We start from the raw sequence: 288,358 nt of genomic DNA on the forward strand, positions 1-288,358 counted from the left end.
TGAGACCCACATGGTGAAAGATAATATTCATTGGCTAAGAAAGGGATGGGTTTCACATGAATATCATTCCACGTACTCGACCCATGCGCGGGGTGTCAGTGTGCTGGTGCACAGGTCCATCCCCTTCTCATGTACTAAATCAGTGGTTGACCCTGGGGGCAGATTTGTATGTTTGCTTTGCACGTTATACGGTATACAATTTATTTTGGTTGCCATATACATCCCCCCGCCCTATTCAGTCGAACCAGTAAAAAGAATCTTGTCTATTTTGGGTTCCTTTCCCCCTGCGCCGACTCTTCTAATAGGAGATTTTAATACATATTTGCATCCCTATTTGGATAAGTTGCATTCGGGAAACATATCAGAGGATGCAGCCTCAACCTCATTTGCTAGAACGTTAGTGGAGCTGGGTATGGTAGATCTTTGGCGTGTCCGAAACCCCACAGCCAGACAGTTTTCCTGCTACTCTAGCTCCCACCACGCTATGTCACGGATAGACCTGGCCATTGGGAATACACTCATGACCCCATATGTACGAGGGGTGGCCTACCTGCCTAGAAGTGTATCTGATCACTCGCCGCTACATGTCACACTTTCATGGGGACACCCCCTCACCCTATCTAGACCTATCTGGAAGCTTAATCCCTTCTGGATCCAGCTTATAGGGGGATCTTTGCATGATGCCATTCTAGAATATTTTCAACTTAATGAGTACTCTGCATCATCACACATAGTCTGGGATTCCATGAAAGCCTATGTCAGGGGCTTATATATTAGAGAAATATGCACACGGAAAAGCCAAAATAGACGCTACACCCAGAGTCTGATCCAGGAGGTGTCTGTTGCGGAGGCTGCGGTGATACTCAACCCGACAGAGGAAACTAAAAAAGCTTTGGAGAAGGCACAGGGGTCGCTCAGGGAAAACCTCATGTCGGCGGCAGCAAATAAACGTTATTTCCTCAAACAAAAATATTTTATAGAGAGGGAGGGAGTAGGACATTTATTGGCCACGGTCATTAGAGCACAGGACGGATCTTCATATATCAATAGGCTAAAAACGGACTCGGGTGGTCCTGTGACAGACAGTGCGGACATAGTGAGTGAGATAAGGAGGTATTATATGCGACTATACACATCAGATTGCAGTCTCACGGAGACTGAGATTGAGCAGTACCTGGATGCGCTCTCTCTCCCTGCATTGGCTGATAGCGATAGGGATTCATTGGATCGGGACATCCTGTTGGAGGAGTTGGAGGAGGCGCTTGGTCAGATGCAAAATGAAAAGGCTCCAGGAATGGATGGCCTGCCTGGCGAGTTTTACAAAACCTATGCACCCTTACTGCTACCTAAGCTACTTAAGGTATTTGAAGAGGCTGAAAGGCAGAGGGTCCTCCCGCCATCTATGAGGGAAGCTTTGATAGTTTTAATATTAAAGCCCGGAAAGGATCCAGAGGTTCCGGATTCATATCGCCCGATTTCCCTATTATCAACAGATGTTAAATTATTGGCCAAGGTACTCGCCAATAGGATGTCCCGAGTTATCTCATCTGTTATACAGAAGGATCAGACGGGATTTATCCCAGGCAGAGCCACATCTATGAACCTTAGGAAACTATACTTGGGGATTCAACATAGTTCTGGGGAGTTGGGGGGAAGAGCAATTTTGTCCTTAGACGCCGCTAAGGCGTTCGATAGTTTGGAGTGGGGTTTTTTGTGGGCGGTACTTCGGAAAATGGGCTTTGGACACAGATTTATAAATTGGGTGAGGCTGTTGTATGGCTCGCCGGTGGCGAAGGTTGGGGCTAATGGCAGGGTCTCTGAGTCTTTTCCTCTTGGGAGGGGTACTAGACAGGGGTGCCCGCTCTCGCCCTTGCTATTTGCTACTGCGGTGGAGCCATTGGCAGTTGCAATTCGGAAGTCCAGAGAAATAATGGGATTCAGATGTGGAACTGTGGAGTTGAGGATATCATTGTACGCGGATGATTTACTTCTATATTTAGATAAGGTACATTCCTCGATTTTGCCGGCAATGGAGGTCATTCGAGAATTTGGGCTGAGGTCTGGTCTTCGGATTAATTGGTCCAAATCAGCTTTAATGCCGATAGACCCTCTCCCGGCGGATTTCTCAGATTTGCAGATACCGGTCCCTGTAGTTCGGAGGTTTAGGTATCTGGGTATAATTGTTAGTCCTGCCCCGAAGGATTTTCGGGCTCTGAATCTGGAGCCCCTGTTGCAGCGATTTAGAGCAAAAGTACATACTTGGTGTCGCCTGCCGTTGTCGAATATTGGTAGATCTAACTTAATCAAAATGGTAATGATGCCACAATTATTATATTTGATACATAATTCTCCGGTGTGGATCTGTAGGGACTTTTTTGCAAAAATAAATACATTATTCCGGGAATTAATTTGGAAGAAAAAACAGGCTAGGATTCGCTTGGAGATACTGCAGCGAGGGAAGGAGGAGGGAGGATTGGCGGTGCCAAACCCATTCATATACTTTATAGCCTCCCAGATGCAACATCTTAAGGGTTGGGGTAGAGACGGGGCGTGTGACAATGGTGGTGATATTGTGAGGGAAGGATCGGTATGGAAATATCCAGGGTGCCGGTTGGAGGTGGGAAGACGGCAGATAAATGGGGCACGATACCCCACGTTGGCTATGATTTTCAAGGTGTGGGATAGGGGTAAGTCTCTTTTGAAGATAAATGGGCCTACGGAATTGTGGCCATTGTGGCGAAATCCGGATTTGCAAGAGATCAAAAAGCTGGTGGGGTTCGGAAGATGGGAAGATAAAGGGATTTATCTGGTGTCACAAATTTTGCAAAATAATACTCTTAAGAGTTTTGAACAATTGAGAACAGAATTTCACCTCCCGCACGTCTTCTTTTATCAGTACTTACAGCTAAGACATGCATTGGAAAAACAGAGAAGGACAAATCCGGTGATAGTGACACATAATCAAACACTACATATGCTACTTACATCTGAGTCTTCTAGGGGACTTATCTCTGAATTATATAAAAGATTATTACCTGCCCATCTGGAGACATATCCACTGACTGCTGCTAAGAATAAGTGGGAACGGGACGTTGGCCCCCTGACGGAGGACCGGTGGTCCGATATTCTAGAACAGGTCCCTAAAATGGCGGTTTCTGAGTGCCAGTGGCTTTCGCAAATATATCTCATTCACAGGGTATATAAAACACCCAGCTTATTATTTAAAATGGAAAACAGAAGCCGCGGAGACACCATCACGTGTTTCTCAACGCAAGCAATGACCAGCCAGGTCTTTGTCCGGGAAGGAACAACCACGGGAAGGGCAGTCTCCAATGAAGGAAACCACCTATGCCAAAACATGGTATCCATCCACATACAGCTGTTTCGGGGTATTGCCCCTCATCAGTGTGGAGTAGGAAACTGGCTGGTAGGAGCAATGCCTAGTAAAAAGACTATGAAGAGGAGGATGAATGAACTCATGGAGATCAACATCCGACACTGCGGAGACACCATCACGTGTTTCTCAACGCAGTGATTCTAGAGCACTGCCCCCATCCCTTATGGGAAATATGCAAAACATGCAAAACAGAAGCCGCGGAGACACCATCACGTGTTTCTCAACGCAAGCAGTGACCAGCCAGGTCTTTGTCCGGGAAGGAACAACCACGAGAAGGGCAGTCTCCAATGAAGGAAACCACCTATGCCAAAACATGGTATCCATCCACATACAGCTGTTTCGGGGTATTGCCCCTCATCAGTGTGGAGTAGGAAACTGGCTGGTAGGAGCAATGCCTAGTAAAAAGACTATGAAGAGGAGGATGAATGAACTCATGGAGATCAACATCCGACACTGCGGAGACACCATCACGTGTTTCTCAACGCAGTGATTCTAGAGCACTGCCCCCATCCCTTATGGGAAATATGCAAAACATGCAAAACAGAAGCCGCGGAGACACCATCACGTGTTTCTCAACGCAAGCAATGACCAGCCAGGTCTTTGCATATTTCCCATAAGGGATGGGGGCAGTGCTCTAGAATCACTGCGTTGAGAAACACGTGATGGTGTCTCCGCAGTGTCGGATGTTGATCTCCATGAGTTCATTCATCCTCCTCTTCATAGTCTTTTTACTAGGCATTGCTCCTACCAGCCAGTTTCCTACTCCACACTGATGAGGGGCAATACCCCGAAACAGCTGTATGTGGATGGATACCATGTTTTGGCATAGGTGGTTTCCTTCATTGGAGACTGCCCTTCCCGTGGTTGTTCCTTCCCGGACAAAGACCTGGCTGGTCATTGCTTGCGTTGAGAAACACGTGATGGTGTCTCCGCGGCTTCTGTTTTGCATGTTTTGCATATTTCCCATAAGGGATGGGGGCAGTGCTCTAGAATCACTGCGTTGAGAAACACGTGATGGTGTCTCCGCAGTGTCGGATGTTGATCTCCATGAGTTCATTCATCCTCCTCTTCATATTATTTAAAATGGGACTTAGGCCCAATACACAATGTGTTAGGTGTGGGCAGGATGATGCCCACTTGATGCATGTTATGTGGGAGTGCGGGCACATTGGGGATTTCTGGAGGCAGACCCTGGGACTCATAGCCCAAGTATACCATATCACAATACGACCGTCACCTCGTCTATGTTTGTTGAATTTGTGGGAGGAGGGGGTTGACCCGGACTCTGCAGTGGCCCTGGGAATAGCACGCATCCTGTATCAGGCAAGAAAGATACTTGCATATCATTGGTTGGATCCTATGCCACCAACATTGTCAGAGCTTAAAAATAAACTAAATAATGTCATCAGATTGGAAAGGGGGGCTTATTTAAAAAGAAATGCATTAAGAAAGTTTTACAAAATTTGGCAGCCATGGATGGAGTCACCGGGTCTCCCCTCGGGCGCACTGGTACGGGATGCGATGTTGGACCAGTTGCTGTTGTGCTTGCGATGAGGGGATGCTTGGGGGGTGAAAATAAAGTCTAGTGCCCTTTGTGGCGAAGTAGATTTTGAGTGGCGCGGTGGGAGGGAGCTGGGGTGGATTGGACCTGATATCCGTGGGGGGCGGGGGGGGGCGAAATATGATGCGGAGTGGCGCGGCTGGCGGGGATGGTTTTCCCGCTGAAATGAGGCACTGATGTATAATTTTGATTTTTGTTTATTTGTGGAGCCATGTTGTTTATAGGCTCAATTTTATGCAAATATCTGTGTTTTGAGATTTCTTCTTTTTATTTATTCTTACACAGGAAGAGTTTTACCCTTTAAATAATATTTGCTCTCAATGTAAATTTTACTAGCTATATAAGATGTCATATTCTTTCTGTATTGATTCCTGAATGTTTAATAAAAAAGATCTGATTCAAAAAAAGAAAGATATATTGTCCCGACAGCTTCATCACATGCAGACCCTAGGTTAAATTTGACGCTGCTTCGACCCCGAGAAAAATCCCTGGCCAAATGTCCCTGGTCCATCTTAAATTTGTTAAAAATTTGCCTAATTGTGAGGGAGGAAAGAAAGGGAGTGTTTCGTAATATTCTTGGTTTTGAATCATTGCTAGATAAATTCCAAATTAAATCTAAGGAAGATGCTTCCTGTTATTTCATGTCTTTTGTGCCTCCTGAGTTCATGTCTCATCTTAAAGCCCAGCAAGCCAAAGGGATTCAATATGATTTGACAGAACCCCAGGGGAGAATGAAGTTTGTGATCTCACAGAAGTTAGGGGGGAGAAAGCCCTCTCCGGCATTGTTAGATTCTTTTAAAATTAAGAAGGGGAGTGATCTCAGAATAGAGGCAGATAAATGGGTTGCAGCCTGGTGTGTTGTGTTTGATAAGACCTTAGATACTATGGACCAGGGTGATAAATTTGCTATGATGGAACAATTTGTAAAAAAAGGTGGCCTTGGAAGGGGTTTTTAAATCAGTTTTGCAAAATGCTGAATCTATTGAAGATGTTGTGGATGCTTTGTTAACCAATGTTAGGACCAATGCAGTCCGGGTGAAGGGTGATGAGTCCAATGTTTTTGCATACCATTCACCTCGGGGTGTATCTGCTGATTCAGGGAGGCCAGGAATTCTGGGGGGTACGGCCAGCTGCCGAGAATGGGCAGATCCCCCACAGGATCCCATGAGAGGTCCTCCCCTGTGTTACTCTTGCGGACATCTGGGACACGTTAGACTTTTTTGTCCCAACCTGGTGCCAGAGACTGTACCCCGAGAACCCCGGGTGCCATTTAACCCCCAACAGCCCCGAGAATTCTCTAGACCGCCTATCGGAGTTAGACCTCCGTATCCAGCAGTGAATGACCCTAGGCAGTATCAGCAGTATAATGGTCTTCAAATGGTTAACCCAGTCTCTCAGGAGCCTCCTGCTCCTTCCCCAACAGCTCCCACTCATTCACGCCCGGAGGTCCATGCTATTCAGGGAGGGGTCACTCCTCCTTGTCCCTATGCTCCGCTGATCAGGGAGCTACGGGAACATGAGGACTGGACCCTGACTAAGGATCTCTTTGGGGTAGAGGTGGCAGCTGTTGGACGAAAGCCATGTCCAGATGGGAATGATGGATTTTTCGGGCTTACCACCACAGGTAACACTGATTGATGGGGTGCTCCCCCTGTTCCCCTTGCCCTCCTTGCCCCCCTTTCCCTGGGCAAGGATGGAAGACCTTATGTCAAAGGGAGAATAGAGGGGCTTCCATGGGAATACATCCTCATCGATACAGGAGCCTCAGTTTCAGTAACAAGACACAAATTGCAGTCACCCCCTGGACTGCCTGAGACTACCACTTTGGTAGGATTTGAGGGCTCCTGTATTCAAACAGTAAAAAGTTGTCCAGTAAACCTGAGATTTCAGGACACAGGGGGATCGAAGCAAAGGGGTCTTCGATGTGCTTTTTGGGTAAATCCACAGTTACAGTCCACTATTTTGGGTACTGATGTTTTGGCAGCAATGGGAATTGTTGTTGATTTATGTAACAAAGTCTTGTGGCGGAACAAAGAAGCAACTATCTGTTCTGTAATTGTACCTGTGGAGGAGGATGGGGAGAGTCACAAATTACCCATTGCTAGTTTTGGATTATGTACTGATGAAAATGTTGAAAATGGTAACAATGATGTTTTGAAAAATGAATTGAAGCAAAGGTTCCCTGAATTGTGGATCTCAAAGAAAACTGATTGTGGGTTAATGCAAACTCAGGTTAAAATTGATGGTGGAAAAACTGCCACCTTTCCAGCGTCAGTGTTACGGACTGCTAGGATGGCAAAAATAAGGAGAGTAACCCGGAGTGGACCCTCTGGGTCACGGCTCCAGAGCCCCTGCGGGCGAGCTGAACCAGGTGGAGCCACCCCCTATACAGGGAGTGTTAGGGGCAGGCCCACAGGGGATGGAACCGTGACAGCCGGAGCCAAAGGGTCGACTGGGTGAGCAGCAGGTACTAGGGCGAAGAGTCAGCAGAGCAGCTGTCCGGGAGACAGCAGAAAGGAGCCAGAGAAACGCAGAGACTTGGAGGGTTCGGAGCTGGTGGTGGCTGGAGGCTGCAAGAGAGAGAAGGGGTGAGAGACTGCACAGACAAGAGGGTCACAGGGGAGTGAGCACACAGAGGGCACGGCAGAGGCAAGGGGAGGTGAAGGCACCAGAGGCGAGGGGGAGCCAGGAACGCAGGAGTGGTGAGCAGAGGAAGAGGACGCAGAAATACCAAAAAGAGCAAAGCACAGGGAAATATACAGGGCCTGAGAGCGCACTGAGCGCTGACCAAAAGAGCAGTGACCCGGGAGCGATACACAGGCGTCTTACCTGGGAAGACGCCGGTCAGAAATAGGTGATGGGTGCCGCCATGTTGGGGGCGGAGCCACCGCGTCACGTGGTGTAGCCCGAGCGCCAGCCACAGGAGCGTGGGACCGATGTCGGGGAGGCTGAAGGTCAGGAGCGGGGATGCGCCGGGGAGCGGGTGCGCGCCGGGAGGTGCGCGCAGGGCCCCGCATGTGAGCAACGAAGGCGGGCGTGACAGTACCCCCCTCTACTCCCTCCCCTCCTAAGGTTGTCGAAAAATCGTTTCATGATCCGAGGTGCATTAATGTTTTCTAGAGGTTCCCAGGACCTCTCCTCAGGACCAAAACCCTTCCAATCGACCAAAAACAAAGTTCGACCTCTAACCGTTTTTGTGGCGAGTATATCCTTAACCTCAAAGGTATTATCAGAACTGCTGGGTTGGAAATTTTGAGAAGCAGTTGACTGGTAGTGATTAAATACCGCAGGCTTGAGGAGGGATACATGAAAAACATTAGGAATTCTTAGCGAGGCGGGCAATCTTAATTTGTAGGCCACGTCATTGACACGCTTCAGGAATTCAAAGGGACCGATGAAACGTGGGCCCAACTTATAGGAAGGGACCTTTAGTCTGATATACCGTGAGGATAGCCAGACCATCTCCCCGGGGGAGTACGGGGGAGCATCTAAATGTCTCTTATCGGCATGCTTCATTTTGCGACTGGCTCTCTCAAGGGCCTCCCTGGTGTCCCTCCAAATCTGGGAGAAATCTATCGACACAGCATCTGCCGCCGGTACATCCGAGGTGGGGGAAACGGGAAGGGGAATGCCGGGATGTTGTCCAAAAACCACAAAAAAGGGAGACTTGGTAGAGGCTTCACTGGGATGATTATTGTACGCGAACTCAGCCCACGGAAGAAGAGAAACCCAGTCATCTTGGTGAGCGTTGGAAAAATGCCGGAGGTAGGAAGTTAGGACTTGATTGACCCGTTCCACTTGTCCGTTTGACTGGGGATGATAAGCTGAAGAAAAATCCAGAGTTATCTTCATCAATCCGCAGAGAGCTCGCCAGAATCGAGAGGTGAATTGGACTCCTCTGTCTGAGACAACGTGCTGAGGAAAGCCATGAAGACGGAAAATGTGGAGCAAGAAAATCATCGCCAACTCGGGGGCAGAAGGCAAACCAGACAGTGGAACAAAGTGAGCCATCTTTGAAAACCGATCCACGACCACTAAGATAACCGTACATCTCGAGGACAGTGGCAGATCGGTGATGAAGTCCATAGCTATGTGGGTCCATGGAGTCGTGGGTATGAGTAATGGATGAAGGAGCCCATAGGGCCGGGATCGAGGGACCTTGTTCCTGGTACACGAAGGACAGGAAGCGATGAAGTCTAAGATGTCCTGACGAAGCGATGGCCACCAATAGTGGCGGGAGACGAGATAGAGAGTCTTCCTCACTTCAGCGTGTCCAGAAAATTTAGATGAGTGGCCCCAGTGTAGGACCTTAGCCTTGTCCCCATCTTGAACAAAGGTCTTACCGGGTGGTGGAGAAAGTACGCTTAGGGTAGCCACAGTAATAATCTTAGCTGGATCGATGATGTGCGCTGGACCATCCTCATTATCCACAGGCGAAAAGGAACGAGACAGGGCGTCGGCCTTGACGTTTTTATTCCCTGGCCGGAAGTGGAGCTGAAAATCAAAGCGCCCGAAGAACAAAGACCATCGAGCTTGACGTGGGTTGAGTCTTTGGGCGGTCTGAACATAAGCCAAATTCTTATGATCCGTGAATATGGTAAACGGATGGACAGCTCTTTCAAGAAGGTGGCGCCATTCCTCGAGGGCGAGCTTGATGGCTAGTAGTTCTCTGTCTCTGATGGAGTAATTACGTTCTGGGGCGGAGAAAACCTTGGAGAAAAACCCACATGTGACCATGCATCCAGAGGAGGATTTTTGCAGAAGGACAGCTCCCGCCCCCACAGACGAGGCATCAACCTCCAGGAGGAATGGTCTATTGGCGTTTGGACGGTGGAGTACCGGAGACTTAGCGAATTCCTGCTTTAAATCTTTAAAAGCGGCTTCAGCCTCCGGCGGCCAAGTGTGGGGATTAACCCCCTTGCGAGTGAGAGCCGAGATAGGCTTGACTAAGGAAGAAAAGTGCGAGATGAATTGTCTGTAAAAATTGGCGAAGCCCAAAAAACGCTGGATTGCCCTCAGTCCTTGGGGACGCGGCCACTTGAGAACGGCAGAGACCTTTTCAGGATCCATCTCCAAGCCAGTACTCATAGAATCATAGAATCATAGAATCGTAGAGTTGGAAGGGACCTCCTGGGCCATCTGGTCCAACCCCCTGCTCAAAGCAGGATTCGCTAAATCATCCCAGTCAGATGTCTGTCCAGCCTCTGTTTGAAGACTTCCATTGAAGGAGAACTCACCACTTCTCGTGGCAGCCTGTTCCACTCATTGATCACTCTAACTGTCAAAAAGTTTTTTCTAATATCTAATCTGTGTCTCTTCCCATTCAGTTTCATCCCATTGCTTCTAGTCTTTCCTTGTGCAAATGAGAATAAAGTTGATCCTTCTACAATGTGACAGCCCTTTAGATATTTGTAGACAGCTATTAAGTCTCCTCTCAGTCTTCTCTTTTGCAAACTAAACATTCCCAAATCCTGCAACCTTTCCTCATAAGACAGGGTTTGCAGACCGGTCACCATTCTGGTCGCTCTTTTCTGAACTTGCTCCAGTTTGTTGATGTCTTTTTTAAAATGTGGTGCCCAAAACTGGACACAATATTCCAGATGAGGTCTGACCAAAGAGGAGTAGAGGGAAATAATGACTTCACGTGATCTAGACTGTATGCTTCTGTTAATACATCCTAGATTTGCATTTGCCTTTTTTGCTGCTGCATCACACTGTTGACTCATATTCAGTCTGTGATCTATTAGTATACCCAAGTCTTTTTCACATGTGCTGTCACTTAGCCCTATTCCTCCCATTCTATATATGCTTTTTTCATTTTTATTGCCCAGATGTAGTACTTTGCATTTCTCCCTGTTAAAAACCTTTCTGTTAGTTGCTGCCCACTTCTCCAGTTTATTTAAATCTTTTTGAATCCTCTCTCTCTCTTCTCTAGTATTAGCTATCCCTCCTAGCTTTGTGTCATCAGCAAATTTAATCAGTTTACCCTCAATTTCTTCATCTAAATCGTTGATAAAGATGTTGAACAATACAGGGCCCAGGACAGAGCCCTGTGGTACCCCACTTGAGACATTCTTCCAACTGGATGTACAGCCATTTACGACCACTCTTTGGGTCCGATCACTAAGCCAGTTATGAATCCACCTAACAGTTGCCTTGTCCATTCCATACTTAGTCATTTTTTCAATAAGGATTGTATGAGAGACTTTGTCAAATGCTTTGCTGAAGTCAAGATATACTATATCTACAGCATTTCCTTGATCCACCCAATCAGTGATACCGTCATAGAAGGAAATTAAGTTAGTCTGACATGACTTATTAGTTAGAAACCCATGCTGACTCTGTTTAATCACTTCATTCTTATCCAGGTATTGACATACATGTTGTTTAATAATTTGTTCAAAGATCTTTCCTGGTATAGAAGTCAGACTCACCGGCCTATAGTTGCCTGGGTCCACCTTCTTCCCCTTTTTGAAGATAAAACGATGTAGCCAAGGAACGGCAGAGAGACCTGCTCAAAGAGGCATTTCTCCAATTTAGCAAATAGGTGATTCTCCCTGAGACGAAGCAGGACTTGACGGACATCTCAGCGGTGGGTGGCCAAGTCGGGAGAGAAAATCAAGATGTCGTCCAGGTAGACCACTACACAGACATAGAGGAGATCTCGAAAGATGTCATTGACGAGTTCCTGGAATACTGCAGGAGCGTTGCAGAGTCCAAATGGCATTACTAAGTATTCGTAATGTCCGTCCCGTGTATTGAATGCGGTCTTCCATTCATCCCCGGACCGTATACGGACAAGGTTGTAGGCTCCTCGCAGGTCTAGCTTGGTGAAGACTCGTGCTCCTCTCAAGCGATCGAAGAGTTCAGGAATTAATGGAAGCGGGTACTTGTTTTTTTACTGTGATGCGGTTAAGGCCCCGATAATCAATACACGGACGAAGAGTCCCATCCTTCTTCTTCACAAAAAAGAAACCTGCTCCAGCAGGCGAGGATGATTTTCGAATGAAGCCTTTGGCTAGGTTCTCTTGGATGTACTCCGACATAGCTTGCGTCTCGGCTAGAGAGAGAGGAAAAATTCTGCCGCGGGGAGGAGTGGCACCAGGAATGAGCTCGATAGGGCAGTCATAAGGCCGGTGGGGTGGAAGAACCTTAGCTTCTCTCTTGTCGAAGACATCCGCGTAGGCCCTATATGCGGGCGGCAAACTGGAGGGACCAGGAAGGAGACGGGGAACACCCACGGGATGCACCGGCTGCAGACACCGAGAGCGACAAGACTCCCCCCAGCACAAAACATTGCCGTTACGCCAATCTAAGCTGGGCTTGTGAAGTCGCAACCAGGGAAGACCAAGGAGAACAGGATGGGAGATACCGGCTAAAACAAAAAACGAGATTTTCTCCTTGTGCAAGGCGCCAATCTGAAGCTCGATCTCGTGCGTAACTAGCTTAACGGTCTCTTGCAAGGGTTTACCGTCTACAGATGCGAGGACTTGGGGGCTCTCAAGGGCCTTCACTGGGACAGAAAATTTAGAGACTACATTGAGTCTAATAAAATTCCCAGCGGCGTCCGAATCCACGTAGGCTGCCAAGGAGACCCGTTTGCCACCCACATGTAACAGGACAGACAGAGAAAGGGGTTGAGAGGAATCGTGCACACCTAGGGAGGCCTCTCTTACCTGACCTAGGCGGAGAAGTTTTCCGGACGTTCTGGGCAGGTACGGAGCAAATGAGACCCGCTACCGCAATAGAAACATAGACCGTGAGAACTTCTCTCCTTGCGTCGCTGTTCAGAGAGCTTCAAGCGATCCACTTGCATAGGCTCGGGTACTGACGCAGAGGGAAAAAGCCTAGACCGAGGACTGGGTGGTCTGCGAGGAGATGGCGGCGGGCGCGCGAGTCTTCTCTCACGAGCACGTTCCTGGAACCGCAGATCGATTCGGGTCGCCAACGAGATTAGATCCTCAAGGGCCGTGGGAGTGTCGTGGCCTGCCAGCTCGTCCTTTATACAACCCGAAAGCCCCCTCCAAAACGCTCCCACCAATGCCTCATTGTTCCAGCCCAAATCGGACGACAGAGTCCGGAATTGAATGGCATATTGCCCCATGGTTAGGGATCCCTGGCATAGGCTGAACAGAGACTCGGTAGTGGAGGCGAGACGACCTGGCTCGTCGAATACGCGACGAAAAGTCTCCAAAAAATTTGCCAAGTGGGCAACCAGGGGGTCATCACGCTCCCAGAGGGGGTTTAGCCATGCCAAAGCATCCCCCTCGAGATCGGAAATTATGAAGGCCACTTTAGACCAATCCGTGGGATATGCTTGAGGCTGCAACTCAAAATGGAGGCGACACTGGTTCAGGAACCCTCGGCATAGTTTAGCGTCACCATTATAACGGGGTGGTTTGGCCAACCGCGGTTGGGGGTGAGGACCAGCAACTGGAGGGGGAGCAGCCGTGGCCACCTGGAGTGCGAGTAAGCGGCCATCAACCGAAGCCATATAGCTGAGGATGTGACTTTGTGCATTCCGCTGCTGCGCTAACTCTTGCTGTAAGCCGGCCAGCTGGGCCGCATTACCAGGATCAGAGGTTTGGAGGGCGGAGAGACGCGCGTCCATCGATTTCATAAAGGACATTATGCGCGTTTGATTCTCCCGTAAAAAATTAACTCCTCCTGAGTAGCCGTGACTCCAGCGGGGTCCATGGCCTGTGTATCTGTTACGGATTGCTAGGATGGCAAAAATAAGGAGAGTAACCCGGAGTGGACCCTCTGGGTAACGGCTCCAGAGCCCCTGCGGGCGAGCTGAACCAGGTGGAGCCACCCCCTATACAGGGAGTGTTAGGTGCAGGCCCACAGGGGATGGAACCATGACTGGCTCCGGTGAGCAGCAGGTACTAGGGCGGAGAGTCAGCAGAGCAGCGGTCCGGGAGACAGCAGAAAGGAGCCAGAGAAACGCAGAGACTTGGAGGGTTCGGAGCTGGTGGTGGCTGGAGGCTGCAAGAGAGAGAAGGAGTGAGAGACTGCACGGACAAGAGGGTCACAGGGGAGCGAGCACACAGAGGGCACGGCAGAGGCAAGGGGAGGTGAAGGCACCAGAGTCAAGGGGGAGCCAGGAACGCAGGAGTGGCGAGCAGAGGAAGAGGATGCAGAAATACCAAACAGAGCAAAGCACAGGGAAATATACAGGGCCTGAGAGCGCACTGAGCGCTGACCAAAAGAGCAGCGACCCGGGAGCGATACACAGGCGTCTTACCTGGGAAGACGCCGGTCAGAAATAGGCGATGGGCGCTGCCATGTTGGGGGCGGAGCCACCGCGTCACGTGGTGTAGCCCGAGCGCCGGCCACAGGAGCGTGGGACCGATGTCGGGGAGGCCGAAGGTCAGGAGCGGGGACGCGCCGGGGAGCGGGTGCGCGCCGGGAGGTGCGCGCAGGGCCCCGCATGTGAGCAACGGAGGCTGGCGAGACAGTCAGTACCGTATTCCTGGGGACGCAATCCCTTACATAAGGGTTGCAGTCAGTGAATTAGAAAAGCAAGGTGTTGTTGTGAAAGGTAATTATCCATGTAATAGTTCTATTCTACCTGTAATAAAGGAAAATGGCAGTTTTCAAATGGTGGTAGACCTGAGACTTGTAAATAAGTACGCTCCCTCAGCATCTCACCTTGTTGCATCTGTCCCTGAAGTTATGTCACAGCTGAGGAGTGATTGTAAAGTGTTTTCTTGTTTGGACATTGCAAATGGCTTTTTCTCAGTACCCCTAACACCTGAATCTGCCCTCCGCTTTGCATTCACTTTTGAGAATGTGCAATACTTGTTCACGCGGTTGCACATGGGATTTCACAGTTCTCCTGTGTATTTCCATCAGGCATTGGCTCAAGTGTTAGAACCCCTTGGCTACAGAGACAAAGTCCTACAATATGTGGATGATTTATTGATTCAAACTGTCGATGAATGTGAACATAAAGAGACCCTTGAAAATGTTTGTCAGGCTTTACAAGATGCAGGACTCAAAATGAGTCTAGACAAAGCACAATTGATGAAATCAGAGGTTAAATGTCTGGGTGTGTCTGTCTCAGCAGAAGGAAAGAAACCCATGCATCAATTGTCTGATCGTGTGGAGCAGCTCGCTGCTGAAGTGCGGGGAATTTCCGCCTATCTTGCTCATTCACATGCTGCTGAACCAAAGATTCCTACTCCTGATGTGTTTTTTGGGGATCGGTCTAAATTCTTGAATTTCAGGAATAATTGTAAATTATTTTTTGCCTTGAAGCCTAACTCGTCGGGGAACTCCGCGCAGCAGGTTAAAATTGTCATCTCTTTGCTGTGTGGCGATCCCCAGGATTGGGCGTTTTCTTTGAAACCTGATGATCCTATTCTGAATAATGTGAACACATTTTTTCAAGCCTTGGGGTTGTTGTATGATGAACCTAATGCTATTGATCAGGCTGAAAAGACCCTGTTGGCATTAAGCCAGGGTCGGGATTCGGCAGAGTTGTACTGTCAAAAATTCCGAAAGTGGGCGGTCCTTACTACCTGAAATGATGGTGCCTTGGCAACCCTCTTTCGGAAGGGTTTGTCAGAAACTGTAAAAGATACTATGGTGGGATTTCCTGTTCCCTCTGGTCTTGACGATTCTATGTCATTAGCCATTCAGGTGGATCGGCGTTTACGTGAACGCAAAACTACACGAGAGATGTTGCCACCTGTTGAACAAATGTCTGAACCTATGCAATGTGATAGAGTTTTGTCTAGGGTGCAACGTCAGGAGTTCAGAAGGAGTAATAAGCTGTGTTTTTTTTTGTGGAGATGCCTCACATATTATTTCTGTCTGCCCTAAACGAGAGAAACGTTGTGCACACACGTTTTCTGTGGGTGGTGTTCAACCTAAGTTTCTTCTGGCAATTACTCTGATCTGCTCCCTGTCCACATTTTCCGCCAAGGCTTTTGTGGATTCAGGAGCAGCTCTGAACCTGATGGACTTGGATTTTGCTAAACGTTGTAGATTTCCTATGACACCTCTGCGGACGCCTATCCCTTTGAGGGGTATTGATGCTACTCCTTTGGCGAAGAATAAACCTCAGTTTTGGACCCAGGTGGTAATGCGGGTCGCCCCATACCATCAAGAAAATGGCAGATTTTTGGTGTTGCATAATTTGCATGATACCATTGTTCTTGGGTTTCCATGGTTGCAAATCCATAATCCAGTTCTGGATTGGAAATCTTTGTCTGTGGTGAGTTGGGGTTGTCGGTGTGCCCTTAGTGATGCTCCTGTTTTCTCCACCTCTCCCCAGTCGCATGATGTTCCTGACTATTTGGCTGACTTTTATGATGTATTTAGTGAGAATGAGTCTGCGTCTTTGCCTCCTCATAGGAGTTATGACTGTGCAATTGAGCTGAACCCGGGGTGTAAATTCCCCAAGGGTCGGCTTTTCAATTTATCTGTACCCGAGCACGAGGCTATGCGATCCTATATTAAGGAGGCATTGGAGAAGGGTCATATTAGACCATCCTCTTCACCCTTAGGTGCTGTTTTTTTTTTCGTGGCTAAAAAGGATGGTTCATTAAGGCCTTGTATTGACTATCGTGCCCTCAACAAAATTACTGTTAAATATCAGTATCCGTTACCCCTGATTTCTGATCTATTCTCCAGAGTTAAGGGTGCTTGCTGGTTTACCAAGCTTGACCTCAGGGGGGCGTATAATCTTATTCGCATTAAGCATGGGGATGAATGGAAGACGGCGTTTAATACTCCGGAGGGACATTTTGAGTACCTGGTGATGCCTTTTGGGCTCACTAATGCCCCTTCTGTCTTCCAGTGCTTCATGAACGATATATTCCGAGACTTTGTGGATACATTTTTGATTATCTATCTGGATGATATTTTGATCTTCTCCAAGAATTGGGACTCTCATGTGGAACATGTTCGGACTGGGTTCCGGATTTTGAGGGAGAATTCCCTGTATGTCAAGGGATCGAAATGCCTTTTTGGGGTACAGAGGATTTCATTTTTGGGATTTATTTTGTCTCCGTCAACTATTGAAATGGACCCGGCCAAGGTACAGGCCATTTATGATTGGGTTCAGCCCACTTCTTTGAAGGCCCTCCAGAAGTTTTTGGGTTTTGCTAATTTTTATCGGAAATTTATAGCTAATTTTTCTGGTATTGCCAAGCCATTGACGGATTTGACTAAGAAGGGTGCTGATGTGCTGAATTGGTCTCCGGAGGCTGTTTCTTCCTTTCAGGAGCTGAAGCGAAGATTCACTTTTGCTCCGGTTTTGCGGCAACCTGATGTCTCACTCCCGTTTCAGGTGGAGGTGGACGCTTCTGAGATTGGTGCAGGAGCGGTGTTGTCCCAAAAAGATCCTGTGACATCTAAAATTAATCCTTGTGCTTTCTTTTCCCAAAAGTTCTCCCCATCCGAACGTAACTATGATGTGGGGAATCGGGAACTGTTGGCCATGAAATGGGCATTTGAGGAGTGGAGACATTGGTTGGAGGGAGCCAAACACCAAGTCGTGGTCCTTACTGACCACAAGAATTTGATTTACCTGGAGTTGGCCAAGCGCTTGAATCCTAGACAGGCTAGGTGGGCCTTGTTTTTCACACGTTTTGATTTTGTGGTCTCTTTTCTTCCGGGCACTAAGAATGTCAAGGCTGACGCCCTCTCTAGGAGTTTCCTTGCTGATTCTCCTGTTGTGACTAAGCCTGCTACCATCTTAGGCGAGGGGGTAGTTCTTTCTGCCATCTCGCCCGATTTGAGACGTGCTCTGGAAGAGTTTCAGGAGGACAAACCTGAGCGTTGTCCCAGTGGAAAGTTGTATGTTCCTGACCAGTGGAGGAAGAGAGTGATGTCTGAAGTTCATTGCTCTGCATTGGCTGGTCATCCAGGTATTTTTGGTACTAGAGATCTGGTGAGTCGGTCTTTTTGGTGGCCCGCCTTGTCTCGTGATGTCAGGAATTTTGTGCAGTCCTGTGGGACTTGCTCCCGGTCTAAACCTTGTTCTCGCTCTAGTGGCTTGTTGATGCCTTTGCCGGTGCCCAGGAGGCCATGGACCCATATTTCAATGGATTTTATCTCTGATATGCCTGTCTCTCAGAGAATGACTGTTATTTGGGTGATTTGTGATAGATTCTCTAAGATGGTCCATCTTGTACCACTCCCTAAGTTGCCATCTTCCTCTGAGTTGGTGCCCTTGTTTTTGCAACAGGTGGTTCGCTTGCACGGGATTCCTGAGAACATTGTATCTGACAGAGGAGTTCAGTTTGTGTCTAGATTTTGGAGGACTTTCTATTCCAAGCTGGGAATTCAGTTGTCCGTCTCCTCTGCGTTTCACCCTCAGACCAATGGGCAGACGGAGAGAACAAACCAGACTTTGGAGTCGTATTTGAGATGTTTTATTTCTGCCGATCAGGATGATTGGGTTTCATTTTTGCCCTTGGCCGAATTTGCTTTACATAATAGAGCTAGTTCTGCCACCTTGATGTCACCTTTTTTTTGTAACTTTGGTTTTCACCCTCGATTTTCTTCAGGGCAGGTGGAGCCTTCTGCCTGCCCAGGTGTTGACACTGTGGTGGAGAGAATGCACCAGATCTGGGACCAAGTAGTGGATAAGTTGTCTCTCTCCCAGGAAAAGGCCAAGCGGTTTTCCAACCGGCGTAGGACCATTGTTCCCCAGTTTAAGGTGGGTGATATGGTTTGGTTGTCATCAAAAAATATCGCTATGAAGGTGGCTTCTCCTAAGTTTAAGCCTAGATTTATTGGACCTTACAAGATTTTGGAGATTATTAATCCGGTCTCTTTTCGGTTGGCTCTTCCTGTCACATTTAAAATTCATAATGTGTTTCATAAGTCCTTGTTGAAGAGGTTTGTTGAACCAGTAGTTCCTGTGGTGGCACCTCCTGACCCTATATTGGTTGAAGGTAACATGGAATATGAGGTAGAGAAGATACTGGATTCCCGTCTGGCTAGACGGAGACTCCAGTATTTGGTTAAGTGGAAGGGTTATGGTCAGGAGGATAATTCCTGGGTCTCTGCCTCTGATATTCATGCCGAAAGATTGGTGCGTGCCTTTCATCGGGCTCACCCGGATCGCCCTGGTGGCATGGATGAGGGTTCGGTGACCCCTCCTCAAGGGGGAGGTACTGTTGTGAGTTCATTTTTCCCTTCACCATTGAGGTCTGATGAACTCCCTCCTCTGGTGAAGGAAGGTAGTGAGACTGATTACCAAACACCTGGGCAGCTAGATGATAACTGGGTGGCTGGAATTGAGGACTGGATATAAGGCTGCCGACGCCCTTCTTCCTGGCTTGTGATTTTCCTGCTGGATTCTTGGAGACCAGTCTGATTCCTGCATCTCAAAGCTAAGTTTTTCTGCTCTGCTTTGTACTCTTCAGTTTTGTTTTTGTTTTGCCTTGTTTTTTGGGAGTTCTGCCATCCCCGGCCGGGGGTGAGCTGAATTCCATTTTTGTCTCTGATCTGTTGATCTTTTGCTCTGTCTTCAGAATATACCTGAGTGCTGATATAGTCTTTTGAAGCCTAGCGACTTCAGGGCCTGTTTTTCCTATCAGTCGGTTGGCTCATTTTGATAGGGTTTTTGCGGATGGCAGACAGCAGCCTTCCTATCCTGTCCTATGTAGTTAGCTTGGGCCCCATCATTTGCTCAACCTATCTTTCTATCTGTGTTAGTGTTTTCATCTTGCTTCACCGTCATTATATGTTGGGGGCTGCCTATTGCTTTGGGGTCTGCTCTGGGGCAGTTTAGTTTTTCCCCTTTCTGTCTTTAGGCTATGTAGCTCTCCGGCTGTGATCGAGGGGTCTAGGGCACCGTAGGAACCCCCCACGGCTACTGCTAGTTGTTGTGGATAGGTTCAGGGGTCTGCAATCCGATAGCTGCCAACCTCTCTGGTTTTTCTGGACTTAGCTGGTATTTTGTTTTTTCCTCCTTCGGTGACTCTTCATAACACAGACCCCTCTGCCAACTGTTTACATAATATAACCTAAATGTATGATTTTACAATGTTAGCATTTGGGGCCCCACTTTAAACTTTTGCCTAGGACCCCACTTTGTCTAAAACCGGCCCTGAGTACAGTCCACAACACTACTGGAGCCTAATGTGACTCGACAGATGTACACCGGGGAGTAAGAGCACAGTTCACGGTGAATCACCCGGTCCTCCTTAAGCGGTATGCACGTGTTACTCACGGGCCTGAAGTGTCTGGCACCTCGTGTTGCAGAAGCAAGCGGGCCAGGCATACGGCACGATGCTGGTCACAGTCTCTGTGAGTTGTCGCAGGGAGGCACGAGCGCGGGCCTGCGCTATTCCGGTGCTCAAGAAACGGAGCACTCACTTTTCCCAAACGTGGGCTGCATGTTCCCGCCAAGTCTGACTACTTACGCGCGCGCTGCTGTGGCTCCCCTCGCTTAGCCACAGCCCCTGCTATCCAGGGTCTCTAAGCTTTCCCCCGAACAACAGAGGAGACAACCCCGACAGTTCTGGTCCCGGCGCAAGACAGGTACCCCCAGTCTGGTCCTTCTTCCTACATTGCAATGGAAGACTATTGCTGTGTTAGCCTCTTGGCCCTATTGATAAACTAGACATGGACACTTTGTTTCCAGGGTCCTTATCAAGAAGGACCGGTACTACTGAAAGGTTTTATGAATATGGACTGTTACACTTGGTGTTCCGGAGCCCTTAACCGAGAAGGGCCGGATCTAAGAAGAAGAATACGGGACCAGCCTGCAGTCTGGTGTTTTACAGTGGGGAAAAAAGTATTTAGTCAGCCAGCAATTGTGCAAGTTCTCCCATTTAAAAAGTTGAGAAAGGCTTGTAATTGACATCATAGGTAGACCACAACTATGAGAGTCACAATGAGAAAACAAATCCAGAAAATCACCTTGTCTGATTTGGCAAGATTTATTTTGCAAATTATGGTGGAAAATAAGTATTTGATCATTAAGAAAAGTTAATCTCAATTTTTTGTTATATATCAGAGGTCAAACGTTTTCTGTTATCTTCACAAGGTTGGCACACATTGTTGGTATGTTGGCCCATTCCTCCATGCAGATCTCCTCTAGAGCAGTAATGTTTTGGGCAACACGGACTTTCAAATCCCCCAAAGGTTTTCTATGGGGTTGAGATCTGGAGACTGGCTAGACCACTCACGGACCCTCATATGCTTCTTATTAAGCCACTCCTTCATTTCCCTGGCGGTGTGCTTGGGATCAGTATCATACTGAAAGACCCATCCACATTTCACCTTCAATGCCCTTGCTGATGGAAGGAGGTTTGCACTCAAAATCCCACAATACATGGCCCCATTCATTCTTTCATGTACACGGATCAGTCGTCCAGGTCCCTTTGCAGAGAAACAGCCCCAAATCATGATGTTGCACCCCCATGCTGCACAGTAGGTATGGTGTTTTTTGGATGCAACACAGCATTCTGTCTCCTCCAAACACGATGAGTTTTGTTTCTACTAAACAGTTCTACTTTGGTTTCATCAGACCATATGACATCCTCCCAATACCCTTCTGGATAATCCAAATGCTCTCTATCAAACTTCAGATCGGCTCGGACATGTATTGGCTTAAGCAGGAGGACACGCCTGGCACAGCAGGAGCTGAGGATCAAATGGGGAATTGACACTCTGAGGTACTATCTGTTAGGCCAAAAGTTCAGGCTAGTGTCAGACCATGTGCCATTGAGATGGACGAGAGAAAGGAAGGGGAAGAATATCTGGGTGACTAGGTGGTTTCTAGCGTTCCCAGACTTCAGCTTTCATGTTGAGTATAGGATTGAGAAAATACACAGTAGCGCAGATGCCCTGTCTACACTTCACTGATTATTGACTGAAGGTGCCAAAACCCCTGGCTTTGGGTAGAGAAGGGATATGTGAGAAGGTCACTGGTAAAATACTGGAGCGGAGATATGTGTTTACGCAAGATTTTAGCTTCAGTGATATGAACATGGAAAAATGCTCCAGCATACCATGTGTTGAGAGAGGTTTATCAGCCATATTAAGGGCTAGCTTTTAGTGAACAGCTGAAGATTGGTGGGAGGCTGCTCACCATATCTCCACCCCAGGGTGTGGTCCAGAAGCTACTGTAAATGTGGAAACTTTGGGTTCATTCAGTGTTCTGTGTACTCTGGAGGGGAGCTGACCTCCAGAGCTGGGCTCTTGGTAAATAGAGCTATTTTGCTCTGATGGTGGATTCCCGCAGTTACAAGCACTATAGTGAATGCTGTTCTTTTTGTTTATATCAAGAAGACTGAATACATCTATTTTGTTGCACTGGTTTATGAAGCCTGTTTTAATAAACTAATTGAAATTTTAAACAGAAACATTCATGTGACTACATCATTAAGCAGCCAAGTGACCCGATCTACCACAGGGGGAGTGATGACACAGCATTTAATCTTAATTATCCAGATGTCTATTTTCAGCAAGCCAGGAGGCATAGACTTTTATTTTAGTGTTGACTCTTCTTGTAGGTTGAATTGATATTTGTAAGTTGATGAATGGTTGTTAATTACCTCTTATAACAGCTCCTACCGTTTATTGTACTGTTATCTTTACAAAACAGGGATGCAGGGTCATTGAACAATGATATTTGTTGATATGTTGAGTACTCATTATACCAGGCCATGCAGTTTGTTGACTTGCAAACATTGAAGGTTAAAATAAATAATCAAGCAATGCATGTTAATCTCATCACCCCCTCCCCTTGACATGTAAATATTGGCTTGAGGAACAGTTGTAAACCATAAAAAGTTATATGGTTCTGTAACAATATACATCAAGACATCCAAACATCCAAGAGATCCAAAGAACCAGAGACTCAAAACCAAATCCACAGTCAGAAACACACTACAGGAAAGCTGCCAAATAATGGCACCATCACGAGGGACAAAGATTTGACGTTCTACAGGATGCCAGCTTAGGGGACCACAGTCCCAGCTGAAAGAATATAGATCCACTCCATTGACCATCACTGAACCAATGGATACATTTGGTGAGGTCAGGATGTGGACCCACCGGTCACCTGAACACCATGTATACATTTGGGAAAAGCCAGGATTGGGACCCACTGGTCACCTAGCTCCAAGGATATGTTTGGAGAAGCCAGGTTGTGACCCTGCGGTCACCTGGTTTTGTACTTCAATGGACTGTCAGCTTCCTAAGCTTGTCATTACCTCCTCTCTGTGCATGCCACAGGTGGTGGTAGAAGGCCCTGGAAGCTCTGAAGTCACAGCTGCTCTTAGTCCGGTGAGTCAGCGGAATGGTGAGGGTGTGTGCACATGCTGCGGATTCGCAGCGGTTTTGGTCCTGCAGATCCGCAGCAGAACTGCTGCGGTGTACAGTACTATTAAAATCAATGGAAAATAAAAACTGCAGTTCAGACGGTGCAGATTTTTCCGGGGTTTCAAACCCGCAGCATGTCAATTCTTTGTGTGGATTCCGCAGCAGATTGGCACCTGCTCCATGGCAGGTGTCAAACCACAGGGGAAAACCGCAGGCTAAACCGCAGAAAAACTGCAGATAAACCGCAGGTCTTTTGACCTGGGAATTTACCTGCGGTTTTTGACAAATTCGTGCGGAAAAATCCGCAGGACAATCCGCAGCATGTGCACACACCCTTAGGCTATGTGCCCACGTAGCGTTTTATTCTGGACACTAAAAACCGGACTCCTTCCCAGAAATCGTGCGTTTTTTTCCGCGCAATTTCACCCCGATTATGTTCGTGATTTTGCCGCGATTTTCGCGTGCGATATTCAAGCATTTTCCAAGCGATTTGAAGCATCGCTTGGAAAGTGATTGACAGGTTGGTCACACTCATCAAACATAGTGTTTGACAAGTGTGACCAGCTTTTTACTATTGAGGCCGCCTATGCGGCCTCAATAGTAAAAGATAGAATGTTAAAATGCTTACAAAAAATAAAAAAAATCAGGGTATATTTACCTTCCGGCGTCCCGCGCTGCCATCCCGGGCCTCAGCGTTCCCAGTAATGCCTTGCGAGACCTGTGATGACGTTGGTCTCGCATTGCTATAGCGATCTCGCGAGACCGTCAGAGTCACGCTAGACTACGTCATCACAGGACCTTGCCGCAAGGCATTACTGGGAACGCTGAGGCCGGGAATGCAGCGCGTGATGCCGGACGGTAAATATACCCCAATTTTTTTATTTTTTATTCTTTTTTTACAGGGGTATGGTACCCAGGGCGTGGAGGACAGTCTCCTCTCCTCCACACCGTGGGTACCAACCGCACATGAGACGCTTAACTTCCCGCATGGTGGGCATAGCCACATGCGGGAAGTAAGCGATTCTCATGCATTCCTATGGGTGCGGAATCGCGGCAATTCTTTGCGATTCCGCACAAAAGAATGACCATGCTGCGATTTCTTTCCACGATGCGATTCCGCCGCGGAAAAAAGCGCAGCATTAGCACAGCATGTGCGGAATGCCATAGGAATGCATGGGGGGCGTTCTGTACACGATTTTTAAACGTTTTTGCATTTAATCACTATTTGTGGCCAGACCAAATCATTGTCTCCATTTTCGTGTCCTGTAAGCCTCTAGTATAACCTGTACGCTAGCGCTGTTATCGCTTCTTGTCTGTTCTCATGTTCTATTCCTTAATCTGCATTATTTGCTACCCAGCATGTAAAACAGAATTCCGTCAGCGACATGGAAAGAGGGTGAAGACTAGAGCCAGAGGACAATGGTGAAGATAAGAGATACATGTGATATCTGACATCTTGTACTCCTGCGGGTGGAGAGGGTAGATAACCATATGCTCAGTACACAAGATAGGATGTCACTCAAGCAGGAGATAAATACCAGGAACATAGTTGTATTATTTATTTCAGCTACAGAACATCCGTAAGTGACTGACCTTACTGCAGCTAATCTATTTGCACTCAGTTTTTAAGATCATAATTATGTCTGTTGTATATTATTTTATAGTTGTGACATAAAGATTAACAAAATGTATAGTATGTATTTATACAAACATGTCCATGAAAGTATTGTAATCAGAATTGTAGATATTATCTATCTCTAGGTTTAAGTTGCTCGTAAATATTGATTTTGCAGAAACTATTTAAACTTAGAAATTTTGTTCAGGGTTTATATACAGATTAAATTAATTATAGTATTTTCACAATTTAAGTATGTTTGCCTCTAGATATCCTCAAGTTCCAAAGAAAGACCCTTTGTTCATTCCTCAATTTCAGGTTCATGCTGGATATGTGTGAGTATATAACAAGTATGCTATATGTATTGCTTTGGGAATCAATTAAAGTGATAGTCCCATCTCCAAGATCTTATCCCAATATGTATTAGGTGTAAAAATAATAACATTAGCAAATACTATATATACTCGTGTATAAGACGAGTTTTTCAGCACATTTTTTTGTGCTGAAAATGCTCCCCTCAGCTTATACAGGAGTCATTATGACAGAACACATCGGGGGAGGGGGAGCGGTGGAGCAGCGGGTCACAGGAGGCAGGAGCTGGTGGCTATAACTGTGCCCGCTGCTAAAGAGAAACGAATATTCACTGCACTGGCAGTGAGTATTCATTTCTCTGTAATAGGGCACACAGTTACAGCTGCAGCCTCCGGCTTACAGCAGCTGCTGGGCTATCATGGGTGCCCGCTCATTAAGGTAATGAATATTCACCTCTCTCCACTCCCGTAGGCATGGAGAGAGGTGACTATTCATTCCCTTAATGAGACGGAACACATAATCCCTCTGTCGCAGATGCTGCTAAGGGCGTGCAGGGAAGGTAAGATTTTTTTTATGCTTTTCTCATGGGGGCCATACATACAAGGATAGGGATGAGGAGCCACGCATACAAGGATGGGAATAAGGGGCCATGCAGATAAGGATGGGGATAAGGGGCCATGCAGACAAGGATGGGGATTAGGAGCCATGCAGACAAGGATGGGAATAAGGAACCACGCAGACAAGGATAGGAATAAGGAGCCACGCAGACAAGGATGGGAAGAAGGAGCTATGCAGACAAGGATGGAGATAAGGAGCCATGCATAAAAGGATGGGGATAAGGGTCATGCAGAAAAGCATGGGAATAAGGGGCCATGCAGACAAGGATGAGGATAAGGGGCCATCCAGACAAGGATGGGAATAAGGAGCCACGCAGACAAGGGTGGGAAAAAGGAGCCATGCAGAGAAGAATGGGAATAAGGAGCCATGCAGACAAGGATGGAGATAAGGAGCCATGCATACAAGGATGGGGATAAGGGGCCATGCAGACAAGGATGAGAATAAGGGGCCATGCAGACAAGGATGGGAATAAGGAGCCATCCAGACAAGGATGGGGATAAGTAGCCATCCAGACAAGGATGGGTATAAGGAGCCATGCAGACAAGGATGGGAATAAGGGGCCATGCAGACAAGGATGGGTATAAGGGGCCATGCAGACAAGGATGGGGATAAGGGGGCATCCAGACAAGGATGGGAGTAAGGAGCCATGCAGACAAGGATGGGGATAAGGAGCCACGCAGACAAGGATGGGAATAAGGAGACATGCAGACAAGGATGGGGATAAGGAGTCATCCAGACAAGGACAGGAATGAGGAGCCATGCAGACAAGAATGGGGATGAGGAGCGATTCATACCAGGACAGGGATGAGGGGACAATGCATACCCGGCTTATACTTGCGTCAATAAGTTTTCCCAGTTTTTCGTGGCAAAATTAAGTGCCTCAGCATATACTCGGGTCGACTTATACATGAGTATATACGGTATCTCAAATTAAAAATGTAGTATAGTTTTTCTGATTCGCTCTGACTTTTTCATCATGTGCTGGCATTCCAAAACCTTAGGTATCCATGGTTACGACCAATAGCAACTAGCTAACTAACTGCCACTATATCTGTGGTCATAACCATGGATACCTAAGGTCCTGGAATGCCTGCACACGATGAAAAAGACATAGCAAAATCAGAAAAACTATACTACATTTCTAATTGAAGGTATTTGCTAATATTATTATTTTTACACCTACTAGATATTGGGATAGGGTCTTGGAGATGGGAATACCTGTTTAAAGCGGTTGTTAACCTTTGGGGACAATTTATGTTTTCTTAAATTCATGCAATGAAACCCCAATGTAAAAAATCATTTTTACTATGGGGCTTCATTAAAACTTTTGCACTGTTTGCATCTTTGTGTTCCTGATCATTCAACTTTGACTTGGTCTATAATCATAAGTCAGCTTAGAAAAAGACAGATAAGAGTTACAAACTCTGTGTCAGACCATCATAGCAGCTTGACCGATGGATTCTTAGTTAAATAATTCTGTAGCCAGCAATAGACGATGCAACATAGAGGCTCTAAAATAAATGTTGCAACATTTTTATTGAAATCTAATAGCAAAAATGATTTTTTTTTAAATTCAAAATGCATGCATTTAAAGGGAACCTGTCATATTAAAAAAAAAAACACTATTAACCTGCAGATATGTGGTTAATAGTGTTCTGAAGCCACCTCACTAACAACCTGGCTACCGGGAAGATATGACCTTTATTCCTTCTGGTACTTTCAGCTTTCAGTCAGGGAGGTGCAGCCTGTACACAGTGAGTGGCTTCTGAATTCACACCCCTGGCACTGACTGACAGCCGATTCAGAGTAGCTTCAGCATTGAGTCAGCCCTAAGTCAGTGTCCGGGGCGCAGCTTCAGCCGTTCATTTCCTTCTGATAGTCAGGCATTCAGTGCAGCTGCAGTGGCATGGCTTTAGCACACAATTTACCTGCAGATTAACCCCATATCTGCAAGTTAATAGTGTTTATAGGTTCCCTTTAAATAAAAAAAAATGTTCCCAATAATGGACAAACCATGTAAAGCAGTCACAACTTAAACACTCCCATTATTTTTTGTTATTTATTTTTATTTGTTAATCATGTGTTAATATGTGTGCTGCATACTCTAATCGCCATCTTCCCTGGTTTCCAGCAGAACTCCGGTCCTCTTCTCTATGCACGTGACTGTAATTGCGACCAGTCAGCTCACAATGGGTTCTATGTGTGAGCCAGAAGTCGCAATTACAATATAGAAGACGACCAAGGCGCCCCTGAAAATCAGGGAACACAGAGATCAGTAAATATTAAATTTTATTTACAGCACTCAGCACAGATATTTACACATATTTAGAAAATAAAAAATTAACATAAGTGTTTTTTAATCTACCTTTCCTATTGCGTTTGGCTAACAGCACTTCTAAGAATTAGAATTTGGTGGGGACACAGAAGAGCATAGCTCCATAGCTTACAATTTTGCCTTTACAAAATAATTTTCTTTCTAGATTGCCCTTTCATTGCCCTATAAATTATGATGTCAATAATAGTGTCCCGAAACACAATATATTACCCCCAGAGCAAATTATTCCACATTACTCTCCACACACACAAATGATATGATGACCCTACTGTACCTCCCTCCCCCTGAAAAATAAAACAGGCCCCCATCCATATAGATGTGCAAACAGTATAAAAGCTTCCCTCACATAGACCTGAAAACAGTATAAGGGTATGTGTGGGTTGCCCTCCCAGGGCCGTGGGGTACTCGGCACCGGGCCGGTCTCCCAAAGGGGAACGTCACAGCAGCGGCGACCCGGTCCGTGGCCCTGGGCGCCCATGTAAAAGGGGTTAAGCGATGGAATAAAGTTTATGAGTGAATGATTCGTGACGCCACCTGTGGTGTTCAGCAATGAAGATGTTAAGCCGACGCTGCAGACAGATCCTCTGGGACAGATGGTGTGGTGCAGCAATGATGTTGTGGCCCTCCACAGGTAGGGCAGCAGTCCCAGGGCAGTGTAGATGAAGAGATAAGGGAGAGACGTAGATGGTGCAGTGTCAGGCACAGAGATGTAGCAGTGCTGAGGGTGTTGGCGGAAGAAGGCAAGGACACAACAGGGTGCAGTTTCCCTACCTTTACTTTGCTTGGCAAATGCAGTCCAGGGTCCAGATTACAGATGGCACAGGAGCTGGCTAGCCTGGAAGCAACTTAGGAATCTCTCTATGCAGATGGGTTGTGTAGTCTCCTTCCTAGGGCTTATTTTTAGGTACTTGCAGTACTGTGTTACACTGAATTTCCACTTGCTTATTCTCTTTAGAACTCCCTCGTATGGCAGACAGCTGTAGCCTTCCTCTTCTGGCTCACACGTCGCTGTTGTGCCTCCGAGTCTTATGTGGGAATAGAGCATTTACAGCTTCCTATTCCTCCGGTTTCTGTTGCAGGACCATCAGTGTCCGTACAGCCTTGGAGACCGGGCTCCAGATCATACGCTATAGCTGGGAATGAGCCTGAACTCTCTGCTCAATCTCCCAGCTCTTCTCCTCCACATCCACACACGTTGCCCTCCTCACACGAACTTCCACTAATTTTCCCTCCCTCCTCCTTTCTGCGCAGATTGCATTGTCCACACTCCCGGCACCAATTTTCAATGGCCTTCCTCATTCCAGCCCAATAGAATCTCTCCCAGAGCAAGGCCTCCAACTTCTTCCATCCGAAGTGTCCAGCTCCATTGTGGTATGCTTCCAAGACCATTGATGCCTCCCTCTTTGGGACTACCACCTGCCAGACCAGCTCATGAGTGCAGGCATTGATACTCCTCCGACACAGCTTTCCCTCATAGAGGAACAGCCGGCCTCTTTCCTTCCACAACTGCTGGATTTCTTCAGGAGCATCTGGATCCGGGCCTGAGTCAGCTTGTGACAGTAGCTCCTTTACCAGGCGGACTGTGGGCTCGCTATGCTGCGTTTCAGCCCAGTCATGATGAGGCAATGGATTTAGGGTGGCCTCTTTCATGATTGACCGTCTGTTTCTCACTCCTTGGGCACGTTGGGCCGCAATTGGCCGGTGGAAGGCAGGTAACTCTATTTCTTCGAGTGCCTCAGGGTCTTCTCCTGCATCTGGCAGATTGGGCATTCTGGACAGCGCATCAGCAATGGCATTCTTGTGCCCCGCTCGGTACTTGATGGTGAATTCATAGTTAGACAGCCGGGCCATCCATCGCTGCTCCAGTGCACCTAGTTTTGCAGTTTCCAAGTGAGTCAACGGGTTGTTGTCCGTGAAGATGGTAAACTTGGCTGAAGCTAGGTAATGCTTGAATCGTTCAGTCACAGCCCAGACTATGGCGAGGAACTCCAGTTTGAAGGAACTGTAGTTGTCAGGTTTCCTTTCAGTGGGACGAAGCTTCCTGCTGGCGTAGGAGATCACTCTTTCTTTGCCATTCTGTACCTGTGACAGTACTGCTCCCAGTCCCACGTTGCTGGCATCCATATACAACACAAATGGTTGGTCATAATCTGGGTAGGCCAGAACTTCATCTCGTGTGAGAGCTATCTTCAGTCGAGTGAAGGACCTCTCCAGTTCCTCATTCCATTCAAATGTAGAGCTCTTCTTCCTGGCTTTCTTGGGCTGGCCCACCAGAAGATTTTGCATAGGGGTGGCTATCTCAGTAAAGCCTTTGATGAACCTTCGGTAGTAGCCTACCAACCTGAGGAATTGACGTACCTCATGGAGGTTGCTGGTCTTCTGCCAGTCCCGGATGACGATGACTTTGTCAGGATCCGGGGCCACACCTTCTGCACTCACTACATGACCGAGGTACTGTACCTTGGGCTTCAGGAGGTGGCATTTGGATGGCTTCACTTTCAGGCCAAAGTTGGACAAGGCTTCAAACACCTCAGCCAGGTGCTTCAGATGGTCTTCATAAGTCTTGGAGAAAACAATGACATCATCAAGGTACAACAGGACTGTCTCGAAGTTCTTGTGTCCAAGACAGCACTCCATTAGCTGTTGAAATGTCCCAGGGGCAGTGCAGAGTCCGAATGGCATGTAGTTGAACTCGCAGAGACCCATTGGGGTGGTAAACGCTGTTTTCTCCTTGTCTGCCTCTGCCACGGGAACCTGCCAATACCCACTAGTGAGATCTAAGATGGAAAAATAGTTAGCAGTTTTAAGTGCGGCTAATGACTCCTCAGTTCTGGGTAATGGGTAGGCATCCTTATGTGTAATGCTGTTAGTTTTTCGGTAATCAACACACATTCTCATGCTACCATCTTTATTTTTCACAAAGACTATTGGAGCTGCCCAGGGGCTACAACTGTCTCTGATCACCCCAGCCTCCTTCATTTCCCGCAACATACTTTTGGCGACCATACTCCTAGGGGCGCCACATGTGCACACGTTGTGGATTCCATTGCAGATTTTGCTAAATCCGCAAGTAAAATGACTTGCGTTTTACCTGCAGATTTTGTGCAGATTTCCCTTGCGTTTTTACACCTGCGGGTGCAGGTATAAAAACGTTGTGGATGTCGCACAAAGAATTGACATGCTGCAGATTCAAATCTGCAGAAATAATGGAACTGTACACCGCAGGAGAATCCGCTGCGGATCCACAGGGCTAAAATCTGCTGCGGATCCGCAGCAGAATCCACAACGTGTGCACATACCCTAATGGCCTCCACATAGACCTGAAAATAGTACAATGACCCTCACATAGTCCTGCAAACTGTGTAATGGCGCACCTACATAGACCTGCAAACAGTATAACGGCGACCCCACAAAGACCTGCAAACAGTATAATGTCCCCCCAAATAGACCTGCAAACAGTATAATAGTCCCAATATAAACCTGCAAACAGTATAATGATCCCCACATAGACCTGCAAAGAGTATAACGTCCCCCACATAGACCTGCAAACAGTATAATGGCAACCCCACATAGACCTGCAAACAGTATATTGTCCCCAACATAGACTTGCAAACAGTATAATGGCAACCCCACATAGACCTGCAAACAGTATAATGTCACCCCACATAGACCTGCAAACAGTATATTGTCCCCCACATAGACCTGCAAACAGTATAATGGCAACCCCACATAGACCTGCAAACAGTATATTGTCCCCCACATAGACCTGCAATCAGTTAGCTCTGGAACGCTTCAACGTATCCCACTAATTCTGAGAATGTTTTTTTAATGACATATTGCACTTCATGTTAGTGGTAAAATTTATTTGATATGACTTGCATTTATTTATGAAAAAATAGAAATTTGACAAAAATTTTGAAAATTTTGCAATTTTCAAACTTTTAATTTTTGTGCCCCTTAAATCAGAGATACTATTGAAGAGAAATATCGCAATAGTGCATTATCCAGTGTAGGTATATCAATTTAAAAATAATACACTCACCAGATGGAGTTTGTAATAAGCATGGAGGATTCTCTGCTGCAGGAACCACAGATCCACGAGGGACCGACGTAGAAGATGCAGGATAGGAAAAAAGTGGTCAGACAATCCACGCTGCGAATCACTATGAAAAATTATTATTACAGTGGTCTTTATTCGACGTGTTTTGAAGTTTCACAAAACTCCTTCCTCAGGTTTTTTCCTGAGGAAGGAATTCTGTGAAACTTCGAAATGCGTCGAATAAAGACCACTGTAATAGTAATTGTTCATAGTGATTCGCAGTGCGGATTGTCTGACCACTTCTTTCCTATCCTGCACCTTAAATCAGAGAGTCATATCGCACAAAATAGTTAATAATAACATTTCCCACAGGTCTACTTTACATCAGCACAATTTTGGAAACATAATTTTTTTTTGTTAGGATGATCAATTGATCAGCGATTTCTCATGTTCCCAACAAAATTTACAAAACCATTTTTTTGGGACCACCTCACATTTGAAGTGAGTTTGGGGGGTCAATATGACAGAAAATACAAAAGTGACACCACTATCATGCCAGCGCCCGCTACTGCTGCCGCTCCCAGGTGCTCCCCTCTGCCCCCCGCTCCCTGCGCCGCGATGCTCTCCCAGCCTCCCATCCTGCCGCCCGTGGGATCCAGCGTGGTGTCTCCTCTCCCTCATGCTTCCGTCCTGCTTCAGCCCCGTGCATGCGCCTTAGGTCTCGGGTGCGCACTTCTCACTCCTCTTAATCCCTTCTGCACCTTCCCAGAGGAGTGAGCGCTCCAATCAAGCACCAGCACATGGTATATCAGGCGGCTCCTCCATAATGGAGGCGCCTGATTACCGTGTGCATATTGTACACTACTCTGGCCCGTCCTGACTACCTGTTCCTGACTACCTGCTCCGTGCTCCGTCCTGACTACCTGTTCCTGACTACCTGCTCCGCGCTCCATCCTAACTACCTGTTCCTGACTACCTGTCCCGTCCTGTCTACCAGCCCCGTCCTGACCTCAGTTCCATTACATTCCAGAATCCTTGCCTCCGGCCAGGTCACCCGTTTTGGTAGCCTCATCTCCTCAGCCCCGGTTGGGCTCACTCGTTCCCACTTGAGCCGTCCCTCTTGGTACCAGCTGTCGCGGTATTTCACTGCCCCTAACAATCCCTGTATAGGGGTAGGCACCACCTGGTCCGCTCGCTCCTGGGAACTTCAGTGCCACGACCCAGAGGGTCACTCTTGCCACACGTCATTCCCTAGAAGTCACACCGTAATCAGGCTATGGACCCCGCTGGTGTCTCGGCTGCAACCCAAAAAGAATTGCTCTTTTTGCAGGTGAACCAAACCCGGATCATGTCCTTTATGAAGTCTATGGACACCCGGCTGTCCGCCATACAGTCCTCCGATCCAGGGAACGCTCCCCTGCTGGCAGTGCTCCAGCAGGAGCTCGTGCAGCAGCGTGATACTCAGTCCCTTAGCTACATGGCTTCCGTAGATGACCGTTTACTTTCTCTCCAGTGCTCTGCAGCGGCCTCTGCTCCGCTCCGTGAACCTGCACCTCACCTGCCGCCACGTTTGGGAAAGCCTCCTAGGTATAGTGGAGATCCCAAATTGTGTCGGGGGTTCCTCAACCAGTGCAGCCTAAACTTCGAGTTTTTGCCCCAGCAATATCTGTCTGATCGAGGCAAGTTGGCATTTATCATGTCCCATCTCGAGGGGGAGGCTTTGGCTTGAGTGAACCCCCTGTGGGAGAGGGATGACCCGGTTGTATCCAGTATACAAAACTTCTTGGACACCTTCCGTCGGGTCTTTGATGAGCCAGGGCGCTTGGCTTCCACCACTGAGTCCCTTTTCAATCTCCGATAGGGAACTCTTACGGTGGGACAGTACGCCATCCGCTTCCGAACCCTATCCTCAGAGCTGGGGTGGCATAATGAGGCGTTAGTAGAGGTCTTTTGAAGGGAGCTTTCGGGTAAGATAAAAGATGAGCTCACCGGTCGGGACACCCCCTCCACTTTAGAGGACCTTATATCCCTGGCTACACGTATTGATTTATGGTTCCAGGAACGCTCTCACGAGTCGGTTAGGGAAAGGGGGTCCTCTAGGTTTAACCAGGTCCCTAGTCCTCTTCCAACTAAGCCTCCCAGTAGTTCTGCTCCGGAGCCCATGCAGTTGAACCGCGTAAAGTTGTCTGAGCTGCAGCGCAGGGAGAGACTAGTGCAAAGTTTATGTCTCTATTGCGGTGGAGCCAACCACTTTCTACGTTCCTGTCCGGAGAGACCGGAAAACTCCTCCGCCTACGCCAGGTAAAAGAGGCCTCCCTAGGTGACTCTGTTTCCTCTCTATCCCTTACTATTTCAGCCCTAATTGTCCTAAGTCGGGGGCGTAGATCTGTGGAGGCTTATGTGGACTCGGGTGTGGCTGGCAACTTCATTCGGCTTGAAGAAGTAGACAAGTCCCGGTTTCCAGTCGTAACCCTTGAAGAGCCGCGTGTAATTACCTCTGTGGATGGCAAACCGTTATCTGTACCCATCACCATGGTTACACTCGAGCTGGAGATGCAAATTGGAGCCCTGCACCGGGAAAAAATAGCCTTTTATGTTTTGCCCCATTTGTCTCACACCCTGCTCCTTGGTCTACCCTGGCTCAGGTCACATGAGCCAGTCCTGGATTCACGCTCTGGGGAGGTCCTTCCCTGGGGTCACTGTTGCCACGAACGCTGTCTGCTGCCTGTTACCCGTTCTAGTCCTCACCAAGTACCCGTTGACCTTCCAGGGCTTCTAGTGGCCTATCATTCTTTTGCGGATGTCTTCGATAAGAAGGAGGCAAAGACCCTTCCTCCGCATCGGGCCTACGACTGCCCAATCGAGCTGGTTACTGGAGCCACCCCACCCAGGGGGAGAACCTATCCGCTGTCCCCGGCAGAAACCTCAGCCATGACAGAGTACATCCGGGAGAACTTAGCCAAGGGCTTCATCCGGAAATCGTCTTCCACAGGGGGGGCTGGGTTTTTCTTTGTTTGGAAGAAGGATGGATCCCTTCAACCTTATATCGACTACCGAGGCCTGAACAACATCACGGTCAAGAATAGGTATCCTCTGCCGCTTATCCCCAAGCTTTTCGACCGCCTGCGAAGGGCCCGGATCTTTACTAAGCTAGATCTATGGGGGGCCTACAATTTGGTCCGGATACGTGCTAGAGACGAGTGGAAGACCGCCTTTAACACACGGGATGGCCATTATGAATATTTGGTCATGCCCTTTGGATTTTGTAACGCTCCGGCAGTCTTCCAGGAATTTGTTAATGAAGTCTTCCGGGATCTTCTGTACTCGGGTGTAGTGGTATATCTAGATAACATACTCATTTTTTCACCCGATGTGTCCTCCCACAGGAGGAGTGTTTGTCTGGTCCTGCAATGCCTACAGGAGAATCGACTCTATGCCAAAATAGAGAAATGCCTGTTTGAGCAGACCTCCTTACCCTTCTTGGGGTATATTATCACGGACTCTGGGTTGAGGATGGATCCAGAGAAATTGACCGCCGTGCTCAAATAGCCGCAACCTGTTGGAGTAAAAGCCATCCAACGATTCTTAGGCTTCGCAAATTATTCTAGGCATTTCGTCCCTCACCTCCTCATTAACCAATCCTATCGATGCCCTTACCCGGAAGGGAGCGAGACCTAACATCAGGCCTTCGGAAGCTGAGGATGCCTTTCTTGCCCTGAAGCGGGCCTTTGCCACAGCCCCAGTTTTGCATTGGCCAGAGGTCAGCAGGCCCTTTGTCCTAGAGGTGGACGCCTCCTCCACGGGGTTCGGGACAATTCTCTCCCAGAAGACGTCCTCCGGGCTCTTGGCTCCTTGCGGGTTCTTCTCCAAGTCATTTTCCCCCGCAGAATGCAATTACACAATTGGGGATCGAGAATTGCTGGCCATAAAGATGGCTCTGGAGGAGTGGTGTTATCTTCTGGAAGGGGCTGTCCATCCCTTTATGATATTCAATGACCACAAGAACCTAGCCTATATTCAGTCGGCTCAGAGACTCAATTCCAGACAAGCTATGTGATCATTGTTTTTCTCTCATTTCGACTTCAGGCTCCATTTTCTTTTCAAATATTTTTATTAAATTTTTCACATTTTTTTAGGGTAGGAAGGGTAAACAAAGGGAAAGGAAATAAATTAAAATTTAAAGAACTCCTCTTTAATAAAGAGAGTTTTACCAAACATTCTATACAATACTACTTATAAATACTATATTACTACATTTACTCTCGTAATACTAAATCTAAAAAAACAAAACAAACCTTCTACTACTAATCCAGACTCAAAGCCTATCCCCGGTCATGTTTCTGTAAAAACCGCATGCAGTCTCATTGTAATAATGAAAATTTTGAATTCCACAAGGCCCATTTATTGTGATATTTATTCAAAGAGTTGCTATTAAAAGCAAATCTTTCCTCCAATGTACTATGAAGACGCAGTGTGTCTAGGATAGCTTAGAAGCTGGTAGTATTTGTTGTTTTCCACTGATATGCTAGTGAATTTTTTACAGTTAGAAAAATGTGGATCAGTATATATTTAGTGGAAGGGTGAACGCTCTCGAGGCCTAGGGAAAGAAGTACCATCTGTGGTGTAACAGTAATTTCATTGTCAGTTAAAGTATTAATATGTCCTTTAACTTCATTCCAAAGATTTTTTAACTGGACAGCTCCAGAAAATGTGATACAAATTGCCAGAGTCTCCACAGCCTCTCCAACACTGAGGTGAGATCTCTTGATTGATATGGGATAACCTTAAGGCCCCGTCACATACAGTGATCTTGCTAGCGAGATCGCTATGTGTGACGGGGATCAGCGACCGGCCCCCCTGCCGGGTATAGCTGATCGTGCTCGATCGGCCTGGGTCATTTTTTGATCGCAGGTCTCCCGCTGGCCAGCGAGCATCGCTACATGTGGCAGTGGGAGCCAACGATCAGCGATGCGCCCAGCGCTCTAAGCAGGCACTGGGAGCTGGTCTCTAAGGCAAATATCTGGTTACTAAGCGGCGCGAGCACGCAGGTTTCTAAGGTACACATCGGGTAACTAAGTGACGCGCGCCGCTTAGTAACCCGATATTTACCTTAGAGACCAGCGTCCTCACTGGTGCTGATTGCTGGTGAAGCTGCCTGTTTGGCAGCTCACCAGTGATCATGTAGCGATGCACCAGCGATCCTGACAAGGTCGTAACGTTTTCGGGATCGCTGGTGCATCTTTGTGTGACGGGGCCTTTATTGGAGTGTAATACCATCTATTCATAACTTTATAAAAGGACTCTTGCAAGGCCATAGAAATGGTAGATTTGTATGTATGCTTAATAGCATATTCCCATTGCCCTGCCTGAACTACAATATTTAAGTCTAATTCCCGTCTTCTCATGTAATTATTTTTTGAAAAGGCGGTATCTTTGTGTGAGTAGATATTTTTTATACTCCATTTGGTTTTATGATTAACGTTAACTAATAATGAAGAGACAATTTCCAAGTTCATGACCCTACCCCTCAGGAGCTTTTGGATGCTAGCTTTTATTGTGAAGAAAGAATACATTTCTGATGAGGGCAAATGGTATTTAGATTTAAGTTCACTAAAAGTAATAAACTTTTGGTCATCCCACAAGTCGCCAAATTTTTTAATATGCAACTCAGTCCAGGTACCCGGAATCGGAAAATTGTATATCAAGGCTAATAAAGAGAGAGGGAAAATTCTAATCATATCCTCCCTATTCTCTTTTCTACTTTATCTAGTCAGGATGTTCCATGCCCATGGCCTGGAGGATTGGGTGGTGGTGCTCCCTCTGCTGAGATTCCAGTAAATGATTAAGGCTGGTTTCACATTTGCGTTTTTTTGCGCTGGAAAAAAACGCATACGTGCGCATGCGTTTTTTCCCCTATATTTAACATGGGTGCGCATACCTGCGTGCTGGTAAGCGCATGTATGCGATTTTCATGCGCTGCGTTTTTTTGGGGTGTGCGTTTGTATTTTCCAGACGCAGCATGTTGCATTTTTTGGCCCTGCAAAAAAGCGCATGCGCACATATGCGCACGTTTTGCGCTAAAAATGGCCATTATAGCCTATGGATGCGCATACATGCGCACTGGCATGCTCATGTATGCGTTTTTTTGCACATGCGTTTTTTTTTGTTAACCATGGAATTTAGGGGTTTGGGTTAGAGTTAGGGTTAGTTAAGGGGGTTTAGGGTTGGGGTTAGGGTCAGGGTTAGGGTTAAGTATGGTTTGGTTAAGGGTCAGGGTCAGGGTTGGGGTTAGGGTCAGGGTTAGGGTTAAGTATGGTTTGGTTAAGGGTTAGGGTCAGGGTTAGGGTTAGGGTCAGGGTTAGGGTTAAGTATGGTTTGGTTAAGGGTTAGGGTCAGGGTTAGGGTTGGGGTTAGGGTCAGGGTTAGGGTTAAGTATGGTTTGGTTAAGGGTTAGGGTCAGGGTTAGGGTTAGGGTCAGGGTTAGGGTTAAGTATGGTTTGGTTAGGGTCAGGGTTAGGGTTAGGGTCAGGGTTAGGGTTAGGGTTAGTTAGGGTTTGGGTTAGGGTTAAGTATGGTTTGGTTAAGGGTTAGGGTCAGGGTTAGGGTCAGGGTTAGGGTTAGGGTTAGGGTTAGTTAGGGTTTGGGTTAGGGTTAAGTATGGTTTGGTTAAGGGTTAGGGTTAGGGTTAGGGTCAGGGTTAGGGTCAGGGTTAGGGTTAGTAAAGTCATGGTTTGGGTTAGTGTGAGGGGCCACCTAATGTTGGAAAAAAACGCAAACGCGGTAAAAACGCACTAAAAACGCATACAAACGCATAAAAACGCTGCGTTTTTTTCATGCATGCTCATAAAAATGCTTGAAAAAAACGCAGCAGTTGTATGCTTTTGTATGCGTTTTTTTAATGCGTTTTTTTGCGGGAAAAACGCGCTGCAAAAAAAAGCAAGTGTGAAACTAGCCTAAGGAAGGTTTTTTTGGATGGAACTCTCATTAATTTGGGCCTGTTCTAAGTCCAGCCACACCGAAGGCGAACTCTCTTTAAACCGGTCCTAGCTCAGTTTGAGAAGTGTCACATGATAATATGACCAAATATTGGGCAAAGCGAGTCCACCATATCTCTTTGTTTTGTATAAGATATCTGTTGCCACTCTTTTTTATTTTTCCATATGAATAGCTGTATTAGTTTTTGAATTTTTGTTATAAGTGATATATGTATTTTTAAAGGGATAGTTCTAAATACGGTAAATAGAGAATTTTTGGTAGAATGAAGACCTTCACTACTAAGATTTTTCCCAGTAGGGTCAAGTCGAGAGTGCTGAATCTATGGAAATCCTTTGAGATAGTTTTAAGAAGATTATCTATATTAGTGGGGACAATGGATTTGATTTTGGTGGTAAGAGTTATTCCTAACTAAAGCCCCCGTTACACACTGCGATATCGCTAGCAATATCACTGTAAAGTCACCGATTTTGTGACGTTGCAGCGATATTGCTAGCGATATCGCTGCATGTGATACTTACCTCCGACCGGCTCCCCCGCTGGTTGTCGCTGATCGCGCGAGAAGCTGCTGGATTATTCCTCGTCGGTCACTTCCTGCGGCGCTTCCTGTGGCACCGACGAGCGACGCGTGGACGCGGGCGGGAGGACGTCAGGATCGCCGCGTCTGACAGGTAAGTAGCGACCCCCGACCCCAGCGATGTCGCTGGTGAGATCTGCCTGTGTGGCAGCTCACTAGCGACCACTTAGCGATGCACCAGCTATCCTGACCGCGTCATATCGCTAGTCGGGATCGCTGGTGCATCGCTAGGTGTAATGGTACCCGAAGTAATTTCTTTTTCTTCCCATATAAAATTGGTTAGTGTTTTAATTTTTTCAATTACAGTGCTATTTAACACTAGAAGTCCCAGAGAGGGGTCATTTAACATTTCTACCTTTGGAACCCCGAGAGGGGTCGAATGACCTGAAGGATTTTATCTAACATCCTATAATCACCGTCTTTTTTTCTGTAATTAAGGCCACTACTGTCGCACCACAGGAGGTTGTTGTTTTCCATTGAGTTTAGCCTTTTAGTTTCTAGTTAGTTCTATTCAGTTTATTGTATTTGATAATATAAAGACTATACATATTGTATTTAGTTTAGTTTTATTTGAGCAAAAAAGCACTGAAACAATGAATCATTTTTTATATATTTTAAATAGAGAATTAGAAATTTTAGAGCAAGGTAATAATATACAAAAGAACAACTGTTATTTGTATCCATGCTTTTTATTTTTGATATAAAAATAATAAAAAAAATACAAGGAATAAAACAATTCTACACATATTTACAATAGGCTGCAGTGGGGGCTGCATGTGTGTGTGTGAGTGGCATGTCCTTCTTGTGTGACTAGCATTTCAGCACTCACCGAGCAGTCTGTCGGCACTGTCGGAACATATCTGGCACTGCCTGGGTATGTCCCTGGTACATTTGCCACACGTGTATTTGCAGCAGTCAACACATCTCTCAGTTGCACAATTGTTTGTGCATGGATGGTTGACCTGACACTTCGCCCTTTTGCCCTTTTGTTTCTTGTGAACAAAATAGGTGAAGCAGTCACCTATTTATCCCCCACAGCACAAAAGGCTGCATGCAAATTTGCTAAGGTGTTAGCAACCTTATGCATATCCCCCGCACAACAATGCAGCTGGGGGGTGGGCAGACACACTCAGGAGCAGCTTACATTCTTTTGCTCTTTTACAAGACCCTTGTTGAGGTGTATCAACACAATTAATTTGTTTTGTTTTTTGTCTGTCATTTTTAACCCACTTCTTTCACATTTTTTTTTAAAAGAAAAACATAACTAAATTCTTTTAGAAAAACTTGAAAAATTGAAACAGATTGTATGTTTTGCAAACTATATGTACATTTGGCAAAATGACCTGGATAATGTAGCACAACATCACGGATTAACAGCAAAAGGTCACATCTCTCCCAAAACACTTCATGTGTGCTTCAAAACAAAATGTGTGGTTTATACAAATTGTCAGTTCCCTCAAAATGCAAAGTCTTTTGACCTGTGTTTCACACAGTGTTTTGAGGATGAATTCAGCTCTACTCCCCCCTGCAGATTCCTCAGACAATGGCCACATTTACAAATGAAAGGATGCTAATTGGAGCCATCAGAGTTGTCAGTTCGGACTAAGGACTCTTTCGGGACTTCAGGGGGGAGCACGAAATTTCTGGGACTTCTAGTGTTAAATTGAAATATAAGATCTTGGATTTATTAGCATTAACCTTAAAATAAGAGACTTTTGAAAATTGGTCCAAGACTAGAACCAGGGCTTTAATCAAGTTTATCGGATCGGAAATTGAAATAAGGTCATCAGCAAAGAGGGTTATCTTATGCTGACGTTGCTGTGTTTTGATTCCAGTGATAGTATTATTGATCTTAATTTTTTCAACCAGACGCTCAATCGCAAGGGCAAATAGTAGGGGCGAGAAGGAACAGCCTTGCCTAGTGCCATTTGAGATATGAAATTTTGTGGAGAGGTGGTTGTTAATATAAATTCTTGCATTTGGTTGTGAGTACAGGGAGAAGATGGAAGAGATAATTTTACTGTCAAAGCCAAATTTAATTAAAGTAGTTTTAAGAAATTGCCAATTCAATCTATTGAAGGCATTTTCCACATCAAGACTCACAAGCAGAGATGGAAAAATATTCAGAATTGAGAGTCCTCAGTGGTTGATACCTTTTAATGGCTAACTGAAAAGATGGTAACACATTGCAAGCTTTCGAGACTACTCAGGTCTCTTCTTCAGGCTTGACCTGAGTAGTCTCAAAAGCTTGCAATGTGTTACCATCTTTTCAGTTAGCCATTAAAAGGTATCAACCACTGAGGACTCTCAATTCTGAATATTTTTCTATCTACTGGCTAACACGGTACAAAGATATACATCTTTCCTGTATCAAAAAGCAGAGATGGAATGTTTGATGTCCTAATTAGATTAAGCAGATTTATAACCCTCCTTGTCCCATCTGAAACCTGCCTGTCTAAAGGCCCCTTTACATTTAGCGATGCACCAGTGATCCCGACCACGATATGATCCGGTCAGGATCGATGGTGCATCGCTAAATGATCGCTAGTGAGCTGCCACACAGGCAGACTCACCAGCGATGCAGCAGCGATCTAGCAGACGATACTTACCTTTCAGACGCGGCGATCCTGACATCCTCCCGCCCGCCTCCACACGTCGCTCGTCGGCGCCAGCAGGAAGCGCCCGACGAGAAATGGAGCTGCGCGATCAGCGATGGACAGCGGGGGAGCCAGTCGGAGGTAAGTATCACACATAGCGATATCGCTAGCGATATCGCTATAACGTCACAAAATCGGTGACGTTATAGCGATATTGCTATGTGTAAAACCCCCTTAAGATGAAACTAATTTGGTCTTCCCTGACCAAGGCATGATGTTTTTTAGGCGCTATGCATAGATTTTAGAGTATAGTTTAATATCGCTGTTTATGACCGAAATGGCTCTAAAATTTTTGACTTTTTCCATATCACCTGTTTCTTTCGGTATCATAATTATGGTTGCTTCTAACATGTCTGCTGGAAATACCCCTAAAGATGATGCATGGTCAAAAAGGGTTTTTAGATGAGGGGAAATAGTATCTGAGAATATTTTAAAATATTGGTTTATGAACACATCTGGGCCAGGGGACTTCATCGATTTAAGTTTGTTTATGGCGCCTGATATTTCTTTGACACTAAAAGGCGAATTTAACAGAGGGAGCTATCTGGGGAAGGTTTAAATCAGAAAAGAATGAGTCTACATCAGCTTGCTCCGGGCTGAGTGTTGCAGAATCATGTTTTAGATTATCGAGTTTGTTGTTCTTTTTTATACCTAGCCAAAAGTTGCATGAAGCAGCCCCTAATGACCTCTTTGTGCGCTTGCCATAATATAAATGGATCAATGTCTTGTGACGAGTTTTCAAGAAAATAGTTATCAATAGTATTCCTGATTATTTCTCTATACTCTTGCATTTTTAGCAGCGTCAAGTTGGTTTTCCAAAGGAATGTATTTTTAATTGGGGGCCCCAAGATAAATTCTCCCATGACTGGGGAATGATCAGAAAATGATTTGGTTAGTATCTCAATTTTTTTAAATTGAGATAGGGAGAAGATATTAGTTAGGAAGAGGTCAATTCTAGATGACGTTTTATGTACATATGAGTAATGTGGGCTATTTAAGCCTTTAACGTTGTATGAGAGTATTTTTATTTTCATTCTTGCTGCATGCGCTCTCACAAAATATAATTTTCTGTCTGGATGTAGACAATCAGCAAGGAGTATCTAACCTTAAAGTACTTGACCTTAAATCTACTTAATGATATAACAAAACTATATTTAACTTAATTTGATATTAATTATTAGAACTTCAAATCTAAGTAACCAGATTTAGCAAATAAAGCAATAACAAAATAAGTTTAATCTGATGATCTTAACAGAGTTCCCCTGAAGGATCTCACCAACTATGAGATCTCTCCTTTCTGTGGGGTATGAAAAAAAGTGTGAAAAGGACCCACACAGCCACCTCAACATGCAGGATAGCTGAAACAGAGGATTGAGTCCTGAAAGGTAAATTTTCAGATCATATCAAGCATTCAACCCTTATCTTTATGAGGCCGTTGTTCTCTAAAGGGGGTTTTACACATAGCGATATCACTAGCGATATCGCTATAACGTCACCGATTTTGTGACGTTATAGCGATATCGCTAGCGATATCGCTATGTGTGATACTTACCTCCGACCGGCTCCCCCGCTGTCCATCACTGATCACGCGAGAATGTCCAGCTCCATTTCTCGTCGTCAGCTTCCTGCTGGGCTTCCTGCTGTGACGACGAGCGACGCGTGGAGGCGGGCGAGAGGATGTCAGGATCGCTGTGTGTGAAAGGTGAGTATCGTGTGCTGCGTCGCTGCTGCATCGCTGTGAGGTCTGCCTGTGTGACAGCTCACTAGCGATCATTTAGCGATGCACCAGCGATCCTGACCGGGTCGGATCGCTGGTCAGATCGCTGGTGCATCACTAAATGTAAAGGGGCCTTTAGAAAGTGCACGAAGTCCAGACCCTTCGCCACTGTGAGCAACGAGATATTTTTACCCTTGTGCGTGACTAACAATTTGGTAGGAAAAACCCACCTATATGGGTTCCCATATCTCTAAGTTTAGATGTGAATTCTTTAAAAGCTTTCCTCGTATCCATCGTAGCCTTTGAGAAGTCTGAAAAAACTTTAATGTTGTTATGAGGAAGCGGAAATGAGCCCTCCTCTCTTATAAATTTCAGAATTTGTTCTTTTGTTTGGAAAAAGTGGAGACGCAGAATCGTATCTCTTGGTTTGTCAGGGGGGATGCCTCTTGGACGAGGCAACCTGTGGATCCTATCCACGGTAAGTTAGAGCTCAGTCAGGGAAGGAACCACTCTTTTAAACAAGGTTTTAACATACTCTGCCAATTCATCCTGCAAGACATTTTCTGGAATTCACCTGACTTTTATGTTATTTCTCCTATTTCTATCCTCCAGATCTCTTAGTTTTGATCTCAAGGATAGAACTTCTTCCCTTAACTCTGTTTTCTTTTGCAATAGATTCTGACCTATGTTCATGGGTCACCCTCCCAGGGCTGTGGGGTACTCGGTACCGGGCCGGTGTCAGCGGGATGAGTCACAGCAGTGGTGACCCGGTCCGTGGCCCTGGGCGCCCAAGTAATGGGGGAGATTGAATGGTGAAATGTAATTGATGGAATGAATAGTTCGTGACCTGTGGTGTTCGGCAAGTGAGATGTTAAGCCGACGCTGCATGCAGATCCTCTGGGACTGGTGTTGTGTTGCAGCCAAGATGGTGAAGCTCCCCACAGGTGGAGCTGTAGTCCCAGGGAAGTGTAGGTGTAGGGGTAGAGGAGAGGCGCAGGCAGTGTAGAAGCTGGTACCCAGATGTAGCGGTACAGGGTGTTTTGGTGCAGGAATAAATGGAGGACACCGGGGCTTGTAGTTCCAAAGCTTTACTCACAGTCTGTAGTACACACAGGTGCCCGCCTCCGTGCTGTATCCTCCGGGTCAGGGACCCAGTCAACCTCTAGGTCCGATGGAATGCTCCCTTCCAACACTCCGCCAACATGTGCCTTTCTGAACGTCTCCTGTTGTGAGTTCATTTTTCCCTTCACCATTGAGGTCTGATGAACTCCCTCCGCTGGTGAAGGAAGGTGGTGAGGCTGATTACCAAACACCTGGGCAGCTAGATGATGACTGGGTGGCTGGAATTGAGGACTGGATATAAGGCTGCTGACGCCCTTCTTCCTGGCTGGTGATTTTCCTGCTGGATTCTTGGAGACCAGTCTGAATCCTGCATCTCAAAGCTAAGTTTTTCTGCTCTGCTTTGTAATCTTCAGTTTTGTTTTTGTTTTGCCTTGTTTTTTGGGAGTTCTGCCATCCCCGGCCGGGGGTGAGCTGATTTCCATTTTTGTCTCTGATCTGTTGATCTTTTGCTCTGTCTTCAGAATATACCTGAGTGCTGATATAGTCTTTTGAAGCCTAGCGACTTCAGGGCCTGTTTTTCCTATCAGTCGGTTGGCTCATTTTGATAGGGTTTTTGCGGATGGCAGACAGCAGCCTTCCTATCCTGTCCTATGTAGTTAGCTTGGGCCCCATCATTTGCTCAACCTATCTTTCTATCTGTGTTAGTGTTTTCATCTTGCTTCACCGTCATTATATGTTGGGGGCTGCCTATTGCTTTGGGGTCTGCTCTGGGGCAGTTTAGTTTTTCCCCTTTCTGTCTTTAGGCTATATAGTTCTCCGGCTGTGATCGAGGGCACCGTAGGAACCCCCCACGGCTACTGCTAGTTGTTGTGGATAGGTTCAGGGGTCTGCAATCCGATAGCTGCCAACCTCTCTGGTTTTTCTGGACTTAGCTGGTATTTTGCTTTTTCCTCCTTCGGTGACTCATCATAACAGAATCACCAGCCATACCGCAGATCCTAGGGTACTCAATAGCAGGAGAGAATAGTAAAAAAAAAAAAAAAAAATAAGGAAAAAAAGAAAAAGCATCAAAATTTTTTTTTTTTTGTGTGCATATTTTTTCCTCTATCTCTGAGGCCGTAGGGGGAATTTTTCTCTCAATGGAGATGAAGCAATTGTCTGATCATGTGGAGCAGCTCGCTGTTGAAGTGCGGGGAATTTCCGCCTATCTTGCTCATTCACATGCTGCTGAACCAAAGATTCCTACTCCTGATGTGTTTTTTGGGGATCGGTCTAAATTCTTGAATTTCAAGAATAATTGTAAATTATTTTTTGCCTTGAAGCCTAACTCGTCAGGGAACTCCGTGCAGCAGGTTAAAATTGTCATCTCTTTGCTGCGCGGCGATCCCCAGGATTGGGCGTTTTCTTTGAAACCTGATGATCCTATTCTGAATAATGTGAACGCATTTTTTCAAGCCTTGGGGTTGTTGTATGATGAACCTAATGCTATTGATCAGGCTGAAAAGACCCTGTTGGCATTAAGCCAGGGTCGGGATTCGGCAGAGTTGTACTGTCAAAAATTCTGAAAGTGGGCGGTCCTTACTACCTGGAATGATGGTGCCTTGGCAACCCTCTTTCGGAAGGGTTTGTCAGAAACTGTAAAAGATACTATGGTGGGATTTCCTGTTCCCTCTGGTCTTGACGATTCTATGTCATTAGCCAATCAGGTGGATCGGCGTTTACGTGAACGCAAAACTACACGAGAGATGTTGCCACCTGTTGAACAAATATCTGAACCTATGCAATGTGATAGAGTTTTGTCTAAGGCGCAACGTCAGGAGTTCAGAAGGCGTAATAAGCTGTATTTTTTTTGTGTAGATGCCTCGCATATTATTTCTGTCTGCCCTAAACGAGAGAAACTTTGTGCACACACATTTTCTGTGGGTGGTGTTCAACCTAAGTTTCTTCTGGCAATTACTCTGATCTGCTCCCTGTCCACATTTTCCGCCAAGGCTTTTGTTGATTCAGGAGCAGCTCTGAACCTGATGGACTTGGATTTTGCTAAACGTTGTGGATTTCCTATGACACCTCTGCGGACGCCTATCCCTTTGAGGGGTATTGATGCTACTCCTTTGGCGAAGAATAAACCTCAGTTTTGGACCCAGGTGGTAATGCGGGTCGCCCCAGACCATCAAGAAAATTGCAGATTTTTGGTGTTGCATAATTTGCATGATACCATTGTTCTTGGGTTTCCCTGGTTGCAAATCCATAATCCAGTTCTGGATTGGAAATCTTTGTCTGTGGTGAGTTGGGGTTGTTGGTGTGCCCTTAGTGATGCTCCTGTTTTCTCCACCTCTCCCCAGTCGCATGATGTTCCTGACTATTTGGCTGACTTTTATGATGTATTTAGTGAGAATGAGTCTGCGTCTTTGCCTCCTCATAGGAGTTATGACTGTGCAATTGAGCTGAACCCGGGGTGTAAATTCCCCAAGGGTCGGCTTTTCAATTTATCTGTACCCGAGCACGAGGCTATGCGATCCTATATTAACCCCTTCCTGACATCCGACGTACTATCCCGTCCATGGGACCCGGGCCCCTATGCCCATGGACGGGATAGTACGTCTACCGCGATCAGCGGCGCCCACGTGGTGAGCGCCGCTGATCGCGGCCGGGTGTCAGCTGATTATCACAGCTGACACCCGGCACTATGTGTCAGGGGCGGTCACGGACCGCCCCAGACACGTTAACCCCTTGCACACAGCGATCAAACATAATCGCGGTGTACCGGGGGTTAAAGGGAAGCATCGGCAGGGAGGGGGCTCCCTTCCTTTCCTCCAGGCCCCCGAATCCAAGATGGCGACAGGGGCCTTCGGGGGCCTGGAGGAAGCTGGCTTCCTCAGTGCCTGCAAAGCGCAGGCAAGAGGAAGTCTTCTTCAATGCCTGTGACAGATTGCTGATCTGTCACAGTGATCTGTGATGTGACAGATCAGCGATCTGTCACAGGACAGTGATGTCCCACCTGGGACTATGTAATAAAGTAAAAAAAAATAAAAAAAAGTGTAAAAATAATTTTAAAAAAATCGCCAAATAAATTAGTAAAAAAAAAAAAAAAATATTCCCCAATAAATTCATTTTTTGAAAATAAAAAAACCCCAAAACAATAAAAGTACACATATTAGGTATCGCCGCGTCCGTAACGACCCGCCCTATAAAACTGTCCCATTAGTTAACCCCTTTATCGAACCCCTTAAAAAATAAAAATAAAAAACGAAGCAAAAAATAATGATTTATTATCATACCGCCAAACAAAAAGTGTAATAACGCGCGATCAAAAAGACGCATATAAATATCCATGGTACCGCTGAAAACGTCATCTTGTCCCGCAAAAAACAAGCTGCCATACAGCATCATCAGCAAAAAAATAAAAAAGTTATAGCTCGCAGAATAAAGCGATGCAAAAATAATTATTTTTTATATAAAATAGTTTTCATTGCATAAAACCGACAAAACATAAAAAAACGACCTAAATGAGGTATCGCTGTAACCGTACTGACCCGAAGAATAAAACCACTTTATCAATTTTACCGCACGCGGAACGGTGTAAACGCACTCCCCCAAAAGAAATTCATGAAACGCTGGTTTATGTTCATTCTGCGTCCCAAAAATCGGAATAAAAAGCGATCAAAAAATGTCACGTGCCCAAAAATGGTACCAATAAAAACATCAACTCGTTCCACAAAAAATAAGACCTCATATGACTCGGTGGGTCAAAATACGGAAAAATTATAGCTCTCAATATGTGGTGATGCAAAAACTATTTTTACAATAAAAAGCGTCTTTTAGCGTGCGACAGCTGCCAAAAATAAAAACTGCCATAAATAGTAAATCAAACCCCCCGTTATCACCCCCTTAGTTAGGGAAAAATAATAAAATTAAAAAAATGTATTTATTTCCATTTTTCCATTAGGGTTAGGGTTAGGGCTAGGGTTAGGGCTAGGGTTAGGGTTAAGGCTAGGGTTAGGGCTAGGGTTAGAGCTTGGGTTAGGGCTAGGGTTATGGCTGAGATTAGGGTTAGGGGTGTGTTGGGGTTCGGGTTGGAGTTAGAATTGGGGGTTTCCACTGTTTGGGCACATCAGGGGCTCTCCAAATGCAACATTGTGTCTGATCTCAATTCCAGCCAATTCTGAGTTGAAAAAGTCATATGGTGCTCCTTCCCTTCCAAGCTCTGCCATGCGCCCAAACAGTGTTTTACCCCCACATGTAGGGTATCAGCCTACTCAGGACAAATTGCAAAACAATTTTTGGGGTCCAATTTCTCCTGTTACCCTTAGGAAAATAAAAAATTGGGGGCAAAAATATCATTTTTGTGGAAAAAAATGATTTTTTTATTTTCACGTCCGAGCGTTATAAACTTCTGTGAAGCACTTGGGGGTTCAAAGTGCTCACCACACATCTAGATAAGTTCCGTGGGGGGTCTAGTGTCCAAAATGGGGTCACTTGTTGGGAGTTTCAATAGTTTAGGTACATCAGGGGCTCTCCAAACGCACATGACACCCGCAGACCATTCCATCATAGTCTGCATTCCAAAATGGCACTGCTTCCCTTCCGAGCCCCGACGTGTGTCCATACAGTAGTTTTCTCCCACATATGGGGTGTCAGCGTACTCATGACAAATTGGACAACAACTTTTGCGGTCCAATTTCTCCTGTTACCCTTGGGAAAATGAAAAAATTGGGGACTAATTGATCATGTTTGTGGAAAAAATACGATTTTTTTATTTTCATGCCCGGGCATTATAAACTTCTGTGAAGCCCTTGGGGGTTCAAAGTGCTCACCACACATCTAGATAAGTTCCTTAGGGGTTCTCGTTTCCAAAATGGAGTCATTTGTGGGTGTTTCCACTGTTTAGGTACATTAGGGGCTCTCCAAAGGCAACATGACACCCGCAGACCATTCCATCAAAGTCTGCATTCCAAAACGTTACTACTTCCCTTCCGAGCCCTGACGTGTGTCCATACAGTAGTTTTCTCCCACATATGGGGTGTCAGCGTACTCAGGACAAATTGGACAACAACTTTTGGGGTTCAATTTCTCCTGTTACCCTTGGGAAAATAAAAAAATTGGGGACTAATTAATCATGTTTGTGGAAAAAATACGATTTTTTTATTTTCATGCCCTGGCATTATAAACTTCTGTGAAGCACTGGGGGGTTCAAAGTGCTCACCACACATCTAGATAAGTTCCTTGGGGGGTCTAGTTTACAAAATGGTGTCATTTGTGGGGGGTTTCCACTGTTTAGGTACATCAGGGGTTTTCCAATCGTGACATGGTGTCCGATCTCAATTCCAGCCAAAACGTCAAATGGCGCTGCTTCCCTTCCGAGCTCTGCCATGCGCCCAAATAGTGGTTTACCCCCACATGTGGGGTATCAGCGTACTCAGGACAAATTGCACAATAACTTTTAGGGTCCTGTTACCCTTGGGAAAATAAAAATTGGGGTGAAAAGATCATTTTTCTGGAAAAAATATGATTTTTTAAATGTACCGCTGTACGTTATAAACTTCTGTAAAGCCCTTGTGGGTTCAAAGTTCTCACCACATATCTAGATAAGTTCCTTGGGGGGTCTAGTTTCCAAAATGGGGTCACTTGTAGGGGGTTTCCACTGTTTAGGTACATCAGGGACTCTCCAAACGTGACATGGCGTCCGATCTGAATTCCAGCCAATTTTGCATTGAAAAAGTCAAACGGCGCTCCTTCCATTCTGAGCTTTGCCCTGCGCCGAAACAGTCATTCCCCCCACAAATCAGGTATCAGCGTACTCAGGACAAATTGCACAATAACTTTTGCAGTCCAATTTCTCCTGTTACCCTTGGTAAAATAAAAAAAATTGAACCTGAAGTATTTTTTTTGTGAAAAAAAGTTAATGTTCGTTTTTTTTTAAATATTCAAAAAAATTCCTGTGACGCACCTAAAGGGTTAATAAACTTCTTGAATGTGGTTTTGAGCACCTTAAGGGGTGCAGTTTTTAGAATGGTGTCACTTTGGGGTATTTTCTATCATATAGACCCCTCAAAGTGGCTTCAAATGTGATGTGGTCCTAAAAATAAAATGGTGTTGTAAAAATGAGAAATCGCTGGTCAACTTTTAACCCTTATAACTTCCTAACAAAAAAAAAATTTGGTTCCAAAATTGTGCTGATGTAAAGTAAACATGTGGGAAATGTTAGTTATCAAGTTTTTTGTGTGCCGTATCTCTGTGATTTAAGGGCATAAAAAATTCAAAGTTGGAAAATTGCGAAATTTTCAAAATTTTTGCCAAATTGCCATTTTTTTCACAAATAAACGCAAGTTATTTGAATGAAATTTTACCACTAACATGAAGTACAATATGTCACGAGAAAACAATGTCAGAATCACTGGGATCCATAGAAGCGTTCCAGAGTTATGACCTCATAAAGGTACAGTGGTCAGAATTGTAAAAATTGGCCCGGTCATGAACGTGCAAACCACCCTTGGGGGTGAAGGGGTTAAGGAGGCATTGGAGAAGGGTCATATTAGACCATCCTCTTCACCCTGAGGTGCTGGTTTTTTTTTCATGGCTAAAAAGGATGGTTCATTAAGGCCTTGTATTGACTATCGTGCCCTCAACAAAATTACTGTTAAATATCAGTATCCGTTACCCCTGATTTCTGATCTATTCTCCAGAGTTAAAGGTGCTTGCTGGTTTACCAAGCTTGACCTCAGGGGGGCGTATAATCTTATTCGCATTAAGTATGGGGATGAATGGAAGACGGCGTTTAATACTCCGGAGGGACATTTTGAGTACCTGGTGATGCCTTTTGGGCTCACTAATGCCCCTTCTGTCTTCCAGTGCTTCATGAACGATATATTTCGAGACTTTGTGGATAAATTTTTGATTATCTATCTGGATGATATTTTGATCTTCTCCAAGAATTGCGACTCTCATGTGGAACATGTTTGGACTGTGTTCCGGATTTTGAGGGAGAATTCCCTGTATGTCAAGGGATCGAAATGCCTTTTTGGGGTACTGAAGGTTTCATTTTTGGGATTTATTTTGTCTCCGTCAACTATTGAAATGGACCCGGCCAAGGTACAGGCCATTTATGATTGGGTTCAGCCCACTTCTTTGAAGGCCCTCCAGAAGTTTTTGGGTTTTGCTAATTTTTATCGGAAATTTATAGCTAATTTTTCTGGTATTGCCAAGCCATTGACGGATTTGACTAGGAAGGGTGCTGATGTGCTGAATTGGTCTCCGGAGGCTGTTTCTTCCTTTCAGGAGCTGAAGCGAAGATTCACTTCTGCTCCGGTTTTGCGGCAACCTGATGTCTCACTCCCGTTTCAGGTGGAGGTGGACGCTTCTGAGATTGGTGCAGGAGCGGTGTTGTCCCAAAAAGATCCTGTGACATCTAAAATGAATCCTTGTGCTTTCTTTTCCCGAAAGTTCTCCCCATCCGAACGTAACTATGATGTGGGGAATCGGGAACTGTTGGCCATGAAATAGGCATTTGAGGAGTGGAGACATTGGTTGGAGAGAGCCAAACACCAAGTCGTGGTCCTTACTGACCACAAGAATTTGATTTACCTGGAGTCGGCCAAGCGCTTGAATCCTAGACAGGCTAGGTGGGCCTTGTTTTTCACACGTTTTGATTTTGTGGTCTCTTTTCTTCCGGGCACTAAGAATGTCAAGGCTGACGCCCTCTCTAGGAGTTTCCTTGCTGATTCCCCTGTTGTGACTAAGTCTGTTACCATCTTAGGCGAGGGGGTAGTTCTTTCTGCCATCTCGCCTGATTTGAGACGTGCTCTGGAAGAGTTTCAGGAGGACAAACCTGAGCGTTGTCCCAGTGGAAAGTTGTATGTTCCTGACCAGTGGAGGAAGAGAGTGATGTCTGAAGTTCATTGCTCTGCATTGGCTGGTCATCCAGGTATTTTTGGTACTAGAGATCTGGCGAGTCGGTCATTTTGGTGGCCCGCCTTGTCTCATGATGTCAGGCATTTTGTGCAGTCCTGTGGGACTTGCTCCCGGTCTAAACCTTGTTCTCGCTCTAGTGGCTTGTTGATGCCTTTGCCGGTGCCCAGGAGGCCATGGACCCATCTTTCAATGGATTTTATCTCTGATATGCCTGTCTCTCAGAGAATGACTGTTATTTGGGTGATTTGTGATAGATTCTCTAAGAAGGTCCATCTTGTACCACTCCCTAAGTTGCCATCTTCCTCTGAGTTGGTGCCCTTGTTTTTGCAACAGGTGGTTCGCTTGCACGGGATTCCTGAGAACATTGTATCTGACAGAGGAGTTCAGTTTGTGTCTAGATTTTGGAGGACTTTCTGTTCCAAGCTGGGAATTCAGTTGTCCTTCTCCTCTGCGTTTCACCCTCAGACCAATGGGCAGACAGAGAGAACAAACCAGACTTTGGAGTCGTATTTGAAATGTTTTATTTCTGCCGATCAGGATAATTGGGTTTCATTTTTGCCCTTGGCCGAATTTGCTTTAAATAATAGAGCTAGTTCTGCCACTTTGATGTCACCTTTTTTTTGTAACTTTGGTTTTCACCCTCGCTTTTCTTCAGGGCAGGTGGAGCCTTCTGCCTGCCCAGGTGTTGACACTGTGGTGGAGAGAATGCACCAGATCTGGGACCAAGTAGTGGATAAGTTGTCTCTCTCCCAGGAAAAGGCCCAGCGGTTTTCCAACCGGCGTAGGACCGTTGGTCCCCAGTTTAAGGTGGGTGATATGGTTTGGTTGTCATCAAAAAATATCGCTATGAAGGTGGCTTCTCCTAAGCTTAAGCCTAGATTTATTGGACCTTACAAGATTTTGGAGATTATTAATCCGGTCTATTTTCAGTTGGCTCTTCCTGTCACATTTAAAATTTATAATGTGTTTCATAAGTCCTTGTTGAAGAGGTTTGTTGAACCAGTAGTTCCTGTGGTGGCACCTCCTGACCCTATATTGGTTGAAGGTAACATGTAATATGAGGTAGAGAAGATACTGGATTCCCGTCTGGCTAGACGGAGACTCCAGTATTTGGTTAAGTGGAAGGGTTATGGTCAGGAGGATAATTCCTGGGTCTCTGCCTCTGATATTCATGCCGAAAGATTGGTGCGTGCCTTTCATCGGGCTCACCCGGATCGCCCTGGTGGCATGGATGAGGGTTCGGTGACCCCTCCTCAAGGGGGAGGTACTGTTGTGAGTTCACTTTTTCCTTCACCATTGAGGTCTGATGAACTCCCTCCTCTGGTGAAGGAAGGTGGTGAGGCTGATTACCAAACACCTGGACAGCTAGATGATGGCTGGGTGGCTGGAATTGAGGACTGGATATAAGGCTGCCGACACCCTTCTTCCTGGCTGGTGATTTTCCTGCTGGATTCTTGGAGACCAGTCTGATTCCTGCATCTCAAAGCTAAGTTTTTCTGCTCTGCTTTGTACTCTTCAGTTTTGTTTTTGTTTTGCCTTGTTTTTTGGGAGTTCTGCCATCCCCGGCCGGGGGTGAGCTGATTTCCATTTTTGTCTCTGATCTGTTGATCTTTTGCTCTGTCTTCAGAATATACCTGAGTGCTGATATAGTCTTTTGAAGCCTAGCGACTTCAGGGCCTGTTTTTCCTATCAGTCGGTTGGCTCATTTTGATAGGGTTTTTGCGGATGGCGGACAGCAGCCTTCCTATCCTGTCCTATGTAGTTAACTTGGGCCCCATCATTTGCTCAACCTATCTTTCTATCTGTTAGTGTTTTCATCTTGCTTCACCGTCATTATATGTTGGGGGCTGCCTATTGCTGTGGGGTCTGCTCTGGGGCAGTTTAGTTTTTCCCCTTTCTGTCTTTAGGCTATATAGTTCTCTGGCTGTGATCGAGGGGTCTAGGGCACCGTAGGAACCCCCCCACGGCTACTGCTAGTTGTTGTGGATAGGTTCAGGGGTCTGCAATCCGATAGCTGCCAACCTCTCTGGTTTTTCTGGACTTAGCTGGTATTTTGTTTTTTCCTCCTTCGGTGACTCATCATAACAGTCTCCTCTTATAGCGCCTTTGGTGTGAAGTACTCCTAGTACTGAGTTACACTGGAGTTCCTCCTTTAAGATGTTCCCAAGAACTATACTTGTACGGCAGACAGCTGTAGCCTGCTTCGGGGACTCCTTGCTCCTGAGTCCCAGCTCACTATCCAAGTTGCTGTTGTGCCCCCAAGTCTTAGATGGGAGTAGTGCATTTACAGCCCACTACTCCACCGGTGTCTGCTGTAGGACCCTTAGTATCCATGCAACCTCGGGGACCGGGCCCCGGCCTTGCGCTTAGAACTTCTAGGCAGGGTTCTTCCTCTAACCCACGTCCTCTGTTCCCTTATACTCCTACGTTCCGTACTAGTCTTTCCTTCCCATGGAAGATCAGGTTTCTGTTCAATGTCTTTCTCTTTCTTTCCTTTCCCGTGCCAGCAGACCCAGTTTACTGAGATCTGCTGCAGCACCTCCTTCCTCCATCCCTCTCTCAGGGATCCTCACTCCACTCTCCACTCTGACTGACTCCTCACTCACTGACTGACTGACTGAAATCCTAAACCTTCCCACTCTTTTATGTATTCTAACTCCACCCGCCTCCCAGCACGTTTCGTGTTCCAAGCAGGGAGCCACCAAAGGTGCTCTGCTACACTCCAAGCAGGGAGCCACAATGTGGCTTTGCTGAACTACTGTGTTGTGTGGGATGCAAGTGTTGGAGCATGGTCAGGAGCCTCCAACTTACCTGGATGGTGGGGCACCACACCTCAGTAGGAGGTGCAGTACCTCTGTGGCAACTGAACCCTCAGGGAAGCCACATTCAACTTTTGCGATTCTCGCTTCGTTGCCTTCGAACCTTTGCGTAAAGCCTCTACATACTTCCTGTAATGAGTCTTTATGTGCCTCAAATCCAAGTCTGATAGACTCAGTTGGGGCTTTGCAAAAGTTGGTTATAAAACCCTCCGTAGCTAGTTTTTCTGATTTTAAGAAATTATCTAAGTTGACTGGGTTGGATGGAGGATGTACCAAATACAAAGACTCCAGACATCCTTTTTTAGGTTGCGGTTTAGTTGGGCTATTAGTAGGAGAGTCATTTCCAGACATGTTATTTTCTCCTGAGTTACTCTCCCCTGTCCCTTTTCTTTTATGTGATTGGGAGCGATCCATCATTTCCCCCTGTGATGCCTGCTCCCCAAAGAGGGTCTCTGTAGATTTAACAACTTGTAAGGGACATTGGGTCCCACTTTGAGAGTCAGAGCTCAAAGATCTCTGATCCAGTACCTCTTGTACCATTCTACTGTTTGGTACTATAGGGGGAAGGTTAGCTGTAATATTTCCATTCTTAATAGGAGATCTAGACCTAAAAGAACTAGCAGAGTTCCAAGGTCCCAAAGCTGATTTCATAATAGGAGGGTCTCTAGTTTTTTGAGCCCTGAGGGTGGACGAGTCTCCTTTTTTTAAAGACTTGGTCTTTGCAGACCCAGCTTCCATTTGTAAAGATCGTCTAATATGTTCCTCAAAGGAACTAGTCAGGAGAGTCTACAAAATGACTTTTAAGCGAAACAACCAGAGTAAGGCTGACTAATATAGATGAGTCTGCTCAACATTTACAACTAGTTGTTAGCTTTTAATTCAACTACTCCTTTATGATGTCACTAGTTTATAGAATTGTTTATGCAGGATATATAGTATTTAAATAATGTAAATTAGATACATGTAAACACAGGTCAACAGGATGTTCTCAGATGTGCATGCAGAAGTCACTTGTATGATGCAAGGATTAACAATACAGCTACTATCTGTAGTTAATACTGTTTAAGCTATGTAATTTAGGACCAAGAATACACAGGTCAAAGAGGTGCTCCCAGGCAGCTTACAATACCTACTTATATAATTGAAGTGAACAATATAGCTATTGAATGTCATAGACTGCGAGAAAGAGAATTATGATATGCCATGGACTTCTATGCCCCCCACCCTGGATCTGCCCCCATCCCCATCACCATTAACCTTCCCTATGCTATGGACTTCTATAGCCCCATTCTGGATCTGCCCCCATCCATTGCTCTTACAGCCCTCATCCTGGATCTGCCCCCATCCCTCCCATCCACCTTCCCTATGCCATGGACTTCTATAGCCCCATCCTGGATCCGTCCCCATCCCCTCATCCACCTTCCCTATGCCATGGACTTCTATAGCCCCATCCTGGATCTGCCCCCATCCACCTTTCCTACAGCCCCTACCCAACATCCCTACAGTCCCTATCCCTATTCCCTTTTGTGCACTTGCTTTGGCAAAACTAATGTGTATTTAGTCCTGCCAATAAAAATTATTTGAATTTGACTGCAATAGGTATTGTTAAAGTAATGTAAGTTAAGTTCAGGCAGTCAGACACCAACAAGTTGCCCTCAGATGTGAGTGCAGTGTTCACTGGTATGGGTTAAAGCGTTATCCAAAGCTTAATATTGTAGCAAGTGAAGAGGTGTCAATAGGATGCTTAAGGCCCCTTCACATTTAGCGATGCACCAGCGATCCCGACCACGATACGACCTGGTCAGGATCGCTGGTGCATCGCTAAATGGTCGCTAGTGAGCTGCCAAACAGGCAGATCTCACTAGCGATGCAGCAGCGGTTGGCGGTCGTACTTACCTTTCAGACGCGGCGAGGGTGTCCGTCTTCCGCCTGCATCCATGGCTCGCTCGTCGGCGCCAGCAGGAAGCCGACGGCGAGAAATGGACCAGGCCGATCTCGCGCGATCAGCGATAGCCAGCGGGGGAGCCGGTCGGAAGTAAGTATCACATGTAGCGATATCGCTAGCAATATTGCTGCTGCGTCCCAAAATCGGTGACGCTTTAGCGATATTGCTAGCGATATCGCTATGTGTAAAGCCCCCTTTAGATCCCTGTATAGCTTATAATCCCACCTATTGTCCTCAGGTGTCAATATTATTTCTATTGATCCAGGTCCTTTCACAGCTCCCAAATTCTTACAGGCACAGTGTCACCAGATAGACAGGGGTTCAAAAACACACTCCTACCCGATACTCAATGCAGTAGGATAATATATAATAATGTTTTCTGTGATAGTGCTTCCCCTGTTGTGCCCACAGGGGATCAGTCTGGCACAACTCTCTCCCCTCAGCAGCAGCTGCACGGCCAAAACTCAGCCCGCTCTGTATCCTCTGTATTATGCCAGCGCCGATTATCTTCTCTCTGTGGACCCAACTTCTGGTGTTGCCCCCCCGTTACCATGATGTCCGCTTCACAGCTGCAGTGATGAGGCGAGCGGTCCACTTCCTCCCCCTCTCTGTCAGTTCTCCGCCTCTCTCCTGCGCTCCTCTTCAGTAGATGGATTCTGTTCTTACCACTTCACTTTCCCGCCTACCGATGATGGCGGGAATAGACTCCGCCCACCGGCCAGTCACCTCCGGTTTCCTCGCCGTGCTTCAGCTGGATGACTGCGTCTTCTCCTCTCACCGTGGGGTTGGCTTCCCGTCTGCTCATGGGACATGCAATGCAGACCGCTCCTGCCACTGTTGTGTGAGGTAACACTTCAGCTGTTACTGAGGCGTTTCCCGCCTTTTCTGCTGCCTTTTACCGCTAATGTTCAGAGGCTGTATTATTCAGAATATCCTCTCAAATTCTTCAAAAATTTGGTCAATTGATCCTGGCATGTGCTGGAATAATTTTCTCAGGAATTTTTGTGTAAATGACTGCTATTGTGCTTGTAAGGTCACTTTGTTGAGGCAGCTGTGCAGGAGCTCAGCGCTCAGGCTGCCACCATCCTCAGCGCTCAAGTCATGCCCCCCTTCAGGCTCCATTTTCGACCCGGTGACAAAAATGACAAGGCAGATGCGCTTTCTCGGTCCCTGCAGTCACCAGAGGCGGAGGAGGCTCCGTCGCACATCATCGATCCTGCCAGATTCATCACGATAGCTCCCGTGAGTCTTCTTCCCGTCTCGCCAAGCAAGACCCTTGTCCCGCAAGACAGAAGGGTAGAAGTGCTACGCTGGGGTCACTCCTCCAAGATTGCAGGACATGTTGGTACCAACAAGACTCTCGCTCTTCTTTCCCGCTATTACTCATGGCCTTCCCTCCATCAAGATGTGTTGGATTTTGTAGCCTCCTTCTCGACCTGCGCAAGAAACAAGGTGCCAAGAAGGTTGCCCTCCGGCCTCCTACATCCGTTGCCTGTTCCTGAGGCTCCTTGGCAACACATCGCCATGGATTTTGTTACTGACTTGCCCCACTCCTCCAAATGCACAACTATCTTGGTGGTAGTAGATCGGTTTTCTAAAATGTCCCATTTCGTTCCATTGCCTGGTTTGCCCATGGCCCCTGAATTGGCCAAGATCTTCATTCATCAGATTTTCAGATTACATGGGCTCCCTCAGCGGATCATGTCTGATCGCGGGGTACTCCCGATTCTGGAGTGCACTCTGTAAACTCTTGGACATATCTCTGGATTTTTCCTCCACCTATCACCCACAGACCAACGGGTAAGTCGAACGAATTAACCAAGTCTTGACCTCTTACCTATGCAACTTTTCTAATGCCCATCAAGATAATTGGGTAGCTCGTCTTCCTTGGGCAGAGTTCGCCCATAATAATCATTCTAGTGAATCTACCACTAAGTCCCCGTTTTTTGTGATCTCTGGTCAGAACCCGGGTGTACCTCTTCTTATATCTTCATCCTCTGGCATACCCGCTGCTGATGCCCTCTCCCAAGAGTTTTCCCAATTCTGGAGGGAGACCAAGGAAGCCCTCGTACAGGCCGCAGTCCGGATGAAAAGACATGCCGACAAGAGGCAGAGGGATCTCCGACCATACCATCCTGGAGACAAAGTCTGACTTTCGACCAAACATATTCGCTTGAAAATCCCTTCCTTACAAGCTGGGTCTCCGGTACATCGGTCCCTTTGAGATTCTTGGATGCATCAACAGCGTGGCCTATAAATTGAGGCTGCCTGCTTCACTCCAGGTCCCTAACGCCTTCCATGTCTCACTCCTGAAACCGGTCATCCTCAATCGGTATTGCCCTGCACCTTCCGTTGATCCTCGGCCAGTAGGGTCCGATGATGTTTTTGAAGTGAGAAATATTTTGGCCATGAAGAGGGTTCGGGGAAAGACCTTCTTTCTTATCGATTGGAAAGGGTTCGGTCCTGAGGAGAGGTCTTGGGAGCCTCAAGAGAACGTTGATGCTCCTCACATTCTGGACAAATTCTTGGCCAATCTCAGGAGGAGGAGACGTAAAGGAGGGGGTACTGTCATGCCGGCGCCCGCACCCGCTATCATTCCAGCTGCCGCCGCTCCCAGGTGCTCCCCTCTGCCCCCCGCTCACCGCTCCATGTGCCGCGCTGCTCTCCCAGTCTCCCGTCCTGCCGCCCGGAGGATCCAGCATGGTGTCTCCTCTCCCTCCTGGTTCCGTCCTGCTCCAGCCATGTGCATGTGCCTTAGGTCGCGGGTGCGTGCTCCTCTCTCCTCTTAACCCCTTCTGCACCTTCCCAGAGGAGTGAGCGCTCCAATCAAGCACCAGCACAGGATATATCAGGCGGATCCTCCATCATGGAGGCGCCTGATTACCGTGTTCATATTGTACACTACTCTGGCCCGTCCTGACTACCTGTTCCTGACTACCTGCTCCGTGCTCTGTCCTGACTACCTGTTCCTGACTACCTGCTCCGTGCTCCATCCTAGCTACCTGTTCCTGACTACCTGTCCCGTCCGATCCACCAGCCCCGTCCTGACCTCAGTTTCATTACGTTCCTGAATCCTTGCCTCCAGCCAGGTCACCCGTCTTGGTAGCCTCATCTCCCCAGCCCCAGTTGGGCTCACTTGTTCCCTCTTGAACCGTCCCTCTTGGTACCAGCTGTCACGGTATTTGACTCCCTCGGGTCTGCCCCTAACGATCTTTGTAGAGGAGTCGGCACCACCTAGTCCACTTGCTCATGGGAGCTTCAGTGCCACGACCCAGAGGGTCCACTCTTGCAGCACGTCATTCCCTAGACGTCACACTTTCTAAAAACTGCACACCTCAAGGTGATCAAAACCACATTCAAGAAGTTTATTAACCCTTTACATGATTCACAAGAACTAAAGCAATGTGGAAGGAAAAAATGAACATTTTACTTTTTTCACAAAAAATTTACTTTAGACTCAAACTTTTTTATTTTCACAAGGGTAACAAGAGGAAATGGACCACAAAATTTGTTGTGCAATTTCTCCTGAGTACACCGCTACCCTGTATGTGGGGAAAACCCACTGTTTAGGTGCATGGCAGGGCTCAGAAGGGAGTGAGCACCTTTTGTCTTTTTGAACCCAAAATTGGCTGGAATCAATGACCGGCGACATGTCATGTTTGGAGACCCCCAGATGTACCTAAACAGTGTAAACCCCCCAATTCTAAGTCCAACCCTAACACATCCCTACTCCTGACCCTAATCCAAACCCTAACCCTTATCCCACCCCTAACTCTAACCACAACGAAAACCCCAACTCCAACACCACCCTAACCCCAACCGTAACCCAACACAACCCTAACCTCAACACCACAACCATAACCCCAACACCACATCCATAACCCCAAGACAACGCTAACACTAGCCCCAACCCTAACCCTAGCTCTAACCCCAACCCTAACTCTAGCACAAACCTAACCCTAGCTCTTAACCCAACCCTAACCCTAGCCCCAACCCTAATCCTAGCCTCAATCCTAACCCTAGCTCTAACCCCAACCCTAACCCTAGCTCCAACCCCAAGACAAGGCTAACACTAGCCCCAACCCTAACCCTAGCCCCAACTCTAGCCCAAAACTAACTTTAGCTGTAACTCCAACCCAAACTCTAACTCTATTGGAAAAATGGAAATAAATACATTTTTTTTATTTTGTTATTTTTACCTAAAGGGGTAATAAAGGGGGGGTTTATTTACTATTTTTTATTTTGATCACTGTGATAGGGTCTATCACTGTGGTCAAAATGAACCAATAGGAGAAATCTCCTATTGTTGCCAGGTGCCAGACGGCCGATCTTGGAGGGCGCACTGCGCATGTGCCCACCATTTTCATCCTGGAAGAAGGCGCCGAGGGCCGTGGGACAAAGCCGGAGGGACCGGGGAACACTGGACGAACCGCGTGGGCTCAGGGGACCCCATTTCTTTCTCCTCTGATGTGCTAGATCATATCACAGGAGAGGGAAATAAATGGGAAATAAGACTTTTTTTGGCGGTTGCCGTTATTCCGTGAATAACGGCGATGGCAACGCTGGGGACGGCCCAGCCTGAATCATGTTCTCCAGGGTCTCAGCTACCCGCAGTAACCGACACCACAGAGATTTTCTGATGCTGGGGGGCGCTATAAACTTATTTCTCAGTGCTGTTAAAAAGTGGTGCTGAGGAATAAGTACCCTTAACTGCCGCTGTTAAAAGGCATATCTGCAGTCGTAAAAGGGTTAAAATTAGTCTTCATGAGGTGGCCGAATAGTAGGTGTCATGATCTGAAGTGATCTGACAGTTTTAAATCACTGGGTGAACTTTTTTTACTTTGGAAAGTTCCAAGGTGTCTTGACTGTCCCCGGTGGTGGTTTTGATATTGCACTTTAGGTTTTGTGCACTTAATCATGTATCAGGTGTTACACCCTATAAAGGTGTGCTAGAGGTGTGCAATCACTGCCTGTGATATTGTGAGTTTGTGTTCACTCTGTTTTTGGAGAGCCTGGAGGAAGGATGGAGCTGGTGAGGAGTCCTGCGCAGCTTAGCCAGGGGGGATGTGTTTCAGCTATGGTGTCTGGACGAAGGGCTGGCATGGCGTGGTGGAGTCGCAGTGATGGTGTCAGCGGGAAGTGTCTGCATGGGCTGGTGGAGTGGCGACTATGGAGAGTGGCACTCACCATGTGGGACTTGGCCGCTGAGCTGGACTCAAGCATGCTCGACTTCGTGTCAGCAGCTGAACTCATCCTTGGGACTCTGGTTCTAAGCAGCTGCAACTGGTGTTGGACTCTGCTCCAAGGCTGCACTAAGGTGAAGGGTCCTGTTATGGTGATGGATCCAGGTGGAGGAGAAGATGCACTCAGGTGGAGGGCTCTGTTGCTAGGAGCGCACGCAACAGAGCAAAGCTAAGTGGTGTTTCCCCTGTATTGTCTCTTTCCTCATGTGTGTTATTAGTGCAGTGGTGGGATTAGTCTCCGCACCGACCCATTCCCTAGTGAGGGTTTAGGGTCAGGGCGAGCTAGGGCGTTGAGGTACGCGTGCGGCGCCCGGTGCGAAACCGGCATAGGGAACGTTAGGAGTGCAGGGACACTGGCTCAGGGGAGCTCAGGAGGTCTCCAATTCCCTTTTCCCTATTTCAGGGCCCACCATTGTTAAAGTTTCCCAGGTTCCCCCTTTATTATTTAAATGCGCCTTACTGGAGGCGGGGTTTCCAGATTTATTGTATAACGTGTAATACCAAAATTTGCCATGTGGAGGCGGCGTATCCACCTGCATGTTTTATTATTTAAATGCGCCCCACTGGAGGCGGAGTATCCAGGGTCACGTGTGTTATGGGTTCGCCTTGCGGCATCATCTGCGTCCTGACACACGTGATCATGACAGTAGGTTTATGCACAAATGCAATCCTCTGGAAGATCCTACACCTTGAGGTTCAAGGGACTCCAGAGGTACCTGCAGCTTCAAGTATTCGTTTGCTGCTTTGTAATGGTATTTTAGCAGCTCCTCTCTTAATCTGATGAATTTTTCTGGCAGAAACCTTTCTCATTATGCCTTTATCTGCACGTACCTGTCTGTGCTCTGTATCAGCCACAAATCTCATCACAATATGATGATCACGTTTACATTTTCGTTAAATAACTAAAGTTTTCATATCTTGTCCAAGACATTGCACTATATGATGCTTTTGGCAGCAGAGAGATCCTTTTTCTTTCCCATATTGCTTTAAACCTGTGGCCTACTTAATAATGTGGAACACCCTTCGTAAGTAGTTTTCCTTTATTGGGTTCACCTGGCAAACTAATTATCACAGGTGTTTGAGATGGATTTCAGTGATGCAAAGAGCGATGAGACCATCGCTCTTACCATACCATCCCATACCAAACCATACCATCCATAAGTTTAAATGAAAACACATAATTACATATTTATGACACTTAAATCTAATTTGCATAATGTAATTTGGAACACGATGTATGGTTGTTGTAGTAGCCGACTGTATTTCACAATTCTCTTATAATAGAATAACTAGGGCTGCATGAATAGGCTGCCACCACGCCAGTCCTCCTTTCTGGAGTCTTAAAAAGGGGAGAAGAAACCCTAGTCTCATGAGGTATGGGGAAGCCAGATATGGGTCTACAGTGCTCCATTTGTGCTTATCAATACCTGCTCCTCAGCAATATGCTACTCGTTTTACCTCTCTGATATAGAAACTACTGTATACAGCATGTTGGTGACTGCAAAAAAATGGCATGGCGGGCTATCCCTGCACACCTGGTAAAAGATTAATGTTGCAACCCCTTAAATACCATATTTAAAGAACAATTATAGAAGTAAAGATTGCTTAATACTTTCTTGATTATTTTGTAATGTCTCTATTAAATCACTTTTGCCAAAAGACTGTGGATTAGATCTTTGTATATCACCTGCATAATATTTCCTTTTATTTCTCATGAAGCAGCCAAAGAGCACCTTATACATGGGAAGAATGATGGAGAAGTGGATATTACTTGGAATGGTACAACTAATAAACTTAGTAGTGTGACTGTTATGGATGAAGACATGTCTGTCTGGGAGTTCATCAAGAATAAAATAAATAGTAGTTTTGTACAGGTAAGTTATAGCCATATTTCTTCCAACTATCAAAATGTAGACTCCTTTATGGGGATGTTTAAAGGGAATCTGTCACCTATTTTTCGGCCTATGAGCTGCCGGCACCGACATCAGGGGCTTATCTACAGCCTTCTGTAATGCTATAGATAAGCCCCCGATGTAACCTGAAAGATAAGAAAAACGAGTTAGATTATACTCACCTGGGGGGGGGGGGGGGCGGTCCAGTGCAGTGGGTGTCGCGGTCCGGCGCCTCCAATCTTCTAGCGATGACATCTTACTCCTTACTTCTGCCAAAGGCGTACTTTCTCTGCCCTGTTGAGGGCAGAATAAAGTACTGCAGTGCGCAGGCCCTGGACCTCTCTGACCTTTCCCGGCGCATGCGCACTGCAGTACTCTGCTCTGCCCTCAACAGGGCAGATAAAGTACACCTGCGCAGGTGCCACGGCTGAAGTAAGAAGGAGGACGTCATCGCTAGAAGATGGGAGGCGCTGGACCGGACCACACGACACCCATCGGACCACATCGGACCCTGGGGTGAGTATAATCTAACTAGTTTTTCTTCTCTTTCAGGTTACATCATGGGTTTAGCTACAGCATTACAGAATGCTGTAGATAAGCCCCTGATGGTGGTGGCCGCATCTCATAGGGCAAAAATGAGGTGACAGATTCCCTTTAAGTGCAATATAAAATGATACTACAATATGACAATACGTAAGAGAACAAATCTGTACTTTGAGATAGAAGTTGGTTCACAACAATCAAGTCCTACCCCTAGTATATATTTAACCCCTTAAAGAAATCCAATATGCCTTATTACTCCGGTCATAAACGGTCCTTATACCTCAGCATCATTTTTTACGTCACTTAGAAATAAGTGAATAGTGCCCCATTGCAGGTTCCAACTGACTGGTTGTCAGCTGTACATTACAGCTGATGCCCTGCTGCATCGGCCATGGTCATTTAAAGGGAATCTTTCACCCATTTTTAGTGATATCATGTAAAGATATCATTCAATTTTGTGTGTCACATAAGGATTCTATTAGGACTTTTGGTTCCCCCCTGACCTCGCAGCTTTGATGCATAAATACCTTATTTATCTCGGTTGAGATGTATGTAAATTGCCGCGATGCAGTGCGGTCCGGTCCAATGGGCGGGGCTTATTTGCCTTCTCCACCCTCTCCCTGTCTTGCTCTACTCATTTCTTCATTCTTCTTCCTGTGTTCACGTAGTGTTTCTGCGCTTGCGCATTGAAAAGGCCTCCGGCGCTTGCGCAGTATGTTTTGCCCAACTGTGGGCAAAGCATATAATCGGTACTGCGTACGCGCCGGTATTTTTTAGCATGCATCCGGCGTCCAGGAAGAGTGTCTTGCATGTGAAGACTTCCGGGGCATAGATTGCGCTGAAAAATACCGGAACATGCGCAGTACTGATTATATGCTTTGCCCACAGTTGGGCAAAGCATACTGCGCAAGCGCCGGAGGCCTTTTCAATGCGCAAGCGCGGAAAAACTACCGCATCTGTGATATACACAGATGAAGTTACGATCAGCAAGCCGAGGGGGCGGAGGGAAGGTGAATAAGCCCCGCCCATCGGACCAGACCGCAGCGATTTACATACATCTCAACCAAGATTAAGGCTACGTTCACACGTAGCGGAACTCTCGCGAAAGTTAAAATCGAATTTTAAATTCCCGCGATTTTCCCACGGAAAAACTAGCGATTTGCAAGCGTAATTAGCTTGCAGAATGCTAGCGTTTTCCAAGCGATCTGGAGCATCGCTTGGAGAACTAATTGACAGGTTGGTCACACTCTTCAAACACAGTGTCTGACAAGTGTGACCAACTTTTTACTACTGATGCTGCCTATGCGGCATCAGTAGTAAAGAATAAAATGTAAAAAATAATAAAAAAAAATAAAAAATAAAAAATATTGTTATTCTCACATTCCGGCGTCCCGCGCAGCCTTCCTGCCTCTCTCCATGCTCCCTGTCCCAGTAATCCTTTGCGTGAATGACCGCGAGCCGTCGCGCTCCTGCAAGATCTCGACATCATCGCGGTCATTCTCGCAAAGGATTACTGGGACCGGGAGCATGGAGAGAGGAGGGAAGGCTGCGCGGGACACCTGGGGCTCACAGGTGGAATTGATCCTAGGGACCCTTCCTACAGCTATATGCAAATAACTTAGCCGTTATCCCCGATATAGGGGTGTGTCGATTGTAAAACACAGGCAGCTCCTGCACATCTACTGTGCACATACCATAACTGGGATGCACAATTACGGTAGTTTGCATTAAAGGGTTCTTTGATGAAAGCAAGTTATCACCGATCCACAGGTTAGGTAGGCAATAACTTATTGATTGGAGGAATCCGACCATTGGAAACCGCACCGATCGGAAGAATGGGGAACTTTTATCCCTGACAGGACACTTATATCCCCATTTTAAAATGGAGCAGCAGGTGGGATGTCTGACCGCAGCTCCATTCATCCTCTTTGGGGGCTTCCAGAGAAAACCAAGTGTAGCCCCTTTGGAAATGAATGGATCAGTGGTTGAGTCATACATGCTGCTCCATACTAACGGATAAAAATTGCACATTCTCCAGATTGGTGCAGGTCTCAGCAGTCGGACCCCCAGAAATCTATAACTTATCACTTATCCTTTGGCCACGTTCACACGTTCAGTATTTGGTCAGTATTTTACATCAGTATTTGTGGAGGTAACTATTTAGGGAGGGCTAAATTAACCCTTCACGGTTGATCCAGTGATTTCCAAATTAATCCACAGAGTGTTGCTAGCAACTGGGAATGACCACACGGAGACTGTGGTCTCTGTACGGAAGGATCGAGACAGATCACTAGTTCCCTTTATTTTAGCCACTTCTTTTATAATCTTTTGCTTAAATTATGCAAAGTTCTCAACTACCAATAGCATCATTTCACTTTATAAGCCAATAATATTGCAATAAAACCGGAAACTGCATATATGTCCATATCCAAACAGCATAGAAAGTAGTATATTGGTATATTCTTCAGAGTTCTACACCCCCGGTTCCCTTATCTTGCACCTGATGGGAACAGTCTGGTTTCATGACAGCCTGAACTTTTTCATCCTAATTACAAAAATTTATCTTACAGCAACAAAAATGGAGAAACAAAACCTTCAGAGAAATGGAGAAATGAAACTTCAGCTCTGATTTTAGTTTTAACCCTTCACAGGTGTGTTTTTTCAAGCAAGTGAGCGACTCCACCGGTAAAACCAGGGGAAGAGTCTTGATGAGATCATTTGCATATTCCCAGTGCCTTCTGGGATAAGTGAAGAGTCTCCGCGAGCTCAACGATCACTGGGTTTTGGCCGTTGCAGCTGAAAAGAGGAAATCGGAAAAACCACGCGCCTATTGGCGCGCGAATTTTGGCTCATCTTTCATCGTTTTTAAGAAATCTCAAGATGGAAGAGGCCAGGAGCCATTTGGTGAGCTGCATTTCTTGCTACATGTTCACAGATTTACCAGTGGAAAAGCCAAACTTCACATGCCACAAATGCAAGCTTGTGTCCCTGTTGGAGGAAAAGTTGCAAAATCTCGAAGAGAGGTTAGCTACGTTGAAGATCATTAAGGAAGGTGAAGAGTTCTTGGACAGAGCAGAATTATCTCTTCATGTTACAGAAAGAGAAGAAATTCGAAGTGCACCTGAAGAAACAGAGGAATGGAGACATGTGACCCAGAGAAGCAGGAGGATCAGGAGGCAGTCAGCACCCATACTGCTCAGAAACCAGTACCAGGCTCTCACGCAGGAAAACGATGAAGAAATACATCAGGATAAGACTTTGCCAACAAACAGCAACCTTGTACGCCTTCAGAGTCCTCCTGGATGGAGAAAGAAAAATGTTGTGAAGAAGAAACGGAGAGTGGTGGTCATGGGGGATTCCCTGTTGAGAGGAACAGAGGCCGCTATCTGCAGACCGGATATAACTTCAAGAGAAATGTGCTGTCTTCCAGGTGCAAAAATTAAAGATGTGTCTGACAGGATATCAGGACTCTTCAGACCTACAGATGACTACCCATTCCTGCTACTACATGTGGGGACAAATGACACCGCAAGAAACGACCTGGAAACCATCTGCAGAGACTTTGAAGACTTAGGCAAGAAAGTGAAAGAACTGGGAGCGCAGGTGGTCTTCTCTTCCATCCTCCCAGTGGATGGCCATGGAACAAGGAGGTGGAATAAGATTCTGCAGGTGAACAACTGGCTACGTCGATGGTGCCGTCAGCAACGATTTGGATTTCTGGATCACGGAGTGAACTACTTATACGATGGACTACTTGCTAGAGATGGGGTGCACCTTACGAAGACTGGAAAGCATGTATTTGGAAGTCGCCTTGCTACACTTGTAAGGAGAGCTTTAAACTAGAACAACATGGGAAGGGAAGCAAAAGACCAGAAAAAGCCATACACCTGACAAATGCTATTGAGAACTCTGCTATTAGAAGTGGAAAGGAAGAACAAAGACGAAAGAATCTAATTAATAAAAATATTGGAGAAAGAGAAACCAATCACAAACTAAAATGTTTCTATACTAATGCACAAAGCATGGGCAACAAACAAGGAGAATTGGAACTACTAACACAGGAAAAGAAATATGATGTCATTGGAATCACTGAAACTTGGTGGGACAATACACATGATTGGAATACAAGACTAGAAGGATACAACTTATTTGCAAGAAACAGACTTGATAAACGAGGAGGGAGTGTTGCATTGTATGTTAGAAACGCGTATATCTGCACAGAGATTGAAGCTTCAGAGACTGGGAGTTCTGTGGAAACTGTTTGGGTAAGAATACAAGGACAGAACAATGGAAAGGACACCATTGTAGGCATTTACTACAGGCCGCCTGTGCAAGCTGAAGATATGGATGAACTCTTTATGCATCAAATGGCCAAGTTCTCCAAAAAATATGACATAGTTGTCATGGGAGATTTCAACTATCCAGACATTTGTTGGGAATCTCTCTCAGGCAAAACTAACAGGTCAAGGAAATTCTTATCCTCTCTTGCTGACAACTTTATCTTCCAAAAGGTAGGGGAGAAAACAAGGGGAACTGCTACCTTGGATCTAATCCTTATAAACAGGGAGGAAATGGTTGAGGAGGTAAAAGTGGCTGGAACCCTAGGAGGTAGCGACCATGCTATTTTAGAATTTTGGATAACTAGAGGCGGAAGACCTGTGAAGACTCAGACGTCAAGGTTAGATTTCAGAAAGGCAGATTTTAAGGGATTCAGAAAGATAATTGGAGGGATCCAATGGCTGGATATCCTTAAAGACAACAATGTCCAGGAAGGATGGGAAATCTTGAAAAATGAAATTCTCAAAGCACAGTTGTTAACAATTCTGAAAAGAGGGAAGAATAGGAAGCATTTAAGGAAACCAGGATGGGTGAACACAGAACTTAAGCACATGCTAAAAAGGAAGAAAAAAATGTTTATAAAATGGAAAGAGGGAGGCATATCTAAAGAAGAATATAATGCTGTCTGCAGAACCTGCAGGGCACAAATCAGATTAGCTAAAGCTGAAAATGAATTGAAGCTTGCAAGAGATGTCAAAAGTAAAAGAAAAGTCAAAGATGCTATAGGATTTTTACAGGATGAAAATGATGAAATGGTAAGACAGGATGTTGAGAAGGCTGAACTTTTAAATTCCTATTTTGCATCTGTTTTCTCTCAGAAAGGAAATGTAACACCAACTGTTATTCACTGTCCTATTAAGGGAATAGAAGAATCCAGGATATCTATAAACAGAAAGATAGTGAGGAAACACTTAGCTAACCTAAATGAATTCAAGTCTCCAGGTCCAGATGAATTACACCCCAGAGTACTGAAGGAGATAGCAGAAGAAATTTTTGAACCCCTCTCCATAATCTTTGAAAATTCTTGGAGAACAGGAGAAGTGCCAGAAGACTGGAGAAGAGCAAATGTTGTTCCTATCTTCAAAAAGGGGAAGAAGGTGGACCCAGGCAACTATAGGCCGGTGAGTCTGACTTCTATACCAGGAAAGATCTTTGAACAAATTATTAAACATGTATGTCAATACCTGGATAAGAATGAAGTGATCAAACAGTCAGCATGGGTTTGTAACTAATAAGTCATGTCAGACTAACTTAATTTCCTTCTATGACGGTATAACTGATTGGGTGGATCAAGGAAATGCTGTAGATATAGTATATCTTGACTTCAGCAAAGCATTTGACAAAGTCTCTCATACTATCCTTATTGAAAAAATGACTAAGTATGGAATGGACAAGGCAACTGTTAGGTGGATTCATAACTGGCTCAGTGATCGGACCCAAAGAGTGGTCGTAAATGGCTGCACATCCAGTTGGAAGAATGTCTCAAGTGGGGTACCACAGGGCTCTGTCCTGGGCCCTGTATTGTTCAACATCTTTATCAATGATTTAGATGAAGGAATTGAGGGTAAACTGATTAAATTTGCTGATGACACAAAGCTAGGAGGGATAGCTAATACTAGAGAAGAGAGAGAGAGGATTCAAAAAGATTTAAATAAACTGGAGAAGTGGGCAGCAACTAACAGAATGGTTTTTAACAGGGAGAAATGCAAAGTACTACATCTGGGCAATAAAAATGAAAAAAGCATATATAGAATGGGAGGAATAGGGCTAAGTGACAGCACATGTGAAAAAGACTTGGGTATACTAATAGATCACAGACTGAATATGAGTCAACAGTGTGATGCAGCAGCAAAAAAGGCAAATGCAATTCTAGGATGTATTAACAGAAGCATACAGTCTAGATCACGTGAAGTCATTATTTCCCTCTACTCCTCTTTGGTCAGACCTCATCTGGAATATTGTGTCCAGTTTTGGGCACCACATTTTAAAAAAGACATCAACAAACTGGAGCAAGTTCAGAAAAGAGCGACCAGAATGGTGACCGGTCTGCAAACCCTGTCTTATGAGGAAAGGTTGCAGGATTTGGGAATGTTTAGTTTGCAAAAGAGAAGACTGAGAGGAGACTTAATAGCTGTCTACAAATATCTAAAGGGCTGTCACATTGTAGAAGGATCAACTTTATTCTCATTTGCACAAGGAAAGACTAGAAGCAATGGGATGAAACTGAATGGGAGAAGACACAGATTAGATATTAGAAAAAACTTTTTGACAGTTAGAGTGATCAATGAGTGGAACAGGCTGCCACGAGAAGTGGTGAGTTCTCCTTCAATGGAAGTCTTCAAACAGAGGCTGGACAGACATCTGACTGGGATGATTTAGCGAATCCTGCTTTGAGCAGGGGGTTGGACCAGATGGCCTAGGAGGTCCCTTCCAACTCTACGATTCTATGATTCTAATTTGAGGGCTTAATTGCCTGCCTCTTTGATTACACACATGTGTGGAGTCTCTCGGTTGGTTGAGAATGTTTATAACTAGTCTGCAATTCATTTTGTCTTATTCCTCTGAAGAAGAATCTGTTGTGAGATTCGAAACGTGTAAGGTGTGGGGGTCTTCTTCCCCTTTCTGTTTTTATTATGAAAATATGTGAATAAAGTTTTTCCGTGGATTTTATCAAGTCTTCAGTGCCGGATCTTCCTTCTCTTCTTATGTTTGCTACACATGGTGGTCAGCCATTTGATCCATAGGCATGACCGGCTTACAGGACTATTTTTGGTGACCACAAATCCCTTTCCCTTTTCCTATTTTTCAAGGCCCCTGATTGGCCCCTACAGTAATTATGTCCCCACTTGCCACTAAAAACCAATAATGCATGTTCCTCATACTGACCTCCAAACAGTAATTATGTCACCCCTTTATTTAATAAGATGCCCCTTTATTTAATGTCCCCATCGTGAACCCCAATGTCCACTTTAATAAGGTCCCCATACAGGGCCCCTTCCAGTAATGTCCCCATTCTGGGCCCCTTTATTCAATGTACCCATTTTAGGCCCCTATGTCGCCCCGTCCTGCGCCTCTATGTCCACTTTAATAATGTCCCCATCCTGGACCCCCTATGTCAGTCCATATTTCCACTATCTTGCCCAATCACAGGGGGTGGGATTCTTCTCACCTTCCTGTGCTCCCCGGCGTCCTCTTATGGCTTCATATTCGGTGTGGTCATTAAAATGTTCAACTGCAGGTGTGACAGAGCGCTCTGTTCTGTGACAGGCTGCGTGCTGACGTCATATAGCTGTCTCTTTGTCTGCCGCAAGTTTTTATAGCTCTGCCTGCAAACGTCCAGTTTCCGCTTCTCTCTCTGCCTGCAAATGTGCGGTTTTGGCTTGCAGGCGTGCGTTTTCCGTATCTTGATCTGCCTGCAGGCGTACCTTCGCTGCTTCATGTTCTGTTTTTCTCAGCTTTAGATGCATCTCTTGTTCGGCGAAGGAGGATCTCACTTTGGCCGCTTCGGCACGAGCGACCGCAGCGAGCCCTGCTATTGACGACCTGCTAGAGCTTGCTCCTGACCTCGTTTTGAGTGAGGATGTGCTGTTTCGAGACATTGTGCGTTTAACTGAGTACTGCTGAGTATATTGGCGGGAAACTGAGTCTATGCGCGACGGGCTTCCGTGTGGCTGGAATTATGTAGCACTTCTTGGCAGGCTGCAGTAACATTCTGGGGCTGTATGGAGGCTGCTGTGATACCTGTATGCGGAGCACTGTGGGTGTTATCGGTCCAGTACAGTCTGATCAACTGCAGCCTGTGACCGGCTGTCAGTTTCACTGAAGGCAACTAATCTTTTCTTACTGGGCCCTGGACGCTTGTCCCCTGCGGCTGCATGGTGGCTGCTGTAATACCCATATGCAATACAAAGAGAGAAGAGCCAGCACTGCCAGTGGTCAGAACGCATAACATGAGGTGCATATGCACATATCTTACTGCATTCAAAATGAGACATTTAGCAAAATATTGATCAATATATTGAGCCACCCCGCCACGCCAAGGCAATCTCATATGGGGGGTCCTACTCTACATTTTTATTTATTCACTGTGCCATTGCGGCCTCCTAAATGTTTTAAAAGCAAGACCATATCAAATGCAATCCATACCTGAAGCATATCTGCATCACTCCTGTGCAGCCAGATGGAGCAGGTGCAGATGAAGGCCAACCAGGTCTGAACACAGACATCTCAGGTTTGACCTCCACACACTGCCTGACCAGCAAACACAGATGAAGGGCAATGCAGGCTCAGACATGGATGCAAAAATAAATAAAGCCTGGGGCAGGGCGGGGCTGCCGTGAGTGTGCACAGCAGCCTAGATCAATCACAATAAACACAGAAAAGATAGCGAACATGACCCAGCGTGCACGGCACGTGCATATGCACCTCATGTTATGCGTTCTGACCACTGGCAGTGCTGGCTCTCTCTTTTTATTCCATATGCAATACAGTCTGGGTGATAGCAGTCTCATATAGCCTGTGTAACCACCGCCTGTGACCGGCGGTTCCGTTTTCACTGGGCTCTGGACTCTTGTCCCCTGCGACTGCTGTAATACCCATATGTGGTGCAGTCTGGGTGATAGCGGTCCACACAGGCTGTGTAACCACTGCCTGCGACTGGCGGTCCGTTTTTACTGTTCTACCTTCTTCCACGTATGACGCTGTGTGGATTCCAGCATACGGCTAAAAACTTCATCCACTCCCAGTAAAAAGACTGTATGGGTGCTTAAGTCTATATTTATTGAGATGATGATGAACTTAGTAACGGAGAACAATAATGGTGGATGATATCGGATGATATAGTGGAGGAGATCGGGTAAAAACTACAAAGAAATAGACAGTACAGTACATCAGTACTGGCAGATAACAAAACAGCAGCAGTAATACAGGGTGCTATTACATCAGCATCAGGAGTATTACAGAGGTTGCACAATACAACACATAATGCAGTTAAGAGGATATCTAAGCAAACTTAGGCTGCAGCATTGCACTAACCTAAACAGAGATGCATCTATCTAACAGGCTGTGTAAAGACCATTACATCTAGCTAGCACAGATACATTAAACACATAACTGTATTAAACCCTCACCAGAATCTGCTTGACAGAAGCAGTGAGTTGCAGGGAGCAGGAACACATGTGTGTAACTCAGAGATCCAGGGAGAAATGGCAACAACTTCTCGGGAAACTGAAGGGGTGGTTCTAAACAGAACAAGCTCTTAAAAGGAAGAGGTTTCTAAATTCAGGAAGAGAAAAAGGGGACAACTATGACATCTAATGGTTATAGCTGGTACATCACTTATGAGAATACTTGCTGCACATGAATGGGCAAAACAGACCCCATATAATGCTCCTCCATACAGTATATCATGGGCCCCATATAATGCTCCTCCATACAGTATATCATGGGCCCTACATAATGCTCTTGCATACAGTATATTATGGGCCCCATATAATGCTTCTCCATACAGAAGGTCATGGACCCATATAATGTTTCTCCATACATTAGATCATGAGCCCCATATAATGCTCCTCCATACATTGGATCATGGGCCCCATATAATTCCCCTCCATACAGTAGATCCTGGGCACCATGTAATTATCCATATAGTAGATCATGGGCCCCATATAATTCTCCTCCATACAGTAGATCATGGGCACCATGTAATTCTCCACACAGTAAATCATGGGCCCGATGTAATGCTCATCCATACAGTAGATCATGGGCCCCATACAATACTCCATACAGTATATCATGGGCCCCATATAACAGTCCATACAGTATATAATGGGACCAATATAATGCTGTATACATAAAAAAATCAAATACCTCTCCCATTCCCGCCGCAGGTCCGGTACACTCATTGTCTCTCCTGACTCTGCAGTGCTCAGGACAGAGAGGATGCGTGCACTGTGATGATGTCATTGCACCCTCTGGCCTGAGACATCACAGAGTCAGAGGGTGCTGAAGACACTGCAGCTGCTGGGAACAAGGAGAGGTGAGTATTTGAGAGGAGGGGGCTGGTGCCAGCACTGGCACCAGGCTCCCCTGACTCACGGGTATAATAGTGTGTGTCCCACCCCCCGCTAGCCCAGGGCCTCAGGACTTTCCTGGGTTCACTGGGTGGTGCCGCCGGCCCTGGTTTTTTTTTTTTATTTTCCTTCTCTCTCCTTCTCTCTGGGGCCCACTGGGCATGATCACTTGTGAACATGAAAAACTTTGAGCTAAAGCAACATTTTACTGGAAAAAGGTATATTTTACCTTTACTTTAATTTCAATGAAGCCCTGAAGGGTTATTTAACTTTGTGACAGCAGTTTTGAATACTTTGAGTTGTGCAGTTTTTAAAATAATATGGAAGTTCAGGAAGTCTTCTAGTATAAAGGCCCCATAGGCTATGTTCACACGTTGCAATTTTGCTGCTTTTTTGTGCAAATTTTAAGCTGTGTTTTGCAGTACCAGCAAAAGCAATGAGATTTCAGAAATCTCAGTCACACACATTGGTTTGTTTCCTGTCTAATTTGGAAAACTGCAGCATGTCACTTCTTTCAGCATTTTTTCACCCATAGTAAGCAAAAAGTAAGGGCAGAGACACGCTGGCGTATTTTTCATCCGAGAATCGGATCGTAAAATTTGCCCTGGCCGGCACCTCTCCTGACCCGAGCTTGACAGCTGCATAGTAATCCATCATGCTGTCATGCTCAGGTCAGGAGAGGTGCCGGCCAGTCCGTGCTATGCGATGCGATTATCGCTTGAGAAATTCGGCAGTGTGACTCCAGCCTAAGTGCAAAAACGCAGCAAAAAAGCTCAGTTATCAGGTTTTGCTGCATTTTTGGTGCAAAAAATGCCCATAATCAAGAACGGCAGTGTTTTGGACACAGTTCACCTGCGCTGTGTCCAAACCGCTGTGTTCTACATTAGAAGCACAGTGGATGGGATTTATAGAAATTCCATGCCCACAGCGCTTCTGTTTAATGCTGTGAAAACTCACACGCAATGCGGGTTTAGAAGCCGCAGCATGTCAATTATCTGCAGCGGTGACATTAGTTTTCTCTGCCAGGGCCGTATTTAGAGTTTATGCTGCTCTAGGCACTTTTAGTGCTTCCTCCCACATTGGTGAGTATGATTAATGCAGACACTGTTGGCAGTAACTTAGGCTACTTTCACATCAGTTTTTTGCCATTCTCGGCAGATCCAGCAGTTATTCCGCATCTGCCGCGTAACAGATCACTTATGGCAACACTGCGTTCGACCTCATTCATTCCCTATGGGACTTGTGGACATGTACAGCACTTGCGGTTTTTCCGCGATCTGGTAAATGCGGTACTTGCAGCAACAGGAAAAAAAAACACTACTAGCAGTGTTTTTTTTGTCTCACTGCAAGTTAGACAGCCTCAAAACATGTGGGGATTGTCTGTTTGTTAGGGAATCCCCATGTGTTCAGGCTGTCTAACAACTCCAAGTCATGCAGCCGCAGAGACTCGAGCATACTATAGGAGCACGCCCAAGATACTCTGATAACCCCCGAGCGTGCTCAGATAAGACTTTATCCTAGCACGTTTGCTCATCACTAGTGGTCACACATAATACATGTTATTATTATTATGCATTTATAAAGCGCCATTTATTCCATGGCGCTTTACATGTGAAAAGGGGAAATATAGACAAGTATAATAAACATGTGTAAGACAAGGGACACACAAGTACATATGGAAGAGGAGACCCTGCCCGCGAGGGCTCACAGTCTACAGGGATGGATGAGGATACAGTAGGAGAGGGTAGAGCAGGTCGTGCGGTGGTTCAGTAGACCGAAGATCATTGCAGGCTGTAGGCTTGTCGGAACAGGTGGGTCTTCAGGTTCTTCTTGAAGGTTTCCGTTGATGGTGAGTGTTTGATGTGTTGCGGCAGAGAGTTCCAGAGTATGGGGGAAGCACGGGAGAAGTCTTGTTTGCGGTTGTGGGAAGAAGAGATAAGGGGGGGAGTAGAGAAGGAGATCTTGAGATGATCGAAGGTTGCGTGCGGGTAGGTACCTAGAGACCATGTCACAGATGTATGGAGGAAACAGGTTGTGGATGGCTTTGTATGTCATGGTTAGGGTTTTGAATTGGAGCCTCTGAGCAATAGGAAGTCAGTGAAGGGCCTGGCATGGGGGGAGGCTGGGGAATAGCGGAGAGACGGGTGGATGAGTCAGGCACCAGAGTGTAGGATGGACTGGAGCGGTGCTAGAGGGGAGGCCAGAGAGCAGGAGGTTACAGTAGTCGAGGTGGGAGATGATAAGAGCATGCACTAGTGTTTTTGTGGTTTCGTGGTTGAGGAATGAGCAGATCCGGGAAATATTTTTGAGTTTGAGGCAGCAGGAGGAGGCGAGGGCTTGGATATGTGGTTTGAAAGAGAGCGCAGAGTCGAGGATCACCCCAAGGCACTGAGCGTGCGGGACTGAGGAAAGAGAGCAGCCAATGACATGGATGGATAGGTCTGGTGGAGGAGTAGAGTGAGATGGGGGAAAGATGATGAATTCTGTTTTGTCCATGTTCAGTTTGAGAAAGCGAGCAGAGAAGAAGGCTGAGATGGCAGACAGACATTGCGGGATTTCAGTCAGTAAGGAGGCGAGGTTGGGTCCAGATAGGTAGATCTGCGTGTCATCGGCATAGAGGTGATACTACAAACCGTGGGATTCTATGAGCTGTCCAAGCCGAAGGTGTAGATGGAGAATAGTAGGGGTCCTAGGACAGAGCCTTGAGGAACACCGACAGACAGGGGGCGAGGTGAGGAGGTGGCGTGTGAGAGGGAGACACTAAATGTTCGGTCTATTAGGTATGATGAGATCCAGGATAGGGCCAAGTCTGTGATGCCAAGAGATGAGAGAGTCTGCAGCAGGAGGGAATGGTCTACGGTGTTGAAGGCAGAGGACAGGTCCAGGAGAAGGACAGAGTAGTGTCGCTTGCTCTTGGCGGCTAGTAAGTCGTTAGTGACTTTAGTTAGGGCAGTTTCAGTAGAGTGATGCGGTCGGAATCCAGATTGTAACCGGTCAAAGAGGGAACAGGAGGAGAGGTGGGAGGACAGTTCAAGATATGCATGCTGTTCCAGTAGTTTTGAGGCGTAAGGGAGAAGAGATATCGGGCGATAGTTAGACACAGAGGATGGGTCAAGGGAGGGCTTTTTGAGGATGGGTGTGATTGAGGCATGTTTGAAAGATAAGGGAAAGACACCATTGTAAGTGAAAGGTTGAAGAGGTGTGTTAGAGATGGGATGAAGACTGTGGCCAAGTTAGGGATGAGGTGAGACAGGAATGGGTCGAGGGCACAAGTGGTGAGGTGTGATCTTGACAGAAGGGTGGAGAGCTGATCTTCTGTCATGGTGAGAAGCTGGCTTTTGCAGAACAGGGCTGAGCGGCATTGAGGGCTGCAGGCCAAAGTTTTGTCTGATTGTGTCGATCTTCTGCTTAAAGAAGGAGGCAAAGTCTTCATCAGAAATGAAAGGAGGGGGAGGAGGTGCTGTGGGACGGAGTAGAGAATTGAAAGTGTTGAAGAGCTGTTTAGGGTTGTGAGACAGGAAGGATATGAGAGATGCGAAGTAAGTTTGTTTTGCGGCAGAGAGCGTGGACTTAAAGTTGGCAAGGGACTGCTTGTATGCGCTGAAGTGCTCAGTAGAATGGGTTCTCTTCCATCTCCGCTCAGCGGCTCTGGAAACCCGTCTCAGTTCTTTGGTCAGGCTGATCAGCCAGGGCTGCCTGTTGATTGTTCAAGTTTTGCTCTGCGTGAGGGGGGCAGCTGAATCAAGTGTTGCTGTTATTGTGGTATAAAAAGTGGCAGCAGCATCTGTGTCATGAAGGGAAGCTATGTCTGTAAGAGGGAGAAGGGACTCAGAGAGTGATTGTAAATTGAGGTGTTTGAGATTCCTGCGAGGGTGAGCGAGTTTATGGAGCGGGGGTTGCGCAGTAGGAGAGGAGAGGGAAGAGAATGTCAGTAGGTTGTGGTCAGATAGGGGGAGGGGTGAGTTATTGAGATTAGTGAGGGAACAGAGACGGGTGAAGATAAGGTCCAGCGTGTGACCATCTTTGTGAGTGGCCGCAGAGGACCATTGAGTGAGGCAGAGGGAAGTCGTGAGCGATAGAAGTTTAGAGGCAGCCAGGGTGGAAGTGTCAATGGGGATGTTGAAGTCACCCATGATGATGGTGGGGATGTCAGCAGAAAGGAAATGGAGTAGCCAGGTGGTGAAGTGGTCGAGAAAGGTGGAGATGGCTAGTTCTGGGGGGCGGTAGATGACAGCCAGTTGGAGGTTGGAGGGGGAATAGATGCAGACGGAGTGCACCTCGAACAAGGGAAGAGTAGTGGAGGGTGGCAGAGGAATTGGGGTAAAAGAGCAGGTATCAGACAGGAGCAAGCCAACTCCTCCCCTACGTTTGTTGCTGGGGCAAGGGGTGTGAGAGAGATGGAATCCACCATAGGAAAGCGCAGCTGGAGAGGCTGTGTCAGAGGGAGTGAGCCAGGTTTCAGTGATAGCAAGGAAGGAGAGTTTGTTGGTGATAAAGAGGTCATGGATAAATGATAGCTTGTTGCAGACAGAGCGTGCGTTCCATAGGGCTCCAGGTAAGGGGGTTGGGGGAGTGGGGGCTGGATGAATGGGTATGAGGTTATCATGGTTGTGAAGATGTGTAGAGGATCGTGGCAGGGTGATAGAAGTGAGTGTAGGGATGTGTTGAGGAGGGCAAGGATTTGGGGATACGTCGCCAGCAATGAGGAGAAATAGACCGAGCATTAGAAGGTGGGAGCAGGATAGGACATGATGTCGTCGTGTGTGTCTGGAGAAAAAGGATTGTATGCGGAGGAACAGTTGTGACGAAGAGGTGAGATGTCTGGGAAGGATGGAGGCGGAAATGACAAGCTCCTTCCTGGGTGGAGGGATTGCAGGAGTTAGGGAGAAATAGAGTAGTATGGGGGTGATAGTAAAAAGAAGGCAAAACATTGTTGTGGTGTTATAGTCCGTTACCTTACAGTCAATTACAGTAGAATTCTAGTCTAATTCAGAGTATTGTACTTAGAAATCTGTACTTTGAAATATGGATTTTGAAATAGATGGAGCCGACTACGTCTGGAGCAGACCCATGGTGCTGAATATATGTGCAGCTAAAGACAGTCAGGTGTGAGTGAAAGTGGGGTGTGACTGCCCAGGCCAAATGCACAGAGTTAAGCAGAGGTCATAAAAGGGGGAAGGGGTTATACAGACCACTTAGATGTGTGGCAAAGATAACAAGAATTGTTATGAATGAGTCACCGGAGGAGGAAAAAACAAAAATGCAAGCTAAGTCCAGAAAACCGGAGAGGTTGGTAGCTAGCGGATTGCAGACCCCTGATCCTATTCACAACAACTAACAGTAGCCGTGGAGCATTCCTACAGTTGTCCTAGATGCCTCTTCACAGCCAGAGAACTAAATAAGCCTAAAGAAAGAAAGGGGAAATCTAAACTGCCCCAGAGCAGACCCCAAAGCAATAGACAGCCCCCGACATGTATTGTCGGTGAAAACAGATGAAAACACAAACACAGACAGAAAGACAGGCAGAGCAAACGATGGGGCCCAACTAACTAGATAGGAAAGGACAGAAAAGATGCTGGCTGCAATCCGCAAAAACCCTACCAAAAATGTCCCAACACGTCTGATAGGAAAAACGGCCCTGAAGTCACTAGACTTCAAAATACCTATATCAGCACTCCGATATATTCTGAAGACAGAGCAAAAGAGATTTAACCGATCAGGGACAAAAATGGAAATTCAGCAGAACCACAGCCGGGGCTGGCAGAACACAAAACTAAGCAAATCAGACAAAATCTCATGGAACAATAACAGAGCAAAACTTAGCTTTAGAAGACAGGAACTGAACTGGAGGCCAGAGCTCAGAGCAGAGAAATCACCAGCAACCCTACAGGGCGTCGGCTGCCTTATATCCACTCAGAGATTCCGGATGTCCAATCGCAATCCACCTGTTCAGGTGACAGGTTTCTCCCATCCAAATCAGTTTCACCACTTCCTTTCACCAGCAGAGGGAGTTCATCGGACATCAAAGGTGAACGAGAAAATTAGCTCACAACAAAGAATGGAGTACAATTATGGAAAGAAGAAGATGGGTAAGCAATGCATACCATATAAAATACAATGCAGTTCACATGGGGCATTCAGGAGCATGAGAGAGAGGTGGAATTCAGCAATGCATACCATATAAAATGCAATGCAGTTCAGGTGGGGCATTCAGGAGCATGAGAGAGGTGGAATTCAGCAATGCATACCTGTGGGAACAGAAGTACATCTCGGTCAGATGGTGACGATGACAATACTGTAGGAGTCATGAGTGGCCAAATGCATTCTAGAATTCTGGTCTAATTCAGAGTTTTGTACTTAGAAATATGGATTTTGAAATAGATGGAGTCGACTATGTCTGGAGCAGACCCATGGTGCTGAATATATGTGCAGCTAAAGACAATCAGGTGTGAGTGAAAGTGGGGTGTGACTGCCCAGGCCAAATGCACAAAGTTAAGCAGAGGTCTTAAAAGGGGGATGGGGTTATACAGACCACTTAGATGTGTGGCAAAGATAACAAGATGGAGTACAATTATGGATACAAGAAGATGGGTAAGCAATGCATACCATATAAAATACAATGCAGTTCACATGGGGCATTCAGGAGCATGAGAGAGATGGAATTCAGCAATGGATACCTGTGGGAACAGAAGAACATCTCGGTCAGATGGTGATGATGACAATACTGTAGGAGTCATGAGTGGCCAAATGCATTCTAGAATTCTATCTGTACTTTGAAATATGGATTTTGAAATAGATGGAGCCGACTATGTCTGGAGCAGAACAATGGTGCTGAATATATGTGCAGCATGTTATGCTTATACTGTATATCACCATTTTTAAAGTGGATGTACGTTTTTAGACACGTAGTAAAACAAGGTATGAAGTGCTTTTCTGCACTCCTAAAAAACATAGCAGAGTAAAGGCAGTCACACAGAAGTATAGGTCTGTTGATAGATACCTAGAAATTATTATTTTGTGTATGTTTTCAAACATACTTAATCAAGAAAGTCGTCATTGTAAATTTCAACTCCATATTATAGTATATGACGTGCCAGTCGCTAATTATCCTGTGTATACCATCTCATGTCTGTGCACACAGTATACCACATACAATATACATAGGACAACATATCACTGGTATACAGAGACGAGCAACTTAATTTACAGGACCGCGTTCCAGTGGTCAAATGACTATTCAGTGGCTGCTGGATAAGCGCCCTGTGACAGCCTCCTACCTAATGGCATCCTCTTCTTCTTCCTTTGATTTGGAACCTGGCGCAATGTCATGTGTGTGTCATGCCGCAAAGATGACATCATGCAAGGACTAGAAATCAAAAGAAGAGTCAGAGGAGGAGGCTCGCTGGGCTCTGGTCTGGTGGCCACGGACTTCTGACGTGACTGATCAATGTCCTGCGAATCAGTTTGTACTGTTATGTGATATATTATGGCTACACTTATCAGATATTATATATATATATATATATATATATATATATATATATATATGATTGCCTGTGACCGTTATATATTACAATATGACTACAGAAATCAGATATTCACCAGGCACATTTTATCCTGTGCAAAAGGCCAAAGTCACATGAGTGTTTTACACGGCTGAGGGATAAAACATCGCATAGCACCCAGACAAGTGTTATACTACAGAGCAGTTCAGATCTGTGATTATTTCATCATGGCAAGAATCGGATCACACGCACTCATGCAAGTCTATGAAACGTGTGAAACAGCGGACTGCATTCAGATTTTACTGAGTGCAATGCAATTACCACGGATGACGGCAATGGAGGAGATGGAGAAATTACTTTCTCTGTCTCTCTGCAGCTGTGCTGCTATTATCTCATGTGAGGCCATCGGAGCACAGAGCGCTGACACTCGGCTCACAGTTGCAGCAGAGCAGGAGCCGAAAGTCATTAACAAATCGCATCCGATGCTCTACGCTAATGTGACCCCGGCCTAACACTGGATATCTATGTAACAGTATATTACATCCAGTATACAACATAATACGTGATGGTGTATGATATACTGTGATACAGACATCAGATATTTTATAAACAACTTATCCTGTATATAATATGGGATGTCTGTGCATATAGTATACCACATACAGAATCATATGTAACTAGTGCATATTACACTGACTACAGACATCAGATATTACACCAGTCACATGTCCTGTAAATACCATGTGATGTCTGTGCACATATAATATGTGATAATATTTGATATATTGTGATACAGACATCAAATGGTATTTACTGGATAATGTATGATGGTATATATCAGGGGTGGGCAATTAATTTTCCCTAATGGCCACATGAGAGAATGTGACTGTTGTGGAGGGCTGAACCAATAGTCTGAATGAATTTTGCTTAATATGATTGTTAATACAATTAATATAAAATAATAATGATATCACTTAATATTGAGCAGAATTAAGTATGCTGATATCTCCCTATATGTATGAGCCCCCAAACAGCTCCTTATCCGTATGAGCAAACACATAGCCCCTAGTATACAGTATGACCCCCCCCACACAGCCCTCCACATACAGTATGAGCCCTCACATAGCCTCCTGTATATATTATAAACCCCTACATAGCCTCATATATACATTTTGAGCTCCAAATATAGCCTACTATATATTATGAGCCCCACATAGCCTCCTATATACATTATGAGCTCTCACATAGTCTCTCTAAATACAGTATGTGGCCACACATGGCCTCTTATATACAGTGTGATACCCCTCATAGACTCAGTGTGAGTCCTCTATATACAACATGAGTCCACACATATCTCCCTCTATACGTGTCAGTCACACATGCTTTTTGGTGGAAGTTGGAGCCAACGGCTCTATCTTACACCAATATATTAATCGCTGTCTGTATACTGATGATACAGAGAGTGGTGATTTCGGGATAGTGAAGAGTACGGTGCAACCCGTGAGCCACAGTTTTCAGCCCTCCGGCTGTCTCAGTCCACGGCCTGGACTTTGGGATAATATATACAAGACACGGGCAGAGATCAGATATACTATACACACAATAACCTGTACATAATTGTAATCACCGATGTCTATTCACACAGTATACCAAGTAGAGTATATATGGGTGAATCCATGATTGGTATATATTATATACTGTGACTACAGACATTAGTAGATGATACACTGATCTGAATAGTGGATGTGATCTGTACAAAGAGATACACTGGACTAATCACATCTAGACTTGCCCACAGGACCTCGCATATATGGAGTTATCTGGTACTAGCTGCGATGTGCTATAGGTAGACACGTGATCTGTTAGTGCAGGATCATGATCCTGTATATTGATTTCTGTGGCCTCTCTGCTGGGACTCAGTAAGGCTGGGTTCACATGTAGCGGAACTCTTGCGGAAATTACCGCGAGAATTCTGGAATTCCATTCCGTGGGAAAATCGCCTTTTAAATTCCTGCGATTTTCCCGCGGAAAAACTAGCATTTTGCAAGCGTAATTAGCTTGCAGAATTGCTAGCGTTTTGCAAGCGATCTGGAGCATCGCTTGGAGATCTGATTGACAGGTTGGCCACACTAGTCAAACATAGTGTTTGACGAGTGTGACCAACTTTTTACTATTGAGGCCGCCTATGCGGCCTCAATAGTAAAAGATAGAATGTAAAAAATAATAATAAAAAAAAAATATTGTTATTCTCACCTTCCGATGTCCCGCGCAGCCTTCCCGCCTCTCTCCACGCTCCCGGTCCCAGCAATCCTTTGCGACAATTACCGCGATGACGTCTGTTCTCGCGGGATCACGATGTCTCGCGGTCATTCGCGATGACGTCGCGCGAATGACCGCGAGGCTTCGCGATCCTGCGAGAGCGGACGTCATCGCTCGCAAAGGCTTACTGGGACCGGGAGCGTGGAGAGAGGCGGGAAGACTGCGCGGGACGTCGGAAGGTGAGAATAACAATATTTTTTATTTTAAATTCTATTTTTTACAGGGATATGGTATCCAAAGCCCGGAGGACAGTCTCCTCTCCTCCGGACCGTGGGTACCATCCGCAAATGTTCTGCTTACTTTTCGCATGGTGTGCACAGCCTCATGCGGAAAGTAAGCAGAACAATGCATTCCTATGGGTGCGGGATTGCCGCGATTCAGCGAAATTAATGAGCATGCTGCGTTTTTACCGCGAAGCGATTCCGCCACGGTAAAAACCGCAGCATTAGCACAGCATTGCGGAATCCCATAAGAATGCATGGGATGCTTATTTTTCACGTTTTCACGGCAAAATCGCGCGGTTAAAATCGCCGCGGAAACGCGAAAAAAACGCCACGTGTGAACTCAGCCTAAGATTTATTGAACCAGACTGAACTTTCCGCACTGACAGGACGACCCTAATCTGCATCAAAGTTCAGACTGCAATAACTCACACTGAGCCCCAACAGAGGGTCCACCGACCGGACACTGTACAATTCTGTGTGAGGAGATGAGCAGCGTCCTGCTGCCCCCCTCACTGCAGACCTCCTGAGTCCTGACCTCATACTTTTCCACTGATGTCTCCGATCAGCAGTCCTCTCTGGCAGAATGAAGCAGCTCCAGATGCGTTGTGTGACATCACTTCAGAGCAGCAGCACACACTGCGTTCAGGGGGCATATCTGCATCTCTGTCATGTGGCCAGGACAGCAGATGAACATATTCAAAGGTAACAGTGTGGCCCTCTGGCGGTCATGAGCAGCTGCTTGGGAACCGGCCCGAGGGCATTTGCCCCCCCTGACCCAGCCCACCCCTGAGCGCACCTTGCTCTCCAGTTACAGAGGCTGCTCCCCGGTCTCTGCACCACCCTGGCCCAGCTCTCCCCCGTCCCGGGTGTTCCGTACTCACCGGCAGTTTTGGGCTGATCTCCCCCATGCAGTGATAGCAAAAGAAGCGATGCTGGGACACCGCCGCCGACTCCGCCATTTTTCTCTTTCTCCTCCGCCCGCTCCTCTCATCTCGTCAGTCCCCCGAGCAGCAGAGAGCGCATCCCTGGCACAGTCGCTCTATCTCTGCAGCCACCAGCAAGAGGCGCCTGGTCTTCCAACACCACTAAGATGAGGGCGGAGCGTCCTTCTTCAGGGAACGCTCTTTCCATGTCAACAAGGACTTAAAAAGAAAACCTTGCTCAGGTGCCGCCCCCCCGCATCCTGGCGCCCTAGGCACATGCCCTCAAGTGCCTAGTGGCAAATATGGCCCTGCTCTCTGCATATTCTCACGCACACTTGCGAGAAATTCGCACGAGTCTCGTTTCTCAATACCCGACACTGCAGTGAAAATACGCTGCGTCCAAAATGCTGCTATATCCAGATCGTGGGCACATAGCCTTAGGAAGTTGCATCATGATTTTTTGAGAGGCACTAAACTACACTGTGTGCAGAATTATTAGGCAAATGAGTATTTTGATCACATCATCCTTTTTATACATGCTCTACTACTCCAAGCTGTATAGGCTTGAAAGCCAACTGCCAATTATGAAATCAGGTGATTTTCATCTCTGTAATGAGGAGGGGTGTGGTCTAATGACACCAACACCCTATATAAGGTGTGCTTAATTATTAGGCAACTTCCTTTCCTTTGGCAAAATGGGTCAGAAGAGAGATTTGACGGACTCTGAAAAGTCAAAAATTGTGAGATGTCTTGCAGAGGGATGCAGCAGTCTTGAACTTGCCAATCTTTTGAAGTGTGATCACTGAACAATCAAGCGTTTCATGGCAAATATCCAACAGGGTCGCAAGAAGCGTGTTGATAATAAAAGGTGCAAAATAACTGCCCATGAATTGAGGAAAATCAAGCATGAAGCTGCCAAGATGCCATTTGCCATCAGTTTTCCCATATTTCAGAGCTGCAACATTACTGGAGTATCAAAAAGCACAAGGTGTGCCATACTCAGGGACATGGCCAAGGTAAGGAAGGCTGAAAAACTGCCACCTTTCAACAAGAAACATAAGATAAAACATCAAGACTGGGCCAAGAAATATCTTAAGACTGATTTTTCTAAGGTTTTATGGACTGATGAAATGAGAGTGACTCTTGATGGGCCAGATGGATGGGCCCGAGGCTGGATCAGTAAAGGGGAGAGAGCTCCACTCCGACTCAGACGCCAGCAAGGTGGAGGTGGGGTACTGGTATGGGCTGGTATCATCAAAGATGAACTTGTGGGACCTTTTCGGGTTGAGGATGGAGTGAAGCTCAACTCCCAGACCTATTACCAGTTTCTGGAAGACACCTTCTTCAAGCAGCGGTACAGGAAACAGTCGGTATCGTTCAAGAAAAACATGATTTTCATGCAGAACAATGTCCATCACATGCATCCAAACACTCCACAGCGTGGCTGGCCAGTAAAGGTCTAAAAGAAGAAAAAATAATGACATGGCACCCTTGTTCACCTGATCTGAACCCCATAGAGAACCTGTGGTCCCTCAGAAAATGTGAGATCTACAGGGAGGGAAAACAGTACACCTCTGGGAACAATGTCTGGGAGGCTGTGGTGGCTGCTGCACGCAATGTTGATCGTAAACAGATCAAGCAACTGACAGAATCTATGGATGGAAGGCTTTTGAGTGTCATGGTAAAGAAAGGTGGCTATATTGGTCACTGATTTTTTATTTTTTGTTTTTGAATGTCAGAAATGTTTATTTCTAAATTGTGTGTTATATTGGTTTACCTGGTGAAAATAAACAAGTGAGATGGGTATATACGGTATTTGGTTTTTATTAGGTTGCCTAATAATTCTGCACAGTAATAGTTACCTGAAAAAATCAGATATCCTCCTAAGATAGCCAAATCTAAAAAAAAACCCACTCCAACTTCCAAACATATTAAGCTTTGATATCTATGAGTCTTTTGGGTTGATTGAGAACATAGTTGTTGTTCAATAATAAAAAGAATCCTCTCAAATACAACTTGCCTAATAATTCTGCACGCAGTGTATATCGTCATGCACAAGAGACAACAAAAACACAGCAAAAAAAATGCAGCAAACACGCAGTAAAACAAACATGCTTTTTGTAAAAAGCTTCTTTAATACTAAGATAGTAGGTTTTGCCTGCATAAAAAAATGCAGCAAAAATGCAATGTGTGAACATAGCCATAAAGTCACTTCAAAACTGAAAAGGTCAGTAACTAAACTGTTTTGTAAATTACAGCATCTTAAAATAAAATGAAAATTGCAACTAAAATTTTTAGGTCTTCTAACATGCTAAGAAAATTAAAGAATGTTTGAAAATTGCTGAATTGCATTACTTGTAAGGCACCTGTGTGAAACGTGCATCGGGGCGGATGTGGTGGTGTCTAGGACTTGGTGATCAAATCATGGGTAAGGATTGACTTAACAGGTTTATTTATATGATCCAGCTGGTCTATATAGAAATCCACTATAGATATACAGTATTTATTTAATGTCCATTTGGCAACCATTTTCTATGATCAATTAAATTGAATTGATGTGGTCATAAATTACACTTGACTCACCATCACTTTTTGTAGTTCATTTAACCTACTTGCTGAAATCCTCACAAATGTGTCCTCTTTTTGTATGATACATGCTTTTTTTTTTTAAATGTTTAATAAAGCTTTATTGATTTTATACTGTTGTGTGAGTGGTTAATGGATACTCTGTATCCATATGTAGATACTATATGATTAAATCCACCACTTGGATATAAATAATCATTAATGGAGAGACGGGTACAGATATGTCTCTAGCCAGAGCTAACGGTATATGTCTTTTGAGTATTTGTTTGAGATTGCATTACTGTAAAGTAGATACATGGGAAATGTTATATATCATAATAATAATCTTTATTTTTTATCATCATGTTTGTTTGGTATGACTGTTTTAAAGACAAAAAAATTAAAACTTTGAAAATTGCAAATGTTTTAAAATATTTTCATGAATAAACTTTAATCATATTGTCCTAAGTTTACCATTAACATAAAGCACAATGTGTCATGAAGTCCAAAGTTACTGCCACACATGTCAGAATTGAAAAATGGTGCTTGATCATAAAGGTCAAAATTGTCTCTATTTGTTAAAAAACCGGATCCAGCGAAAGCTACCGCCGGATCCGGTTTTCTCTCATTGAATTGTATTGGTGTCGGATTGTGCCGCATGGCCTTCCGTTTCTTCCAGTTTTCGCCGGATCCGGCTAAATATTTCATTCTAGTGTCTGGAAAAAAGTCTCTAGTAACGTTTTTTTGTCTGTGGTGAAACACCGGACAGCGACTTTTTTGCTATAATGGAAGCCTATGGGCGCCGGAATGTGCCGGATCCGGAAAAAGACGGATCCGGCCACCGGATCCAGTTTTTTAAGTCTGCGCATGCTCAGATCCAATTGGCTAGCCCCCAGGAAACAGATATAACCTGCTAGATGGATCCGGTGGAAAAACTGATCCGATTCTTCAGTTCTCCAAAATTTACACCGGATCAGGTTTTTTAACAAATAGCCGGATCCTGCCTGTCGGAAAAAACCTGATGTGTGAAAGTAGCCTTAGATCATTAAGTCACATAAAACTTATTTATTTTGCATTTATAAACCATTGCTGATTTGGCATGTTAATTGTTTTATGAAAATAGGATAACCAGGATGCATTCTTTGTTGGGAACCTAAGTGATGTGGTGGACAAATACTGCCATTTTCAAAGGGATTTGCCCCAAGTAAAGCCTTTCTATGCTGTGAAGTGCAACAACAGTAAACAGGTTATTCAGGTTCTCGACAGCCTGGGTACTGGATTTGACTGTGCAAGCAAGGTAATCAATTTCATGATTCTTGGCTGTAAGTGGCCATTTTTTACGATGACCTGCACACCAATTGTATTACACTAGGCATGGTAGACATGCATGAAGCTCAGTGAATGAGATTTGTAGATGACACAAGTACATGCTCTGTGGTCACCATCTTGGTCCCATCAATATCTTCCCAAATATAGCACTATCATTGTATCAGATAATTAATGTGGAATATGCACAAATGTTTGTAGCTGTCTACTTTGAAGAAAGGAACTTGGGAAATGTTCACAAATATATACATACCCCAAAATGTTAATATCAATCTGTGTAAGGTTTCTTCAAAATGCTAAAAGTGATAACCAAGCAATTCTTAAAAACAATCTGCCACCAGATAATGAAAGTGCAGAGACCCTGACACCAGTGATGTGTCACTTGCTGGGCTGCTTGCTGCAGTTTTGATAAAATCACAATTTTATCTGCTGAAAATCTAACAGTACTCTGAATGCTGATCTCTGTATAACCCGGCCCACATCAATGATTGTCAGCTTTCTGTGTATACTGTGCATAATCAGAAATCAGCCAATCAGAGACAGGGGCGGGGTTATACAGAGCTCATGACATGGAGGACTACATGACAGCAGGTTTACTAGTTCTCTAGTTATGGTCTCCCGCAGTTAAAATAGTAATTTTATCAAAACTATAACAAGCAGCCCAGCATATCGCTGGAATCAGAGTCTCAGCACTTAGAAAAGGAGAGTTCTGGTCAATTACTAAACGTTGCACAACGCTCTCCCACCTTTTCAGCATGGAAACCATTTGTCAGATAAAATAATTTTCAAACATAGATATCTCTCATGGAAGTGTGACGTCCAGTTTACAGCTAGCTGCCTGCTTGTATACTGATGCTTGTCCATGAGAGCCAGCAGCTATCTGTAGATGTCCGTCACCAGCCTGCTCACCTCGGAAGCAAAGCTGGATTACAAATCTTTTTTTTATTCCTCTTGTTTTTTTCTCCTACAGTCTTAGGGGTTGGGTGGTTCCCATGCTCAAATTTTTTTACTTGATGCTATTTTAAGTTATTTTGTCATGTTTTGTATTTATTTAAAAAGCAAGAAATATCGAAATATAAAAGTAAGTGTTTACCTAACAATTTCAATGAAAAAAATACTATCTTCAGCTATGGTTGGCGTCTTATTTATAATGACTCACTTCCTTTTTTCTGCAGGCGGAGATTGACTTGGTTTTGAGTTTAGGAGTGTTGGCAGACAATATTGTCTATGCCAACACTTGCAAGCAACCATCATTCATTCGTCACGCAGCCAAGCGGGGAGTGCACAAAATGACTTTTGACTGTGAAAGTGAACTGCTAAAAGTGGCAGAGAACCATCCAGTAGCTAAGTATGTGGGCAACAATCGAGGGGTAATATTAAAGAGGCTGTCCTTTATCAGATACATTTTGCCTGCCGGCTCAGTTCATTTTAATAGCTGAGCACTTCTCCGGTCTCTTGTTTGGCTGCAGCCATTATGTCACAAAGACAGCACTGCAGCCAATCGGTGTGCTCAGTGGTTTGTGCCATCTAAATCAGGAGCATCGCTGAGCTCCAAGATTGGCTGCAGCGCTGTCAGAGTGACGTCCGGCACTGGAGATGCAGCCCCACATTTGGGAGGGAAATTAACGTGCGGTTTGTTTTTTAACCCCTTCAAGACATCCGCGGCATATGTACAGCAAAAGTCGGAAGAGGGTGTGTAAAGCTGGCTCACGCAGCGAGCCCACCCCATACCCAGGAGGTGATGGCTGTTAATAATCGCAGGTGGAGCGACAGTGGCATTTAACATGCGTCTGCATGTGTACACGTCATTCTTTCCACCCATGTGATGTGATCGTAGGTCACCGATGGGTTGTCATGACCAGGGGTGAACCTATCCTCTCTACCGCCTGAGGCGAACTGCACAACGGCGCCCCCCCCCCCCCCAGTAAATTTTTAAAATCGGTAGTAATTAATCTGGTTCATACAGATTTATGTCCATCCTGTAAAAGTTTGTACAATAATGGACATTTTAATTGAGAGAAATAGAGAAAAGATGTCTGAACACAAGGATATCAGCGCAATCACCGCACATACAAGAACCATACAGAAGAATCCAGAAGAGGGGTCTATATACCGCACACGATGTGTATGACCTGTATACACCATACACTACACTCTATATACCGCACACGATGTGTATGACCTGTATACACCATACACTACACTCTATATACTGCACACGGTGTGTATGACCTGTATACACCATACACTACACTCTATATACTGCACACGGTGTGTATGACCTGTATACACCATACACTACACTCTATATACCGCACACGGTGTGTATGACCTGTATACACCATACACTACACTCTATATACCGCACACGATGTGTATGACCTGTATACACCATACACTACACTCTATATACTGCACACGATGTGTATGACCTGTATACACCATACACTACACTCTATATACCGCACACGGTGTGTATGACCTGTATACACCATACGCTACACTCTATATACTGCACACGGTGTGTATGACCTGTATACACCATACACTACACTCTATATACCGCACACGGTGTGTATGACCTGTATACACCATACACTACACTCTATATACTGCACACGATGTGTATGACCTGTATACACCATACACTACACTCTATATACCGCACACGGTGTGTATGACCTGTATACACCATACGCTACACTCTATATACCGCACACGGTGTGTATGACCTGTATACACCATACACTACACTCTATATACCGCACACGATGTGTATGACCTGTATACACCATACACTACACTCTATATACCGCACACGATGTGTATGACCTGTATACACCATACACTACACTCTATATACTGCACACGATGTGTATGACCTGTATACACCATACACTACACTCTATATACCGCACACGGTGTGTATGACCTGTATACACCATACGCTACACTCTATATACTGCACACGGTGTGTATGACCTGTATACACCATACACTACACTCTATATACCGCACATGATGTGTATGACCTGTATACACCATACACTACACTCTATATACCGCACACGGTGTGTATGACCTGTATACACCATACACTACACTCTATATACCACACACGGTGTGTATGACCTGTATACACCATACACTACACTCTATATACCACACACGATGTGTATGACCTGTATACACCATACACTACACTCTATATACCGCACACGATGTGTATGACCTGTATACACCATACACTACACTCTATATACCGCACACGGTGTGTATGACCTGTATACACCATACACTACACTCTATATACCACACACGGTGTGTATGACCTGTATACACCATACACTACACTCTATATACCACACACGATGTGTATGACCTGTATACACCATACACTACACTCTATATACCGCACATGATGTGTATGACCTGTATACACCATACACTACACTCTATATACCGCACACGGTGTGTATGACCTGTATACACCATACGCTACACTCTATATACTGCACACGGTGTGTATGACCTGTATACACCATACACTACACTCTATATACCGCACATGATGTGTATGACCTGTATACACCATACACTACACTCTATATACCGCACATGATGTGTATGACCTGTATACACCATACACTACACTCTATATACCGCACATGATGTGTATGACCTGTATACACCATACACTACACTCTATATACTGCACACGGTGTGTATGACCTGTATACACCATACACTACACTCTATATACCACACACGGTGTGTATGACCTGTATACACCATACACTACACTCTATATACCACACACGATGTGTATGACCTGTATACACCATACACTACACTCTATATACCGCACACGATGTGTATGACCTGTATACACCATACACTACACTCTATATACCGCACACGGTGTGTATGACCTGTATACACCATACACTACACTCTATATACCACACACGGTGTGTATGACCTGTATACACCATACACTACACTCTATATACCACACACGATGTGTATGACCTGTATACACCATACACTACACTCTATATACCGCACATGATGTGTATGACCTGTATACACCATACGCTACACTCTATATACCGCACACGGTGTGTATGACCTGTATACACCATACGCTACACTCTATATACTGCACACGGTGTGTATGACCTGTATACACCATACACTACACTCTATATACCGCACATGATGTGTATGACCTGTATACACCATACACTACACTCTATATACCGCACATGATGTGTATGACCTGTATACACCATACACTACACTCTATATACCACACACGGTGTGTATGACCTGTATACACCATACACTACACTCTATATACCACACACGATGTGTATGACCTGTATACACCATACACTACACTCTATATACCGCACATGATGTGTATGACCTGTATACACCATACACTACACTCTATATACTGCACACGGTGTGTATGACCTGTATACACCATACACTACACTCTATATACCGCACACGGTGTGTATGACGTGTATACACCATACACTACACTCTATATACTGCACACGGTGTGTATGACCTGTATACACCATACACTACACTCTATATACCGCACACGGTGTGTATGACCTGTATACACCATACACTACACTCTATATACCACACACGATGTGTATGACCTGTATACACCATACACTACACTCTATATACCGCACACGATGTGTATGACCTGTATACACCATACACTACACTCTATATACCGCACACGGTGTGTATGACCTGTATACACCATACACTACACTCTATATACCACACACGGTGTGTATGACCTGTATACACCATACACTACACTCTATATACCACACACGATGTGTATGACCTGTATACACCATACACTACACTCTATATACCGCACATGATGTGTATGACCTGTATACACCATACACTACACTCTATATACCGCACACGGTGTGTATGACCTGTATACACCATACGCTACACTCTATATACTGCACACGGTGTGTATGACCTGTATACACCATACACTACACTCTATATACCGCACATGATGTGTATGACCTGTATACACCATACACTACACTCTATATACCGCACATGATGTGTATGACCTGTATACACCATACACTACACTCTATATACCACACACGGTGTGTATGACCTGTATACACCATACACTACACTCTATATACCACACACGATGTGTATGACCTGTATACACCATACACTACACTCTATATACCGCACATGATGTGTATGACCTGTATACACCATACACTACACTCTATATACTGCACACGGTGTGTATGACCTGTATACACCATACACTACACTCTATATACCGCACACGGTGTGTATGACGTGTATACACCATACACTACACTCTATATACTGCACACGGTGTGTATGACCTGTATACACCATACACTACACTCTATATACTGCACACGATGTGTATGACCTGTATACATCATACACTACACTCTATATACCACACACGATGTGTATGACCTGTATACACCATACACTACACTCTATATACCGCACATGATGTGTATGACCTGTATACACCATACACTACACTCTATATACCACACACGATGTGTATGACCTGTATACACCATACACTACACTCTATATACCACACACGATGTGTATGACCTGTATACATCATACACTACACTCTATATACCACACACGATGTGTATGACCTGTATACACCATACACTACACTCTATATACCGCACATGATGTGTATGACCTGTATACACCATACACTACACTCTATATACCACACACGATGTGTATGACCTGTATACACCATACACTACACTCTATATACCACACACGATGTGTATGACCTGTATACACCATACACTACACTCTATATACCACACACGATGTGTATGACCTGTATACACCATACACTACAGTCTATATACTGCACACGATGTGTATGACCTGTATACACCATACACTACAGTCTATATACCGCACATGATGTGTATGACCTGTATACACCATACACTACACTCTATATACTGCACACGATGTGTATGACCTGTATACACCATACACTACACTCTATATACCGCACACGATGTGTATGACCTGTATACACCATACACTACAGTCTATATACCGCACATGATGTGTATGACCTGTATACACCATACACTACACTCTATATACCGCACACGATGTGTATGACCTGTATACACCATACACTACACTCTATATACCGCACATGATGTGTATGACCTGTATACACCATACACTACACTCTATATACTGCACACGATGTGTATGACCTGTATACACCATACACTACACTCTATATACCGCACACGATGTGTATGACCTGTATACACCATACACTACACTCTATATACTGCACACGATGTGTATGACCTGTATACACCATACACTACAGTCTATATACTGCACACAGTGTGTATGACCTGTATACACCATACACTACACTCTATATACTGCACACGATGTGTATGACCTGTAAACACCATACACTACAGTCTATATACCGCACATGATGTGTATGACCTGTATACACCATACACTACACTCTATATACCGCACACGATGTGTATGACCTGTATACACCATACACTACACTCTATATACCGCACATGATGTGTATGACCTGTATACACCATACACTACAGTCTATATACCGCACATGATGTGTATGACCTGTATACACCATACACTACACTCTATATACTGCACACGATGTGTATGACCTGTATACACCATACACTACACTCTATATACTGCACACGATGTGTATGACCTGTATACACCATACACTACACTCTATATACCGCACACGATGTGTATGACCTGTATACATCATACACTACACTCTATATACCGCACACGATGTGTATGACCTGTATACACCATACACTACACTCTATATACCGCACATGATGTGTATGACCTGTATACACCATACACTACAGTCTATATACCGCACATGATGTGTATGACCTGTATATACCATACACTACACTCTATATACCACACACGATGTGTATGACCTGTATACACCATACACTACACTCTATATACCGCACACGATGTGTATGACCTGTATACACCATACACTACACTCTATATACCGCACACGATGTGTATGACCTGTATACACCATACACTACACTCTATATACCGCACAAGATGTGTATGACCTGTATACACCATACACTACACTCTATATACCGCACACGATGTGTATGACCTGTATACACCATACACTACACTCTATATACCACACACGATGTGTATGACCTGTATACACCATACACTACACTCTATATACCGCACACGATGTGTATGACCTGTATACACCATACACTACACTCTATATACCGCACACGATGTGTATGACCTGTATACACCATACACTACACTCTATATACCGCACATGATGTGTATGACCTGTATACACCATACACTACACTCTATATACCGCACACGATGTGTATGACCTGTATACACCATACACTACACTCTATATACCGCACACGGTGTGTATGACCTGTATACACCATACACTACACTCTATATACCGCACATGATGTGTATGACCTGTATACACCATACACTACACTCTATATACCGCACACGATGTGTATGACCTGTATACACCATACACTACAGTCTATGTACTGCACACGGTGTGTATGACCTGTATACACCATACACTACACTCTATATACCACACACGATGTGTATGACCTGTATACACCATACACTACACTCTATATACCGCACACGATGTGTATGACCTGTATACACCATACACTACACTCTATATACCGCTGTAAAATAATGCATATCCTGTAAAATACTCAGGACTAGTTACCAGATAAAAATATAGTGGTTTATTTGGTTTCTTCCATCAAAGAAAGGTTATTACAGAAAAACAGGTGAATAAAAATAAGTGAAAGAGATATTGTCCATTGTACATAGCAAAGCAGCATGTATTCTTCTTTCTCTATGGGATCTCACATGGCAAATGGCGTCTGTCTCTCAGTTCGGCTTCTTCGTAATAAAGTAACATACCAGCTGTTGAGTTATGTCATCTTGCGTCTGTCTCTCATGATGGTGAAGGAAGGAACGAGCGACCTCTACAGTTAGCCATGAATTATATACGTCTCCTAAAGCACGTGGTCTCTACATATATGGAGCTGTCTTTCTACCATGAGCCAAGCTTAAAAATAGCCTATGTCGTGTAAGCTAAAGCAATGTACAGAACTGGTTCTTATAAGAAATTAACGGATTATTAATATTTAACAATTCCCCCTTTTGAGGGAGACAGACATTAATTGGAACCCTCAAATATAACAAGATCTTCTTTCTTCTTTTCTTCTTCTTTGACAAAATAATTTAATATCAATAATAATAATAATAATAATAATAATAATAATAATATCAGATTACCGTTATAAGTACTCAATGACATAATTGATGTGAATTCATGTTATGGTAAGCCGTGAACAATATTTATATAAAATATGTATAATTATACTTCCCTAAGTCTAAATTGAAGCATCTCAGGTCCAGTCATCATCATCTGATGTCATCTGGTCTTCATTTTGATGTCTTCTGTCTTCTTCTTGGTTCTTTTAAAAATACAGTTTTCTTATAGCATATAGATGTGTTGTGTATCAAATCAAAGTCCATAATTTCAAATGTTAATACGAAAACAAAGTCTATGCAGCTTTAATATCTGTGCAGTGTTATCTTTAAAAACCTGGGCTTACATGGGCTCGCCTTGGATATTCTGGAATCCTCCATCGGTACTGGTCTTTGAACAGGTGTGACGTCTTTGGTCAACAAAGCAAGGGTTAAAATGACTCTTCCTTGCTAAACATAGCACCATAACCAGTCCTTGTCCTAATGCACAGGACATATGTCAGGGTTGTAGCTTCCTGACAATTACCTTCATTGTTCACCAGCTTTCATCGAAGCTTTTCAGGTGATTGAAAACCTCTGGAACTTGATAAGAACGTGATAACACCGTTCATCTCAGCATCATAGGATCATCGTCCTCTGGTTGTCAGGTTAGACACTTTAATTGTGACTGTCGGTGGTGGATACTGCACTTGTGACTGTCAGTGGTGGATACTGCACTTGTGACTGTCAGTGGTGGATACTGCACTTGTAATTAACACAGTCTATTACTCAGTAATCATAGCTTTGTTACCTTCTGGGACTTCTGGATCGCGGCATTCTTCTTCTTGCAACTGATAAAAATCAATGAAGTTTAGAAATGTGAAAAGTCTTTATTAACATAATTTCAGTATCTTGCTTGAAGTCTTCATTCCCTATTCTATACCAAATCTGGTAATTTCCCTATCCCATAATATCACAGCGTACCATAGCAATCAGTAATATCCATATAATTATTATCAGAATTTGTACTGTATATGGATTTCAATATTTGAAATAATAAACCAATAATAAGTGATAATACATTATTATCCATTTTTTCATGTGATAGAACATTTTTATGTCATAGGTGTAATTACCTTTTTCAACCCATAGGTGTCACTGTGTTTTATGTAACCAGTGTTATCATCTTTATTAATAAGGAATATATTTATTATACTAATAATATGTAGGAATGTAAAGCCATGAACCAAAATAAGAATATATGAGTGAGCGAATGAATGAATAAAAGAATTGTTGCATATAACTCAGAAGTGAAACATTTTCCTTAGTAATAGAACCATATAATTGCTATATTTAATGAAGCAATATTCTCAATAGATATTACTTTACTAAATATTGGTGAAAGAATTAAAAATAATGAAAAATAAGAATAAAAAATAAAAATAAGAATAAGGCCTTTATGTTGATGCAGAGTAGTTATGTCTTCAGTAACATATACCCTTAATATTTCCATGATCTGGATTATTTCATAATTGTCATAAACTTGTGTTATCAAAATATTCAAATCATGCAACTTTGCATGTAATTCCTCTTAGTGTAAAGAAATGACTCTTTATAATACTTGTTATTATACCCAATACTTATACCATTGTACCTTATTAATATTTTTTCCTATTAAAATGTGTGAAGAAGAGGTATTAATCAAATGTGATTATGTAGTCAGGATAAAAAACATATTTCCCCCTTAATACCAAAAAATATTGTTTCATGAAATAATTCATTTATCAAAACCAAAATTAAAAATAATTAATGTATAAATTATGTGAATTTATACTTGCTTATACCATTATTTGTCTGAAGATGTGTAACCATCAAAATTAATTTGAATATCATAAAATTATCCTTTGGAAAAATTAATTTAAATGTAACACACTTGGACAGAGAAGGAAGGTCCACTATTCCCAGATGCAGCTGGTGAATACCAAGCTCTGTGCTGGTGCCTGTTTAAAAGAGCTAAAGCTGATAAGGAAAGAATAGATTTTCTTCCTAAACTATTTTCTATTTTGTTGTGCGATTGCACTTATCCACAATTAACTAAATCAAGAAATAATAATTACTATAGAAATATAGAAATATATGTTTGTATAGATAATATTTCATTATGTATCTTAATATTCTAATAATTTCCTAAAGATAAAAGCTTTGGGGGTTTTTTTTTTTTTTCTTTCTCTCATGCATTCAGGATCCTGAGGTCTCACAAACGTATCACATTACTCGCTCAGCAGCTGCTCATACACTCAGTCACTGTCACTCAGACTGTGTCACATATTAAGTTTAATACACGTATTTTAACCCAAATTATCCTAATTATCAATGCATTGTAAACTATTTCAATTTAGTCTCTTAATATTTCTTTGAATATTCCCCCTTTAAAATTCTTTTCCTAAGGAACAGGGACATAGTATACTGGTATACTTGTATTATTAGAACAAGGTTCAAATTCCCCTGCTGTGGTTGTCATTCAAACCATGCAGTAAAAAAACACACACCCAGAACATTTTAAAAAGCAATTGGTTATTTCCTTTTAAGGGTTAGATATATAAAATCATGCAATTATTGCAACATCCTGTGTAAATAAAGGCATAAATCCTTGAAAGAGAATTTTTCTCGATTAAGTCCTGCTTTGAAATGAAAATTCTAAGGAAACATAAAAAATAAGGTTAATATCATATTCATATTCTAAATATTATTACTGATGTAGATTTTAATTTTCATTAAAAAATACAGTTCTACTATTTCTACTTCTACAAACACTCTATATATACTGTATGACTATGTATATATCCACAAACCATAAAACTACAGGATTATACTCTATAAAATAATTACATATAACTCACTAATTGTATAACACTGTTACACAATATATATTACTTTTTCTAGCCAATTCCTACACCCATACTTATTTCTCTGCAAAAAATATCCTGAAAAGTTCTTGCCATTTTAAAGCTAATAGATTCTTGGAGCAGAGTATTCAGTTTACAGGCCATGATGTCACTCACCACCTGTTTCTGTCTGTTAAATTCGGCCATCTTTGTTACAGAAAGAAAATCAGAACTCATCATTTTTCTTAATTCAATTTGTGTCTTTTCGGTGTTCTTTTGCATCATTCCATATGGTTTATAACAAACATGTGATTTTCTTTTTCTTTCTTCGTAGATTTGATTTTGGGGAAAACTCATTTTAAAAGGTTTTGCTAATACCAGCTTTTGATAAGATTTTACTCTGCCTGTCTTTCCAAAATTAGCACAATTTATTTTCCTTTCACGATTCTCGTGTTTCCTGGCAAAATCAAGAAATTGCGCACATTCAAACAAAGAATCTTTTTGTGACGCAATAACACGAGATGCAGGATTTAGAAACCAAAATTTGCTTACAAAACTCCTTATGAGGGACGGTGTTTTGACATTCTCACTCAGCATTTTGTACAAACGTTCATATATGGACATGAACGTAAAAATACATTCCTTCCGACCAATCCTTAATTTTTGAAGAATATCAATATCTGGATGATTTTCATTTGATGAACAAAAAATGAGAATTTTTAATCTGTCTTTATCAGTTAAATTCTCATGTGTTTCACCAGATAACTTTAAAGACAATCTCCTTGCAAAATTTACAGGGATCCACATTTTGAACAACTGATTCTTCTCCTCGTTAGATAAATCAAAGTTATCAGTACAACTTTCAAAGATCTCAGAGTTTCTACAAACATCTATTTTGTTGTCATAAGTAGGAATTATTTGGCATATTTTTATCAAATTCTTCCTCACGTTACTTCGGATTTGGGCCTGTGAGTCTTCTATTTTTAGTGGTACGTCTTTCCCTTGTACGTCCTCTACGTCAGTTCTGAAGTCTCCTCCTACTTCTCCATCTTGTTCCACGTCTGCAAGGTCACCTTCAATGACTGCTACTTGTAACTGTTTCTCCACATTACAGTGAATCTCGGGAATATCACTATCCTCTACACAATCATTTTTGGATTTCTCTGACACAGATCTATGAAATATATCTACCATCTGTAGAATATTTTTTAATCTCTCTCTTTCTCTATTGAAAAACTTAGAATCTAACCTCTGATTCTCGAGTTCACACTCGGCATATAAACTTAACCATAAAACTTCTGAATTAGAATTGTCTACAGACTTAAATTTCAATTTACTCTGCTTAGCAAGACAATTAATGACATCCATTTTATCTTACCTTGAAATGTCTCAGCTCCTTTGATGGACAACGCTGGGTTCCTGTCTTCACACGTCTGGCTTAGGTCTGGTACTTTTGGCACTTGTAGTACTTCTCAATCTATCTGGTACTTCTTACTTCTAGGTTCCATGTGATTCTTGTAAGTAGTGGAATTCCCGATAACTTGCACATATGATTTGACGTTAGCAAAGTCCAATCCCCCGTGTGTGCAAGTTGAAGGAAATCCGCAAAAAAGTACAAAAATTCAGATCTGGCTGGCTCTCCAATGTAAAATAATGCATATCCTGTAAAATACTCAGGACTAGTTACCAGATAAAAATATAGTGGTTTATTTGGTTTCTTCCATCAAAGAAAGGTTATTACAGAAAAACAGGTGAATAAAAATAAGTGAAAGAGATATTGTCCATTGTTCATAGCAAAGCAGCATGTATTCTTCTTTCTCTATGGGATCTCACATGGCAAATGGCGTCTGTCTCTCAGTTCGGCTTCTTCGTAATAAAGTAACATACCAGCTGTTGAGTTATGTCATCTTGCGTCTGTCTCTCATGATGGTGAAGGAAGGAACGAGCGACCTCTACAGTTAGCCATGAATTATATACGTCTCCTAAAGCACGTGGTCTCTACATATATGGAGCTGTCTTTCTACCATGAGCCAAGCTTAAAAATAGCATATGTCGTGTAAGCTAAAGCAATGTACAGAACTGGTTCTTATAAGAAATTAACGGATTATTAATATTTAACAACCGCACACGATGTGTATGACCTGTATACACCATACACTACAGTCTATATACCGCACACGGTGTGTATGACCTGTATACACCATACACTACACTCTATATACCACACACGATGTGTATGACCTGTATACACCATACACTACACTCTATATACCGCACACGATGTGTATGACCTGTATACACCATACACTACACTCTATATACCGCACACGGTGTGTATGACCTGTATACACCATACACTACACTCTATATACCGCACACGATGTGTATGACCTGTATACACCATACACTACACTCTATATACCGCACATGATGTGTATGACCTGTATACACCATACACTACACTCTATATACTGCACACGATGTGTATGACCTGTATACACCATACACTACACTCTATATACCGCACACGATGTGTATGACCTGTATACACCATACACTACACTCTATATACCGCACACGATGTGTATGACCTGTATACACCATACACTACACTCTATATACCGCACATGATGTGTATGACCTGTATACACCATACACTACAGTCTATATACCGCACACGATGTGTATGACCTGTATACACCATACACTACACTCTATATACCGCACACGATGTGTATGACCTGTATACACCATACACTACACTCTATATACCGCACATGATGTGTATGACCTGTATACACCATACACTACAGTCTATATACCGCACACGATGTGTATGACCTGTATACACCATACACTACACTCTATATACCGCACACGATGTGTATGACCTGTATACACCATACACTACACTCTATATACCGCACATGATGTGTATGACCTGTATACACCATACACTACAGTCTATATACCACACACGATGTGTATGACCTGTATACACCATACACTACACTCTATATACCGCACACGATGTGTATGACCTGTATACACCATACACTACACTCTATATACCGCACACGATGTGTATGACCTGTATACACCATACACTACACTCTATATACCGCACATGATGTGTATGACCTGTATACACCATACACTACACTCTACATACCGCACATGATGTGTATGACCTGTATACACCATACACTACAGTTTATATACCACACACGATGTGTATGACCTGTATACACCATACACTACACTCTATATACCGCACATGATGTGTATGACCTGTATACACCATACACTACACTCTATATACCGCACATGATGTGTATGACCTGTATAAACCATACACTACAGTTTATATACCACACACGATGTGTATGACCTGTATACACCATACACTACACTCTATATACCGCACACGATGTGTATGACCTGTATACACCATACACTACACTCTATATACCGCACACGATGTGTATGACCTGTATACACCATACACTACAGTCTATATACCGCACACGGTGTGTATGACCTGTATACACCATACACTACACTCTATATACCACACACGATGTGTATGACCTGTATACACCATACACCACACTCTATATACCGCACACGATGTGTATGACCTGTATACACCATACACTACACTCTATATACCGCACATGATGTGTATGACCTGTATACACCATACACTACACTCTATATACCGCACATGATGTGTATGACCTGTATACACCATACACTACACTCTATATATCGCACATGATGTGTATGACCTGTATACACCATACACTACACTCTATATACCGCACACGATGTGTATGACCTGTATACACCATACACTACACTCTATATACCGCACACGATGTGTATGACCTGTATACACCATACACTACACTCTATATACCGCACATGATGTGTATGACCTGTATACACCATACACTACACTCTATATACCGCACACGATGTGTATGACCTGTATACACCATACACTACACTCTATATACCGCACACGATGTGTATGACCTGTATACACCATACACTACACTCTATATACCGCACACGATGTGTATGACCTGTATACACCATACACTAAACTCTATATACCGCACATGATGTGTATGACCTGTATACACCATACACTACACTCTATATACCGCACACGATGTGTATGACCTGTATACACCATACACTACACTCTATATACCTCACATGATGTGTATGACCTGTATACACCATACACTACACTCTATATACCGCACACGATGTGTATGACCTGTATACACCATACACTACACTCTATATACCGCACACGATGTGTATGACCTGTATACACCATACACTACACTCTATATACCGCACACGATGTGTATGACCTGTATACACCATACACTAAACTCTATATACCGCACATGATGTGTATGACCTGTATACACCATACACTACACTCTATATACCGCACACGATGTGTATGACCTGTATACACCATACACTACACTCTATATACTGCACATGATGTGTATGACCTGTATACACCATACACTAAACTCTATATACCGCACATGATGTGTATGACCTGTATACACCATACACTACACTCTATATACCGCACACGATGTGTATGACCTGTATACACCATACACTACACTCTATATACTGCACATGATGTGTATGACCTGTATACACCATACACTACACTCTATATACCGCACACGATGTGTATGACCTGTATACACCATACACTACACTCTATATACCGCACACGATGTGTATGACCTGTATACACCATACACTACACTCTATATACCGCACATGATGTGTATGACCTGTATACACCATACACTACAGTTTATATACCACACATGATGTGTATGACCTGTATACACCACACACTCCACTCTATATACCGCACACGATTTGTATGACCTGTATACACCATACACTACAGTCTATATACTGCACACGGTGTGTATGACCTGTAAACACCATACACTACAGTCTATATACCGCACATGATGTGTATGACCTGTATACACCATACACTACAGTATATATACCGCACATGATGTGTATGACCTGTATACACCATACACTACAGTCTATATACCACACACAATGTGTAGGTCCTGTATACACCATACGCTACACTCTATATACCGCACATGATGTGTATGACCTGTATACACCATACACTACACTCTATATACCGCACACGATGTGTATGACCTGTATACACCATACACTACACTCTATATACCGCACATGATGTGTATGACCTGTATACACCGTACACTACACTCTATATACCGCACACGATGTGTATGACCTGTATACACCATACACTACACTCTATATACCGCACATGATGTGTATGACCTGTATACACCATACACTACAGTCTATATACCGCACACGATGTGTATGACCTGTATACACCATACACTACACTCTATATACCGCACATGATGTGTATGACCTGTATACACCATACACTACACTCTATATACCGCACACGATGTGTATGACCTGTATACACCATGCACAACAGTCTATATACTGCACATGATGTGTATGACCTGTATACACCATACACTACACTCTATATACCGCACACGATGTGTATGACCTGTATACACCATACACTACACTCTATATACCGCACACGATGTGTATGACCTGTATACACCATACACTACACTCAATATACCGCACATGATGTGTATGACCTGTATACACCATACACTAAACTCTATATACCGCACATGATGTGTATGACCTGTATACACCATACACTACACTCTATATACCGCACACGATGTGTATGACCTGTATACACCATACACTACACTCTATATACTGCACATGATGTGTATGACCTGTATACACCATACACTACACTCTGTATACCGCACATGATGTGTATGACCTGTATACACCATACACTACAGTTTATATACCACACACGATGTGTATGACCTGTATACACCATACACTCCACTCTATGTACCGCACACGATTTGTATGACCTGTATACACCATACACTACAGTCTATATACTGCACACGGTGTGTATGACCTGTATACACCATACACTACAGTCTATATACCGCACATGATGTGTATGACCTGTATACACCATACACTACAGTATATATACCGCACATGATGTGTATGACCTGTATACACCATACACTACACTCTATATACCACACACAATGTGTAGGTCCTGTATACACCATACGCTACACTCTATATACCGCACATGATGTGTATGACCTGTATACACCATACACTACACTCTATATACCACACACGATGTGTATGACCCTGTATACACCATACACTATTCTATATACTGCACACCGTGTGTAAGACCTGTATACACCATGCGCTACACTCTATATACCGCACATGATGTGTATGACCTGTAGACACCATACACTACAGTCTATATACCACACACGGTGTGTATGACCTGTATACACCATACGCTACACTCTATATACCGCACATTATGTGTATGACCTGTATACACCATACACTACAGTCTTTATACTGCACACAGTGTGTATGACCTGTATACATCATACACTACAGTATATATACCGCGCACGATGTGTATGACCTGTATACACCATACACTACAGTATATATACTGCAAACGGTGTGTATGACCTGTATACACCATACACTACAGTATATATACCGCACACGGTGTGTTTGACCTGTATACACCATGCACAACAGTCTATATACTGCACATGATGTGTATGACCTGTATACACCATACACTACAGTCTATATACTGCACACGGTGTGTATGACCTGTATACACCATACACTACAGTCTATATACTGCACACGGTGTGTATGACCTGTATACACCATACACTACAGTATATATACCACACACGATGTGTATGACCTGTATACACCATACACTACACTCTATATACCGCACACGATGTGTATGACCTGTATACACCATACACTACAGTCTATATACTGCACACGGTGTGTATGACCTGTATACACCATACACTACAGTCTATATACCGCACACGGTGTGTTTCACCTGTATACACCATGCACAACAGTCTATATACTGCACATGATGTGTATGACCTGTATACACCATACACTACAGTCTATATACTGCACACGGTGTGTATGACCTGTATACACCATACACTACAGTCTATATACTGCACACGGTGTGTATGACCTGTATACACCATACACTACAGTATATATACCACACACGATGTGTATGACCTGTATACACCATACACTACACTCTATATACCGCACACGATGTGTATGACCTGTATACACCATACACTACAGTCTATATACTGCACACGGTGTGTATGACCTGTATACACCATACACTACAGTCTATATACCGCACACGGTGTGTTTCACCTGTATACACCATGCACAACAGTCTATATACTGCACATGATGTGTATGACCTGTATACACCATACACTACAGTCTATATACTGCACACGGTGTGTATGACCTGTATACACCATACACTACAGTCTATATACTGCACACGGTGTGTATGACCTGTATACACCATACACTACAGTCTATATACTGCACACGGTGTGTATGACCTGTATACACCATACACTACAGTCTATATACTGCACACGGTGTGTATGACCTGTATACACCATACACTACAGTATATATACCGCACACAATGTGTATGACCTGTATACACCATACTCTACAGTCTATATACTGCACACGGTGTGTATGACCTGTATACAGCATACACTACAGTATATATACCGCACACAATGTGTATGACCTGTATACACCATACACTATAGTCTATATACTGCACACGGTGTGTATGACCTGTATACACCATACACTATAGTCTATATACTGCACACGATGTGTATGACCTGTATACATCATACACTACAGTATATATACTGCGCACAATGTGTATGACCTGTATACACCATACACTACAGTCTATATACTGCACACGGTGTGTATGACCTGTATACACCATACACTACAGTATATATACCGCACACGGTGTGTTTGACCTGTATACACCATACACTACACTCTATATACCGCACATGATGTGTATGACCTGTATACACCATGCACAACAGTCTATATACTGCACATGATGTGTATGACCTGTATACACCATACACTACAGTCTATATACTGCACACGGTGTGTATGACCTGCATACACCATACACTACACTCTATATACTGCACATGATGTGTATGACCTGTATACACCATACACTACAGTAAATATACCGCACACAGTGTGTTTGACCTGTATACACCATGCACAACAGTCTATATACTGCACATGATGTGTATGACCTGTATACACCATACACTACAGTCTATATACTGCACACGGTGTGTATGACCTGTATACACCATACACTACAGTCTATATACTGCACACGGTGTGTATGACCTGTATACACCATACACTACAGTCTATATACTGCACACGGTGTGTATGACCTGTATACACCATACACTACAGTATATATACCGCACACAATGTGTATGACCTGTATACACCATACACTATAGTCTATATACTGCACACGGTGTGTATGACCTGTATACACCATACACTACAGTCTATATACTGCACACGATGTGTATGACCTGTATACATCATACACTACAGTATATATACCGCGCACGATGTGTATGACCTGTATACACCATACACTACAGTCTATATACTGCACACGGTGTGTATGACCTGTATACACCATACACTACAGTATATATACCGCACACGGTGTGTTTGACCTGTATACACCATACACTACACTCTATATACCGCACATGATGTGTATGACCTGTATACACCATGCACAACAGTCTATATACTGCACATGATGTGTATGACCTGTATGCACCATGCACTACAGTCTATATACTGCACACGATGTGCATGACCTGTAGACACCATACACTACAGTCTATATACCGCACATGATGTGTATGACCTGTATACACCATACACTACAGTATATATACCACACACGATGTGCATGACCTGTAGACACCATACACTACAGTCTATATACCGCACATGATGTGTATGACCTGTATACACCATACACTACACTCTATATACCGCACATGATGTGTATGACCTGTATACACCATACACTACACTCTATATACCACACACGATGTGTATGACCCTGTATACACCATACACTAGTCTATATACTGCACCCCGTGTGTAAGACCTGTATACACCATGCGCTACACTCTATATACCGCACATGATGTGTATGACCTGTAGACACCATACACTACAGTCTATATACCACACACGATGTGTATGACCTGTATACACCATACGCTACACTCTATATACCGCACACGATGTGTATGACCTGTATACACCATACGCTACACTCTATATACCGCACACGATGTGTATGACCTGTATACACCATACACTACAGTCTATATTCCGCACACAATGTGTATGACCTGTATACACCATACGCTACACTCTATATACCGCACATGATGTGTATGACCTGTATACACCATACACTACAGTCTATATTCCGCACACGATGTGTATGACATGTATACACCATACACTACAGTCTATATTCCGCACACGATGTGTATGACCTGTATACACCATACACTACAGTCTATATTCCGCACACAATGTGTATGACCTGTATACACCATACGCTACACTCTATATACCGCACATGATGTGTATGACCTGTATACATCATACACTACAGTATATAAACCGCGCACGATGTGTATGACCTGTATACACCATACACTACAGTCTATATACTGCACACGGTGTGTATGACCTGTATACACCATACCCTACAGTCTATATACTGCACACGGTGTGTATGACCTGTATACACCATACACTACAGTATATATACCGCACACGGTGTGTATGACCTGTATACACCATGCACAACAGTCTATATACTGCACATGATGTGTATGACCTGTATACACCATACACTACAGTCTATATACCGCACATGATGTGTATGACCTGTATACACCATACACTACACTCTATATACCGCACATGATGTGTATGACCTGTATACACCATACACTACACTCTATATACCGCACACGGTGTGTATGACCTGTATACACCATACACTACAGTCTATATACTGCACACGGTGTGTATGACCTGTATACACCATACTCTACAGTCTATATACTGCACACGATGTGTATGACCTGTAGACACCATACACTACAGTCTATATACCGCACATGATATGTATGACCTGTATACACCATACACTACACTCTATATACCGCACATGATGTGTATGACCTGTATACACCATACACTACAGTCTATATACTGCACACGGTGTGTATGACCTGTATACACCATACACTACACTCTATATTCCGCACATGATGTGTATGACCTGTATACACCATACACTACACTCTATATTCCGCACATGATGTGTATGACCTGTATACACCATACACTACACTCAATATACCACACACGATGTGTATGACCTGTATACACCATACGCTACACTCTATATACCGCACACGATGTGTATGACCTGTATACACCATACACTACAGTCTATATTCCGCACACAATGTGTATGTCCTGTATACACCATACGCTACACTCTATATACCGCACATGATGTGTATGACCTGTATACACCATACACTACAGTCTATGTTCCGCACACGATGTGTATGACATGTATACACCATACACTACAGTCTATATTCCGCACACGATGTGTATGACCTGTATACACCATACACTACAGTCTATATTCCGCACACAATGTGTATGACCTGTATACACCATACGCTACACTCTATATACCGCATATGATGTGTATGACCTGTATACACCATACACTACAGTATATATACTGCACACGGTGTGTATGACCTGTATACACCATACACTACACTCTATATACCGCACATGATGTTTGACTTGTATACACCATACACTACAGTCTATGTACTGCACACGGTGTGTATCACCTGTATACACCATACACTACACTATATATACCGCACATGATGTGTATGACCTGTATACACCATACACTACAGTCTATATACTGCACACGATGTGTGTGACCTGTATACACCATACACTACAGTATATATACCGCACACGGTGTGTATGACCCAGAGGCGTATCTAGGCTTTCTGGCACCCGGGGCAAGAATTCAGTTTGGCGCCCCCCCCCCCCCCCCCAAGTACATATGCGACTTGCACACTTAGCCATGTACCCACGAGCTGCTCCTCCAAATGCTCTCAATGTTCAGTAAAAAACCTGAGAGAAGCAGGAAGAGAAGCTCGTTGTCACAGGACCATACCTATGAAAATCGCATATGAGTGAAGTGTCCATGTGATGAGTACTGGAACCTGCAGAGCTGAATCCTGACATTGCAGCTTCTGAATTCTCACAACGAATGCACTGCACACTTCTAGGATTCTCCCTTGCCGATGTACAGTCATGTCAGCACAAGTATGTGATTTATATACTTCTGGCCACATTCCGACTAGACGTGCCCGGCCTCGCTCCGTTCATTTTCGTTGAGTGAGGCCACACACGTCTAGTCAGCATGTGACCGCATGTATGTAAGTTACCGGCATGAGAGAATCCTAACAGCGTTCAGTGAGCACTGTGACAATTCAGACGTCTGCAGTCACATAGAATGACTGCAGACTCAGCACAAACCTGGACAACCCCTGTAAAGCTCCTAACAAAAACATGAGAATTAGTCAGTATCACAAATAACATTTACATCCAAGTACCTTATAGATGACGTCGTCTCTGCAGTCAGTCACCTTTTCTTCTAGACCCCATGATGAGTTTTCTCATCCACATCTCGTCTCTGCAGACTTCCATCTTCTCCGGTCTTCTGCAGCAAATCTCCACACGATGCCCTTAAAGATAGAAGTGTCATTATAATGCTCCTAAAAAAAATATCTGCAATATACTGTCTCCTCACACTATTCCTCTCTAGCATCCCACCTGTTCACCATACTGTCTCCTCATATATTTACCCCCTCACTCTCTATACTGTCTGCTCACACATACCCCCAACTCCCCATACTGTGTCCATCCACATACATTAACCCATTCGCTCCCCATACTGTCTGCACCAATCCCCCATACTGTTTCCTCATACATACTCTTTATTTTGTGTCCTCAAATCTCCCCACACATTAAATCCCCCCATCCCCAATCCCCCACATACATTAAGTACCCCCATCCCCACTCCAAATCCCCCCACACATTAACCCCAACCCCACTCATTAACGCCCCCATACATTAACCCCCATCCCCATTCATTAACCCCCGCACACATTATAATAATCTTTATTTTTATATAGCGCTAACATATTCCGCAGCGCTTCACAGTTTGCACACATTTTCATCACTGTCCCCGATGGGGCTCACAATCTAAATTCCCTATCAGTATGTTTTTGGAGTGTGGGAGGAAACCGGAGTACCCGGAGGAAACCCACGCAAACACGGGGAGTACATACAAACTCCTTGCAGACATTAACCCAATCCCCACTCATTAACCCCATCACCACTCCAAATCCCCCCACACATTAAATAACCATCTGCACTCCAAATACCCCCACACATTAACCCCCATCCCCATTCATTAACCCCCACACACATTAACCCCCATCCCCACTCATTAATGCCCCCACACATTAATCCCCATCCCCATTCATTAACCCCCGCACACATTAACCCAATCCCCACTCATTAACCCCCATCACATTAAATAACCCCCATCTCCACTCCAAATCCCCCAACACATTAACCCCATGGCATCCCCACTCATTAACCCCCACAAACATTAACCCCCACACACATTAACCCCCCCACTCATTAACCCCCATCCCCAGTCTAAATACCCCCCCACATATTAACCGCCATCCACTCTACAAATCCCCCCCATCTCCACTCAGTAACTCCCCCTCATCTCCCATCTTCGGTGGTTCTTCAGCTCCACAGAGGAGCACACTTACCACCAGCGTTTGCTTTGGGCGCCGGGGAGTGACGTCATCAGCGTGATCACATGACATGATCACGCTGCTGACGTCGCTCTGGCCCGGCGGTCAGTGCTTCAATTGTACAGGCGTCTGTATAGACGCCAGTACAATTGCTCCCTGGGAGCCGGCACGGCCTCCTTCTCTGTGCCGGCTGTCAGCTTGACAGCTGACACAGAGAACCGCTGACTCCCAGGCGGGGAGCGGCAGAACGCAGCCGCCAGGGAGGACACTGCGGACCGCTGCATTAGGCGGCCCGACTGCGCCCCCCTGCTGGCTGCGCCCGGGGCAACTGCCCCGGCTGCCCCCCCCTAGATACGCCACTGGTATGACCTGTATACACCATACACTACACTCTATATACCGCACACGGTGTGTATGACGTGTATACACCATACACTACAGTATATATACTGCACACGGTGTGTATGACCTGTATACACCATACACTACAGTCTATATACTGCACACGGTGTGTATGACCTGTATACACCATACACTACAGGATATATATACCGCACACAATGTGCATGACCTGTATACACCATACACTACAGTCTATATACCACACATGATGTGTATGACCTGTATACACCATGCACTACAGTCTATATACCGCACACGATGTGTATGACCTGTATACACATACACTACAGTCTATATACTGCACACGGTGTGTATGACCTGTATACACCATACACTACACTCTATATACCGCACACGATGTGTATGACCTGTATACACCATACACTACACTCTATATACCGCACACGGTGTGTATGACCTGTATACACCATACATTACACTCTATATATCGCACAGGGTGTGTATGACGTGTATACACCATACACTACAGTATATATACTGCACACGGTGTGTATGACCTGTATACACCATACACTACAGTCTATATACTGCACACGGTGTGTATGACCTGTATACACCATACACTACAGTATATATACCGCACACGGTGTGCATGACCTGTATACACCATACACTACACTCTATATACTGCACACGGTGTGTATGACCTGTATACACCATACACTACACTCTATATACCGCACACGGTGTGTATGACCTGTATACACCATACACTACAGTCTATATACTGCACACGGTCTGCATGACCTGTCTACACCATACACTACAGTATATATACCGCACACGGTGTGTATGACCTGTATACACCACACACAACACTCTATATACCGCACACGGTGTGTATGACCTGTATACACCATACACTACACTCTATATACCGCACACGGTGTGTATGACCTGTATACACCATACACTACAGTATATATACTGCACACGGTGTGTATGACCTGTATACACCATACACTATAGTCTATATACCGCACATGATGTGTATGACCTGTATACACCATACACTACACTCTATATACCGCACACGGTGTGTATGACCTGTATACACCATACACTACAGTCTATATACCACACACGATGTGTATGACCTGTATACACCATACGCTACACTCTATATACCGCACATGATGTGTATGACCTGTATACACCATACACTACAGTCCATATACTGCACATGGTGTGTATGACCTGTATACACCATACACTACAGTCTATATACTGCACACGGTGTGTATGACCTGTATACACCATACACTACAGTTTATATACCACACACGATGTGTATGACCTGTATACACCATACACTACACTCTATATACCGCACATGATGTGTATGACCTGTATACACCATACACTACAGTCTATATACTGCACACGGTGTGTATGACCTGTATACACCATACACTACACTCTATATACCACACACGGTGTGTATGACCTGTATACACCATACACTACAGTATATATACTGCACACGGTGTGTATGACCTGCATGCACCATACACTACAGTCTATATACCGCACATGATGTGTATGACCTGTATACACCATACACTACAGTCTATATTCCGCACACAATGTGTATGACCTGTATACACCATACGCTACACTCTATATACCGCACATGATGTGTATGACCTGTATACACCATACACTACAGTCCATATACAGCACACGGTGTGTGTGACCTGTATACACCATACACTACAGTATATGTACCGCACACGGTGTGTATGACCTGTATACACCATACACTACACTATATATACCGCACATGATGTGTATGACCTGTATACACCATACACTACAGTCTATATACTGCACACGGTGTGTATGACCTGTATACACCATACACTACACTCTATATACCGCACATGATGTGTATGACCTGTATACACCATACACTACAGTATATATACCGCACACGGTGTGTATGACCTGTATACACCATACACTACACTCTATATACCGCACACGGTGTGTATGACCTGTATACACCATACACTACAGTATATAAACCGCACATGGTGTGTATGACCTGTATACACCATACACTACAGTCTATATACTGCACACGGTGTGTATGACCTGTACACACCATACACTACAGTATATATACTGCACACGGTGTGTATGACCTGTATACACCATACACTACAGTCTATATACTGCACACGGTGTGTATGACCTGTATACACCATACACTACAGTATATATACCGCACACAATGTGTATGACCTGTATACACCATACACTACAGTCCATATACTGCACACGGTGTGTATGACCTGTATACACCATACACTACACTCTATATTCCGCACATGATGTGTATGACCTGTATACACCATACACTACAGTATATATACCGCACACGGTGTGTATGACCTGTATACACCATACACTACACTCTATATACCGCACATGATGTGTATGACCTGTATACACCATACACTACAGTCTATATACTGCACACGGTGTGTATGACCTGTATACACCATACACTACACTCTATATACCACACATGATGTGTATGACCTGTATACACCATACACTACATTATATATACCGCACACGGTGTGTATGACCTGTATACACCATACACTACACTCTATTTACCGCACACGGTGTGTATGACCTGTATACACCATACACTACCGTCTATATACTGCACACGGTGTGTATGACCTGTATACATCATACACTACAGTCTACATACTGCACACGGTGTGTATGACCTGTATACACCATACACTACAGTCTATATACCGCACACGATGTGTATGACCTGTATACACCATACACTATACTCTATATACCGCACACGATGTGTATGACCTGTATACATCATACACTACAGTCTATATTCCGCACACAATGTGTATGACCTGTATACACCATACACTACAGTCCATATACTGCACACGGTGTGTATGACCTGTATACACCATACACTACACTCTATATACCGCACATGATGTGTATGACCTGTATACACCATACACTACAGTACATATACCGCACATGATGTGTATGACCTGTATACACCATACACTACACTCTATATACCGCACATGATGTGTATGACCTGTATACACCATACACTACAGTCTATATACTGCACACGGTGTGTATGACCTGTATACACCATACACTACACTCTATATACTGCACATGATGTGTATGACCTGTATACACCATACACTACAGTATATCTACCGCACACGGTGTGTATGACCTGTATACATCATACACTACACTCTATATACCGCACACGGTGTGTATGACGTGTATACACCATACACTACAGTATATATACTGCACACGGTGTGTATGACCTGTATACACCATACACTACAGTCTATATACTGCACATGGTGTGTATGACCTGTATACACCATACACTACAGTCTATATACCGCACACGGTGTGTATGACCTGTATACACCATACACTACAGTCTATATACCGCACACGGTGTGTATGACCTGTATACACCATACACTACAGTCTATATACCACACACGATGTGTATGACCTGTATACACCATACGCTACACTCTATGTACCGCACATGATGTGTATGACCTGTATACACCATACACTACAGTCCATATACCGCACACGGTGTGTATGACCTGTATACACCATACACTACAGTCTATATACCGCACACGGTGTGTATGACCTGTATACACCATACACTACAGTTTATATACCACACACGATGTGTATGACCTGTATACACCATACACTACACTCTATATACCGCACACGGTGTCTATGACCTGTATACACCATACACTACAGTCTATATACTGCACACGATGTGTATGACCTGTATACATCATACGCTACAGTCTATATACTGCACACGATGTGTATGACCTGTATACACCATACGCTACACTCTATATACCGTACATGATGTGAATGACCTGTATACACCATACACTACAGTCTATATACTGCACACCGTGTGTATAACCTGTATACACCATACGCTACACTCTATATACCGCACATGTTGTGTATTGCCTGTATACACCATACACTACAGTCTATATACTGCACACGGTGTGTATGACCTGTATACATAATACACTACACTCTATATACCGCACACACTGTGTATGACCTGTATACACATACACAACAGACTATATACCACACACGATGTGTATGACCTGTATACACCATACGCTACACTCTATATACTGCACACGGTGTGTATGACCTGTATACACCATACACTACAGTCTATATACTGCACACGGTGTGTATGACCTGTATACACCATACACTACACTCTATATACCGCACACGGTGTGTATGACCTGTATACACCATACACTATAGTCTATATACTGCACACGGTGTGTATGACCTGTATACACCATACACTACAGTCTATATACTGCACACGGTGTGTATGACCTGTATACATCATACACTACAGTCTATATACTGCACATAGTGTGTATGACCTGTATACACCATACACTACAGTCTATATACTGCACACGGTGTGTATGACCTGTATACACCATACGCTACACTCTATATACTGCACACGATGTGTATGACCTGTATACACCACACACTACACTCTATATACCACACATGATGTGTATGACCTGTATACACCATACACTACAGTCTATATACTGCACACGGTGTGTATGACCTGTATACACCATACACTACAGTCTATATACTGCACACGGTGTGTATGACCTGTATACACCATACACTACAGTCTATATACTGCACACGGTGTGTATGACCTGTATACACCAAACACTACAGTCTATATACTGCACACGGTGTGTATGACCTGTATACACCATACACTACAGTATATATACCGCACACGGTGTGTATGACCTGTATACACCATACACTACACTCTATATACCGCACATGGTGTGCATGACCTGTATACACCATACACTACAGTTTATATACCACACACGATGTGTATGACCTGTATACACCATACACTACACTCTATATACCACACACGATGTGTATGACCTGTATAAACCATACGCTACACTCTATGTACCGCACATGATGTGTATGACCTGGATACACCATACACTACAGTCTATATACTGCACACGGTGTGTATGACCTGTATACACCATACACTACACTCTATATACCGCACACGATGTGTATGACCTGTATACACCATGCACTACAGTTTATATACCACACACGATGTGTATGACCTGTATACACCATACGCTACACTCTATATACCGCACATGATGTGTATGACCTGTATACACCATACACTACAGTCTATATACTGCACACAGTGTCTATGACCTGTATACACCATACCCTACAGTATATATTCCGCACACGGTGTGTATGACATGTATACACCATACACTACACTCTATATACGGCACACGGTGTGTATGACCTGTATACACCATACACTACAGTTTATATACCACACACGATGTGTATGACCTGTATACACCATATGCTACCCTGTATATACCGCACATGATGTGTATGACCTGTATACACCATACACTACAGTATATATACCGCACACGGTGTGTATGACCTGCATACACCATACACTACAGTATATATACCGCACACGATGTGTATGACCTGTATACCCCATATACTACAGTTTATATACCACACACGATGTGTATGACCTGTGTACACCATACACTACAGTCTATATACTGTACACGGTGTGTATGACCTGTATACACCATACACTACAGTCTATATACTGCACACGGTGTGTATGACCTGTATACACCATACACTACAGTATATATCGCACACAGTGTGTATGACCTGTGTACACCTTACACTACACTCTATATACTGCACACTGTGTGTATGACCTGTATACACCATACACTACAGTCTATATACCACACACGATGTGTATGACCTGTATACAACATACACTACACTTTATATACCGCACATGATGTGTATGACCTGTATACATCATACACTACAGTCTATATACTGCACACGATGTGTGTGACCTGTATACACCATACGCTACAGTCTATATACTGCACACGGTGTGTATGACCTGTATACATCATACACTACAGTCTATATACTGCACACGGTGTGTATGACCTGTATACACCATACACTACAGTATATATACCGCACACGATGTGTATGACCTGCGTACACCATACACTCCACTCTATATACCGCACACGATGTGTATGACATGTATACACCATAGACTACAGTATATATACCGCACACGATGTGTATGACCTGTATACACCATACACTACAGTCTATATACCACACACGATGTGTATGACCTGTATACACCATACACTACAGTCTATATACCACACACGATGTGTATGACCTGTATACACCATACACTACAGTATATATACCGCACAAAGTGTATGACCTATATACATCATACACTCCACTCTATATACTGCACACGATGTGTATGACCTGTATACACCATACACTACAGTATATATACCGCACACGATGTGTATGACCTGTATACACCATACACTACAGTTTATATACCACACACGATGTGTATGACCTGTATACACCATACACTCCGCTCTATATACCGCACACGATGTGTGTGACCTGTATACACCATACACTACAGTATATATACCGCACACGATGTGTATGACCTGTATACACCATACACTACACTCTATATACCACACACGATGTGCATGACCTGTATACACCATACACTACAGTCTATATACCACACACAATGTGTATGACCTGTATACACCATACACTACAGTATATATACCGCACACGATGTGTATGACCTGTATACACCATACACTACAGTCTATATACCACACACGATGTGTATGACCTGTATACACCATACACTACAGTCTATATACCACACACAATGTGTATGACCTGTATACACCATACACTACAGTATATATACCGCACAAAGTGTATGACCTATATACATCATACACTCCACTCTATATACTGCACACGATGTGTATGACCTGTATACACCATACACTACAGTATATATACCGCACACGATGTGTATGACCTGTATGCACCATACACTACAGTTTATATACCACACACGATGTGTATGACCTGTATACACCATACACTCCACTCTATATACCGCACACGATGTGTATGACCTGTATACACCATACACTAGTCTATATACTGCACACGGTGTGTATGATCTGTATACACCATACGCTACACTCTATATACTGCACACGGTGTGTATGACCTGTATACACCATACACTACAGTATATATACCGCACACGATGTGCATGATCTGTATACACCATACACTACAGTCTATATACCACACACAATGTGTATGACCTCTATACACCATACACTACAGTATATATACCGCACACAATGTGTATGACCTATATACATCATACACTCCACTCTATATACTGCACGCGATGTGTATGACCTGTATACACCATACACTACACTCTATATACCGCACACGATGTGTATGACCTGTATACACCATACACTACACTCTATATACCGCACACGATGTGTATGACCTGTATACACCATACACTACACTCTATATACCACACACGATGTGTATGACCTGTATACACCATACACTACACTCTATATACTGCACGCGATGTGTATGACCTGTATACACCATACACTACACTCTATATACCGCACACGATGTGTATGACCTGTATACACCATACACTACAGTATATATACCGCACATGATGTGTATGACCTGTATACACCATACACTACAGTATATATACCGCACACGATGTGTATGACCTGTATACATCATACACTACAGTCTATATACCGCACATGATGTGAAAATAGTCATTTTTCATTAAGCTGGGGCTATATGTCGACTTTGACCATGAAACAGCGGCTTATATAATGCAGATGAATGGGGTCGCATTGTGACCCGCTAGGTACCGCCACAAAGAATCAGAACCAGTTGGATTTTTTTTTAAACTTGATTGTCACAGTTGCAATACCTTGTGGGTCATAATGCAACCCCATCAATGGAGCAGCAGCAGCCTAGAACAATTTTTGGCCATTTGTGTCACAGTCAATGTCACCTTCTTTGATGTAATGGACGTGAAAGGTATATAAATGCTATTCAAAACAATGTACATATTTTATATGACATTTTCTTAGTAAATATTAATATAAAACTGATTAACTGTGGTGCGGGGGGGGACCAACTTTAGGAACCCCTTAAATCCCCAAATAGTCACTCTACATTAAGGCTATGTGCCCACGTAGCGTTTTCCATGCAGAATATTCCTGAGCGGAAACGCACACCCTCCTCCCAGGAAAACGCATGCGTTTTATGAAACGCTTTTGTAAGCGCTTTTGATGCTTTTGTTAAGCGTTTTCCTATGCGTTTTTGCTATATAATTGAATGTATGCTGAAACGTGTGCGTTTCCGCAAAGTTATTGAACATGCTGCGTTTTTTTCCGCTTAGTGTTTCCGCAGCGGAAAGAACGCACCATTAGCACAACATGTGCATTTTCCATTATATTACATTGGATGCTTTTCTTAAGTGTTTCCGCAGCAGAAACGCTTTCCAAAAAGCGCTGCGGAAACGCTTAAAAAACGCAACGTGGGCACACAGCCGAAAAGAGAGATATATGACTGAACTGCAATACCAGACACAGCCCATAGACAAGATGGCGCTAACAAAGCAGAACTTTTCACAATCCCATTAATGTGGTGACCTCATATGTGCAGCCACTGGGAATGGGGAACCTGGTATCCCATGGATGATGGGGTCCTTAAGCCTCCTGCATGACCTAATATTAGCTCAACTATTGATCAAATCTAGCTCTAAAATTAGGATTTAGTTCAGAAATAGCCACAAGATGTTCTGCAGCAGCTTGCACCTGCAAACCAAACCATATCACTAAGCAGAGGACATGGAGCATAGTCCTAATAGTCCAAAACTTTACCTACAACCTCTTCAACTCATGGGTATATTTGCTGAATATGTAATAATAATAATAATCTTTATTTTTATATAGCGCTAACATATTCCGCAGCACTTTACAGTTTACACACATTATCATCACTGTCCCCGATGGGGCTCACAATCTAAATTCCCTATCAGTATGTCTTTGGAGTGTGGGAGGAAACCGGAGTACCCGGAGGAAACCCACGCAAACACGGGGAGAACATACAAACTCCTTGCAGATGTTGTCCTTGGTGGGATTCGAACCCAGGACCCCAGCGCTGCAAGGGTGCAGCGCTAACCACTGAGCCACCGTGCTGCCCATGTCAATATTGGCCAAGATGTTCTGCAGCAGCTTTCACCTTTACAAAACACACACTGCATCATCAGGTTAAGTTGAGGCCAGGCCTAAGGATATGTGCACACGTAGTGAAATCTGCTGCGTTTCCGCAGCGGTTTTGGCTCTGCGGAAACGCAGCAGATTCTGCTGCGTTGTACAGTACCTTTATTCTCAATGGGAAAAAAAAACGCAGTGCACATGCTGCAGATTTTTCCACGCGGTTTTGCTGCAGTTTACAATCCACAGCATGTCAATTGTTTGGTGCAGAAACGCTGCAGTTTTACACCTCATCCATTATGAGGTGTAAAACCGCAGGCAAAACCACAGATAAAACGCAGGACTTTTGTCCTGCGGATTTACCTGCGGTTTTCCCTCCAAAATTCGCACAACCAAAAAACTACGTGTGCACATACCCTTATTTATAGACCTACTTGGTAAATTACTGCATCATTTCTATCTACAAACTGTAATTGTTCAACTTCTATGGGACTACAAGTCCCACTACATCCAACACTAAATGTGGCCAAGATGTTCTGCAGCAGCCACTCATCTACATTTACCAGCATGTCATAAAAAACTTGTCAACTAGACACAGGTTGCAAACCTCATAAAGTGCAACCTTGCCAAGATGTTCTGCAGCAGCAGCGCAAGGTAACAATTTGTAGCAGTCCACAAGTTAGGCTGAGTTCACACGTGGCGTTTTTTTCGCATTTCCGCGGCAGTTTTAACCGCGCGATTTTGCCGCGAAAACGCGAAAAATAAGCATCCCATGCATTCCTATGGGATTCCGCAATGCTGTGCTAATGCTGCGTTTTTTACCGCGGCGGAATCACTTCGCGGTAAAAAACGCAGCATGCTCATTAATTTGCGGAATCGCGGCGATCCCGCATCCATAGGAATGCATTGTTCCGCTTACTTCCCGCATGTGGCTGTGCACACCATGCGGAAAGTAAGCAGAACAATTCCGGATGGTACCCACGGTCCGGAGGAGAGGAGACTGTCCTCCGGGCTTTGGGTACCATATCCCTGTAAAAAATAGAATTTAAAATAAAAAATATTGTTATTCTCACCTTCCGACGTCCCGCGCAGCCTTCCCGCCTCTCTCCACGCATCCGTTCCCAGTAAGCCTTTGCGAAAATGCCCGCGATGACGTCCGTTCTCGCGGGATCGCGAAGTCTCGCGGTCATTCGCGCGACGTCATCACGAATTACCGCGAGACCAGACGTCATCGCGGGCATTTTCGCAAAGGATTACTGGGAACGGATGCGCGGGACGTCGGAGGGTAAGAATAACACCATTTTTTATTTTTTTTTACATTCTATCTTTTACTACTGATGCTGCATAGGCGGCCTCAGTAGTAAAAAGTTGGTCACACTTGTCAAACACTATGTTTGACGAGTGTGACCAACCTGTCAATCAGTTCTCCAAGCAATGATACAGATCGCTTGGAGAACGCTAGCATTTTGCAAGCTAAATACGCTTGCAAAATGCTAGTTTTTCCGCGGGAAAATCGCGGGAATTTAAAATGCGATTTTCCCGCGGAATGGAATTCCGGAATTCTCGCGGTAATTTCCGCGAGAGTTCCGGTACGTGTGCACTTAGCCTTACTGTTGTGGGACTATAATCCCCAGCAGGTTTTAGGTAAAGAGTAATAAGCTGTAGCTGCTGGAGAACTAGAAGTCCCAGCATATAAAGCTGGATTAATAGGGAAGAGTAGAAGTGCTTGTGGACTACAAATCCCAGGATATCATAGATTCACTAGATGCATAGTTTGGAGCTAACCATAGTGACCCTTGGAAGATGTTCTGCAGCAGCAGCAAGGTAGTAGTACTCACACAGCTCTGCCAGAAAGTCTCCTCCAGGAGCTCCAGTTGAACATGGTCCTCAGGGAAGGTGTGGGGGTCTCTCTCTAGGTGCCCGGAGTTCCCCTGTCCTGCTCTCAGCTCTCTCGCTTCACACAGTCACCTGGAAGCTTCAGACAGCGTTCAGAGACGTGTTTACATAGCACGCTGTACATGACAGCATCTGAACCCTGTCTGAACTCCAGCGTGCTTTTGGGTGCCATAGCAACGCCAGGGGTCTCAGCCTGCTCTGCAGTGTCCCCCCCGCCCCCTGTCAGCTGTGTGTGGCCGCCTGGCCGGCCGGCCGCTCTCAAAGTCCTACTTCTTTCACTGTGTGCCCCTGCTTCTAGGGGGGGCAGCTGCCCCACGGTGGGTAGTACGCCCATGGCTGGGACTGGGAGTTCTAATTCTCCCTGTGCCTCTGTTGCATAGCACTTATCTGACTGCAGGGGGCGGCGCCGCGCTGCCGCCCCCTCCTGAGTGCCGCCTGAGCTCACTTCTCAACTTGGTTCATGGATGATGCGGCCCTGGTCATGACAGCAGATCAGCTGATGACCCTCATGCCTTTCATTGTGGAGCTTCTTTGAAACCCTGCTTATGTTCGGACTTCAAAGGACACCGTGATTTCTGCTATATACAGTAATATGTGGCATCACTGTATAGAGCTCAAGCAATCGGACGATTGCATCTTCAAGTCCCCTAAGGAGGCTAACAAGAACAGTGAAAAGTAAAAAGAAAAGTTTTAGAAAATATGAAAAAAATATAAAAAAAAATCCTAAGAGTTCAAATCACCCCACCTTTAAAAAAAAAATAAAATAAAAAAAAGCACATATATGGTACCACTGTGTTCATGTTTTCAGAAAAGTCCGATCTATCAAAATATAAAAATAATTAACTCGATCGGTAACTACCATAAATGAAAAAAATTCAAGAATGCCAAAATTACGTTTTTTTGGGGTGCCTCAATTCCACAAAAAAATGTTATAACAAGCTATCAAAAAGTCACATGTATCCCAAAATAATATTACGGTAATAAAAGCATTGTCTCACCTTATATAAAAATAAGCCATCACAAAGCTCTATCGCCTAAAAAATAAAAATGTTGCGAATCTCAGAAAATGGTGACGCAACCCAGAAATATTTTTTCTGCAAACTTCTGGGGTTTTTTTTCACACCACTATAATAATAAAAAAATGGACATGTTGGGTATTGCCTTAATTGTATTGATGAGGAGAATCATATTGTGAGGTCATTTTTAACACAAAATGTAGACCGTAAAAACAATTCCCAAAAAACAATGTCAGAATTGCCTTTTTTTTTTTTTTTTATTACAATTTCACAGCACTTGGTACTTTTTCCCAATCTTATAGTACACTCATAGGCGGACATACCGCCCATTCAACCGGTGCACTGCACCGGGGCCCAGAGCCTCCAGGGGTCCCTTCAAGGTGGCTAATGATGAGGGCAATCTGGCCATTTTCTCCGGGCCCGAGGCTCCGGGGGGGGGCCCCTGGCCAGATTGCCCTCATGTGTAGCGGCGGGCAGGGAGCGATCCTGCAAGAGGGAATAGCAGAAGCCGAGCTGCAAGGACCCGTCCTGCTTCCTGCCCGCCACCCGCGCTTCCTGTCTGACACAGAGAGGAGCGCTTCTGAATGACGTCATCATTCAGCGGCCGCTGCTGTGTCAGAGCGAGGAAGCGCGGGCGATGCTGCGAACAGGTGAGAGGAGAGAGGTGGTGTCTGTGTGTGTGTGTGTGTATATATATGTATGTGTGTATGTCTGTGTATGTGTGTATGTCTGTGTGTGTGTTTGTGTGTGTAGGTTAGCCTGGCCCTGGAGGAGATGGGGACATGAGGAGAAGACTGTGATGGGGAGAGAAGGCCATGATGCCTGGGGTAATGGGAGAAGGCCATGAGGGGGTAATGGGAGAAGGCCATGAGGGGATAATGGGAGTAAGCCATGATGGGGGTGATGGAGAGAAGGCATTGATGGGATCATGAAATGATGGGCAAAAAGGCAATGATGGGAGTGATGGAGAGAAGGCAGTGATGGGGTGATGGGGAGAAGGGAGTGATGGGAAGAAGGCAATGATGGGAGTGATGGGGTGATGGAGCAGGCAATGATGGGAGTGATGGGGAGAAGGTAATGATGGGGTGATGGAGCAGGCAATGATGGGAGTGATGGGGAGAAGGCAATGATGGGAGTGATGGGGTGATGGAGCAGGCAATGATGGGAGTGATGGGGAAAAGGCAGTGATGGGGTGATGGAGAAGGCAATGATGGGGGTGATGGAGCAGACAATGATGGGAGTGATGGGGTGATAGAGCAGGCAAGGATGGGGTGATGGAGCAGGCAATGATTGGGTGATGGAGCAGGCAATGATGGTAGTGATGGGGAGAAGGCAGTGATGGGGTGATGGAGAAGGCAATGATGGGAGTGATGGGGAGAAGGCAATGATGGGGGTGACGGGGAGAAGGCAATGATGGGGGTGATGGACAGGGCAATGATGGGGTGGTGGGGGAAAAGGAAGTGATGATGGGGTGGTGGGGAGAGTGCAATGATGGTGGTGGTGGTGGAAAGGGCAATAAATGGGGGGTGGTGGAGGAGGAGGAAATGTTGAAGGTGGTGGAATGGGCAATGATGGGAGTGGTGGGGGAGAAAGCAAAGATAGTGGTGGGGGAGAAGAAAATGATGGAGGTGGTGAAGAGGGCAATGATGGGGTGGGGGAGAGGACAATAATGGGATGCAGGGGAGGAGGACAGTGAGGGGTGTGGGGGATTGGGATGGGAGGAAGGGGGACTTATAATGGCTCTAATAACAGGGGGAGGTGGAGGAAGACATTATTATCGCTTATTATGTCTAACACAGTCCCTTAGTATATAGTGTACTCACTATGTCTAACACAGTCCCTTAGTATATAGTGTACTCACTAATTCTGTATAACACCATCCTTAGTTACATAGTTTCCTCTTTTATTCTGTATAACACCATCCCTTATTACATACCATCCTCTCTGATTATATATGGTGCCGTCCCTTATTATATAGCTTCCTCTGCTGTTATGTATAGTGCTGTCTCTTACATAGTGTATTCTTGTTAATTTTGTTATTTACAGTGCCCTCTTTTATTACATAGTCCCCTCTCTTTTTAGATATAAAATGACTGCTGATCGAGGAGCCGGTGACCAAACTACCAGTCCATCAGCTCCTCCATTAGAAAGGAAGCTTTCCCATGCTCCATCAGCCAACATTGCTTTACACAGCTAACAAGACAGGATGGTATGTAATAAAAAACACGGCTCTATATAATTCAATATGTAAAGGACGGTACTGTACATAACAAGAGCGGGCACTGTGTAAGAGACAGCAATATACATAATAAAGGAGACTATGTAATATATATACATGTGTGTGTGTGGCTATACAATATCAATATATATATATGTACACACACACACACACACATGTAGCTTTGACGCCATAAAAGGAGGGGGTCCCAGACACATTTCTTGCACAGGGGCCCCAAGCTGTCTGTGTCCGCCCCTAAGTACACTATGTGGTAAAATAAGCCCTCATATGGCCATGTGGACAGGAAACTAAAAGAGTTATGGCTCTTTAGGAAGAAAGGGAGGGAAAAATGGAAACATAAAAATGGAAATTGGCCACGGTGTGAAGGGGTTAATAGTGACTTGACCCAGGAAGTATAAAGTTTCTGAAATGGAATAACCCCTTTAAAATTTTCAATTACATATAAGGAGAGAAACAATGCCAGAGTCCAAAATGGAATAATATCAAATATGTTTATTTAAATCTTCTTAAAATAGCAGTAAGCCATGTTAAACATGAAGGACAAAAGAGAGAACCGTCCAATTACGCATTTCGATCAAATTGTGTCCCTTAGTTGTGTCATGAATGGTTGTTCAGATGGCTCTTATAATATAAACGGGTATGATTTATCATACTAAAACCAAATTTTAAACCATAAAACAGACATATGCAAAAAAATTATTCGAGTACAAAAAAATAACATTTAAAAAGCCAATATATAAATATGTACATACTGTATATATGCAAATTACGATATAAAGGAAAAGAAAAAAAGAGAGCATCAAACACTAACCAAGTCAATATTGTAAAATTTGATCCTGTCTACTATTTAGACAATTTGGGCAACGCGTTTTTAGAACAAAACAACCTTTAGAATTTCCAGCTGAGCAGTTTTACCCCCATATCTCCACCCCAAATTGGTTTAATGACCCGTTCTATATCTAGAATGTGATGTTAGATGCATGTATATTGGTGGAATGTGTGGAAATAGCAGAGATATTTTAATCCATTTTTCCGTATATGACAAATGCCACCTTATATGTATTTTTAGAGTGCAAGATGAGCAGCCAACATATTGCATATTGCATAAAGTGCATTGTGATGCAGTGACCGCTGTGACAGCTAGGGGGCGCTGTCTGGGTCATGCACACAGGCATCTCCATTATTGTGATGGAGAAAGGATGGTAAATGACTGTTATGTATCCCAGGGTGCGTGGCCCTGGGATGGAAGCTGAAATATGTGGTAATCAGCAGAGGTACTGCTGAGTGTTTGTCACTATGTATCAGGGAAGGCTTTCAGATGGCTTGGTGAGATGGGCGGAACCAGTCACCTACATCCCGGTAACGCTCCAGAACAGCTTCCACCTGTTAGGCCGGGGTCACACTGGCGATTAAAACGGACAAATGCAATGCGATAAAAAATCGCATTGCATTCGTCCCAATGTTATTCTATGTTGCTGCTCCCATCATGCGATTTTTGATCGGATCCGATCCTCGGACCGAGACAATCGCAGCATGCTGCGATTGTCACCGATTTTCGGATCAGATTCGACAATGCAAGTCTATGGGGGCGAGAAAAAATTGGATTGCAAACGGACCCGATGTGTGACTTGCGATAAAATCGCACCAAAAGCCGGCATTTTTTTTTCCAAAATACAGTAAAATCACAGTGTCCGGTTAAATAAAGAAACGAATTAATAGATCTAGACACATTAAATAAATATATATATATTTATATATATATATAAATATATTATATACATGTCATAGAGACAAATTTATATTTATATTTCTAATTCATACAGTTCTTCATTGCAGAATAGCCGCTGAAACATTAGCCGGCTTTTGTATAATCATTCTTCTGCCCGACATGAAATGACACATGGTTTACATATAGCTAACCATTTAATTTCATGGTTTTTTTTTTTATGTCTGTCACTATTAATTATATGAGGGCTTGTGGGTAAAATTTTGGAGTTGTAGGGGTTCATTTAAGGGGTTAATTCGTTGTATTAAATTGCGGGGACTCCTGCTGACGTCACTGAGGCTGCAGGGAGTCCCCGCAATTTAATACAACGAATTAACCCCTTAAATGAACCCCTACAACTCCAAAATTTTACCCACAAACCCTCATATAATTAAAAGTGATAGACATAAAAAAAAAAACATGAAATGAAATGGTTAACTATATGTAAACCATGTGTCATTTCATGTCGGGCAGGATAATGTTATACAAAAGCCGGCAAATGTTTCAGCGGCTATTCTGCAATGAAGAACTGTATGAATTAGAAATATATATATATAAATGTGTCTCTATGACATGTATAAAATATACAGTCATATGTTAAAGTTTGGGCACCCCTATTAATGTTAACCTTTTTTTTTTATAACAATTTTGGTTTTTGCAACAGCTATTTCAGTTTCATATATCTAATAACTGATGGACTCAGTTATATTTCTGGATTCAAATGAGGTTTATTGTACTAACAGAAAATGTGCAATCTGCATTTAAACAAAATTTGACTGGTGCAAAAGTATGGGCACCCCTATCATTTTCTTGATTTGAACACTCCTAACTACTTTTTACAGACTTCCTGAAGCACTAAATTGGTTTTGTAACCTCATTGAGCTTTGAACTTCATAGCCAGGTGTATCAAATCATGAGAAAAGGTATTTAAGGTGGCCACTTGCAAGTAGTTCTCCTATTTGATTCTCCTATGAAGAGTGGCATCATGGGCTCCTCAAAACAACTCTCAAATGATCTGAAAACAAAGATTATTCAACATAGCTTTTCAGGGGAAGGATACAAAAAGTTGTCTCAGGGATTTAACCTGTCAGTTTCCACTGTGAGGAACATAGTAAGGAAATGGAAGAACACAGGTACAGTTCTTGTTAAGCCCAGAAGTGGCAGGCCAAGAAAAAATATCAGAAAGGCAGAGAAGAAGAATGGTGAGAACAGTCAAGGACAATCCACAGACCACCTCCAAAGACCTGCAGCACCATCTTGCTGCAGATGGTGTCACTGTGCATCGGTCAACAATACAGTGCACTTTGCACAAGGAGAAGCTGTATGGGAGAGTGATGCGAAAGAAGCCTTTTCTGCAAGCACGCCACAAACAGTCGCCTGAGGTATGCAAAAGCACATTTGGACAAGCCAGTTACATTTTGGAAGAAGGTCCTGTGGACTGATGAAACAAAGATTGAGTTGTTTGGTCATACAAAAAGGCGTTATGCATGGAAGCTAAAAAACACAGGATTCCCAAAAAAACACTTGCTACCCACAGTAAAATTTGGTGGAGGTTCCATCATGCTTTGGGGCTGTGTGGCCAATGCCGGCACCGGGAATCTTGTTAAAGTTGAGGGTCGCATGGATTCAACTCAGTATCAGCAGATTCTTGACAATAATGTGCAAGAATCAGTGACAAAGTTGAAGTTACGCAGGGGATGGATATTTCAGCAAGACAATGATCCAAAACACCGCTCCAAATCTACTCAGGCATTCATGCAGAGGAACAATTATAATGTCCTGGAATGGCCATCCCAGTCCCCAGACCTGAATATCATTGAACATCTGTGGGATGATTTGAAGCGGGCTGTCCATGCTCTGCGACCATCAAACTTAACTGAACTGGAATTGTTTTGTAAACAGGAATGGTCACAAATACCTTCATCCAGGATCCAGGAACTCATTAATAGCTACAGGAAGCGACTAGAGGCTGTTATTTTTGAAAAAGGAGGATCTACGAAATATTAATGTCACTTTTATGTTGAGGTGCCCATACTTTTGCACCGGTCAAATTTTGTTTAAATGCAGATTGCAGATTTTCTGTTAGTACAATAAACCTCATTTGAATCCAGAAATATAACTGAGTCCATCAGTTATTAGATATATGAAACTGAAATAGCTGTTGCCAAAACCAAAATTGTTATAAAGAAAAAAGGTTAACATTATTAGGGGTGCCCAAACTTTAACATATGACTGTATATATATATATATATATATATATATATATATATATATATATATATATATATATATATATTTAATGTGTCTAGATCTATTAATTCGTTTGTGTGCGGAAACCTGTCATTGGGCTCCATTATATGTCCATTTAGCTATCCTACGAGAAAATCTCGCAAGAAGGATGTCAAAAGGATCCTTACATGAGATTAAAATCACATCGATGAAGATAAATCGCATCAAAAACGGATCACTGGTTAAGATACTTTTGTGCGATTTCGGACCGTTAAAATGAGACCGATTTTTTATTCGTTGTGTGTGACTCCAGCCTTATACTTGTTGCGGTGAGAGTCTCATCAATTCAGCCTGCATCTGTTCCTAGATCCGATGCCCCTCCTTCATGCTTCCAGACGGGTGCTCCAGGGTCATGGTAACGGCTACAGTCCAAGGGTCTCCTTGTTTTACTGCCAACTGGATGGCCTCCAGTGGCACCAGTTCTATCGTCATGCCCAGCACCTGTGCCACGTTACTCTTGGGCGAGAGAGTAAGATTGTTCTCTCCCAGATTGACACACCGCACCACTAAATTACTGTCATGGATGGTGGCCAGTGTCCTAGCAACGAGTAGTCCCACGGGTATTTGGTCCATCAAGGTTGGCTCTATCTGGACTTTCACCCCTTCGATTGGTGTACAGGCTCGTACAGGTAGTGTGAGCACAGCCTGACCAGGTGGTAGAATGAGTTTAGCAGCAGCAAGGACTATCGCTTTTCCTAATCCTTTCCCTTCACTCGATGTTTGTTGGGCCTGGGCAAATCGGATCAATTGTTGGAAGACCTTCCTCTGGGTGGTTTGTGGGTCCATCGGTCCAGAAAAGCATCTGGCAACTCGCTGATCAAAAGTGTTCCGAGTTCTTTCAGCACATTCATCCCCAAGGTCACTGTAGGGCCGTTGCCAGGGTCCCGGGTTGTCAACACGACTCCCTTCCGGCCCACATCTTTGCCACACACTGTAATTTGCATCCAGACCACCCCTTCAACCGGGATGGGCAACTGATTGGCCACTGTTAACTTGATCAATGGGCCCCACTCGGGCCGCGCTGCCTCAGGAAAATTACGCCTAAAATACACTTCGGGCATGGTGGTCACCTGGGAACCGGTATCAACTAGACAGCAGACGGCTCGACCGTCCATTTCAGCCCACACGAGGGGGCTCCGGGAAACTGATTCAAGGATTTTATGCTTCTTATCTTATATGTTTTCAATAGTCAGCAAGAACATGTTCTGGGTACATGGTAAATAAAGCATGACCCTGGGTAGGGGGGCTACATGGGCTACATTGAGTTACATTGCTGTAAATGGTATAAAATACTGCTTTGTTTTTCAGTAAATCAGAAAAGTGATTTGCTCATAACCTGAGTGCATGCTTTTCTCCGAGCTCGTTATCTGGGGCATAACCCCTAAATTTGGCCTCACTGGTGATCTGGCATATCTGACTTTGGGTCAGAATGAAAACAGCTACAACACTGCACACTGTAATGTGCATCCAGACCACCCCTGTGACTGGGATGGGCAACTGATTGGCCACTGTTAACTTGATCACTGGGCCGGACTCGGGCCATGCCGCCTCAGGAAAATGACACCTAAAATATGCTTCGGGCATGGTGGTCACTTGGGAACTGGTATCAACTAGACAGCGGATGGCTCAACCGTCCATTTTCAGCCCACACTAGGAGGCTCAGGGAAACTAAACTTTCGGGATTACCTTCTCTCCTCTTGGCTGTTCAGGCTCCGGGCAATGTCCCCCAGCCACGGAGCCCACCAGTTTAATGGCTGCCGGGTGAGTGGCCGCCCCATCTTGCGCATCCTCGGGCGTAGTGTCCAATGTCCCCGCACTTGAAACAGATTGGGTGTCTATTTGCTTGGGGTTGCTGCATTGCTTGACGATGTACCATGGGTGAGGCTCGGGGTCAGTCCTGTCTCTGGATGGATTTTGAGCCACAGGGGGGCCCTTCTGAGGCCGGACAACTCTTCTCACATTTCTTGTATTTCCTTCCGGATCTCACTGGCCCACCCTGGCTCCACAGGTACCTCCCTGCTCTGAACCTTCCCTAACGAGGCTGCTGTCCCCTTCTCTTGCTCGCGCACGTGCACTTCCACCCCGATCTCTAGGAAAGTCAAGTTGCGGGTTAGCACGCAGGCGCTCCCACAAGGCTTGCTTAAGCAGGGCATCCCTGAGGCCTGCTACAAGTTGGTCTTTCAAGGTCACATTGGGAGGTCCCACACCCACATCATCCCACTTAGCGATCGCTGCATGCACCTCCTGTAACGAGTTCATATATTGGGTCATGGATTCCCCCTCCCTTTGAACGCGGCTAAGCAATAGCATCCGCAATTCTCCGACATCAGTGGGGTCCCCATGCAATTCCTCCAAAATTTGCATTGCCTTGGTGAAGGTGTTCCGCCCATGTGGGGGCTGAAACATCACGGAACATCTAGCCTCCCCGTCCAAGGCCATCACAGCAATTTCTGCTGGCATGGCGGGGGTCATAGGGTGCATCCTCAGCATCCCTTTAACCCGTTCAGTCCAATCCCACGGCAGTGAATTGTTCCCTGTAAACTTTGGAAGATTGCTGAGTGTAAAATAATGCATATCCTGTAAAATACTCAGGACTAGTTACCAGATAAAAATATAGTGGTTTATTTGGTTTCTTCCATCAAAGAAAGGTTATTACAGAAAAACAGGTGAATAAAAATAGGTGAAAGAGAAATTGTCCATTAGATCATGTTCTGAGATCCCACATGGCAAAAGCAACATGTATTCTTCTTCTCTCCGAGATCCTGAATAGCAAATGGCTGCTGTGTCTCAGTTCGTCTTCTCCCATCGCCGTCAAGTAATATACCAGCTGTTATGTCATGTCATCTTGCGTCTGTCTCTCATGATGGTGAGGGAAGAAGAGGAGCGACCTCTACAGTTAGCCATGAATTATATACGTCTCCTAAAGCACGTGGTCTCTACATATATGGAGCTGTCTTTCTACCATGAGCCAAGCTTAAAAATAGCCTATGTCATGTAAGCTAAAGCATTCTACAGAACTGAGTCTTATAAGAAATTAACGGATTATTAATATTTAACAATTCCCCCTTTTGAGGGAGACAGACATTAATTGGAACCCTCAAATATAACGATCTTTTTTTCTTCTTTTCTTCTTCTTTGACAAAATAATTTAATATTAATAATAATAATAATAATAATAATAATAATAATATTAGATTACCGTTATAAGTACTCAATGACATAATTGATGTGAATTCATGTTATGGTAAGCCGTGAACAATATTCATATAAAATATGTATAATTATACTTCCCTAAGTCTAAATTGAAGCATCTCAGGTCCAGTCATCATCATCTGATGTCATCTGGTCTTCATTTTGATGTCTTCTGTCTTCTTCTTGGTTCTTTTAAAAATACAGTTTTCTTATAGCATATAGATGTTGTAGGAATTGTGTGGTGTATCAAATCAAAGTCCATAAATTCAAATGTTGATAAGAAACAAAATCTATAGATGAAATGCAGCTTTAATATCTGTGCAGTGTCATCTTTAAAAACCTGGGCTTACATTGGCTCGCCTTGGATATTCTGGAATCCTCCATCGGTACTGGTCTTTGAACAGGTGTGACGTCTTTGGTCAGCAAAGCAAGGGTTAAAATGACTCTTCCTTGCTAAACATAGCACCATAACCAGTCCTTGTCCTAATGCACAGGACATATGTCAGGGTTGTAGCTTCCTGATAATTACCTTCATTGTTCACCAGCTTTCATCGAAGCTTTTCAGGTGATTGAAAACCTCTGGAACTTGATAAGAACGTGATAACACCGTTCATCTCAGCATCATAGGATCATCGTCCTCTGGTTGTCAGGTTAGACACTTTAATTGTGACTGTCGGTGGTGGATACTGCACTTGTGACTGTCAGTGGTGGATACTGCACTTGTGACTGTCAGTGGTGGATACTGCATTTGTAATTAACACAGTCTATTACTCAGTAATCATAGCTTTGTTACCTTCTGGGATTTCTGGATCGCGGCATTCTTCTTCTTGCAACTGATAAAAATCAATGAAGTTTAGAAAAATGTGAAAAGTCTTTATTAACATAATTTCAGTATCTTGCTTGAAGTCTTCATTCCCTATTCTATACCAAATCTGGTAATTTCCCTATCCCATAATATCACAGCGTACCATAGCAATCAGTAATATCCATATAATTATTATCAGAATTTGTACTGTATATGGATTTCAATATTTGAAATAATAAACCAATAATAAGTGATAATACATTATTATCCATTTTTTTCATGTGATAGAACATTTTTATGTCATAGGTGTAATTACCTTTTTCAACCCATAGGTGTCACTGTGTTTTATGTAACCAGTGTTTTCATCTTTATTAATAAGGAATATATTTATTATACTAATAATATGTAGGAATGTATAGCCATGAACCAAAATAAGAATATATGAGTGAGCGAATGAATGAATAAAAGAATTGTTGCATATAACTCAGAAGTGAAACATTTTCCTTAGTAATAGAACCATATAATTGCTATATTTAATGAAGCAATATTCTCAGTAGATATTACTTTACTAAATATTGGTGAAAGAATTAAAAATAATGAAAAATAAGAATGAAAAATAAGAATAAGGCCTTTATGTTGATGCAGAGTAGTTATGTCTTCAGTAACATATACCCTTAATATTTCCATGATCTGGATTATTTCATAATTGTCATAAACTTGTGTTACCAAAATATTCAAATTATGCAACTTTGCATGTAATTCCTCTTAGTGTAAAGAAATGACTCTTTATAATACTTGTTATTATACCCAATACTTATACCATTGTACCTTATTAATATTTTTTCCTATTAAAATGTGTGAAGAAGAGGTATTAATCAAATGTGATTATGTAGTCAGGATAAAAAACATATTTCCCCCTTAATACCAAAAAATATTGTTTCATGAAATAATTCATTTATCAAAACCAAAATTAAAAATAATTAATGTATAAATTATGTGAATTTATACTTGCTTATACCATTATTTGTCTGAAGATGTGTAACCATCAAAATTAATTTGAATATCATAAAATTATCCTTTGGAAAAATTAATTTAAATGTAGTTTAAGATTAACACACTTGGACAGAGAAGGAAGGTCCACTATTCCCAGATGCAGCTGGTGAATACCAGGCTCTGTGCTGGTGCCTGTTTAAAAGAGCTAAAGCTGATAAGGAAAGAATAGATTTTCTTCCTAAACTATTTTCTATTTTGTTGTGCGATTGCACTTATCCACAATTAACTAAATCAAGAAATAATAATTACTATAGAAATACAGAAATATATGTTGTGTAGATAATATTTCATTATGTATCTTAATATTCTAATAATTTCCTAAAGATAAAAGCTTTGGGGGGTTTTTTTTTTTTCTTTCTCTCATGCATTCAGGATCCTGAGGTCTCACAAACGTATCACATTACTCGCTCAGCAGCTGCTCATACACTCAGTCACTGTCACTCAGAAAGTGTGATGAATACACGTATTTTAACCCAAATTATCCTAATTATCAATGCATTGTAAACTATTTCAATTTAGTCTCTTAATATTTCTTTGAATATTCCTCCAAATACACATGACATAAATATATATGTATAGCTATACTTGACATTTAGGCCTGGAAAAAAAATTCCATTGCTTTGCAAAAGTTGAGACCCCCTTTAAAATTCTTTTCCTAAGGAACAGGGACATAGTATACTGGTCTGGTATACTTATTATTAGAACAAGGTTGAAATTTTCACCTGTTGAGGTTGTCATTCAAACCATGCAGTAAAAAAGCACACACCCAGAACATTTTAAAAAGCAATTGGTTATTTCATTTTAAGGGTTAGATATATAAAATCATGCAATTATTGCAACATCCTGTGTAAATAAAGGCATAAATCCTTGGAAGAGAATTTTTCTCGATTAAGTCCTGCTTTGAAATGAAAATTCTAAGGAAACATAAAAAATAAGGTTAATATCATATAATTCTAAATATTATTACTGATGTAGATTTTAATTTTCATTAAAAAATACAGTTCTACTATTTCTACTTCTACAAACACTCTATATATACTGTATGACTATGTATATATCCACAAACCATAAAACTACAGGATTATACTCTATAAAATAATTACATATAACTCACTAATTGTATAACACTGTTACACAATATATATAATTACTTTTTCTAGCCAATTCCTACACCCATACTTATTTCTCTGCAAAAAATATCCTGAAAAGTTCTTGCCATTTTAAAGCTGATAGATTCTTGGAGCAGAGTATTCAGTTTACAGGCCATGATGTCACTCACCACCTGTTTCTGTCTGTTAAATTCGGCCATCTTGGTTACAGAAAGAAAATCAGAACTAATCATTTTTCTTAATTCAATTTGTGTCTTTTCGGTGTTCTTTTGCATCATTCCATATGGTTTATAACAAACATGTGATTTTCTTTTTCTTTCTTCGTAGATTTGATTTTGGGGAAAACTCATTTTAGAAGGCTTTGCTAATACAGGCTTCTGATAAGATTTTACTCTGCCTGTCTTCCCAAAATTAGCACAATTTACTTTCCTCTCACGATTCTCGTGTTTTCTGGCGAAATCAAGGAATTGCGCACATTCAAACAAAGAATCTTTTTGTGACGCAATAACACGAGATGCAGGATTTAGAAACCAAAATTTGCTTACAAAACTCCTTATGAGGGACGGTGTTTTGACATTCTCACTCAGCATTCTATACAAACGTTCATATATGGACATGAACGTAAAAATACATTCCTTCCGACCAATCCTTAATTTTTGAAGAATATCAATATCTGGATGATTTTCATTTGATGAACAAAAAATGAGAATTTTTAATCTGTCCTTATCAGTTAAATTCTCATGTGTCTCACCAGATAACTTTAAAGACAATCTCCTAGCAAAATTTACAGGGATCCACATTTTGAACAACTGATTCTTCTCCTCGTTAGATAAATCAAATTTTCCAGAACAACTTTCAAAGATCTCAGAGTTTCTATAAACATCTATTTTGTTGTCATAAGCAGGAATTATTTGGCATATTTTTATCAAATTCTTCCTCACGCTACTTCGGATTTGGGCCTGTGAGTCTTCTATTTTTAGTGGTACGTCTTTCCCTTGTACGTCCTCTACGTCAGTTCTGAAGTCTCCTCCTACTTCTCCATCTTGTTCCACGTCTGCAAGGTCACCTTCAATGACTGCTACTTGTAACTGTTTCTCCACATTACAGTGAATCTCGGGAATATCACTATCCTCTACACAATCATTTTTAGATTTCTCTGACACAGATCTATGAAATATATCTACCATCTGTAGAATATTTTTTAATCTCTCTCTTTCTCTATTGAAAAACTTAGAATCTAACCTCTGATTCTCGAGTTCACACTCGGCATATAAACTTAACCATAAAACTTCTGAATTAGAATTGTCTACAGACTTAAATTTCAATTTACTCTGCTTAGCAAGACAATTAATGACATCCATTTTATCTTACCTTGAAATGTCTCAGCTCCTTTGATGGACAACGCTGGGTTCCTGTCTTCACACGTCTGGCTTAGGTCTGGTACTTTTGGCACTTGTAGTACTTCTCAATCTATCTGGTACTTCTTACTTCTAGGTTCTATGTGATTCTTGTAAGTAGTGGAATTCCCGATAACTTGCACATATGATTTGACGTTAGCAAAGTCCAATCCCCCGTGTGTGCAAGTTGAGGGAAATCCGCAAAAAAGTACAAAAATTCAGATCTGGCTGGCTCTCCAATGTAAAATAATGCATATCCTGTAAAATACTCAGGACTAGTTACCAGATAAAAATATAGTGGTTTATTTGGTTTCTTCCATCAAAGAAAGGTTATTACAGAAAAACAGGTGAATAAAAATAGGTGAAAGAGAAATTGTCCATTAGATCATGTTCTGAGATCCCACATGGCAAAAGCAACATGTATTCTTCTTCTCTCCGAGATCCTGAATAGCAAATGGCTGCTGTGTCTCAGTTCGTCTTCTCCCATCGCCGTCAAGTAATATACCAGCTGTTATGTCATGTCATCTTGCGTCTGTCTCTCATGATGGTGAGGGAAGAAGAGGAGCGACCTCTACAGTTAGCCATGAATTATATACGTCTCCTAAAGCACGTGGTCTCTACATATATGGAGCTGTCTTTCTACCATGAGCCAAGCTTAAAAATAGCCTATGTCATGTAAGCTAAAGCATTCTACAGAACTGAGTCTTATAAGAAATTAACGGATTATTAATATTTAACACTGAGCATGGCCCCCAAGGGACAAGCTGGCCCTTGGGGCACCCATAACCACTTAGCCTTCTTCTACCTCTGCTCTCGTAGACTGCATCCTGCCGACTACGCCAAATGTAAGCAGTTTGCCGGATGCAGTGATGCAAGGGAGGCAGAGCAAGGGATAACAAATTAACAATTTAATTGGAACAATAGAGAAACTCCTCACAGGGAGAAATTGTAATGTAACAACAATCTAGTAATTAAACTTATTGTGTCTTGAAGCCGCAGGTGATCCGAAGGGGTTTGTAGTACTGGGAACAGCCGGTGGAGTGTCCTGAGATGGGGTCCCAAAGATAACGGTCCAACTTCTGGCGGCAGCGGGTGGTCACCGGTTTTACCCACTTAGCCCCTAGTCCATAATCCTGTGCAGCTAAAGCAAAGAGAGCTGCCGAAGTCCCGTTGTCAATTGTGGGCTGCTGTGCTCTGACCAGCAGAGGAGATCGCAACTTAATGTCCTGCAGCTGTCTCTCACCTCTCTGCGCGAGTGTGGTCTCACTTTTAGCCGGGTGCACGGTGCTCTCCAATCACACCATCCCGCCTGAGTGTTCAAGGGAAGTCGGCCGCAGCACGTTGTGGCGGTGATGCTCAGGGTGCGGAGCTGCTCACCCTGCTGTGCTCTCCCTGACAGCGGGAAACCGACCGCCGCTTTGAGCGCTTTTGGCTTTGCTTCCGGTTTAACCACGCCCTTTCGCCCAGGGTCATGGGGCCTGTCCGGTCCTCTATGCCTTCCCCCGGGCAATATGGGAAGCAACTTCGACAGTTCCAGTTCAATACAGGTACCCGCAGCCCGTTCCGCCTCCTTACAGAACCACATCTACAGTATAACATTCCATCTGTTTGTCAGACGCAAATACTGTACAATTGATTTGAGCGCCGCCTGACAGATGAGCTGAAATCATCTCCCTACTCCACCAGGAATTCCATCAAAATGCAGGCTACATCTGGTCTGCTCCCTGTTGGAAACAGCGCAAGCTGAGTACGTCAGGCAATGCAACTACATCACTGCATTGCACTTTTCAGCACCCACTGCTGTAAATGACAGGCGGGAGCCTGAATTAGATGACTATACACTTTTTATTTTTCTTATTTTATTTTGCCAATAAATGGGGGCTATCATAAGCGGGAGTGGCTGTAGGGACATTACGAGGTCATGACTGTCGGAACAGTCAGAGGGGCTGTGAGCGACATCACAAGAGGGACTGTGGGTGACATTTCAAAAGGGGCTGGCTGTGTGGACATTACAAGAGGGGCCGTGGGGGACAACACAAGAAGTGCTGTGGGAATATCACAAGAGGGACTGTGGGGGACACCATATTATATGGGAGACGATGGGGGACATTATACTGTATATGGAGGGCTGTGGTGGACATCATTCCATATATGAGGAGCTGTGGTGGTGACCATACTACAGTATATAATGATAATGATAACGATAATGATATCGACAACTGCCAACATCTCCTTACCATTATTAACCCCTTCATGACCCAGCCTATTTTGACCTTAATGACCTGGCCATTTTTTGCAATTCTGACCAGTGTCCCTTTATGAGGTAATAACTCTGGAACGCTTCAACGCATCCTAGCGATTCTGAGACTGTTTTTTCGTGACATATTGGGCTTCATGTTAGTGGTAAATTTAGATCGATAATTTTTGCGTTTATTTGTGAAAAAATCAGAAATTTGGCGAAAATTTTGAAAATTTCGCAATTTTCAAATTTTGAATTTTTATTCTGTTAAACTAGAGAGTTATGTGACACAAAATAGTTACTAAATAACATTTCCCACATGTCTACTTTACATCAGCACAATTGTGGAAGCAAAATATTTTTTTGTTAGGAAGTTATAAGGGTTAAAAGTTGACCAGTGATTTCTCATTTTTACAACAAAATTTACAAAACCATTTTTTTTTAGGGACCACCTCACATTTGAAGTCACTTTGAGGGGTCTATATGGCAGAAAATACCCAAAAGTGACACCATTCTAAAAACTGCACCCCTCAAGCTACTCAAAACTACATTAAGAAGATTATTAACCCTTTAGGTGTGTCACAGGAACTAAAGCAACATGGAAGGAAAAAAAGGACATTTTAATTTTTCCAACAAAAATTTTCTTTCAGCATCAATTTTTTCATTTTCACATGGGCAACAGGATAAAATGGATCCTAAAATTTGTTGGGCAATTTCCCCTGAGTACACCGATACCTCATATGTGGTCAAAAACCACTGTTTGGGCGCACGGCAGGGCTCAGAAGGGAAGGAGTGCCATTTGACTTTTTGAATAGAAAATATGCTGGAATATTTAGCGCTTGCCATGTCGCGTTTGGAGAGTCGCTGTGTGCCTAAACACTGGAGCTCCCCCACAAGTGACCCCATTTTGGAAACTAGACCCCCCAAGGAACTTATCTAGATGCATAGTGATCACTTTGAACCCCCAGGTGCTTCTCAAATTGATCCGTAAAAAAAAAAAAAATTACTTTTTTTCACAAAAATTATCTTTTAGCCTCAGTTTTTTCATTTTCACATGGGCAACAGGATAAAATGGATCCTAAAATTTGTTGGGCAATTTCTCCTGAGTACACCGATACCTCATATGTGGTCATAAACCACTGTTTGGGTGCACGGCAGGGCCCGGAAGGGAAGGAGCGCCATTTGACTTTTTGAATGGAAAATTAGCTCCAATCGTTATCGGACACCATGTCGCGTTTGGAGATCCCCTGTGTGCCTAAACATTGGAGCTCCCCCACAAGTGACACCATTTTGGAAACTAGACCCCTTAAGGAACTTATCTAGATGTGTAGTGAGCACTCTGAACCCCCAAGTGCTTCACAAAAGTTTATAACATAGAGCAGTGAAAATAAAAAATCATTTTTTTTCCTCAAAAATGATTTTTTTAGCACGCTATTTTTTATTTTCACAAGGGCAACAGGAGAAATTGGACCCCAAAAGTTGTCCAGTTTGTCCTGAGTATGCTGGTACCCCATATGTGGGGGGGGCACTGTTTGGGTGCACGTCAGGGCGCAGAAGGGAATGAGCGCCATTTGACTTTTTGAAATGAAAATTAGCTCCAATCGTTAGCGGACACCATGTCGTGTTTGGAGAGCCCCTGTGTGCCTAAACTTTGGAGCTCCCCCACAAATGACCCCATTTTGGAAACTAGACCCCCTAAGGAACTTATCTAGATGCATAGTGAGCACTTTGAACCCCCAGGTGATTCACAGAAGTTTATAATGCAGAGCAGTGAAAATAAAAAATCTTTTTTTTTTCCTAAAAAAAAATTTTTTAGTTGGCAATTTTTTATTTTCACAAGGGTACTAGGATAAATTGGACCCAAAAAGTTGTTGTCCAGTTTGTCCTGAGTACGCTGGTACCCCATATGTGGGGGGGAACCACTGTTTGGGCACACATTGGGGCTCAGCAGGGAAGTAGTAACATTTTGAAATGCTGACTTTGATGGAATGGTCTGCGGGCGTCATGTTACATTTGCTGAGCCCCTGTGTGCCTAAACAGTAGAAACCCCCCACAAGTGACCCCATTTTGGAAACTAGACCCCCCAAGGAACTTATCTAGATGTGTGGTGAGCACCTTGAACCCCCAAGTGCTTCACAGAAGTTTATAATGCAGAGCCGTGAAAATAAAAAATCATTTTTTTTCCCTCAAAAAAAAATGAATTTTAGCACGCAATTTTTTTTCACAAGGGTAACAGGAGAAATTGGACCCCAAAAGTTGTTGTCCAGTTTGTCCTGAGTACACTGATACCCCATATGTGGGGGATGACCACTGTATGGGCACACGTCAGGGCTCGGAAGGGAAGTAGTGACGTTTTGGTATGCAGACTTTGATGGAATGGTCTGCGGGCATCATGTTACATTTGCAGAGCCCTTGATGTACCTAAACTGTGGAAACCCCCCACAAGTGACCCCATTTTGGAAACTAGACCCCCCAAGGAACTTATCTAGATGTGTGGTGAGCACCTTGAACCCCGAAGTGCTTCACAAAAGATTGTAACGCAGAGCCATGAAAATAAAAAATCTTTTTTTCCTCAAAAAATGAATTTTTAGCTCGCAATTTTTTATTTTCACAAGGGTAACAGGAGAAATTGGACCCCAAAAGTTGTTGTCCAGTTTGTCCTGAGTATGCTGATACCCCATATGTGGGGAGGGACCATTGTTTGGGCACACGTCGGGGCTCGGAAGTGAAGTAGTGACGTTTTGAAATACCGACTTGATCGAATGGTCTGCGGGCATCATGTTACGTTTGCAGAGCCTCTGATGTGCCTAAACAGTGGAAACCCCCCACAAGTGACCCCATTTTGGAAACTAGACCACCAAGGAACTTATCTAGATGTGTGGTGAGCAGCACTTTGAACCCCCAAGTGCTTCACAGAAGTTTATAACGCAGAACCGTGAAAATAAAAAATCTTTTTTTTCCTCAAAAAATGATTTTTTTAGCCCGCAATTTTTTATTTTCACAAGGGTAACAGGAGAAATTGGACCCCAAAAGTTGTTGTCCAGTTTGTCCTGAGTACGCTGGTACCCCATATGTGGGGGGGAACCATTGTTTGGGCACACGTCAAGGCTCGGAATGGAAGTAGTGACGTTTTGAAATACAGACTTTGATGGAATAGTCTGCGGTCGTCATTACGTTTGCAGAGCCCCTGATGTGCGTAAACAGTGGAAACCCCCCACAAGTGACCCCATTTTGGAAGCTAGACCTTCCAAGGAACGTATGTAAGATGTGTTGTGAGCACTTTGAACCCCCCAAGTGCTTCACAGAAGTTTATAATGCAGAGACGTGAAAATGAAAAAATCATTTTTTTCCACAAAAATAATTTTTTAGCCCCCAATTTTTTATTTTCCCAAGTGTAACACGAGAAATTAGTCCCCAAAAGTTGTTGTGCAATTTTTCCTGAGTACGCTGATACCTCATATGTTGGGGTAAACCACTGTTTGGGCACATGTCAGGGCTTGGAAGGGAGGGAGCACCGTTTGACTTTTTGAGCGCAAAATTGGCTGGAATCAATGGTTGCACCATGTCGCGTTTGGCGACCCCCCTGATGTGCCTAAACAGTGGAAACCCCTCAATTCTAACTCCAACCCTAACCCCAACACACCCCTAACCACAGCCCTAACCCTAACACATCCCTAACCACAAGCCTAACCCTAATTCCAACGCTAACCCTAATTCCAACCCTAACCCTAATTCTAACCCTAATTCCAACCCTAACCCTAATTCCAACCCTAACCCTAATTCAACCCTAACCCTCTTTCCAACCCTAACCCTAACCCTCTTTCCAACCCTAACCCTAACCCTCTTTCCAACCCTAACCCTAACCCTCTTTCCAACCCTAACCCTCTTTCCAACCCTAACCCTAACCCTCTTTCCAACCCTAGCCCTAACCCTCTTTTCAACCCTAACCCTCTTTTCAACCCTAACCCTAACCCTCTTTTCAACCCTAACCCTAACCCTCTTTTCAACCCTAACCCTAACCCTAATGGAAAAATAAAAATAAAAATATTTTCTTTATTTTATTAGTTCTGCCTACCTATGGGGGTGATAATCGGGGGGTTTATTTACTTTTTCTTTCATTTTGATCACTGTGAGAGTGATCAAAATGAAAGAATGGAATCTGCAGCCGGCAAATTCGGCATTTTCTAAGATGGCGGCGCCCATGAACCGGACCCGCCGGACACCGTGAGCGACAGGGGGACTTAGAAGGTGCCGGGGGAGGTGAGAGGGGGTGATGGGGTTATCGGAATCTGGCGGGGAGCAGAGGGAATGGGAGGGGGGCAGATGATGACAGCGGCGGCAGATCGCCGCTGTCATTCAGTTGCGGGGGGGGGCGATCGCCGGTGGGGGGGGTGGAATCGGTGTCTCCAGCCATGTCCGATGCTACAGCAGCATCGGCCATGGCTGGATTGTAATATTTCATCAATTTTCATTGATGAAATATTACTATCGCTCTGATTGGCTGTTTCACTTTTAACAGTCAATCAGAGCGATCGTAGCCACGTGGGGGCGAAGCCACGCCCCCTGTGGCGAAGAACAAAGCCCCCTGTATCTGCGGGTCGGGTGACCTTTCAGTGACCTAGGTCACCCGACCCGCAGGGGGGCTTTAAAGTCATGACGCCACATAGGCGTCATGGGTCGTTCTGACACGACTTTTCATGACGCCTACGTGGCGTCAAAGGTCGTGAAGGGGTTAAGGACATACTGTAAGTTGTAGGTTCATGAGATACAAATGTATATAGTTAAAAAACACCTATTCCCGTGAACAAAATATTTGCTCACATATCAATATACCTCAATAAACATTTATTGAGGTATATTGATATGTGAGCAAATATTTTGTGCATCCCTAGAGGTTTTTTTCTCTTTTTTCCCTTCCTTCATTTCTTATCTATTGAACATTGTTTTCCCACCTTTGTAATTAGGGTGAGGCGCCAAACAATCGTATCTATTAGGGTGCCAACCTCCATGGTAAGGAAGGGTATAGATCAGTGGTCCCCAACCTTTTTTGCACCAGGGACCGGTTTCAAGCAAGACCATTCTTCCATGGCCCGGCAGGGCGGGGATGGAGGTGTGGCAGGGGTGGGGCTTTTATCATAAGGGGGCGGGGCTATGGACGCGGTTGTAGTGTAGCAGTGCATACTTATAATTAAATAACATTTATAATGTGACTCAACTCACCATAGGTTTTGAATGAGTGCTCCATCACCCCCATCCTTGCCTGCTCCATCACCCCATTCTTGCCTGCTCCATCACCCCATCACTCCCTTCTCCCCATCACTTCCATCTCTCCATCATTGCCTTCACCCCATCACTCCCTTCTCCCCATCACTGCCATCTCTCCATCATTGCCTTCACCCCATCACTGCCGTCTCTCCATCATTGCCTTCACCCCATCACTCCCTTCTCCCCATCATTGCCTTCACCCCATCACTGACGTCTCTCCATCACTCCCATCAATGCCTTCTCTACATCACCCCCATCATGGCCTTCTCCCATTACCCCCTCATGGCCTTCTCCCATCACCCCAGGCATCATGGCCTTCTCTCCCCATCACGGTCTTCTCCTCATGTCCCCATCTCCTCCAGGGCCAGGCTCCACCTACACAAACACAGACAAACACACACACACACACACACACACACACAGACAGACATACATGTACACACACAGGCAGACATACATACACACAGACACCACCTCTCTCCTCTCACCTGTCGCAGCATCGCCCGCGCTTCCTCGCTCTGACACAGCAGCTCCTCTCTGTGTCAGTCAGAGACAGGAAGCGCGGGCGGCGGGCAGGAAGCTGGACGGGTCCTTGCAGCTCCGCTCCTGCTATTCCCTCTTGCAGGCAGCGGAGCTGCTTGATCGCTCCCTGCCCGCCGCTACACGCAGTTTAAAAATTGCTGCACGCCGCCCCAGCCCCCGCTACGCCACTGACCGCCCCTGGCTCCCCTTGTGTCCGCGGACCGGCAAGGGCACTGCAGCGGCCCGGTGCTGGGCTGCGGACCGGCGGTTGGGGACCCCTGGTATAGATAGTTTATTGTAGCCTTCTATAGGGCTTTTTTGTCTTCAATTTTTTGCTTTTTGTATCAATTGTTCACGGGAATAGGTGTTTTTTACTTGTATCGTTAAAATAAAATTTTTTTTATGGGAATACATGTTCACTAAACTATGTTATATTCCTTTGTACATATAATTGTCTTGTTTTACAAATGTATATAGGTCTGACTTGAAAATGCAATTGATTACTGTACTAAGCTCGGTTATGTAGTAATGCACTTATGGTGGTTCTAGTGACGTATACATGTACTGATGATGATACCGGTGTTGTATTTATTTACTGATGGTGGTTTTAAAGATGTTTTCATGTACTGATGATGGTTCTTGTGCCATATTTATGTACTATTAATGGCTCTAGTGTTCTATTCATGTACTAATGATGATTTTGGCTTTGTACTGATTTACTGATGATGGTTCTGGTGATGAATACAAGATCATAACAACCATCACTACATGAATACATCAAAAGAACCATCATGCGTACATAAATATGTCACCAGAACCACTATCCATATAGGAATATGGTGCAAGAACCACTATCAGTTTAGTTTCCAATAGGGTATACACCAAATACTGAACACCTTAATTGAAACCAATCAGCCCCCATTATGTTTATGCTATATTAGTTTTCATGAATGTCCTTGGGTTTCACATTTAACCCCTTTACGCTGTGTCTATTTTACATTTTTTCTTTTTCGTTTTTTCCACTCCTTCTTCCAAGAGCCATAACTTTTTAAATTTTTCCATCAATATAGCATCATAAGGGATTGTATTTTTGCAAGGCAAGTTGTGCTTTTGAATTACACCATTCATTTTATTATGCGATGCACTGGAAATCAGGATAAAAAATTCCAAGTGCGTTGAAATTGGAAAAAAAAATGCAATTTGACAATTGTTTTTGGATTTTTTATTTACTATGTTCACTATATGGTAACACTGACCTGGCAAATATGATTCTCCAGGTCAGTTCGAGTACACATATACCCAGTGTCGGACTGGGGTGCCAAGGGCCCACTAGTAACATTGATTTTGGGGGCTCACTTTTCACCTGTATACAAATATTACACTACCCTCGTTCACAAATTTACCTATATCGCTATATATTAATAAACTGGGTAGTTTGGTTAATGAATGATGATATGCTGTTTTTTTTCTGTACAGAGTGAATCAAGTAAATTATACAAAGTATTGCCCATAAAATGGGGTTGGTGGCCCAGATCTGCACAGGGGTCCACCGGGGTATTCGCCTGTTATGGTACGGGCCAGTCCGAGCCTGCATATACAAAACATGTACAGCTTTTTTGGTGGTGAAAAAAGAATTAGGAAATTCATGCAAAAAATATCTTGTGTCACCATTTTCCAAGACCCATAACGTTTTCATTTTTCGGGATATAGGTCTGTGTCAGAATTTATTTTTTGTGCCTAAGTAGACAATTTTACTGATACCATAATTCTGGTGTTCCAATATTTTTCATATTAATTATTTTATATTTTGTTAGATCAGACTTTTACAAATGCAGCAATACCAAATATGTCTATTTTGTTTATTATTATTATTGTTTTATTATTAATGGGGCAAAAGGGGGTAATTTGAACTTTTACTTTTTTATTTTTTTTTACTTTTTAATGTATTTAATAGTCCCCTTAGGACACTTGAAGCTGCGATCGTCTCAATGCTTGTAGTATACATAGCAGTGCAAGAGCACTGAGATTTATAGAGAAAATCATGATCTCCTATGAATGCCAGCTAAACACTGGTTTTCATAGGAGGATCCTAATGAAAGGCACGGGGGTCTTCAGCAGACCCCTGACTGTCATGACAACCACCGGCGTTCAATGTCGTGTGTTAAATGTAGCTGTTAAGAGGCATATGACGGCTGAATAAATCAGCCGTCATGTGCCATGAAAGATGCAGGCTCAGTGTGCAAGCCCGCATCAAAGTCAGGGAGCTGGCGTATAACGTAGCAGTACATCATATGTTGGTAAGGGGTTAAAATAGAATGTAAGGGATGAATATTGCTCTTTATCTCTGACCCGGTCAGGATCGCTGGTGCATCGCTAAATGGTCGCTAGTGAGCTGCCAAACAGGCAGATCTCAGCAGCGACGCAGCAGCGGTCGTTACTTACCTGTCAGATGCGACGATGATGACGTCCTCTGCCCGCATACACGCGTCGCTCGACGGCGCCAGCAGGAAGCCGCCGACAAGAAATGGACCAGGACGTTCTCACGCAATCAGCGATAACCAGTGGGGGAGCCGGTCGGAGGTAAGTATCACATGTAGCGATATCGCTAGCAATATTGCTGCTTCGTCACAGAATCGGTGACGCTTTAGCGATATTGCTATTGATATCGCTATGTGTAAAGCCCCCTTTAGTCTTGGCCCTGCCACAAAGTAATGAAACAAAAGCTACCCATGATGAAAATCTGACCCCAATTGACTCTCCTGGGATTATGGGATACGGCCATGAAACAACTAAGGACCACAATGGCCGGTAATTCGTAATTGAATAGTTCTCTTTTTTTTCTCTACGTTTGATATAGATAACTGCTAATTTAAGAAGATTTTAATAAACATAGTTGATGTCACGGTTCCACCCCTCAGGGTGTCTGGGATGCCGTTACTGACAGCTTGGCCCTCCAATCCCGTACAGGGAAGTGCTGAAGCTGTCAGTACTTTGATTGACAGCATGGCCATCCAATCTGGTTCAGGGGCGTGCTGAGCTGTCAGTGTGCTGATTTACAGGTTGACTAGCCAATCTATGACTGGGAGGCGTCGGCTGTCTCCAAGTGTTCACTATCCTGGGTAATGGCCTTGCCTACTTAACTGAGCAGCTTCTCCCAAACCACTGCCAAATGTATATTCAACAAGTGAGGTTTGTGCTCCCTGTGCCTTGAATTCTGTGTGCTTGATCTGTTGCCTGACCTTGGACGTTGTTCTGACTATACGCCTGTTTAATGCCTTTTGCTCCTTTCCATTATCCTCTCGGTACTCTGACCTCAGAACGTTACCTGACTACGATTTTGTCTCTTCCTTCTGTTTATGATGTTCCCACCTGGCTTCTGACCTTGGACTCCTTGACCACTCTGACTCACGGCTTGACCGTGAGAAGTGACTAGCGTCACAGTTGATTTTATTTCATTTTGGACTTTGGCACTGTCTCTCTTCCTACTCCATTGGCTCCACTGCCGACCGCGCGATGCATGTTTCCAGGTTGAGCTGACTGTCTCTTTCTTACATTCATTTACATATGGTACAGTTGGCAGCACAACAAAGGAGTTTTCATTAGGTGTGATTATATGAATTTTATAAATTACCCCAAGCTTTTCTTCTAAAGTCTGGAAAAAAAATCTATGAATACTGATGTTTTTGAAGAGCAGTGTGAGTCAACTCATTGATTTTTACTCAGAAGGGTCAGTTATTTCCATTAACAAAGTTTCTAGTAAAGCAGAAAGTATAATGATCTCTCAAGAATATAATAAAAACGTACCTATACACTTCAAAAAAGGTTTGATTGACTTTATATTTCCTGATTATTTTCCTACCATCCCTCCAATGCAGGTTGATCCTCCGAATTGCCGCTAATGACTTTGGGTCATATACTTCCCTTAGTAAGAAATTTGGTGCCCCATTACAAAAGTGTGAAAATCTCTTAAAGATGGCAAAGAGCCTGAATTTACTGGTAATTGGAGTCAGGTAAATATTGACTGTTAAATTATTTTATTCAGAATTTCCAATTTAAGTAAGTAAGCATGGAACGCAGCCAGGATTGAAGTCAAGTATATACTATATTTCACTAAAACCAACCATAGCCGGAGACCAGACTTATCTGCACCACACACATCCAATTCTTCCCAGCGTTGCACCAGGTGATGAACAGGTATGTTCCTCACGTGTACATTGAAAAAAAAATCACCTGCCATGGCGCTGGGAAGAGTCGGCCAGTAGCGTAGCTGGACAGGTCTGGACTCCGGCTATGGTCCCAAAGCCAGATCTTTAAGGGTGTGTGCAGACGCTGCGGAATCCGCTGCGGATTAATCCGCACGGATCTTGCAAAAACCGCAGATAAACCGCAGGTCAAAAGACCTGCGGATTATCTGCGGTTTTGCCTGCGGTTTGGTCCTGCGGATTCACCATCTCCACAATGGTGGAGATAGGAACCCGCTGCGGATTCCGCAGAAAGAATTGACATGTCAACTCTTTCTGCGGTCTCAAAACTGCAGGAAATCCGCTCGGATTTTTCCGCAACGTCTACACAGCGGGTTTTGTTTACCATTCACTTGAATGGTACCGTACACCGCAGCTAAAACTGCTGCGGGTCCACAGCGGCCAAAACCGCTGCAGAACCACAGCGGAATCCGCAGCATGTGCACATACCCTAAAGCATATTTTCTCTGAATTGGCAAAGCACTTTAGAGAAATATATACCTGGCTGAAATCATACAGCCAGGCTGTAGTTCTTGCTGTCTGTGGTTTTGGCAGCATGAATCGCCTGACAGGTTCTGTTTACATATACTTATATAATGGAATGATGAACAGTCACTGCATATGAAAGACAAATATAATTATCTTGCTTTTTGGACGGTCATTTATTGCACGCTAAATAGTTGACACCCTTTGTTTTTCAGGGAACAAATAAATGGGCACATTAAAAACCATCATGCCCAGTCCTTACTTTCTCCAATAGCAGTCAGATTGCTCCTACAGTGGGGAACATAAGTATTTGATACACTGACGATTTTGCCAGTTTTGCACCTACAAAGAATGGAGACGTCTGTAATTTTTAATGTAGGGACACTTCAGCTGTGAGAGACAGAATCTTTAAATAAAAAATCCAGAAAATCACATTGTATGATTTATACATAATTAATTAGCATTTTATTGCATGAAATAAGTATTTGATCCACTAGTAAATCAGATCTTAATATTTGGTACAGAAACCTTTCATCGCAATTACAGAGGTGAGACGTTTCCTGTAGTTCTTGAGCAAGTTTGCACACACAGCAGCAAGGATTTTGGCCCACTTCTCCATACAGATCTTCTCCAGATCTTCCAGGTTTCGGGGCTGTCATTGGGCTACATTAAGTTTCAGCTCCCTACAAAGTTTTGGTGGGCGTCTCATCCTAAAATTCAGATAGAAGAAACAGTCATGCATTAAATAAATTGCCATAGAGCATATTAACTATAATAGCAAAAATGCCCCATAAGGCAAAGATTGTAGTCTATCTAGTAAGTCCAAAGTGCATACAGCTCAAAAATTTAGCCATAGGAGAAGATATCAGACAGCTGAAAGATCTGTAGCCAAAGTACCTATAACCCTGATATGGTCATATCATGGTCCATATTTATTGGTCTCCCCCTGGCATCTTAGGTAGCCTGCTGTATAGCACCTCGACACGCATTTTGTTGCTCATGCAGCTTCGTCAGGAGCTGTGGTGTAAGGACCACAGTCCGCGCGCGGTAATGTATGCTGATGGCCAAGAAAAGGCCACCAGCTGACATCGGTTTGCATGTGATCGGGGGCTCATGGCAGTGACATCACACGCTTACAAGAGGATGAGCGTGGCAGGGAGCAAAGGGAAGGTGAGTATTTATTTATCTTTAACCCTAGTGACAGAGCCATTTTGCAGTTTAATGACCAGGCCAATTTTTGCATTTCTGACAACTGTCACTTTATGAGGTTAATAACTCTGGAATGCTTTAACAGATCCCACTGATTCTGAATTTGTTTTTTCATGACATATTTTACTTCATGTTAGTGGTAAAATTTCTTCTATATGACTTGTGTTTATTTATGAAAAAAACGGAAATATGGTGAAAATTTTGAAAATTTTGCAATTTATGCCCTTAAATCAGAGAGATATGTCACACAAATTTCTTAATAAATAACATTTCCCACATGTCTACTTTATATCAGCACATTTATAGAAACAAAATTTTTTTTTAGTTAGAAAGTTATAAGGGTTAAAAGTTGACCAGCGATTTCTCATTTTCACAACAAAATTTACAAAGCCATTTTTTAGGGACCATATCATATTTAAAATCATTTTGAGGGGTGTACATGACAGAAAATGCCCAAAAACTTGACCCCTCAAGGTGCTCCAAACCACATTCAAGAAGTTTATTAACCCTTCACGTGCTTTACAGGAACTGAAGCAATGTGGAAGGAAAAAATTAACATTGAACTTTTTTTGCAAAAAATTTACTTCAGAGCCATTTTTTTATTTTCACAAGTGTTAAAAGAGAAAATGAACAACAAAATTTGTTCTGCAATTTCTCCTGAACACGCCGATACCCCATATGTGGGGGTAAACCACTTTTTGGGCGTATGGCAGAGCTCGCAAGGGAAGGAGCGCCGTTTGACATTTTCAACGCAGAATTGGCTGGAATTGAGATCGGACACCATGTTGCGTTTGGAGAACCCCTGATGTGCCTAAACAGTGGAAGCCCCCAACAAGTGATCCCATTTTGGAAACTAGACCCCTTAAGGAACTTATCTACATGTGTGGTGAGCGCTTTGAACTTCCAAGTGCTTCACAGAAGTTTATAACGTACAGCTGTGAAAATAAAAAATCATTTTTATTCCACAAAAATGATCTTTTCGCCCCCAAATTTTTATTTTTACAAGAGCAACAGGAGAAATTACACCCCCAAAGTTGTTGTGCAATTTGTTCTGAGTACGCCCATACCCCATATGTGGGGGTAAACCACTGTTTGGGCGCACAGCAGAGCTCAGAAGGGAAGGAGCACTGATTTACTTTTTCAATGTAGAATTGGCTGGAATTGAGATTGGACGCCATGTTGTGTTTGGAGAGCCCCTGATGTGCCTAAACAGTGAAAAAAAAACACAAGTGACACCATTTTGGAAACTAGATCCCTTAAGGAACTTATCTAGATGTGTGGTGAGCACTAGGGTGACCGCAAAAAATCGATGTCGGAATTTTGTCCGTCTGGACCCCACAAAACGATTCCCCTTTCCAGATATTGAGATAGCCAAAATTTGAGCTCGATCAAACGACGTTAACCCGTGCCGCTCGTCGCTCAAAGTTTGAAAAAATCCAAATTGAGGTATTTTAAGATTTAGGTATTTTGCATAGTCTGTTAGACTATAAAGAATGTGACAACAACATTGCAGAAATAGCCCTGACCAAATTTTCGAACCATTTGTGGTATTTGAATGCAGAGTTGGTGGGATTATCGTTTTTTGTTCCCACCATTACAGACAATGAAAAGTTGTTAATGGCTAATAAATTGCTCAGTAGCACAGATGAACCATCAGAGCACGCTAGGGTTGTAAATCCAAAAGTTAGGAAAGAAAAATTAAAAGAGGTAGGAAGTAACCGACTTTAACGACCTTCTGACAAAAGATGAAGAACAAAAGCAATATGTCCTGCAAGTTGTAAGCAAATGCCGAGCATTATATTCTGACATTTCAAAAACTACTTTAACAAAAGCTCTAGAATAGATTAGATAACTATGTAAAATTATCAACTCATGTAGGTTAGCGTTCTCTGATGGTTCATCTGTGCTACTGAGCAATTTATTAGCCATTAACAACTTTTCATTGTCTGTAATGGTGGGATCAAAAAACGATAATCCCACCAACTCTGCATTCAAATACCACAAATGGTTCGAAAATTTGGTCAGGGCTATTTCTGCAATGTTGTTGTCACATTCTTTATAGTCTAACAGACTATGCAAAATACCTAAATCTTAAAATACCTCAATTTGGATTTTTTCAAACTTTGAGCGACGAGCGGCATGGGTTAACGTCGTTTGATCGAGCTCAAATTTTGGCTCTCTCAATATCTGGAAAGAGGAATCGTTTTGTGGGGTCCGGACGAAAAAGATTCTGACATTTTTTCCCCCCCATATGAGATCCGGTCACCCTAGTGAGCACTTTGAACCCCCAAGTGCTTCACAGAAGTTTATAACGCAGAGCAGTGAAAATGAAAAATCATTTTTTTCCTCAAAAATGATTTTTTTAGCCCGCTATTTTTTATTTTCACAAGGGTAACCGGAGAAATTGGACCACAAAAGTTGTTGTGCAATTTGTACTGAGTATGCTGATACTCAATATGTGGGGGGAACCACTGTTTGGCTGCATGGGAGAGCTCAGAAGGGAAGAAGCGCCATTTTGGAATGCAGACTTGGATGGAATGTTCTGTGGTGTCATGTTGCGTTTGCAGAGCCCCTGATGTGCCTAAACAGTAGAAACCCCACACAAGTGACCCCATTTTGGAAACTAGACCCCCCCAATGAGCTTGTCTAGATGTGTGGTGAGCACTTTGAACTCCCAAGTGCTTCACAGTAGTTTATAACGCAGAGCGGTGAAAATAAAAAGATCTTTTTTTACACAAAAGTGATTTTTGCCCTCAATTTTTTTATTTTCCCAAGGGTAACAGGAGAAATTAGACCCCCAAAGTTGGTGTGCAAATTGTCCTGAGTATGCTGATGCCCCATATGTTGGGGTAAACCACTGTTTGGGCAAACGTCTGAGCTCGGAAGGGAGGGAGCACCATTTGACTTTTTGAACGCAAAATTAGCTGGAATCAATGGTGGCACCATGTCACGTTTGGAGACCCCCTGATGTGCCTAAATAGTGGAGACCCCTCAATTCTAGCTCCAACCATAACCCCAACACACCCCTAACCCTATTCCCAACCCTATCCCTAACCCTAACCCTAATTCCAACCTTAACCCTAATGGTAAAATGAAAATAAATATATTTTCTTTATTTCATTATATTTCCCTAACTAAGGGGATGATAAGGGGGGGTATTTACTATTTTTTTTTATTTTGATCTCTGTTATAGGGTTTATCACAGTGATCAAAATGTACATTGAATGAATGAATGGAATCTGCAAGACGGCAGATTCTGTGGGCGCATGCGCCCGCCGTTTTCTTCCCGGACCAAGATGGCGGCGCCCACCGGAGGAGGCAGGAGGGCTCGAGGACCACCGGGAGGTATCAGGGGGGATCAGGGGACCCTATTTCTCTCTCCTCTGATGTGCGATCACATCAGAGGAGAGAGAAAGTGAACGCAAAATTGCGTTGTTTTTTTTTGCAGTCGCCGTTATACGGTTAATAACGGCAATCGCAAAAGCAGGGTCGGTAAAAACTGACCTGAATCATGTTCTTTGGGGTCTCGGCTACCCCCGGCAGCTGAGACCCCTGAGAAAATCCGACTCTGCGGGGCGGTATACACTTTTTCCACAACGCCGTTAATTAACAGCGCTGTGGTTTAAGTACCTTTAACTCCCACCGTTAAAAGGCGTATCGGCGGTCGTTAAGGGGTTAAATCAGTGGCCATACTAGTACATGGATGACTGTGGTGGGTTTGCGGCTTCCGCTGATGTCATTTCATCAGAACAGTGGCTTCTTTTCTGCTCTGCTCTGTTGAAAAAATGAAAAATAATGAAAAGCAACTACAAAAATTAAATTTTCGCTTGTTCTGTGAAATCTGGTCTCCTCAGATCCAAACCTACAATCTACATCATTGCAGGCAGTAGCTACATTTTTGATCCATAGTTTATAATGACATCAGTCTCTGACCCCACAGGCAGATTATACTGGTTCATAGATATGCATCTGTATAGAGCAGTGTATTTCTATGCTCCTGTATTCTTGAGGAAAAATAAGTCATAACAAGTACAATTACTGTATGTAATTTTTACTGTACTTTTGTGAAAAATAATAAATATAACAATTCAGCAAATAACAGATATATTTGGTGTCTATGTAATCGTAACAACACACACAATACAGCAATCATTATTCATTCATAGTGTTCAATAAAAGACGTAAAAAACTATTTTGTGATCTATTTTTTTCTCTATTAAACCCATACAACATGTAATAAAAATGTAATCCTCAGGCTGTGTTCACATGTAGCATAAATGAAGTGTTTTTATGTATGTTTTCTGTAGGTGTTCGCACCACACAGCACAATAACAATTTTCTCTGAATATTGCATGGTGCCTGCATTTCTTTTATGTCTTTTCCACTTATTGTATGCATTTTTGGTGCAGATGTGAAGCCGCATTTTTAACCCTTTTTTAAAAGTACAGAAAATCTTTGATTTTACACTTAAAACTACAAGAACAGGTTTTTTTTGCAGAGTAGTTTAGTGTGGACGCCTGCAGAAAGCAAAAAAAGCACAGTATTTATGCAACTTGTGAACACGGCCTTACAGACACAAAAATGCCACATGTCCTATAGTGAAGCTTACATAAAAATGAGAAAGCTCTGGCTGCTACGACTATGAATGAATGAGGAAAAAATATATCCATAGGTTCCAAGTAGAGATGAACATACAGTTGTGATTAAAAGTTTACATACCCCAGCAGTATTTTTGCTTTCGTGGCCTTTTTTCAGAGAATATGAATAATAATACCAAACCTTTTTCTCCACTCATGGTTAGGGTTGGGTGAAGCCATTTATTGTTAATCTACTGTGTTTTCTCTATTTAAATCATAATGACAGCCCAAAACATACAAATGGCCCTGATCGAAAGTTCACATAGCCCATATCTTAATACTGTGTATTTCCCCCTCTAACATCAATGACAGCTTGAAGTCTTTTGTGGTAGTTGTGGATGAGGTTTTTTATTTTTTCAGATGGTAAAGCTGCCTACTCTTCTTGGCATAAAGCCGCCAGTTCCTGTAAATTCCTGAGTTGTCTAGCATGAATTGAGTGCTTGAGATCTCCCCAGAGTGGCTCAATGATATTGAGGTCAGGAAACTGAAATAGCCACTCCAGAACCTTCACTTTGTTCTGCTGTAGCCAATGACAGGTCGACTTGGCCTTGTGTTTTGGATCGTTGTCATGTTGGAACGTCCAAGTACGTTCCATATGCAGCTTTTGGGCTGATGATTGCAAATTTGCCTCCAGTATTTGCTGATAACGTGCTGCATTCATCTTTCCTTCCACTTTGACTAAGTCTCCTGTGCTTTTGTAGCTCACTCATCCCCTTACATCAGCGATCCACATCCGTGTATTACAGTAGGAAAGTTGTTCCTTTCATCATAGGCCTTGTTGACCTCTCTCCAAATGTAACGTTTATTGTTGTGGCCAAAAACTTCAATTTTGATGTCATCACTCCAAATTAACTTGTTCCAGAAGTATTGAGGCTAGTCTCTGTGCTGTTTTGCTTATTGTAGTCGAGATACTTTGTAGCATTTGCGCAGTAATGGTTTTTGACTCACTCATGCAGCCCATATTTCTTCAAGTGCCTCCTTATTGTACATCTTGAAACAGCCACAACACTAGTTTTCAGAAAGTCCAGTATTTCAGCTGATGTTATTTGTGGGTTTTTCTTTGCATCCCAAACAATTTTCCTGGCAGTTCTGGACGAAATTTTTGTTGGTCTACCTGACCATGTTTTTTTTGTTTTTTTTTTTACAGAGCCCCTGATTTTCCATTTGTTAATCACAGTTTTAATGCTGCTGAATGGTTTTATCAAATCCTCAGATATCTTTTCTGTATCCCTTTCCTGATTTATACAGTTCAACTACCTTTTCCCGTAGATCCGTTGACAATTCTTTTGCTTTCCCCATGACTCACAATCCAGGAATGTCAGTGGCTGGATGAAAGATGCAAGAGTCTGTCTGGATCCCAGAAACTCAATCAGCTTTTATGCACGTACACTGATTACAAGCAAAAAAATGTGTTATTTGGCTTGGATTTATGCCTTTCACCGTTGACCCCTGTATCCTGTGACATTTAATAAAGCACATTTTGCATTTTTTTATTAATCTTGGGACTTTGGATCGTTTTTTTTCTCTCTGTTGTTTGTTTAGTACATGTATAACTAGCAGAGGTAAAGCAGACAGCTGAGGGCAGATGGTTATAGCATGGATAGGGTGTAATACCTATGAAGCTTCCCAGGCTATTAATATCAGGTCACAGCTGTATACTAAGCCTTTACTGGTTATTAAAATGGGTGACCCCCCCAAAAAAAAATGATGTAGGGCCCCCCTATAATTAATAACCAGCAAAAGCTAGGCAGACAACTGCGAACTGATATTAATAGCCTAGGAAGGGGCCTGTCGCAGACTAAAAACATCAGCTTTCAGCCACCCCATAAATGGCGCATCAATAAGATGCGCCAAATCTGGCACTTAGCCTCACTCTTCCCACTTGCCCTTAATTGACCTAAAACAGGAAAGATTTATTCTGATTTCATGTAAACGTGCATATGTCTTTTTAGATAGTGTATACAAACTTCTAGTTTAAACTATGTGCATCTATCTGTATATCTATCCATATAATCTATGTACATATACTATGTAATTTACATATATATACAGTATATAGAGAGAGAGAGAATTACTCTATGTAAAAGGTCATGTAAAAAATGTATTGCAATCGGATCACATGTAAATCAGATCGGATAATGTATGTAAAGCGCTGCGGAATTTGTTAGCGCTATATAAAAATAAGGATTATTCTTATTATAGTATTATTTTGTAATTCGGATAAAAATCGCATTGTACTCACATGAGAATCGCATAACAGTTGTATGACACTCGTTCCACTTTTCTGGACTGATATCAGATCGTTTTTTTTTACGATAATGGGTATGGGCCCTACAAATGAGCAGTACAAGAATAGTTTATATTTTATTGTTATGCTGTTGTATGCGGTATAATTGATTAGACGACTTTATTCTTTGGGTTGGTGCGATGACAGATTTATATCAGTTTTTTTTTGTTTTGCTAATATCACACAGTAAAAATGCTTTTTTATTAAAAAAAATATATTTTTTCATTGCCCTATTCTGAGAGCTGTACATTTATTTTTTGACAAACAGCTGTATAAGGAATTATATTTTGCGCAATGAGTTGAACATTTTTTTGGTAACCTTTTGGGGTTTGTAACTTTTTTTCATTGCTTTTTATTCAGATTTTTGAGATTCAGAATCAACAAAATTGGTAATACAGTTATTATTTTTACTTTTTGCGCAGTTCACTGTACAGTAAAAGTGATACCTAGATACTAAAAACAATATTTTACAAAAATTAATTTGTTTTTGCACCAACATATTTGGAAAGCTGTAACTTTTTTTGCTGAATGAGCCATATTAAGGCTTGTTTTTTTCTGGACAATTTGGTGTTTTCCTTTATATCATCTTATTTTACATACGACCCTTTGAATGGTTTTTTATTTAACCCCTTAACGACCGCTGATACGCATTTTAACGACGGCAGTTAAGGGTACTGAATCCACAGCACGGCCCTGAGGAAAAAAGTGTATAGCGCCCCCCAGAGTCGGAATTTCTCTCGGGTCTCGGCTGCCAGGGAAAGCCGAGACACCATAGGACATGATTCAGGTCGGTTTTTACTGACCCCGGGGTTGCAATCGTCGTTATTAACGGTATAACAGCGACCACAAAAAAAAGTCGGCTTTGCCATTTAATTTCTTTCTCCTTTGATGTGATCGCACATCAGAGGAGAGAGAAATAGGGTTCCCAATTCCCCCCTCCCCGTTACTTCCCAGTGTCTCTGGATCTTCCTGCTTCCCCCCACGGCCCGCCAGCGTCTTTTTCCGACTCCCGGCAAAAATAGGGGATTTTTGTGACCCTATCACAGTGATAAAAATTAAAAAAAAAATAGTAAATCAAACGCCACTTAATCGCCCCCTTAGTTAGGGAAAAATAATAAAACAAAAAAAAATTATTTATTTCCATTTTCCCACTAGGGTTAGACTTGAGCTACAGTGAGTTGGGCTAAAGTTACGGTTAGGGTTGGGGCTAAAATTAGGGTTAGGATTGGGGCTAAAGTTAGGGTTAGGGTTGGGGTTAAAATTAGGGTTGGGGCTAAAGTTAGGGTTGGGCTAGAGTTGGGGTTAGGGTTAGGATTACGGTTATGGTTTGGATTAGGGTTAGGTTGGGATTAGGGTTAGGGGTGTGTTGGGATTAATGTTAGGGGTGTGTTAGGATTAGGTTTGTGGTTTGGGATGTGGTTAGAGTTGGGATTATGGTTAAGGGTGCGTTTGGGTTAAGGTTGTGGTTAGGGTTATGGTTAGGGTTGGGATTAGGGTTAGGTGTGTGTTAGGATTAGGTTTGTGGTTAGGGATGTGGTTAGGGTTGGGATTATGGTTAACCCCTTAAGCCCCAAGGGTGGTTTGCACGTTCACGACCGGGCCAATTTTTACAATTCTGACCACTGTCCCTTTATGAGGTAATAACTCTGAAACGCTTCCATGGATCTCACTGATTCTGACATTGTTTTTCGTGACATATTGTGCTTCAGGTTGGTGGTAAAATTTCATTCAAATAACTTGCGTTTATTTGTGAAAAAAATGGGAATTTGGCAAAAATTTTGAAAATTTTGCAATTTTCCAACTTTGAAGTTTTATGCCCTTAAATCACAGAGATCGGCACACAAAAAACTTGGTAAGTAACATTTCCCACATGTTTCCTTTACATCAGCACAATTTTGGAACCAAATTTTTTTTTTGTTAGGAAGTTATAAGGGTTAAAAATTGACCAGCGATTTCTCATTTTTGCAACACCATTTTAATTTTACGGACCACATCACATTTGAAGCCACTTTGAGGGGTCTATATGATAGAAAATACCCAAAAGTGACACCATTCTAAAAACTGCACCCCTTAAGGTGCTAAAAATCACATTCAAGAAGTTTATTAAGCCTTCAGGTGCGTCACAGGAATTTTTTGAATATTTTAAAAAAAATGAACATTTAACTTTTTTTTCACAAAAAAAATACTTCAGGCTCAATTTTTGTTATTTTACCAAGGGTAACAGGAGAAATTGGACTGCAAAATTTATTGTGCAATTTGTCCTGAGTACGCTGATACCTGATATGTGGGGGGAACCACTGTTTTGGCGCATGGCTGAGCTTTGAAGGGAAGGCCCACCATTTGACTTTTTCAATGCAAAATTGGCTGGAATTCAGATCGGACACCATGTTGCATTTGGAGAGCACCTGATGTGCCCAAACAGTGGAAAGCCCCAATTCTAACTCCAACCCTAACCCCAACACACCCCTAACCCTAATCTCAGCCTTAACCCTAGCCCTAGCCCTAACGCTAGCCCTGGCCCTAACCCTAGCCCTAGCCCTAACCCTAATGGGAAAATGGAAATAAATACATTTTCTTTTAATTTTATTATTTTTTCCTAACTAAGGGGGTGATAACGGGGGGTTTGATTTACTATTTATGGCGGGTTTTTATGTTTGGCAGCTGTCACAAGCTAAAAGACGCTTTTTATTGTAAAAATAGTTTTTGCATCACCACATATAGAGAGCTATAATTTTTCCGTATTTTGACCCACTGAGTCATGTAAGGTCTTCTTTCTAGCGGGACGAGTTGACGTTTTTATTGGTACCATTTTCGTGCACGTGACTTTTTTTATCACTTTTTATTCCGATTTTTGGGACGCAGAATGAACAAAAACCAGCGTTTCATGAATTTCTTTTGGGGGGTGCGTTTACACCGTTCTGCGTGCGATAAGATTGATAAAGCGGCTTTATTCTTTGGGTCAGTACGGTTACAGCCATACCTCATTTAGGTCTTTTTTTTATGTTTTGGCACTTTTATGCAATGAAAACTATTTTATATAAAAAATAATTATTTTGCATCGCTTTATTCTGTGAGCTATAACTTTTTTATTTTTTGCTAATGATGCTGTATGGTGGCTCTTTTTTTGCGGGACAAGATGACATTTTCAGCGATACCATGGATATTTATATGCGTCATTTTGATCGCGCATTATAGCACTTTTTGTTCGGCGGTATGATAATAAATCATTATTTTTTGCTTCGTTTTTTATTTTTTAAGGGGTTCGCTAAAGGGGTTAACTAATGGGACAGTTTTATAGGGCAGGTCGTTACGGACGCGTCGATAACAAATATGTGTACTTTTATTGTTTTTTTTTATTATTTATTTCCAAAAAATGAATTTATTGGGGGAATTTTTTTTTTTTCTAATTTATTTGGCGATTTTTAAAAAATTATTTTAACACTTTTCTTTTTTTTAACTTTATTACATTGTCCCAGGTGGGACATCACTGTCCTGTGACAGATCGCTGATCTGTCACATCACAGATCACTGTGACAGATCAGCGATCTGTCACAGGCAGTGCAGCAGGCTTCCTCATGCCTGTGCTTTGCAGGCACTGAGGAAGCCGGCTCTCTGCAGACCCCCGAAGGTCCCCGTCGCCATCTTGGATTCGGGGGCCTGCAGGGAAGGAGCCCCCCGCAGCATCGCTGCACATTGCGCTGCCGTGGGGGGCTCAGGGAAGCACGGAGGGAGCCCCCTCCCTGCCGATGCTTCCCTTTAACCCCCGGTACACCGCGATTGTGTTTGATCACGGTGTGCAAGGGGTTAACGTGTCGGGGGTGGTCCGTGACCGCCCCTGACACATTGTGCCGGGTGTAAGCTATGATAATCAGCTGACACCCGGCCGCGATCAGCGGCGCTCACCACGTGGGCGCCACTGATCGCTATGATGTACTATCCCATCCCTGGGAATTAAGTCCCAGGGCACATGGACGGGATAGTATGTCATATGGGATTAAGGGGTTAAGGGTGTGCTTGGGTTAAGGTTGTGGTTAGGGTTGTGGTTAGGGTTGGTATTAGGGTTATGGGTGTTTTGGGGTTGGAATTAGAATTGGGGGATGTCCACTGTTTAGGCACATCAGGGGCTCTCCAAATGCAACATGGTGTCCGATCTCAATTCCAGCCAATTCTACAATGAAAAAGTCAAACAGCGCTCCTTCCCTTCCGAGCTCTGCCGTGCACCCAAACAGTGGTTTACGACAAATTTCACAACAACCTTGGGTGTCTAATTTCTCCTGCTACCCTTGGAAAAATAAAAATTTGGGGGCAAGAAGATCATTTTTGTTGAAAAAGTATGATTTTTTATTTTTATGGCTCTACGTTATAAATTTCTGTGAAGCACTTGGGGGTTCAAAGTGCTCAATACACATCTAGATAAGTTCCTTGGGGGGTCTAGTTTCCAAAATGGTGTCATTTGTGGGGGGTTTCCACTGTTTAGGCACATCCGGGACTCTCCAAACGCGACATGGCATCCGATTTCAATTCCAGACAATTTTGCATTGAAAAGTAAAACGGCGCTCCTTCCCTTCCCTTCACTGCCATGCGCCCAAATAGTGGTTTACCTGCATATACAGCTCTGGCAAAAATTAAGAGATCATTTCCAAATGTTCAGTTTGTCAGATTTTTCTCTTTATGCTAGAGTCACACTAGCGAGAAATACGGACGAGTGCTATGCGCAAAAACAATGTATTGCACTCAGACCAATGTTAATCTATGGGGCAGCTACCATCAGACGATTTTTTCGGTCGTATTATACGGGCTGAGAAAATCGCACCATACTGCGATTGTCAGTGTTTTACGCCCGTAATATGCCAATGCAAGTCTATGGGGGCAAGAAAACTATGGATTACACATGGACCATATGTGTAACTTGTGAGAAATACGCACCGGTGTCCTTTAACAAAAGCCGGAAATTCATTTTGCGATACAGTAAAATCACACTGACATGTTTAATAAAGAATAGAAAGAATAGATATAGAGACATAGAATACATATATACACATGTCATTGAGACATATATATATATTTAAAGCTCATAGAGTTCTACGTAGCATAATAGCCGCTAAATCAATTGCCGCCTTCTGTAAAATTATTACCAAACCAGAACATGAAATGACACATGGTTTACATACAGTAAACCATTTCATTTCATTTAGTTTTTTATAAGTCTTTGACTAATAATTAGATTAGGGTATATGTGTAAAATTTTGGACATATACATGTTAAATTAACGGGTAAATTCGTTGAAAAGAATTGCGTGGGCTCCTGCGGTAATTTCTCCGCCAGAGGGGGAAAGCCAGTGAGTGAGGGCAGATATTAATAGCCTAGAGAGGGACCATTGCTTTTGGGCCCCTCCCGGCTTAAAAAATCTGCCCCCAGCCACCCCAGAAAAGGCGCAAACAATGCCAAAGATAAGACTTGCCAAACAATGCCACAAGCAAAAAAGAGTCACAAATGTTCCGAAAGTGAAATTATAATGTTGCTGATCTCTATAATAGAATTGATAGCTTTATGTCACGTTATGTAATTTACATTAAACTTCTGCTTCAGCTTTCATGTCGGAACAAAATCGAAGAGTCCACAAGCTTTTTACCAAGCTATTGCTGATGCCAGACATGTATTTGACCTTGGAAAGAAATTTGGTCATGGGATGAGGCTCTTAGATATTGGAGGAGGGTTTCCAGGAGAATATGAATTCCAGCCAGGGTTTGATCAGGTAAGGTCACCGAGTGGGCCTGGCTGCATGAGATTGACATAACAGCTGTGTGAAAGCACCAACTGATTGTATCAAGGTGTCATTTATATATACACAGGCCGCTTACCATCTTTGATCTTGTTCTATCCATGAAGAAACATTTTTTTGTTTTTATCTCTGCCCCTTCACATCCATCCCCCAACTGGTCACTTATCACATTCTACCAGTGCAGTAGCTAAGGGGTCAGCTCAGATGGAGGGGGAGGCAAACATCTGAGTGGACCCCTAACAAGTTAGCCATGTTCACAACCTCAGCAGATGATGGTGCTGTTACTGAAAATAAATCTCTATACAAAGACCAACACAGATATTAGTGTTATATGGTGTCCACATAGTGGTAGATACTAGTCCTGCGGAACTTATAAAAGATTACAGTACAGTTATAGATGGTGACTTACAGGTTACGTTCTTTCTGGTGGAGTCGTTCACCATTTCCATTTTTCTATCTAGCCGAGACCACCATAACATCTTCTTCCAGCCACAAATTATCTGTAAAGTTTACAACATAGACATATTTGACTTCTCACGTTTCCAGCACCGTCCCCCGCTATTATGATCAGCTTACATAAACTCCTCATCCTTCTGTCATCGCAATTCAGAGCCGCTGCTGCCATGTGTGTCCCTATTACTAAACCTGCTGTGTGGTACACAAACAGTTTCCTCTTAATATCCCACATAATAATGTAACCCAGTAAAATGATTAAAAAAGAAAAACTGATATATCACATGGTCATAAGTTTTCAGACCCTTTGCTCAGTATTGAGTGAAAGAACCCTTTTGAGCTAGCACAGCCATAAGTTTTCTTGGGAATGATTCAACAAGTTTTTCACACCTGGATCTGGGGATCCTCTGCCATTCTTCCTTGCAGAGCCTCTCCAGTTCTGTCAGGATGGATGGTGAACATTTGTGGACAGCCATTTTCAGGTCTTTCCAGAGATGCTCAATTGGGTTTAGGTCAGGGCTCTGGCTGTGCCAGTCAAGAATGGTCACAGAGTTGTTCTGAAGCCACGCCTTTGCTATTTTAGCTGTGTGCTTAGGGTCATTGTCTTGTTAGAAGGTGAACCTTCGGCCATGTCTGAGGTCCAGAGCACTCTGGAAGAGGTTTTCATCCAGGATATCTCTGTACTTGGCCACATTCATGTTTCCTTCAATTGCAACCAGTCGTCCTGTCCCTGGAGCGAAACACCCCCATAGCATGATGCTACCACCACCATGTTTCATTGTTGGAATTGTATTGGGCAGGTGATGAGCAGTACCTGGTTTTCTCCACACATACCGCTTAGAATTATCACTAAAAAGGTCTATCTTTGTCTCATCAGACCAGAGAATCTTATTTCTCATAGTCTGGGAGTCCTTTGTGTGTTTTTTAGAAAACTCTATGTGGGCTTTCATATGTCCTGCACTGAGGAGAGGCTTCCGTCGGGACACTCTGCCATAAAGGGCCGACTGGTGGATGGCTGCAATGATAGTTGACTTTGTGGAACTTTCTCCCATCTCCCTACTGCATCTGTGGAGCTCAGCCACAGTGATCTTGGGGTTCTTCTTTACCTCTCTCACCAAGGCTCTTCTCCCACGATTGCTCAGTTTGGCTGGATGGCCAGGTCTAGGAAGACTTCTGGTGGTCCCAAACTTCTTTCATTTAAAGATTATGGAGGCCACTGTGCTTTTAGGAACCTTGAGTACTGCAGAAATTATTTTGTAACCTTGGCCAAATGTGTGCCTTGCCACAATTCTGTCTCTGAGCTCCTAGGCCAGTTCCTTTGACCTCATGATTCTCATTTGGTCTGTCATGCACTGTGAGATGTGAGGTCTTATATAGACAGGTTTGTGTCTTTACAAATCAAGTCCTATCAGTTTAATTAAACACAGCTGGATTTCAATGAAGGAGTAAAAGCCATCTCAAGGAGGATCACAAGGAAATGGACAGCATGTGACTTAAATATGAGTGTCTGAGCAAAGGGTCTGAATACTTATGACCATGTGATATTTCAGTTTTTCTTTTTTAGTAAATTTGCAAAAATGTCTACATTTCTGGGGGGTTTTCAGTCATGATGGGGTGCAGAGTGTACATTAATGAGAAAAAAAATCAACTTTTTTGAATTTACCAAATGGATGCAATGAAACAAAGAGTGAAAAATTTAAAGGGGTCTAAATACTTTCCATACCCACTGTAGATGTTTTTGGTTTATGGAACAAGAACCTGCTGACAAGTGTTCTGTTTAAGGATATATTATACATTTGTGCTTTTAAACAAACAGTTTTGACCCTGTTCTCATACAGGCATGCAATGATGAATTCTGTTTTCTGGGCCCAGACCTAGGTAGGATGGAACATCTGGGAAGCACAGCCTTTAAAAAGTCTTTGCTTACAATGATCAGACTCAAACTTTTAAGTATAGTTAGGTTTTGTTCCCATCTGCATATAAATACTCCAAGTGCAATGTGATAAAAAAAACACATTGCACTCAAACCAATATTATTCAATGAGGTAATGTTCATTTGCAGGTAGAATCGGGCTGAGGAAAAAATTGCAGCATGCTGCGCATGGTCACGTAAAATGGCCGAGACTTTCCAATGCAAGTCAAAAAATTGGACCGCACACAGACCATCCATATGTCGTCCAATATTTACACACAAATCTCAAAGAAAAAAATACAAATCTATAGATAGATAGATAACAAAGCTATTTCATAGATAAAATAGATATCCTGCAGATATGTAATGTCAAAACGCAAAAATTGAGCTTGGTTTGAGTTTATACACATGCAGTACATAAATGCATGTTGACATTGGCCATAAAACATAAAACCTACAAAAGACAAAATGTCACTGTGCCTTTCATGTGGCACTAAAGGGTGTTTAAGCTGGCTTAACCTAAAAAAAAAAATAATTTAAACAAACGACATGTGGTCTCCTCTATTTTTGATAACCAGCAAAGTTAAATCAGACAGTAGTGGACTGATATTATCAGGCTGGGAAGGTCCATGGGCATTGGGCCCTTCCCTGTCTAAGAGTACCTGCCTGCAGCCACCTCATCACATTAAATGCGCTTCCCCTTGGCTCTTCCCAATTGCACTAGTGCGCTGGCAGAGTAATGGTAGTTGGGGTGGATGTCAGCTGTGAATTGTCCAAAAACAGCTGACATCAAGCCCAGTGTTAGTAATAGAGAGGTGCCTATCAGACACCAAAATTACTAACCCAGTAAGTAAAATTAAAAAATTAAAAAAAACACACAGTCAAAAATATTTTTGTCATGGCTCAGCTTTGAGGCTTGATCCATTGACTTCTTTCAGCTGGACCACAGCTTGTGCTGCCTCTCGTCAACTGCTGATAATGCTATTGTCTTTGCTTTGCTTGTTGCTGTGCTTCTGTGCAGCTGTTTTCACTTCCGCCATTAGTTTGTCCTATCACATCTTGGGAGGGTTTGTATACTCTCCTGGCACATGCAGTCTTTGCTGGCTATTTTCCATGGATACTTGGAGTCTCATCTTCCCAGTCAAGGAAGATCTTGCTGAGGTTTGTTTGTGTGTTCCCTTTCTCAGCATTCTTTCCATTTTGTTATATTTAGGGTGTGGGGGTTTCCATCTATTCTGAAGGTCTTTTTGGGTTCCATTCTTTTTCTTCTGTCTTTCATGTATGACTATGTGAGTAAGTCATTATCCTTGTGTCTCACCCTCTGCTTGTGAGCACTATGTTTTTTGTTGTTTTTGGGTTTCACTCTATGTATAGTTGAGGGTACAGTTAAGGACACTCAGGGTCAGCTGATGTTGAGTGGGGGTGCCATTGCGTAATTTTACGTTGGCAACCTCCACGGTCAGGCAGGGACAAATCAGGGTCAAGATAGGGATTCAATCCCTGTAGGAACCTGTGTTGTGCAGGTTTAACATCTCCTCTTCTGGTTTATTCATCCCCATGTGAGTGTTAGGGCTCAGTCATAACCATTTTATTTAAAAAAAAACAAAACTTCTCAACTCCCTGGTTCACCAATTTATTAAAAACAAAAAAATGCAGGTCCATCAGAATTGCTGTGAGGGAGTGGCTGATGCTCAAAGCCTATAGAGCCTCAGAATGAAGTTTCATAGCCTTTGATGGTTGTGATAGACAACTCTCCATTACTAACGCCAGGGCATCAGAGGACAAAAAACTTTTACACTCCTTATCAATGAACTGTTCCAGTATTTATGACCACAACTGTTTCTCCCTCTCCCATACTGATAATTCTGCTTCACGTCACTTGTGGTATTTCATTATTCCTGTGTCCTGTTGTGTATAAATATGTGACTCCAGGGGTTCTATTATACTAGGCCTGATGAAGGGACCAGAGTAGTCTTGAAAGCTTACTATTTATTACCATCTTTCAGTTAGCCCTTGTGAGGCAGTGACCGGTATTATATGCGAGGGTCGCTATGTGCCCCCAGGATGTGCGAAGAAGCATATGACGTAAATAGAGAAGACTAGAAGTAAGTGTTGATCTTGGGCAAGCTATTTGTCCAAGGCAGATTTTAAAAACCTGCCATGGGCTTTTATTTTTTAAATGGACTACAGGATGAGAAACGCAAAAGAGAGGAATGCTCGAGTCACCAGATGGTTCCTATCCCTACAAAACTTTAGTTTCTCAATGGAACATCGGGCGGGGAAGTCATAGGGAAATGCCGATGCCCTCTCACGGTCCCCTTGTATGGTGACAAATGTTCAACCCCACAAGTCTGAACAGAGGGGGGGTGTATGTGAGGCAGTGACTGGTCTTATATGTTGGGGGTCACTATGTGTCCCCCAGGATGTGCAAAGAAACATATGGAAGCAGTGGGAGTGCACTGCAGTCGCAGGCATAGCTGTGATTGCAAGGCAGAATAGAAGTAATTGTTGATCTTGGGTAAGCTATTTGTCCAAGGCAGATTTAAAAAACCTGCCATGGGCTTTTATTTTTTAAATGGACTACAGGATGGTAGTTGGGCAGTCCATTTCCTCCCCTGGCCCTAGGCTTTCCATGTGGTCTACGGACACAGGTTCTACGGCACCCTCAGTGTACATGGCGGTGCAGTCATCCACGTCAACCGGTCACCGAATGTGTTTGTTTTCCCGGCTACGATCCGGAGTATACCGCGTGCCTTGAACTGTGTGAGGTTGGACATGAAACACGTTTTGCTGTGAACTTTCCTGTGATCACTGCCTGTTTGTCACACTACACCAACCCGCTGCATTACATATTGTTGGAAATGCAGGCATTGTGAACTGAGGCATACCCCAAAGCATGCTGCACGTCAACAATTAAGCCGGCAATGCTACAGCTCAAGCTTGTTGACAAGATGGAGGAGCTTTTGAAGCAGTTGGTCCTCGCTCAGCAGCTGCAACATGAGTAGCAGCAGCTGCAGTGTCAGCGGCAGCAGCAGGACATATATAATCAGCAGCAACAGCAGACAAATAACCTGCAGCAGGTCGCGGCTATGGGAGAGGCAGCCCCACTAGCAACCTCAATCCGTTCAGAGGCTCGGTATAAAGTGCAGTCAGCCTTAAGGAAGATGAGTCCTGAGGACGATATGGAGGCTGTTGTGAATTCTCTCTTTGGCTTCCCTCTGGTGATTACTGAAGGTAGTGGAGCTGGTCAGCTTGACAGAGGGGTTGCGAGTTCTCTTTCTGGACTCCCTCTGGTGGTTACTGGAGGTAGTGGAGCTGATCTGATAGACAGAGGCTGATAATGAGGAAGACGATTGAAGATTTGGGGTTTCTGATTGGTATTTAAGACAGCCGACTCCCTCTATCCCTGCTGGTGATTTTCTTCCTGTGCCTTCTAGGTCTGATGTCTCCTGCTCTTTCCCTGCATGGTTCAGCAAAGTGGTTCATTTGTTATTCTGTTTGCATTTGATCTGGTTTTGTTTATCTCTGCTTTGTGCGGGTCAGCCAGCTCCAGCTGGGGCTGTGCTGAATCACCGCCCATATGTTACTGCATGTGCCAGTTTGTTTTGTCCCCTGTTATATTGGTCTCTTTTTGCTTTGCTTTCAGAATATACCAGAGTGCTGATATAGTGGGGGCGAAGTCGTGCGACTTCAGTGTTTTTTGTGCATCAGACGTGTTGGACTTTTTGCAGGGTTTTTTGTGTGATTGCAGACAGTGTCTTTCCTTTCCTGTCCTGTCTAGTCAGTGTGGGCCCCATCTTTTGCTCAGTCTATTTTTCTGCCCGCGTTTATGTTTTCATCTTGTCTCACTGACAGTATATGTTTGGGGGCTATCTATTCCTTTGGGGTCTGCTCCGGGGCAGTTTAGATTTCCCCTTTCTTGCTTTAGGCTTAGTTAGCTTTCCGGCTGTGCCGAGATGTCTAGGATCATCGTAGGCACGCTCCACGGCTACTGCTAGTTGTGTGGACAGGATCAGGGCTCTGCATCCGCTTAGTTACCAACCTCTCTGGTTGTCTGTGGCTTAGCTTGGGCCTGCTATCCTCCTCGGTGCCCATTCATAACAGGAGGCCTTTCTCACCATGTTTGAACATACAGCAGAGCGGGAGAGCTTGCCAATGACCCAGTGGGCTGAAGTGGTGGCCCCAATTTTGAGAGGAGATGCTCAGAAGGCCTACCTGGACCTCAGTCGGGATGATGCCCTGGACTATGAGAAGCTAAAAAGTGAGATTCTTGCCCAACTGGGGGTTAATACATATGTGCGGGCTCAACGGATATTCCAGTGTTCTTTTGTGGAGTCTCGTCCCACCTGGTCGCAGCCATATGACTTGCTGCAGCTGGTTAAATAATGGCTCCAGCCTTGAGACCTTAAATACTTTCCAGATGGTAGAGAGGGTGGTGGTCGACCGGCTGGTGAGGGCTCTGATATCAGCCACACAGCACTGGGTGGGACAGGGAGACCCGGGCACTCTGGACCAGGTGGTAGGACTGAATGAGCAGTATACAACCACTCAACCACGCAGGACTTTATAAGGGACACTGCTCCACTTCGGCAATCACGTGATGTCCCGCCAGCTCAGGAGCCTGGGAAAAGTCCATGACCCTCCACTGGGGCCAATTCGGACCGAGCCCATACTAAGGGGGTATCCCGAAAGGAGAGTGACAACAGACCCGTGTCCTCTAAATCGGCCCCAAAGTACCCTCGTGTTGCAGTTAAGTGTTGACGGTGCCAAGGGCCCAGACATGTGGCTGCCAAATGCCCCCTAACAACTGAGCCCATGGACTGTGGGTATAGTCGTTGGGTGTCTGTGTATGCCCAGCCAGTCTGTACCACCACTACGAGCACTGCCGGCAGCGAACCCCAACTGTGCCAGGTACTCATCAACGGGTACCAGACGGAGGCTCTCTTAGACTCTGAGAGCTTAGTGACTCTGGTTCATGGGTCCCTTGTTGCCGAGGACAACAACAATGCACGTAAAGTAGGTTTGGTGTGTATTCATGGGGAACTACGAGAATACCTGACCGCAGAGGCAACTTCAACACCGTGTGGAGAAATTAAACATGTGGTGGGAGTGTTAGAGACCCTTCCATATAGGACTGTGTTGGGAAGAGACTTGCCCCTATTCCAGGGGTAAATGTTATTCCGGGCAGCGTGAGGCTCAAGCTCCGGTGCAGCGAAGTACGGACATATTCTCAAAACTGCCGGGGTGGATCTCTGTGATACAACATGACATTGTTACCGAGCCCAAGGTAAGGGTATGGATGAAACCATACCGAGTGCCAGAAGCCCGAAGGCAAGCCATCGTGGCCGAAGTGAAGCAAATGTTTCAGCTGGGAGTCATTGAGGAGTCCTGGAGTGAGTGGGCTAGCTCCATTGTGCTGATTCCAAAGCCAGACAGGTCATTGCGCTTTTGTAATGACTTCAGGAAATTGATTGAGGTGTCAAAGTTTGACCTCTATCCAATGCCTTGGGTGGACAAGCTAATTGAGAAACTGGGGGAGGCCCAGTACGTCACCACGTTCGATCTCACCAAAGGCTACTGACAAGTCCTGTTAACAGCATCGGCAAAAGAAAAGACCGCTTTTATCACACCAGAGGGTCTCTATCAGTATGTTGTCTTTCCTTTTGGGTTACATGGGGCTCCGGCCACATTTCAGAGGCTGATGGACATTGTGTTAGAGCCTCATTGGAGTTACGCATTGGCCTTTTTGGATGATATAGTCATCTTTAGTACCAACTGGGATACTCACTTGTTCCAGGTACAAGCGGTGCTGGAGTTTCTCAGAATGACGGGGTTAACAGCGAACCCAAAGAAATGCGCGATAGGACTGACGGTAGCTCGGTACTTAGGTTACGTGATCGGCCTCGGGTTATCAAACCCCAAGTAAACAAGAATGAGGCTATTGAAAACTGGCCCAAGTCGTTAAGTACCAAACAGATGAGGACATTCCTTGGCATCATTGGGTACTAACGCCGGTTTATACTCAATTTTTTGGGGAAATCAGCACCCCTAACTGACCTGTTAAGTGGTAAGAAGTCGGTGATGGTCCGGTGGAATCCTCAAGTGGAGGAAGCATTTCAGTCCCTGAAGTCTATGTTGTGTGGACAGCCGGTCCTCGTCAGCTCCAACTTCAGGAAAACCTTCGTAATGCAAACAAATGCCTCAGAGGTAAGATTAGGAGCGGTGCTGTCACAAGAGGTGAATGGTGATGAGCATCCAGTCACCAACTTGAGAAGGAACTGACCCCATGGAGAAAAATTATAGCGTAGTGGAGGAGTGCTTGGCAATTAAGTGGGCCTTGGAGTCACTATGCTACTATCTGCTTGGGGGTCAGTTTCATTTAGAAACGGATCATTCACCCCTCATCTAGATGAGAAACGCAAAAGAGAGGAGTCACCAGATGGTTCCTGTCCCTACAAAACTTTAGTTTCTCAATGGAACATCAGGCGGGGAAATGCGGATGCCCTCTCACGGTCCCCCTGTATGGTGACAAATGTTCAACCCCACAAGTCTGAACAGAGGGTGGTGTATGTGAGGCAGTGACCGGTCTTATATGTGGGGGGTCGCTATGTGTCCCCCAGGATGTGCAAAGAAACATATGGAAGCAGTGGGAGCGCACTGCAGTCTCAGGCATAGCTGTGATTGCAAGGCAGAATAGAAGTAATTGTTGATCTTGAGCAAGCTATTTGTCCAAGGCAGATTTAAAAAACCTGCCATGGGCTTTTATTTTTTAAATGGACTACAGGATGGTAGTTGGGCGGTCCATTTCGTCCCCTCGGTCCTAGGTTTTCCATGTGCCCTACAGCCACAGGGTCTTCTGTAAAAACCCCTGCAGCAGGGGGTTGGGTGTGTCAGTTTTGGTCTTGCAAGCAGGCAGAGCAGAAGGCTTTGCAGAGCTCAACCTGTATGAGGCAATACAGGGCCAAGCGGAGTCAAGAGGCCTGGCACCCTCAGCAAACACGGTGGTGCAGTCGCCAATGACAACAAGTCACTGACTGTCTTTGTTTTCCCAGCTGCGATACAGAGGATACCGCGTGCTGTGCACTGTGTGAGTTTGGACATTAAACACATTTTGCTGTGAAACGTTCCAGTGGTCACTGCCTGTTTGTCACACTGCACCAACCCCCCTGCATTACACCCTTAAGAGGTATCAACCACTGAGGACTCTCAATTTTAATATTTTTCTTGATTTATATAGCATATTGTTTCATTAACATTACCTATATTTTGATATTCCCAACACAAATTGAAAAATATATTGCTCAACTTGGTTTCTCATGATTTCACAGTTATTGAAAAAGTGGAATGACATAATGTATTATTGTGCAGAGATTTTGGTCAAATTTTATCTTAATTTCAAGCAGCTTTACCAGACAATATCAGAATAACTGTCTATCCTAACTTTAATATAAGCATTTTTTAGTCCATTCAAAAAGTTAAAGGGGTTGTGCAGTGAAAAAAAGGTATCACCTATCAATTGGATAGGTGATAACTCATTGATCCGTTGGAGTCTGACTTCTGGGTCTTGCATTGATCGGCAAGGAACTTCTATACTTGGTAGAATGAAATGGCAGTGCGCATGGTCGGCTGCAGTTCAAGTCATTCTCTATTGGGCAACTGGAAAAAGCCGAGTGTGGCACTTGGTATCCCCATTGAGAATAAATGGAATGACTGTCAGGCATTCATACTGTCACTCCATTCTATTGGGAAAAAAATGACCTGACAGGAATAAAAATTTGCCAATCAGTGTGGGTTCCAGCAGTCGGTCTACCACAAATCTATAATTTATCACCTATCTACTCATAGGTGATAATTTCAGGGGTACTTACACTGCAAGATAATGGGTGTGTTGATAATAACGCTAATTTCACAATGATAACGCAGTATGAACAATCTGCCAATCACCAGATGAATGCGCAAAACGTTCGTTCATCAGGTGAAATGATCTTTTGTACAGCATAAAAGATAATTGTTCTCAGCAGTGCATCGTCCTGCATAAATAGGGCTTGCACTGCCGAGAACCATGGCTGACTGACAAGGTGCAGTTTGTACTGAGCAATGTGAGGTTTCAGCAGCATGAAGGAGGGACACTGAAGAGCTGTCAATCAGGCTATGTGGGTGTAGATTCAATTTAAACTTTCAAAGAAGTATCCAGCCATATGGATTTTGATCATGGATTTTCTTAGCCTCATTAGAGCTACAGTTGTGGCCAAAAGTATTGACACCCCTGCAATTTTGTCAGATAATACTCAGTTTCTTCCTGAAAATGATTGCAATCACAAATTCTTTAGTATTATTATCTTCATTTAATTTGTCTTAAATGAAAAAACACAAAAGAGAATGAAGCAAAATGCAAAACATTGATCATTTCACACAAAACTCCAAAAATGGGCCAGACAAAAGTATTGGCACCCTCAGCCTAATACTTGGTTGCACAAGCTTTAGCCAAAATAACTGCGACCAACCGCTTCCGGTATCCATCAATGAGTTTCTTACAATGCTCTGCTGGAATTTTAGACCATTCTTCTTTGGCAAACTGCTCCAGGTCCCTGATATTAGAAGGGTGCCTTCTCCAAACTGCCATTTTTAGATCTCTCCACAGGTGTTCTATGGGATTCAGGTCTGGACTCATTGCTGGCCACCTTAGAAGTATCCAGTGCTTTCTCTCAAACCATTTTCTAGTGCTTTTTGAAGTGTGTTTTGGGTTATTGTCCTGCTGGAAGACCCATGACCTCTGAGGGAGAACCAGCTTTCTCATGCTGGGCCCTACATTATGCTGCAAAATTTGTTGGTAGTCTTCAGACTTCATAATGCCATGCACACGGTCAAGCAGTCCAGTGCCAGAGGCAGCAAAGCAACCCCAAAACATCAGGGAACCTCTGCCGTGTTTGACTGTAGGGACCGTGTTCTTTTCTTTGAATGCCTCTTTTTTTTCTCCTGTAAATTCTATGTTGATGACTTTGCCCAAAAAGCTCTACTTTTGTCTCATCTGACCAGAGAACATTCTTCCAAAACGTTTTAGGCTTTTTCAGGTAAGTTTTGGCAAACTCCAGCCAGGCTTTTTTATGTCTCGGGGTAAGAAGTGGGGTCTTCCTGGGTCTCCTACCATACAGTCCCTTTTCATTCAGACGCCGACGGATAGTACAGGTTGACACTGTTGTACCCTCGGACTGCAGGGCAGCTTGAACTTGTTTGGATGTTAGTCGTGGTTCTTTATCCAACATCCGCACAATCTTGCGTTGAAATCTCTTGTCAATTTTTCTTTTCCGTCCACATCTAGGGAGGTTAGCCACAGTGCCATGGGCTTTAAACTTCGTGATGACACTGCACACAGTAGACACAGGAACATTCTGGTCTTTGGAGATGGACTTGTAGCCTTGAGATTGCTCATGCTTCCTCACAATTTGGTTTCTCAAGTCCTCAGACAGTTCTTTGGTCTTCTTTCTTTTCTCCATGCTCAATGTGGTACACACAAGGACACAGGACAGAGGTTGAGTCAACTTTAATCCATGTTAACTGGCTGCAAGTGTGATTTAGTTATTGCCAACACCTGTTAGGTGCCACAGGTAAGTTACAGGTGCTGTTAATTACACAAATTAGAGAAGCATCACATGATTTTTCGAACAGTGCCAATACTTTTGTCCACCCTCTTTTTTATGTTTGGTGTGGAATTATATCCAATTTGGCTTTAGGACAATTCTTGTTGTGTTTTTTCATTTAAGACAAATTAAATGAAGATAATAATACCAAAGAATTTGTGTTTGCAATCATTTTCAGGAAGAAACTGAGTATTATCTGACAGAATTGCAGGGGTGTCAATACTTTTGGCCACACCTGTATTTTAGCATGCAGATTGTATTGTGAAATCTGGTGGCAGATCCTTTTTAAATACCTGTAATCTTTTCTTATTTTAGTTTGCTACTGTGATTACTGAGGCTTTGGATCTGTATTTTCCCAGCAATGAAGAAGTGGAAATTATCGCAGAGCCTGGAAGATATTTTGTTAGCTCTGCTTTTATGTCTGCAGTCAACATTATTGGCAAAAAAGAGGACCATGTGACAGGTTAGTACAGGAGCAGATTATGGTCTGTTTAGAAAGTGTGAGCAACCTCCATTCCACAATTTTAATTCCTCATAAATGTGCACTCATTTAGCTACACTGGTAGACACTCACACGCTTACATGCCCATATTTTAATAATCTTTCCAATTTTACTGTGTTTTTAAGGGAGAATTCGTAATAATAATAATAATAATACATTTTATTTTTATAGCGCCGACATATTCCGCAGCACTTTTCATTTCAGAGGGGATTTGTACAGACAATAGACATTACAGCATAACAATAATCACATACAGTAGATTATAACAGATACCAAGAGGAATGAGGGCCCTGCTCGCAAGCTTACAGTCTATGAGGAAATAGGTAGACACGAAAGGTGGGTGGTAACAGTTGCCCTGATTGTATGGACCAGCCATAATGTTAAGTGTGTAACAGTACAAACACAGAGGGCTAATGGATGCATTAAGCATGTGGGAACATGATGCGGGAAATCTGGTTATGGTAAAACTTTTGGATGTGCCACACAGGGATAGATTAGGTTAATGTGTTGAGGCGATAGGCCAGTCTGAATAAATGCGTTTTCAGGGCACGCTTAAAATTGTGGGGATTGGGGACTAATCGTATTGACCTGGGAAGTGCATTCCAAAGAATTGGCGCGGCACGTGTAAAGTCTTGGAGACGGGAGTGGGAGGTTCTGACTATTGAGGATGCTAACCTCAGGTCATCAGCAGAACGGAGGGCGTGGGTAGGGTGGTATACTGAAACAAGGGAGGGTGGTGCTGAGCCATGGAGGGCTTTGTGGGTGAGGGTAATAAGTTTATACTGAATTCTGGAGTGGATGGGTAGCCAGTGTAATGACTGGCACAAGGTAGAGGCATCGGTGTAACGATTGGTGAGAATATGATCCTGGCTGCAGCATTCAAGACAGATTGGAGAGGGGAGAGTTTGGTAAGAGGGAGACCGATTAGAAGAGAGTTACAATAGTTGAGACGAGAATGAATAAGAGAAACAGTAAGAGTTTTTGCAGAGTCAAAAGTAAGAAAAGGTCGAATTCTAGAAATGTTTTTGAGATGCAGATGACAAGAGTGAGCCAGTGATCGAATGTGGGGGGCAAAGGAAAGCTCGGAATCAAGTATGACCCCAAGACAGCGGGCCTGTTGCTGGGGAGTAATAGTGGAACCACACACAGAAATGGCAGTGTCGGGTATAGGTACATTAGTAGAGGGAGGAAACACCAGGAGTTCAGTCTTTGACAGGTTCAGTTTCAGATATAGTGAGGACATGATATTAGACACAGCGTTTAGACAATTGCCGGTGTTTTCTAGAAAGGCTGGCGTGATGTCAGGAGAAGAAGCGTATAATTGGGTGTCATCAGCATAGAGATGGTACTGGAAACCAAATCTACTGATTGTTTGACCAATAGGGGCAGTGTACAAGGAGAAGAGGAGGGGGCCTAGAACCGATCCTCGAGGGACCCCAACAGTAAGGGGAAGGTGAGAGGAGGAGGAACCGGCAAAAGATACCATAAAGGAGCGGTCGGAGAGATAGGAGGAGAACCAGGAGAGAACGGTGTCCTTGAGGCCAATGGAATGGAGCATAGTGAGGAGGAGCTGATGATCCACAGTGTCGAATGCTGCAGAGAGATCCAAGAGAATTAGCATGGAGTAATGACCATTTGATTTAGCTGTTAGTAGATCATTAGAGACTTTAGTGAGGGCAGTTTCAGTGGAGTGTAAAGAGCGGAAACCGGATTGGAGAGGGTCGAGAACAGAGTTTTCTGAGAGATAGCGGATAAGACGGGAGTGGACCAGGCGTTCCAATTCTTGACAGTAAAGTGTATTCCTTGCATTCACTACTCTAAACCTACATGTGGAGTATGAAGAGGGGACAGCATGTGGGGGACAGTATAGCGAGGAGCCAGCTTGCAGGGAACAATTTGGACAGTTGGCAGATTGTGGGGGACAATGTGTAGAGAGGCAGCTGGTGTAGGACAGCATAGAGAGGGGCAGCTGGTTCAGTGCAAAGAATAGAGAGAGACAGCTTGTGGGGGCCAGTAAGGAGCGGTGCAGCATAGGAGGAAACTGAAGATGGGGCAGTGCAAGAGATAGATACAGCTTAAGGGTAACAGAGTAAATTAGGGGTCATGGTTCATAAGGGCAGACAGTGTAGAGGTTATAGTTCATAAGGAGGATGGTTATAGCCAGTAAGAGCGGAAAGACTAGCAGTTATAGCTAATAAGTTTGAACCGTTATAGGTCATAAGGAACAGTGTGGCAGTTATAGCTCAAAAGGGAGGACAGTGTGGAGGCCATGGTTTATAAGAGAGGACAGTATGGCAGTTATAGTTCATAAGGGCAGATAGTGGGGTTGTTATGGCTTATAAGAGTGGACAGTGTGATTGCAATATTTTATAGGTGAAGACAGTGTGGAGGCCATACACCACCGTGATGGGTATTTATTTATTCAAGGGTACAGTGTAAGGCATATTTATTTTATTCAGAGACATTGCAATGACACTTAGTTTTAAGGGTATTATGTCGGGATATGCTGCAGAAGGAGTGTAAAGACTGCAGAAATTAGCTGTGGATGTGCAGTCATCTCGGTATCTGGACCAGATGAAGAAGAAAGGGATTAGAAGGAGTCCAATCAGAGAAAATGGCACTTATAAGGTACCTGGATGTAAATGTTTAATTGTGCTACTGCCTGTGTCTCATCAGTGCTGTGGTTCCTGTGTGGTCTGCAGTCTGATGATTACTGATAACAATTCCCAGTATTTCCTTACCAATGTATATAAGCTGACTTGACATTGCAATTGATCACTATATTAAAGGGGTTGTCTACTTTTAGAAATTTCCATCCCAAGCTCAATTTGTTATTAAAAAAAACTTTCTCTGGTGTCTAGAATTGGCTGCAGTGCTGATGTAGAATAAATGTACATGTATAAAGCACATGTTATGATAGTAAATGAAGTGAACAATAAACATGCAAATACATGCAAAGTGCGGAAATTATGAAAAAAGAAAAGCGGATTTCACAGAATTCAAATATGAATTTTTCATTTTCAAAAATTCATATTTGAACTCTGCATTTTCAATCCCTTGAATATATATTGCATCACGCAGATGAGGTTATATGGTGGTCTTATGAGCACACCTTGTCAGTAACTTCAAGTGTTTTCAAATGTTTTTACTATTCAGGTTTTTTTCATGTCTCCTTGATTTCACATAATAAAATCTTTTTTTATAAGGTGATCCCAAAGAATTTTCATACTTCTTTTCTACCATGTTTAGCAGTTTTTAAGTATGTGCTTGGCTAGTCCCAATTTATCTGGTGGTGCCCATAGCCATTTGATTTGTTGCAAGATTAAAACCTCCACTACATTATCAAATATAGGTGCAGTTTTTCTACTGGAAGGGCACCTACTAGAGGGAATATTTTATACCGTAGTTTAACTAAAGGTAGGGATCGCCATACTACCTGGCACAGTTGCAGCAGATTTTACAGATGTAGAGTGTCAAAATGCTCTGTCTGTCAATATGCTGTAAAAAACTGCTGAAATCATTAAATCTATCGACGGGAATGTGCATGTGTGGCGCCCCCAGGAGTATGGTCGCCACAGTGGCATTACCTTCCTCCTGGGGAGTGTGATGTCATGCTTGGGAGCAATGAAGGGTCTCTCTATCAGTTAAATACAACACACAGGACAGTTCCCACTCCAGACCAGCAGAGGGACCTCTGAACCAAACTGGGGGAAGGGCTGCTCTCTGGGGGCCAGGAAGGGAAATTAGTCAGTTCGTGTGAGGTAGTAATGGGAAGTTCGGCTCTTTTTGGCGATCCGGCTCCGCTCACCATAAAGAGCCGGCTCTTTTGGCTCTTTTAACGGCTCTTTTTTTAATATTAATCCGTTTTCCACAGTCCTCGTTCCAGGTCTTTGCCTGTAAAGTGAGGGCCTCATTCTCCACCTGTATAAGGATCTAGTGACGCAGTGTAGACTGTTATACAGCATCGCTGTCTCCTCAGATTGTCAGCTCTTGTGATCAGGCCCCGGCTCCTCGGTTGCAGACAGTCTTACCATGTATTCCTTTCTAATCTGTGGCGTTTTTTGTACATGTCCTGTCTGGATTAGTAAGTGCTGCAATCCGTGTTGGCGCTGTATAAAAGTATAAGGTCGGGGTCACACTGGCGAGGAATACGGCCGAGTGAGAGGCGCTAAAAGCACGCATTAGACACGGACCAATGATTCTCTATGGGGTCCCTCGCACCAGCCGTATATTTCTCATCCGTATTCTACGGTCCGTGCCACTTGCAGCATGCTGCGATTGTCAGCGTACTACGCCTGTAGTACGCCAATGCAAGTCTATGGGTGCGCAAAAAATACGGATTACACACGGACCACACATGTGACTTGCGAGAAATACGCACCAGGTGTCTTTTAGCAAAGCCGGCAATTCAGTGCGCGATACAGTAAACTCACACTGACAGGTTTAATAAAGAAACCAAAGAATAGATATATACACATAGAATACACATATACATATATATATATGTATATATATACCGTATATGCATTCTATGTGTATATATCTATTCTTTAGTTTGTGTTAGAAACCCTGTTATAGGGATCCATTATATGTCCATTTTGCACGCCTGCGAGAAAATCTCGCCATATGGATTACACACGGATGCTGACATGCGCAAAATACGCGACCGGACCTTGCTTACGGATGACATACGGAGCAATATTTAGGGGTCATTCATCCGTATTACGCATGTAAACTACGGACCGTATTTTGCGCAGGTTAGTGTGACCCCGGCCTTAAAGTCACGGACGACCTCGCTTGTGCACTTATTTGAAGCCTGCAGAATGATTTGGACTAGGGCCAGTTTTGTTTCCATATTACACTGAAAAGATCCTTTATGTTCCCCCACTGGCACCATTCCTCTAGACTCCCCTATTACTGCATTGTAATAACGTCATGTGCAGTAAGAATAGTTTCCTATCGGCCCTGGTGATCTGATAATGAACCAGCAGTAGCCCAGTGGGACGTCTATTCCCCCAGACTAGTCGTCCGCACCTTCATTGCTGCAGTCATGTCCTCTTGGACGCAATTTATTCGCATCCGTGTTTTTTCTGCAAATGGATGAAAATCAATGGAACTGCACCCTGATCAGGATCTGGTTGGAAATGTGAAATTCAGACTTCTGGGGCAGAGGATAGGGGGAGAGAGGAGAGAGAAAGAGAGACTGGTAAAAGAAAATGGGGCTCGGAGCCTGCGCAGTATGAAATCCACATGCAGACTGGACGCAGGCATCCTGATTCAGGTGCGCCTACAGTGACAATCATATGGTTTTGCTGACACATATCAGGATGGCTGCAGATTTTTTTTATCACCCAAAATTCGCAACAAGCTGCAATTTGGGAGAACATGGAAAATCCTGATGCAAACGCAGGTCCGTGCGTCCCTATGTTAAGTATAGAGATCTAATCTGGATCAGGATTGCTACGCTTCACAACACACAGTACCAAAACGCTAGTGTGAACACAGCCCCACTCGTGCAGCCCCTAACCAGGTGCCCCCATGTCATATACATGCTCCCAATACACTTTATTATTATTATTATTATTATTATTATTTATTGTTATAGCGCCATTTATTCCATGGCGCTTTACATGTGAGGGGGGTATACATAAAAACAAGTACAATAATCTTAAACAATACAAGTCATAACTGGTACAGGAGGAGAGAGGACCCTGCCCGCGAGGGCTCACAATCTTCAAGGGATGGGTGATAATACAGTAGGCGAGGGTAGAGCTGGTCGTGCAGCGGTTTGGTCGATCGGTGGTTACTGCAGGTTATAGGCTTGTCGGAAGAGGTGGGTCTTCAGGCTCTTTTTGAAGGTTTCGATGGTAGGTGAGAGTCTGATATGTTGTGGTAGAGAGTTCCAGAGTAGGGGTGATGCGCGAGAGAAATCTTGTATGCGATTGTGGGAAGAGGAGATAAGAGGGGAGTAGAGAAGGAGATCTTGTGAGGATCGGAGGTTGCGTGCAGGAAAGTACCGGGAGACGAGGTCACAGATGTATGGAGGAGACAAGTTGTGGATGGCTTTGTATGTCATGGTTAGGGTTTTGTAATGGAGTCTCTGGGCAATTGGGAGCCAGTGAAGGGATTGACAGAGGGGAGAAGCTGGGGAATAGCGGGGGGACAGGTGGATTAGTCGGGCAGCAGAGTTTAGAATAGATTGGAGGGGTGCGAGAGTGTTTGAGGGGAGGCCGCAGAGCATGAGGTTGCAGTAGTCAAGGCGAGAGATGATGAGGGCATGGACTAGGGTTTTTGCAGATTCTTGGGTGAGGAATGAACGGATGCGTGAAATATTTTTGAGTTGAAGTCGGCAGGAAGTGGAAAGGGTTTGAATATGTGGTTTGAAGGAGAGATCAGCATCAAGGATTACTCCGAGGCAGCGAGCTTGTGGGACTGGGGAGAGTGGGCAGTCATTTACTGTAATTGATAGGTTCGTAGGGGGGGTCACGTGAGATGGGGGAAAGATGATGAATTCTGTTTTGTCCATGTTGAGTTTCAGATATCTAGTGGAGAAGAAGGATGAAATAGTGGACAGACATTGAGGGATTCTGGTTAGTAGGGAGGTGATATCTGGTCCGGAGATGTAGATCTGTGTGTCATCAGCATAAAGATGATACTGAAAGCCATGAGATTCTATGAGCTGTCCCAGGCCAAAGGTGTAAATAGAGAACAGCAGGGGCCCTAGGACTGAACCTTGTGGGACTCCGACAGATAGGGGGCGAGGTGAGGAGGTGGTGTTTGAGTGGGAGACGCTGAATGTCCGGTCTGTTAGGTATGATGAGATCCAGGAGAGGGCCAAGTCTGTGATGCCGAGGGATGAGAGGGTCTGTAATAATAGGGAATGGTCCACTGTGTCAAAGGCAGCCGACAGGTCCAGGAGGAGGAGGACAGAGTAGTGTCGCTTGCTCTTGGCAGTTAAGAGGTCATTGGTGACCTTAGTAAGGGCAGTTTCAGTGGAGTGGTGTGACCGGAAGCCAGATTGTAAGCGGTCGAAGAGGGAGCAAGAAGAGAGATGGGAGGACAGTTCAAGGTAGACGTGTTGTTCCAGTAGCTTGGAGGCGTATGGGAGAAGTGATATAGGGCGATAGCTAGATACAGAGGATGGGTCAAGAGAGGGCTTTTTGAGGATAGGTGTGATGGAGGCATGTTTAAAGCTTGAGGGGAAAACACCAGTTGTTAGTGATAGGTTGAAGAGATGGGTTAGGGTTGGGATGAAGACTGTGGTGAGGTTTGGGATGAAGTGGGATTTGATCGGGTCGAGTGCACAGGTGGTGAGATGTGATCTTGAGAGTAGAGTGGAGAGTCGATCTTCTGTAATGGTGGAGAAGTTGGTTTTGAAGGTGGAGGGCTGGGAAGTCGGGAGGAAGGGCTCTGGGGGTTGTTGACCAAAACTGTCCCTGATGTTATCAATTTTCTGCTTGAAAAATGAGGCAAAGTCTTCAGCTGAGATGAGTGGGGAGGGAGGTGGTGCTGGGGGGCGGAGGAGAGAATTGAAGGTGTTGAATAACTGTTTAGGGTTGTGAGACAGGGAGGATATGAGAGATGAGAAGTAGGTTTGTTTAGCTGTGGCGAGTGTGGTCTTGAAAGTAGTGAGGGACTGTTTGAATGCGATGAAATGCTCGTTGGAGTGGGATCTTTTCCATCTGCGCTCAGCAGCCCTGGAAGCTCGCCTCAGCTCTTTGGTCAGGCTGGTGTGCCAGGGCTGTCTGTTGATTTTGCGAGTTTTGGTATGTGTAAGTGGGGCAGCGGATTCCAAAGCTACAGCTATTGTGGTGTTATATAGAGCGGCAGCGTCATCCGCATTGTGTAAGGAACTTATATCTGTAAGAGGGAGGAGGGATTCGGAGAATGAGTGTAGGTCAAGGTGTTTAAGATTCCTGCGAGGGTGTGAAAGTTTGTGGGGTGGGGATTGTAGACATGGAGTGAAGAGGGAGGAGAATGTGAGCAGGTTGTGGTCAGAGAGAGGAAGAGGTGAGTTAGAGAGGTTAGATAGGGAGCAGAGGCGGGTGAAGATGAGGTCCAGTGTGTGGCCATCTTTGTGGGTGGCTGTAGAAGACCATTGAGTGAGGCCGAAGGAGGAAGTGAGAGATAGAAGTTTAGTGGCAGCTGAGAGGGAAGTGTCAATGGGGATGTTGAAGTCGCCCATGATGATAGTAGGGATGTCCGCGGAAAGGAAATGAAGTAACCAGGTGGTGAAGTGGTCAAAGAAGGTGGTGGCTGGCCCTGGGGGGCGGTAGATGACAGCCAGTTGGAGGTTGGAGGGGGAGTAGATGCGCACAGAGTGCACCTCAAAGGAAGGGAGGGTAACAGAGGGTGGCAGTGGGATTGGGGTGAAGGAGCAGGTATCTGACAGGAGAAAACCAACTCCTCCACCATGTTTGCTGCTGGGGCGGGGGGTGTGAGAAAGGTGGAAGCCGCCATACGAAGGTGCAGCAGGAGAGGCTGTGTCAGAAGGGGTGAGCCAGGTTTCGGTGATGGCGAGGAAGGAGAGTTTGGTAGTAACAAAAAGATCATGGATGTAGGAAAGCTTGTTGCAGACAGAGCGAGCGTTCCACAGAGCTCCTGTTAGTGGGACTGGGGAAGCGGGGGCTGGGTGAATGGGTATAAGGTTGGAGAGGTTACGGAAGGTTGTGATAGAGCGTGGATGGGAGGTAGAAATGACTGTGGGAATGTGGTGAGGAGGACCAGGATTTGGAGAGATATCACCAGCAGTGAGAAGGAGCAGAGAAAGTGTTAGCAGGTGGGAGCAGGAGAGGGCATGAGGGGGCTGTCTGTGTTTGGAGACAGAGGATTGTATGTTAAGGAACAGTTTTGAGGCGGAGGTGAGGTGGATGGGGAGGATTGAAGAAGAGATGAACAGTTCCTTACTAGGAGTAGGGATTAGGGGAATTAGCAGAAAGTGAAGGATTATTGGGGTGAAAGTGAAAACAAACAGAAACATTGTTTACAGTGACTGTGTCCAGTTACCTTCAGTTCCCTTCTGATTCATCCTTCTGGTTTTAATTCTTAAATTAATCTTCACACTTCTAGAACACACTTATAGGAAATCACAATGCAGACTGAAGTCTATGCAGACTTGTACTCTGCAATATATGTACAACTAAGTGCAGTCAGGTGTGAAGCAGAGAGGAGTGGTCTCTGCTCATCTTGGCCAGACAATTAAGAGTGGACCAGATGTATATGATCAAGCCAGAGTAAACAAGGTCATAAATAACACTGGGGTAAGCTGGGGTTAGCTGAAAGGCATACCATGTGAATGCTAGGTGCAGAGGCAAGTCTATGTGCAAAGCTGGGTGACGCACTGTGTGTCCTTCATAGACAGACAGCAGGAGAGCAGGAGAGCTGGGTGGATGGACATACCATGTGAATGCTAGGTGCAGAGGCAAGTCTATGTGCAAAGCTGGGTGATGCACTGTGTGTCCTTCATAGACAGACAGCAGCAGAGCAGCAGAGCTGGGTGGATGGACATACCTGTCGGAAGAATATTATTACCACACTATAACACAGGGCACAAGCCCTTCTAGTGAGGCGGGAAAGATCACTGTATGACAGAGCAGCATGCGGACATAGTCTATATTATGTCTGCAGTCTGGTCCCATACAGTTTCATCACTTTCCCATACAGCACATCCCTTGCTTCCGAGCATCAGTGCCGCAACACGGATCCCTGCACACGGACCCGTGTTCTCCTGGATCCGTGCTCCATGTTAATTCCAGACGTGTAGCCGCGGATCCGTGCGTCTCCCTGTGCCTGCGTGTTTTTCAGATGACACAAAACTGTAACAAGTTGCGTTTTTGTGCATCTGATAAAATATGTAGACACACGGATCTGTGGGAAAACGGTGACATCTGGATGCACAGTCCCATCCGTCACCACTGAAAGTCAATGGAGACAAAAACGGATCCGTGTGCATCCAAAATATGCAAGTGTGAAACCAGCTGAACCCTATATGGCCATGTGCACACGTTTCGGATTCTGCTGCAGATCTGCAGCGTTTCAGGCTCTGTGGGTCCACAGCAGATTTAGCTGCGTTGTACAGTACCATTGTTTTCAATGGTAAACTGAAAACCGTAGTGCACATGCTGCAGATTTTTCCATGCGGATTTGCTGCGGGTTCAAATCCACAGCATGTCAATTCTTTGTGCGGAATCCGCTGCGGTTTCAAACCTCCATTGTAGAGATGTGAAACCGCAGGCTAATCCGCAGGTCTTTTTTACCTGCAGATTTTTCCAAATCCGCAGCGCCAAAAATTATGTGTGCACATAGCCTAATTATTGGGGCTGAACCTAGATCTCTGCACAGTCTTGCCTGAAATCACTTTATTGTATTGCTTACCCTCCCCTCAGCAAGAACTGACGCTTCTCCCTGTAGGGTCCCTGTCCTGTGTGACTGCCCTGAATCCTCCTCACTCACTCAGTGCTGCAATGCTGCTGAGCTGACTATTAACATCTAATAGTATTATATGTGAGAGTCTACATGAGACCAATTTGCTGAGTCACTTGTTTAACGCCTCTACAGTCACATGCCATATACTGTATGCCATGCATGCATGTCTGAAGCTAGGAGGAGTGTATCATTTTAAATATTTCCACTCACTCCAGCACAGACAGCACACATTTCTCTCTAGGTCTCCTTACAGCTCTGCCTCCTCCCAGATGAGTCACTGCCACAGCTTGGCGTCAGAAAAAGGAAAAAAAAAAAAAAAAGCCGGCTCATTTCGTTCCCAACGGGGAGCCGGCTCTTTGAATCGGATCGTTCATGAACGACACATCACTAGTGTGAGGAGGGAAACGTGTGTGGACGTGAGGAGAAGAGCTGGAAGATTGAGCAGAGTTTGGGCTCACTTCTAGCTGTAGCGCATGGTCTGGAGTCCGGTCTCCAAGGTTGTACGGATACTGATGTTCCTGCAGCAGAAACCGGAGGAATAGGAAGCTGTAAATGCTCTGTTCCCACATAAGACTCAGAGGCACAACAGCAACGTGTGAGCCAGCTGTCTGCCATACGAGGGAGTTCTAAAAGAGAACAAGCAAGTGGAACTTCAGTGTAACACAGTACTGCAAGTACCTCAGAAAGCACCAGAAAGGAGACTACACAACCCATCTGCATAGAGAGATTCCTAAGTTGCTTCCAAGCTGGCCAGCTCCTGTGCCAGCTGTAATCAGGACCCTGGACTGCACTTACAAAGCACAGTAAAGGTAACGGAAACTGCACTCTGTTGTGTCATTGCACTCTTCCTGCAAACCCTCCAGCACTGCTACATCTCTGTGCCAGGCACTACACCCTCTTCCTCAACACTGCCCTGGGACTACAGCTCTATCTGGGGGGAGCTATTACATCTTGCTACCTTATACCATCTGTCCCAGAAGATCTGCCTGCAGCGTCGGCTTAATCCCTTCATTGCCGAGCACCACAGGTGGCGTCACGTGTCATCCACTTATATACTTTAACCAGCCACTCTTAACCCCTTTTACATGGACGCCCAGGGCCACGGACCAGGTCACCGCTACTGTGACACTTCCCTCTGAGATACCGGCCCGGTACCGAGTACCCCACTGCCCTGGCGGGTGACCCACATGAAATTAGATTGTTCATCAACTACAATTCCAAAAATGTGGTGTGGTAGAGCGGCTCACTCGGCTGCACACAGAGGTAGACACGGGCAGGGCCGCATCATCCATGAGCCAAGGTGAGAAGTCAGCTCAGGCAGCACAGAGTCTCTGAAGAGAGGGGGCGGCAGAGCAGCGTTGTCCCCTGCAATCAGATAAGCTGACGCCGTGCTCCTGGCTGCAATGCTGTTTGCGGTGATTGGTGAGTCACTTGTGTTTGTGTCACTGTGTGACACTGACACTGTGTGAAGATGAGAACCAGAGAGCTGCCTGGCTGGCTGTGATCAAGACCTGGGAGGGAGGGAGGACTCGGAGGCTGCCTGTCTCTGTAATACTTTTGTTTCACTTTCATTTGAACAACAATTGGTTGGCTTTCTGCCTCCCCTGTGTCCACCCCCTGCAGCCAGGGAGTGTGATGAGATGATTGGTGATCTAGTCAGTGAGTCGCAGTCACTACCTCTATGTATATGTTCATCCCATGTCCTGTCCCAAAGTCCCAGTGTAGACTGCAGATTACTGGAGAAGAACTTGGAGAACGGAGATCGAGATATAATACCCACATACATCAGCGATTTGTAAGCTGCAGGACTGTAGCCAGCAGGTGAGGGGGAGACAGGGTGGCAGTGAGTGTGAGTGACCAGTAGCAGCAAAAGAAATGGCCGGAGTAAGCCTCCCAACCCCCTGGAGGAGGCATGGGCGGAGGCCAACATGACGGGGGGTTGGCAGTTAGTGAGGGAAGGGGAAGGGTTAAAGGGGAGGGGGAGCTTGGGGGTATGTAAGGCAGGGTCCGGGGGGAGCCCGCCCTCTGTTCCTGTCGACCCAGCTTCTGAGCAGTCCCCCAGCTTACCAGGATGTCGGTGGACCAGGCCCTGGAACAACTGCGGGCGGCAGCGGCGGGGCAGCCTCCCGGCTGGCTGGAGGCGCGGGTCGCCGGCCTGCTTCGTCGAGTGCCGGGGCAGGCCGAGGTGAGAGAGCGAAGGCCCCGGCGGGCGCGGCCTCCAGAGCGGCTGTCCCCCGACAGCGCTCCCCGGGCCTCGTGTCGCCGCCAGAGCCCCTCCCGGGACCCTCCAGGCCGCGCGACGCAGCCTTCCCCGTCTGGGGGTGCGCGGCCTGGGAGGAATCTAGACAGGCGGCGAGGCCCTGCGGCGGCGTCTGGCCCCTCGCCCCGGGGCAGGAAGGGGGCGGGGCCGTCGCGCGCCCGACTTCTGGTGGCACCAGGTCCTGCGGGGGGGGGGGCCACGGCGGTGCTGGATCAGCCGCGCGGCCTGCCTCGGCGGGCGCTTCAGCTGGGAACAGAGGGGCGGCCTGCCAGGCGGCAGGGCCGAGCCGGACCGCGTCCCCCGGCGGTGGGGGGAACTCGATGTATCGGGGGGGCGCTGCTGCGGTTCCCCTGCAGTGGCGCTTGCCCCTGATCCCTTGAGAAGGTGCCACGGCCGTATGGCTGCAGCGGGACCGGAGGGCAGCCCGGCGGAGGCGGTGCCGGCTGCCAGAAGACTGGAGCGGAGGACACTGTCGGGCTCCCAGTTGCCGTGGGGGGCTCTGAGCAACCAGGTGCCTCGCGATGGCTTGGCCGACTCGACTTTCGGCGGGGGGAGGCAGGAGCCTTCCTTTGTGGGGGTGTCGCGGCCCAGTTCGGTCAGAGGGTTTCGGCCTCCCACTCCGGCTCAGTCTGCAGCGGTGTTCGGGCCGCAACAAAGTGGCGGTGACTTCGCCGCCGGGAGGCGCGAGGTCCACGAGGCGTCAACGTCTGGGGATCCAGGATTTCCGGCTGGAGGGTACACAGCCCCCTTGCAGCCCGGTGAGTATGCGTCTATGTCCCCTGTTTGTCACCCGTTGTTGTCTTCATCGGCGGTGGTAGTGGGCCCCTTAGCAGAGTCCGGGGGCGGTGGGGTTGAGGCTGGTTTTAGCAGTTCAGGGTCGGCTGGGGGAGTAGGTGATATGTTGGCGGATGTGCGTGGTTTGCTGTTACGTTTGGAGCAGGGTTTGGTGGGGTCGTCGCCGGTAGCAGCGTGGGTTGGGCCACAGGGTGTCGGGTTGACGGGTCAGGGCGCGGCTGCGTCGGTCCCTTGTGTTAGTACGCCGGTGTCAGTGTCGGTGCAAACCGAGAAAGAAAAGGAGTGTCGCGTGCATCTGGGTGATCGGGCGCGTGGCGAGGTGTATGTGTGTTTTGAGGGTCCGTTGGGAGCTCATTTGAAGAAGGAGGTGAAAGAGCGGATTTGGAAGGATGAATATGTAGAGATATTTTCGCTATTGCCTCTTGCGAAGTTTAATTTGGACAAAAGTAAGAAAGAGGATAGCAAAAAGGAAGAGGAGGAAAAGCGGAGGTGGCGCTTGATTCCTCAGACATTTGTAAATTGGCAGCAGGCATTCGCTATTTTGGCGAGTGTTATCGGGGAACAGGCCCCTGATAATTGCTCCGCGTTATTTTGTTATTTGGATGCTATCGGGGAGGCTTATAGAGTTTACGGCGGTCAGGCGTGGCTGCGGTACGACGAGCAGTTTCGTCAGAGGAAAGCTGTGCGTCCGGCTATCCGATGGGACCAAAAAGACATCGGCTTGTGGATGCGTGTGATAGCGCAAAATAAATCTGGAAGCTCCTTTCATGGGGGGGCTGGAAGCACCAGCCAGAATAGCGGCACTGCCGGCTCTACGGGTGGCGGGGGTCAAGGGCAGTCGGAAACGCACAAGGCGGGTGTTTGCTGGCAGTTTAATGACGGCCAGTGCAAGTTTGGGGCCAACTGTAAATTTAAACACCTTTGCTCCACCTGCAGCGGTACTTCACATGGGGCTTCAAAGTGTTTTAAAAAAGGGAAGTCCAAATCCGGCGGGGGTAATTCTCAAGCAGGAGACTCCAGTGAATCTGGAAAGGATGGTCCCTTATCTAAATAGATACCCTGATAGGGTAGGTGCGGGGCTGTTGTATTCCGGTTTTCAGGAGGGTTTTCGGATTCCGGATCCTACGTTTGAAATCACGTTTGTTTTGAAAAATTTGCGCTCTGCTTTGGAACATCCGTCAGTTGTTTCGGAGAAGATCCAAAAAGAAGTTTCATTGGGGCGCATGGCGGGCCCTTTCGTGTCTCCCCTTTTCCGAATTTGGTTGTTTCCCCGATGGGGGTGGTTCCGAAGAAGGAGCCCAATAAGTTTCGGCTCATTCAGCATTTGTCTTACCCACGGGGTAGGTCGGTTAACGACGGTATTGATCCAGAGATTTGTTTGGTGGTATACTCTTCATTTGATGAAGCGGCCAGTTGGGTCCGGAAATGTGGGCGCGGGGCCCTGATGGCTAAGACTGATGTCGAATCCGCTTTTCGTTTGCTTCCGGTTCACCCAGATAGTGTGAGGTTGTTGGGCTGTTTTTGGGAAGACAGGTTTTTTGTTGATAGGTGTTTACCTATGGGTTGTTCTTTGTCTTGTGCGTATTTTGAGGCTTTTAGTTCGTTTCTTGAGTGGGTCGTGTGCGACGTCTCCGGTTGCGATTCAATAGTTCATTATTTGGACGATTTTCTGTGCATTGGCCCAGCGGATTCTTCACGTTGTTCTAGGATTTTGAAAGCGATTGAGTGGGTGGCGGATCGGTTCGGGGTTCCGCTGGCGCCTGGGAAAACTGAGGGCCCCAGTACGTGTTTGCGTTTTCTGGGGATTGTCATCGATACTGTTGAATGGGAATTTCGGTTGCCGGAGGACAAGCTTGATGATTTGAGGTCTGAGGTGGTTCGGGCTCGCCGGTTGTGGAAAATATCGTTGCGGGACCTTCAGTCGCTGTTGGGAAAGCTTAACTTCGCTTGTCGGGTGATGCCGATGGGTCGGGTTTTTTCACGTAGGCTGGCTAGCGCTACTTCGGGGGTTCGGGCTCCTCATCATTTTGTGAGATTGTCGGCGGAGCTCAGGGCCGATTTGGTGGTTTGGGAGTCCTTTTTGGAGAAGTACAACGGTCGTTCGTTGGTAATGGCTGATGTGGTCTGCAACGATGCTTTGGATTTGTTTACGGATGCTGCAGGCGGATTCGGTTTTGGGGCTTATTTTGGCGGGCAATGGTGTGCCGGTCAGTGGCCTGCTGCTTGGGTTTCAGCGGGGTTGGTGCGTAACATCGCGTTGTTGGAGATTTTTCCGATTCTGGTGGCTGTTCATTTGTGGGGTCAGGAGTTTCGGAATCGGCGTGTTCGTTTCAATTGCGACAACATGGGGGTTGTGAGTGCGATTAATGGTCTTACTGCATCGTCCCCTCCAGTGGTCAGAGTTTTGCAGAAGTTGGTGCTAGTATGTTTATCCTTGAATGCGCATGTGATGGCGACGCATGTGCCCGGGGTGAAGAACGAGATAGCTGACTCTCTCTCTCGTTCACAGTGGGATCGTTTTCGTTCCTTGGCCCCGGAGGCAGAGTACGAGGGTCTGATTTGTCCGGAGGAATTGTGGAGGGTGGCTTACGAGCCGCAGAGTCACTGATCGTATCGTCTTTGGCACCAAAAACCTGGGAGGCCTACCGGAATGTGTGGTGTGCGTGGGAAGAGGTCCTTACGGCTGACTCCACCAGTGGTGTCAGGCTTGAGCAAGAGGGTTTGTTGCTGTCATGGTTGGGGTAGGGCGCAAACGAAGGTTGGTCTCTGGCAAAGGTGTCACGTTTGTTGGCCGGATTGTCTTTCGGTTTTCGATTGCGCGGATGCAAGGATTTGACAAAAAGGTTTTTGGTAAGACAGGCGGTGAAAGGTTTTCACCGCTTTCGGGGGGGGGGGGTGATTTAAGGCGGCCCGTGTCATTTAATATGCTTGAGGAATTGGGTCTGGTTTTGGAATCGGTATGCGCGGATGGTTATGAGGTTGCGTTGTTTCGTCTGGCTTTTTCCTTTGCATTTTTTGGGGCGCTGCGGATTGGGGAACTTGTGTCTCCCAATAAAGAGTCGGTGGGCGGGTTGTTAGCCAGGGATGTGATTTTGACCGCTCAGGGCGTCGAATTTTGGCTGCGTAGGTCGAAAACGGACCAGTCTGGGAATGCGGAAGGCGCGTACGGTTTGGCGCGGTTCATGGGGTTGTCTTGATATTACAAGTGTTGGAGCGTTTTGCTTTGCGATAGGTTCTGTGAGTGTCGTTTTGTGTTTTCAGGTTTGGGACCTTTGCTGGTCTGGATATTTGGTCACTCCTTTGTTTACTGGGGAGCGGTGAGAGCCGATGTCAGGACCGACGGCAGACAGTTGGGAATTTCCAGATCGTCGGCGGTGGTGCGGTGGATCGGTTTTCGGGGCCTGGCGTGGCGTCGTGTGTTGCCGGAAATTCAAGAGTGCGTTCGTTTGGACCGGGCACCGGATGTTCTCGTTATCCATGCTGGGGGTAATGATCTGGCTGTCCGTCCCTTCCGGGAATTGATCAAGGACATTAAGCAAGATTGCTTGAGGTTGTGGGTGACTTATCGGGAAGTCACGATTGTGTGGCCGGAGATCGTGCCACGCAGGCGTTGGCGGTCCATGCGATCGTTGGAGAAGGTCAACCGGGCCAGGATCAAGGTTAACAGAGCGGTGTCCGCTTTTATAGTTAAAAACGGGGGAGTGGCTGTGCGACATTTCGATTTGGAGAAGGGTGAGGGCGATTACTGGTTGGCGGACGGGATTCACTTGAATGCAGTGGGATCCGATATTTGGGCCCTCGCCCTTCAGGAGGGTATAGAGAAGGCTGTCACTTGGCGGGGTGTGGGGGTCTCGGGTCATTGAGGTGTTCAAAGGCCCCTCGTTGTGGCGGTTTTGGGGGAGGGGGAGTCCTTGAAGTCGGTGGAAATTGGTTTGGGAGACTCTCTGGGTAGGGTCTCCTTCGTTTAATGGTATGCTGGTCGTGATCTGGTGAAAGGCGGATGGGGAGTTTTCCGTCGGAAGAGGGCGGATCCCCAAGGAGTTTGTGGACAACATCTATTGGTGTGCTGGTGCTCCCGAGCCAGTGGGGTAACGGCTGGGAGCAAATGGTCGGGGGTTGTCCACGATATTTGGAATATTTCACCACGATCTTGTGGCTTCAAGGACTTCTCCTTCCAGGGGTTAAAATTCATCATGTTGTTTATGATACAGTGTTTATTGTTTGTGTTTTGTTATAATAAAAGGCTGCTGTGGCCATAAAATTCCAAAAGAAATACTGGTGTCTGTGTATTAGTTGGCGCCAAGGTGGGGGTGGTCATTTTATGGTCACGGTGGGGTTTTGGGGGTAAGTCAAGATGCTTGATATCCCCTTACGAGGTAAATACTTGACAATACCAACGTCATGATTGCAGGTGGCCCTGGGTGTGTAACACTGTGGCAGTGAGTGTGAGAGTGTGTGTGAGTGATCAGTAGCAGCACATGATTGCGGCCCTGGTTGTGTAACACGGTGACAGTGAATGTGAGTGTAGCTACTGGCAACAGGTGAGTGCGGCCCCCAGGACAGCATGAATGTTTTCTTTAAAGGGAACCTGTCACCTAGTTTAGCTATCTTCCTAGCACATCCCTAACCATCCCTGTCTGACCTAAATGTGAATTATAAATGTTGAAAAAAGCAATTTACACACTTACTTTTGTCTTCCGTTCTGTGGGCATTCCTAGATGGGTGGCCGATGAGTGGGTGGTCTACCCGGGTCTATTTCCTCCCCCTCGCTGCTGGTATCACGCCCCAGTGGGTGTGATAATTGTTTCAGGAACGTGGTCCAAATTTCAAATTCATGGCTCCTCCTTGTGGGTATGACGCACTGCCGGCGGGTTGACAGTTCCAGTCCGGTGCATTGTCAGGGTGTATTGGTTATACTGGCCGGCTCCGGAGCATGTGCAGTGCGCATTCCGAAGCCGACCCATACACCCGATAATCACCCATAATGCAGCAGATTGGAAATGACAATCGTCTGGCAGTACGTCATCCCTGCAAGGAGGAGCCATGAATTTGAAATTTGTACCGCGCTCCTGAAACAATTATCCACTAGGGCGTGATACCAGCAGCGAGGGGGAGGAAATGGACCCTGGAAGACCGGCCACCCGTCTAGGAGCGCCCACAGAACGGGGGAGTGGAACAAAAGCAAGTGTGTAAAACGCTTTTTTTCCACATTTGTAATTCACAATTAGATGAAACAGGGATGGTTAGGGATGTCACGGATGTGCTAGGAAGGTGCAGGGGCGGGTAGGATAGCTAAACTAGCTGACAGTTTCCCTTTAAGGCTATGTGCCCATGTAGTTTTTAGGTGCTGCGGATTTCTTCCCGCAGATTTTGTAAAATCCGCAGTTCAAAAGACCTGCAGTTTACCTGCGGATTAGCTTGCGGTTTAGCCAGGGCCGCAGCTATAATGAGTAAAGTTGAGCCACCTGCTGAAGCGGCAGGCAGCAGGGGGCGGCATTATGCGCTCCTTTACCTGCAGCACCTACAATTTAGCCTCTGAGTCTGCACGCTGGTGCTGCGGTCCTGCAAGAGGCTGTAATTGATGGTCACAGGAGGGAAGTAGTCAGGGCCCCCTGATCATGTGACCCCTGACTCCTCCCCTCCTGTGACCTCATCACAGGTTCTGTGCGCACAGAGCAGCCATATATGTGGAGTGCGGCTCTGCAGGTGGAGGTAGGTGCCGGAGGCTCCAATGTTCTCTATGTGGAGTGTGGGTGGAGGTCGGTGCTGGAGGCTCCAATGTTCTCTATGTGGAGTGTGGGTGGAGGTAGGTGCCGGAGGCTCCATTATTCTCTGTGGAGTGTGGGTGGTGGTAGGTGTCGGAGGCTCCAATGTTCTCTATGTAGAGTGTGGGTGGAGGTAGGTTCCGGAGGCTCCATTATTCTCTATGTGGAGTGTGGGTGGAGGTAGGTGCTGGAGGCTCCATTATTCTCTATGTGGAGTGCGGCTCCGCGGATGGAGGTCGGTGCTGGAGGCTCCATTATTCTCTATGTGGAGTGCGGGTGGAGGTCGGTGCTGGAGGCCCCATTATTCTCTATGTGGAGTGTGGCTCTGCGGGTGGAGGTCGGTGCCGGAGGCTCCATTATTCTCTATGTGGAGTGCGGCTCTGCGGGTGGAGGTCGGTGCTGGAGGCTCCATTATTCTCTATGTGGAGTGCGGCTCTGCGGGTGGAGGTTGGTGTTGGAGGCTCCATTATTCTCTATGTGGAGTGTGGGTGGAGGTAGGTGCTGGAGGCTCCATTATTCTCTATGTGGAGTGCGGCTCCGCGGGTGGAGGTCGGTGCTGGAGGCTCCAATATTCTCTGTGGAGTGCGGGTGGAGGTCGGTGCTGGAGGCCCCATTATTCTCTATGTGGAGTGTGGCTCTGCGGGTGGAGGTCGGTGCTGGAGGCCCCATTATTCTCTATGTGGAGTGTGGCTCTGCGGGTGGAGGTCGGTGCTGGAGGCTCCATTATTCTCTATGTGGAGTGCGGCTCTGCGGGTGGAGGTCGGTGTTGGAGGCTCCATTATTCTCTATGTGGAGTGTGGGTGGAGGTAGGTTCCGGATGCTCCATTATTCTCTATGTGGAGTGTGGGTGGAGGTAGGTGCTGGAGGCTCCATTATTCTCTATGTGGAGTGCGGCTCCGCGGGTGGAGGGCGGTGCTGGAGGCTCCATTATTCTCTATGTGGAGTGCGGGTGGAGGTCGGGGCTGGAGGCCCCATTATTCTCTATGTGGAGTGTGGCTCTGCGGGTGGAGGTCGGTGCCGGAGGCTCCATTATTCTCTATGTGGAGTGCGGCTCTGCGGGTAGAGGTCGGTGTTGGAGGCTCCATTATTCTCTATGTGGAGTGTGGGTGGAGGTAGGTGCTGGAGGCTCCATTATTCTCTATGTGGAGTGCGGCTCCGCGGGTGGAGGTCGGTGCTGGAGGCTCCATTATTCTCTATGTGGAGTGCGGGTGGAGGTCGGTGCTGGAGGCCCCATTATTCTCTATGTGGAGTGTGGCTCTGCGGGTGGAGGTCGGTGCCGGAGGCTCCATTATTCTCTATGTGGAGTGCGGCTCTGCGGGTGGAGGTCGGTGTTGGAGGCTCCATTATTCTCTATGTGGAGTGCGGCTCTGCGGGTGGAGGTCGGTGCTGGAGGCTCCATTATTCTCTATGTGCATTGCGGCTCTGCGGGTGGAGGTCGGTGCTGGAGGCTCCATTATTCTCTATGTGGAGTGCGGGTGGAGGTCGGTGCTGGAGGCCCCATTATTCTCTATGTGGAGTGTGGCTCTGCGGGTGGAGGTTGGAGCTGGAGGCTCCATTATTCTCTATGTGGAGTGTGGCTCTGCGGGTGGAATTCGGTGCTGGAGGCCCCATTATTCTCTATGTGGAGGTTGGAGCTGGAGGCTCCATTATTCTCTATGTGGAGTGCGGCTCTGCGGGTGGAATTCGGTGCTGGAGGCACCATTATTCTCTATGTGGAGAGCGGGTGGAGGTAGGTGCCGGAGGCTCCATTATTCTCTATGTGGAGTGTGGCTCTGCGGGTGGAGGTCGGTGCTGGAGGCTCCATTATTCTCTATGCGGAGTGGGGCTCTGCGGGTGGAGGTCGGTGCTGGAGGCTCCATTATTCTCTATGCGGAGTGCGGCTCTGCGGGTGGAGGTCGGTGGTGGAGGCTCCATTATTCTCTTTGTGGATTTCTGCTCTGTGGGTGGAGGTCGGTGGCGGAGGCTCCATTATTCTCTATGTGGAGTGCGGCTCAGCGGGTGGAGGTCGGTGCTAGAGAATAATGGGGCCTCCAGCACCGACCTCCACCTGCAGAGCCCCGCTCCTCATAGAGAATAATGGAGCCTCCGGCACCTACCTCCACCCGCAGAGGCGCAGTCCACATAGAGAATAATGGAGCCTCCAGCACTGACCTCCACCCACAGAGCCACAATCCACATAGAGAATAATGGGGCCTCCATGTGGAGTGTGGCTCTGCGGGTGGAGGTAGGTGCTGGAGATTCCCCATTACTGGGCACAGGGGGCAGTAACCTTTTCAGAGCTGAGACTATCTTGGTGCTTTTTTGTTGTCACTTTCTAAGAATCATAGCATTTTGTTCCTTTTCCTCTGATAGATACATATGACCCAAGTATGGAAAACAGGAAGTAACGAAACACATATTACAATGTCCCTTTCCTGTCTCCACACACAGTATAATTTTCCCACAGTATCGCCATCTCCCCACATACAGTATAATGTTCCCCCAGTACCGCCATCCCCCACACGCAGTATAATGTTCCCCGCTACCGTCACCCCCCCACACAGTATAATATTCCCACAGTACTGCCATCCCCCACACAGTATAATGTTCCCCCAATACCGCCATCCCCCCATACACAGTATAATGTTCCCCCAGTACCGCCTTCCCCCACACGCAGTAAAATGTTCCCCACTACCGTCACCCCCCCCCACACAGTATAATGTTCCCCCAGTACCGCCATCCCCCCCATACACAGTATAATGTTCCCCCAGTACCCAGTATCAGCCCTTGGTTTATGCAGGACTCTGCTGTCTGTGCTGGTTCTCATCGTCCTGGATGAGGTGAAGTTTATGTGTGGGGTCAGGGAGGGTTTACAGTGTGGATGCAGCTGAGCCGTGTGTGCGAGGTGTACGGAGCACAGCCGTGTGTGTACGAGGTGTATGGAGCAGAGCCGCGAGTGTGTGAGTTGTACGGAGCGGAGCCGCACGTGTACGAGGTGTACGGAGCAGAGTCGCACGTGTGTGTATGGAGCGGCGCCGCGTGTGTGTGAGGTGTATGGAGCGGAACCGCATGTGTACAAGGTTTACGGAGTGGAGCCATTTGTGTACAAGGTTTACAGAGCATGGCCACGTGCCTATAAGGTATACGGAGCAGAGCCGCATGTGTACGAGGTTTACGGAGTGGAGCCATGTGTGTACAGAACGGAGCCGTGTGTACGAGGCATAAAGAGCAGAACCGTGTGTGTATGATGTATGCGGAGCCATACGTGTACAAGGTGTATGGTGGGGAGCATTCATACCTCCCAGCGGGACAGTCACGATTTTGAGAGAGATACTGCCCTGGCTGGGAGCTTACTTTTCCCGCGGACACAGAAGTACACGGCAGAGCTCCAAGGAGCACTTTAAAATTCGCACGTGACGTTCCACCGGAAGTGACGTGCTAGAAGCTGACCGGAAATGAGGTAATTTCGGGAGGAGATTGTGACGGAACCATGGAGGCACTTCAGGGAATGCTTCAGATCCATCACCGTGTCCACCTCCAACAGCGCGGATAGCAGGATCGCCTTGAACTCGGGGATGCCGGCCATGTGAGCGGATCATGATATGTCCTGCATCGGGAGGCTCAGGTGGGCACTACATTGGGAGCTGGGCTGCTATAGTATCTTTATAGAATCTTTCTTTCTCTCTCTGTTTCTTTATCTCTCTAATCTTTCTTTTTTTCTTTCTCTCTCTGTTATTTCTTTCTTCCTTCTTTTCTTTCTTTCTCTGTTCTTTCTTTCTTTCCCCTCTTTCTTTCTCTCTCTCTCTGTTCTTTCTTTCTTTCTCTCTCTCTGTTTTCTTTTTTCTCTCTGTTCTTTCTTTTCCTCAGTACCAGTCAGCATGCCCACAGTACCAGTAGAATAAGGGGGTAGGAAACTAGGTGGCACTGGTCACTTTGAGCCTCTCATACTTTTTATTGGTGTATAATCATATGCTCTGCGCACCCCCATAAAGTGGGCCAGCCCCCGACAACAGGGAACAAACAAATCACTATTACTATCAGTCCAAGTGGACAATTATATACGTAAAGTTAATGATGTCCCTGTACCAAGCAGTGCGGAGGATCAGAATACACTGAGGAGACCAGAGCAGCGGGGTTTGGGGAGAAGAATTATATGGGGCCCATTATACTGTATGAAGTAATATATGGTGCCCATTTTGCTGTATGAAGAAATATATCATACCCATTATGCTGTATGAAGTAATATATGGTGCCCATTATACTGTATGCAGTAATATATGGGGCCCATTATACTGTATGAAGTAATATATGGTGCCCATTTTGCTGTATGAAGAAATATATCATACCCATTATGCTGTATGAAGTAATATATGGTGCCCATTATACTGTATGCAGTAATATATGGGGCCCATAATACTGTATGGAGCATTATGTGGGGATAGGGGATGACTTTGTTGTGGATCTGACCGCTGGGACCCCCATGATCCTAGGAAACGTAGCTTTGAAGAGCACCATGTAAATGGAGCTGTGGTCAGTCATACGCACTGTGGTGCCATTCACATGTGGCTCTTCAAATAACTCCTTAAAGAGAGTGATATGGGGACGACAAAGTATAGCAAAAATTCACTGATTGGGGTGAGGAGTGTTATAGTTTGTGGGCTGTGGGATTTGTGTGGCAGGGCTGCTTTTTTTCCCAGTCCGGCCCTGTGCCAGGCCTACCATTGCCATTAATGACCCTTGTTCTGGATACTTCTGTGTTGTTCTTCTATGTGCGTGTGATGCCGCTGATAGAGTTGAGCGATACCGTCCGATACTTCAAAGTATCGTATCGGATGGTATCGGCCGATCTTTAAAAAAAGTATCGGTATCGCCGATTCCGATACCGGAAGTCCCATTCAAGTCTATGGGACTTCCGGTATCGGAATAAGAAAAACCCTTTCCTGCCCTTGTACAGCCTCTCTGGGGTCTGTACGGGCCTTTCGGGGGGCTGTGCCGGCCTGCCAGGGGGTCTGTGCAGGCTCCGGTGGTCTGTGCCGGCCTGCCGGGGGGCTGTGCCGGCCTGCCGGTGGGCTGTGCCGGCCTGCCGGTGGGCTGTGCCGGCCTGCCGGGGGGCTGTGCAGGCATCGTCCGATGGGACTACAAGTCCCATCGGGCGATGCCTGCTACCATGACAGTGATTGACACATTAGCCAATGATGGGACAGTAGTAGTCCCATCATCCGGCTAATGTGTTAAATGTTAAAAAAAAAAAAAAAAAATACTACATACATACTACATGCATGCTACATACATACTACATGCTACATACATGCTACATACATGTTACATACATACTACATGCATGCTACATACATACTACATGCATGCTACATACATACTACATGCATGCTACATACATACTACATGCTACATACATACCACATACATACTACATACATACTACATATATACTACATGCATGCTACATACATACTACATGCTACATACATACCACATACATACTACATACATGCTACATACTACATACATACTACATACATACTACATACATACTACATACATACTACATGCATACTACATGCATGCTACATACATACTACATGCATGCTACATACATACTACATGCTACATACATACTACATACATACTACATACATACTACATACATACTACATATATACTACATGCATGCTACATACATACTACATACATACCACATACATACTACATACATGCTACATACATACTACATATATACTACATGCATGCTACATACATACTACATATATACTACATGCATGCTACATACATACTGCATGCTACATGCATGCTACATACATACTACATGCTACATACATACCACATATATACTACATACATACAATACATTCATACAATACATACATAGACATACAGTACATATAACATAGAGTAACATACTTACCAATACTTGTCACATTGTTCCCCGAAGCCATTGTCTTTTCCGGAATAAATATTAACATAACAAACCACAAAAATACTCACCCACGATCCGAAGCAGTCCACGAGTGTGTCCCACGACGATCTTGGGTAGAGAACTGCAGCATCAGATGATGCTGCCGTTCTCTACGGGCTGCAGGAATCCAATGACGGAAGGTAGGTATCCTTCCGCACTGTATTCCTCCGCCACTTAAAAAAAAAAAAAAGTCCCTAGTCTCACTTTATGCCATTGCTGCGTGGGAAATTCCTACTGTCCCATCATTGGCTAATGTGTCAATCACTGTCATGGTAGCAGGCATCGCCCGATGGGACTTGTAGTCCCATCGGACGATGCTTGCACAGACCCCCGGACATCAGCACAGCCCCCCGGCAGGCCGGCACAGCCCCCCGGCAGGCCGGTACAGACCCCCACAGGGTGCACAGACCACCGGCAGGCCGGCACAGCCCCCCGGCAGGCCGGTACAGACCCCCACAGGGTGCACAGACCACCGGCAGGCCGGCACAGCCCCCCGGCAGGCCGGTACAGACCCCGGGCAGTCCACACAGCCCCCCGGCAGGCCGGCACAGCCCCCCGGCAGGCCGGCAGAGACCCCCGGAAGGCCCGAAATGACGGCGCATCATGATGCGCACACACCGCGCATCATGAAGACGTCAGTCTGTCAATCAACTTTGAACTTCCGATTCCGATATTGAAAAAATATCGGAAGTCGGTATCGGAATTCCGATACAGCAAGTATCGGCCGATACCCGATACTTGCGGTATCGGAATGCTCAACACTAGCCGCTGACATCCTTGTGTTTGGACACCTTTTTTTCTATTTATCTAAATCAAAATGTCCACTATTGAACTCAGTTTTACAGATAGATATGAAAATTTACTTTGTGTGTGGGGGGGGGGGGGGGGCACCATTTTGCTGTTCGCCTCAGGCAGCAGGGAGGCTAGGTTCACCCCTGGACACGGGTACGGCTTTAAGAACTTCCTTTGGTTTATTGCAGGCAGCATAAACCCAAGGTGTGGTAAAGAAAACACAACCCACTGGGCAAAACAAGAAAACAAAACAAAGTGGTGGCAGCACAAACACAGTCCTTCTTTGAGCAGGGTTCCTCCCGCTCACGGCTGACAGAACACACACAGTTCAGGTTCTCTAGTCCATCCAGCGCTCTCCTGCAGTGCCCCTCCTCCAGGCCCACACACTGAACACTGAAAGTTCCTTCCTCCATCCATTTAAGTTCAGACCATGTGACTGGTCACATGACTGTGACCTCACCAAGGTCTGTCAGGACATACTGGTGCTAGGCTAGCTATGTCAGGAAATATGACGTAATTCTTATTGTTCCACTTACACCTACAGAGCTTCAGCTGCAGCTCCTTGTTTCTGAATGACATGCGGCCCCTTCCCCATTATGTTTGTGTATTGTACACCTGAAGCTGCACATCGCTGCAGCGCCCAACCACCCCTCCCTTCTTTCTCCCTGGTGGAATGTCCACTTGCCCCCTCCCACCAGCTACACATGCTGATGTAACGTGAGACCATGGTATGCTAGCAGCACAAAGAGCAGTTTACGACCCTAGCTAGTTAAAAGCAGTTCCTTAACCACATGTTTTCTTTGCTCCTTCAAGCTTGAATATAAATGCGCAGATTTGGCATAGAGGCAGGAAATGTATATATTTGGAATCTACGTACTTTAAGCTATTCACCACATCGCTTTTGGACTTCCATGCTCACCAGAAACTGAGAAACGGGTATATGCATTCCAATAACACTTGGTTGATGTCAAATGAAGGCTAATTTCGCAATAACAAAAATGATAGTCCTGTCGTCACTCTACGAGCCTCGCAGCCAGAGTTATGGAACTTATAAGTTTTCTAGCACTTTTCAAAAGGGGAGTACACTCCCTAGCTCTGCCCACAAAAGTGAGGTCACTGAAGAGAAAGTATAAGGCTATGATGCTCAGTTAGGAAGTGGTCATTTGCCCGGGGTGCCAGCTAGGGAGCTGTGCTGATAGACCATTTTCCCTTGGAGAAGGCACCCCTCCCCCCTCCTTCACATGGCGTGCCATTGACTGAAATATGTAAGTTCATCTTTTAATCCATTTTTTATTTTGTAATTGCCTGTTTACATACTGTAACTTGTCTCATTTGTAACATATTTTATATTTTTGTAAACACTGCCTATGTTTTCTGGAGTAAATCTATAAAAATTACAAGTTTTGTTTACCTTCCTCTCTAATCGTATTGCCACGTCCTCCGTGCTAACTACGCTACCGTGTGGGTTGGCTCCTGACCCTATATTGATTTTATTGTAGAACGAGGAGCTGGTGGCAGGATAGTGTGTTCTGGGGTATTTGGGAGATTCTAGCAGTGATGAAAAGGAGGTTATACATGTGTATTTCCTGCCTGAGACTGGGGATATACATTCCATCTTCACTGCAGAGTGCCCAATAGCCAGTACACAGCAAGGCAGCCTGTCTGGCGACTAATTATCCTAGGTGTAGTTCCCTGACTGACCTGAGGGTAAGGGGGTGCCAGAGAGCTGCAAGTTCCTAACCCGGACCAGGAAAATGGGATATAATAAATCCCTGACGAACTAGGGACAACTACACACCCCTGGTTCATGACACGCTCTGTAGGGGGAGATATGGGGAGACACTCTCCCACCCACTCTATGAATGTCCCCCTAAAAAACCTGCGCATAAGATGTTAACTTAACCATCGCAGCACTTACTGTTCTGAAGGAAATAAAACTCTGCATTTTATATCCCTGACCAATTAGGCGTAGTGAAACATATCTCCCCTCTATTACATTACCAGTGACTCTGTCACAGTGGATTACCGTATTAATTGTGAGTTATGTAATTTCTTTGTTCTCATGGTTTTGTTATTTTATATAACAATCAGAACATCATCAGAGTACAGTCCGATATGCGAGGACACAGACATTGGAGAAATTACGTTCTCAGTCTTCTCCATACCTGTGCTACGATTCTCTCACACTAAGGTGACCCTCGGATCAGACACTGACAGAATTTAAGTCATTAGCATAATTGGCCCGATACTCTCGCATGAGAGAATCTACTATAGTGTGAGTGAGCCCTTAGGACCGCATTGGTCAGAAACTAGTTGCCTGGATGTATTACACATGCGTCCATTCTCCACAATTATATATTTTAAATTATTTTTGTTGTCACTCATATTTATAATCTGAACATTAAACATACATTTTTTATGGAATACTATGTGTTCTGGATTCCCTGTGGATCTACTTAGATCCAAACAATGGGTATACCATAAAGGGGCTGTCCGGCCTTTTATTAAAATTTGCAGTCACTATATTTGACTGCAGATTCCTGACTCCAAACAGCATGTGCAGTTCACTGAATGAGGACCTTAAGACACCAATACAAAGGAGTCCACTAAATTCAAAAGAATTCACTGACTAGGTGGACCCAAAACAATATTTAAAACATAACTTTTATTGTAAACCTTATATAAAATTCCACCGTACTAATATGCAGTCTTATCCATTCCGGTAGTTTTTTTAAACCAAAGATTTTTATTATATTCAAATGTCGTTATAATTACATTCAAGCAAAGCTTTCAAATCATCTCCATTGCATATAGAAGAATACACGACATTCAATTTCCTCCCCGTCATAAAAAGAAAAGATAACCTAACCCGACCTCCTCCCTCCCCCCCTTCCCAACTGCAATACAGACTTTCTCAATGTGATTGTCTCCACTGTAACCACATGGCCCAGAGTTTTTCAAAGTGAGCTTCCGTATGTCGCCTTCTATAAATTCTCTCCTCCAATCGGATTACGTTATTCACACGGATAACAAACTCCCCAGTCGTTGGGGGTTCAGCATCGATCCATTTTTGAGCTATCAGCTTACGGGCAATATATAAGAGTTTTGCTATGATGGACTTATAGGCATTCCCCACCGACACCTCCTCCACATACCCCAACACACACGTTACTGGGTCCCTTCCTATATCACATCGGTATATCTTCTCAACAAGCCCTATAACCTCCTCCCAGTATAATGAAAGTCTTGGACAAGACCAAAGCATATGGAGCATTCCCGCAGGTTCATACCCACATCTTGGACACTCCGCATTATCCCTCAAGCCCATTTTCCTCATAAGTTCTGGAGTCTTATATGTTCTATGTACAATATATAATTGCGATATCCTACCTGGCTCACTCAAAGAGAGTTTAGGTATATACTCTAAAATAGACTCCCATGTATCATCTACTATTTCCCCCACTTCTCTCTCCCATTTAGATTTTACTGTTAGAGGAAACCCAGTCAAGTAAGAATATAATAAATCTCTATAGATGGTAGATATAACACCTCTCGTACCCCCGGACGCACACACATAGTCCAATACCACATCCCTCTGCACCGTCATATTCATTATCTGTTTCTGCGCTTGAAATGCATGCCTGAGACCAAAATATCGAAATTCCCCACTACATGGGAGTCCAAACTCTTCTTTCAAAACAGTAAAAGACTTGATCTCAGACCCCTCCAATAGTTGCCACACATATTGCAAACCTCTCCTCTCCCAATCAATAAAGTCCTTCAGTTTGTATAGTTCAGAAAGGTTCACATTATCCCAGATAGGTGTGTATGTCGTCAATTCCTCAACTCTTCTAAGAATTTTGATATGTTGCCATATTTTGTGCATTAGTCCAAATGTGGGCATGTCCTTCCCTAATCTCCCAAAGTTTCCTGCTTCTAGACTCTGTACCAATGTTCACTTGTTGGTCAGTTGGGCCAAAACTCTCCCCATAACGCTCAAGTTCCCCTCCTCTCGCCAACCCCTAAAGTGCTGCCCCTGCGTTGCCACAAAGTATATCCATGGATTTGGCGCCGCAAACCCACCCTCTTCCTTCCCCCTTTGCAGTATTTCCAATTTAATTTTTGCTTGTTTTTTCCCCCAAATCAATTCTCTAAAAATGGTATTAATTTTGTAAAAAATTTTCTTGGGAATCCAAACCGGGGCATTATGGAGGACGTACATCAACTGAGGCATCAGAATCATTTTAATTAGATTTGTCCTCCCCACTATTGATAGTACTAGCTTACACCACGCTGTCATCTTAACTTTAAATTTAACTAGTAATGGGTCCAAGTTTAGTTCGAGAAATCTAGATATAGGCATAGATACCCATATTCCGAGGTATTTAAATTCCTTAACTACTTTCAAGTGTCTAACTACCCCCCCCACATCTTGATCTCCCAGCTCTCTATCAATCCCCATGATGCATGACTTGTCCCAATTAATTCTCAATCCGGAAAAGTATCCAAATTTCCCTATAAGGCCCATGACCTCAGTCAGTGCTTCTCCGCCGTCTTTTAAGAAAAGGAGTATATCATCCGCGTATAGGGCGATCTTTTCCTCCAATTCCCCATATCTAAAGCCTTGTATTTCTTTGGAGTTACAAATTTTAATCGCTAACGGTTCCATCGCTACAGCAAACAATAACGGTGACAATGGACATCCCTGACGAGTTCCTCTGAACAACCCAAATGCCTCCGAAGTCTCCCCATTAATCCTAATATATCCTTTCGGGTCTACATACAGTAACTTAACCCAGGAGATAAATCTATGCCCAAATCCCATACATTTCAGTACTGCCCATAAATACTTCCACTCTACCCTATCAAATGCCTTTCGTGCATCCAGTGAGACTACCACCCTTTCCCCCCTATTATCTGCTGGAATTTGAATATTCAAAAAAAGTCTTCGCAGATTAATGGCGGTGGATCTATTTTGTAAGAACCCTGATTGGTCTGGATGTATCAATTTGGGGACAACGCTAGACATTCTTATCGCCAACATTTTGGCTAGTATTTTAACATCTTATGTCAATAACGAGATTGGTCTATAGGATTCTACGGATGAGGCATCCTTCCCTTCCTTAGGAATCACCACGATTACAGCCTCCCTCATAGATCCTGGCAATACCCCTTTCTCTACTGCCACCTCAAGTACGTGCTTAAGTTTGGGTGCTACAATTTCTATTAATTCTTTGTACACTTCTCCTGGGATCCCGTCAGATCCAGGTGACCTGTCATTTGTTAATGATAGGATAGCCTTCTCTACCTCTTCCACAGTAAATAATTCTTCCAAGTTTTGTTTATCAATATCATCTAACTTAGGTAGCTCTATCTCTTGTAAATATCTATCCATCTCCAGATCCGAGGCCCTCAATTCCGAGGTATACAGTTCAACATAATATTCCTTAAAACACTCCAATATCCCGGTGGTATCCTTATGGACTGCCCCATCTTTAGTGACAATTTCATATATTTGTGAGGGTTTTTTCTGTGCTGCAGTAATCACTGATAATAAATGTCCCACCTTTTCCCCCTCTTCATAGAACAATGCTTTTTGGAATGCCCTTTTCTTATCTATCCCTTGTAGGTATAACTTATTTACTTCCTCTTGTGCTTCTTTTAATGCGTTTTGGGTGTCGGCATTGGGTCTAACTATCATTTCTTCCTCTGCCCTACTAAGCCTATCTGCTGCCTCCTGATTCACTTGCCTCGTTCGTGTCTTCTGTCTCGAGATATCTCGTATGAATAAACCCCGCAAGTAAGCTTTCATGGTATCCCATACAATAAGTGGATCCGCAGTACCTTCGTTTAACTGAAAAAACTCAACAATATCATTTTTAATAGTTCCCATGTTTAAACATTTGAGCCATTCCGGGTGAATTGTCCCCCCTGCTCTCTTCCCTTTCCCCATTCCCACTCTCAGACTAACCACAACTGCCCTGTGATCGGAGACAAGTCTCTGTAAGTATTCCACCGTCCCAACCATTCTGTCCATGCCCCTATTACCCAGTGCTAAGTCTATTCGTGATAAAGTGTGATACGAAGTCGAATAACACGAAAAGCATTTCTTCCCCTCATTGCGTACTCTCCATAAATCTATCATATCCATTTCGCTAACATATATCCCAAATGGAGTCATCTTGTTTTTCCTAGGGCAATTACCCCCATTACCCGCCCGGTCCCAAAACTCATTCATAACATTATTAACGTCTCCTAATATTAGCACTGGATAATCCCCTCTCCCTCCAATCCACTCAAAAATCTCCTGCAATTTCTTTTTCGAATATGGGGGTGGAATATAGAGGGCCACCACAATCATGCATATTCCAGAAATTCGACAGTGCAGAGACACAAACTGTCCGTCCTTATCTACGCAAGAATCAATTTCTTCATAATGAGTATGAGAGTGTATCAGTACAGATACTCCCCTTGCGTAAGCTGAATACATAGAGTGATAGGCCCGAGTGATCCATTTTTTCCCCTCCAACCAGTTTTCCTTTCCTTTAATCAAATGGGTTTCCAATAAACATGTAATAGCTGGATTATGCCTCCTAATTTCTGCCATAACTGCCGCTCTTTTATTTGGATCAGACACTCCCCGTATGTTCCAACTTAGAATTTTTGCATCACCACTCATTATGTCTTAAAAATATAAAATATAGCCGAGCTCCAGTGGTCACTATATTGTATTGCAGTATATGAACTACCCCATAACAAGGCCCCCCCTGCCTCCCTCCACTCCCCCCCCCCTCCCCTCTGTCCCAATCTAGCTGATTCTCTCTTTCCAACGAGAGAGGATACAGCCAGCCCCCAATTATTGCAGACCCATATAAAGCCACTGAGTCTCCTTCCTCTGGCGTCCATCACTCCCACCATCAAAAACAAGAATGCTCATCAATACTAATCAGGCTGCATAACATTTTCTAACAAGGATATTGCAAGAATCATCAAAAACGCCCGGGGATCAATACCCCTAAAAATAGTTCTGAAAAAAACAGGTACCTCAGGGCACCACATCAAAAAGAAAAAAGTACCGTATTTTTCGCTTTATAAGACGCTCCGGATTATAAGACGCACCACAATTTTTGAGGAGAAAAATAAGAAAAAAATATTTTTTAATAAAATGGTGGTGCCTCTTATAATCCTTGCATCTTATTGCTTACCGGGGTTGGTGGCTGCGGTGTAGAGGGGTCCCAGGCTCGCTGCTGGAGGAGGCAGGCGTGGAGTGATGCTGCAGGCCGCATTCAGGGATGAGGGGGGGCTCCGATGTGTGCTGTTGCTGCTGCAGAGTCTTGTGCTGGTGTCAGGTTTCTCCACTTGTCCGGCGGTTGGAGGCCGGTGCTGCGGGTGCTCCGGTGCGGCGTTGTGTGCCCATCGATGCCCGGGGCTCTGCCGACATTGTTCGACAGACCAGAGCCCCAGCATTTCCTCGGTTCCCTGTATATGTGCGCTGAAGTGCCGGTAAAAAAAAAATGGCCGCCGGCGCGTGCGCAGATGGGATCTCGGGACCAGTTCTCGAGAGATGAGATCTGAAATCTCATCTCTCGAGAGCTGGGTCCCGAGATCCCATCTGCGCACGCGCGGCGGCCATTTTTTTGCAGGCACCACCGCGCGCACACAGGGAACCCAGGGAAAATGGCCGCCGGCGCGTGCGCAGAGGGGATCTCGGGACCCACCTCTCGAGAGATGAGATTTCAAATCTCATCTCTCGAGAACTGGGTCCCGAGATCCAATCTGCGCACGCGCCGGCGGCCATCTTTTTACCGGCACACAGGGAACTGAGGAAATGCCGGGGCTCTGGCCTGTCGCACAATGTTGGCAGAGCCCCGGGCATCGACGGGCACACAACGCGGCACCGGACACACCCGCAGCAGCGGCCAGCAACCGCCGGACGCCCCCGATCACAGCCTAGGTAAGGCATGTACGCTTTGTAAGACGCACCCCTGTTTTCCCCCCAAATTTTGGGGAAAAAAAGTGCGTCTTACAAAGCGGAAAATACGGTATATACGTCCGAGAGTCACTACTTCATCCGTCTCCGTCTCTCTCTGCTCCCAACTTGGAACGATTGTTCTCCATCCATTTGACGGCTTCCTCTGGGGTCGGGAAGAACTGAACAGATCCCAACGCTGCTACTCTCAGTTTGGCAGGATACATCATAGAATACTTCACTCCCAGCGCTCTCATTCCTCTCTTGACCTCGCCAAATTTCATCCGCATTTTCTGGACCTCTGCTGAATAGTCCGGATATATTTCAATACGGCTTCCATTAAACGTGAGGTCCTGCAGCCTCCTGGCTTCCCGGAGGATAGTCTCTCTGTCCCTGCAGTTTAGTATCCTGGCCAGCATAGTACGGGGAGGACTACCCGGTGGGAGGGGTCGTAGGGGGACACGGTGTGCTCTCTCCACTGCGAACACCCTGGAGAGCGTATCTCTGCCGATCTTGGATAAAATCCATTGCTCAATAAAGTCGGTGGGATCACTGCCCTCTGCTTTTTCCGGAAAGCCCACAAATCTAAGGTTGTTCCTCCTTGATCTATTTTCTAAATCGTCCTGTTTTAAGTGCACTTCTGATATCTTTTGAGCATGCTGGGACTGAGTTCTCTGCATTTTGTTTACAGAATCCTCAGTGGTGCTCACCCTCTCTTCCACAGCACCCATCCTAGTATCCGTCTTGTTCAGTGCCTCCTTAATGCCAGTGATTTCTTCTTTGATCTTATCAACCCGGCTATTCAATCTAGTCAGTGTCTTTTTGCAAAACGACACCACCATAATCTTTCAGGGTTGGCTCTCTCTCAGGGGTCTCATCATCGGCTCCACTGTCTTCCTACTCAGACATACATTCAGGGGCAGCGACTTCCCCTCCCCCTCTTCTCCTGTTATCAGCGTCTCCTGTGGCTTCATCGCTCACCCCTTCCCCCTCCAGCACAGTACCTTCTCCGGTGTCCCCCTCCTCCTCCCTTGCAAAGCGCTGCAACTTCTGGAGGATTTGTGACCGTTTATCATAGCTCTCAGACTGTCTCCGCGCCTCCTCCACTTTCCCGGCGCCATCTTGTGCAGTCACGCTGCCGTCCTCCCCGATATCTTTCTGCCTCCTCCTTCCCATCTCAGCGCTTCTCTGTACTCCCGGCGTCTCCTCCCGACTCTTAAGCACTTACTGTGCCGATAGATGTGCCCAGATCAGTGCTAAAGCGGCCTGATGAAGGATATTACATAAAGCTGATGGCAGAGCTCCTTTGCCTAGCGTCTGCTCACATCAGCGCTAGGCCACGCCCCTATCCATTCCGGTAGTTTAACACAGATACGGATACTAGTATAGGAATAAAATCTGTCTGTGCATACTGACAGATCTCTTAGCTATATTGTGGGTATGTTAAAGGGAATCTGTCACCCTTTTTTCGACTATTTGCTGCCGGCACCGACATCAGGGGCTTATCTACAGCATTCTGTAAAGCTGTTGATAAGCCCCCCGATGTAACCTGAAAGCTAAGAAAAAAGAGTTAGATTATACTCACCCGGGGGGGCGCGGTCCGGGTCCGATGGGTGTCACGGTCCGGTGCCTCCTATCTTCATACGATGCCGTCCTCTTCTTTTCTTCCTGTTGTGGCTCCTGTGCAGGCACACTGCTCTGCCCTGTTGAGGGCAGAGCAGAGTCCTGCAGTGCACAGGCGCTGGGAGAAGTCAGAGAGGTCCGGCGCCTGCGCACTGCAGTATTCTGCTCTGCCCTCAATAGGGCATAGCAGTGCGCCTGCACCGGAGCCACGACAGGAAGGAAAGAAGATGACGGCATCATATGAAGATGGGAGGCGCCGGACCGTGACACCCATCAGACCCGGACCGCGCCCCCCCCCGGGTGAGTATAATCTAAGGAGATTGACTGCTCTAATAATTGGTCCCATTAAAGGTTTTTGTCTAGGTCACAAAGCAGCTGATATTTGAGAAAAGGCTGCCTGTCTAGTATCCCTATCCTAGTTCCTTGCTGTTTATAGCGATCTGGCCCCTGATGATATGCTACAGCTGTGCCCTACACCTTGACGCGTTTCACCCACTTATCTTCATGGGTACATCAGAAGGTTTAATCATTTACCACAAGGTGTGTGGTTTATACAGGAGCTAGTTCTCCTTGCATTGATGCAGGCCGCTTGCTAACAGCATGTGCACCACACTCTATTAGGATTCTATGTTTATGAAACAAGAGAAATTACGAGCTACTAGGTAATAAATCTAGAAAAGAAGTGTCACTTTACTGAGTATATGTAAAGGACTTACAACAATAGACTGAATAAATAGACATGACAAAAATATATAGCAGGATAATCCAGGTGCGACATAAAGGGGGACGCCGCTGCCCATATATGCATAAATACCGAGACAATAAAGGGTTAATAACAAGTGTATATCCTAGGTAAAGGTATGAATGCAGAGGGAGATAGCTCAAAAATAAAATGGTCAAAGTATATAGGGCATTTGGCAAGTAAGCATGAGCCAGGTAACAACGTGTGTATGCACATAAACTGTCAGCGCCAAAAGAGTCTAATAAGGGCCAATGCCAGAGAAGACCAAATGAAGAGACACTCACTAAAAGATGTAAAAGGCAGCGGACACAACCCCAGAGCCGGGTGGAAGAGCCCGATTTGCATGCATGTGTTCATGTAGTCACTAAATGAGCTCAGCCTCACTGAATGGAAGTGATAGAGTAAGGACGATTACATCTAGTTGGAATGTGGTCGAAAGTAGAAAAATTGCATACTTATAGTAACATGACCGCGTGCTCTTGGCCTCAATACCGGAGGATCCTGAAAGTGTGTGGTATGCACATGTGAGGGAGCACCAGGGCTGGACTCGTGGTTGATATCTGCTCTTGCGTGCCCTGGTCTCCCGTCACATACAAAAAATGTCCCTTTATCAGAGTACTTGCCTCTACTCTCCACACCTTCAGAGTCTTCTCTATGTTGCTTAAGACCCCCTCCAGTCGTTTGCACACAAACAGAGACACAGTCCAGTTGCAACTTAAAACGTAGAACTTTACTTCTTTCTTTTTGCAGCACATCCTTATTAGATACAACATCGGCATAGGGTTCCATACAGTCCACATTCTTCACTTTCCCAGCACTCTTTCCTACGTCCTTCAGTACGTGCCCGGGTCCTACCATCTCATCTGGTACCACAGTGTCCTCCCTGTTCAGACTCACTGCACTCAGGAGTTCCCTCATCCGTTTCACCCCAGACATGAGGGCATCTGCCCATACAGTAAGCTGCCATGTTTTAGAGCGACCTGCATCCCCATACTGTTGTGACCTCTGCTGTAGCTTCTGTTCCACCACTGCTGTCACCGCTGCTGCTTCGGCTGCACTTCTGTCCCACTGGGCCCTGGACGGCTGGATTCCTTGCTTTTAATGATAAGGAGCTGTCTGCCCTATACAGCCGCTCTATACGGGCTCCAACGCCCTACTGGCTAGGATCAGGAAAATCCTCTATCTTACACACGGTTAACTCCTCCTAAATAACTATATACAGGCCTCTTGATACTGAACTATAGTGTGCCCCAACTAGTGACTTAACTAAGGTACTGCACTTTCCCTACAAAATCTACAGAGTGAGCCATTTATATGGATACACCTAAATAAAATGGGAATGGTTGGTGACCCAGATCGGCACGCTAAATTTGCAGAATGGGCAAAACAAAAATTGGAACAGGACCCTCAGTTTACACAGAACATTATGTCAGTGATGAGACAAACTTTTTTTGGGTGGGCATTTATATGGATACACCTAAATAAAATGGGAATGGTGACAGTTTTCTTGCATAGGGTGTCTTGCATTGAAATCTGCTGCAATGACCCGGGTACTGCGTTCACCAGACATAAACACAATATCTATTTGCTCCACATGTGTTAACCTCTGCGACATGTCAATGGCTGTAAACAAAGAGAAACTTGTAAATAACTCATGAAATAATAAAGTTACATTAAAACCAAGCACACCATTGTTTTTCTTGTGAACTTCTCAATAAGTTTGATGTGTCACATGACCCTCTTCCCATTGAAAAAAATAAAGTTGGATCCAAAATAGCCGACTTCAAAATGGCCGCCATGAATATTCTGGGCCGAGGTAATTAAATACATACAGAGAATCTGGAAGGTTGAGATACCCAAAAATGTACAGGCATGTGTATTTCATTAGCCTGATAAGTGAATCTAATAATAAAATATATAGTGCTCCCGATGCTGTACATATTGTTTTGCTGGCAGTTAAGAAATGTATCTTGAGACACTGGCTGGAGAAGAAACCACCGAGTGTTTCAGAACTGATAGATACTATAAAATCCCTAATGTTGATGGACAAAATAGATACAGAATCCCAAAAACAAAAGAATACTGAAATTTTTTTTCAAAAAATAGAGGACTTTTATTGAATGTAGTTATTCACAAGCAGAGATCAGTCAATTAATGGTAGCATTTAAAGGTAAAATATGGTACAATCTTGAGGATGTAGCTAGTAATTTGAGGATCTTGAGGTCATAATATTTGTTTAAAGTTTCATTGCTATATATGGTTCAAATGAAGTATTGTTGTAACATTCAAAAGGTTAAATTGAAAGTGGATGAGAGCAACATTGTATTGTCAAGATCTATGCATATAATGTCTGGTTTCTGATGTATATTTGATTGCACATTAAGATGTCAAATCATATAATAAAGAAGTTTAAAAAAAAAATGGCTGCCATGGTCACCACCCATTTTTAAAGTTTTCCCCCTCCCATATACTAAATGTGCCACAAACAGGAAGTTGATATCACCAACCATTCCCATTTTATTTAGGTGTATCCATATAAATGGCCCACCCGGTACATTTATGTAAATTACACTATACAACATATATTCCTATACACATAGCAGCAACAGATAAATATATGTATATACAATTTTACATACAAAGCTATATCTACTTCAAGGAAGGGAGTGGAGTATCACCCGGTCCCGGTACACCCCTTATACCCACTGTAAGGATTCATAAATCTGCAGTCACAGAGTGACTGCAGGCTTTTATCCAAAGATCAGACAACCCAGTTAAGGAGTACAAAATGGAATAAAAATGGTTGACCTTTGGCCTTTACAAACTCTTGCCAACAAAGAGCTGATTGAACCTTTTTTATAAATTACCTCCTATGTATTTGGGTTGTGGGAATTTAGAAATATTCTTCATCCATGGAAATCCACGAGGCACTTATTGAACAGTATCTTTAGTTTCAATCTTATTATTGATTTTATATACAGATAGAAGTTAGCCAGGCTCCATTTTGTTATATACAGTATGTAAGAGAACACATGAGCAATAGGAGACTTGGATATAGATGTAAAGAGTAATAATAGCATCTCATCCCTATCCCTAAATGGTTTTAAGGTGGAACAACGCCACCAAATGTTAATCATGGTGCTCTCCTCTCTGCAAGCCGTCCAAGAATGATCTGATCCAGGTGGAGAACTGGAATGAAGAAAGTATAAGTACTGTAGTTTATAGGGGTTTTGTTTTGCATGTATTGAGCAGGCAGTGAGCAGCTTATGTACGAAGATAAATTCTTTGACCCAATCGTCTTATACTATTGTCTCCCCAAGTTCTGTTTCCCAAGAGCTAATGTAGACACTGGAATCTCGATCTAGACTTCCCCTTGAGATGAGGTGTAAAGGTTCCCGTACACATTAGAATAGCTTCCGCCAACAGCCTCATGTGTAGGAGCCTCAAGTTTCCAGATAGATAATGTCAGTGTCACAGGTTTACCACAACAGAGAGGGACCAGAAGACCGCAGTGTCTGATTTCTCCTACTCCTGCACTGATTAAAAGCATGTCTCCATCATATTACATGGTGCAGGTTTCTGTTTGCAATGCAGGCGTTAAACTGTTTGGCCTAGAGTCTTTGAAGCTTTCCAGCTTGGATGATCTCAGCTATTGAGTATTGACCACTCCTCTCCTATAGATACTGGCTTCTGGCAATCTGGATTGCCAGTGTTAGTTTTTTACTGCCTGGTGTGCAGTGGAGGAGTCGGTTGCTGGTAGAGGTGTTTGGACAGTTGATCTGTGACTGTTGCTTGGTGTTTCAGCTGTGTGCAAATCCTCATTCTTTCCTATTTGGCTTTCTTTCCTATTCTCCCCAGTGTTCCTCTCTGTTGTTTGTGAGTGCATGTTTGTATGATAGGTATTTTCATTTATCCCTGTACATCCTTCCTTGTTAGTCTGATTTTTGTATATACATACACTATTACTCCCCACTTCTCTGGGTAGGGGAGGGGGATAGATATAGGGCTGATTCAGGAGTTCAGCAAGGTACGTGGCCTCAGTGTCTTCACCATCAGAAGTAATCTGGAAAGCAAGAATAACTAGTGTGCCCCAAGCGTTAAGGACAGCCGGGTAATCCGACAACAGAATTGTGATAGTCAGGTAACAGAAAGATATGATTTCGGACTGCTGGTCTTCTTGTTCTCTAAGAAATAAGCAACAGTCAGAGATGTCTATCTACAGCTCTCTCATAGAGAACACAGGAGTGTGCAGCAGAACAAGCATTCCTGTGTATGGGAGATGACAGCTATCTACAGTATTATTATTATTGTGCATTTGTATTCCATGGCGCTTTACATGTGAAAAGTGGAAATATAGACAAGTATAATAAACATGTGTAAGACAAGGGCCCCACAAGTACATAAGGAGAGGGGACCCTGCCCACGAGGGCTCGCAGTCTACAGGGAAGGGTGAGGATACAGTAGGAGAGGGTAGAGCAGGTCATGCCGTGGTTCAGTAGACCGAGGATCATTGCAGGCTGTTGGCTGGTCAGAACAGGTGGGTCTTCAGGTTCTTCTTGAAGGTTTCCGTTCATGGTGAGAGTCTGATGTGTTGCGGCAGAGAGTTCCAGAGTATGGGGGAAGCACGGGAGAAGTCTTGTATGCGGTTGTGGGAAGAAGAGATAAGGGGAGAGTAGAGAAGGAGATCTTGAGATGATCGAAGGTTGCGTGCGGGTAGGTATCTGGAGACCATGTCACGGATGTATGGAGGAGACAGGATGTGGATGGCTTTGTATGTCATTGTTAGGGTTTTGAATTGGAGCCTCTGGGCAATAGGAAGCCAGTGAAGGGCCTGGCATAGGGGGAAGGCTGGGGAGTAGCGGGGAGACAGGTGGATTAGTCAGGTAGCAGAGTGTAGGATGGACTGGAGTGGTGCCAGAGTGCTAGAGGGGAGGCCAGAGAGTAGAGGTTGCAGTAGTCGAGGCAGGAGATGATAAGAGCATGCACTAGTGTTTTTGTGGTTTCGTGGTTGAGGAATGAGCGGATCCGGGAGATATTTTTGAGTTTGAGGTGGCAGGAGGAGGCGAGGGCTTGGATATGTGGTTTGAAAGAGAGCGCAGAGTCGAGGATCACCCCAAGGCACCGAGCATGCGGGATTGGGGAAAGAGAGCAGCCGTTGACATTGATGGATAGGTCTGGTGGAGGGGTAGAGTGAGATGGGGGAAAGATTATGAATTCTGTTTTGTCCATGTTCAGTTTGAGAAAGCGAGCAGAGAAGAAGGCGGAGATGACAGACATTGTGGGATTTCGATCAGTAAGGAGGTGAGGTTGGGTCCAGATAGGTAGATCTGCGTGTCATCAGCGTAGAGGTGATACTGCAAACCGTGGGATTCTATGAGCTGTCCCAAGCCGAAGGTATAGATGGAGAATAGTAGGGGTCCTAGGACAGAGCCTTGAGGAACACCTACAGACGGGGGGCGAGGTGAGGAGGTGGGGTGTGAGAAGGAGACACTGAATGTTCAGTCTGTTAGATATGACGAGATCCAGGATAGGGCCAAGTCTGTGATGCCAAGAGATGAGAGAATCTGTAGCAGGAGGGAATGGTCCACGGTGTCGAAGGCAGAGGACAGGTCCAGGAGAAGGAGGACAGAGTAGTGTCGCTTGGTCTTGGCGGTTAGTAAGTCGTTAGTGACTTTAGTTAGGACAGTTTCAGTTGAGTGATGCGGTTGGAAGCCAGATTGTAACCGGTCAAAGAGGGAGGACAGTTCAAGATATACATGCTGTTCCAGTAGTTTTGAGGAGTAAGGGAGAAGAGATATCGGGCGATAGTTAGACACAGAGATGGGTCAAGGGAGGGCTTTTTGAGGATGGGTGTGATTAAGGCATGTTTGAAGGATGAAGGAAAGACACCATTTGTAAGTGAAAGGTTGAAGAGGTGTGTTAGAGATGGGATGAAGACTGTGGCCAAGTTAGGGATGAGGTGGGACGGGAGTGGGTCAAGGGCACTAGTGGTAAGCTGTGATCTTGACAGAAGGGTGGAGAGCTGATCTTCTGTCATGGTTGAGAAGCTGGCTTTTGCAGAATAGGGCTGAGCGGCTAAGAGGGGCATTGGGCTCTGCGGGCCAAAGTTTTGTCTGATCGTATCGATCTTCTGCTTAAAGAAGGAGGCAAAGTCTTCAGCAGAAATGAGAGGAGAGGGAGGAGGTGCTGTGGGACGGAGTAGAGAATTGAAAGTGTTGAAGACCTGTTTAGGGTTGTGAGCCAGGGAGGATATGAGAGATGCGAAGTAAGTTTGTTTTGCGGCAGAGAGTGTGGACTTAAAGCTGGCAAGGGACTTCTTGTATGCGTTGAAGTGCTCAGTAGAATGGGTTCTCTTCCATCTCCGCTCAGCGGCCCTGGAAACCCATTTCAGTTCTTTGGTCAGGCTGGTCAGCCAGGGCTGCCTGTTGATTATTCGAGTTTTGCTCTACGTGAGGGGGGCAGCCGAATCAAGTGTTGCTGTTATTGTGGTGTTATAAAAAGTGGCAGCAGCGTCTGTGTCATGAAGGGAAGCCATGTCTGTAAGAGGGAGAAGGGACTCAGAGTGATTGTAAATTGAGGTGTTTGAGATTCCTGCGAGGGTGAGTGGGTTTATGGAGCGGGGATTGCGGAGTAGGAGAGGGAAGAGAATGTCAGTAGGTTGTGGTCAGACAGGGGGAGGGGTGAGTTATTGAGATTAGTGAGGGAACAGAGACAGGTGAAGATAAGGTCCAGCATGTGACCATCTTTGTGAGTGGCCGCAGAGGACCATTGAGTGATGCCGAGGGAAGCCGTGAGCGATAGAAGTTTAGAGGCAGCCGGGGTGGAAGTGTCAATGGGGATGTTGAAATCGCCCATGACGATGGTGGGGATGTCAGCAGAAAGGAAATGGAGTAGCCAGGTGGTGAAGTGGTCAAGAAAGGTGGAGATGGCTAGTTCTGGGGGGCAGTAGCTGACAGCCGGTTGGAGGGGGAATAGATGCGGACGGAGTGCACCTCGAACGAGGGAAAAGGAGCGGAGGGTGGCAGAGGAATTGGGGTAAAGGAGCAGGTATCAGACAGGAGCAAGCGAACTCCTCCACCACGTTTGTTGCTGGGGCAAGGGGTGTGAGAGAGATGGAATCCACCATAGTAAAAGTGCAGCTGCAGAGGTTGTGTCAGAGGGAGTGAGCCAGGTTTCAGTGATAGCAAGGAAGGAGAGTTTGTTGGTGATAAAGAGGTCATGGATAAATGATAGTTTGTTGCAGACAGAACGTGCGTTCCATAAGGCTCCAGGTAAGGGGGTTGAGGAAGTGGGGGCAGGATGAATAGGTATGAGGTTATCATGGTTGCGAAGAAATGTAGAGGATCGTGGCAGGGTGTTGCAAGTGAGTGTAGGGATGTGTTGAGGAGGTCCAGGATTATGGGATACGTCGCCAGCAATGAGGAGTAGCAGACAGAGCATTAGAAGGTGGGAGCAGGATAGGACATGATGTGGCCGTGTGTGTCTGGAGAAAAAGGATTGTATGTGGAGGAACAGTTCTGACGAAGAGGTGAGATGGCTGGGAAGGATGAAGGGGGAGATGAAAAGTTCCTTACTAGAAGGGGGGATTACAGGAGTTAGGGAAAAATAGAGTAGTATGGGGATGATTGTAAAAAGAAGCTGAAACATTGTAGTGGTGTTATAGTCCGTTACCTTGCAGTCAAATTCCAGTAGAATTCTAGTCTAATTCAGAGTATTGTACTTAGAAATCTGTACTTTGAAATATGGATTTTGAAATAGATGGAGCCGACTACGTCTGGAGCAGACACATGCTGCTGAATATATGTGCAGCTAAGAACAATCAGGTGTGAGTGAAAGTGGGGTGTGACTGCCCAGGCCAGATGTACTGAGTTAAGCAAAGGTCATAAAAGGGGGAAGGGGTTATATAGACCACTTAGATGTGTGGTAAAGATAACAAGATGAAGTACAATTGTGGATACAAGAAGATGGGTAAGCAATGCATACTATATATAATACAATGCAGTTCACATGGGGCATTCAGGAGCATGAGAAAGTGGTGGAAATTCAGCAATTTATACCATATACAATACAATGCAGTATATGTGGGCAGTATAAGTATATGGGGGTATAAGGGTGAGTGTGTCATTATGAGCTACAAGGTATCAACTATCATTTGTGCAAACCCTGTAACCCTAAAAGATAACAGAAGCAATGTCCATAAACATATCAAAAATCTGTTAGGGACCTTAAGGTAAGGAAAACACTATTCCTATCATTAACAGAGACATGGGTGTGTTATAACTATTAGACATAGAGAGCGGATAAAAAGTACCCAAAACACACCACTCACAGGAGGTATATAAAAATGGTAATTTTATTCAAAACTCAATACAACTAATAACAAAACATGAATCAAATGGGAAAAGACATGAGACATGTACAAGGAAACTGTTAGCGCCACAGACTGTGAGGAGGAATACCCTGGAGTGGACCCTCTGGACCGTGGCACCGAGGGACCCCGGACGAGCAACCTGGTGTGACCGACCCCTATACAGGGATCGTTAGGCGCAAGACCAGAGACTCGAATGCCACGGCAGCCGGAACCAAGAGGGGCGGCTCGGAATGGTGCACAGGGCGTGAGCAGGAACAGACACAGGACTTGAACAGGCACGGTTACCGGACTGGAGCAGGCACGGACACTGGACTGGAGCTGGCACGGACACTGGACTGGAACAGGCACGGACACTGGACTGGAACAGGCACGGAGACCGGACTGGAGCAGGCACGGACACAGGACTTGAACAGGCAAGGACACAGGACTGGAGCTGGCACGGACACTGGACTGGAACAGGCACGGACACTGGACTGGAACAGGCACGGAGACAGGACTGGAGCAGGCACGGAGACAGGACTGGAACAGGCACGGAGACAGGACTGGAGCAGGCACGGAGACAGGACTGGAACAGGCACGGACACAGGACTGGAACGGGCACGGACACAGGACTGGAACGGGCTCGGAGACAGGACTGGAACGGGCTCGGAGACAGGACTGGAACGGGCTCGGAGACAGGACTGGAACGGGCTCGGAGACAGGACTGGAACGGGCTCGGAGACAGGACTGGAACGGGCGCGGAGACAGGACTGGAACGGGCACGGACACAGGACAGGTACGGGCACGGACACAGGACTGGAGCAGGGCTGGAAGCAAGCACAGAGGTTAGGCAGCGAGCCGGATTCCAGCGGAGTACACAGGGCCTGAGGCGCAGAAGGAAACAACCACGGTCAGGCGCCTCCACTAAGGGAGGGCGGCCTGATATGGCTGCTGCTGAGCCCCCATTGGTCCGGCGGTGCAATTGGGTCAGGGCACCGCCGGAACCCAGCTTAGCGGTGGAGGACCGGCCGCGACCTACTGCGCATGCGCGGGACCCGCGGTGACGTCACCAGCCGTGGGCCGGAGGAAGGGAGAGGCCGACGCCGGGGCTGGAGGAAGCGAGGCTGCTGGAGGGAGAGCGGCTGCCGGACGAGGTGAGTATCGCTGCGCGCACGGGGGCGCAGGGCTGGGAGCGTGACAGGGGGATCGGGGACCGTGACAGTACCCCCCATTAAGCCGCCCCCCGCTGCGGTTGGCAAAAAATTTCCTGAGAATGTGGGGGGCGTTGATGTTCTCCCGGGGCTCCCAGGATCTCTCCTCAGGACCAAACCCCTCCCAGTCAACAAGGAAAAAGGTCCTCCCTCTAACTCTCCTCATGGCGAGAATATCCCTCACTTCGAAAGTATCATCCGAGCCCACAGGCTGAGGAGCTGGAGTGGTTGAAGGATGGAATTGATTCAGGACCACAGGTTTCAGGAGGGAGACGTGGAAGGTGTTCGGGATACGGAGCGAAGCAGGCAACCTCAATTTGTAGGCGACTTCATTGACTCGATCCAGGACCTCAAAAGGACCTATGTACCGGGGGCCCAGCTTATAAGAGGGTAGTTTCAGTCGAATGTACTTGGATGAGAGCCAGACCTTATCCCCAATGTGAAACGGTGGAGGATCCAGCCTCCTCTTGTCTGCGTGGTTCTTCATTCGCTCACTGGCCCTTTTGAGAGTGGAGTTGGTCTCGGACCAGATTTCAGAGAATTCCTGGAACAAGGAGTTGGCTGCCGGTACTTCAGAGGTTGGAGCGACAGGAAGAGGTATGTTAGGGTGTTTGCCGAATACCACAAAAAAGGGCGATTTAGTAGAGGATTCGCCGGCATGATTGTTGTAGGCGAATTCCGCCCAAGGAAGCAGATCAGCCCAATTATCCTGGTGGCCGTTGGAAAAATGCCGAAGGTATGCAGTCAGGATCTGGTTAGTTCGTTCCGCTTGCCCATTGGTTTGTGGATGATAGGCAGAAGAAAAATCCAAGGAAATATCCAGAAGTTTGCAAAGTGCTCTCCAAAATTTTGCCGTAAACTGTACCCCACGATCAGAGACAATTCGTTCAGGTAGACCATGTAGTCTGAAAATCTGATGGACGAAGATCTTGGCTAATCCGGGTGCGGAAGGGAGGCCGCTTAGCGGAATGAAATGCGCCATTTTAGAAAAGCGGTCCACTACCACAAGAATCACCGTACAGCCAGACGAACGGGGCAGATCCGTGATAAAGTCCATGGCGATATTCTCCCAAGGCGACTTCGGTACCGGCAGGGGAAGCAGCAGGCCAAATGGAGGACGACGGGGTGTCTTATTCCTAGCACAGGAGGAACAGGAGGCGACAAAGTCTGCCACATCTTGACGGAGAGTGGGCCACCAATAATACCGCGTTATGAGGGCCAGGGTCTTCCCAATTCCGGCATGACCAGCCAGTTTGGAGGAATGCCCCCACAGAAGAACTCTCCTCTTAACGTCCTCTGGTACGAGAGTCTTGCCCGGAGGTGGAGAAAGCAGAGACAACGGAGCCACTGTGATTATCTTCGTAGGCTCAATAACATGGGAAGGTTCCTCCCCAGATTCAGTTGGTTGAAAGACTCTGGATAGAGCATCGGCTTTAGCGTTCTTGTCTCCAGGGCGGAAGTGCAGCTCGAAATCAAAGCGGGCAAAAAACAGAGACCATCTAGCCTGTCGAGGATTGAGTCTCTGGGCGGTCTGGAGGTAGGCTAGATTTTTGTGGTCAGAGTAAACAATAAAAGGGTGAACTGCTCCTTCCAGAAGGTGACGCCACTCCTCCAATGCCAACTTCATGGCCAGAAGCTCACGGTCGCCAATCGAATAGTTACACTCTGCCGGCGAAAAGGCTCTGGAGAAAAAGCCACAAGGACGTAGGCGGCCCGAACCGGTCCTCTGGGACAAGACAGCCCCGGCGCCAGTCGAGGAAGCGTCCACCTCCAGCACGAAAGGCTTGCCGCTCTCAGGACGGATCAATACGGGAGCTGTGGAAAAAGCTTGTTTTAGCAACTGGAAGGCCTCTTCGGCTTCAGGTGTCCAGGAGTTGGCAGAGATCCCCTTTCGGGTAAGGGCCGAGATCGGCCTGGAGAGCGAGGAGAAGTGCGGAATGAACTGCCGATAGTAGTTCGCGAAGCCCAAGAAACGTTGAATAGCTCTTAAGCCAGCGGGGCGAGGCCACTTGAGAATGGCGGAGAGTTTCTCGGGATCCATCTGAAGCCCGGCATCGGAGATGATGTAGCCCAGAAAAGGCAGGGAGGTCTGTTCGAACAGGCACTTCTCCATCTTGGCATATAGACGATTCTCTCGAAGACGCCGAAGAACAAGGCGGACAGTCCTCCTGTTGGATGGAAGATCCGGGGAGAAGACCAGAATGTCATCCAGGCAGACTACGACACAGGAGTACAGGAGGTCTCGGAAGATTTCATTGACGAACTCCTGGAACACCGCCGGGGCATTGCACAGACCGAATGGCATCACCAAGTACTCATAATGACCGTCACGGGTGTTAAAGGCGGTCTTCCATTCATCGCCGGTGCGGATGAGGTTGTATGCCCCCCTGAGATCCAGTTTGGAGAAGATGCGTGCCCCCCTGAGACGGTCAAACAACTCCGGGATAAGAGGAAGTGGGTACCGGTTTTTGATAGTGATGTTGTTCAATCCTCTATAATCGATACATGGGCGCAGCGAACCGTCTTTCTTTTTAACGAAAAAGAACCCGGCGCCGGCAGGAGATGAAGACTTCCGAATGAATCCCTTGGCAAGGTTCTCCGTGACGTATTCGGACATGGCGGCGGATTCTGCAGGGGACAGCGGGTAGATCCTGCCCCTGGGAGGAGTAGAACCGGGGATAAGCTCAATCGGGCAGTCGAAGGCTCGATGCGGTGGAAGAACCTCCGACTCCTTCTTGTCGAAAACGTCTGCATAAGCCCAATAGGCGGAAGGAAGCCCAGAGAGATCCTGAGGTGGGCGAACGGGAACCACTGGCTGAATGGGGTTCAGACAGTGACCATGACACGGGTCTCCCCAGCGCAAGACCTCCCCGGTCGACCAGTTGAGAACCGGCTGGTGTGTCCGTAACCACGGGAGACCGAGGAGAATGGCATGAGACAAGTCGGGCAGCACATAGAAGGCTACTTTTTCACGGTGGAGGGCACCGACTTGCAAGATTACCTCTTCTGTGACCGTGGTGATGGAGTCCAACAACGGTCGGCCATCAACGGAAGCGATAATCCGAGGGTTCTTCAGGGAGACCACGTGAATCCGATATTTGTCCACCACTTCACGCCGGATGAAGTTGCCTGCTGAGCCCGAATCCACATAGGCCACCTCGGACCCACGCCTCCCCCCTGAAAGCAGAAGAACGGAAAGTGTGAGGGCCTGAGAGGAATCATAATCACCTAGGAAGGCCTCTCTTACCTGGCCTAGGTGGAAGAGTTTCCCGGTCTCTCAGGACAAGAGCGGATGAAGTGGGATGCCCCTCCACAGTAAAGACAAAGCCCTTGCTCCCGTCTCTCCCTCTGACGTCTCTCAGCCATCCGGACCCGATCTACCTGCATGGGCTCAGGGGGCGGAGTATGTCCAGGACCAGGCGGACAAGGATTAAAGGACCGGCTAGCGATCTGGGCCGGCCTAATGGGCCTCCTATCCCTCGCCGTTTCCCGGGCGCGCTCCTGGAACCTGAGGTCAATTCGAGTGGCCAGGGAGATGAGGTCCTCGAGGTTGGTGGGGGTATCACTCCCCGCCAACTCGTCCTTAATTCTGCCTTCTGCCCGACAACCCACGCCAAAAGGCCCCGACCAATGCCGCGTTATTCCAACTCAATTCGGAGGACATGGTGCGGAACCGAATGGCGTATTGACCAACAGTCAGGGAGCCCTGGTGTTGGTTGAAAAGAGATTCGGTAAGCGAGGCTACCCGTCCAGGCTCATCGAACACCTTACGAAAGGTGTCAAAGAAGAGCGGGATGTTAGAAACAATAGGATCGTCCCTCTCCCAGAGCGGATTTAACCAAGATAAGGCCTCTCCCTCCAGATGGGACATGATGAAGGCCACCTTGGCCCGATCGGAAGGATACTGTTGAGGCTGAAGCTCAAAATGCAAGCCACACTGGTTTAGGAACCCTCTACACTGTCTGGGGTCCCCAGCGTATCGGGGTGGTTTGGCAAGGCGAGGAGAGGGGAACGGAGCGGGACTGGGGATGGCGGCCGAGGCCGCAGCGGCGGACTGGAGATCTCCCAGACGGCTATCTACCGAGGCCATATATGACAAAATGTGGGACTGAGCGTCCCGCTGCTGGCTCAACTCCTGCTGGAGGCCGGCCAGCTGTGCGGCATTCCCCGGATCGGCCGCCTGGAGAGTGGACAAGCGGGACTCCATGGCCTTCATGACCGACATAATGCGCCCCTGGTTCTCCCGTAAAAAGAGAAGCTCCTTTTGACCGGGAGCGGCAGCACCGGCGGGATCCATGGCCTGACCGTACTGTTAGCGCCACAGACTGTGAGGAGGAATACCCTGGAGTGGACCCTCTGGACCGTGGCACCGAGGGACCCCGGACGAGCAACCTGGTGTGACCGACCCCTATACAGGGATCGTTAGGCGCAAGACCAGAGACTCGAATGCCACGGCAGCCGGAACCAAGAGGGGCGGCTCGGAATGGTGCACAGGGCGTGAGCAGGAACAGACACAGGACTTGAACAGGCACGGTTACCGGACTGGAGCTGGCACGGACACTGGACTGGAACAGGCACGGACACTGGACTGGAACAGGCACGGAGACAGGACTGGAGCAGGCACGGACACAGGACTGGAGCAGGCACGGACACAGGACTTGAACAGGCAAGGACACAGGACTGGAGCTGGCACGGACACTGGACTGGAACAGGCACGGACACTGGACTGGAACAGGCACGGAGACAGGACTGGAGCAGGCACGGACACAGGACTGGAACAGGCACAGAGACAGGACTGGAGCAGGCACGGAGACAGGACTGGAGCAGGCACGGAGACAGGACTGGAACAGGCACGGAGACAGGACTGGAACAGGCACGGAGACAGGACTGGAACAGGCACGGAGACAGGACTGGAACAGGCACGGAGACAGGACTGGAACAGGCACGGACACAGGACTGGAACAGGCACGGAGACAGGACTGGAACAGGCACGGAGACAGGACTGGAACAGGCTCGGAGACAGGACTGGAACAGGCGCGGAGACAGGACTGGAACAGGCACGGACACAAGACAGGTACGGGCACGGACACAGGACTGGAGCAGGGCTGGAAGCAAGCACAGAGGTTAGGCAGCGAGCCGGATTCCAGCGGAGTACACAGGGCCTGAGGCGCAGAAGGAAACAACCACGGTCAGGCGCCTCCACTAAGTGAGGGCGGCCTGATATGGCTGCTGCTGAGGCCCCATTGGTCCGGCGGTGCAATTGGGGCAGGGCACCGCCGGAACCCAGCTTAGCGGCGGAGGACCGGCCGCGACCTACTGCGCATGCGCGGGACCCGCGGTGACGTCACCAGCCGTGGGCCGGAGGAAGGGAGAGGCCGACGCCGGGGCTGGAGGAAGCGAGGCTGCTGGAGGGAGCGCGGCTGCCGGACGAGGTGAGTATCGCTGCGCGCACGGGGGCGCAGGGCTGGGAGCGTGACAGGGGGATCGGGGACCGTGACAGAAACACTCAAAGGAGAAAAGTGCTCAAGTAAAAATGAGTGGTGGAGTGCACTAGTAGCAGGCTATAGGGTAGTAGAGTAATAATATAGTAAATGGGTCTAAACAGAGACCCAAGATGTCAGACTGGTAATAAAGTGCATGTAGTGCAGACCATAATAGCCACTAAGACAACCAAAAGTTATCTAGAGTTTATAGCTTACCCAAAATGTTGTATAAAACTTCCGTCCATGGTACCACAGACGCCCCATCGCGTGTTTCGCGGATGTGCTTTATCAAGGGGAGTGTGTCTTTTCTTACCTCGTTTGATCATTTATATCATGTGACCAGAAAACCAGTGAATCCTATGACGTGCATGTCACCACCGCCCCCAGGTCCCATCTGCATTGTATTTGGGCACTCAGCTCCGGTGTGTGTTTGGAGGAAGTGACTCCATGACGTCAGCCGAGTACCCGAATACAAGGCAGTTGGGACCTGGTTGTTAGTAACATGCGCGGCATAGGATTTGCTGGTTTTCTGGCCACATGATATAAAAGATAAGATGAGACACTCCCCTTTATAAAGCACATTCGCAAAATGAGCGTCAGGGAGTTTTATACCACACTATTGGTAAGCTATAAACCCTATATACCTTTTGGTTGCCTTATGGCTGTTTTAATGGCTGTTATGGTCTGCACTACATGCAGACCATACATGAAGACATTCAATTACCAGTCTGACATTCTGGGTCTCTGCTTAGACCCATTTACTATATTATTACTCTGCTACCATATAACCTGCTACTACTCCATTCCACCACTTGAGTACTTTCCTCCTTTGATTGTCTCCTGGTACATGTCTCATTTCTTTACCATTTTGATTCATGTTTTGTTATTAGATATATTGAATTTTGAATAAAATTACCATTTTTATATACCTCCCCTGAGTGCTATGTTTTGGGTACTTTATATCCACTCTCCAGGTCTTAACCCTAAAAGATGTTGGATGCTGCAGAACATTTGTCATTCATTAAAATGATGATTCTCTGGTCCCACACCAGCCTGTTTAGCTGTCATGATCCATGCTGGATCATGACAGATAAAAGCACATGTAACCTTTTTTTTTCCTAATGCTGTGTGCTCAAGTTTGGTTTTGCCCCCGGTGGCCATTAGGATTATTACACAGTGGTGTCTTTTGTTCTAGTTTGCCCCCGGTGGTGGTGAGCGTCATTGCACTGTGGTTTCTTTAGTTTAGTGCATGTGATATAAAGCAGGTGTGATTGCTGGCTCTTACCTATAAAAGAGTGTCAGGTGTTGCAATCACTGTTGGTGATAGTGTTCATTTCAACCATCCTTGGTGGAGGGAGGATCTAGAGAGGTCCTGGCAGTTCAGTCAGAGCCCTGTTGTGGAAGGAGTCAGAGAGGATTTCCTTGCAGCTCTGACAGAGCTTGGTGGCAGCTATTCAGAAGGAAAGCTGCATTCTGGTGGTGGACTCTGTTGCTGGGAGCAAGAGCAACAGAGCAAAGCTAAGTGGTGTTTCCCGTCTGTATTTTTCCCTGGTGTGTATTAGTACAGCGGTGGGGCCAGTGCCTGCATCACCCAGCTCCCTAGCAAGGGATAGGTGTAGGGTGTGCTAGGGTGACAGGTATCCTGATCGGCGCCTGGTGCGGAACCGGCCTAGGGAACATTAGGAGTGTGAGGGACACTGACTCAGGGGAGTGCAGGAGGTCTCCACGTCCCCGCTCCCTATCGCAGGGCCCACCGTTGTAACTGTTTCCCTTTTCCCCTTGTCTTGTTTTAGTTACCGGTCTGCGGGCTGTGTCACACAGGACAGTTTCACGTGCCGTGTCTTGTTCTTTCAGTTACCGGCCTGCTGGTCGCGTCACACAGGACGGGTCCGCGTGACATTAGCTTGCTGGATAACTCTGTGTTTGACATCATGCATCAGGGAGGGAAATCAGACCGTCAGCTAGATTTGTGTTGTGGCACAAGCCACTTGTCACACGTTCCTGATTCACTAAGAGGCGTGTGCCTTTTTAATGAAACAGGAGGGTCTGACTCCACCATGGCCCCTCATCAGTACACATGAGAAAGTTGCTGGTCTTGGGGAATCAGGGGCCTTATTTCTGAATCAGAGGACTTGTGGTGTTACATCCCCACTGTATCCCTACCCCGCTGGGAGAAACTGAAGTGAAAACACCAAAAGTGGCAAAATATTTTGACTTTCAAAGCAATTTATGCCAAATTAGCTTTGATTAATTGAGGTCTCAGGTAACTAGGAAAATTCAAATAATCTTATTGACTGGCATAAATAAACTTGTCATGTTTTATCATGTTGCACAATTTAATTTATTTTCACTCTTTTGTTTTACTTTTGGCCTAGATTATTGGGGATTATAGGTTAAAATTGGAAATAGAACTTCTGGGACTAATATGTCATTATATAACTGTGTAAATTCCAGTATCTGAGGTACTATCATGTACTTCATGAAATAATACTTACCTATATGCTTCAGAGAAATCACTTCTGACTAAGATATAGCTATGTACTGACCTTTTTTGACAGACAAAGATGGGAATCAGGCCAGGAATTTCTCTTATTGTCTCAACGATGGAGTATTTGGAGCATTAAAACTTGATTATATAGACAGAAAAGAATTGAAACCACTCAAGGTAAAATGCATCTTCATAAGCTTGTATCTTCCAATGACATATCTAGAATCATAGCATAGGTCTTTCATAAAGATGCTTAACCCCCTTTCAACTCCAGACAATTTTTTGCTTTTTTCCTCCCCTTCATCCAAAAGCTATAACTTGTGTGTATGTTTCTTAAATGTATTATTTTCAATGGGGCAAAATAGGGATGATTTGAACTTGTATTTTTTTTTTTTTACTTTTCACTGTATTTAATACTTCCCCTTAAGCGAAGTGAAGCTGCGATCATCTGATCACTTGTGTTACAAATAGCATTCCTTACATCACGGGTGTGCTGATGGGAGTGTGGAATAGCGCATGTGTTAGATCGCTCTGTTAGAGATTGACAGGATTGAACAGGTTAACAGCTGCAGGCAGAGCACTGCTCCACCCGCTGCTGTTAAAGGCACTTGATGGCTGATTAAATCAGCACTCATGTGCGTGGAAAGATGAGGGCTTGGTGTGCGTTAAGCAAGTTGAAGTTGAAATGATCTCTAAAAGGTCTAAATTTAAAGATAACACATTTCTTTTATATCATCTTCAACTTGTTTTAACTGTTCACAATAACAGTAATTTTGCCCAAACTTGTACATGCCACTTTAAATGTATGTCATATGTTGTGAAGGGAAAGCAAACGGGACACTTTATTGAGGCTGCCTGAACCACGGGCACCTAAATGAGTAACTGGCTGCATTATTGTTGTCGTGCATGTTTTACACCCAAAAATGTGGAGGCCAGTCCCGACATCGTCTCCCTACCCCACTCCTGTAGGTCTCTCCTATGTGTGTGTATAGGGAAAGACCTCTCATACAAAGAGAACATGGCAGGGAGATGACGCCCAAGACCTGCCTTGGGCTGGTCAACCGAGAAGAATGTCCCTTGGACAGCCTTCCAAAGTATGGCATCTCTCTAATATACCAGTGTTTCAGAATAAATATTGATGCTGCAATAACACAGCCAGGCTCTGATTCATGCTGCTTGTGGTTCAGAATGTACTGTCCGATTCACTTTATCACCTGTACAGATAATATTATGTACCAAAATATGCCAAGGTTATACTAATTATACTATTTTCTTCACGAATAGGACTACAACAATTCACCACACCATGTATCTACACTTTGGGGACCTTGCTGCACAGACGAAGACATTATTATGAAAGAGGTCTGTCTCCCAGAACTGGAAATAGGCGATTGGATAATAATGCAGAACATGGGCGCCTACAGCTTATCAAAGGCTTCTACATTTAATGGATTCCAGCTACCAACTGTGTACTACACACTGAGTAAAGACAAGTTGAAGCGATTACAAAAACTCTAATAATAATCGATAAATATCCAGCACCTATAAGAGAGGTAGCCAATGGCTGCCATGTCCGACTCAGGACTATTATACTAAACTCAAAAAGTATTCGGACAACAAAAGTTCATACAAGTTGATCTTCTATTTTTAAGCGAATAATAATTGTATAAATATTAAAAAAAAATTATGATTGTAAAAATATTATGAGAATCACACAAAGGAATCCATCAAAGGGTTTCATAGGATAAATAGTGCATGTACAAAAAAATAAATTGCCTTGCATATCACTTCTGACTGACCACCAGGTAATATATTATGTGCATACATCAACACTAGAATTAAGAAACATAGGTAAAAGTCAGAAATACAAATAACCGGCCTAACATCCTATTATTATAGTGACCCCTTTCTTATCAGATACTAAACAAGTAGCTTTGCCCTGAAGATAGTCAGAGTAATGATAGAAAGAAAAAAAAAACAATCAGTACAAGATCGTAGTCAAAGTATCCATACAGTGGTGGTGCTGATGTCTGAACATAATATATTATCTGGAGGAAGAGGCGGATCTAGGTTTTCCTACACCCGACACAAAAATTCAGTTTGGCGCCCCTTCCTATATACAGCTTAAAGGGGTGGTCCGGTACTAACATTTATTTTAATGCTAAATGTCTATCTATTTAATGTCACGATATTATCTGCTTTCAAATATACTTTTAATTAAAAAGTCCCTACCATTCCCTAATTACTCTAACTGCTTTATTTTTTTTAGTACTTCCTCTTTGTTTTGTTTGAGAATCCTAGTGCATGCTGGGATAGTCAAACAAGTTTTTAACAGGGCGGAGAGACTGTGATGACTGCCGCAGCCTCTGTCTATCCCCTCCCTGAAACAAAACATCAATGACAACAGTTTCAGAACATGAGCTAGTTGCTGCTCTGGTGAGCATGCGTTGATTGTTAGTCCTGACATATACAGTCATGGCCAAAAGTTTAGAGAATTACACAAATATTAATTTTTACAAAGTCTTCTGCTTCATTTTTTCTAATGGCAATTTGCATATACTCCAGAATGTTATAAAGAGTGATCAGCTTAACAGCAATTACTTGCAAAGTCAATATTTGCCTAGAAAATTAACTTTATCCCCCAAAACACATTTCAACATCACTGCAGCCCTGCCTTAAAAGGACCAGCTAACATCGTTTCAGTGATTGCTCCATTAACACAGGTGTGGGTGTTGATGAGGACAGGGCTGGAGATCAATCTGTCATGATTAAGTAAGAATGACACCACTGGACACTTTAAAAGGAGGCTGGTGCTTGGCATCATTGTTTCTCTTCTGTTAACCATGGTTATATCTAAAGAAACACGTGCAGTCATCATGGCACTGCACAAAAATGGCCTAATAGGGAAGAGTATCGCAGCTAGAAAGATTGCACCTCAGTCAACAATCTATCGCATCATCAAGAACTTCAAGGAGAGAGGTTCCCTTGTTGCCAAAAAGGCTCCAGGGCGCCCAAGAAAGACCAGCAAGCGCCAGGACCGTCTCTTAAAAGTGTTTCAGCTGTGGGATTGGGCTGCCAGCAGTGCAGAGCTTGCACAGGAATGGCAGCAGGCAGGTGTGAGTGCATCTGCACGCACTATGAGGCGGAGACTCTTGGAGCAAGGCCTGGTCTCAAGGAGGGCAGCAAAGAAGCCACTTCTCTCCAGAAAAAACATCATGGACAGACTGATATTCTGCAAGAGGTACAGGGAGTGGACTGCTGAGGACTGGGGTAAAGTCATTTTCTCTGATAAATCCCCTTTTCGATTGTTTGGAACATCTGGAAAACGGCTTATTCGGAGAAGACCAGGTGAGCGCTACCACCAGTCTTGTCTCATGCCAACTGTCAAGCATCCTGAAACCATTCATGTGTGGGGTGGCTTCTCAGCCAAGGGAATGGGCTTTCTCTCAGTCTTGCCTAAAAACACAGCCATGAATAAAGAATGGTACCAGAATGTCCTCCAAGAGCAACTTCTCCCAACCGTCCAAGAGCAGTTTGGCGATCAACAATGCCTTTTTCAACATGATGGAGCACCTTGCCATAAAGGAAAGGTGATAACTAAATGGCTCATGGAACAAAACATAGAGATTTTGGGACCATGGCCGGGAAACTCCCCAGATCTTAATCCCATTGAGAACTTGTGGTCAATCATCAAGAGACGGGTGGACAAACAAAAACCTTCAAATTCAGGCAAAATAAAAGCATTGATTTTGCAAGAATGGACTGCTATCAGTCAGGATTTGATCCAGAAGTTGATTGAGAGCATGCCAGGGAGAATTGCTGAGGTCCTGAAGAAGAAGGGTCAACACTGCAAATATTGACTTGCTGCATTAACTCATTCTAACTGTCAATATAACCTTTTGTTACTCATAATATGATTGCAATTATATTTCTGTATGTGATAAAAACATCTGACAAACACACATAAAAACCAGAGGGCAGCAGATCATGTGAAAATATAATATTTGTGTCATTCTCTAAACTTTTGGCCATGACTGTATGTTCAGTAGATTCTTGTCACATTGCAAAAAGAATACCCAGGGTACAGAAAAATCAGAGATGTGTGCTGTCTCTGCATGGCAGTTATTCTTCTTACAATGGTGAGCCGGAGAGTGAGCACACGGTCACTGGGTGTCATAGAGAAGAATTAGAAATCCATAAGACATCTCCTTAGAGGGGACATATCGCTTCCACATTGAACATATGTGATTAATTATATCTGGGAAGAGAGAAACTAACTGTAACAGGGAAGTGAGACCGAACTGACATGTCAACCTCCATTGAAGTAGGGTGCTCTTGCAGTGATCAGGAAATTGCCACAGGAAATTTGCTTTGGAAAAAAGACAGATTCCTTTACGCAGAAGCAGGGAAATACACTTCCCAGGCATAAACTTCCTCTGATCAAAGCATTGGTCAGTGATGAATATTGAGGTTTGAATCTATCCGATAGGTATGGCTGACAAATTTTCGGTGTAATAGCAAAGGGATGCACATAATGCATTCACTCACTTCACTGTAAGGCCATTCTAACCCCTTCAAATTAATAACAGTTAGTGCATGTTTAATTTCTATAGACAGGTAAAATCGCAATAAGAAAAATTGTTTAATCTGGGTTTTATTGAAAAGAAATTTAGAACAATCCAGTAACAAAGGATTCAACAACATAACGATAAATGAGTACAAAAAGAAATAAATCTCATTTACAACTGTATATCAAGACCTGTAGCCAACAAGTCCCGAAATAATAGAACTTTCAGGTCAAAAGTCATTTCCCATCAAGTCCAACAAAATCTGAAAAGAAAAATAAATCCATGGTGAATGTAGGAATTCCCTATCCAGGGAGACTGTATGACCTTTGGCAATACATATGAAGTATCCGCTGAAAGAGAGCGACCCAAACAAGAGAAGCTAGGTCACTCAAAATAATAATGGTGTAAACACGAAAGGAAAGAATGAGATGAAGAAGAGGACTAAAGGGAGGGAGAGGAGAGAAAAAGGAAAAAAAAGGGGGGAGAGGGGGGAGGAACCATGATGTCTGATATAAAAGGGGGCAACTTACACCCCTATAATGTCGTTCATCTAACCCATATTGTTCTGTCACGGAGTGACTGACCAGTGTGACACGACCCAACGATTGGTCTCTCAACAAACAGGGAACACCGGGGACACAATTACAATGGTGGGCCCTGCGATAGTGAACGGGGAATGGACACCTCCTGCACTCTCCTAAGGCTGTGCCCTGGTCTATCCTGATGTCCCTATACGGCTTCTTTCAAACAATGGCCGAGCAGGATACCTTAGTCCTCGCTTGCCCTGCACCTATCCCTAAGTAGGGAATTGGCAAGTGTGGACACTGGTCCCACCGCTGCACTAATACAACACAAGGTAAGGATAGACAGTAAAAGGAACAGGGTAACAAAAATACAACACTTAGCTTTCTGCTGTAAAGCACCGCACAGCAGGATAACGAAACCAGATACACCATAAACAGCTGAGGCACCACTGCTACCAGCAAGTTCCTTCCTCCAGTCACAGCATAATGACTTTTACACCGACGGTTAGCTGATGCATCAGGTGACCTTTTAAAGGATGGTGGGAGTGGTCACCTGCAAATTCAGCAGGAATGTAATTACACCAGCGGCCACCGGGGGGGAAAAAGACATTAAACCCCGATGGCCTGAAATGAAAAAAAGTTTATATGTGAGAATCCAGATCTGCCACAGATCCAAAAATGGATCGTGACAGTACCCCTCCCTCAATGAGGGGCCTCTGGACCCTCAACACCAGACCTCACCTGAAAGCAGCCTACGGTGAGGACACCTCGATCCACCAGAGTTTACTTCGGCAATCACCTGACCTTCAGGTTTCTGGCAAACACGGACTGATGCAAGTGACAATAACGTGTTATGAATGGGTCACCGAGGAGGATGGCAGGAACAGGCTAAGCCACCAGAAGACCAGAGAGGTTGGTAACTAAGCGGATTGCAGACCCCTGATCCTATCCGCACAACTAGCAGTGGCCGTGGAGCGTTCCTACGATGCCCTAGACACTTGGTCACAGCCGGAGGGCTAACTAAGCCTAAAGACAGAAAGATGAAATCTAAACTGCCCCGGAGCAGATCCCCAAAGGAATAGACAGCCCCCAAATAAATATTGTCGATGAGACACAAACACAGGCAGAGAACAGACTGAGCAAACGGTGGGGCCCAAGTTGTCTAGACAGGACAGGACAGAAAAATATACAGTCTGCAATCACGCATAAAATCCTGAAAAAGTCCAACACTTCTGATATACAAAAAAAACTGAGATCACACGATCTGACCCCCACTAGATCAGCACTCTGGTATAAACTGGCAGCAAGCAAAAATATACTAACATAACAGGGGACTGAACAAGCTGCAACATATGAAGCAGGGCACAGCACTGCCCCCAGCAGGGAGCACGCTGAACCCTAGTAGCAAAGCAAAAACAGACACAACCAGATTAGATGCAAAGGATTTAGCAAAAGAATCACTTAGCTGAACATGCAGACCAGGCAGGGGACAAAAGAGCTCCAAATGCACACAGAGGAAAAAATCACCAGCAACCTTCAAGAGCAGCTAACTCAATTATATGCTCCCAGCCAGCAATCCCAGTTTCCCAATTATCATCGTCAGGTGGAGAACCTCCATCCACCTGGCCAGCTCCACTACTCTCAGTAACCACCAGAGGGAGCTTTGGCTCAGAAATCCGAGCAAGGGAGTTCACAACAATAACGTATGCTCCGGAGGTGCCACAAATCTCCAGAGCGCTGACCTGGGGAATGAGTTGTGTACGGGCATTACTGGGGGTAACTCCAGCTGGTAAGTCCCCGGGCCGAGAATGGCCGACACCCAATACGGCCTGATCACCCGAGAACTCCAGGCCCCAGCAGCACACTTCCACCGGATGTTTTTGTTGGACACCCATAAATACTCATTCACACATAGGTCCTGACCTGAGCGAACATTTATTGCCACGCACACGTTTGCCACAAGATGGTGAACTCTTTACAAAACCGACAACAGAGGCGTCCCTCTGTGTCGTCACACTCACACCCCCACAATGCTCAGAAGGAACCACCACCCACCTCTGACCCCTCCTCCTAAGAGGACTCTGACACTCAGGGTTAGCTTGTGGTGAGGGTTGAGACTTGCCCCTACTTCCTGGCAGAACCTCTGCTGCCCCCACTGGAGAAGAAGGGGACAGTTGTAGAATGACGGCAGAGACATCAGCCCTGGGGCAGCAGCCCTCACTCGACTGATCACAGCTGACTACTTCCCTGGTCCGCCAATCTATGACCGGGTTGTGTGTTATGAACGAGTCACCGTAGGAGGCAAAAACAAAAATGCTAGCTAAGTCCAGAAAACCAGAGAAGTTGGCAGCTATCGGACCGCAGACCCCTGAACCCATCAACAACAACCAGCAGTAGCCGTGGGGGGTTCCCACGGTGCCCTAGACCCCTCGATCACAGCCGGAGAACTACATAGCCTAAAGACAGAAAGGGAAATCTAAACTGCCCCAGAGCAGACCCCAAAGCAATAGGCCGCCCCCAACATATAATGATGGCGAAGCAAGAAGAAAAAACACTAACACAGATAGAAAGATAGACCGAGCAAACGATGGGGCCCAAGCCAACCAGACAGGACAGAAAAGCTGCAGTCTACAATCCGCCAAAAACCCCACCAAAACAAGAGCCAACAGACTGACAGGGAAAAAGGCCCTGAAGACGCCAGGCTTTAAAAAGACTATGTCAGTACTCAGGTATTTTCCGAAGACAGAGCAAAAAGACACAAGGAATTCAGCTCACCCCAGCAGGGAATGGCAGAATCCAGAAAAGCAAGGCAAAATAAAACCAAAACACAAATGCAAAAAGGAAGGCAGAAAACTTAGCTTTTGAGGAGCAGGAATCAGACTGGTCTCCTAGAATCCCTCAGAGAAATCACCAGCGAGGCAGAAGGGCGTCGGCTGCCTTATATCCAGTCAGCAATTCCCATCACCCAGTCATCCTCTACCAGCTCAGGTGTTTGGTAATCAGCCTCACTACCTTCCTTCACCAGAAGAGGGAGTTCATCAGACCTCAATGGTGAAGGGGAAAATGAACTCATAACAGTTGTGTCTTTTCAACCAAGGGAGGCCTAAAGCGATGGGTAATGGCATTCCCCCCAAGACGTAGCATGACATGGACTCCTCATGATGAGTCCTTATACGCAGATGTATATCATCCATGACTTGGGTCAACCTCCCCTGGCTAAGTGGAACAGAGTCAATGGCCTGGACGCTTAAGGGTTTTGCTAGCGTCCTACACCTCAGGTCATGGGTCTGGACAAATCCACCAGATTGACACCTGCTCCACTGTCCACAAGCATCGGTATAATCTCAGTTACCCCGCCAACCACCACTTCAGCAGGTAAGGTACATTGAGGAGAAAAAAATGGAGGAAATATACACTCCCTGATAGCCTCCCTCCACACGACCAGGGGGACGTGGCTTCTTAGATGGTACAGATATATTTTGGCGCGAGCTGGGCAGACACTGATGAAATGACCAGTCTGCCCACAGTAAAATCATGCCCCACACCACGACAAACCGCAAGCGACACTGTTTGGGAACTAACTCCTCCCACCTGCATGGGTTCCTCCTTTAACCCCTTCCTGACATGAGACGTACTATCCCGTCCACGGTACCCGGGCCCGTATGACCGGGGACGGGATAGTACGTCTACCGCGATCAGCGGCGCCCACGTGGTGAGCGCCGCTGATCGCGGCCGGGTGTCAGCTGATTATCACAGCTGACACCCGGCACAATGTGTCAGGGGCGGTCACGGACCGCCCCCGACACGTTAACCCCTTGCACACCGCGATCAAACATGATCGCGGTGTACCGGGGGTTAAAGGGAAGCATCGGCAGGGAGGGGGCTCCCTCCGTGCTTCCCTGAGCCCCCCACGGCAGCGCAATGTGCAGCGCTGCTGCGGGGGGCTCCTTTCCTCCAGGCCCCCGGATCCAAGATGGCGACGGGGGCCTTCGGGGGCCTGGGGAAGCTGGCTTCCTCAGTGCCTGCAAAGCGCAGGCATGAGGAAGCCTTGTGCACTGCCTGTGACAGATTGCTGATCTGTCACAGTGATCTGTGATGTGACAGATCAGCGATCTGTCACAGGACAGTGATGTCCCACCTGGGACTATGTAATAAAGTAAAAAAAAAATTAAAAAAAAGTGTAAAAATAAATTTAAAAAAATCGCCAAATAAATTAGTAAAAAAAAAAAAAATATTCCCCAATAAATTCATTTTTTGAAAATAATAAAAAAAACAAAACAATAAAAGTACACATATTAGGTATCGCCGCGTCCGTAACGACCTGCCCTATAAAACTGTCCCAATAGTTAACCCCTTTAGCGAACCCCTTAAAAAACAAAAATAAAAAACGAAGCAAAAAATAATGATTTATTATCATACCGCCAAACAAAAAGTGCAATAACGCGCGATCAAAAAGACGCATATAAATATCCATGGTACCGCTGAAAACATCATCTTGTCCCGCAAAAAACAAGCCGCCATACAGCATCATCAGTGAAAAAATAAAAAAGTTATAACTCGCAGAATAAAGCGATGCAAAAATAATTATTTTTTATATAAAATAGTTTTCATTGCATAAAACCGACAAAAACATAAAAAAACGACCTAAATGAGGTATTGCTGTAACCGTACTGACCCGAAGAATAAAACCGCTTTATCAATTTTACCGCACGCGGAACGGTGTAAACGCACCCCCCCCAAAAGAAATTCATGAAACGCTGGTTTTTGTTCATTCTGCGTCACAAAAATCGGAATAAAAAGCGATCAAAAAATTTCACGTGCCCGAAAATGGTACCAATAAAAACGTCAACTCGTCCCGCAAAAAATAAGACCTCACATGACTCGGTGGGTCAAAATACGGAAAAATTATAGCTCTCAATATGTGGTGATGCAAAAACTATTTTTACAATAAAAAGCGTCTTTTAGCGTGCGACAGCCGCCAAACATAAAAACCGCCATAAATAGTAAATCAAACCCCCCATTATCACCCCCTTAGTTAGGGAAAAATAATAAAATAAAAAAAATGTATTTATTTCCATTTTTCCATTAGGGTTAGGGCTAGGGTTAGGGCTAGGGGTGTGTTGGGGTAGGGTTAGGGTAGGGTTAGGGTTAGGGCTAGGGCTAGGGTTAGGGCTAGGGTTAGGGCTAGGGTTAGGGCTAGGGCTAGGGTTAGGGCTAGGGTTAGGGCTAGGGTTAGGGGCGTGTTGGGGTTCGGGTTGGAGTTAGAATTGGGGGTTTCCACTGTTTGGGCACATCAGGTGCTCTCCAAATGCAACATGGCGTCTGATCTCAATTCCAGCCAATTCTGAGTTGAAAAAGTCAAATGGTGCTCCTTCCCTTCCAAGCTCTGCTATGCGCCCAAACAGTGTTTTACCCCCACATGTAGGGTATCAGCCTACTCAGGACAAATTGGAAAACAATTTTTGGGGTCCAATTTCTCCTGTTACCCTTAGGAAAATAAAAAATTGGGGGCAAAAATATCATTTTTGTGGAAAAAAATGATTTTTTTATTTTCACGTCCGAGCGTTATAAACTTCTGTGAAGCACTTGGGGGTTCAAAGTGCTCACCACACATCTAGAAAAGTTCCGTGGGGGGTCTAGTGTCCAAAATGGGGTCACTTGTGGGGAGTTTCAATAGTTTAGGTACATCAGGGGCTCTCCAAACGCACATGACACCCGCAGACCATTCCATCAAAGTCTGCATTCCAAAACGTCACTGCTTCCCTTCCGAGCCCCGACGTGTGTCCATACAGTAGTTTTCTCCCACATATGGGAAATCAGCGTACTCAGGACAAATTGGACAACAACTTTTGGGGTCCAATTTCTCCTGGTACCCTTGGGAAAATAAAAAAATGGTGACTAAAAGATCATGTTTGTGGAAAAAATACGAATTTTTTATTTTCACGCCCGGGCGTTGTAAACTTCTGTGAAGCACTGGGGGGGTCAAAGTGCTCACCACACATCTAGATAAGTTCCTTGGGGGGTCTAGTTTACAAAATGGTGTCATTTGTGGGGGGTTTCCACTGTTTAGGTACATTAGGGGCTCTCCAAAGGCAACATGACACCCGCAGACCATTCCATCAAAGTCTGCATTCCAAAACGTCACTACTTCCCTTCCGAGCCCCGACGTGTGCCCATACAGTAGTTTTCTCCCACATATGGGGTATCAGCATACTCAGGACAAATTGGACAACAACTTTTGGGGTCCAATTTCTCCTGGTACCCTTGGGAAAAAAAAAAAATGGTGACTAAAAGATCATGTTTGTGGAAAAAATATGAATTTTTTATTTTCACGCCCGGGCGTTGTAAACTTCTGTGAAGCACTGGGGGGGGTCAAAGTGCTCACCACACATCTAGATAAGTTCCTTAGGGGGTCTAGTTTCCAAAATGGTGTCATTTGTGGGGGGTTTCCACTGTTTTGGTACATCAGGGGTTTTCCAAACGCACATGACACCCGCAGACCATTCCATCAAAGTCTGCATTCCAAAACGTCACTGCTTCCCTTCCGAGCCCCGACGTGTGTCCATACAGTAGTTTTCTCCCACATATGGGAAATCAGCGTACTCAGGACAAATTGGACAACAACTTTTGGGGTCCAATTTCTCCTGGTACCCTTGGGAAAATAAAAAAATGGTGACTAAAAGATCATGTTTGTGGAAAAAATACGAATTTTTTATTTTCACGCCCGGGCGTTGTAAACTTCTGTGAAGCACTGGGGGGGTCAAAGTGCTCACCACACATCTAGATAAGTTCCTTGGGGGGTCTAGTTTACAAAATGGTGTCATTTGTGGGGGGTTTCCACTGTTTAGGTACATTAGGGGCTCTCCAAAGGCAACATGACACCCGCAGACCATTCCATCAAAGTCTGCATTCCAAAACGTCACTACTTCCCTTCCGAGCCCCGACGTGTGCCCATACAGTAGTTTTCTCCCACATATGGGGTATCAGCATACTCAGGACAAATTGGACAACAACTTTTGGGGTCCAATTTCTCCTGGTACCCTTGGGAAAAAAAAAAATGGTGACTAAAAGATCATGTTTGTGGAAAAAATATGAATTTTTTATTTTCACGCCCGGGCGTTGTAAACTTCTGTGAAGCACTGGGGGGGGTCAAAGTGCTCACCACACATCTAGATAAGTTCCTTAGGGGGTCTAGTTTCCAAAATGGTGTCATTTGTGGGGGGTTTCCACTGTTTTGGTACATCAGGGGTTTTCCAAACGCGACATGGTGTCCGATCTCAATTCCAGCCAAAAACGTCAAGTGGCGCTGCTTCCCTTCCGAGCTCTGCCATGCGCCCAAATAGTGGTTTACCCCCACATGTGGGGTATCAGCGTACTCAGGACAAATTGCACAATAACTTTTAGGGTCCTGTTACCCTTGGGAAAATAAGAATTGAGGGTGAAAAGATCATTTTTGTGGAAAAAAATATGATTTTTTAATTGTATGGCTTTATGTTATAAACTTCTGTGAAGCCCATGGGGGTTCAAAGTTCTCACCACACATCTAGATAAGTTCCTTAGGGGGTCTATTTTCCAAAATGGTGTCATTTGTGGGGGGTTTCCACTGTTTTGGTACATCAGGGGTTTTCCAAACGCGACATGGTGTCCGATCTCAATTCCAGCCAAAAACGTCAAGTGGCGCTGCTTCCCTTCCGAGCTCTGCCATGCACCCATATAGTGGTTTACCCCCACATGTGGGGTATCAGCGTACTCAGGACAAATTGCACAATAACTTTTAGGGTCCTGTTACCCTTGGGAAAATAAGAATTGAGGGTGAAAAGATCATTTTTGTGGAAAAAAATATGATTTTTTAATTGTATGGCTTTATGTTATAAACTTCTGTGAAGCCCATGGGGGTTCAAAGTTCTCACCACACATCTAGATAAGTTCCTTAGGGGGTCTATTTTCCAAAATGGTGTCATTTGTGGGGGGTTTCCACTGTTTTGGTACATCAGGGGTTTTCCAAACGCGACATGGTGTCCAATCTCAATTCCAGCCAAAAACGTCAAATGGCGCTGCTTCCCTTCCGAGCTCTGCCATGCGCCCAAATAGTGGTTTACCCCCACATGTGGGGTATCAGCGTACTCAGGACAAATTGCACAATAACTTTTAGGGTCCTGTTACCCTTGGGAAAATAAAAATTGGGGTGAAAAGATCATTTTTGTGGAAAAAATATGATTTTTTAATTGTACCGCTGTACGTTATAAACTTCTGTAAAGCCCTTGTGGGTTCAAAGTTCTCACCACATATCTAGATAAGTTCCTTGGGGGGGTCTAGTTTCCAAAATGGGGTCACTTGTAGGGGGTTTCCACTGTTTAGGTACATCAGGGACTCTCCAAACGTGACATGGCGTCCAATCTGAATTCCAGCCAATTTTGCATTGAAAAAGTCAAACTGCGCTCCTTCCATTCTGAGCTCTGCCATGCGCCGAAACAGTCGTTCCCCCCCACATATCAGGTATCTGCGTACTCAGGACAAATTGCACAATAACTTTTGCAGTTCAATTTCTCCTGTTACCCTTGGTAAAATAAAAAAAATTGAACCTGAAGTATTTTTTTTATGAAAAAAAGTTAGATGTTCATTTTTTTTTAAATATTCAAAAAATTTCATGTGACGCACCTAAAGGGTTAATAAACTTCTTGAATGTGGTTTTGAGCACCTTAAGGGGTGCAGTTTTTAGAATGGTGTCACTTTTGGGTATTTTCTATCATATAGACCCCTCAAAGTGGCTTCAAATGTGATGTGGTCCTAAAAATAAAATGGTGTTGTAAAAATGAGAAATCGCTGGTCAACTTTTAACCCTTATAACTTCCTAACAAAAAAAAATTTTGGTTCCAAAATTGTGCTGATGTAAAGTAATCATGTGGGAAATGTTAGTTATCAAGTTTTTTGTGTGCTGTATCTCTGTGATTTAAGGGCATAAAAATTCAAAGTTGGAAAATTGCGAAATTTTCAAAATTTTCGCCAAATTTCCGTTTTTCTCACAAATAAACGCAAGTTATTTGAATGAAATTTTACCACTAACATGAAGTACAATATGTCACGAGAAAACAATGTCAGAATCACCGGGATCCATGGAAGCGTTCGAGAGTTATGACCTCATAAAGGTACAGTGGTCAGAATTGTAAAAATTGGCCCGGTCATGAACGTGCAAACCACCCTTGGGGGTGAAGGTGTTAATCTATTTAATAGTATTTTATCATGGCCAATCAAAATATCAGGAAAAATCTGATCTATCAGACCCCTTGGAATCAGACCTAATTTAATATACTTCTCCAAGCCCTTAATATTCCTCCAAGTCTTAGTGACTAATTTATGAAGATCTTTCTTCTTTCGGGATTCTCAAACAAAGCATCATCAAAGAGGAATAAGGAAAAAAAATAAATTAGAGTAGTGAGTGAATGATAGGCACCTTATAATTAAAGTATATTAGAAAAGAGATTAGATTATGACACTAAGTTTTAGTTTTGGACAATACCTTTTAAGTGGTTTGAGTAGTTGTCATCTGATCGCTCATATGTGATTTGCACACTTACAGTCGCGTGCCAACTAGCTGCTTTATTCACTTCTTTCAATGTTCAGTGAAATACTCTAGCCCCTGCTTGATTGAGAGAAACAGGAAGAGAAACTAGTTGGGGTGTGACCATAAAGGTATGACGTTGTTTAGACGCGGTCATATCCACAGAGTTTTCCCTGGGAAGATGCTTGAGGAAAACACCAGTAGTGTTTTTCTCGAAGCATCTTTGTTGCCTTTTTTTCCACCAACATCTTTTTTGCTTCTAATGTAATCTTTAAATAACTTATCTTATTGTAGGCATCCTTAGCCCCATCCGACGCGTTTCCCCCTATATATCAAGTCAAGGAATTCATCAGTGGATCTTTCATTATGAAGGGTGAAGAGTACAGCTACAAAGAGCCTCCTGCCTGCTTGGCCGAATGTAAAATGGAACACTATAAAATGGAACCCCTTGACTTGATATATAGAGGGCAATCGCATCAGGATGGGGCTGAGGATGCTTACATTAAGACAAGTTAACCTTTCTTCCTATGATCTGATATCTAGGGCTGCTTATTGTGCCTTTGGTCTTCAGGTTCTTTCTATAGGTCATGCACAACATTTTGACCTCATAAATCTATATATATAAATGCCTTATCATGTCTGTCTGTAACCGAAATCGCGGGTCGCTGATTGGTCATGGCCTGGCGGCCGCGACCAATCAGCGGCGGGCGCAGTCGGGCGCAGCGCTCAATGGAGCGGCAGGCCTTGATCTGTAAAAAAGAGAATTAAAGTAAAAAAAATGTTATTCTCACCTTCCGACGGCCTCCGATCTTCTTTCCACGCGCCTGGCCTCGCAGTCCCAGTAATGCCTTGCGCCTTAGACCGGAGATGACGTCACTCTCGCGAGAGTGCGACGTCATCAGCGGTGTTTCGTGCATTGCATTACTGGGACCACGAGGCTGGGAGCGTGGAAAGAAGATCGGAGGCTGTCGGAAGGTGAGTATAGCTATTTTTTTTTAACAGACCACGCATACCAGGAAAGGTGGGTGAGGGTGACCATACATACCAGCAAAGGGGGGTGAGGGGGACCATGCATACCAGCAATGGGGGGTGAGGAGGACCATGCATACCAGCAATGGGGGGAGGGAGGGGGACCATGCATACCAGGAAAGGGGGGTGAGGGTGACCATGCATACCAGGAAAGGGGGGTGAGGGTGACCATGCATACCAGCAATGGGGGGGAGGAGGACCATGCATACCAGCAATGGGGGGTGAGGGTGACCATACATACCTGCAAAGGGGGTGAGGGGGACCATGCATACCAGCAGTGGGGGAAGGGACCATGCAGACCAGGAAAGGGGGGTGAGGGTGACCATACATACCAGCAAAGGGGGTGAGGGGGACCATGCATACCACCAATGGGGGGGAAGGGGGACCATGCGTACCAGGAAAGGGGGTGAGGGTGACCATGCATAACAGGAAAGGGGGGTGAGGGTGACCATGCATACCAGGATAGGGGGGTGAGGGTGACCATGCATACCAGGATAAGGGGGTGAGGGTGACCATGCTTACCAGGAAAGGGAAGTGAGGGGACCATGCATACCAGGAAAGGGGGGGTGAGGGGACCATGCATACCAGGAAAGGGGGGGTGAGAAGACCATGCATTCCAGGATTGGAGGGTGAGGGGACCATGCTTACCAGGTATGGGGGGTGAGGTGTACCATGCATATCAGCATTGGGGGGGTGAGAGGACCATGCATATCAGAATTGGGGGTGAGGGGACCATGCATACCAGGAAAGGGGGGTGACGAGACCATGCATACCAGGAAAGGGGGGTGAGGGGGACCATGCATACCAGGAAAGGGGGGTGAGGGGACCATGCTTACCAGGAAAGAGGAGTGAGAGGACCATGCATACCAGGATTGGAGGGTGAGAGGACCATGCATTCCAGGATTGGGGGGTGAGGGGACCATGCTTACCAGGATTGGGGGGGTGAGAGGACCATGCATATCAGGATTGGGGATGCATTATTGCATTATTATTAAAACTTCATAAATAAACTACATACATATTCTAGAATACCCGATGCATTAGAATCGGGCCACCATCTAGTATCCTATAATAGGCTTATGGTTTAGCTGAATGTGATCATTGATTCTTGTTTCTCTACTTCACTAGACCAATAAACATATAGGATATATACAAATTGTTATTTCTTGTAACTTGATTAAGGCTATGTATAACTAGTTAACAGGATTATTTTAATGCACTTCAGCACAATATTGGGTGCTGGTTGGGGTTTTTTTGTACGGGAGGCCACAATAGGGTCACTTAGTGCTATTCCACTTTGAGCGGGGCCACATGAATTCATTAGGGCATCAACCTCTGCCATTAGGTATGGTTACTGAGGGTAAGAAAAAAAATCCTTTCACCCCCTCCACATTATTTGATCTGTTCGTGGAAGTTTAGCCTTTCACTATTTCTTGACACTATACCGAATGTGACGGACTTACTACACTTGTTTTTTTACCATAATTTTATTTTGATAATTAATAAACTCAAATTTTTTTAAGGTTTTTTTTCCGCTTTGGTGTACTACTAATTCTTTTCATATTGTTTAGAGTTCTTCTCTGAGAACTGGACCTCCTGTTATAATTACTTGGTCACTGCAGGGGGTTCTACTTCAATTCAGGTTGAAGTGTCAGCTCGCTCTCTTTTCCCCAGTTATAACTAGTTTCTCACTTCCCCAGTTATAACACTGGTATACAGTGATTTTGGTGCCAACGATGTCTTAATGATTTTATATTAAGTTTGTGGTGCTGATTAAGAGTATGACTTTGGTTTTGCCAGACTGGCTCCAGTTTCTGAGATATTTAATAATTAATAATAATTAATGATAAAATATTAATAATTATAGCTATTCATAATTTATTAATTACAGTAGAATTCATTGTTAGCCTACAAATTAAAATACAAAATATTTATATGGAATATTTTATTACATAAGACCACTGTTAAAGAATCAAAAGACAGACCAAAAGACCAAAATCTCTTGCATTTATTATCACACATAAGTTGCATTGGGAGAATGTAAAATTGTCATGGATGAATTATCTAAAAAAAAAAAAAGGTAAAGGTAATTCGATTTTTTTAATTCAGCACCCTCAAAATACCCTAAACTCCATATAAACATAGTAACATAGTCGAAAAAAGACATTTGTCCAGTTCAGCCGATATTCCGTCAGAATAAATCCCCAGATCTACCTCCTTCTAAAGAACCTAATAACTGTAAGATACAATATTGTTACGCTCCAGGAAGACATCCAGGCCTCTCTTGAACCCTTCGACTGAGTTCGCCATCACCACCTCCTCAGGAAAGGAATTCCAGATTCTCACTGCCCTAACAGTAAAGAATCCTCTTCTATGTTGGTGGAAAATCCTTCTCTCCTCCAGATGCAGAGAATGCCCCCTTGTGACCGTCACCTTCCTTGGTATAAACAGATCATCGGAGAGATATTTGTATTGTCCCCTTATACAACCCCTGGCAAAAATTATGGAATCACCGGCCTTGGAGGATGTTCATTCAGTTGTTTAATTTTGTAGAAAAAAAGCCAATCACAGACATGGCACAAAACTAAAGTCAATTCAAATGGCATCTTTCTGGCTTTAAGAAGCAGTAAAAGAAATCAAGAACAAATAATGTGGTAGTCAGTAATGGCTACTTTTTTAAACCAAGCATAGGGAAAAAATTATGGAATCACGCTGTAAATTTTCATTTCCAAAACTAACACCTTTTTGGATTTTTTTTTAACCCCTTTCAGACTAGTGGACTAATAATGGATAGGTGTCTTATTGACTTATCCTCTGCAGCAGTGGTGACTCTTGGTCTTCCTTTCCTGGGGCGGTCCTCATGTGAGCCAGTTTCTTTGTAGCACTTGATGGTTTTTGCCACTGCACTTGGGGACACTTTCAAAGTTTTCCCAATTTTTCGGACTGACTAACCTTCATTTCTTAAAGTAATGATGGCCACTCGTTTTTCTTTACTTAGCTGCTTTTTTCTTGCCATAATACAAATTCTAACAGTCTATTCAGTAGGACTATCAGCTGTGTATCCACCAGACTTCTGCACAACACAACTGATGGTCCCAACCCCATTTATAAGGCAAGAAATCCCACTTATTAAACCTGACAGGGCACACCTGTGAAGTGAAAACCATTTCCGGTGACAACCTCTTGAAGCTCATCAAGAGAATGCCAAGAGTGTGCAAAGCAGAGATCAAAGCAAAAGGTGGCTACTTTGAAGAACCTAGAATATAAGACATATTTTCAGTTGTTTCCCACTTTTTTGTTAATTATATAATTCCACATGTGTAAATTCATAGTTTTGATGCCTTCAGAGTGAATCTACAATTTTCATAGTCATGAAAATAAAGAAAACTCTTTGAATGAGAAGGTGTGTCCAAACTTTTGGTCTGTACTATATATATATATATATATATATATATATATATAATCTTGTAAGGCAGCGCTCACTGAGTGCATTGGGGAACGCCCGCTTGGCAGTGCTATAACATACAGGAAGACTCAATTTCCTTAAAGGTTCTCCTGAGTTTATTGCTCCATGTCCCCAGCAGCACAAACACAGTAGTCAGCCTTTAGGACCAGCAACATAAAATAATAATGGCCAGGGCCATATTTGCCATTATGCACCTGTGGGCATGTGCCTAGGGCGCCAGGGCGGAGGGCGGCACCTGAGCGAGTTTGCAAGTTTTTTGCTTTTTTTTTAAGTCCAGGGTTGGCCCGCCCCCCTGCCTGCCCACCTCATTCTCCCAGGCCTGCCCACCCACCTTATTCTTCTGGGCCTACCGCCCGCCCGCCCACCCACCTCATTCTTCCAAGCCGCCCGCCCACCTCATTCTTCTGGGCCTGAAACCTCATTCTTCTGGGCCTGCCCGCCCGCAAACCTTATTCTTCCGGGCCATCCCGCCCACCTCATTCTTCCATCCCACCGTCCCACTGCATTTTTCCAGCTGCTGCAGGGGTCTCGGATCCCGCGCCCATCCATGGTCCTCCTCCGATTCTTCTGCTGTACCAAGGACCCGAGGTGCACACGTCTCACTGTTTAGGGTAGTGACATCCCGGTCTCAGGAGGGCTGGGAGTGTCAGGTGATGAGGCCTGGGTGACGAGCGTGGTGTGCTGCCGCCTGCAGGCCAGGCAGGGGAGGAGGGTTGCAGTGGCCGCACCTGCCGGGCTGTGTGTCTGCATACCGGGGTGATGCGTCCCGTGTGATGCATGGTGCAGGGGCCACTGATCACTTGTCACTGCTATGTGGAGACATAGGTGAGTGGCAGGCACTTATGTCACTCAGCGCCACTGTCTGTGCTGTATATGGTGGTCGCTGCCTTGAAGCTGTACATGATCATGTAGGGAAGTGTAAACCCCCTGATCTCTGAGGAATGACCCCTGTCCCACTACCCCCAGCTTGCGTCTCCAACCTCCCCCAGCGAGTGTCCCCCTCCTCCCCGCCACCCCTAGCGTGCATCCCCCTCCTCCCTGCCACCCCCAGCATGCGTCCCCCTCCTCCCCACCACCCCCAGCGTGCGTCCCGCTTCTCCCCGCCACCCACAGCGTGCGTCCCCCTCCTCCCCGCCACCACCCACGTGCGTTCCCCTCCTCGCCACCCCCAGCGTGCGTCCCCCTCCTCCCCGCCACCCCCAGTGGCCGTCCCCCTCCTCCCCGCCACCCCCAGCGTGCGTCAACCTCCTCCCCGCCACCCCCGGCGTGCGTTCCCCTCCTCACCACCCCCAGTGTGTGTCCCGCTCCTCCCCGTCACCCCCAGCATGCGTCTCCCCCCTCCACAGCACACATTGCCCCTCTGCTGTACACTGAGATTCATCGGCCTGTGACATAACATAGGGGCCGGAATGCGCTCGGCGGCGGGGTGCAGGTGTTTTGTGTTCCTCATTTTTACCTGATAATTAACCTGCAGAGATTCCCTAATGATGAGCACTGTGCCTGTGGGAGCAACCAGCGGGGGGTGCCATCTGTATGGCCTGCACCTCAGCAGCCTGTGCGGACAGGAACACTAGTGACACGTGAGGGGCGAGGATTGATCAGTGTCCTTGTACCTGGAGCCCTCATTATCATAGGAATATTTAAGTTAATAAATTGTTTTTGTAAAGCTTAAGGGTAACTTCACATAGGGCGTTTTTGCTGCGTTTTTTATGTTATTTTTCAGCTGCTTTTTCCATTACCAGCAAAGTCTATGAGAGTTCAGAAATCTCATACACACAGTTTTTTTGTCATCAGGATTTTATGCTTTGCTCTGTGTTTTTTGACATAGAGCATGTCACTTCTTTCAGCGTTTTTCCAGCATTTTTCATACATTGACTTGAATGGATGGTGAAAAATGCTTCAAATACCCTGGTTGACTTTTTTTGCAGTGTATTTGAAAAATGCGATGAAAAAAGCACCAAAAACGTATCTAAACCTGCGTTTTTGCTGCAGCTTCTTTCCTGCCAAGAAATCAGGTTTTGCTGCAGAAAAAAAGCAGCAAAAACACCCTGTGTGAACTTACTCTATAGTGTAGTTTTAGGTCAGAGAGGGAAGGTTAGGGATGAACTAGCAAGGTGCAGGGACAGGTAGTGATGGCTGCTTGCGGACATGTGTGGTACTCAGAGGCGTATCTGGGGGGGGTAGCCAGCAGGGGGGAGCAGTCGGGCTGCCTAATGCGGTAGTCCGCACTGTCTCCCCTGTTGGCTGCGTTTTGCCGCCCCCCTGGACTGGGCGTCGGCAGTTCTCTGCGCTGACTCCCAGGGATCAATTGTACTGGCGTCTATACAGACGCCAGTACAATTGAAGCTCTGACTGCCGGGTCAGAGCAACGCCAGCAGCGTGATCAGGTCATATGATCACGCTGACGTCAATCGCCGGTGCCCAGAGCTAACACTGGTGGTAAGTGTGCTCCACTGTGGAGCTGAAGAAACCACCGAAGATAGGAGATGAGGGGATTTGGAGTGGGGGGGTACATAATGTGTGGGGGGGGGGGATCTAATGTGTGGGGAGATTTGAGGACACAAAATGAAGAGTATGTATGAAGGCATGTATGAGGAAACAGTTTGCAGGATGGGTGCAGACAGTATGGGGAGCGAACGGGTAAATGTATGTGGACACAGTATGAGTAGTGATGGGAAAAATGTAAGTGGACACAGTATGGGGAGTGAGGGTGATGGGGTGTGTGCAGACACAGTATGGGGAGTCAGGGGAATGTGTGAGCAGGCAGTATAGAGAGTGAGGGGGTAAATATATGAGGAGACAGTATGAGGAGGGAGGGGAATAGTGTGAGGAGACAGTATACACTGTATTGCAGATATTTTTATTTAGAAGCATTATAATGACACTTCTATCTTTAAGGGCATCGTGTGGAGATTTGCTGCAGAAGACCGGAGAAGATGGAAGTCTGCAGAGACGAGATGTGGATGAGAAAAAGCATCATGGGGTCTGGACAAGAAGAAGAAAAGAACGATAACTACTCCAGAGGCAACGTCATCTATAAGGTAGCTGCAGTTTTGCATTTGCGATGAGACAAAAAAAATAAACACTGCTAGGAGCATTTTTTTTCCGTTGCTGGAAGTACTGCATTTGCTGAATCGCGACAAAACCACAAGTGCCGCACATGTCCGCAAGTCCCATAGGGAATGAATGAGGCCAAATGCAGTGTTACCATAAGTGATTCGTTACGCGGCAGATGCGGAAAAACTGCCGGATCTGCCGTGAATGGCAAAAATCGCTGATGTAAAAGTAGCCCAAGTCACTGCTGACATTGTCTGCATTAGTCATACTCGCCAATGGGGGGAGGCAGCACGAAAAGTGCCTAGGGCAGCATAAACTCTAAATATGGCCCTGCTAATGGCCATAAACAGGGCTTTGCTCCCTCAGACCCTTTTCACACACAGGCCAGGGCAATGTCCGTTAAACACAGTTCCATAGGACAGTACAGTCTCTTACTGACGGTGGTCAGTGCCACTCACGGTTGTCTGACCGTCCACTCAGGAGGTATCTCACAGACCTCGTTCCACTGGTTCAGGAAAGCCAGCACTGCTTCCCCAGGCTGTGCGATATCCAGCAAGCAGGGTTGGCCTGGAGTCACACACACAGGAGGCCTTCTACCTCCCAGGTCACATCGGCCATTCACAACCCTACCAGTCACTGTTTCTGCATCACCACAGAGGGAGCTCCTGTATTCATGACCTGGGAAGCCCACATAGCGCCCCCTAGCTGTCACAGGAGTCACTGCATTACAATCTATATCTATACTGTGTGTACAGGTATTCTATCTATTCTAGTTTAACCTGTCAGTGTGATTTTACAGTATCGCGCACTGAATTGCCGGCTTTTCTAAAGGACACCGGTGCATATTTCTCGCAAGTCACATGCATGGCCTGTGTGTAATCTGTTTTTTTTATCACCCCCATAGACTTGCATTGGCGAGTCTCGGCCGTAATACGGTGCAAATCGCAGCATGCCGCGATTTCCTCCGCACGTATAATGCGGGTGAGAAAAAAATGCATGATGGGAGCTGTTCCATAGATTAACATTGGTCCGAGTGCTATGCGATTCTTTCTCGCATAGCACTCGTCCGTATTTCTCTCTAGTGTCACTACGGCCTTATACTGCCTCTGTACAAATCCCTGGTTAGTCTGCACATGGAGTACTGAGTACAGTTTTGGGCACCGGTGCTCAGGAAGGATATAATGGAACTAGAGCGAGTACAAAGGAGGGCAACAAAATTAATAAAGGGGATGGGGGAACTACAATACCCAGAGAGATTAGCAAAATTAGAATTATTTAGTCTAGAAAAAAGACAACTGAGGGGCGATCTAATAACCATATATAAGGGGACAATACAAATATCTCTCCGAGGATCTGCTTATACCAGGGAAGGTGAAGGTCACAAGAGGGCATTCTCTGCGTCAGAAGGAGTGAAGGTTTTTCCACCAACATAGAAGAGGATTCTTTACTTTTTAGGGCAGTGAGAATCTGGAATTCCCTGCCTGAGGAGGTGGTGATGGCGAACTCAGTCGAGGTGTTCAAGAGAAGCCTGGATGTCTTCCTGGAGCGTAACAATATTGTATCTCACAGTTATTAGATTCTTTAGAAGTAGATCTGGGGATTAATTCTGACGGAATATCGGCTGAACTGGACAAATGTCTTTTTTTCGGCCTTGTTAACTATGTTACTATGTATAGCTGGGGGGGCAGAATGGATAACTGGGGGCATATTATAAAATAAAGGGGGCCAGGCTGAGCGAGATTAAATAAAGGGGACAAAGATGAGGGACTTAATTACTGTTTGGGGGCCAGACTCAGGGGGCATTAATACTACTGTAAAATAATTCACTTTATAAGAACCTGTTTTCCATGGAGGGAACAAAAGGGAGGTCCTGCTACTGTGCAGGGCGGCACTACGTCGCTTTTTTTCTTCATCTGACGTAGGGTAGAAGTCAAGGAAAAAGTGTGCTATTTTTTGCAGAGACGAGTCCTGGCTGGAAGAAGTGATGGCAGTCTGTGCTTGTTGAAGAAGAAAAGCGAAGATGATGGGCTTCAACTACAGATATCACTGGTGAGTCAGTGTATTACATGTACATGCACATTATACATTATATACTGTGTATAGAGCTCTCTGTGTATACTGTCACCGGTGACCACTGTATTACCTGTACACTATACACAGAACTTCTGTGTATAATATAACTGGTGATCACTGTATTACCTGTACACTATATGCTATATACCGAGGTCCTGTGTATAATGTCACCAGTGATCACTGTATTACCTGTACACTGACACTCTATACAGATCTCCTGTGTATAACGTCACTGGTGATCACTGTATTATCTGTACACTGACACTATACACAGAGCGCCTGTGTATAATGCCACTGGCGATCACTGTATTACCTATACACTGACACTATATACAGAGCTCCTGTGTATAATATCACTGTTGAACACTGTATTACTTGTACACTGACACTATATACAGAGCTCCTGTGTATAACATCACTGTTGAACACGGTATTACCTGTACACTGACACTATATACAGAGCTCCTGTGTATAATGTCACTAGTGATCACTCGACCATCTGGACAGGAGTGGAAGTCTCTGGCTGCAACAACTTTTGGACCAGGTGCAAGTCGAACATTTGTGAGCGAGGGGATTTGCCAGTATACGCCCAGAGGTGGACTCGCTGACCTCTCAGACATTGTTACCCACAGGCGTGTCAGGATTTCAGTTTTTAATTTGATGTCTTCTTTGGTATCATAGAGAGCTAAGTTATAATACACTTTTTGGGGTTCACCAAATAGGGGGCCAGCACCTCTGCCCACTGCTCTGGTGGTAACCTCTCACGCTCTACTACCAGCTCGAACAGTCAAAAAGGCTTCTATATCATCACCTGAGATCATTTTCTGCATGACTCATCTTACCATTTTCCGGGCGTACGAGTCTTCACCTGGATATGGGGAGACCGCCGTCTTCACACGAACCGCCTCTGCAAGGCGCTCCATTTGTTGTGCTACCGCCTCCTGCTGTTGTCGCTGAAGATGCTGTGCTAACAGCATTTCCTGCTATGACAAATTCTGTTGTTGACTGGCGAGCTGTTGTTGCTGTGCTACCTGGACAATTTTTCACAAGCTCCTCCATGCTGCCGGATGTCTTGCTCTGAATGGCGGATTTCACCAAGGACATGTGTCAGGAAATATGACGTAATTCTTTTTGTTCTAGTTACACATACGGGGCTATCGGAAGCAGCTCCTTGGTATGTGAATCACATGCTCCAGCAATGAACCCCCTTGCAGCTTCCCCCCCTTCTCTCTGCTAGTCACTTTCCCTCCCCCATTGGTTTGTAAAGGATACTGAGCTCATCAACATTTCCTCTCCTCTAGCTACTCCAGCTTTGTGTAACCTGAGACCCTGTTATGGCCGTCTGAAGCCAGAAATAGAAGGTTAGAAGCACATGGTTTTGGAAGTTCCCTTTCTTCATTCTGGATCGAATGTAATAACGCAGATTAGGCATTGAAGCAAGAAACCTATATTTTTGAGATCTACATGATGAAAGCTATCCACAGTGGCATTTTCCGGCTTATGTGCACACCAGGAACTGAGAAAAGGATTCCTGCCTTCCCCTAGCTGGCAGATAATTCTTGTTTGGTATCAATAGGAAGCTAATTTCATAATAAGAAAAGTGATAGTCGTGCCGTCATCCTACGAGCCTCGCATCCAGAGTTATGGTACTTATGAGTTTTCTAGTAATGTTCAAAAGGGGAGTACATTCCCTAACTCTGCCCACCCAGTGAGGTGACTGAACAGAAAGTATAAGGCTATTAAGCCCAATTAGGAAGTTGTCATTTGGCCAGGGTGCCAACTAGGAGACAGCTGTGCTGATGATCCATTTTCCCTTGGGGAAGGCGCCCCTCCCCCTACTCCACATGCAGCTTTCCTTAACCCTCCCAACACTTCGTGTGCTAGAGGAAAAATATCCTGGTTTCATACCACTGACAACATGCACAGTTACACATATCTCCCCTCATACACTGTGCCAGTGACCCTGTCACAATACATTCTTACCTTGTTTCATTGTACGTAATCGTCAGTTTCTGAAACAGGTAGAGACCTGGGTGTTGTGTGCTGCACAAATGAGGCAGGACTGTATGTGATGGAGGTTATGTGACAAACTTGAAGTGACCCAGAAGCCAGTACCAAGTTACACATGGGACTTTTTGACATGTGAGTAGGGTCATGCGTTACCTGTGCCATCATGGGGTACAGAGACCTTGGCAAACACAACTTACCCTTACTTTCTCATACTATATTTGAGTTGAACACCGCTCCCATTTTCCTCCAGTGTTCCTTCTCTGTTATTGCTGGAGAGATTTCAGGATATCTAGGACCACTGTGGCTGGGACTTGCTGCCTCCCTGCCACCATCCTTTGTTCCCTAGGCCGCCTTGCAGCTGTTTTAGCCACCCATTCGGCCCTTCTGTTGACGTCTCCCTCCAGGAATTCACCTTTTGTGTGCTTTGACCTTGATTATGCCTACATGGACTAGTACCATGAGGGTCTCCATTTATTGCTTCACCATTTATTAACAGTTTTACCTTTTGTCACTGTACATGCTTGAGGGATTCCCTTCAGCTATGACATATGAGGAGGGAGTGGTTCAGCACTGATAACCTCCAGTGAGGATAATACTGCATATCCAGTGTAGAATCGTCCATCCAAGTGGTATTTGAGGCCATCTCCAAAGGACTGAACTAAACTCTTCCCTTTTTGCATCACATAAGAGGGTAGAACAGTTTCAGTTTTATTAGGCTAAGCAGTTGAAATCACACTTGCCTACCCAATCACAGGTTGCGCATTTGTCTCTGCGATTTTGACTTTCTATGACAAGTGTGGCGGAATATCAGTCTGCTCCTTTCTAGGGTTTTTGCACTATCTAGAGTAATGTACATTATCTCCACAGTTCCAGCACTGCACTGTTTCTAGGTCACAAGGTCTTCTTTGATTTCTTTGTGCCCCTGCCTGTATGACCGCTCACTGTATCCTTATCTTTTCAACTTCCTTAGCTACTTGAAAAAGATCTTTTGGGTCCATGCTTTTCCAATCACTTCTTGCTGTCTGTATTTCCTCCCACAAAACTTTAGTTATACCGTCAATGAATACATGCAGCTAAAAAAATACTTTATTATTCAATATATACTAGTATACAATCATGATGGATATCCCCAATTTTACTATAACCCAGTGAGGACCCTACTCAGTATGTCTACAGATTTAAGACCAAAATAAACCCTAGATCTCGTAGGTGTTAGTGCACACTAGTTAGAAACCTCAGTTCACACATTTGTTGTGTGCAGAAATGTTCAGTCTGAACCAATTTAGTAGATATCACAGTCTTAGGCCAGGGTCCCACTAGCGCATCACACCCGATGAAAGAACTCCTGCTCTGCTGCGAGCGGGAGCTCGGTGCCAGTGCTCTGTCCGATCTTCTTGCATGAGAGGATCGCAGCACATCTCCGGAGGAGCCGGAGACATTAATTTCTCCACCTCATCTACTGCTGGCGGAAATCGCACTGCACTCAGGTGATATCTGAGTGTAGTGCGATGTTTCACACGCACCCTTAGACTTATATGGGTGCGTGCGAGACGATTTTCGCATGCAATTGCAGCATGATCCGTTTTTTTTCTTGTCCAATCGCGATCCAGTCAGAGCAGGGAAAAAACCACCATTGAGAACAGAACCATAGGTTTAAAATGGTACGAGTGCAATCTGATTTTTAATCGGATTACATTTGTCTGATATAATCTCTGGTGAGAGAGAGCCCTTATGTCTCTATACACACACAATAGTGCAGCTCCTTCGTTGCTATAAGCAGTCAATATAGTGCGTATAAGTGACAGATGTGAACAGTATCTAAAACAACTTGTAGAACGTATGACCATTGACACTACTATGGGTGGTGATCTTACTCTTCCTATGTTGTACACCTTCGGAGCTGTAAATAGCTACTGTGAACTCTGAAAGTATATGTCTGTACTGTACCGCCAATTAATGCTAAGAGCCAGCAATCATAAATAGTGAACTAAAAGTGCAGTCATGACACGACAGGTTTACCTTCATTTGTATTCAATGTCTATTAGTTTCTTCTGACACAGTCCCTTCAGCGCTTCACACCACAGAGGCGCCCCAGCCGATGGCGCATGCTTAGGGAAAAAGCCGTAGAGCAGAAAAGTGTGTACTGCCATAGGAGGGTGATGGTATGTGACATCACATTTGCAGCTTCCAGTTAGATCATGTTGTGGCACGCTGAATTTATCCTCAAACTGACGCATTTCGGAAACTCCGGTTTCCTTCCACAGGATTACTGTAGCTCACTAAGCGACAAGTGGATTTATCAGAATACTTGCTGCTGGTATAGGAGGATAGTCAGCAGCGCCATAGTGGATATTGTAATTTTTCATATTGATTCACATTTATCCTGCGCCCTGATCTGAGCAATTACCATGGGGTTAATGTATAAATCTCCTCTCTATGGCCTGGTTTCATGGTGTTTGCCAGTTTTCTGTCATAAAACATTCAAATTGTTGACGGCACTGGAGTGATACAAGAAGTGGCAAAGTCCACCCAAGAAATTCATGAAAAGTTGTGGTATACCTTATGCCAGAAATGATACTCCATTCCATACCTGGAGTAAAATTTCTAGCGTAGGCACTTGCCAGTTCTAAGATGCGCCTCTTAATGAATTAGGCGCATGTTACTGCATCACGCCCATCATTTAGTATAGCGTGCACGACACCCGTCTTAATGAATCAGGCCCAATATCTCTAAATCTTTCTATGTCTAAAAGAAACATTCACTGAAATGTGGCTGATGGTGGAGTCACTTAAGACTTCACCTGCCCTCTTTCCCCACGGTGTCCATTCTTATTAGGCATGCACAAAAACACATTTGACCACATTTTTGGCCACCTCTATATAATGTGCACCATAGAAACAGTGAGAATAGTGAATAGTTCTGTCTGAATAATTTATTTTGCATATTTAGACAGAAACTCGATGTAAATGCTCAGTGTAAGGCAGAGTATAAATGTGAATGGAGTCTTAAGAGTGATCCAAAATTGTATGTACCCCAAAATGGTACTAATAAAAGCTTCAACTCAATTTATGAAATACAAGCCCCACCCATGTCCATTATTTGCTAACAGAGATATAGGAAGCTTCCATGTTACTCATAGCACAAAGGTTCTGGAAAAGCGACAAGGTTCTCCCTGCCATCCCAAATCTAAATGCCCCCATGACTGCTGAGCCCTAAAGTGTGTTTAATCCACAGTTAGCATTAACATGTGGCATTACTGTAGTGGGAAGAACCCACTTAATTTATGGGGTGTGTGTCTCCAGAAGCACAAGCGAACACATGTATTAGGTACTACAATGGCAAATTTGCAATTTTAACTCTGCAATACCAACTGTATGCTTATTTCTGAAAAATACATATGGGGCCAAAATAGTCATTAAACCTGTAGAGGAGTTCCAAGAGGTGAAAGTCACTTGTGAGGGGGATCTGCTCCTATGGCACAGTGTTTGAGGAAACAACACTCAGTTTTATTTGTATTTCATTTTTATTTTCATTTTATGGCCCAATAGAATACAATTCTGTAAAACACTTCAGTACACTTCGATATGAATTTATTAAGGGGTACAGTTTGATAAATGGGATCACTTTGGGGGGCTTCACTTTTCTGACATCTTATGTGTTCAGCGAATGTGAGCCAAGTCAACATTTTAATGGAAAAAAAAACATTCATTTTTGTACAATGTTCTAAACTTCTGTGAAGAACCTGTAACTTCCTCGAGGGGTGTAGTGTCTAAAATAAGGTCATGTGATCCACAATTTATTCCAGCCGAAATTGTGCTCCTTCCCTTACGAGCTCTGCCATGTGCCCAAACAGAAGCATTCAATCATGTGCTCAAGCAGAAGCATTCAAGTGGTCACGAAAAATATAGGTTTTGTAAATTGTGTGAAAAAAAATAAAAATTGCTGCTAAATAGTGATAAATAATGAAAAAACGTGACAAAATCAAGATTTTATTTTTAGACTGTATCACTCAGTCCTAACATCAAGGAATGTTAAAATGTATAAAGAACATAGTCATTTTCATTACACTATACTTGAAAAATACAAAAGCAAAAAATTAATTCTAAACATTAAGTTCCTAACAGGTTATACTTCTAGTATATCAGACGCCTCAAAATGCCCAGAAGGGTAATTGGAATAGCTAGATACATGTAGCAAACCTCAATGATAAAAATCAGCAAGATGCAATATTCTTCATATTACCACAGAAAGAGATGCTAATTTAACACCAAAGATAATATTTCCTGAAGCATTTGTAAAAAGGAGTCAGGTTAAGTGGTTGACAGAGTGAATGTATCAAAGAGGTGTATGGTCTAGGTGATGTAAATCCCATAAAGTCTGTCCTAGCAGCACTAGTTTATGGAGTAGCTTGTTTTGAGTATATTCTGGATCCAGGATTTAGGAGTGACCAGAGAGCCTGGGTGGGAAAATTCTCTTCTCATAGTCTCATACTTTAGCCCAGGCATTTAATGCCAAATAATAGGCAGCTATGACAGCCCAGAGTGTTTTGTGCTCCTAATGCATGTGTCACAGAGATTGGGGAAACCATTACATTTACTTTATTTTGCTTTACCTGAAAAAAAAAAAAAGACTGTTTATGTTAAATCCTATTGTGCTGAAGAAAGCACTTTCAGTTGAAGTGAGGAAAAACACAATAAATGCTCCCTTGTGTTTGCCCCGGACCTGTGCCTATGCTGAAATTAGTGTCTACTTGTGAACTGAAACCCCACACCTTATTACGTGAATGAACACAATCATAAATAGGATCCATCAGCAACAATCCAAACATGTTGGCAGCAACTGGGGAAGTTGTTCACGCAATGCTTCCAGTGCATCTTTAATAATGGCTTGAAGGATAACACCTTCATATTAAGAACATGAAAAAAGACCTTTGGATCAAGGCATTACTTGAGCAACATGTTTTTGTTACACGTTTATAAAACCCCAAAATTACTTCTGCCTTCTCATTTAATCTTCTTTGGGATGCATAACTTTTGATATTTCCCTTAGCCTAGCTTCAGAATAGATGTCAGAATTTGTTCTTTCGCAGCAGCTTCTTCTATGGGGTGGGTCATTTATATGGATACACCTAAATAAAATGGGAATGGTTGGTGATATCAACTTCCTGTTTGTGGCACATTAGTATATGGGAGGAGGGAAACAATTGTTGCATTGACAATCCAACACAATGGGCAGCACTTTGAACACATTTTATAAGTGGTCATAAACTTTTAAATAACTCATGAAAGAATAAAGTTACGTTAAAACCAAGCACACCATTGTTTTTATTGTGAAATTCTCAATAATTTTGATGTGTCACATGACCCTCTTCCCATTGAAAAAAAATGAAGTTGGATCCAAAATGGCCAACTTCAAAATGGCCGCTATGGTCACCACCCATCTTGAAAAGTTTCCCCGCTCCCATATACTAATGTGCCACAAACAGGAAGTTGATATCACCAACCATTCCCATTTTATTTAGGGGTATCCATATAAATGGCCCACCCTGTACAACCAGTAGCCCTTATTTGTCAGTAAAGAACAAACTCAACCAAATACCTTAACCAAATTCACACTCCAATTCACTATTCATCCCAACAGGTCACGCTCAAGACTCCTGATATTAACGGCAATGCAACGTTTTTATGACCTGTATGCCCAAATAGACTGCTTAGAAGGGTTGATTCTACTAACAGATTCCCTTTAAGAAACGATTTCATGACAATGAATTATGTATTTGGTCACCTGTAGCCAAAGAAGCGAATGCATAGACCAATGCAACTAAATAACATTAATAACTGTTCAATGTAATAATCACATATCCAACATAAAGAAAATATCCCTACTATCGTATATCTAGTAACATTTTTCATCCTATGTGCTCAGATTTCACTCCACTGTGAACTTTTTGGTGAAGGAACAAATTACTTTTCTTCATAAATCGCGCCTTACATTCAGTACATGAGTAAGGTTTGTCTTTAGCGTGGTTTCTCTGATGTATAACAAATCCCAATTTACGGATAAAGCATTTCCGCCATTCAGAATTAGTCCCTGGTTTCCCTTCCGCGTGGATTCTCTGGTGAATAGTAAGATCTAAACTAGTGTCAAAATATTTTCCACAGATTGCACAAGGGTATGACGTCGTCTTACTTGTATGCAGCTGCATGTGGCGTATAAGATAGTTATTACTCGTAAAGTTTTTTCCGCACTCTATACAAGAAAATGGATTCTTCCCAGTGTGCAGCCTTTGATGTTTCAGGAGGTTTTGGACTTTAATGAATGTTTTCCCACAATCAGGACAGGAAAATGTTTTTTCACCTGAGTGAAGTCTGCAATGTTCAACAAGTTGACCTTTGCTGGAAAACCATTTGTCACATTCTGTGCAAGCAAACGGTTTCTCGAGTCCATGAAATTTTTGGTGCCGGATAAAATTTGAGTTACTGAGGAAACGTTTTCCACACTTGGCACAGGAAAACGGGCCTTTCAATGTCTGGATTTTTTGATGAACATTGAGATTTGATGCTTTCGAAAAACACTTACCACTACGTTCACATGAATATTTTTCTCCACAATGAATCATCTGATGTCTTACAAGATTCGGCTTAATGAGAAAAGTTTTATTACATTCGGTGCAAGTGTACGGTTTCCTTAGCATGTGGATTTTCTTGTGTGTGGAAAGTCCAGACTTACTAAGAAAACTTTTGCCACATTCTGTGCAAAAAAATGGCTTGTCTGTGTTTCTCTTTTGACAAACAAGTCTTCTATGGACATGTTTGCTACTAATTGTCTGGTCTGTATCTGTTGGTAAATAAATGTCAATTTCTGATGGCTGGTCCTCTTGAAAGTGATGAGCTGTATGATGGGGTGTATGGAATGTAGGAGTGTTAAGGGCTGTATTTTCAGTATAGCCACCAATATATGAGACTGGTTCCTCCTTAGGTTCCTTCTTAATATAAAACTGACCTTGTGCAAGTTCTGTGGATGTAGAAAAGTCTGTGTCTTTGAGATTTGACACATTATATGAGACTGGTTCCTCCTTAATATGAAACTGACCATGTGCAAGTTCTGTGGATGTAGAAAAGCCCGTGTCTGTGATATTACCTGAGACTGGTTCCTCCATAGTATATGAACGTTTATATTCTTGCATGTAATCTGTGACAATGGGATTTCCCTCATGTGACATTGATTCTTCCTTAATGTGGACAGTGTTGTATTGTATAGAATCCAGTGGAGTATGTAGGCCAGTGTATGTATCCCTTCCTTCATTATAGAATGCTGGCTGAGACGTAAGATATTCTTGTGTATTTTTGGGTGTAGGAATATCAGCATCTGTGAAGACTCTTTTCTTTGTTTTCTGGGCAGGAATTGCATATGTATGGTCCAAAAATATAGGGTGGTTGTAAATGGACTTTTGTTGTCCATTGTCACCCTCATTACATAATCTCCCGAAGTTATTTGGTGTATCTTGTTTTATGTGCCATGTGTATGGTCTAATCTCCTGTCTCAGACATATTCCCTCAGAAGATGATGCATTCTTGGCAAAGTTGTCCTGATAGCTTATCAAATTAAGTTCGCCCATTGATGGACATCTTACTTCTTGGACTACTGTATGAAAACCATGATCATTCTTCAAATAGAGTGGTGAAGAAAAAGGTGGATAAAATTCTCCAAGTTCATAAGTAGCCCTAGTCAAATCTGTTAAAAAGGGAAATGTGATGTATTACCATAAGTAATTATTTGTTGACTAATAATCCAAACCTAGTTTTATAGGAAAATAGCTACAAATAAATCTTCTGAAAAAATAATTAAAACATCAGTCTGAATTCAGATTACACTAGTGTCATGGAAACTGACCGTCGGAGGTCATGCATATTGTAATAGAGACACTAATGGACCCCACTCATTTTTAAATGTACAACTATTTTTGTACTCTCAACCTTAGTGGTATAAGCATGCTAAGCAGTACACAGTTCCAGTATTAAATACTCATGCATGATATGCCATGGCTTTCATAACTGTACCATCCAGCATGAAGGAGGTCTGACCATGTGGGAGTATAATTAAGGTGTAGGTACAAGGTTCCAATATTTTTTTGGCAACAAGAACTACACTTTACTGTAGGTCACCATTTAGAATTTTACAAATTTTGAAAAGTATGTCAAAACAATCCAGCTTGAACCTGTTAATGCAAGTGTGAGTAGAACCTTAGTAAACATTATTTATTAGAACCTTATTTTGTAAGCTTCTTCACAAGTCTTACAAGCCAGGTAGCAAAAACATTTCTTAAAAAAAAAATAGTCTGACACCTAACGGTTGACATGTTTAAGACTGCATCCCAATGGCACTGAACAACAAGTGTAAGTTAAAAATATTAATTAACCAAAATGAAGAAAAATATTTAGATTATTTTGGAATGTTCCAGGAAAATTTAGGACACTGCAAAAGTGAATTATTGAGAGTATCTACATTGAGTAAGTATTAAACATGTAACCAATTTTCTAAGTAAATATATTTTTGAAGGTGCTATTGACATGAAATTCTACCAGATGTTGGTAACAACGCATCAAATTTCTGCAAACGTCATATAATTGAAGGAAGGATGGATGGACAAATGTACTGAGACATACTTGATAGAAGTCTGCTGCCACCTACCAACATTATGAAGATGAAACAAAAGTGGACATTTCATCAAGACAATGATCCCAACCATAAAGCAAATGACACTCTCAATTAGTTTCCTAGAAACAAAATAAAGCTGCTAGAATGGCCCAGCCAGTCACCTGACCTGAATACAATGGAAAATTTATGGAAGAAACTAAAGCTCAGAGTTCATAGAAGGAGCCCATGGAACCTTCAGGATTTGAAAAGTGTTTGTGTGGAAGAATGGGCCCAAATCACACCTGAGCAATGTACATGACTAGAGACTAGCTACTCCATACCAGGGTTGTGGAGTCAGTAAGTCAAACCTCTGACGCAGACTCCTCAATTTTCCTGATTTCTGACTGACTCCACAGCACTGCCTCACTACTGAGCATGTACATAAAATGCAGTACAGCTTCATCTCAACTTTCTGCAATTATCTCAAGATCACATCTCACCACCTGTGCACCTGACCCGATCACATCCCACTTCATCCCAACCCTAACCCATCTCTTCAACCTGTCACTAACAACTGGTGTTTTTCCGTCACGCTTCAAACATGGCTCAATCCCACCCATCCTCTGTATCTAGCTATCGCCCCATATCACTTCTCCCTTATGCCTGAAACCTACTGGAACAACATGTCCACTTCGAACTGTCCTCCCACCTCTCTTCCTGCTACCTCTTCGACCGCTTACAATCTAGCTTCCTACTGCATCACTCCACTGAAACTGCCCTAACTAAAGTCACCAAAGACCTAATAACTGCCAAAGCCAAGTGACACTACTCTGTCCTCCTCCTTCTGGACCTGTCCTCTGCCTTTGACACAGTGGACCACTCTCTATTACTACAGACCTCTCATCTCTTGGCATCACAGACTTGGCCCTATCTTGGATCTTGTCATACCTAACAGACCAGACATTCAGCGTCCCCCACTCGTCCACCACCTCCTCACCTCACCCCTATCTGTCGGAGTCCCGTAAGGATCAGTCCTAGGCCCCCTGTTCTTCTTCATTTACACCTTTGGTCTGGGACAGCTCATAGAATCTCACAGCTTTCAGTATCACCTCTATGCTGATGACACACAGATTTACCTCTCTGGACCAGATATCACCTCCCTACTAACCAAAATCCCACAATGTCTGTCGGCTATTTCATCCTTCTTATCTGCAAGATTTCTAAAACTTAACATGGACAAAATAGCATTCATGTTCATCATCTTTCCCCCATATCACTTGACTCCACCAACAAACCCATCCATTAACGTAAATGGCTGCTCACTCTCCCCAGTCCCACAAGCTCACTGCCTCGGGGTAATCCTTGACTCTGTTCTCTCCTTCAAACCACATATTCAAGCCCATTCTACTTCCTGCCAACTTCAAGTCAAAAATATTTCCCGGATCTGTACTTTCCTCAACCAAGAATCTGCAAAAACTCTAGTGCATGCCCTCATCATCTCTTGCCTTGATTGACTACTGCAACCTCCTGCTCTGTGGCCTCCCCTCTAACATTCTCGCACCCTTCCAATCTATTCTAAACTCTGCTGCCCAACTAATCCACTTATACCCCCCGCTATTCTCCGCCCTCTCCCCTCTGTCAATCCCTTCACTGGCTCCCCTTTACCCAGAAACTCGAGTTAAAAACCCTAACCATGGCATATAAAGCCATCCACAACCTGAGTCCTCCATACATCTGTGACCTCGTCTCCCGATACTTACCAGCACACAACGTCCAATCCTCACAAGATCTCCTTCTCTACTCCCCTCTTATCTCTTCTTCCTACAATCACATACAAGATTTCTCTGCATCCCCCCTACTCGGGAACTCGCCAACCGTGGAAGCTTTAAAAAGGAAAATCTGAAGTCCTACCTCTTACGACAAGCCTACAACCTGCAGTAATCACAAACCAATATACGACCAGCTCTACCCTCACCTATTGTATCCTCTCCCGTCCTTTGTAGATTGTGAGCCCTTGCAGGCAGGGTCCTCTCTCCTCTGTACCAGTCGTGACTTGGATTGTTTAAGATTATTGAACTTGATTTTTTTATTATGTATACACCCCTTTTCACATGTAAAGCGCCATGGAATAAATGGCGCTATAATAATAAATAATAACTAAAAGTCAAGATCCTTAGATCAGGAAAATAACAGACATTTATAGGACATTGTATACCTTTCCCAAACTTTTATACAAAAATTACATCCCATACTGCACTGAACCCAATTTATTATATATTTTAGAATTCAGATTCTGTCCATTTTATGCCGACTCCACAGCTCTGCTCTATACAGAAGTCTTCTTGAAGCTATCATCACGATCAAAGGCTTTTGTACGAAGCATTAAATACATTTCAGTAATCGTGTTCAATACTTTTTCTCTGTGTCATTTCTCATTATTACACATAACTTTTCTTTATGGACATCTATGGTTTGATTTCTTTGTCAGTTTGGGTTTGATGGGTTGTTACCAACATCTGGTGAAAATTTCGTGTCAATAGCACCTTTAGAAATATATTTTCTTAGTAAATACTTATTTCACCTGCTGTATATTGTGAGACTTGTAGTGTCTTATTACTATATAAAAATGCTACATTACTTTTGGGAAATGTCGAAAGTTGGTTTGGCAACACTCAGCAGATCATGTATTCTAAAGTATTACCACGAGTAGGTCCTGAAATCCTTATAAAGAATCTTAGAATTTCAATATGCAAATGTCCCATGAGTAGTGTTGAGCATTCCGATACCGCAAGTATCGGGTATCGGCCGATACTTGCTGTATCGGAATTCCGATACCGACTTCCGATATTTTTTCAATATCGGAATTCGGCATCGGAATCGGAAGTTCAGTTGATTGACGGCCTGACGTCATCATGATGCGCGGTGTGTGCGCATCATGATGCGCCGTCATTTCGGGCCTTCCGGGGGTCTCTGCCGGCCTGCCGGGGGGCTGTGCCGGCCTGCCGGGGGGCTGTGTGGACTGCCCGGGGTCTGTACCGGACTGCCGGGGGGCTGTGCCGGCCTGCCGGTGGTCTGTGCACCCTGTGGGGGTCTGTACCGGCCTGCCGGGGGGCTGTGCCGGCCTGCCGGGGGGCTGTGCTGATGTCCGGGGGTCTGTGCAAGCATCGTCCGATGGGACTACAAGTCCCATCTGGCGATGCCTGCTACCATGACAGTGATTGACACATTAGCCAATGATGGGACAGTAGTAGTCCCATCATCCGGCTAATGTGTTAAATGTTAAAAAAAAAAAAAAAAAAATACTACATACATACTACATGCATGCTACATACATACTACATGCATGCTACATACATACTACATATATACTACATACATACTACATACATGCTACATACATACTGCATGCTACATACATACTACATACATACTACATGCATGCTACATACATACTACATATATACTACATACATACTACATACATGCTACATACATACTGCATGCTACATACATACATACTACATACATACTACATGCATGCTACATACATACTACATATATACTACATACATGCTACATACATACTGCATGCTACATACATACATACTACATACATACTACATGCATGCTACATACATACTACATATATACTACATACATGCTGCATGCTACATACATACTACATACATACTACATACATGCTACATGCATGCTACATATATACTACATGCATGCTACATACATACTACATACATACTACATATATACTACATACATACTACATACATGCTACATACATACTGCATGCTACATACATGCTACATACATACTACATACATACTACATACATACTACATGCATGCTACATACATACTACATGCATGCTACATACATACTACATGCATGCTACATACATACCACATACATACTACATGCTACATACATACCACATATATACTACATACATACAATACATTCATACAATACATACATAGACATACAGTACATATAACATAGAGTAACATACTTACCAATACTTGTCACATTGTTCCCCGAAGCCATTGTCTATTCCGGGATAAATATTAACATAACAAACCACAAAAATACTCACCCACGATCCGAAGCAGTCCACGAGTGTGTCCCACGACGATCTTGGGTAGAGAACTGCAGCATCAGATGATGCTGCCGTTCTCTACGGGCTGCAGGAATCCAATGACGGAAGGTAGGTATCCTTCCGCACTGTATTCCTCCGCCACTTAAAAAAAAAAAGTCCCTAGTCTCACTTTATGCCATTGCTGTGTGGGAATTTCCCACACAGCAATGGCATAAAGTGAGACTAGGGACTTTTTTTTTTTAAGTGGCGGAGGAATACAGTGCGGAAGGATACCTACCTTCCGTCATTGGATTCCTGCAGCCCGTAGAGAACGGCAGCATCATCTGATGCTGCAGTTCTCTACCCAAGATCGTCGTGGGACACACTCGTGGACTGCTTCGGATCGTGGGTATTTTTGTGGTTTGTTATGTTAATATTTATCCCGGAATAGACAATGGCTTCGGGGAACAATGTGACAAGTATTGGTAAGTATGTTACTCTATGTTATATGTACTGCATGTCTATGTATGTATTGTATGAATGTATTGTATGTATGTAGTATATATGTGGTATGCATGTAGTATGTATGTAGTATGTATGTAGCATGTATGTAGCATGCATGTAGTATGTATGTAGTATGTAGCATGCATGTAGTATGTATGTAGCATGCATGTAGTATGTATGTAGTATGTATGTATGTAGCATGCATGTAGTATATATGTAGTATGTAGCATGTAGTATGTATGTAGCATGCATGTAGTATGTAGCATGTATGTAGCATGCATGTAGTATATATGTAGTATGTATGTACCATGTATGTAGTATGTAGTATGAATGTAGCATGTATGTAGTATGCATGTTGTATGTATGTAGCATGTAATTTTTTTTTTTTTTTTTTTTTTTTTACATTTAACACATTAGCCGGATGATGGGACTACTACTGTCCCATCATTGGCTAATGTGTCAATCACTGTCATGGTAGCAGGCATCGCCCGATGGGACTTGTAGTCCCATCGGACGATGCCTGCACAGACCCCCGGAGCCTGCACAGCCCCCCGGCAGGCCGGCACAGCCCCCCGGAGCCTGCACAGCCCCCCGGCAGGCCGGCACAGCCCCCCGGCAGGCCGGCACAGCCCCCCGGCAGGCCGGCACAGCCCCCCGGCAGGCCGGCACAGCCCCCCGGAGCCTGCACAGACCACCGGCAGGCCGGCACAGACCACCGGAGCCTGCACAGACCCCCTGGCAGGCCGGCACAGCCCCCCGAAAGGCCCGTACAGACCCCAGAGAGGCTGTACAAGGGCAGGAAAGGGTTTTTCTTATTCCGATACCGGAAGTCCCATAGACTTGAATGGGACTTCCGGTATCGGAATCGGCAATACCGATACTTTTTTTAAAGATCGGCCGATACCATCCGATACGATACTTTGAAGTATCGGACGGTATCGCTCAACTCTACCCATGAGGCTTTGTGCTGAACTGCTGGAATACAAATGTGCCCAAAACCAACATAACACTTCTTTATCATCACCTAGGCCTGGAAATTAAAGGGTTTATCCCGGACTATTTTTTTTCTTTACTACGGGCCTAAAAAATAACTGTCAGGTAATTGTTACCTACGTGCCTGTTGTGCCAGATACAAGTCTCTCCTGGCACAGAGTGGTCACAGACCGTTCCTGCCAGTGACTCAGCGGCTTCCACTGATGTCACTTTGACAGAGCAGTGTCTTCTATTCTGCTCTGATCTGTTGACCAGGCATGACTGCCTAACTCGCAGGGGGAGCCGACTGTCAATCAGAATGACGTCGGCAGTCACGCCCTGTCCACAGAATCACCCGGAAGATCTGCTCTGTTACCGTTGAGAAGCTGAATCGCTGTCAGTAGTGGCTGGTGATTGCTGTGTGCAAGCACCGGGTAGAACAGGCAAGTGGTTAGCAATTACCTACCTGTTAGTTTTTAAGCACATAGTAAAAAAAAAAAAATAGTCCTGAATAAACCCTTTTAAGTTTCTTACTATAGGCCGTCCCCGGCTTATTAACTAGATAAGCTATGTAGGCTTGTTCTTAAGGTAAACTTGCATGCAAGTAGGAACAGATATCGAGTCGGCAAAGGTTACAACTAATACCTCATCGCTCACCTCTCCAGCTGCCCTGGTCATCTTCTTTATGCAGTCGTATACTGTATATCCCCTGTGTGAGCGTTAAACATGTATGGCACTCTTGATTAAGGGGTTACATGGATATTTATGCCTTAATGGTCAAGTATAAATTCTATTTTGTCTGGCATACTCGATCCCTCTGTGTAGCAACAATGCGCCCATATAGTAATAATGACTCCACTGTGCCTCCACATAGTAAGAGTTTGTCCTTTTATGCGTTGTGACAGGATCACTGGTGTCGTACATGAGGGGTGATGTGTGTCACCAAAATTGCTTTTTTGTGTGATGTGAAAGCCATAAGCGTTTCTCCAGCATATGTGATGAGAGCAATCCAGTTGCGATATGGGCATGGCTTTCATGATGGGCAGGACGCCTACCCACCATATCTCCACCTCCAGGGTGTGGCTGGAGGAGAGTTAAATATCCAGCCAGGTTTTTTTTTATCGGTTTATGTATCTGGAGGAACGCAAGAGAGCTGCCATATATGTTGCCCCAGAGGACCTGCGCAGGACGGTGTATGAGCTGTGTATTTTCATTTGAGCCAGGCAGGCTGTTTTTCTGTTACCATTTTGCTTTTTTGGTTTATGAGGCAATAAACCACCGAGAGACTTTAATCACCCGTGTGCTTGAGTCTACCTCGAATTGCAGCTAAGTCTGTCAACCCCTCACAGCTTCCACAAAGTAACAGTGCCTCCTCTGTGCCTCTTTTTAGTAATAGTGCCCACTAGGCTAGCGAGCAGGGCGCAAGTATATCTCCGGTGGTCCAACAACCTCAGGACTCATTTACCATCACTGGCCACTAATGACTGGCATTACACAGACTATATGTGAGCAGCTACGCTTTAACCTGAACAGGACTATACCGCCTTCCGGCTAAATTCACTAAAGGTTGCCATTAACTCACTGCCTACCATTACCCGCATTGAAGCATTTGCACAGCTATTCTTCTAACCCTGGCGCCTATTCCTTCTGAACCCAAGCAACCCCATGGAGGGTCAAAACGTCGGGTGTTTCTATTTTGTCTGGGTTTGGATCAATGTTGTACACTGGCACTCATCTTTATTTTTGTCTAATAAAATTCCACTAATGGTTGCAAATTAATCTGAGAGTGTGCGGTAAATTTTTGCTAATTATTTCTGGGACCACCACCTCGCTTCTAATGTGACCCTGAGTGCACACCAACACCTATTCTATTTTTGTTTCTTTTAAAGTACTTTACTCTGCCCTCAACATGGCAGATAAGTACACCTGCGCAGGAGAGCAATGCCAGGGAGACAAGAAGCAAGCAGAAGGGAGACATAGCAAGAAGATGGGAGGCGCCGGACTAAGACCTATGACACCTATCGGACCAGACCACCTTGCAGGTGAGTATAATAAAACGTATTTTTCTTCTCTTGCAGGTTGGATCGAGGGCTTATCTACAGCATTATAGAATGCTGTATATCAGCCCTGAAAGGTGGTGGCCGTAACACGTATCGGCCAAACCTGGTGACAGGTTCCCTTTAAGGTATTGAAATTGAACAAAACAGTGCAATAATTCAATAATTTAAAAAAAACTGCTGTCAACAACAGGGAGAAAGTGTTTTCCATTAATCCATGGAAAGATGATTCAGTTATTCAACATGGATACAAAAAGTTTCAGTACAGTCTACGCTCTAAAGAGGCCGAAGGCAGGCCCCCATGCTGGGATTTCAACTGATCACTAGGATGGAAGTGCAAAGAACAATGTCCCCCCCGCTGCAGACAGAGATTGAATAGTATGGTGGCACACGCGCTCCGGTCAAAATTTATGAGATAACCAAGAGAGTAGGAATGTGACCCCAACAATCACATTCATGGTAAACCCACAGAATGTCATCACAGCTAAACCCCCTAAAACCTCTTGACTACGTTCGCCACATACTGTAAGTACGAGGAATGTGTGCACTGATCAGTCACAACAGCAAAAGTGGAAGCTGTGTTATACAGACAGCACCTGAAAGTAAATGCTTATATCGGAGCTAGCTAAATTTAACCTCCTAAATGCTGCTGTCACAACTGTCAGTAAAAGCAGGGTGTGCGTCCTGTTACCCACCACTCTTTATAGTTGGACACCGATGCATTACCTGATGGCTTAGGTCTTGTTTGCCCACCTATTAAGCCCAGCATTCAACTGCGCTTCACAGAGTATTGTTTATTATGCAATGAACCCTAATACTACACTCAAAGCCAAAAAAGTGATTAAAAAAATAGCAGCATCTCCAAGGTGTTTAAGATGCATTTTGTGCCCTATTTTCTGAACCTTCTTGCTCTTACTAGTGTTTGACCTTCACAAAAAGTTAGGGATATTTGGCTTTCAGGTGAAATTTCAGGATGCACTCTAATTTTTTCAGGTGAATGTAACACGACCTTCTCTTAACTTTTGAATGCACATGTCCAACTGTTTCAGAACTTTTTGCACAACTTGTTGTTCTCTAACAAGGAACTTAAAGGGGTTTTCCGGTCCAAACGGACAAGTCTGCAGTCACTCTGCGTTCAAAAAGTCAAACGGTGCTCCCTCCCTTCTGAGCTGTGCGCCCAAACAGTAGTTTACCCCCACATATGGGGTGTCGACGTATTCAAGAGAAATTGCACAACAAAATTTTGTGGTTCATTTTCTCTTTTTACTCTTGTGAAAATAAAAAAAAAAAATTGGTTCTGAAGTAAAATGTTTGTTAAAAAAAGTTAAATGTTAATTTTTTTTCCTTCCAATTTGCTTCAGTTCCTGTGAAGCACGTAAAGGGTTAATAAACTTCTTGAACGTGGTTTTAAGCACCTTGAGGGGTGCAGTTTTTAGAATGGTGTCACTTTTGGGTATTTTCTGTTGTTATGTACAACCCTCAAAGTGACTTTAAATGTGAGGTGGTCCCTAAAAAAAATGGTTTTGTAAATTTTGTTGTAAAAATTAGAAATCGCTGGTCAACTTTTAACCCTTATAATTTCCTAAGAAAAAATTTTTTGCTTCCAAAACTGTGCTGATGTAAAGTAGACATGTGGGAAGTGTTATTTAATAAGTATTTTGTGTGACATATCTCTCTGATTTAAGGGCATAAAAATTAAAAGTTTGAAAATAGAAAAATTTTAAATTTTTTTGCCATATTTCGATTTTTTTCAAAAATAAATGCAAGTCATATCGAAGAAATTTTAACACTAACATGAAGTAAAATAAGTCACGAGAAAATCTCAGAATCAGCGGGATCCGTTAAAAGCGTTCTAGAGTTATAACCTCATAAAGTGACAGTGGTCAGAATTGTAAAAATTGGCCTGGACATTAAAGGGAATCTGTCACCCTTTTTTTCGAATATGAGCTGCCGACACAGCCATCAGGGGCTTATCTACAGCATTCTGTAATGCTGTAGATAAGCCCCCGATGTAACCTGAAAGATAAGAAAAACATGTTATATTATACTCACCGGGGGGGCGGTCCGGTCTTGGTCCGATGGGTGTTACGGTCCGGTGCCTCATATCTTCATACGATGCCGTCCTTTTCTTTGCTGCCTGTCGTGGCTCCTGCGCAGGCGCACTGCTCTGCCCTGTTGAGGGCAGAGCAGAATACTGCAGTGCGCAGGCGCCAGACCGCAACACCCATTGGACCGGACCGGATGCCGGGGTGAGTATAATCTAACGTGTTTTCTTCTCTTTCAGGTTACATCGGGGGCTTATCTACAGCATTACAGAATGCTGTAGATAAGCCCCTGATGTCGGTGCCGACAGCTCATATTTGAAAAAAGGGGTGACAGATTCCCTTTAAGCTGCAAATTGGCTCTGTCACTAAGGGGTTAATAAAGGTGATTCTGTATTTTCAAACAGGTTTTACACTGTTTTTTTTAAGGGGTTCTCTCTTGTTAATCCATAATTGCAATGGCATGCCTGTTTAAGACTATGCAGAATGTTTTCTATCAAGCAATGAACTAATTTGATCACGCAGTGGCAAATAGTGGAAAATGGGAAGCAGACTGTCATAATATTATAAGCAAAGGAAAAATAACCTTTCATTCAAAAAATGCAAAATTACCTCTCCTTACCTTGTGGTGTGATCATATCCTTGTACTGATCCTTGTGTCCTTCTATGTATTCCCACTCCTCCATGGAGAAATAGACGGAGATGTCCTGACATCTTATAGGAACCTGAGACACACGTTGTAATTGTCATTATTTAGACACGTCCCTTGGGGTGCTATGTAATGTCCCAGTATTCCCAGCAGCGCTCACCTCTCCAGTCAGCATCTGAATGATCTTGTTGGTGAGGTCCAGGATCTTCTGCTCACTGCTTCTCTCTTGTACTGATGAGTTAGGTTGCATCTCCGTAATGGGGCCCTGCATACTTCTGCACCCTCCAAATACATAGGAATTACTTCTGGGTATCACATTCTCATTGCATACAGGTCCATAATCCTTAAAAAAAATAATTAAAATAAATAATTACTTTCAAAAACACACAATGATCACTACTTTATATAAAGGGAATCCGTCAGCAGAATTTTGCTATGTAATTTGACAGCAGCATGAGGTAGGGAAAGAGACCCTTATTCCAGCGATGCATCACTTAGCTTACTGAGTGTAGCAGCTGTGATTGAGTCACAGGTTTCTCTGCCACAGATCTAGTAGAGCTGAGATGTTGAGCCCTATATAACCCCGCATACACCACTAATTGGCAGATCGGAACAGGAGCGGGAGGAGCTAAAGACGGCAGCTGATAAGTATAAGACTGGGGTCAGGGAACTTAGATTACTTGCACCACCCCAGCGCTAGAATTTAAAAAAAAGTTGGAGTGATGCTTTAAAAGCAATAATAATGGTAGCCCCCCCTGAAGCGCAGACGTAAGGGGAGTCTCATGGTAAGGCCGGGATCACACATGAAGGAAACTCGGACGAGTCTCGCATCTTAATACCCGGCACTGCCGCCAGCACTCGGGAGCGGAGCGTGCGGTTCCACCAGCAGGTTATTTCCAGTTATAGCTGGTGGTTTTTGATTGGCTGCTTTGAAAAAGTGCGGGAAGAGAAAAGGTATAAAAATCTGAGGTGGTGACAGTTATCTTGTCATCCTGTCAGAAGAACGAAGATCCCACCCTCCCTTCCCACTTTTTAATGTTTATCTCCTTTGTCGTGTTGTTTCATTTGAGGGAAAATGGCCCAGTTTTATGGGTGGATTGGTTTAGTGTTATGATTAATTTATTGGTCTACAGGTTATTAATTTATTAAATGTTTTAATGGACTTTTTAGTTACCCTAAATAAACACCATGGCCACCACTGTTTTTACTACTTTATTTATGGGTTTTATGTTACCATGACAAATCCCACAAGCCCTCACCTCTCCGGTTAGCACGTAGATGATTTCCAAGGTGATGTTCAATATTCTCTCAGTAAGCTGGCTCTGGTTTTTCTCCATCTGTAGGATACAATCTTCAGTACTTAACCTGTAGTACCTAGATTCCGCTCTGAACAAGGGTCACAAGTTGATCTAGAGATATACATCACATCAGACATGTTTAAAGCTAGCCATACATATGAGATCAATAAGCATTTCCTCCATACATACACTTCCGTTCAAAAGTTTGGGGTCACCCAGACAATTTTGCGTTTTCCATGAAAACTCATACTTTTATTAATCAACTGAGTTGCCAAATGAATTTAAAATCTAGTCCAGACATTGACAAGGTTGGAAAAAAAGATTTTTATTTGAAATAATTTTCTCCTCCAAACTTTGCTTTCGTCAAAGAATGCTCCCTTTGCAGCAATTACAGCATTGCAGACCTTTGGCACTTAATTTGCTGAGGTAATCTGGAGAAATTTCACCCCATGCTTCCAGAAGCCCATCCCACAGGTTGGTTTGGCTTGATGAGCACTTTTTGTGTACCATATGTTCAAGCTGCTCCCACAACAGCTCAATGGGGTTGAGATCTGGTGATTGCGCTGGCCACTCCATTACAGATAGAATACCAGCTGCCTGCTTCTTCCCTAAATAGTTCTTGCATAATTTGGAGGTGTGCTTTGGGTCATTGTCCTGTTGTAGGGTGAAATTGGCTCCAATCAAGCGCTGTCCACAGGGTATGGCATGGCGTTGCAAAATGGAGTTATAGCTTTTCTTATTCAAAATCCCTTTTACACTGTACAAATCTCCCACTTTACCAGCACCAAAGCAACCCCAGACCATCACATTACCTCCACCATGCTTGACAGATGGCGTCAGGCACTCTTCCAGCATCTTTTCAGTTGTTCTGCATCTCACAAGTGTTCTTCTGGGTGATCCAAGCACCTCAAACTTGGATTCATCTGTCCATAACACTTTTTCCCAATCTTCCTCTGTCCAATGTCTATGTTCTTTTGCCCATATTATTCTTTTCCTTTTATTTGTCAGTCTCAGATATGGCTTTTTCTTTGCCATTCTGCCCTGATGGCCAGCATCCCGGAGTCGCCTCTTCACTGTAGACGTTGACACTGGCGTTTTGCGTGTACTATTTAATGAAGCTGCTAGTTGAAGACCTGTGAGGCGTCTATTTCTCAAACTACAGACACTAATGTACTTGTCTTGTTGCTCAGTTGTGCAGTTGGGTCTCCCACTCCTTTTTCTACTCTGGTTAGAGCCTGTTTGTGCTCTCCTCTGAAGGGAGTAGTACACACCGTTGTAGGAAATCTTCAGTTTCTTGGCAATTTCTCTGATGGAATAGCATTCATTTCTAACAACAAAGAATAGATTGTCGAGTTTCACATGAAAGTTCTTTTTTTCTGGCCATTTTGAGAGGTTAATGGAACCAACAAATGTAATGCTCCAGATTCTCAACTAGCTCAAAGGAAGGACAGGTTTATAGCTTCTCTAATCAGCCGAACTGTTTTCAGCTGTGCTAACATACTTGTACAAGGGTTTTCAATGGTATTCTAACCATCCATTAGCCTTCTTACACAGTTAGCAAACACAAAGTACCATAAGAACACTGGAGTGATGGTTGTTGGAAATGGGCCTCTATACACCTATGAAGATATTGCATTACAAACCAGACATTTGCAGCTAGTATAGTCATTTACCACATTAACAATGTATAGAGAATATTTCTGAATCATTTAATGTTAGCTTCATTGGAAAAAACTGTGCTTTTCTTTCAAAACTAAGGAAATTTCTAAGTGACCCTAAACTTTTGAACAGTAGTGTACATGTCAAGGTGGACATTCATGTGCTCTTTAATGGGCAGAGGTGAGAAACCCACAGGCCAGAAAGCTATCATAGAGGCTTATCCGCCCAAAAATAAAAGGATTGGTCATCTGAATTTCAACTTCACCTCCCAAAATCCCCCATCATCTGTCAGAATGCCTTCTGGATGTACAGGTTTGCCGACTTTCATCTAACATGTATGCGTCCCTCGAATCTAACGTCATCTCTTCTGCTTGGTTAATCCACTTCTCGCCTCAATATTTCTCTGCATCTCCCTTTGCCAACTCCTTCATTTGTTTCCCATTGACAAGAGAAAAAAAATCAAAATATTAACAAAGTCCACAACTTGTCCTCTCCATTCACTTCTGTGATATTTCATACAATTCTGACCTAATCGCCCGATGTCTCCCCACACAGTATATATTATGTTCTTTTGCTTGTCTGAAAAGATGAGCACCACTGGATAGGAGCACAACAAGGTTGCATTCTTTGTATTTTATTTGTTACTAGCTGAAGAGCCCGGCGCTGCCCGGGCATAGTAAGTAACTGTGGTTAGTTATAGCAAATTATAATTATCCTCCATCCCATAGTCCCGTGCCCATATACCCATCATACATATCCTCCATCCCATAGTCGAGTGCCCATATACCCATCACACATCCTCTATCCCATAGTCCCATGCCCATATACCCATCACACATCCTCCATCCCATAGTCCCATGCCCATATATCCATCATACATATTCGCCATCCAATAGTCGAGTGCCCATATACCCATCACACATCCTTCATCTCATAGTCCCATGCCCATATACCCATCATACATATCCTCCATCCCATAGTCCCGTGCCCAAATACCCATCATACATATCCGCCATCCCATAGTCCCGTGCCCATATACCCGTCATACATATCCTCCATCCCATAGTCCAGTGCCCATATACCCATCACATATCCTCCATCCCATAGTCCAGTGCCCATATACCGATCACACATCCTCCATCCCATAGTCCAGTGCCCATATACCCGTCACACATATGAAGAGGAAGTTGGAGATCAGCTGCAGCCAGGCTTCCCCTTCATGTTCGATTTGTCCGAAGGTGGAGACAGTGACGACAGCGCTGATTGGGTGCCGGGCTCACGTGTCACAACACCACAAAGAAGCTCCGTGGAGCGCGAGTGCCAGGAATGGCACCAGCACGGGAGGCGAGTACAGGCTTTATTATTTTATGGGGGCCACATTTTCATCAAGAAGGGGTACTGTAACTGGTACTGCTAGTGGGGTACTGTGCCTGGTACTGCTAGTGGGGTACTGTGCCTGGTACTGTTAGTGGGGTACTGTAACTAGTATGGCTAGTGGGGTACTGTGCCTGGTACTGCTAGTGGGGTACTATAACTAGTACGGCTAGTGGGGTACTGTGGCTGGTACTGCTATTGGGGTACTGTAGCTGGTACTCCTACTGGGGTACTGTGGCTGGTACTCCTAGTGGGGTACCGTAACTAGTAATGCTAGTCGGGTACCGTGGCCGGTACTCCTAGTGGGGTACCGTAACTAGTACTGCTAGTGGGGTACTGTGCCTGGTACGGCTAGTGGGGTACTGTAACTAGTACTGCTAGTGGGGTACTGTGGCTGGTACGGCTAGTGGGGTACTGTGCCTGGTACTGCTAGTGGGGTACTGTGCCTGGTACTGCTAGTGGGGTACTGTGCCTGGTACTGCTAGTGGGGTACTGTGCCTGGTACTGCTAGTGGGGTACTGTAACTAGTACTGCTAGTGGGGTACTGTGCCTGGTACGGCTAGTGGGGTACTGTGGCTGGTACTGCTAGTGGGGTACTGTGCCTGGTACTGCTAGTGGGGCACTGGAACTAGTACTGCTCGTGGGGTACCGTGCCTGGTACGGCTCGTGGGGTACCGTGCCTGGTACGGCTCGTGGGGTACCGTGCCTGGTACGGCTCGTGGGGTACCGTGCCTGGTACGGCTCGTGGGGTACCGTGCCTGGTACGGCTCGTGGGGTACCGTGCCTGGTACGGCTCGTGGGGTACCGTGCCTGGTACGGCTCGTGGGGTACCGTGCCTGGTACGGCTCGTGGGGTACCGTGCCTGGTACGGCTCGTGGGGTACCGTGCCTGGTACGGCTCGTGGGGTACCGTGCCTGGTACGGCTCGTGGGGTACCGTGCCTGGTACGGCTCGTGGGGTACCGTGCCTGGTACGGCTCGTGGGGTACCGTGCCTGGTACGGCTCGTGGGGTACCGTGCCTGGTACGGCTCGTGGGGTACCGTGCCTGGTACGGCTCGTGGGGTACCGTGCCTGGTACGGCTCCTGGGTTACCGTGCCTGGTACGGCTCGTGGGGTACCGTGCCTGGTACGGCTCGTGGGGTACCGTGCCTGGTACGGCTCGTGGGGTACCGTGCCTGGAACGGCTCGTGGGGTACCGTGCCTGGTACGGCTCGTGGGGTACCGTGCCTGGTACGGCTCGTGGGGTACCTTGCCTGGTACGGCTAGTGGGGTACCGTGCCTGGTACGGCTAGTGGGGTACCGTGCCTGGTATGGCTAGTGGGATACTGTAACTAGTATTGCTTTTGGGGTACTGTAACTAGTATTGGTAGTGGGATACTGTAACTAGTATTGCTGGTGGGGTACTGTGCCTGGTACTGCTAGTGGGGTACTGTAACTAGTACTGCTAGTGGGGTACTGTAACTAGTACTGCTAGTGGGGTACTGTAACTAGTACTGCTAGTGGGGTACTGTAACTGGTACTGCTAGTGGGGTACTGTAACTGGTACTGCTAGTGGGGTACTGTGCCTGGTACGGCTACTGGGGTACTGTGGCTGGTACGGCTACTGGGATACAGTGGCTGGTACGGTTAGTGGGGTACTGTGGCTGGTACTGCTAGTGGGGTACTGTGGCTGGTACTGCTAGTGGGGTACTGTGGCTGGTACGGCGAATGGGGTACTGTGGCTGGTACGGCGAATGGGGTACTGTGCCTGGTACGGCTCGTGGGGTACTGTGCCTGGTACGGCTCGTGGGGTACTGTGCCTGGTACGGCTCGTGGGGTACTGTGCCTGGTACGGCTCGTGGGGTACTGTGCCTGGTACGGCTCGTGGGGTACTGTGCCTGGTACGGCTCGTGGGGTACTGTGCCTGGTACGGCTCGTGGGGTACTGTGCCTGGTACGGCTCGTGGGGCACTGTGCCTGGTACGGCTCGTGGGGCACTGTGCCTGGTACGGCTCGTGGGGCACTGTGCCTGGTACGGCTCGTGGGGCACTGTGCCTGGTACGGCTCGTGGGGCACTGTGCCTGGTACGGCTCGTGGGGCACTGTGCCTGGTACGGCTCTTGGGGCACTGTGCCTGGTACGGCTCGTGGGGCACTGTGCCTGGTACGGCTCGTGGGGCACTGTGCCTGGTACGGCTCGTGGGGTACTGTGCCTGGTACGGCTCGTGGGGTACTGTGCCTGGTACGGCTCGTGGGGTACTGTGCCTGGTACGGCTCGTGGGGTACTGTGCCTGGTACGGCTCGTGGGGTACTGTGCCTGGTACGGCTAGTGGGGTACTGTGCCTAGTATTGCTGGTGGGGTACTGTGCCTGGTACGGCTAGTGGGATACTGTAACTAGTATTGCTTTTGGGGTACTGTAACTAGTATTGCTAGTGGGATACTGTAACTAGTATTGCTGGTGGGGTACTGTGCCTGGTACTGCTAGTGGGGTACTGTGCCTGGTACTGCTAGTGGGGTACTGTAACTAGTACTGCTAGTGGGGTACTGTGCCTGGTACTGCTAGTGGGGTACTGTGCCTGGTACTGCTAGTGGGGTACTGTGCCTGGTACTGCTAGTGGGGTACTGTAACTAGTACTGCTAGTGGGGTACTGTGGCTGGTACGGATAGTGGGGTACTGTGCCTGGTACGGATAGTGGGGTACTGTGCCTGGTACGGATAGTGGGGTACTGTGCCTGGTACGGATAGTGGGGTACTGTGCCTGGTACGGATAGTGGGGTACTGTGCCTGGTACGGATAGTGGGGTACTGTGCCTAGTATTGCGGGTGGGGTACTGTAACTAGTATTGCTGGTGGGGTACTGTGCCTGGTACGGATAGTGGGGTACTGTGCCTAGTATTGCTGGTGGGGTACTGTAACTAGTATTGCTGGTGGGGTACTGTGCCTGGTACGGATAGTGGGGTACTGTGCCTAGTATTGCTGGTGGGGTACTGTGCCTGGTACGGATAGTGGGGTACTGTGCCTAGTATTGCGGGTGGGGTACTGTAACTAGTATTGCTGGTGGGGTACTGTGCCTAGTATTGCGGGTGGGGTACTGTGCTTGGTACGGATAGTGGGGTAGTGCCTGGTACGGATAGTGGGGTACTGTGCCTGGTACGGATAGTGGGGTACTGTGCCTGGTACGGATAGTGGGGTACTGTGCCTAGTATTGCGGGTGGGGTACTGTAACTAGTATTGCTGGTGGGGTACTGTGCCTGGTACGGATAGTGGGGTACTGTGCCTGGTACGGATAGTGGGGTACTGTGCCTAGTATTGCGGGTGGGGTACTGTAACTAGTATTGCTGGTGGGGTACTGTGCCTAGTATTGCGGGTGGGGTACTGTGCCTGGTACGGATAGTGGGGTACTGTGCCTGGTACGGATAGTGGGGTACTGTGCCTGGTACGGATAGTGGGGTACTGTGCCTGGTACGGATAGTGGGGTACTGTGCCTGGTACGGATAGTGGGGTACTGTGCCTGGTACGGATAGTGGGGTACTCTGCCTGGAACGGATAGTGGGGTACTCTGCCTAGTATTGCGGGTGGGGTACTGTTGCTATCCACGCTTGGACACTGGCGTCTTGTAGAAGCTCCGGATAATGACACGGAAGTACATATTATTACCTGACTATGCGGGACACAGTTGCGACGGGGACGGGGCCGCACTGACCTCTCTGCCCCAGGATCATCCACACTTTGCACCGCGCACAGTATGTTCCCCTCTGGACCTGAACACTTCACTTCCGCTCTGTGCGTTCCAGCTAGTCTGTTTAGCGTTTCATCTGACAGCAGGCATCCTCCAGTCATTGTATGGCATGGAGCACCCTCTGCTGTTCGCACACGGAACTGCTCTGTAATGTCAGTACGCACTAGCTAGCGCCTGCCACAATTCACGTCCACCATGATGCCGGTGTAATGCACATTTTAGCCACTATGATCTGGACTCTTCTCCAAGCCCTGCTGCTAGCCATAGTGACCATAC

General features: G+C 44.9%; 2 protein-coding genes across 10 annotated transcripts; one reads left to right on the forward strand and one right to left on the reverse strand.

Moving 5' to 3' along the window:
• Positions 1–25,143: 25,143 nt before the first annotated feature.
• LOC141074257 (antizyme inhibitor 2-like) lies at positions 25,144–237,039 on the forward strand. Of its 2 annotated transcripts, none has more exons than XM_073561876.1 (9): positions 25,144–25,205; positions 64,815–64,969; positions 90,599–90,772; positions 91,977–92,149; positions 153,649–153,783; positions 168,223–168,388; positions 180,734–180,881; positions 234,868–234,974; positions 236,082–237,039. In XM_073561876.1, the coding sequence occupies exons 1-9, from the start codon at positions 25,193–25,195 to the stop codon at positions 236,313–236,315; spliced, it is 1,305 nt and encodes a 434-aa protein (XP_073417977.1). In that variant the 5' UTR covers positions 25,144–25,192; the 3' UTR covers positions 236,316–237,039. The 2 variants fall into 2 exon arrangements, with proteins under 2 accessions (XP_073417977.1, XP_073417978.1); XM_073561877.1 differs by having other exon boundaries at positions 25,187–25,205; positions 64,818–64,969.
• Positions 237,040–264,587: 27,548 nt separating this feature from the next.
• LOC141074236 (uncharacterized) lies at positions 264,588–288,198 on the reverse strand. 8 transcript variants are annotated; one of them, XM_073561829.1, is made up of 6 exons: positions 288,001–288,134; positions 283,260–283,419; positions 281,297–281,374; positions 280,198–280,380; positions 280,011–280,113; positions 264,588–268,817 (listed from the first exon to the last, which is right to left on the reverse strand). In XM_073561829.1, the coding sequence occupies exons 2-6, from the start codon at positions 283,320–283,322 to the stop codon at positions 266,992–266,994; spliced, it is 2,253 nt and encodes a 750-aa protein (XP_073417930.1). In that variant the 5' UTR covers positions 283,323–283,419; positions 288,001–288,134; the 3' UTR covers positions 264,588–266,991. The 8 variants fall into 8 exon arrangements, with proteins under 8 accessions (XP_073417930.1, XP_073417931.1, XP_073417934.1 ...); XM_073561830.1 differs by having other exon boundaries at positions 288,047–288,124; XM_073561833.1 differs by having other exon boundaries at positions 281,297–281,446; positions 288,047–288,123.
• Between the last annotated feature and the right edge of the window lie 160 nt (positions 288,199–288,358).

Source organism: Dendrobates tinctorius, unplaced genomic scaffold, assembly GCF_039654945.1.
Source record: "Dendrobates tinctorius isolate UK_male_01 unplaced genomic scaffold, ASM3965494v1 ptg000331l, whole genome shotgun sequence".
In the NCBI taxonomy this organism is placed as follows: Eukaryota; Metazoa; Chordata; class Amphibia; order Anura; family Dendrobatidae; genus Dendrobates; species Dendrobates tinctorius.

What these genes read in the sequence shown, in the direction of transcription:
- LOC141074257 (XM_073561876.1), top strand. An exon ending in GAGAACCATCCAGTAGCTAA is followed by an intron (nt 92,150 to 153,648) that starts GTATGTGGGCAA and finishes CCTCCAATGCAG; the next exon opens with GTTGATCCTCCGAATTGCCG. An exon ending in TCCAGCCAGGGTTTGATCAG is followed by an intron (nt 168,389 to 180,733) that starts GTAAGGTCACCG and finishes TTCTTATTTTAG; the next exon opens with TTTGCTACTGTGATTACTGA.
- LOC141074236 (XM_073561827.1), bottom strand. Translation starts at nt 288,183, where the DNA reads ATGACTGGAGGATGCCTGCTGTCAGATGAAACGCTAAACAGACTAGCT. An exon ending in ACTGTGTCCCGCATAGTCAG is followed by an intron (nt 281,375 to 288,000) that starts GTAATAATATGT and finishes TGTATCCTACAG; the next exon opens with ATGGAGAAAAACCAGAGCCA. An exon ending in GGATATGATCACACCACAAG is followed by an intron (nt 268,818 to 280,010) that starts GTAAGGAGAGGT and finishes CCTTTTTAACAG; the next exon opens with ATTTGACTAGGGCTACTTAT.